Source organism: Caretta caretta, chromosome 1 (assembly GCF_965140235.1).
Source record: "Caretta caretta isolate rCarCar2 chromosome 1, rCarCar1.hap1, whole genome shotgun sequence".
Lineage (NCBI taxonomy): Eukaryota > Metazoa > Chordata > Testudines > Cheloniidae > Caretta > Caretta caretta.
Genome location: NC_134206.1, coordinates 13,483,454 through 13,771,811, shown reverse-complemented (window position 1 = coordinate 13,771,811; position 288,358 = coordinate 13,483,454). Strand labels below are relative to the sequence as shown.

Genomic DNA, 288,358 nt, shown 5'->3' with positions numbered 1-288,358 from the left:
GGAGGAAATACTGTCTGGCTGTTCTGCTGCAGGGAGGAAAGAGCGAAAGGTTTATACGCTCTGATAGGACACCGGCCCTCGCCCCAAGGGGCCTGAAACCCGCTTCCCCAACGCGGGGACCCTCTGCCCAGGGGCCAAGCGCGGAGCGGAGCCCTGGCCTCTACGCAAGCGGGAACGAGCGGCTGCTTTCAGCCACGCGGGCGACTCGACTCTCCTGCCAGCGGCCGCCCCGGGAGCGGGGCGCTTCCGGGCCGCCTCCCCGGCGCCTCCTTCCAGCCCCGCACAGGCTCCGCGCCGCGGGCTGGGGAGCCGGCCTCCCCCAGGCCCAGGCCCAGGCCCCACGCGCCGCAGGGAGCCGCCATGTTGCGCCCGGCCGGGCCCGGCCTTTCATCCGTCTCCATCCGCCCCCGCCGCCGCCCCGGCAGCCCCGCCCCGCTGCCCGGGCCCTGCCGGGCGCTCCCCGGCTCCCAGCCCGGCCGCTGTGGCCGGGCTCCGCGGCCGCTGGGGGCCGCCCGCCGCGCTCACCTTGCGCTTCTTGGAGATCTGCACCGCCATCTTGCGTCGCGCCGCCGCGGCGAAAGGAAGAGGCCCCCCCGCCCGGGGGAGGATATAAGGTCCCCTGGCCACTTGCCATTGGGCCGCGGCCGGTCACGTGGGCTCGCAGGGGCGGGTGGGAAATGTAGTCTTCCTCAGGGACAGCCCCCCCCCCGCCGTGCTCTGAGGGCAGGGGGTCAGGGCTTGTGTCCGCTCGCGCCGGTACCACACGCACTAGGGACAGGTGTGGGTCTTTCAGGCCAAAGCGCTGTGTGGACACTCTTACTCCAGATTAACTGGGGGTCTGCAATATAAAGTGAAGTTGGCGTAAATTACCACGCACCGACCTATCGCTGCGCACGGACGCATCTCCCTGCACGTTCCCTCCGGGCGCCGTAAGAGCTCGGAGACAGCAGCACAGTAACCCCACCTCCCTGACCGGCACGAAGCCGTGGTGTACTACTGAGCACGGCGCGGTGCAAGTCTCGACCTAACTGTCCTCCAGCACTTCGTGAACTCCACGGCCCAGGGGGCACGGACAAAAGAAGCCGCCCTGCGCTTTAAACACCCCCCCCCCACCCACACACACATTAGTGAAATGTCTTTTCTCTAGCAAGCACACCTTAGCAGCTCTCTCTTCTCATGTGTGACTGCTCAGCCAACCGTGCCAGCTCCACCCACCAGACACGCTCCGAGCCGGTGTAGACAAGAGAGAGTCTTGGGCCTGTGAGGAGAAGAGGCCGTGCTGACACAGCTCCAGACCAGCCCCAGCAACATGGACATCTACGCGCATATTGCACGAGAGATGCAGACAAAGGGGTATGACAGGGACCAGCGGCATTGCCACGTGAACACGAAGGAACTGCAGCAGGCGTACCACAAGGGCAGGGAGCACAGCAATCGTTCGGAGTCTGAGCCCCAGACAGTCTTCTTTTACAATGACCTGCATGCCGTACTTGGCGGAAACTCCCCCAGCACTCCACAGATCACCATGGATACCTCAGCAGAGCCTGAGATAGAGACCTCTACTGTGTACAGCCAGGAGGAAGAGGGTGGAGATACTGTAGGGAGACCAGGTGACCGGATTTTGAGCGGAACACCTGGTTGAAAAGGGACCCTGGCGGCTCCACTCAGCACTGCCAACCGGACCGTTAAAAGTCCGGTTGGCGGTACTGCAGTGCTAAGGCAGGCTAGTCCCTACCTGTCATGGCTGGCACTGCACTGTACCCCGGCTCCTAGGCAGAGGGGCCACGGGGCTCTGCGCACTGCCCCCTCCCTGAGCACCAGGTTCATACTCCCATTGGCCAGGAACAGACAGGATCTGTTTGAGATGACACCAGGCAAACATGGATGAGCGTGATGAAGGGGACTTGGGTAAGTGTGTGCATGCATTTTTTCTTACAATGTTTAAATTTAAGATGGTGCCCAGTCCATCCATAAGTTAACAACTCAGCTATCAACTTAGGCGGGGATGGGGGGGGCATGTGGAGCAGTATGTTCGCGTACGTGAGAGAACTCAATGAAACTTTCATGGAGATACTTTGCAGTCCTCTTCACAAGGTTTCTCGGGATGACTGCCTTATTTCTTCCTCTGTGGTAGGATACTTTCCCACACCTCTCTGCCATGAGTTTGGCTGGCATCATTGCAGTAAAACAGGCTAGGAGCATGTGGGCCTGGGTGGCTTTGAGACACCAGTAGCAGTTTTGCTTTCTGTGCCTTTGTGATCCTCAGGAGTGAGATATCAGCTAAAACCACCAGCATTAAATAGTGCCAATGTTCAGTGCCATTCCCTATACTTGTATTGTTTCATGCAACCAAAGTTCCTTCCCACCCCTTGTCCCATACTCACCATAGCCAGGGCTGGAGAGTGGTGCTGTGCAGAGGCATTCTGATCTGAAGCTGAAATGTCAATAAACATGTCTTATTAAAAGGTGTTATGGGAATAAAGGAAGGAAATTTTGAAACGTATCTTTCCCTTTCCACTGTGACTGTAAATGCAGTAATACATCTGTCCCTTTTTATCAGCAGCTGCTGTCATTGCAGCCTTAAGGGATGCCCCCTCCACACCCACAGAACACCTTACCATGATGAAGAGGAGAAAGAAGAGGACTAAGGAGAGAGGCCGTGTCCAGTGAGATCCTGCAACCCAGTTCTGCATCAGATCACAAAGAAAGGGCCTGGAGGCATGGGCTGTGGGTAATGGAGGCTGGGGGAGGCCAAGCCTCCCCAAACCTCCACTAATGCTCCCCACCACAGCCACAGGGCCAAGCCGCAGTTGGGCTCAGCAGTCCTCTGGGTGGCCTGGGCTCAGGGCTCTGGACTGCTCTGGGCACCGGCAGGCTGACTCGGGTTCAGGGTGGTTCTAGTGGGCCAGCCAGAGCTCAGGGCTACTCTGGGTGCCAGCAGGCCAGCTGGGATCGGGCCTGCTCTGGGTGCTGGTGGTCTGGCCCGGGCTCGGGGCTACTCCAGGCCCAGATGGGCTGGCCTGGGTTCAGGGCTGCTCTGGGCGCCAGGGTTTGCGGCTGTACCGGCCAGCCAGCTGGCGAGAATTGGGGGAGGGCAGGGCCTCAGGCGGAAGGGACAGAGCAGGGGGCTAACCTCCCCAAATAGGGGGGGGGGTGCACTCGTCGCCCATGCCTGGAGCACCAACATGGCCAACGGCAGGAAGAAGGAAAGCTTGGACAGGAGAAAGGTGCAGGAAAAGGAGAGGGAGATGCACTAGGACATAATGGGACTTCTCAGGCAGCAAACAAATGCTGCAGACCTAAGCTGACCTACAGGTCCAGAAATCCCAGACCTCCCCACCCCAGTGTATGGATTATCCCTCCCCATGTTGCTCTGCGCATACTTCTAACACTTCCTGTGACATTTGCCAGTGGAGAACGCAGCTTCTCCAAGCTGAAGTTAATAAAAACACATCTATGCTCCACAATGACCCAGGAGAGGCTGGTCAGCCTTGCAACCATCTCAGTAGAGCATGAGCTGGCCCAGACTGTGGACATTCAGCAGGAAGCAGTTCAAATCTTTGCAACCAAGAGGGCACGGAAAGCACCACTTTGATTATTCAAACAGATAAAAATGCCAGTGTTTACTATGCAGACAAGAAAAGTTACATTTGCTGTTCAGGCATTTGAAAGTTAAGTGTTACTTAAAATTTTTGAACAAGGCATTTTAAGTTGTTAGTTCTCCTTTTATTGGGGTAGGTAGCAGAGCAGTACCATGAGAGGAGTAGAACAGGAAGAAGGCAGAATTGAGACCTTTCAAAGTTTTGGCCCAAGCGAGAGGGTATGGGGGCGTCATTTGAGCTCCCCGCCACAGGTGCCAGCCCTGGGAAAACCACAACTTCACATACACTGACCTGTGAGAACCATGGCTGGTGTATGGGTAACCACACCAGACTACATTTGTGCACTGAAATGGAAGGAAATGTTTGCTGCCTTTCCGATTTCAAAGCACTGCATAGTAGCGAGGTATTCACCCATTCTGCCACTAGAGGTCACTAAAGACAGTTGCTGGGACAGAGGCAGGATAGACCTGTCTCTGTTCCTCTACCTTCATTTATTTATTTTTAAGTGATTTTAGTGCTGGTGAAAAATGCCTGCTAGACAGTCCTGGAGACTGGGGATAAGCCGCAGGCAAAGGCAATGCAAGCTTTCTTCAAGTCGTTCTGCCAACGTACCTCATCCCTAATCCGGAGATGCCATCTCTACGAGAGAGAGGCTCATTAATTTCCTGTCATGGCCAGTTCAGTCCCAGGCCACTCTGCAAGAGGCTGCCAATAGGAGGACATTTAGTGCTAAGATGTGGATGCTTGTCTGCTAGGAACTGGACTGAGACCTGCCAAACTCATTACACACAGAGTATCAAATGCTTAGCTGACCCATTCTGTACAGCTCCTCAGGTGACATTCTTCACCAATGAGAAAGTTGTCCTGAGCAGCAGGCACAGATGTCTTTCCCTTGCACCCTACAGAGGGGTGGGGGGTAGGTGGTTGAACCAGGGGTGACCGGAGAGGATAGGGAAATCTGTGGGAACCAGATTACTGGAGGGAGAGCTAGGGCAGCTTTTGGCAGCAGAGGGGGCCTGGAACCCATCCCACATTCTGCTTCTCCCTGTGTTCTGGATGCCCCTGAGTCCTTCACCTCCCTGCTGCTAATGTCCTAAATTATTCTGAAGTGCAGGTGAAAAGGCTTAACATTGAGTATAATGCTACTGAGGTTCCGATGCAAAATAATTTCACGGCATAAAGAATATATAACGTGTACAACCCATGCAGAAAACAAGTGGCCAAGGACCTGAAAGAGAGAACTGCAGTGCCACAAGCCCATCTATTGTGTGTGGAGATTTATGCAGCCATAACGGTTTGGGGGGAAGTAGGAAAAATGATAATGGAAATATCTAGAGCAATTCATTGATGCAAATAATTTAGTAATTCTGAATGATGGAGCACCTACCAAATTTAATGCAGCTGGTGGAAGTTTCTCTTGTCTAGACCTGGGAATTGCCACAAGCAACTGTAGCAAGTAAATGTAGCTGGGAAATCTATAAAGCAGAGGGAATGGGAAATGACCACTTCCTGACACTCATTATATGTCAAGGAAAGGCTAATACTGAAGAATATGATTGTCCCCCTACTTGGAATCTAAAAAAACCCCAAAAAAACCCCAATTGGGAACTCTTTAGCAACAAAAGTGTGGAATATGTAAATGGGCAGTGTCATTGGCGTAGTTTGACTTTATAGTTGGGGGGTGGGGGGCAGCTCCACCCAGGCCAATGGGTCTGGGCAGGGGGTGGCAAATTCCACACCTGCCTGGGGCTTGCGGTGCTGGGAGTCACGGTGGGGTCACCGCTGGCTTGTGGGGCCAGGCACCTGGCCCAGTGTTTTCCTAGGTCTCACACAGGGACCCTGAAGGCTCAGTCTCCGTCCCCCTTTGGTTATGTTGCTGTAGCTTCCAAGTTGCTATGCCAGGACAGGATGAGTGAGTGGTGCTGTGCGTGCGTATCTACACGTGTGAGCCTGCGTGTGTCCCTGTCTGTGAGGGTGTGAGAAACGTGAAGTATGAGAGAGGGGCTGACCCAGTGGCATGTTGCGTCTGAGGGTCCAGTGTTCCCTTGACTCGCTGGATCCCTCCCACCATCTGCATGTTGGCATGTTTCTCCAGGCTGTGCATTACCTGGGCTGCCAGTGCTGGGGCGATGGATGGCTCAGCGGGGGAGCCCCAGCCGCTGCTGCTGCCCCCTGTGGTGACCTGAGCGTGGGAGCTGCGGCCACTCAGGCATTGGCTGCTGTAGCTGGACTTGATGCCATTGCTTTTCTGGTGCCTCCTGGTGCTGCTGCAGCAGCCTTCCTGCTGGGCTGTGGGCCCTCCCCCCCACCCTGTATTTCATGGTGCCAGGGGACACTGCATGCTGGGCTCCTGCTTCCCCATCACAATGCAAAGAGACATGCGGCAGCGTGGGCTCCACCAGGACCACCAAACAGCTGGCACCCTGAGCTGCTGGGGGGCCAGGAAGAGGAGGTGGTCAGGGGGCAGCTGGAAGGGGCCCATCCTGGTGCATTAAGTTAAATACACTGAGCCTTGTCCCCCGGACCATGGCACCCACCCATAAGGCCAGCCCTGTTTGGGGGGCAATGCTCCCCCTGACCCCCACCAACTACACCCCTGGGCAGTGTATAAGTGAGAACATTGAGGAGTGCCTGATGTTCAGAGACTTAGCAAGTGGGTCTGCCTTGCCATAAAACACAGGAAGGAGGAGAAGGAAGAGGAGGAAGGGGCTGTAGGGATGCGGGTTGCAGTCATTGCCTAGAAGGAAAGGAAGTTAGCCAGGGTCAAGGAGAAACCCAGGGGAGAGTGTTAAATAGGCAAGATACAGCAAATCCATACACTGGTGATAAGTGGGCATGCTACTCCCAGATGTTTGCTGACAGCTCCAAAGATGTAAGAACAGGAAGAAAGGGAACAGCATGGTACATTTTTTGGCTTGGAATCAAGAAAACTCTAAGGCTATCAATTTGGTTGCCATTCTGATGGTTGAATTGTCAGGTATAATATTGGTATTAAATTGAGTCACAGATGTGCGCCCAGCCGCCTTGGCCATCCTGTCTCATTCCTTCTCAGGATTACTAGCAATCAGAAATGGCACTTCAGGTTGCAGAGATGATATACTTAATGAAATATCACTGGTAATGAGAGAATTGACGCAGCTGGGTGTAATCACAGTAGTACGTGGATGCCAGCGCATGTAGGGATGATGGGTAATGAGCTGGCAGACAAAAAATGCTGTCCAACACAAGCAACTTGATCCCTTTAAGTAAACTGGAGTCTAAAAATCTAATTACAAATGAGTTAAGAGAGGAATGGTAAGAAATACGGGCAACAGAAAGAAAGGGGGAAAAGTCCATGAAAAACACACAAGAGTCAAAAATACTTATAGACTTCACGACCTGACGAGAAGAAGGAAAGTGGATTTATGTTGAATTTTAACTGGCCATTGTGGCTTAAATAGCAATTTGTTTCAAATAACAAAGATGGATTGAGAGAAACATGCAAGGGCCAGGAAACAGTTTATCAGTGCAAAGAGTGTACCATCGAAAGGGGGGATTTATATGAAAAATTCAAGGCGTTTAGCCTATTAAAGGGAAGGTTGAGGGGTGACTCGATCACAGTCTATAAGTACCTACATGGGGAACAGACATTTGATAATATAGGACTCTTCAATCTAGCAGACAAAGATGTAACAAGAGCCAATAGCTGGAAGTTGAAGCTAGACAAATTCAGACTAGAAATAAGGGGCAAACTTTTAACAGTCAGGGTAATTAACCTTTGGGACAATTTACCAAGGGAGACAGTGGATTCTCAATCACTGCCAATTTTAAAATCAATCTTTAGATGTTTTTCTAAATGAGCTGCTCTAGGAATTATTTTGGGGAAGTTCTGTGGGCTGGGCTGTATAGGAGATCAGACGAGATGATCACAGTGGTCCCTTCTGGCCTTGGAATCTGTGACTCTATAAACCAGCAGCGGTCAGCAGTCAGTACAACAGACTGGACGTGTTCCAGCCCAGCAAATCAGGCTGTGGTAGATTCTATGGTCTGTGTTAATACATGAGGGCAGATTGGAGGATCACAGTGGTCCCTTCTGGTTTTAACATATTCATCCTTTTGATCTACTTTTTGATAAACTAAATAGATTGAGGCATTTTTTCCAGGCCTCAAATAATTTTTGTGGCTCTTGTCTTCACTTTCTTCAGTTTTCAACATTCTTTTTAAAATGTGGCCACGAGAACTGGACGGGTAGTCCAGTATCACTCTCACCAGTGTCAGCCCTGAGAGGAAACAGAAGAGAATACCAGCTGGGGTTAAATCGTTTTAGGGGCAAACTCTGGTTCCTTTTAGGAAAGTTAATCTTTAATTGGTAGAGAAGTCTAACATTTCCGAAACTGTTCTTATGGAACTGAAAAGTCACAAAAGCCTGGGAAAGTGGGATGGGAACGCATCCGGTTTAATATAAGGGCAAAGAGCTCCAGCCAAGAAAGGTTGCAGAAGTTTAATATGTGAAAACAAACTTAGAATTAAAACTCTGGGGCCCTTTAGAAAAGTATCCTTGCTCTCTGCAGCAGAGGAAAAGAGAGAGAAATGGACAATTTACACTGGAATTGAATTAAGTTTCTCTCTTTACTTTGAAGCGTAGAAGGAACTCACTGGTGTCAAATGTTAGTGGGACAGAGCGGAGAATACTTCATAGATTCATAGATACGTAGGTCAGAAGGGACCATTATGATCATCTAGTCTGACCTCCCGCACAACGCAGGCCACAGAATTTCACCCACCACGCCTGCAAAAAACCTCACACCTGTATCTGTGCTATTGAAGTCCTCAAATCGTAGTTTAAAGACCTCAAGGAGCAGAGAATCCTCCAGCAAGTGACCCGTGCCCCATGCCACAGAGGAAGGCCTCTTCCAATCTGCCCTGGAGGAAAATTCCTTCCCGACCCCAAATATGGCCATCAGCTAAACCTTGAGCATACGGGCAAGATTCATCAGCCAGATACTACAGAAAATTCTTTCCTGGGTAACTCAGATCCCACCCCATCTAATATCCCAACACAGGCCATTGGGCCTATTTACCATGAATATTTAATTACCAAAACTATGTTATCCCATCATACCATCTCCTCCATAAACTTATCGAGTTTAATCTTAAAGCCAGATAGATCTTTTGCCCCCACTGCTTCCCTTGGAAGGCTATTCCAAAACTTCATTCCTCTGATGGTTAGAAACCTTCGTCTAATTTCTAGTCTAAATTTCCTGGTGGCCAGTTTATATCCATTTGTTCTTGTGTCCATATTGGTACTGAACTTAAATAATTCCTCTTCCTCTCCGGTATTTATCCCTCTGATATATTTATGGAGAGCAATCATATCTCCCCTCAACCTTCTTTTAGTTAGGCTTAACAAGCCAAGCTCCTTGAGTCTCCTTTCATAAGACAAGTTTTCCATTCCTCGGATCATCCTAGTAGCCCTTCTCTGTACCTGTTCCAGTTTGAATTCATCCTTCTTAAACATGGGAGACCAGAACTGCACACAGTATTCCGGGTGAGGTCTCACCAGTGCCTTGTATAACGGTACTAAAACCTCCTTACCCCTACTGGAAATACCTCTCCTGATGCATCCCAAGACTGCATTAGCTTTTTTCACAGCCATATCACATTGGCGGCTCATAGTCATCCTGTGATCAACCAATACTCCAAGGTCCTTTTCCTCCTCAGTTACTTCTAATTGATGCGTCCCTAGCTTATAACTAAAATTCTTGTTATTAATCCCTAAATGCATGACCTTACACTTCTCACTATTAAATTTCATCCTATTACTATTACTCCAGTTTACAAGGTCATCCAGATCCTCCTGTAGGATATCCCTATTCTTCTCTAAATTGGCAATACCTCCCAGCTTTGTATCATCCACAAACTTTATTAGCACACTCCCACTTTTTGTGCCGAGGTCAGTAATAGAAAGATTAAATAAGATTGGTCCCAAAACCGATCCTTGAGGAACTCCACTGGTAACCTCCCTCCAGCCTGACAGTTCACCTTTCTGTAGGACCCGTTGTAGTCTCCCCTTTAACCAATTCCTTATCCACCTTTCAATTTTTCTATTGATCCCCATCTTATCCAATTTAACTAATAATTCCCCATGTGGCACGGTATCAAACGCCTTACTGAAATCTAGGTAAATTAGATCCACTGTGTTTCCTTTGTCTAAAAAATCTGTTACTTTGTCAAAGAAGGAGATCAGGTTGGTTTGGCACGATCTACCTTTTGTAAAACCATGTTATATTTTGTCTCATTTACCATTGACTTCAATGTCCTTAACTACTTTCTCCTTCAAAATTTTTTCCAAGACCTTGCATACTACAGATGTCAAACTAACAGGCCTATAATTACCCGGATCACTTTTTTTCCCTTTCTTAAAAATAGGAACTATGTTAGCAATTCTCCAATCATATGGTACAACCCCTGAGTTTACAGATTCGTTAAAAATTCTTGCTAACGGGCTTGCAATTTCATGTGCCAATTCCTTTAATATTTTTGGATGAAGATTATCTGGGCCCCCCGATTTAGTCCCATTAAGCTGTTTGAGTTTCGCTTCTACCTCAAATATGGTAATGTCTACCTCCATATCCTCATTCCCATTTGTCATGCTACCATTATCCCTAAGATCCTCTTTAGTCTTATTAAAGACTGAGGCAAAGTATTTGTTTAGATATTGGGCCATGCCTAGATTATCCTTGACCTCCACTCCATCCTCAGTGTTTAGCGGTCCCACTTCTTCTTTCTTTGTTTTCTTCTTATTTATATGGCTATAGAACCTTTTACTATTGGTTTTAATTCCCTTTGCAAGGTCCAACTCTACTTGACTTTTAGCCTGTCTCACTTTATCCCTACATGTTCTGACCTCAATAAGGTAGCTTTCCTTGCTGATCCCTCCCTTCCTCCGCTGTATGATAGTTTCATAATGTGCAACACCAATCCTGGGCACTGTGACATGGCAGGTGTTGATTTTAACATGTAACGTGTGTAGCTTTGCTTTTTGGTTATCTGTGTTTTTCATTTATTGTCAGTTTGACAAACCGAGTAGGGGTGGCATGACGAAAACCCATCTAGAAGACCAAGTGTAATGCACAAATTGAAGTATTGGGGCAATGTGTGTTAGTGGCCGATTTGTATAAGATGTATGGAAATGGTTTCAATAAACATGCTTCAGTGGCTAAAAAAGGAGGCTCTAACCCGGGACTAAGAGGCCTCAGAGCTTTTGAAAATCCGACTGGGCATCTCTGTACCTTTAAAATCTGGCCCTTAGTCTTTCAGTCCTCCATCTGTACCATTGGGATACCAGCATTTCCCTACCTCATAGGCATTGTGAGAATAAATCCATTAGAGACTGTGAGCCACACAAATGGTAGGGTAACAGGGCCATGTAAGTCCCCAAGGTAGATACTGCTAGCCAGGTGCTCCACAGTGGTGGGTAAGCAGTATTATCCCTATTTTGCAACTGGGTAAACTGAGGCCGAGAGAAGGGAAAGATGTGCCCAGGGTTACACAGTGATCCCGTGGCAGAATCAGGAACAGAACCCAGGACACCTGTATCCCCAGCAACTGCTCAGTCCACCCTGACTATAGCATCTTTCAGCAGCGTCAGATCCCATGTTCATGCCTTTTTGTTTAAACAAGGGAAAAACAAAGGTCAAAGAACTCGGGGTGAATTTTCCCATTCACTAGGGCCCCAACCCTGCAACCATTTATGCAAGTGCTTGACATTGAGCCTGGGAACAGCCTCATGGACTTCAACTGGCCCACTCCTGTAAAGCTAAGCGGGTGTCTAAGCATTTGTAGACTCAGGGCCTGAGACACCATCATTTTACTTAACAAGCCATGAAGGCAAGGGCAATGACAGGAGATAAGGGACGGGGCTGGCTGCAGCACGATAGAACATATCACACAGGGCACGTAAATACAGGGCAGGGATTTCTTTTTCAATCAGTTCATCAACTGGAGGCTGGGCCAACATTTTTCTGTTTCTGAAAAAAAAACAACCCCCAGTCCTGACGTAAACCGCTTTTTTATGCCTTATTAAGGATAAACTATGTGCTATGTCAGCACTCCGGGCTGTTTTGACAACCTGCTCCTGGGGCAGGATTCAGCCCTGGTGTAAACTGGTTACGTCATCAGGCCCACGTGGCCCCTGGCTCTCGCCCAATTAACCCCGCATGCTCAGAGAGGGCCCTTTCCAGCTGGTAAATGCAAGTCCCTTGTACATATTGTAACTCAGGCTTCCTCCCTATCCCACAAGGCCGGCTGGGATCTCAGCTTTCCCTCTGTGTGCATGGTACGTTTGGCAGCTCGGAAGAGCAGAGATGGCAAATGCTTTGGTGCTTTGTGCCAAAGCTGCTACGGACACTAGATACCAGTAATGGACATTTGAAAATGCTGTGCTAGTCCAAGCACCATGCGGCTCTGCCTGACAAGCTCAGCTGCGCACTCAGATATAAGTGAGCCGCACTATTAGTAACCCATATTAATGGCTCTTTCTGCAAGGTGCTTAGCCAGCTGGCTGGGCTGTGGGGTGCTTTCCAGGTCTGGCTGAGAGACCTTGTGGCTCCTCTGACAGGCTAAGTGCCCTTGGCTAACACTGAAGGCACTCAGTTCCTTGCAAGGCCAGGCCACTGGTCTCATGTCACTTTTCAGAGCCATGGGTGGTATTTGTAGATCTCTAATAGCCCACCGTGGAACAGCATTTGCACCTGTAACTAATGGGGGTGGGGGACAGGGCCTCCCAAATTTACAAGGGAACACACAAGAGCCAGTGGGGCCAGGGACACTAAAGAGGACAGGGGAACACACAGGAGCTGATGGGGACGGAGTCCAGTACAGGGATAGATATTGCTTGGCAGAATAAGGAAGGCTAATAGGGAGCAGGGGGCAGAGAGGCCTACAACCTCCCTCCCCCTCCACACACACTCTTCTCCCCAAATGCTCCATTCTACCACATCTGAGTTCATGGGGGTCTCGATTCCAGCTCTCACGTCACCATCTCACTTCCACGCTTCGCACTGATTGGCAGCCACAGCGGAGGCACCAGGAACTGCTGGGGCACAGAGACTGAACAACCCTAGAGGAACTTCATAGGGCATGTTGCCAGGCCAGTGTGGGGGGAACCTTGCTCTGTAGATGAGCAGAGAGCATGTCCAGCACTAAATCCACCCAAACTTATGCCTATATGCAGATTAGCTTATTAAAAAGTTTGCATAAAATGTCACCCATAGAGCAGGATGGAACCTGGCTAATGCTTGCTTACCCGCCCATTGCTGCTCGAGCATGCAGGTCTGAGGCAGTAGGTTAGTTCCATACTGGAGATGGTCATGTCACGCAGTGAGTTCTCAAGGGACCCCCCACCCCATTGGTGGATGCCCAGGGACCCCCCTCCCCCATTGGTAGGCGTGTGCAGTTGGCACAGGTGGGAGCTGCTCACACGCTGTGGAACTGACCCAGGCAGCCTAGGGGGTGGCGGCTGGAATGGGACATGGGGAAGGGGGATTTTGTGCTCTTGCCCAACGAGCCAGTGCCCCAGAAGGCTGAAAGTTCAGAGCCTGGGGAGGTCCAACCCATCTTTGTCCAGGAAGCCCAGGCTCAAGAGTGGGAATGGTGCGGCACACTCCGACAAGCAGAGTTACCAGGAAGTTGCTTTCCCTGCCTCCCCAGAGTGAAGCGAGGACTCCTGAATGGATGCCAGCCCCCAAGGGTGAAGCTCTCAGGTACGGCACCAGCTGTGCATGCTGCCTCCCTAGCACCCATCATTGTGTCTCATCCCACCTCAGTAAGGACCCACACAGCCCCTAGCCGCTGCTGAAGCAGCCAGCAGGGGGGACTTGTAGCAATGGTGCGTTCTGTGAGCCCACAGAATGGTGAGATCTGGATCACACATGCCCAGCGGCAGAGTTAGCTGCATCTTCTCCCCCAATGGCAGGAGGAGAATGTCTCTACCAGATCTTCAGCATTGCAGGGGGACAGTTAAGGGTTCACCTCCCCGTCTCTCACCTGATCACAGCTCTATGTAATGACAGATGCCAGCTTTGTCTAAGGGCAATAATTCTCCTTGTAGGGCTAGCGAGGAATGACACAGTGCCAATGCTACACCCCTGTGGCTGTCCTTGCACCACACAACCACAAGAGGGCATGCCCTGTCTGCTGAATGAGAAGCTGGTTCTTTGTACACAGGCAGAGTCCTGGCCAGGCCAAGCTTTGGATTCCAGCAGCGAAAGGCGGATGGGGGAGGAACCAAGATACTTCCCTGGCGGTGTTTTGGCACCCAGGCTGGCCTGGCGGAGAGCCCACTGCCAGGAAAGTCACAGGCCCTCAGAGGACATGGCAGTGGGTAGCAAGCAAACCACACGTCCCAAGGAAGGTTGAAGTTCTAGGCCTGAGCCTGCTCCTGTTGTAGGCAAAGCTGCCACTGACTTCACTGGGGGGTCGGATCAGGCCCCAGTGCTGCTGGCCTCTGCTGCTCGCTCGGAAGTGGGGAAGGAAGCGCTGACCAGCGGAAGGACCGTTAACACAAATCTCACCCTTTCAGTCTGAGGAACCCTCCCCGGGACAGAAGAACACCATCTTGCTCAGGCTACCAAGAAGCAGAACCGCTGGTTGGCCTTGTGGTTAAAGCACTGAGTTGGGACTCAGGATATCCAGGTTCAATTCCCAGCTCTGCCACTGACTCAGTCAAGTCCTTTCATGCCGCAGTTCCGCATCCATAAAGTGGGGCAGATAGTCCTTCTGCTCTCCCTCGCTCAGCATGTCCTGTATATTCAGATTATAAGCCCTTGGGGCAGGGGCTGTCCCTTCCTATGTATATGTGCAGCACCCACCTCAAAGAGGCCTTTAGGTGCTGCGAATAATAATTTAGTAGCCATCAAGCCCATTATAAGCCCCAGACACAGTATCTTGTCTGTGAAATGGAAGGATGCGAACAGCTGCCTTAACATCCCCCCGCCGGATGCTTCCCCACCAGCATCTGTTACACCAAATCAATAATTTCTCCATTGTTAAGGTTGTAACGTGGGCCCAGTTGTTAATCCTGCTTATCATTTTCAGGAGTTTAAAGAAAAAATGCTACAGTGGAATTTCAGTTGGCAGTAAATTGATTTTAGTGGCATTTAAATATGTATCTTTTATGGTAGGGAGTTGGACCAAAACATCAAATTTTCCAAGCCCTTATTAAAGGCCAGATTCTGATAGCCTTATGGCGTGTAGCACTTTATTCCAGAAGTCGTCTCACTGATTTCAACGGGGCTACGCACAGACAACAGTGCTAACTCACATTAAGGTTACCAAAATCTGGCCCCAAATGATTCAGCTGAAGCATGGGCTGGTTGGAGAAGCCAGTGTCAAGGAAAATCAGAGCCTGTTGCTCAGTGTCTTTAAACACAGTGATACTCGACCATGTATCTGTCACACACAGAATAGGTAAAGCACATATGGTGGCAAGACCAGGTTTGTTCTGTGTTTATACAGCACCTAGCACAGTGGGGTGCTGGTCCATGACTGGGGCTTCTAGCCACTACCGTAATACAGCTAATCAGATTAAGTTACTGTATTTAGTCTGCAGAAGAGAAGAATGAGGGGGGATTTGATAGCTGCTTTCAACTACCTAAAAGGGGGTTCCAGAGAGAATGGATCTAGACTGTTCTCAGTGGTAGCAGATGACAGAACAAGGAGAAATGGTCTCAAGTTGCAGTGGGAGAGGGCTAGGTTGGATATTAGGAAAAACTTCTTCACTAGGAGGGTGGTGAAGCATTGGAATGGGTTACCTAGGGAGGTGGTGGAATCTTCTATGATTCTCCAACAGTGCCCTGTCACTGGCCCCAGTTCAGTAAACGCTTAAGCTCATGTTGAAGTCTATCCCTATTCAGGACAATACTTAAGCACATGCTTAACTTTAATAACAGGCCTTAAGCATGTGCTTAGATTTTGTCCTGGGCAGGGATGCTTTTCTGACTCGCAGCCAGCATGAGTAATGGTCAGAGAGTGGGGTTGAGTCCTTTGCATCTCAGCTGTGGCGGAGTCTGACACAGCCCCCAAGAACTGAACTGAGACCACCAGCGTATTCCAGTCCCTTCCATTGTCAGATGGCAATAAGCTCACATGACTATCAGCATCAAGTAGATTTGAATCAGTGGACTGGACTTGAAAGACTTCTTATTAATCCCCACAAGCCATCTAGTCCCCCTGCTGAGAGGCATTTTAACAATGTCTCCTAGGTAGCAGCATTTAGGTCAGTTCAATTCTCTCATGTAATATACTAACATCAGACACACACATTCTATACACCAAGGGGAGGAAGGAATGTGGACCGATCTCATCTGAAGCCAATGTTTGGAACAGGTGCAGAGAAAGGCTAATAGGATGATCTGAGGAATAAAAACCTACCTTGTGAGAGGAGACTCAGAGCTCCTTAGCTTATTTAGCCTATCCAAAAGAAGGCTGAGGGGAGACTGAAATTTATAGATTGCTCTCTATAAATACATCAGAGGCATAAATACCAGGGAGGGAAGAAGAGTTATTTAAGTTAAATGCCAATGTGGACCCAAGAAAAAATGGCTATAAACTGGCCATCAACAAGTTTATGCTTGAAATTAGGCAAAGGTTTCTAACCATCAGAGGAGTGAAGTTTTGGAACAGCTTTCCAACAGGAGCAGTGGGGGCAAAAAACCTAACTGGCTTAAAGACTGAGCTTGATCAGTTTATGGAGGAGATGATGTGATGGAACTGCCTACAATGGCATGTGGTCTATCGGCGACTGCCTGTAGCAAAAAATCCCCAACAGCCAGAGACAGGACACTAGATGGGGATGGCTCTGAGTTACTACAGAGAATTCTTTCCCAGGTATCTGCCTGGTGGGTCTTGCCCACATGCTCAGGGTCCAACTGATCACCATATGTAGGGTCGGGAAGGAATTTTCCGTCAGGTCAGATTGGCCAAGACCCTGGGGTTTTTCTGCCTTCTTCTGCAGCATGGGGCATGGGTCACTTACAGGTTTAAACTGGGGTAAACGGTGAATTCTCTGTAATTTGACGTCTTTAAACCATGATTTGAGGACTTCAGTAACTCAGTCAGAGGTTAGGGGTCTATTACAGGAGTGGGCAAGTGAGATTGTGGCCTGCAAAGTGCAGGGCATCAAACTAGATGATCATGATGGTCCCTTCTGACCTTAAAGTTTATGAGTCTTGACAGGGATGAATTTGGCTCAATATTTGCACAATGGGGAAAGTCTAACTGAAGTACCAGGCATTTACACTAGTCCCAGTAGACAAATGGAAAACTCTTCCCCATGTTCCCGATAAAGTGGCATAATTTCTGGCAGCCAAAAGCCCATTAACAATAGAACAGAGCTGCTCAGCAAGCATGTGCCGATCTCCCAGTCCTCTCTCTGATTACATGGCTCACAGGATTGACCGGGGATGCAGGGCCTTTTCCCTATAGGTCACTGGCTCAGATCTGGCCAGCTTGAGAGTGAGCAGAAGTTACCCCATGAGCTCCCAGTGTGACGCTTTGGCCAAAAGTGCCCACGCGCTCCTGGGATGCATAACCAAGGAGTCTCGAGTAGGAGCAGAGAGGCTATCGTACTGCTGTAGTTGGCACTGGAATGCCCACTGCTGGAATACTGTGTCCAATTCTGGTGCCCACATGTCAAGACAGATGCTGATAAATTGAAGAGGGACCAGAGGAGAGCCACAAGACTGATTAAAGGGTTAGAAAACGTGCCTTAGAGTGGTAGACTCAGAGAGCTCAAATCTATTTAGTTTAACAAAACGAAGGTTAAAGGGGGACTTGATTACAATCTGTAAGTACCTACATGGGGGACAAATATTTAATAATGAGCTCTTCAATCTAGCAGAGAGAGGTCTAACGTGATCCAGTGGCTGGAAGTTGAAGCTAGACAAATTCAGACTGGAAAGATGGTGTAAATTTTTACCAGGGAGAGTAATTAACCACTGGAACAATTTATCATGGTGGATGCTGACAATTTTTAAATCACAACTGGGTGTTTTTCTATAAGATCTGTTCCAGGAATTATTTGGGGCAATTCTCTGGCCTGTGTTACACAGGAGATCAGACCCAGATGATCACACTGGTCCCTTCTGGCCCTGGAATCTACGAACCACTGTGCCATGGCTATTCGGTGAAATAAAGGGGTGTCTCAGGTCAGTGCCTAGCAGACAGGCATCCACAATCACAATTTGCTTCCTGGTTGGTAGCCTCAGCAGAGAGGCAGGACTGACTGGGGTGTGCCACCCCAGAGGGCAATGTGGAGGAAGCTTGCGGCGCTGCTGCCCATACTGTACCTGTTCCCTGGATAAGTAGGATGTCAGACACCGGGCTGTCAAATCAGCCTCTTTCCCCAGCCCTGCATTGATGGATTGTTCTGTTTTTGACTCTGCTTTCCTCCCTCAGCCAGCCCACCCCAAACGGGAAGCGATATCTGCTGCTCCTTTCCATGGCTGGGATGTGGAACGATTCCATGGCAAATAGTGCAGCTTGGCAAAAATAACCCTTTTCCTAGGAACCTCACAGCAGCATTTCCAGCTTGTGGCAAGGAGCCCGTCCGACTGGGGGACTCGGGAGAGCAGTCAGTTGGGGAAGGGTCCTTACCCCCCACTCCCAGACTAGTTAAACGTTGGAGCGTAATTCTTTGGACTTCGACACTGTTGCAATCAGCTCAGTGGTGGTGATTCCACTGGACTTCAGCACTGCCCACCACAGCTGGGAGCAGGGATGCAGGAACAGCCAGACATTCCCCAGCTCTGGGATGGTGCAGACAGTCCAGATCTGCACCTGGCCAGCCTGCCGCCCTCTCTGCCCAACTTCATGCCTTGCATTCCTTGCCCAGGGAGGCACTGTGCTCTCTCTTCACATGACATGACGTTGTCACGGGTTGGCTCCCTGCTGTACTCGTGTTGGCACGGCCAACCTCCCCTCCCCCGCCCAGGCTGTGCATGCCCCCGAAAGCAGCTCTCGGCATGCTTTGCAATCCAGCTCCTCAGCCCGAGATTCTTCCTCTGCAAATGGTTTGTAGCCAAGACGCACTGCACAGGGCAGAGTTTCGTGTAGCCTGGGGCAAAGATCCACAGCACAACCCCTTGAACTCCTGATTGAGAACTCATCTGTTGAGCAAGTCAGTTGTTCAGCCCCTGCAAGGGAGCAACTTTACATGGAGCCCATCAGCCTAAAACAGCTTTATCAGGCAGGGTCATGATTGGTACCATGCAACATTCAGGCAAGGCAGATGAACCGGACCCAGTGGGACACCAGCATCACACCAGGGGGCAGTCTAATCTCACACGCCTTGCTGCACTGCTCAGGAGAGCCCGGTTCCAACAGGACAATGCAGGGATTGGCTAACAGAGCTGGAGATGAGGCAGAGAAGTACCCGCTCTACCTTGCCAGGAGAGACTCATTGTAACCCAGGTTTCAGAGTAACAGCCATGTTAGTCTGTATTCACAAAAAGAAAAGGAGTACTTGTGGCACCTTAGAGACTAACCAATTTATTTGAGCATAAGCTTTCGTGAGCTACAGCTCACTTTATCGGATGCATACTGTGGAAAGTACAGAAGATCTTTTTATACACACAAACCATGAAAAAATGGGTGTTTACCACTACAAAAGGTTTTCTCTCCCCCCACCCCACTCTCCTGCTGGTAATAGCTTATGTAAAGTGATCACTCTCCTTACAATGTGTATGATAATCAAGGTGGGCCATTTCCAGCCCAAATCCAGGGTTTAACAAGAATGTCTGGGGGGGGGGGGGGGGGGGAGAAACAAGGGGAAATAGGTTACCTTGCATAATGACTTAGCCACTCCCAGTCTCTAGTCAAGCCTAAGTTAATTGTATCCAATTTGCAAATGAATTCCAATTCAACAGTCTCTCGCTGGAGTCTGGTTTTGAAGTTTTTCTGTTGTAATATCGCAACTTTCATGCCTGTAATCGCGTGACCAGAGAGATTGAAGTATTCTCCGACTGGTTTATGAATGTTATAGTTCTTGACATCTGATTTGTGTCCATTTACTCTTTTACGTAGAGACTGTCCAGTTTGACCAATGTACATGGCAGAGGGGCATTGCTGGCACATGATGGCATATATCACATTGGTGGATGTGCAGGTGAACGATCCTCTGCTAGCGTGGCTGATGTTATTAGGCCCTGTGATGGTGTCCCCTGAATAGATATGTGGGCACAATTGGCAACGGGCTTTGTTGCAAGGATAAGTTCCTGGGTTAGTGGTTCTGTTGTGTGGTATGTGGTTGTTGGTGAGTATGCGCTTCAGGTTGCGGGGCTGTCTGTAGGCAAGGACTGGCCTGTCTCCCAAGATTTGTGAGAGTGTTGGGTCATCCTTCAGGATAGGTTGTAGATCCTTAATAATGCGTTGGAGGGGTTTTAGTTGGGGGCTGAAGGTGACGGCTAGTGGCGTTCTGTTATTTTCTTTGTTAGGCCTGTCCTGTAGTAGGTGACTTCTGGGAACTCTTCTGGCTCTATCAATCTGTTTCTTCACTTCCGCAGGTGGGTATTGTAGTTGTAAGAATGCTTGATAGAGATCTTGTAGGTGTTTGTCTCTGTCTGAGGGGTTGGAGCAAATGCAGTTGTATTGCAGAGCTTGGCTGTAGACAATGGATCGTGTGGTGTGGTCAGGGTGAAAGCTGTAGGCATGTAGGTAGGAATAGCGGTCAGTAGGTTTCCGGTATAGGGTGGTGTTTATGTGACCATCGTTTATTAGCACTGTAGTGTCCAGGAAGTGGATCTCTTGTGTGGACTGGACCAGGCTGAGGTTGATGGTGGGATGGAAATTGTTGAAATCATGGTGGAATTCCTCAAGGGCTTCTTTTCCATGGGTCCAGATGATGAAGATGTCATCAATATAGTGCAAGTAGAGTAGGGGCGTTAGAGGACGAGAGCTGAGGAAGCGTTATTCTAAGTCAGCCATAAAAATGTTGGCATATTGTGGGGCCATGCGGGTACCCATAGCAGTGCCGCTGATTTGAAGGTATACATTGTCCCTAAATGTAAAATAGTTATGGGTAAGGACAAAGTCACAAAGTTCAGCCACCAGGTTAGCCGTGACATTATCGGGGATAGTATTCTTGACGGCTTGTAGTCCATCTTTGTGTGGAATGTTGGTGTAGAGGGCTTCTACATCCATAGTGGCCAGGATGGTGTTATCAGGAAGATCACCGATGGATTGTAGTTTCCTCAGGAAGTCAGTGGTGTCTCGAAGGTAGCTGGGAGTGCTGGTAGCGTAGGGCCTGAGGAGGGAGTCTACATAGCCAGACAATCCTGCTGTCAGGGTGCCAATGCCTGAGATGATGGGCACTCAGGATTTCCAGGTTTACGGATCTTGGGTAGTAGATAGAATATCCCAGGTCGGGGTTCCAGGGGTGTGTCTGTGCGGATTTGATCTTGTGCTTTTTCAGGGAGTTTCTTGAGCAAATGCTGTAGTTTCTTTTGGTAACTCTCAGTGGGATCGGAGGGTAATGGCTTGTAGAAAGTGGTGTTGGAGAGCTGCCGAGCAGCCTCTTGTTCATATTCCAGCCTATTCATGATGACAACAGCACCTCCTTTGTCAGCCTTTTTGATTATGATGTCAGAGTTGTTTCTGAGGCTGTGGATGGCATTGTGTTCCGCACGGCTGAGGTTGTGGGGCAAGTGATGCTGCTTTTCCACAATTTCAGCCCGTGCACGTCAGCGGAAGCACTCTATGTAGAAGTCCAGTCTGCTGTCTCAACCTTCAGGAGGAGTCCACCTAGAATCCTTCTTTTTGTAGTGTTGGTAGGGAGGTCTCTGTGGATTAGTATGTTGTTCAGAGGTGTGTTGGAAATATTCCTTGAGTCGGAGACTTCGAAAATAGGATTCTAGGTCACCACAGAACTGTATCAGGTTCATGGGGGTGGAGGGGCAGAAGGAGAGGTCCCGAGATAGGACAGCTGCTTCTGCTGGGCTAGGAGTATAGTTGGATAGGTTAACAATATTGCTGGGTGGGTTGAGGGAACCACTGCTGTGGCCCCTTGTGGCATGTAGTAGTTTAGAAAGTTTAGTGTCCTTTTTCTTTTGTAGAGAAGCAAAGTGTGTGTTGTAAATGGCTTGTCTAGTTTTAGTAAAGTCCAGCCACGAGGAAGTTTGTGTGGAAGGTTGTTTTTTTTATGAGAGTATCCATTTTTGAGAGCTCATTCTTTATCTTTCCCTGTTTGCTGTAGAGGATGTTGATCAGGTGGTTCCGCAGTTTCTTTGAGAGCGTGTGGCACAAGCTGTCAGCATAGTCTGCGTGGTATGTAGATTGTAATGGATTTTTTACCTTCAGTCCTTTTGGTACAATGTCACCTTCAGCCCCCAACTAAAACCCCTCCAACGCATTATTAAGGATCTACAACCTATCCTGAAGGATGACCCAACACTCTCACAAATCTTGGGAGACAGGCCAGTCCTTGCCTACAGACAGCCCCCCAACCTGAAGCAAATACTCACCAGCAACTACCACACAACAGAACCACTAACCCAGGAACCTATCCTTGCAACAAAGCCCATTGCCAACTGTGCCCACATATCTATTCAGGGGACACCATCACAGGGCCTAATAACATCAGCCACGCTAGCAGAGGATCGTTCACCTGCACATCCACCAATGTGATATATGCCATCATGTGCCAGCAATGCCCCTCTGCCATGTACATTGGTCAAACTGGACAGTCTCTACGTAAAAGAGTAAATGGACACAAATCAGATGTCAAGAACTATAACATTCATAAACCAGTCGGAGAATACTTCAATCTCTCTGGTCACGCGATTACAGGCATGAAAGTTGCGATATTACAACAGAAAAACTTCCAAACCAGACTCCAGCGAGACACTGTTGAATTGGAATTCATTTGCAAATTGGATACAATTAACTTAGGCTTGAATAAAGACTGGGAGTGGCTAAGTCATTATGCAAGGTAACCTATTTCCCCTTGTTCCCCCCCCCCCCCCCCCAGACATTCTTGTTAAACCCTGGATTTGTGCTGGAAATGGCCCATCTTGATTATCATACACATTATAAGGAGAGTGATCACTTTACATAAACTATTACCAGCAGGAGAGTGGGGTTGGGGGGAGAGAAAACCTTTTGTAGTGGTAAACACCCATTTTTTCATGGTTTGTGTGTATAAAAAGATCTTCTGTACTTTCCACAGTATGCATCCGATAAAGTGAGCTGTAGCTCACGAAAGCTTATGCTCAAATAAATTGGTTAGTCTCTAAGGTGCCACAAGTACTCCTTTTCTTATTGTAACCCAGTGGCTGGTCAGGTTTTAAGAGAGAAGGTTAAAAAAAAAAAGGTGTGGCAAAACTTTTTCCAGCCCCAAAAAAGGCTGTTTTGCGAAAGCGGAAGTGTTTTGCGGAAATGTCTTGGTTTCAACAAAAATGTTATAGAGATGGGTGCACGTGTGTGCACACCTCTCTAACCCAGTGATCAGGGCACCAGCCCTAACGCAGGTTCAAGTCCCTTTTCTGAATCACGGAGAATAGGGATGCTGTGTAAAGATGTAGGAACAAGAAGAAAAACACTGGATCTCCCATATCCCAGGCTGGCGCCCTCCCCAGCAGGCTACACTCAGAGATTCTCTCTCTCATCTCACAAAAGCGTTGGTGTCATAAATATAAAGGGAAGGGTAAACCCCTTTGAAATCCCTCCTGGCCAGGGGAAAGCTCCTCTCACCTGTAAAGGGTTAAGAAGCTAAAGGTAACCTCGCTGGCACCTGACCAAAATGACCAATGAGGAGACAAGATACTTTCAAAAGCTGGGAGGAGGGAGAGAAACAAAGGGTCTGTGTCTGTCTGTATGCTGCTTTTGCCAGGGACAGAACAGGAATGGAGTCTTAGAACTTTTAGTAAGTAATCTAGCTAGGTACGTGTTAGATTATGATTTCTTTAAATGGCTGAGAAAAGAATTGTGCTGAATAGAATAACTATTTCTGTCTGTGTATCTTTTTTGTAACTTAAGGTTTTGCCTAGAGGGGTTCTCTATGTTTTTGAATCTAATTACCCTGTAAGATATCTACCATCCTGATTTTACAGGGGGGATTTCTTTATTTCTATTTACTTCTATTTTTTATTAAAAGTCTTCTTGTAAAAAACTGAATGCTTTTTCATTGTTCTCAGATCCAAGGGTTTGGGTCTGTGGTCACCTATGCAAATTGGTGAGGCTTTTTATCCAACATTTCCCAGGAAAGGGGGGGTGCAAGTGTTGGGAGGATTATTCATTGTTCTCAGATCCAAGGGTCTGGGTCTGTAGTCACCTAGGCAAATTGGTGAGGCTTTTTACCAAACCTTGTCCAGGAAGTGGGGTGCAAGGTTTTGGGAAGTATTTTGGGGGGAAAGACGCGACCAAACAGCTCTTCCCCAGTAACCAGTATTAGTTTGGTGGTGGTAGCGGCCAGTCCAAGGATAACGGGTGTAATATTTTGTACCTTGGGGAAGTTTTGACCTAAGCTGGTAAAGATAAGCTTAGGAGGTTTTTCATGCAGGTCCCCACATCTGTACCCTAGAGTTCAGAGTGGGGGAGGAACCTTGACAGTTGGCAAGGTCCCCTTTTCATTCCCACATGAAACAAGAAACAAGTGTCCAAACCTCAATATTTTCACAACAGAATTGGGCTCTGGGCCTGCTCTAGTTTTAACCCATCTGGGACTGTGAGGGTGGATGAGGCGCTAGGGGCTGCTGTGGTGAGGGAGGAAAGTAATTCTGGCAGCAGCCACTGCAGACTAGGGCTGAATTCAGAAATGGACCAGGGAATAACTAAGGTGCTTTAAGAACATGCTGGGGCCCTAATATACAATTTTTAGCAACATTCCTGCATTAAGAAAAAACCTGAAGGATGATGAAACAAGGAACAAAGGTGTTTTGAGCACCTTTGTCCTAGAGCATGTAGGGTCAAATTCACAGCGGGCAGACTTGATTGAAGGTTGTGACAACTTATGCCAGTCAGGCCTGTAAAATGTAATCTTGAAAGCTTTGATTCAGTATCAAAAGTTCAGTCTTTCCAATGGGACATTAAGCCAAGGTCCTGAGCTATTTGGGGCCATGGAAGAGCCCAAGATGGTCTTCTCAAGAGTGAGTATATCCGGGTTAAACACCCATATGGATAATTCCATCCCTCCTCCTCACATTCCCAGGTTGCTTTCATCGGACACAGCGTTTTTTCTTCTTGTCCTTAAACCACTGTCTAGCCTTACTAGCATGTTTATAATGGCTTCTATGCTCCGCCCCCGAGGGTGCTGAAATCCATGTACTATTACTTAGCACTTATAAAGCACTTTCCCAAAAGCGCTCTGTAAATATCAGCATTTGTGTGATTTATCCCCATTTTACACACAAAGAAATGGAGAATTTAAGTGATTTCCCTGATGTGAGGTTTGAAGGGGACGAGAACCCGGATCTGAGGGATGCAGACAGCCCTGCTACCCAACAGCTGTGAGAGGATCATATGGCATTATTACGCAGACCCTGTGAAGATAAACACCAGGAAGTACCATCTTGGAAAGCTGGACTCACAGCTTCCCTCATGGCCCCTGACTGGTCCAAGTGCCCTATTTAAGCCCAGGAGTCGTTTGTGTGACAATATGGGACCTGCTTCTTGGCTTGCTCTTGGACGCCTGACACTGGCTCTGACCCTTGACTCTGACCTTTAGCGCTGTTCCTGGCCTCTGATCGCGACTGCTCTGACCACTAGGCCTGAGCGCCCAAGCCCCAGTCGTGACACCCAAGGCCACAGGAGAAACAGGTGTCAGCATCGGGATTTAGGACCCAGTAGCCTCTGGCTCCCAGCCCTGCCCTCAGATCAGGAGCACATGCTGCCTCTAGTGTATTTTGTAAAGCACTTTGTGAAAGACTCTCTAACAATCAATACACTCTAATGATCATTTTTGCTCTGTGGCCCAGGGTTGCTGCATTTAAATGCAGGAAACTCACTCACCTTGTGAAGATCCTCATGGCCCTGAGGTTTCAGAGCCTCCAAAGAGTTATTTCCGGAGCCTCTAGACAATCCCGCAGGAGCTGAAATGGAGAAGATGGTTAAAAACCAAAAGGATCAGTGAAGAACTGGATGGATGCTTGTGCAGCACTTCAGACTTGTAAATCGCTACTTCCCAGCGAAAGCTGCGGCACCACCTAATGTGTTCATTACAAATGTTTTGCTGTTTCCACTGAGACACCTTCTCTCAGATCTTCGGGGTCCTGAGACAGGAGTAAGAGCACTCAGATACTACAGGGATGGGTTGCAAGACAGATTAGAGGAGAATCAAGAGAGAATATGATCCCCCATTTCTGGACTTGTCATAAAAAGCTTAAATGTTTCCCCGCCCCCGCTCTAGTTTCCCCTAGTGCACAGTACCTCTTGGGAGGTTCTTTAACCACAGAGCATTCGATTTGCCTTTTTTCCCCCAAGCTAGCTGTGCTCTGAGGGGATGTGTGTGAGTGCATGATGTGCTTTGACTTTCTAGCTCCCCCGCTCCCGCTGGGGGATGGCTGCCTGGCATGCATAGCACAATGTGGGTTTTTTATGTTTCACTTGTCATTCTTTTCTTCTTTGGGGTTCCCTTCTTCCCCCACCCTGCCCCTTTCCTTGCATGGGATTTGTGTCTGCTCTCCCAGGCGGTGTGACGAGGCCCTGCTAACACAGCCAGTGAGAGCACGCCGGATGTCCTTGCTGGGTGGCTGACTGGGCACAGCCTCCGATAATTCTCTGAGGAGGCAGTTTTCCTGCATTGCTTGGTGAGTCACTCTCTCCTGCCTGCGATGTCCTGATTCAGTTGCTTCCATGCTGTGCTCATGTCCAGCCCCAGGGGAGAAAAGCCATCTCTTCCGTCCAGTGTCTTATACTTCAGAACCTCCAGCTCCGCCCACCTCCACAGGCTAGATCCAAAACCTGGAAAGGAAGCTCCTTTTTCTTGGCCAGTTTGGATACAGCCCCAAAATGGCACAAAGTCTCTCTCAAGCCCACTGATCTTGCCAGATCTCTACCGCTGGTGACTGTGCCTATCCCACAAGAACAAGCCGGGGGAGTGAGATTTCTGCCATTTGGGGCCACAGTCTGGTGAGACAAGCTCATGAGATTGTGGCCCCATCAGATCAGAACCTGCTCCGGGCACTGGGTGAGACCCTGGAACCTGAACTCCGGCTCCCCCCACCCAGCCAAATCACGCTCAAATCTGCCATCCTCTGCCCACTTAGAGCTGCTTATTTTTGTACACTTTGCTCCACACTCCAGCTGTTAAGAGGCAGCTTCTTCATCCCAACTCTGATGACAAGTGACTGCAGCTTGAATGCCAGCCACTGTTGCACATTAGCCCCCACTTATATTCACCCTCAATAGACCCAATCAGACCCTGATTCCCGGGGGTGGCTGGTGTTGCTAGGGGCAGCATGGAAGTCACCAGGTTCTGATGCTGAATTTGGTGTCATCATCTGGCGCCTCGATTACCGCAGCATCCTTCTCTCTGGCCTAGAGGAATGTGATCCTGTCCCCTCATAGCCCCTCATAGCTGCTGCTGCTGCATTTCCTTCACCCATCGCTTTGCCCCCTCTTTGAGCCCCTCTGCGGGCTCCCCTTTCTCTGTCACATCGAACGTAAGCACCTTGTCTTCCCTTCCAAGGCCCTTCACAGTCAGTCCCCAACCTCCCCCATCAGATGTGGATGCTCACCTCTGATCGGCCCACCTCAACCTCCACTGCCCACTGGTTATATTTGCAAACACACACCTTTGTGCTTTTCTCCCCTTCTGCCCCTCATGCTAGGGAGGAACTCCTTCCTGACCCCTACAGCAACCAGTTTATGCCCTGAAGCATGAAGTTGATTGCCTTTATCTTAGCTTGAATAACTACTCACATTATTGGTCAGAAAGTTTCCCAATCCTGAGTGTCTAATTCCGACCACCTGCACTGGTGAATTATACACACCAATCACATACCAACGTGAGACTGAATTCCCTTTGAAGATTTCTCCAATTAAAAGAGCAAGGTCCAAACAGAGAACACCCATCCAGATCCACGTTTGCAGCTCAAACCTCTCTATTACAGATGGAATCTGAACAGCAAATCCAAAATGGGGGTTACTTCCCTGTAAACGGGGAGTTCTCAAGATGCGTGGTCCCTATCTGTATTCCACATGCGGGGTACACCGGTGCACCATGTGCCTGAATCCAGAGATTCTTAGTGAGCAACAGCACATGTGCGGGCCAATGGACGCTGCTCTCCCCATGCCCTTGGTGTGGAGCACAAGATGTACAGTTCTTCTTCTTACTGCGAATCAGGTCAGGCTTGACAAAGCCCTGGCTGGGATGATTTAGTTGGGGATCAGTCCTGCTTTGAGCAGGGGGTTGGACTAGATACCTCCTGGGGTCCCTTCCAGCCCCGATAGTCTAGGGTTCTATGAATGAGATAAGATCCGAAGCAGAGGGGAAGAAGGGCAGGTAGTGGAAGACAGAAAGTGATCACGCATCTCAATGAACTTCCAGTTACAAGTAAGCCACCTCCATTTCTTCTTCGAGTGCTGGTCCGAGTGTGTGTTCCATGTGTGGGTGACTGACCACCAGTATTCAGACCGGAGGAGGGTGTGAGGATGTAGTCAGTAAAAATGACTGAAGCATGGTAGCCCCTATGTATGCAGTGGAGTCCTGAACTAGCAATGTTTTGTGACTGGAGCTCCAGGTAGCTGCTCTGTGTATGTCCAGTACTGAGACCTCCTGGAGAGATGCTGTGGAAACAAGAGATGTGTGTTCTCGTAGAATGGGTCCTTACCCATTCCGGGAGAGGGATACGCACTAATTGGTAGCAAGTGATAATGCAATCAGACATCCCTTTAGAGATTTTCCGAGAAGATATTGCTCATCCTCATGACCTTTCTGCTATCACGACAAATCTTGGTAATTTTCCGATTGGTTTGGTCCTTTGCAGGTAGAATGCCAGGGCTCATCAGGGAATGAAGTCCTGTTTCGTCAGTGGAAGCATGGGGTTGCGGAAAAAGAACCAGTAAATGGATCGGTTGGTTGACGTGGAATTCAGAAATTTCTTAGGGAGGAATTTAGGATGAAGGCGAAGGGAGACCTTTTCCTTGTGAAAGATGGCATTTGGTGAGTTGGCCGTGAGTGCTCCCATCTTGCTCACCTTCCTGGGCAAAGTAATAGCAACTAAAAATACGACCTTCATGGAAAGGTGGGACATAGAGCAGGTGGCTAAAGGTTCAAATGGAGGTCTGTGAGTAGAAAAGTGGTTGGCATCATCAAAGGCAAGTGGTTCTTGACCAAGGCATCAAAAATAGCTCTTAGCAGATGGGTAGCACTTGGTGGAGGTCGTGGCAGCAGAGGGGGCTGAAAATTGAGGTCTTTGAAGTCTGTTGCTTGGCTCTGGTGGTAGAATAGTTATGAAGTGGGTGGTCTTGGCCTGTGCACCTGCTCTGGTGTTTCCTCTTTGGGACCAGGGTGTAAATTCCCAGGGAGCGGAGGGTCGATCTCAAGTCTATGTCATGTCCAAGCCAGAACTGGCAACCGTGTGGGCGTACATCAGGAAAGCCTGGCCAACGCCATCGTCCGGCACGCCACCTCCCCAGTAGGGGCTCCAGTTCTTTGCATTAAGAAAAGGACAGAATACTACACCTTGGCATAGACTATTGGGCCTGAAACCAGGTGACTGTTCAAAACCAGTGTGCCCTGCCCTTAATCTTGGGGGTTACAAGAGCGTGTGTGATTGGTCAGAATTTTCACCAAACTGGATCTCTGCTGTGCTTCTAACCTATTGTGCATCAGGGCAGGAGACAAATGGGAGACCGCCTTTTGAACCCGCGATGGGCACTTTGAACATTTGGTAGCACTTGGATAACTGATGTACAGAGCTGGTAACTTTGAATTCTGCTCCCTGTGGGACTGCATCTTTGTGTTTCTAGGAGTCTGTTGTTTTGTGATGCCGTGGCCATTTTGTGAGGTCAGAGCTGGGGCAGCACGTGAGATGCACACCTTGCTTTCTCCCGCAGACTTGACTGATGCGTCCCCTAATTAAGCTGATTGTACTTTCAAAATCATAAACTGGGACAATTTCTGTGGTGACATTTTTAGGGGTGTGAAATGTTCGTACAAGAGCCAAGAGTGCACTGTTTAAAAATTTCCAGTAACTCAGGCTTGGTCCACACCTAAAACACAGGTGCACCTGGCTACGGTGCTCAGAGCTGTGAAAAATTTTGTGCCCTCTGCAATGTAGTTAAGTTGACTGAACCCCATTCTTCTCTCGACCTAGCTACTCCCTTTCAAGGCAGTGGATTTACTACAGCAATGGAAAAACCCCTTCTGGCGCTGTCGTAAGTGTCTACACTACAACGGTGTAGCTGCAGTGCTGTAGCTGTGCCCTGTATCCCCTGTAGTGTAGACATACCTCAGTGAGTCTATCATGAAAAACTGAACCAGGGTCATTAACACTCACTGCTCTGAGCAAAGGAACAGCTTTGACAGTGGGCTGGTCTACACTTGAAGCGCTACATCGGCGCAGCTGCACCGATGCCGCTTTGCCCCTGTAGTGCGTCTGGTGAAGATGCTCTATGCGGACAGGAGGGAGCTCTCCTGCCGGCATGATAAATCCACCTCCGCGAGAGAAGGGAGTGATGTCGGCAGGAGAAGCTCTCCCATTGACATAGCGCTCTGCATTCCTGCACTTAGGCTGCTGTAACTAACCTTGCTCAGGAGGGTGGCTTATTCACAGCCTTGAGCGACATAAGTTATACCGAAGTAGGCGGTACCAGAGACCTGGCCAGGCTCTCTGCTCGACTTCTCACTCTAGCAGACCAAATGCTCCTGCCTCCACTTGACTGTTCATTCCCCATAGCGTGTGGAACCCTTCTGCCACGTGCAGTCGGCAGCAGCAAGGGCCAAGTTCAAGTTTAGGGCTTCCTCTTGACAACGCAGAACAAAACCAGCTGAAGCTCTCACCCAGCAACGGGAAATGTAACACTACCCTGGGTGCCGCTAAGGGGCCACATTACCCCACTCGCAAGCTGTGCATAACAAACGAGAACTTTTACTAAAAAAGGAACGGGAACCAACCACAACCATCTTTAAACGCATGGGAGCATAAGCAAACTCCACCTCCCCCCAGAGCACACTGGGCCGTGTCCTTCGCCTCAGTTTCTCCCCCTGCAGTGTCAAAATCTGACAAACAAGTGGCATTTTAACACACCCCTCCTCCTCTCCCCCTCCATTGCCCCCCACTCACAGCCGCTGCCCTTGGTCAGCGAAGGCCCAGAGTTCAGAGGTGCGTTCGTGTGAGTTCACCTCCCACCTCAGGGCCGGGGAGGGGGAAGGCATCGAACACTGCCTCAGCGGCTGCTTGCACTGCTGCAGCTGGCCCCCAGTGGTCGCTGTTCCCTCTTTCACGGCCCCGGGCCGTTACGCCATCGGTCACCCGCCGCCATTGCGCTGCTGTGTCTCTGCAGCCACCTGCGGCTTTGCTGTGGGTGCTGCAAGGCAACCCCTTGAGGTCCCACCACTGACCCAGCGCTCTGTGATTTCAGCAGAACCTCACTGCTAGGGCAGGCTGGGCAGCCTCCTCCGCTGAGACACACGGCAGGTCTAAGGCCTAGCACTGAGGTCTGGCCTACCAGTATAACCATGTCCCTCAGGGTAAAAAATCCACACCCCTGAGTGACGTAGTTACATTGATCTAACCCCCAGGTGCATACAGCACTATATTGGCGGGAGAGCTTCTGGGACATCCTGGAATAATCTGGTAACTCTCCTGGTAAACCCAGGATTTAGAGGCACTTCCCCCCTCAGCTGAAGTAAAAGCTCTTCACAGCTGAAAGTACATGGTTATCTCTTTACACGTGGAAAATCACCCCCACCACTAGGCCCCATGGCCTCCCTTTCAACTAGCGCTTATTTATTACAAGGGCCCTTCCCCTAAACCACTTTTATTGAATTATAAACAAACATTCTGATGATTTATTCCGACTGAAGGGCTGGACGAAGGAAAGTGGGAGAGTGAACTTCCTCGCTCGGGAAAGGGTAGAAGCGCATACTCTTCTGGCCGGCAAATGGGGCAGCTGCCTCAGCTTTATGGGATGAGGAGTTGCTCAAGTCTGCGTGTTTAAGTCAAGTATCAAATGAATTCCAGTTTCACTCATTGCCATTTATTCTGCTTGACTTTTACGACCGGCGCTTGCTTTCCTTTATCTGATTTCCACTGCAGACACTCAGGACTGGTCCAGTGGTTTAATGGGGAAGTGTTAATGTACCGAAAAATAGAGTGGAAGTGCGGGAGGACAACCACAGGACTGATAAACGCAGCACAGACCCTCAACTCCTGCGTGGTCGGCCGTTCAAATCCAGCCCAGGAGCTTAGAATGGGGCACCAGGCTGGCAATGCTTAGTCTAAGCCCTGATTCAGGACGTGCTTAAGTCCCATCACTTAGACGGTTTGCTCTCTGGGGCAGAGACTGTCTTTTTGTTCTGTGTTTGTACAGCATCTAGCGCCACAGAGTCCTGGTTCATAACTAGGGCTCCGAGATGCTATCAGGGTACAAACAACAGGTGATAACTGAAGTTAATTCTTAAAGTTGAGCATGTGTTTAAGCGCTTTTGTGAATAGAGGCCCTAGGTTCTTAGTAGAAAAATGTCCAAATCAAAAAACCATCACAACTAACAATTTCAGCAGACACACCAAGCAGTGAATGAGTTTTCCCAGTGAGTAGCTGTGGAAAATACAACCAAGGGTATAGATGCATGAGATTAGAAAGAGTTTTGATTAAATATCTACAGGCATTTCTAGGCCCTCTCTGGAAATGTATACAAGAAAGACAATATCCAGGTGCTAATCAAGACCAGGTAACTGTCATTCAAGTGAAGGGAGTATCAAATGCAAATGCCATTTGTAAAGTCCAAGAGAAGTTGGACTCAGCCTTGAGTTTTATTGTTAGACTTGGAATATTATAGTTTGCTTTTTACTGCAGTTGGAGTTGGAGCAGCTGCTGCAGTTAGGGTTGAATTGCCACTTCTGTTATAAACCCCCTTGGTGAACTGCTGATAAAAACATTGACAAACTTTTGGAAAGTTTCCCCAAACTCCAGTCAGCTGCCTTTAATCTTGGTTTTTTTGAAAGGAGCCCAGCCCTTGGTACATATGCTCTGATTAGGCGTTTTATATACATAATGGATTAACCAATTTGTCAAGCTGGACTGGATTTGCAGAGCTCACTGAGATCTACGGGATGAGCCCTGTTTGAAGGAAATGGATTAATTAATTTTGCGTTTCTGTACATTTTGAAAACACGTAAAACATGGGGTGGAGGATCTGCTGTTCCTTTGCTCTATGGACTCGTAGAACATTGGGGAGATAAAGTCCAGCAGACACAAACAAGCGCTTTCAGAGGCTTGGGACAGCGCTATGCAACGCAAGGAGGTGGTGGTGGATCCCTACAGCTGCTAGACTTAGACTGGGAGCACACAACTCCTCAGTTCTGTCCCCAGCTCAGTCACTGACTATTAGTCTGTGGGTCAGATTCCGCTGTCAGTTATCTCTAGGTGCAAGTCCAGGGTAACTCCCTCAGCTTCAATAGAAGCCATTTGCCGCTTAGCACCTCTGAGGTTGGCATTTCAAAGTGGCCTACGGGTGCCCAGCTGCCATGGAATGTCAGTGGGATACAGGCACCTCACTCCCTCTGAAAGTCCCTAGCCAGGCTTCATCTATTCAATGGACTCTCCATTCCCTGCCTATCCCCTAAACCAGGATGCTTCCCGGGCAAGTCACAACCACTCTGGGTCTCATTGTTCCTTTACAAATGGGGATAATCCTTCTGTCCCTTCCAGGGGCTCCCACCCTCTTCCCATCTTGTTCATCTCACAGCTGGTAATCCACAGACTGCCCCCCTCGTTGCTGTGCACAGAGCAGGGAGAAGGGCAGGGGATTCTCAGGGTACATAAGCTGAGAAGACAAGGAAGGACTGGGAGGGAGACTTTGGAGGGAGCTGCAAATTGAACTTACTTTTTAACCCTTTGGTACTGGCACACGTAGAACTCCTGCGTCAGTGCTGACTCACTGGGTCTTTAGCATGATGCCTCCGGAAACACCGATACATTAAGCCTAAGACTGTGAGTCTGTCACGGAGCTCGCGGAAGTCACGGATTCTGTGATTTTCCGCGACCTGCGTGAAATTCCGCAGCTGCAGCGGCCCGTGTGGCTGACCCAGGGACCGCCCGAACAGTGGCTGGTGTCACTGACCCCGGGGGTCCCCCCAGAGCAGTGGGGGCCCCGGAGGCAGCTAAGATTTAGTCAGGGGTGTTTATGGGCAGGTCACGGGCTGTGAATTTTTGTTTATTGACCGTGACCTGTCCAGGACTTTTACTAAAAATACCCATGACTAAATCTTAGCCTTAAAGGAAGGCCAATGCAAGTGCAAGTACAAATACAATTTGATGGCAGTGTATTGACCGTCCCTGCTCCAGAGCGGTCACAGGCTAACTAGGAGAGGGAGACGAAGCACGGTACGGGTAACTGCAATGGGGCGCACTCACATCTCACGAGCACCTCCTGTTGGCTGGGTGCGAACCTGCACTCTCTCTGCTCACAGTGCTTCCTGTCCGCTGTTGTCCTCGTCAGGTGGGTCTTCTCTGGCTATGTCACACAGTTAATACGCATGAAGGAACCCCTTCCACGGTAACACTGGCCAACGAACGGTTGGCCCTCTTTGGGGTCTTCGGCCCCGTCTCTAGGCCTGTTTAAATTCTAGCCCCTTTCTCGGGCTTTTAGTGCTGAGTCTTAGTCCCTCCTTGGAGCTTAGGCCCTTCCCTGGTGGCTGCCCACTACTCAGGGTCCCAGCTACTTGCTGCTTTCTTTAATATTTGCTTCTACTTTCCCTGGGCCACTTCCGACTTAGTCCCACCACCTCCTTGGGTTCTCCGTCTGTTCCTGTCTGAGCAGGGTCTCTCCCAGGCCTTGCCTGGAGCATTTCTCTGTCTTCCACTTCTCCTTCCCCTTCCCCTTTTTGGTCTCAGCCAACTGCCCTGCTCATCAGACCCTGGAGCGCCTTTTAACTGAGCCAGCTGGACTCTGATTGGCTGCTTCCCTGCAGCCTTTCTAGGCAGGCCTGAAGGACCCACCTTTACTGCTCCTTTTCTGGGACTGGGAGGACCATGAGGCCTCCAGCAGGGGGCCTCAAATAGCCCAGTACTCCCTGGCACAGTAACACAGGCACAGAGAGGTTAAGTATCTCTCTAAGGTCTGAGAATCCCATCACCATAGTATCCAGGCACCTCATAGTCTTTAATATACCTACCTTCGCCACAGTGGGGTGGGCAGTGCTGTTATCCCCATTGCACAGACAGGGAACTGAGGCCCAGGGATGAAGTGACTTGCCAAAGATCACACAGGAAGTCTCTGGTGGAGCAGGGACTTGAACCAGGGTTTTGCAAGCCCTAGGTTAGTGCCCTACCCTCTGGACCATCCTTCCTCTGCAGTGTGTCTTTCCCAAGGCCACTCAGTGGCCAAGCCAGGAAACAGACCACAGCATCCCTGACTGCGAGCCCAGTGCCCATCAGGCCGCCCTGCCACTCTCTCTTAATAACCAGGCCACCGAGTTAAGTGCTTAAATGTGACCCAGCCGCCTAACTGTAACCACCCAGTTTTTAAAACCTTCCCCTGACAGATGTGTGAAAGCTGATGAGCTGCTGGGGATGCAGCACGAAACTGCTCACAAATGGGGTCATTAGACTCAGACACTTTTATTTTGGGTGGTTGTCCCTGTAAACAAGATTTCGCTTCCCAGCTGGGTTTCACTTAAGAAAGGATTTTAAATACACCAGTAAATAATTTAAACAGCTCCTCTCTGAACACAGGAAAGGGAAAAAGAAAGCTCCATGCACTATTTAGCTTGACATTGTTCAGCTGTTTACTCTTTAATGAGCCTACCGCATGTTAACCGCGGGCAATCCCAACAGCTCACGTTCAAACCTTACCACTTCACCTGTCTTCATACAAAGGCCACAAAATGACACCTTGACAGGCAGTTCAAGGAGAGCAACTGCCTTGGTAACAGCATCTGTAACCACTCAGCCTAAGTGAACGACACAAGGCTAATCAACTTGCAAGCTTCAGGACATAAGCGGATCTTTGCAGGGGTCAGGAAGGAATTGTTTTCACCTATGTACAGTATTTTAGAATTGGTCAGGTGCATTGCCGGTTTCTGCCTTCCTCAGAAGCCTGAATCTGTGGCCACGCAAAAGCCTGGGGGCTCATCTGGCATGGCAGAAGGTAACGTACCAAACAATTGTCCGATCACTTGGGATCTAGAGGTCCGAACCAAGATCAGAGCTCCATCGTGCATACACATAGAGCTTACATTCTAAACAGACTAGACAGACAAGGGCAGGAGGGGAAACAGAGACACATAGAGGGGCAAGTGACTGGCCCAAGGTCTCCGAGCGGGTCAGCGGCACAGCCAGGAACAGTGTCCCGACTCCCAGTCCAGATCACGTCATGAGACCTGCTTATGGCAGTCAGCCTGCCTGGCGTGCTCACGTGTGTCTCTCTTTTTCGCAGAAGAGCCTCAACGTGAATTTTTTTCTTTGGCTTTAAAATTTCTGACTTTTTTGGGGCCGTACATTTTACTTTTCAAATTAAAAAGCCCAGTGAAAACACCGAGCTCTGCGGCACGCGAGGCAGGTTCTTAACGATGCGAGGTTAAGCACTGTGGCTGGTGGAAAGGTGCCAGTTCGCTCATTAGCTCACCTGGACAAAGAGCCTCTGAAACTGACTGGCAGCCCTAGGATATGGTGACCAGACAGCAAGTGTGAAAAATTGGGACGGGGGTGGGGGGTAATAAGTGCCTATACAAGAAAAAGCCCCCAAAATCGGGACTGTCCCTATAAAATCGGGACATCTGGTCACTCTACCCTAGGATGATCAGGGTCCACCCCTATTGCCGCTTTCCTCCCCCCTACACCACTAGCTGCCCATCTGCCACTTGATTTCCCTCTGGGAAACTAGCTCTTGAGGGAGGTAATTCTAATGCAACTAGCAAGGTGCAAAATACAGCCAGAAATCCCCGTGCACCATCTTCCCGCTGTGCAGAGCCCTGCAACTCAGGGCTGTCTCTGCTGTATTGCAGTAAGATGATTAAAAGCAATAATTATAGCAGCAAAAGTACAGCCCAAGATAATTACACTCCAGGCGGGAGCTTCCTGTGCATTTCTTACAAAAGCGCTATGCTGCCTCTGTGACTTACTGCAACCTGGCAAGGAGAAGCAATTTCCTCCTGAGTGTTCCTGATGGCCCCTGCACCTAAACATTGCCAGAGGATGCCCAAGGACAGCCCAGAGAAGCCTGAACTTATCACAAGCCTGAAAGTGTGATGATCTGCAAATGAGAATGCGTAGGCACCTGCCCTGCTCAACAAGGGTGTAAGTGTGTCGGTTTTTGTGTTGCCAATGCCAGCGTTGTGCACATGGGCACCTGCATTCTTGTGTGTGTTCCTAGCAGCATGTGTCCTCCCCTCCCCCTTCACAGTGTTCTTGGTACCTGCCCCAGTCCCAGCTAAATCAGACGCTCAGAGATTCAACGTTGAAGCCGAAATCCCACGCAGAGCCGGCATCATTGGAGGACGCTGTCAGGCTGATTGGGACGCCAGGGTTCTGAGCACAGCACGTAGTGCCACACACCGTACGCTTGGCAACATCTCGGCAGGCATCGGAGGAGCGTTAGCCTGGATTTGCAGCCTTAGCTCTGAATCTCCCTGTTCTTGCGGGCTTGGCTTGAGGCATTAATGTTGCTTGATCGTGGCTTTTTTGTGGTTTAATCAGCACATGCGTGGGAAAAATTAGATGGAAAACTGGCCACAACCCCAGGCTCCTGGTGTCCCTAAGCCTCTGGCTTCCAGAAGCTGGGACTGGACAACTGGGGATGGATCACTTGATAACTGCCCTGTACTGTTCATTTCCCCTGAACCACCTGGCATTGGCCACTGTTAGAAGACAGGATACTGGGGTAGAGGGGACCATTGGTGTGACCCAGTATGGCTGTTCTTAACCCTGAACGAGCAGCTATAGTTACTGGCCAGCATACTGGCCCAGCGGGGGGGAGGGGGGGGAAGGATAGCTCAGTGGTTTGAGCATTGGCCTGCTAAACCTAGGGTTGTGAGCTTAATCCTTGAGGAGGCCATTTAGGGATCTGGGGCAAAAACTGGAGATTGGTCCTGCTTTGAGCAGGGGGTTGGACTAGATGACCTCCTGAGGTCCCTTCCAACCCTGATATTCTAGGATACATGCAGCCCCATATTTCTGAGCAGACCTACGAACAACAGCAGTACAGGTGCTGCTAACGGCTCACAAGTAACCCTACAACAAACTGGTGCATGCTCTGCCCTGCACTTAGAAGCAACCCTACAATAACAAAGCCACGTGCACACAGTGTAGCACTCACTCCTCAATAAACAGCAAGAGGCCAACAGGTGGCAAACATGGTTGCTAATTCAAGCACAGGGTTATTTGACAGACAATATATGAAAGTTCTTAGAAGCTGGCTAGCAGGAGACCCATGAAGTCTGACTCATCAATGGCCATGGCCACTTGATCAGAGTTGAGAGAAACAGCCTCAAATTTTTAATCCTGAACTGCAGATTATCCCCCTTTTAGGTCTGAAAAATAACTGCAGAAAGGATGAGCCCTGCACAGTTTACTGTTCCGAGTGGCTGTTTTCTTTCGGAAACAAGCTATTTTGTTTCAGGAAAAACCTTGATTTGCAGAGCTTGTCACCCCCGAAGCACTTATTTCAATCTCACAGCCAGGCAATTCTCTAACTAAAATGTGAAAACTATAATCCTGCATAACTGAAATGCACCAGTCCTCATTTTACCAGACACACGGAAAGCATTTACCCCTCCTGTTTTGAGGGGATTAATACGTTTAGCACCCCAGAATTACTTTCATTTAGCCCTGTCTGGGTTTCATTTAACAATCAATTGTATCCCCAGAACTAGATTAGCCCATTCAGATGATTTCAGAAGAAACAATTGCAATTCTTATCTCCTCTGGATTAACTACCATGAAATCTCCTTTGTTATCTGAAAATAATCAAACTCCCTGTCAGGGCCCGTCTGTAAGAATCTGCACTGACCTTAACAGTGGACTTCTGTTCCTCTGAGAGCCTGGTGTGAAGCTGGGCTCCTCTCCAGAAACATTAGCTGCGAGGCTTTTAGTTCTTTCTCTGCCTCTGCTGCTGTCTGTCGCAAAGGCTGGGGTTTCGGGTGGTCTCAGAGGAGTGAGGGGTTGCTGATTTAGACGTTGCACAGCTCTCTCGCTTTGCAAAGCCAGTGGCAATTCAGGGCCAGGTAGCATGCAGACCTTGAGAGCTGTGTGCAGGATTTACGAAAGAAGAGGTCAGAGTTGTGCCATTTCTGATGGCAGCCACGGGAGCCGCTAGTTTCTAAATGCAACCGCCTCGCTCTCCAAACGAACACCAACAACACAGTCCCTCTCAAAAGCAGCACTGACTTGGCCTTCAGCATCCCCTGCTTTGTCCCAGGCTCTCCTTCACTGGCTCCACGCGGGCTACATGCTGAAGTCTAAGGGTATGTCTACATTGCACAGTTAACCCAGGCTCTCACCCAGGTTTTAGCCTACCCCCTGGCCCCATCCACAAAGAAAAACCCTCTCACCTGAGTTTGGTGCTTTCAACAACCTGGGCAAAGTGGCCTGGCTGTGGGGGTGGGTTAGAGCTTGGGTCCCGCTTTCACTCAGGCTGATAGCCACCCAATTTGCAGTGAGGACGCAGGCTAAACTACCACAGTGCTGATAGGCCTCCAAAGCCCAGAAGGACAGACAAGCTCACCCACAATTCACGGGGAAAGAATCAGAGCGGCTCAGCCACGTGGAGCCCAAAGCACATACCCCCAGAAGTCCTTGTGACATACAGGGGAGTGCAGTGTCAGTGAGGACACAGTAACTCAGGTAGGGTTTGCAGTGTAGCTGTTCACACCACAGCTATGTCAGGAGTGAGCTCCACCTCTGTCAAGGTTCCTCCCCCACTCTGAACTCTAGGGTACAGATGTGGGGACCTGCATGAAAAACCTCCTAAGCTTATCTTTACCAGCTTAGGTCAAAACTTCCCCAAGGTACAAAATATTCCACCCGTCGTCCTTGGATTGGCCGCTACCACCACCAAACTAATACTGGTTACTGGGGAAGAGCTGTTTGGACGCGTCTTTCCCCCCAAAATACTTCCCAAAACCTTGCACCCCACTTCCTGGACAAGGTTTGGTAAAAAGCCTCACCAATTTGCCTAGGTGACTACAGACCCAGACCCTTGGATCTTAAGAACAATGAACAATCCTCCCAACACTTGCACCCCCCCTTTCCTGGGAAATGTTGGATAAAAAGCCTCACCAATTTGCATAGGTGACCACAGACCCAAACCCTTGGATCTGAGAACAATGAAAAAGCATTCAGTTTTCTTACAAGAAGACTTTTAATAAAAATAGAAGTAAATAGAAATAAAGAAATCCCCCCCTGTAAAATCAGGATGGTAGATATCTTACAGGGTAATTAGATTCAAAAACATAGAGAACCCCTCTAGGCAAAACCTTAAGTTACAAAAAAGATACACAGACAGAAATAGTTATTCTATTCAGCACAATTCTTTTCTCAGCCATTTAAAGAAATCATAATCTAACACGTACCTAGCTAGATTACTTACTAAAAGTTCTAAGACTCCATTCCTGTTCTGTCCCTGGCAAAAGCAGCATACAGACAGACACAGACCCTTTGTTTCTCTCCCTCCTCCCAGCTTTTGAAAGTATCTTGTCTCCTCATTGGTCATTTTGGTCAGGTGCCAGCGAGGTCACCTTTAGCTTCTTAACCCTTTACAGGTGAGAGGAGCTTTCCCCTGGCCAGGAGGGATTTCAAAGGGGTTTACCCTTCCCTTTATATTTATGACAACCTCCTTCAGCTAAACCTGAACACTAGCCAACCCAGCCTGTTAATGAGCTCAGATGGCTTGGCCAGCCTGCCTAATTAGCTGAGGTAGCCACAGATCTGCTTTTAAGCCCAGCAGCAGTTTGCTGGCTGCTCACAATGCTCATGCCCACAGCTGTGATTGCTCCTGTGTCTGCCTTGTTCCCAGCCAAGCCCCTGCCTTGTTTGTTCCCAACCATATTCCTGTCCTGCTCCAGTCCACTCCAGCCCTGCTTGCTCTGATTTATAGCTTCATTCCTGGTTCCTGACTGTGGCTCTGACCCTTGACTCCAGTTCCTGGCTCCTGCTCCAACCACTAGGCCTGACTGCTCATGCCCAGGTCATGACAGGCTAGGCTGACCCAGTTGCACAGACTCAGGTGCCAAGCATCTGAGTATAGCGAAGACAGACTGTAGAACAAGTCACACGGGAGTGGGAAGGAAATCCACATATGGTCAAATGTAGAATATCATCAACTTTATATAGACAATTAGACATCAATACAAATCCTTTCACTAACCATACTGCACACAAACCCCTTTAGAAGGGGCAACAAGATGAACTAGCGCTGGGTCCACGCCCTTAAACTGTTGACGTAATTGACTTCTGTCAGGCATTTGACTTGGTACCACATGACATTTTGATTAAAAAACTACAACCATGTAAAATTAACATGGCACACATTAAATGGATTAAAAACTGGCTAACTGATAGATCTCAAAATGTGATTATAAATGGAGAATAGTCATCAAGCAGGTCTGTTTCCCTTGGGGTCCGCCACAAGATTTGGTTCTTGACCCTACACTACTCAACATTTTTATCAATGACTTGGAAAAAAACAAAGTTATCACTGATAAAGTTTTCAGATGACACAAAAATTGGGAGAGTGGTAAATAAGGTCACAAATTCAGAGCAGTCTGGGTTGCTTGGTAAACTGGGCACAAGCAAACAATATATGTTTTATTGCAGCTAAATGTACACACATACATCTCGGAACAAAGAATGTAGCCATGCTTATAGGATAGGCATGGGGGACTCTATCCTGGGAAGCAGTGACTGAAAAAGATTAGGGGATTATGGTTAAGGCTACGGTTTTGTCACCGAGGTCATGGAAGTCACAGAATCCGTGACTTCAGCCTTGGCTGCTGGGAGCTGCAGGGTCCTGCCACCTCCCGCAGTAGCCAAGAGCGGAGAGGTACCCTGCAGCCTGAGGCAGCGGGCCCCCAAGCTCTCAGCCACCATAGTCAGTGGGGATGCCCCGCAGCTCCCAGCCACCGCTGCAAGTGGGGGGTGGATCCCCACAGTTTAACACCACCACCACGGCGGCAGGAGAACCCCTGCAGCTTCCCACTGCAGTGGTGGCAGGGGGATAACGGCAGCTCCCTGATGCTGGAGAGGGGACAAGGGACCCTGAAGCTCCCCTCCACTGCTGGTGGCTGGGAGGGACCCTGGAGCACTGAGCCCCAACCAGCGGTGGGGGCCCCAGAGCTCCCAGCTGCCCAGTCCCTTCCCATTTTGTCATGGATATTTTTAGTAAAAGTCAGGGACAGGTCACGGGCTTCCATGAACTTTTCTTTATTGCCAGTGACCTGTCCATAACTTTTACTAAAAATATCCATGACAAAATGGTAGCCTTAATCATTGAGGATAATCAGCTGAACATGAGCTCCCAGAGAGATGCTGTGGCCAAGATGCTGTGGCTAATGTGATCCTGGGAGGAATAAACGGTAGAATCTTGAGTAGCAGTAAAGAGATTGTTTTACCACTGTATTTGGTGCTTAAGCACCTGCTGCTGGAATAATGCATCCAGTTCTGGTGCCCACAATTCAAGGAGGATGTTGATAAACTGGAGAGGGTTCAGAGAAGAGCCACAAGACAGATGAAAGGGTTAGAGAACATGCCTTATATTGATAGACTCAAAGACCTCAATCAATTTAGCTTAACAAAGAGAAGGTTAAGGGGTGACTTGATCACAGTCTGTAAGTACCTACATGAGGAACACAAATTTAATAATGGGCTCTTCAGTCTATCAGGGAAAGGTCTAACACGATCCAATGGCTGGAAGCTGAAGCTAGACAAATTCGGACTGGAAATAAAGCCTACATTTTTGACGGTGAGGTTAATTAACCATGGGAACAATTTACCAAGGGTCATGTGGATTCTCCATCACTGACTATATTTAAATCAAGATGGGATGTTGTTCTAAGAGAGAAGTTCTAAGAATTGTTTTGGGGGAAGTTCCATAGCCCATGTGATGCAGAAGGTCAGACTAGATCATCACAATGGCCCCTTCTGGCCTGGGAGTCTACGAACTGTTGTAAACTGAGAATGGAGTTGACTAGCACGGTGGCAGGTGTGGTGGTCTCAAAACAGCGCTGGGGATCGCAACCACCTGCCCTTCCGATACTGCTCAACGGAAGGGGGGTTCCAGTTAGATCACCCACAATGTCTGCTTCCTCCGCTCCTGTTCTTGTGAGGCAGAGCCTCTTTGAGGGAAATCCTATCATCAGGCCAACTTCCTCCACTACAGACTTGATCTCCCCTTCTTCAGTTCTGCCCCCTCCCTTGCTGAGCACCTCTCCCTCACCAACTTAATTGAATCTCCTGCCCACAGCCCCAGCTGCCTTTTCTCCACCTTTGACTCGCTTCCCGAACCCTCCCCTCACTTCTCTCTTCACAGGATTGCAACGTTTCTTCCAAGAGAAAACTGACAATAGGACAGAACCTTCCTCTACCCCCCACCGCTCCTTTCCTCCTCTCCTGACACAGAAGCATCTTGTTTCCTATCCTCTGTCAACCCCACCACTTGTCCCAGTGACTGCATCCCTCCTCCTGATCTCCCTCATGCTCACTTTCACCCCGTCCCTTACTTGGTGTTTTTGTACAGTGCCTAGCATGATGGGATCCTGGTCCAGGACTCAGACTCCCAGACACTGCAGTAATACAAATATTAAAGGCCCGGTATGGGAGAAGTGAGCATCTCTGGACTAGCCCAGTTATTTGCCTGCAATGCACTGATTTGGGGGATAGGGGGTTGCTCCAGGGATGACCCACTTTGCAGGATTCAGTTGAACACAAAAGGTACCAGCTGTGCCATGGGATTTACAACATCTGCAGCGAGTGTCCCTTCTGCAACTAGAGCTGGAGATTCATTCATCTTTCAGTGAACAAGGGAAAAGAGAGCAGCCGTTACAACAGATGAAACTAATTACCATGAAAACAGAACCATCCTTCATACTGATCATTCTTGTAACTACATTTTTTAAAATGTGCAGTTTTTCTGTAGCACTCCAGGCTGGAATGTAAATAATTTCACACTGGGATAGGGTTTCTCTCTCGGGCTCTTATCTAAACAGCTCTAATTATTTATGGATTTACCCTTGCAACTCCCCTGGGAGATGTTAGCCCCATTTTACAGACAGGGAAGTGAGGCAGACAGAGAGGAAGTTACTTACCTAGCATTGTGCTGCAGGTCATTGGCAGAGCTGGAAGTTAAACTCAGGTCTCCTGAGTTGCACCCCAGTGCTTTAACCACAGGGCCATCCTTCCTCTGATCAGTCACATCGATTTGTTTACCTTACAACTTGATGTGTGTCCTGGCTCTGTGATAGCACCGGCCCATTTATTTTGCATTGCCAGTCAGAGCCCTGCAGCAGGACTGGGACCCACAGAACCTGCTGCCATAGAGGCAGGAGGGCTCTGTTGCCTGTTACAATTTAAATAGATACATATATTTATTATTATTCCTTAGCCAGCTACGTTGCTTTTCGAGTCTCACCTGGAGCTTTGAAATATCCAGTTAATCTCCGTATCCCTCTTGCTGTGAATTCTGAACACACAGCACAAGAACAGGCTGCTCTAATGGAAAGGGTCATTTGATGGCCTTAAATACTGGCTCATACTGGGGGGGGACTGGAGCAGATTTCTGGTTCAGTCCTGGGCCTTTCATTCGTGCCAGAAGGTTATCATCATCCAGTGGCTTTTCAGGGCTCCTGTGTGCAAAATGAAGTGGCGAGCCAAGTTTAACTACCAACATCCATGGCACGACTAGCACACTCGTTGGCAACCTCAGAACAGAGACCAAGGATTGAATGGGGTAGGCAGAAAGAACTCATCTCTCTTCAGGCCAGGGTACCCACTGCCTTCTGCGGTACCTGCTCTGGGGATTCACAAGCTTCTCCAACCGCCAGTGCTGTTGAGACGTCTCCCAAACCTCATCTGAGGGAGAGACGTTCCCAAGTACTTCTGGGCTCCCAACCCCCAGGCGAGCTCCAACAGCTGTTTCCCATTCCAGCCCAACCAGTTCTCTTCTCATCTAGGATGCCCACATTCGGCACCACTTTGTTTTCTTTAGACTGAAAAAGGAAACCTTGTTTATCTGCTTTCGCTCTTATAGCGCCTCTTGTTCTTTACCTCACCACCAAATACCGTATCTGCCTTCAGGAGGAAATTCCGGTTTAGATATTCACACAGTGACATTTAGCGTGGAGGGTGAAACGATCAGAGCATTCAAAACCTTTTGTTAGGCCTGTCCAGCGCTTGGCCTCTCCTGAGGCTGTCAAGCAAGGGGGCCAAGCGAAGTGATGGTTTCTGGGACTTGGACGCTTGTTCAATAAGAAACTGGACAGGCAGCACCAGCCCTGCTCTAGCTCCTGTGTGTACCGTTCATCTCTCAGCTGTGAAATCTGTTCGATTGTGGAATCGTTTTCTAAGCAAAGTGGCGGAAGCCCTATCGCTGGACACATTTAAGACTGGCTAGAGTAGTGGGAAATATATTGTAGGGAACAATTCTGAAATGGGAAGGGAAAAATGGGTCTGTGGATAAATTTTACACAGGCGACCAATGCAGTCAGATTGAAATGACTTCCATTCACTGATGACTTGGGCCACATTTGAACTCGTAACCTAGAAGGAAAAGGTTTCATAGTCCATTAGCAAAACCATGAGCAATCCAGTCCCACTGGTGTATGGCTTTCTGATGGATTAGATACATCTTTTTATGATGTGTTTACCCTGTATATACAGTGCCAAGCATGTACATGACCCTTCAGAGATGATTAAGGGACACAGTACCTGCCTTGAAGAGCATGCATGCTGAAGCCCTGATCTCACAGTCAGACCTCTGAGCCTGCAGGGAGTCCACACTGACGTATCCAAACAGCTGGCAAGGAGACAACTTCCTCACCTGTCACTTGTAGGAGATTTAAGAGATGTTGAACAGCTGGAGCTCAACTGAAGCACCCCTGTAAACCAGAGACATCACTGGGGAAAGCTCAGTCCAGTTTCACTTCAGTAAGGTTTCTGGGTCCATTTAAAGACCTCTTCTTTAAAGAAATAAGCTCTGAGGAAGGAGTAGAGAATGGGATAAGAATCTAAATCAATCACGGATCAGCTCACTTCTCTCTTGTTCAGGCCAGGATCTCATTAGATCTCATACACAAAGCCAGGTCAAACTGTAGCACTTAGATGAAAAACCTCCCAGGAAAATCCAGGGTTCTGTATGCAGGAAGTAGTCCTAAGAAATACTCTTTTCCCGGAGACTGAGCCGCCCTGATTTTATGCTCCAGAGTGGCGTTAGGGGCGCTGTGCTGCTAGACATTGCAACACTCATAAGAGAGAAAACCAAGGCTCATACTGCTACCAATCGTTAAGATCCCAGAGCATTTTTGTAAGTGTTATCCCTCTGGGATTTTGACCAAATTTCAATGTGTTCAACGGTAGTATGGGTCCCCCTGCAGCTTCAACTGCAGACAGCATTCTTCACTTTCTATACTAAACTGATGCTGCTGTCTACTGTCAAACACTCGTGTTCCACCCCAGGAGATAGATTTCAGTGGTGGGCTACTGTACTTGCACAGAGTGACCACCGCCATTTCATTGCCAAGTAGCACTGTGAAAAGAGAGAGGTGGCTGTTCACTGCAGATGCCAGTTGTCTATTCCAATCCAGCCCTGGTAATTGAAGACGGCAGATTTTACTTACCTTACCCGGTTCAGAGCTGGAATCACTGCAGCGCTTTTATCTTCCGGTAAAAATGACCTTCACTTCTGCAATGCAGAGGCTCACTCACTCCCATGAACCTTCAATCACATTTGTAATTCTCAGTCCCCCTGGGTAATGCTTTGAGTATGAAGCTACTTGCAATACTAAGCACGTCAACATTTTTCTAGCTGAATTTGCTTTAGTGGCTTGTTTGTGGCCCTGAATTCAGGTTGGGGATTTTTTTTAAACTCCAATCAATCTTTCTGCAACCTCCTTGCTCATCCCAGACTAAGGACAAAACACCTTCCCTGCCCCTCCCAGTTGAGTGGAGAGGAGCTGATACACAGGGGGCTAGCTGGGGGGCATGGAAGAGCAGAAACACATCTGGCTGGGGGCACAGAAGTGGGGGAAGAGCATGCTTCCTCTGTCTCCACAGTAGTCTTTCTTCAGGAAGCCAGACCTACAGATGGCGGGGGGGGGGGGGGAAGGGGGAAGTCCTGGGACTGACATTCTCCATAGCATCCTTCTCCCCCAGGCTTGCTGGCAACTCACTTAAGACTGAATAAGTCATCATCCTCTTATACAGATTCCTCTTGGTCCTGAGTAAGGGCCTCCATGTGGATAGCCTTGGCCTCCAGCACACCCACCGAGATCTGCAGGCCAATGCTGGGAGTGCCCACAGAGCATCCAGTCCCCAATGCAGGTTACTCACATGCAGAGAAGAGTGAGACCCCCTAAGCCAGCCAGAGATCTAAGCCCTGAGGGAGGAGAGAACAGACCCATCTGTCCGGAGTTTTGTTAAGCAACACTTCCATGTTATGAAAACCAAGAATAAACCCCAGCACAATTCAACTCAGCGAGTTATGACGTTGTTTGCTACACAGCAACACCCAGGTCACTTATGGCCGGTAACAATCTCATGTAAGATTAGACCTGTCAGACTCATTGGGTAGAATCCTAGCCTTCCTGAAGCCAATGGGAGTTTTTGCCACTGACTTCAATGAGGCCAGATTTCGCCCTTCATCTTTACTAAATTCCATATTCTGCCTACCTACATTTCCCCAGCAGCATATTCCACAGTTGTTCCTTATTTAACCTGGTTTCGTCTCTTTCCACTCACCACACTGCTTGCTCTTGACTGCGGTGTGCCCTGAAACAGCAGCTGCTTCTCACTTTCATTTCCAAGAGCTAGCAATTCACTCTGTAAAGCACTTTGGGACGAAGAGATCTGTCTGAATGTAAATTATTGTTACAAATTAAATGCACTATCAAAAAATTCAGTGCACAAACAATCCTATTCACAAAGCAAAAGCTCTTGAGAAATATGCCTGTCTTGGGGAGAATGAAAGGAAATGAGGAATAAAGAAGGGAGATTTTATTTAGAAGTTACTGGTTTCAGAGTAACAGCCGTGTTAGTCTGTATTCGCAAAAAGAAAAGGAGGACTTGTGGCACTAAGGTGCCACAAGTTCTCCTTTTCTTTTTTTAGAAGTTACTGTTCATGAAGTCAATTAAAAATAACGTTTTTTGTATTATGCTAATTCTTATGGTTCCCGGTCATGGATCAGGGATTCATTGTGCTAGGCACTGTACAAACACAGAACACAAAGAGCTTGCACTCTGAGTAATGAGATGTAAGGGGGCTGCACGCAGATGGTGCCTCACTCTTAAGTTTTTTGTATGCACCATGACAGAGGAGAGCTTTGAGGAGGGACTTGAAGAAGGACAATTATGTGGCTTTGCAGATGTTCAGGGGGAAGCTCTTTCCAGACATGAAGAGGCAGCACAAGACAAAGCATCAAAGTGCTGGTTAAAAATGTAACAAAAGGGATTATTAAGGCGGGCATCATTGGTGATGCAGAGTCAGGAACTGACAGCTTAATAGCACCCAAGAGATGACAGGCCACGCAAAAGGGCCTTAAAAGTGAAGGTGAGTAGTTGTGTTCGATACAGTGGGAAAGGGGGAGCCAATGGAGGGATGGAAAGGGAGGGTGACGTGGCCAATGAAATGATCTTTGCAACAGCGTTTTGAATGGATGTTAAGTGGGGCACAATGGGACTTGTCAAGGCCTGAAGAGGGGGAGGCTGCCATAGTTGAAAGGCCTGGATACGAGTGTTAGCTGTGTGGACAGAGAAGAAAGGCCAGATCTTCAATATTTAAACATTTATATTGCAGCAGTGTCTAGGGGCCAACCAGGTCAGAGCTCCATGGCACTAGGTGCTGTGCAATCCCAGCAAATGACAGTCCGACCGTCGCAATCAAAGAGCTTTAAAAAGTCAAGAATCAAATCAAAATGTGGTTTTCTTTGTATAATTTAGTTCCCAGTGCAACAAGGGTGCCATCTTTGAGAACAGTTGTACTTAGCAAAGCAAGACACTTGGAATGACTTCTTAGTTCCATCAGAAAACATCACCAAGACTACCCGCATCCTGGCTAGCCAGGATGGGCAGGGATGCAAGCCCATGCTCTCAGTGTCCCTAGCCCCTCTGTTTGACAGAAGCTGGGAGTGTACGACAGGGGATGGACAGAGGATGGATCACTTGATGATTGCCTGTTCTGTTCATTCCCTCTGAAGCACCTGGCATTGGCCATTGTCAAAGACAGGACACTGGCCTAAATGGACCATTGGTCTGCACAGTATGGCTATTCTTATGGCATAGAGAAATCCAAAAGATGAGGACAGGGCTGTGGTAGAGAGGAATTTATACTGTTCTCACAAACATATACACCATGTCATTCTATTACAGGACAAATGTATTTGACAATAGTTGTAACACTTTCTCTCCTGATAAAGGACACCCAGCGATCATTTTAATAGAATTTTTTTTTTTTACTGACTCACCACTCTTGGTACATTAATACTCTTTCAGAAGCTTGAAAGCAAACATAACATTTCTTAGCAGTTTTGTTCTTCAACATTTGGCAAATTGCTGATTTCTCCCACTATGTGTCTTATGGAATGAGCACCAGCTGAGCAAAGAATTGTTCACCTGCTTATTTATCTAAGGATCAGTGATATCAGTCTAGTTCTGGGAACAATGGCCTAGTTCTGGCAAAGTGCTCAATACCTGATGGGAATGGCGCCAGAATTTGTTAGTTGACAGATGAACTGACAGACACATTACTTCCTAAGATCCAGGCCCAATGTTTCACCTGCAACAGTAGATGTTATCACTAACGCCCTGGGCTGGAAGGAGCAGCATTCTTTATGCTGCTTTAGGAACTAGCGATGCTATCAGCTGCTGCAGGGGTAAATAACCCAGGTATCAGGGCTTAGCAAGTAAGAATGGGAAGGGACGGGCTGATTTTTAATGGTTTTGGGCCAAGTCTGGCCAGAAGTGTGGCTATCCTATAAGGCCTTGATTAACTAAAGCACTTAAAAGTTACACATGTGCCTAAATCCATCCCTATTCAGCAAAGCACTTAAGCATATTCTTAAATCCCTATGAAGTCATTTAACTTTAAGCTTGTGTGTTCTGCTGAATAGAGATGGATTTAAGCACACATGCAAGTGCTTTGCTGAACCAGGACTTAAATGTCTTGGTAAGAGAGTGACAGATTAAAAATAAACCAAGAAACAAAATAATCCCTTGCATGAGAAGATGTTTCCCATCATATCATCAGTGAAATTCTGCTCTCAGTTACTGGTGTAAATCTGGAGTAAATCTTCTGTATGAGTTTGCCATTTTTGTAACAGAGCTGTGTACCAAGAAACACACATGGGTTTAATTTCACTTTTTTATTATTCAACATTTTATACATAATAAATACAAACTTTTTACAGCCAATATAAAGAAAGCATTTGCACCTATGCTTTCAGTGTATTGACACTGTACATGGTGATGCGTCGAATACATGCCCTGTATGAAGAAGTCATAGTTAAAAAGGAGGCATATTTTTACAACTTTTATTTTTTTTAAATAAAATTAGCAGCTCTTACAGAAAATATTTTAAAATACAACTAAAGATATTTAATATAACACTTTCTGAATTTTGAAAGTCCGGGTATGAAGGACACAGAAAAACTGGCCAAGAAAACTGAACATTAACATTATGGCAATACTTGCTTTTCTTCTGCATCTTGAAGCTTTTAAAATTTTTTGCCAACAGTTAAATCTTTTAAAAAACTTTTTTTGTAAACTTAAGAATAAGTTTGATAAACACATAAAAAGACCTCAAACAGATCAACAGGACGAGAGATGCAAAAGAATGAAAAACATGGAAAAGAATCTTCAATGGACAGTCACAGATTTCATGACTGACCGATGACATTTTACTTCAAACAGCTCTGCTCTTAGCTAACATCCCACTGGGAGAAGAGATTGGCAAATACTAATGTTTCAGATACCCAGCCTGGGTTGTGATTTACAAGTATGTGCAAAGTTTATGATAAAATGTTGTAAAATGATTTCGTAAATGCAGCCTCAAAAACAAAAAAAAGGCCCTTGTAAGTTAACTTAATGTAGACAATTTACTGGCTTAGGAAAAATAGGAATACACAAAAGTGCATTCATTATAACCCATATAATAGCTCTTAAATGTTTTGTCGATGGTTTTTCACTGAAGTTTTGACCCTCTGGGTATTGCGATTTTCAAAACAGTTTAATTATCATATTTAGAGAAACAACCATTTCCCCCTAGGATGAAGGGCTCCCCTCCTCTCCTTAACCATTTTTATTCATGTTGCAACACAAACCACCCCATTTTTTCTAAAATATCAACAGTTCCTTTCTTAGAGAAACCTGGTGGGAAATTACCCTTGAAGTCCTTGTACTTCCTGTATCTTGTATAAAAGTTCTTAATCTCCTCTACTCCTTTCACCCCTAAAGATGGTTTCTGAAGGACTGGAGTAGGCCATGGATTTCCTGGTTCTCTGGTCTTGGCTAGTCAATGGGCTTTGCATGGAGAAATACAATGGGACTATCCAAAGTGGACACTAAATAATGCATGTAAGTATTCTGAATGACACTTCTAACTCTAGCCAGATGTTTTGATGGCAAAGATATACTGATAATGCTGATAATAAAGTACACGGCAATAACTGGGATAAAAGTGACCCATCTACTAAAAAAAAATCTGCTAAGAAAAAAAATGAAGCTCAATTTCCAGATCTAGACAAAACGTCACTTTTCTACTGGTTGGTTTATGCTATAGAACAAGATGTTGCTACTAATTCAGCACCTCCGGATTAGATACGCGATTACTAAATGAAGTGCATAAATATTAATACAAAGACTATTTTGTTCTGTTTTTTAATTATCGAAGAGGTGTGCATTAATGCAATTAATGCCATATGATCTGCAGCACTTTTCCTTATCTGTAAGATTATTTTCCTTTTTTTTCCTTCTTTGTGGGGACGAAAGAGGAGCCAGCCTCTTCTTAAACCTATTCTTTTGTTCCCTTTTTTATTCCATAAAATCTGATTACTATTTAATCAGACACATAATGCTAGCTGAATTGAAAACCTTTAACACGTTCCTACAGCAACAGTAATATACTGTACTAATGCACATGGTATAAGTGTGCTGTGACTAAATTGCATGAATGAGGCTCTCTCCTAGTCCTCCATATAAAAACTGACCATCTGTAGCCAAAAGAGAAACCTGCTCCAACACATTCCTCTGCTCACCGTTTGGCCCATCTTGGTTTGTGCTAAGGGAGGAAGGATGATGTATATAAAAACAAAAAAGGCACAAAATATTCATGACTGAGGGAAGGAATCCACCATGTCACTGCCACCTATAATCCTCCCCACTTCTTGCTCTATGAAAAGTCTTCATCATGCAAAGGTGCCTAAAAAGAAGATTGACCAAACACCACATTTGGCCTTGATTGTAGCACCACCACTTCACTAGTCCAATCACTATACCAGAGTAATTTCCACATCCTCCATCTTCTCCGTCGTCCTGTGATGGTGTGTAGGGGGCGGAGGAGCAGCTCGTACCTGAAATGAGCAACACACACCTGTAACTATCAGAAGACTTATTATGAAGTTTTGTAAGGTGGGTGAGATACTATCTTTTATTGAATCAACTTCTGGGACCAACACGGCTACAACACTATATACGTGAAGTTCCATGGCTTATGTAGACTAAAAACAGAAACACTGGGCCAGACCCTCAAGCTGGTGTCAACAGGTGTACCTCTATTTAAGTCAATGAGGCTCCACCTATTTACACCAGCTGAGGATCTGGCCCATGCAATGAGGCCATCACTGATATCTGTCCTAGAACTGTTCCAGCTGTCACTGTTTTGATTATAAACTTTTATTATTCAAGAATGATTAACAGCCCCGATACCATAAACATGCAACGGGGAATAGTCACTCTGTACTACAGTGTGGTTCAGAGTCAATAAATAAATCCAGTTTGAATAACAAACTTGTAATTCTATTGCAGGGATCAGGTGACACCACAGATCAAAAGAATGGAGCTTGCGTGGATCGTGAGGATAACAGAACTTCTTGCTGCAATAAGCAGCTTACTTATATCTAGTCAGTTACTAGTTAAAATATAGATTTTTTTGTTGTTTAATGAACTTTTGCTTTAACAGTAATTTTTTTAAAAGGAAAAATTGTATCTTTTCATTGATTTCATATTGTGTGTGAGCTTTTAGACTCAACAGACAGCTTATGAAACCATCCTATCTTTTTTGGAGTTCTTTTAACTCCAACGACACGTCCTTTTGATTCTCTACCACATTAATAAACTTACTACAGCTCTTCTGAGAGCATTATGGTAAACGTTAATGCATTTTATCACATGCTCTCAAAATGGCTTCAATATCATTACTACCATGTAAAACAAGAACTGCAGAGAACACAAAATGGCTTCACAACGCTGGAGAGAAGTGGAAGATTACGACTGGCTGTCAGTAATATACCTCGCTTCAAATTTTGATTAAAAGAAGGGTATTTAAATTTTAATGCTGCTTCAAAACATTTGTTTACTGAGGCATTACACTACAATGCTGTCTCAGGCAGACTGCCAGCAGCAAAGATGCCGTGCAACAAAAGTACAGCCCACTAGTGTGATGCGGAAAATCTACAACATGGAATAGGAAAGACCCAGTAATTTTATCAGTGGGAGTGAGTTGATGTGAAGAAGCTGGTCAGAGAAGATCTGTTTCTTAAATACTGAAGTTCTTAATGAGACAGTGCTATTTTGATCCCGTGTCTCTAGTGGATAATGGCAAACCACTAAACTGTGCAACACATTTGGTTTATGCATATAACCCACTCACTTGGAATTGTGGGTGCTTGTTACCTTTGACAATATGGATTTAGGTACCCAATTTAGAAAATGCTGGCATAAAACCATAGTCAAGAAGCCACAATTCCATATGCTAAAAAGTTAAATTGTACAGAAGGGTGGAAATCCTAAAGACATTATTGTCTGTAACCTCACTGGTCATCAAAAATGCTATGAAAATATGACTGTCTAAACTTAACTGTGGCTTGATTTATAACTTTAAAACCCCCAAATCTCTTGATTTCAAAGTAATCCCAACATATGGATTTTGAATTTTTTAGTTAATAAATTCCCTCCTTCCTCGTTTGGCAAAATCTCTTTGTAGGTAGCACAGACGTCTCAAAACATATTAGATCTTAGTATGAGGAGCTCCTCATCAGAGGACCCATGGGGGGGTTACAAATGAGCTTAACCCTGATGTAAAGGCGCCTACAGGGCCACATGCTGAGACAGACTGCTGGCAAACAGATTTTTCTGCCAAACACTTTTTGTGGTTTGCAACACAAAATCTCTGAAAAACATGTGTACAAAGTACAGGACCGAGCTGCTCCTGCATCTATCCTTTTCAGTCTTTTAATGCTATTATTTATATATTACACTCTGATGCACAGACTCTAGGTTATTACTCGTGGAGAGAGAGTACTGGCTAAGGAAAAATGGAAACAGCCCTCCAGTGCTTGAAGTAGCAGTATAAGATTAACACTAGCATCTATTTTTTTTTATTATTATTATTGTAGATCTGAAAACCTCTGATTTTGGTTTCCATGATTCAAAGTCTAATTATCTAGGTGCACAGCTACTGAGTTTAGGAAGGCAGATATCAACACTCAGATAAGGCAGAAAGTGAATTATTAATAAGATCCAAGGTCATCGTTAAACACATAATGACCCATTGTGTAACTAGGTGCAGCTTTGTTTTATTGTGCTATTTACTTATCTAACTGGCTGTCATACACATCATGTAGCTTTTTGACACGTCTGTGTTCCACTCCACAACATGTGCACAAGCCTTCCTTTGGATATTTTTTTTCTGGGGATAATATGTTTGCATATTTATTAATCTGACAGATAGGATTTATAATAGGATGTGAAGAATATGGTGGCCCAGATTCTCAGCTGGGGTATCAACATAGTTCCACTGGCTTCAATGGCGCTATGCTGATTTGTATCATCTGAGGATCTGGCCTACTTTATATAATATTACCACACCGCTAAACTCAGCAACACTTGAAGCTTACAGGTCGCAGTTTGCCATATGAGGCTTCAGGAGCAGGTCGTGGAGGCTGTGAGAATCCAGGAGAATCTGAGCTGAAACTATTTTCTGAAAGAGTGAACAATAAAAACACATTGTGTGTGTTACTGAACGAGCTGAATATTGTGAAAAGAAAATGTTTCCACTGCAATCTGAAATGTTAATTAAAACAAACATTTGGATATAACGTTTCTTGTACTAGCAAAAAATCTCTTACCGTTAGTTGATGGTGACCTAGGGAAGTACTGTGAGCCTCTCTTATCAGGACTATGGTAGGGACTAATCGGTGGCTGGTCATACAGCGGCAAGAGTGGAAGGGAATTGTGAGGCTTTGGGGATATCTGTGTTACAGAGGAAAAGAGATGCTGCAGAGATTCATTCTTCAGCAAGTTCAATGAATACACAGGTATATACTCACTAACTGATACAACTTCTCACTAGATGAAAGCAATTGGGATACCAGTGTATCTGTCAGATAAAAGTGCTTATCAGCTGTATTTGGGGAGAAGAGAGAGGATATAATACAGTGATAAAAAAAAAAATCACAGGTGGCCATTCCGAGCAGATTTTTCCTCATTTCCCCAGCAGTTGTAATCTAGACAGGTTTTGTTTGAAGGTTGTTTTAAAAACATATCATCCTACTGAGCACATCTTGCCAAATACACCTCCACAAAAAATGTTCATGATCATGAATTTTATGATTGCTTGACAGCATGTAAGTCATTTAAATGCAGAGAGGAACAAAAAGTAGGAATAATGAAACTCACGCACTTTACTGCAATAAGGCATCAGTAAGAAGTAGAAGTTAGTTTTCTATAGCATTGTAATGGCATCCGATGCTTTACAACAGGTAGAATCATAGAATCATAGAATATAAGGGTTGGAAGGGACCCCAGAAGGTCATCTAGTCCAACCCCCTGCTCAAAGCAGGACCAATTCCCAGTTAAATCATCCCAGCCAGGGCTTTGTCAAGCCTGACCTTAAAAACCTCTAAGGAAGGAGATTCTACCACCTCCCTAGGTAACGCATTCCAGTGTTTCACCACCCTCATAGTGAAAAAGTTTTTCCTAATATCCAATCTAAACCTCCCCCACTGCAGCTTGAGACCATTACTCCTCGTTCTGTCATCTGATACCATTGAGAACAGTCTAGAGCCATCCTCTTTAGCTATGCTAAACCCTACCACACACTGCTTATAATTTGAAAGAACAGTGGGCACATTGCAGTGAACAAACATTATTGCTGATAAGCTTCTCGCAACAGGTGAGGAGGAGGAGGAGGAGGAGGGAGCTTTTTAATATTGGGAGACTGTTCCAAGCACAGGGGGTGGTATGGAGGAAAGCAGGATTTCATTACCCATTTGTCTAGAACATATTACCGTTGTCTTTTTAATGACTATCACAAGCTAGGAAAAAAATTGCTTGTATAAAACCTGCAACTCCTACCAAATTGCAACACAGCCTGCATTTTGACATGTTTATGTCTGATTCTGCCAAGCTCTTGCATGGCTCCATCTGGAGAAATAAGTCGTAGCTGACTCTAAGAGCATCCCTGTGCCAGAAGGCAAGGGGCTCCCAGGTATCTACCAGTGAATTTAGGCTGGGTTGACCAACTCAGTATACCCCTACTCACTTATCCTTATAATCTGTATCTAAAAGATGTCATGTAATGTGTCACTGATCATCAATATTCTTGCATTATAGATGTATGGACAACCAAAAAAGGATTATACAGATATGTTGCAACTATGACTAAACTGTGTTTAAACCAGGAATGCCAAGGGGAGTTGATAAAATTTTTTTCCAGACAAAGGACTATGGTTCTGTCCACTTGAATGTGTCTCCCATGTACATTGAGCAAGGTGTGACCAAAGACAAAGAAAAGCACATTTGTATGCCAGGCAAACAAAACCATCACAAGAGCAAGTGGGGAAAAAGTGATCACCTAATCTCAGCAGGGGAGGGAGACTGCACTCCCAGGAACCCTTCCTACCTCTTGAAGCAGGGTCAATGAACTTTTAGAGCAATATTTTTCAAAGGTTTACTGGACTATAAAGAGGGGGCAGAGAACCCCTAAATTATCCTTCATCTGAGCAGACAAGGAAAACCACAGCCTTGGACCCTGTGGTGCTCCTGAGTGAGAGCTAGTCAGCCATTGCTGGAAAAAGAAGATTAGTGAGGAAACTACTTTGAACAAAGACTGTAAAGCTTGTTAAGATAGATCCTAGCCATTAAAAAGCGTATTTTTACTTTTGTTTGTTTATAACCCTTTCGCCTTTTATCCCTTGTACTTGAACTCACTTAAAACAGCTTTTTGTTTTACTTTTTATCTAAACAAACCCAGTGTGTTTTGATTGAACTGAAGTGATTGTTAACTCTGGTCAAGATAACAAACTGCTGTTTCTGTCTCATTAAGTTGGCAGCTCCTTTAAAATGTTCTGTGAATGTACACTCGTATGGGCTGTGCATTGCAGAGAGACATCTCTGAGGAACTCAGGGGCTGGAGTTCACTGGCTGTTACCTGCTAGGCAAGGTTTGGGCTGGGAGAGCCCTGAGGAGTTTGCTGGCAAGGCAGACAAGCTGGTGTGTCGGGAGTTGTTGTCTCACTGCATAGCTGCAGCAAAGCTCCCACCTGCTGAGGCTGAGAGAGATAGCATGTGTCTCACAGCTCAGGGTATCCCCAGCAGCTTGTCACAACTTATTTCTCCTGTCAATTTATATGGTCACTTCTCAAAGAGAACCAATAAAAAGCACTAGATAAATTACCCTCTGGTGAAGGCACTGAATTCTGATTTCTAGCAACACTGTTTCTGTAAATAAGAGTTGATTCTTTATTATGATATAAATTGGTTAAATACAACATCAATTAGTGTCTATTTTTAGATCATAATATTGCACTAAGCTGAGGATGTACTTGTTAAAATCCTACAGCTGAATGTTTTGCCCTCTAAAACTTTGTGAAAGTATTGTACCGCTTTAGTTACGAAAGCATTAAAATATGATTGTCTGAGCTGATAAGATTGTTTTTGCCAGGGTCTGTTTGATCTCTCGAACTACTCCACAAATTAATTACAGGAAGGAGATTGAGAATTTCCTCCTTGGTTCATTTCCCTTCTCCTCTAACCATCCCTTTATTCTGTGCACAGATCTCTTATGGTTGCCACAATACAGCATTTGATGAATATTATATTGGGTCACACAATAAAGGAAAGCAGTTAATTTTTTTTTTAAGGGAATGGGGAGGAGGGTCCCTGCAGCCCTCTCCCCTTTCCCTTGCTTTGAATCCCACGTCCTTATAGTAGCCACCATCCTCCAACAAGAAAGACACTGGAGCTTGTCAAAGCTCTTCACTAATGGAGAGAAGAGGATACTATACAGAAATGCTTGGGTCCCCTGTGTGGTAATGCAGAACACTAGCAAACCAAGGCCATGCTTCATTTTTCACATACCTGAATATCTCCAGTCCACTGCGTCTCTCCATTTTCTGAGGCTGTAAGTTCTTCCACTAACACAGAGGGGAAAACCCCAACACGACCATTGAATTCCCCCTCCCAGAAGCCATCATCATCCTGGTTCTCCTTGTTCAAGATACGGATGATTGCTCCTTCTGGGAAGGACAGCTCGTCATCCGTCTGGCTCTCATAATCATAAAGTGCTTTTACAAAACAGACTAGATTGGGAGACGAAAGGGATTGTAATCAGAATGAGCTACATTTTTTAAAAATGCACAGTATACATCTTTGCTAAACTGAAAAGGACTTTAGTTTTACTTTAGTGTGACTAATGTTGACAATCAGAGCCTTCAGAGACATAGCTAGACACATCTGGTAGATTCTAGACATGGACACGGGTACTATGCGAATGGTTGCCCTTGGGTAAGGAGATACCTGCCCCAATCCACGGGCATACCATTCATATAGAGCAAAAGAACATTATCAAGAATAAAACTGACAGGCATGTTTTATTTATTAGTATTTACCGCTGGAGTCTCCATTTAGGCTTCCTGAGACTAGCTCAGCTTCAGCTGAATTATTTGAGGTGTGTGACCGACTATCCAACGCCGCAAGTGATTGCAGCATACTCAACAGACTGTTGGATGTTGGGAACTGCAGATACTTCTCTGGCACATAACCCACTTGGCCTGCTTTATTTCGTGCCTGTAAGTAAATCGGATGAAAATGTATTAAGTTTTTGCATGCTGCTGTAAAAGACCATAATGAGAAACAAAAACAGATCTTCCAGTCCCCTTTCAAAATGCTATAAAGGAAGGAAAATGAGCAAGGAAAATTATACCTTTACCCAGTCTTCCATGTCTCCATCTTCAATCACTTCCAATACCTCATGTTCCTCAATGGTCAGTTCATCTGGCTGAGAAGCCTGGAATGTACAAAAGTCATATACAAATGAAGAATGTTACTTGCCAGGTATGTGCCCATCACAGAAATCAGAAATTTAAAGGGAAACTGTCATCCTCAGTATTTTTTTACACTAATTTAAAAAAAAAAAATATAAAGTATGTCCTGGATTTTTCTTTTTTTTTAAAGCCTTTGAAAACATGTTAATAAGGGTTTTTCTATTCTCTTACTGATATTTATAAGTGAGTTTTTCAGTCAAGGAGAGCAAGTCTGTCCAAGACCAGTACACCTACTGTGCTCATGCCTATTTAATTCTGTAAAATTTATTACTAAAACGTTTAGTGATTCATTGGTACAAAAGACACTATGTGAAAGACTGCATACATGTGTCTAACATTAAGCATGTGAGTAGGCCCAATGAAGTTAATGGGACTACCTACACACTTAAAGTTAGATGAATCTAAGTACCTTGCTGAACTGGAGCCTAGATGTGGTTAACAACTTTATTAAGCTTGCTAAAAGTTTATTAACTTTTACAGTAATACATTTATAGTATTGCTATGACTTTACTCATTTAATGTGTATTATTACTGGGCTAACTCTTGAGGTCCTTCCTCGGGCAAACTCCCACAGACATCATTATTATAAAGTTTATTATATGTTTCTGTGATAACTCACCTACTGACAAGATACTGAGATTTTAAAAAAATACAAACCTTATATGAATAAACAACTTTGCAGGTCAGTGGATAATTTCGTAGAGTTCCAGAAGGACTGGAACTACTATCATCAAAAACATCCATGCTGTCTTCAAATTCTTCCCCTTCCTCCCTTTCTGCATCAGCATTAAGCTATTAAGAGAAATTAATTTGTAACTGTATTGGATTATAAAAAAGATGAAAAAACAATAGTAAAATGAATGGTTTAGGTTCTATAGTAATTCCAACTACTTGAAATTCTAGATTCCAAATCTGCTGGTGACTGAGTAGTGCTACAATTTAAGTTTCTATCTTGGAAAAACACCAAAGGAGAAATGCCACCACTAGAAATCAATATACTTGTTCTCCAAATAACTTCAGGAAAGTAGTAATCTGTTTGAGCAAATATCCGGAAGCAAAGAATGCAAGTTATCAAATAACATTTATGTCGGACTCAACAGCATCTCTTAATTGAAGAGCAGTCACCTGTGTTTTAAACATACACTAAACCTTCACTGTAAGAACACTGGTGGAATGTAGGGCTCAAGCGTTTAGAAAAGAGTACTGATAAGTGGAGGTGTTGAAGTAGTGACAAGTCCAAAGTACAGTAGCCATTCTTCAGATTACCATATAAAGTTTAATGGTGAAAGAACAATGTACTGAAGAACCACATTGTTAAAAGAACGATGAGCCTATGACCTTAAGGTACAAAATGAAGCTGCACTAAGAATGAAGTGCTAAAACTTAAAAAACAAAACCAGACAAAAACACCAGCTTTCCTTCAAGTGTATTGCTGACAAAGTAATCTCTTCAGTTTTTCAGTACAGTTTATATGAAAAAAGGTCGATGGGGAAGAAGAATTAAAATAAAAAGTATTTATAAAAAGCTAAATAAAGGCAGAAGGGGATAGGCTGGAAAAAATACAAGTTTCTGAAAACATAGTTTGAGCAGTGATGACACGCACTGTACTTTGGTTTTGTGCCTGGACTAAACACTGGATAAACATTCTACCTCATGAAAAAAAAACACCATCTTTCAAAACCAAAGGCAACACTGCTAGATTTTACAATTCTTAACTTTTTATTTATTCTTTTTAATTTGTTTAATTTAGTGAATTTTGTGCTCCCTCATGAAAGCAAGAAGGCAGGCCACACAGCAAAGAGCCAGGTGTAGGGCAGACAGCTACTGTGCAGACTTCCCAAATCAGTTCTGCCAAAACACTTCAGGCCACACCTGCAACATCCTTGCTATTCTAATCTTGGTCATGGCCTGAGCAGAATGACATAGGATGTGGTGATTTTGTGATACAGACTGATGTTTATGGCTTTGCCTGAGAGCAACCAACTCATTTTACCTCAGCCATATTTGAAGCAAGGTAGTGCACTAACTAAATCCACTGTATTAATTATTTTGACCGGATTATAGCTTCATAATTCATATGAATTTAGACTGGTCCTTTCCACTGAAGTCCAGTTTGCATCCATTCTGACTGAATGTTAACAGAGACTGCTGTGACAAAAAGTATTTAATATTCTATCTAGTTAATACATTGGCTTTTTTAATTTGACATTTTGTAGATTAAGGTAAATTCAAGCTCTTCACAGTTCCTACAAATGTCACTTGTTAAGCCTGGTCTCCCTCAAAGCAGCCACTGCTGAACCTGCAACTGAGAGTCATATGAAACATCATGGAAAGTAGCATATCATGTTTCGAAATACTTGTTCATAAAACATCTGGTCCTGGTTTTCGAATATAAAGAAGAAAAATACATTTTAATGTTGACAGTGTGACTATTCAAAAATCCCCTGAATAGAATCTATTTGAAAAGTAGAGATCTAGAACACAAATAGGAGGAACAACATTCAAGATACAGAATCCCTAATGATTTGATTTATATAGCTTTTTGTTCTTTACAAAATCTGCTAATGAATGACAATGTAAACACAGTAAATATGTCAGCAGCAGGAACACCAAAGGCACACAAACTGAACCCAACACAAGAATAAAATCAGATAAAAAAAAGTAACAGGGCATCATTTACATGACAGTATGTTAGATAATTTAATTATCTTGTCTCAACTATATACACACATATATTTGGGCAGATTTAGTGCTGGTGACTTAATTACTATCTAGAAGTCTTTTATTTATCCTCAGAACAGACAGAGCTCCATCAGCAGCAGAAAAAGCTTTCACATCAATGCACCTCTATTCTGACTTGGATGAACAACTTCTAGGAGTGAGAGGAGTTGAGATTTCATATCCACTCACTCCTTTGACAACTCTGCTGAAACTGCAAAGGTGTCCATCAGTGGCAACTGTGATGTGGGCACCTCTGGCTTGAGACCATGACTCATTTCACACAGGCTGCTGAAAAACTATCAGATGATAACATGGGCTGAATTTGAACCTAAAAGGTGAAAGATACTATCCCATTACAATCATCCAAGCAATCACAGTTCCATGTTTACAGCTAACCGGACACCTGGAAAGTACACTCATGCTTGCTTGTTTGTTGGTTTTTATTTTCTGGTTTTGTTTTTTTTTAAACTGCACACTAGTTTTGATTATTATCCATCTCAGCGGAGTTGAGAGTCATGAGTGACTACCAAAACCGGGCATCATTCTCTTCCTCTTTCATAGGATAAATAGACTATATCACCCCAATTACACTAATACAGAACAGCAGTATCAAACCCATTTTCCAGGTGGCATTAAATCACTAAATTATGACAAAAGATTTAGCTGGCACCTAAGTAGAATAAATTTAGTATTCTATTTAGTATTTAGTATTCTGCCCCCAAACTGTGCATTTCTACATTACACAATACAGACAGCTGGCTATGTGAGGTGACATTGATTCCTTAGGCTTTTTACACTATTGTATCTTTTTAGCAGGTTAAATAAATATTGAGATATCAAGCTATTTCAGCTATGCTATTTTCTTATTTATAACTTATTAAGAGACAATTCATTGAGAGTTCGGGTGAACAAATGATCTCATCACAAGACCAGACACAAAGAACACAAATTTTGCTCAGCTATGCATGACAAAGCACAGGTGGAAGGTTGAATCCTTAACATTAAAAACTGCCTGCTTCTAGGGAGTGAAGTGAAAGTGCATCTCATATGAAAAGCAGAGCAGTAAACTTTTATAATTGTAAACAAAGTAATGTCTGTAACAGCTTTAAGAAATACCATCTATGGGCTGTCCTCATCTGGCCTGCCAAGGTCAATACAATCCTTTATACACAAGGGTGCGTGTATGTGTAAAGGGGGAAAATGGAAATTACATTTTATCCTCCCACGCTGTAGCATCTGCCAGCTTGCAAGGGGCTGGCACTAGCTTTAGATGTGGAGCCAACTGTTTGTGTGTCTGATTGGATAGAGGAAGGGTACTGGGAAGAATCCAGTTTCTGTAACAGGAAGTTGAAGGAGGTGGGGTAGAAGGAGAAGAAAGGGAAAAAAATACAGTTAAACATAGCAATGTAGCTATTCTCATCTATTATAGCTTGAAAGGGCCTAAACCAAAACCCGGATGAGAACACTCCTGTGCCTTGGCAAGTCTAAAACCTGGCACTGAATTTTGTGAGACTCGAGTCTCTAATTGTAACATCATCCCTGGGAATCTCTGCCCCAGAGACAGAGTTGTGAGAACAAGGATTGTAAATAGCCTGTAGTATAAATAACTGTGAATAAAGTTTGGAGTATAAGTCCAATATTTTCTGGAAGACAAAGCACAATGCACAGAGAGTGAATTCAGAAGGCTTCCACTGGATTTCTGCTTCTTGTGCAGAAACTAGGTGGATACAGACACAACGTTCTGAATTTCCAACAAGAGACTCATCTGTGAGGGTTTGCTACCAGAATACTTGACCATTGACAAGAAAACGGTAAAGATACAACAGAGCCAGGAAAAGGTGGTAAGGAGATGGGTGTGTGTAAATGCTGCATCCTGGCGGAGCAGGCCCTGTTTCTTGTGGGCTGCCAGGGAAGGAAAGCCTGTCCTCAAAGGCATGAGGCCATACACTACAAATCCACCCTCCCACCACAAAAAGATTTTGTTTATACTCCAAGTAGTTGTCAAAAACATTAAGTGTGAATTTAACCATAAATAGCAAAGGCATTTGCCCACTGCAATTAACACGCGCCCCCTCCCCCATTGAGACCAAGTTTGTAAAAGCCTTTGAACTTTATGTGCTTTGCCATATGCTAAGGGGATATATAAAATCTGACATTCTGTTTGAGGCAAACTAACTAAACTTACAGGAATTTTGTTTTTGCCTGCTTCCAATGAAGAGCAACAGACTGGCTAGTTTTACTGCCAATGGTGACATCTCAGCATTGCATGCCATGTAAGAAAAATAAGATTAAAAGCTCTTTTTTAGTTCTGTTTTTTTAAATAGGATTTCTTGGTTTAGGCAATTTTTATCAGTGTTTATTTTGAAGCATATTATTCTTTGGGCAGGGTGAGAGGGAAAAGAAAATTATTAACTTTTCCTGCGTCTTGAATTAGATCAAAAAATTAATCTCTTCCAAAGTTGAACATCCAAGTAAGTGTTTTATGGCCTACTTTGCCTACTCTGTAAACAACTGTGGACAATAAAAAAATGGAAAGTTTGATGTATATTATAGCTAAGGCTAAGATTTTGTCATGATTATTTTTAGTAAAAGTCATGGACAGGACACGGGCAATAAACAAAAATTCACGGAAGCCATGACCTGTCTGTGAGTTTTGCTGCTACAGCTTCATGGTTTCCCCCAACACCATGGTGGCTGGGAGCTGTGGGATTCCCCCTCTGCCCACGGCGGCTAGGAGCTGCAGGGTGACCGTATTTCCCAAAGAGAAAATGGGACACCCCCAGCCATTCGCCTGAGGTGTCCCCCTTACCCTTGGGCGAGGCTGTCGCCCGTCGCTGGAACCCTCAGGAGGGCCCCCTCAAGACTCTGTCACCTGTAGCTGGAACCCTGCCAGGGCCCCACTGGCTGTCAGCTCCAGAGTCCTGCAGCCCCTGGGGCTGAAGCAGAGAATGTCAAGCAGATGGACATCATACCAAAAGGACTGTTACCAGCAGGAGAGTGGGGTGGGAGGAGGTATTGTTTCATGGTCTCTGTGTATATAATGTCTTCTGCAGTTTCCACAGTATGCATCCGATGAAGTGAGCTGTAGCTCACGAAAGCTCATGCTCAAATAAATTGGTTAGTCTCTAAGGTGCCACAAGTCCTCCTTTTCTTTTTGCGAATACAGACTAACACGGCTGTTACTCTGAAAGGAGGTCTCTGGAAGTCATGGATTCTGTGACTTCCATGACCTCCATGACATAAATGTAGCCTTAATTATAGCCTATACAAACCTATTCTTGTATTTTTGGATTGTCCTGATTTAATTGCTTTGTAGCTAAACTATTGACATATGGTAAAATATTCACAAGCATCTAATGACTTTGGAGCCCAACTCCCGCTTTCAAAAGGGACTTAAAGGCACTTAGGAGTTCAAGTCTTAGTGAAAGTCGGTGGAATTTAAGAGATTAAGTGCCTCAGTCATGTTTGAAAATAGGATTTTGGCTCTTAAATCATTTAGGTGTTTTCTAAATTTTATCAATGCTCCCTTTCATTCAATTATCCCAAAGAGTATCATACACCATTGATTAAACTTGAACACCCATGTGAGATGGGTATAAAACATCCAATAGGGAAATCAAGGTACATAAAAGTTATATTGAAGTTTTCTAGCGTTAGCTGTCAAACAGCTACACTTCCTCAAATTTCTCTCTTCCTGTTTTATCCCGCATTAATTGTGATCTATGTACCAGTGTCCAGGATGCACATTAGCTAAGGTTCAAAGGGAAACAAGAGATCAAGGTTACAAAATGGAGACAGTACCAGGTGTGAAGAGCCATTATTGTTCACCGCAGGAAGGCTTGCCCAGCGTTCATTTTCCAGTTCTTCCATCACTTGATTCATTGCACTCTTCAACCATGTATCAACAGACACCCCTATCTGCTTTAGCAGATCAAGACGAGCCTCTGCTTTGAGTTTAATTATCTGAAAAGACAAACACGGAAAATATTATCCAAATTGTTTCACGTCTAGATTTAATTTCTTCTCATAATTAAAATACACCCTTTTCTAGTCTACCAATTAGACTATACAGGAAGCTTAGAAATCAGTTCCACTTTAGAAACAAGTCCAGTTATTAATTTTTTTGCCCGCAGAGATGCAAAATACCAGCTTATCCAGATTCCACAAAATGGGATTTTCAACATCACGTCGATTCACTTATACAAACTTGCTCTTCGTATATTTTATGGGAAGTTTGTCATCTAAAAAAATATCAAATTTTCAAACCAAATTTTTACATGTAAGATGTAGAATTACTGGAACTGAAAAATAGGAGAAAAAATATTTCTCTACTTTTTCTGTAAGTTTACTTTATGCATTTAGCAATACTAAATGAATACTAGACAATACTAAATACAGTTCCCCCTCCTTTGTGCAGACTTTTTGCACTGGAACAGGGGAGAGAAAATGTTTATAAAAATAGGAAAATGTGATTGTAAAAACTGATGGACGAACTCAAACAATGGCAGTACCTGAAACTACTCCCTTTTTTTAACTGACAATGTCAAGTTGACCGCATCCCTTTCATAGTAACAAATTAAAAAGACAAAAAACAACCCCCCTATGGCCCTCCCCCTGCAGTTCACTCGTATCTAAAACTGGAAGAGTCTGTGGTTTCACCAGTACACCAGGAGAAATAGATAGCTCTCTGAATGAGTGCAGTTATCATGGGATATGGGGTTTTAAGGAGTTATTACAGCAAAAGCATATACTACTACTTAGCATTTAATGCTGTGGCTCCAAGTGCTTTAGAATTATTACTACTTGTTTACAGAGGTCTAGCGGTTCCACCTGAGATCAGGGCCCCATTGTAAAAAGGTAGGAAGGGAAACTGAGGCACAGAGATGAAGCGACTTGCCAACAGTCACACAGGTCACCTGACTTCCAGGCCAGTATTGTAGCTACCAGACTACCCTGTTTGCATTTCACAGTTGGGGAAGCTGTGAAACAAAGATTATGTGATTTACAAAAGGTTACAGAGTGGTTCAGTGACAGAGGTGGGAGTGGAAACCCATTTAACTATCTTGTAGTTTTTCCTGTATTTCCTTTCACAGCATTGTTAATTCTTAGCATGTTGCGCCTGAAAAAAGTGCTCTCTTTTCTCTCTTGCCTGGGTCTTCCACTGTGGTTCCAGACAATACATTTTGATAACACTGAATGAATCAGGAGGTAACCAGTCAGAAAGGAGAAAGTTTCTATTTCAAATACAATATGTTGGTAAATCACCAGTAATAATGGGAAGGGAAGTAGAGAACAAGAGTTGGCGAACCAAAGTGGTCTAATGATTTGTTTCAATCTTCAGTTTACTAAAAATTCTCTGGGTAACGATCCATTTTCTTCAGCTCAGTGTTCACTGTTTAGCCTAATTTGAAATGGGAATTGTACACTTTCATAAACAAACAGTCACCCTGTTTAACTGCTGATTCTCTAAAGTAATTCTGTGTACCCAGCTAAAATATTGTTGTGTCACCACTGACAGGAAAACTCCTAAATGACTCATTATGCAATGCTACTTCTATACGGTACAAACCAACTAGGCTGACCTATTGTTCCTTCTTCTTCCTTCCTTCTGTGGTGGAAGCACAGCTGAGTGTACCAAGAATCTGTATTACTCTGTGTTAGAACACTAGCTTACTCTACAAGATAGTAATAATTCTTGGATGTAAAATAATAGGCCTAGTAAGTATTAACAACGTTATGGGGATTTGAAATAATGTATCTTGATTTAGTGTGATGTTGGTCTGGATCCTCAATGATCCTACTTTTAATAAAGAGGATAAATCAGAAAACCTGCAGCATTACTAAGAGAAACTGTAGCTATAACATCTAGAAATCTGACTGAATGGAACTTTATGTTGCCTGGGTGTACATTCTTACCCTGATCAAAAAGAAGCAACAGTGGTAACTATAATTCTGTTTCAAATTACAGGACTATTTAAAAAAAATTCTTACTTTAAACATGAGTGCAGTCATCATGGGATATGGGGTTTTAAGGAGCTACTGGAGTAAAAGTATATACTCTACTACTTATCATTTAATGCTCTTTAAAGTAAAGGTAATTTTTTAACAGCACACAAATATAACAGGGGACCTGGAAGAAATTCTGAAGTTCAGCAGAATCTGCCAAGATGCTGTTAGATGCAGATACTGGAGGCTGGGGCAGGAGGAGTTCAGAACACATTTTCCATGGGAAAAGACCAAAGCCACTGAACCACGAAGAGTTTCTATTTCTCAGTTAAGCATGCTTAAAAAGTTAAAGATCGTTATCAGATAGCCATCAGTTGAATGATTAATGTATACTGTGGATATAGTTCTCATATGCAAACTTTACTACTGAGAAAACAGTAAATTAAAGATGTTAACATGCACCACATGCACCATGTTATTAAACTTCAAAGAATTCTGATTTGAATAGAAGAGGAAGGGAAAAGGAGCTCCCCTGACACACTCGAATTGAAGATGGAGCCGCATCTATTATTTTATGTTGTAAAATGGGGTCCTTCCAATTTACCACAGCATTAAGCATCTCTTAAAATGCCGACCAATCACTCACTGAAGCGCTTGTTTGTACTCTTGTTAATATTTAACAAGTTCTATAGCATAAACAACAGTAAAATGAGAGTAAATCTGGAATTCCCAGGACTGCCAGACAGATCTGGTGAATCTTGCAATTCTAAGGAACATGTCATACCTGTGCGTTTCTTTACGATTGCACCCAACGCTGCAAATCTGAGTATTCTAAAGTCTTGGGTGCAGACAGAAGAACTATTGATTTAACTAAAACAATAAATCCCCTTGTGGGGACGCTCTTATTTCAGTCAAAGATGTTTACATCCATGTATCTTAAATTGATTCCTTACCAAATTAGGCTAAATTGAGATAAGAGATTAACTGAAATCAGAGTGTTTGTACAAGAGGGCTGCACCAGCTTAACTAAACTGATGTAGAAACCAGTATACCTTTCTCATGTAAACAAGGTCTAAGACTAACACACTACAACACTTTCTACCCATACCTGACCCCAGTTCCCTACAGACACTGGGGGAAGGTGAGTTCTAGTCCATCAGAAGGGATTCTTTGGAATTCATCCATTCTTCTATTTGGAGCTGCCCATTCACTACCTGGTGCTACTCAAGCCAAACACATTTCTAATGACACCCCACAGTGTTGCCATTTTTCTTAGTTTGTGAGATGTGACAAACGCCTTCTTCAAGTCATTATGTTGCTGAGTTAAGATGGGTTCTCACATGCATATAATTTTGGAGCAACTTTACCATACCATAATGCATTGCAATGTTGTTGTACCAAATGCTACCACATTTTAATACGGTATTACAACATGAAGACTTTTCCCATGCCCTGAAAAATGACACAAGATATGTTTAGACCATAATTTTTGTTGCAGTTTTAATTTAACTTATTCTCAATTAACTTGAGGTAACTACACAGTTATAAACATTAATCTAGGTACCCCACAAACATTTATGGTTTATACTACGCCTCAGACTATGGTAAACCACAAATGCTTATGTCCTTATGACTGTCTAGGCCAGGGGTTCTCATAACAAATTTTTTGGTGGCCTCAGAGTGCGGCCACCAACTCTGGCTGGTGGCCGTGCTGACAATTTTTCCTAAAATATTTCATTAACTTTAGGAAAAACAAAGAAATATGCACATATACATGTCCAAATCATTGTAATTTATTTATGTAGGGTTTTTTCAGACTCGGTAATAAAAATAATTTACAGTTGTCTCTATTCTTTACTGGACATAAACAGAATAGAAACACAAATAAGGTGCTTCGCATGTTTTTGTCTTTTTTGTTGTTTCTTTTGCTTTTTCCATTATGCTTTTTTTCCCTAAGACTTGCTAGCTTTTTTTCCCTAAGACTTGTATCACTTTTCACAGTAGACTTACTCAGCCCCAGCAAGCCCTGGGACAAATTAAGCCCTGGATGTGGAGCTGGGCATGGAAGCAGCAGGGCTAGGGACAATGGGGGGCGGGTGGGGGTGGTAGGGACGGTAAGTCTGGGGCCAAAGCCTGAATCAGAATCTGCCACTGTGTGGACGGAGCCCGAAGCCCCATGGCCAAAGCCTGCCTCCCCTACCCGCAGGGAAAGTGGGGAATTCACCAGCTGCCTGCACCCCCAGTGTTTCTGTCTCCGGAGGGGGGCAGGGCCCAACTGCTGCTAGCAGTCCTGGGAGAGAGGCCACTGCTTTGCACCTCCTCCACCCTCTCCCTCCGCCCGCCCCCATCACAGCCCAGGAGGCTGTGGCTGCAAGAAAAGGTCCTGGTGGCCATATACGGCCATGGTGGCCGCATTTGAGAAACGCTGGTCTAGGCCAGTATTTACAAACTTATTAGCTAACACAAGTCACACTTTGAGTCCCATGACTGTCCCCAAAGTAGCCTGATCCTATAATAAATGCCAATTGGTAGTCAGCTAATGAGAGGAGTATACTAAGGTTCTTGCCCGGAATCAAAATCGACAAGTTCAATATCTTGTAGGGAACCCCGGGGTATATGGCAAGGGCACTCACATGCAGAGCAAAACACAACCTTAACCTCCTTTATTAATACAATTAATAGAGACAAGAAAGCTCCAAACCACATAAGCAAATACAAATAATAGAGTATTAGAGAAATCTTAAAGGCTATTCCTTGCATAGCATATGCTCACAGACTTACATACTCACACCCCTTTATTGGAGATCTGGTGGTAAAAAGTGAAGGGACAAAGGACCAGCCCATCTCTGGCATGCCAAATGGGTCTGATGGTCCAGATCCCCAATGTTTGAAGATAGGTGATAAATTATAGCATTAAAATATTGAAAGGCGGAGGACTAGCTCCTTCTTCATGTGGATTCTTACTTATATAGGGCCTGGAAATCACCACGAATATTCATACAAACACCCAGTCTCTACCATCCACATCCACCCTCACCCTCCATTCCTCACCCTCATAATATTGGGGTGCCTTTACCTAATAGGATAGCATATTAATCCCTGTTTACTCATTACCATATTGCAGAAGCAAATTTGTGATTAGACATCTGCCAACAATCCTAGCCGAAAATACCAAAGTTTAGTACAGGTTCAGTGTCCCTACAGTTGCCTAGTCTCATTTTATGCCAACTTTTCTCTTAAGCAAACTACTCCCAGTCCCCCAAAATCTAGGGTGAACATTAGGCCACTTTATCTATGCTAAAGGTCACAGACCTAAACTTTGCTTATGCTAATGTGCTTAAGCCAATGTTTTACAGGATGAAGAAAAAGCCTGTAAAATAAGGCTAAACTGGCCCTAAGGGCTATACCACAAAGGCTAAGTCTACACTAGAGTTTTTAATGCAAGTTAATTGGCAATCAATTAACTCAAGCTATCCTACAGATTTATGAATGTCTGAACACTCCACAAACTTTTGTTCCAGGACACAAACGTCTGTTGCTTTCCCTAGCGTAGACAAACCTAAAGAATACTTGCAGGATTAGGCCTGCTTTACACTTGAAACTTGTACTGGTATGACTATGTTGGTTACAAGTGTGATTTTTTTTTTTTAACCTATATAGTTATATTGGCCCAAGACCTAGTGTGGACGTGTTTATACCAGTATAAAGGTGACTTATCAGTTTAGCTTAGGCCTGTTCTACAACTAAAATTTAGGTTGAGATAGCTACAGTGCTGGGGGGGGGGGGGGTGGAGGGTGAAAAATCCACACCCCTAAGCACCATAGCTATGCCAATCTAATCCCCAGCGTAAATGTAGCTAGGTCAACAGAAGAAGTCACTCACCTTGGTTCCTTGAGATGTGTGTCCCCACGTGTGATGCAGTTATGCGGACATAAGCCCCCGTGTAGACACCGCTAGGTCAATGGAAGAATTTTTCCATTGACCGAGCTACTGCCTCTGAGGGAGGTGGCTTTACTACAGCGATGGAAGAACCTCTGTTGCGTTTCTAGTGTAGATATACCCAGTACTGATGGAGAACACTCCTCTGTCGCTGGAGGCTGTGTCTCATCTACGGGATTATGGCAAGATAACTACGTTGCCATAGCTAACCCGGTATAGTTGCCACAGTGTAGACATGGCCTTATTTCCCCCTTCTCATACAGGAACAGCTTTTTCAGTAAGTGCATTTGATTTGAAAACTGAGTAAGAAGAAATATATGAAAAGGTAAAGAGAAGTGTTTTACTTCTTGATATGCACACAGTACCACATCTACTAAACCGCTGTTACCTAAGGGGGAGATCAAGATCAACTGTTAAAATAGTGATATAGTAGTTCTCAAACTTCCGCTACCTGTAGGAAACCAGACAGTTCTAGTCATGGAGTAACCATTGATTCTGTACTTTAACATTTCCCTTATGAATCCTCTCCCCAGGAGATGGATGTGGTATACTTCCGCTCTGGGTGAGTGGCCCCAAATGGCACCCTCTATGACAGACACTCATGCTGCTCATGTATTGGGAGTATCTTTTGTTTACCAAGTAGTTATCCATATTTCCTATGACCCTGAACAACCTTTGGGAGGCACCTCAGCTTTAATACCCCAGCATGCTAAACATGAGCATCTGAAACCTGGACATTACCCATATTTCAAAGTTTTAATTAAGCCTCAGTACAGAACATGGGTGTTTTTACAAGGACTGTTTAATAGCTCAGAATTAGAATGTTTTTATGCCAGTTTCAAAAGTCGTAAACTGTTCAAGCTGGCTAACAAATAGTGGTCTGCACAATGCCCATTTGTACAACCTACGTCTTCCTGATGAGGAGTTATGAAAATATAATAAAGAAATAAAGTTAAAATTAAGAAAAATAAGACTGAAGATAAAATATTGTTTTATTTATATTTCATGTGCTTCCCATGTTTGTATTGCATGGAAGAAGAAATCCTGTTGTGTATTTACTACTCCTGCGTGAATTAAAGATGAGTATCTGGATCTATAATTTGCAAAAAATGAGGATAAATTCCTGCTTCAAAACTAAAGAAATGAAAAGCAGCAACAATAAGTTTCACAGCTTCCTGTGAATAACCAGCCAAAATAATATATTTCTGAACAGTAATGTAACAATGTGTAGGTAATAAATAATGCAAGAAAAGGGCCTGAAGGAAACCAAGTGTTCATTTGCATCCCCAAAACACCTTAGTGACAAGTCTCTTTAAATAGTTTCTTTTGAAAGAATAAAAAAAAAAAAAGCAACTACAGAATTCCAGAAAAGGTGACCTACTGTATGTGCTAAAAATCTGTTACAACTATAGTGTTTGATTAACTGTGAATAAGTTTCAGCCCTGTAAAATCACAAAAGCAAGAGAAAAATAAAGATTTTGCTTTTTGCACTTCATTTTTTGCTATGACAAAAGGAGGAAAGAACAAGATGGAAAAAAAATTTCTTCTCTGAATCGTACTATCCTCCCAGACGACATTTTGCCCCTCTTATGGGCCCTATTTTTCTCTTTTGAAAATACCTGAGTCCCGAGTGGGCTAGAGGGAGATAACTAGCAGCATCCTGTGGCGTGTCTACAATTCCAAGTCATTGCACCTTGAAGGAACGTTGTTATAAAATTGTAACACACACTGTTTAATTGAACTGAACTGCCATATTTTATTGCCGGATGCCCATTATTCATAAACAAAAGTTATTGTGTAAACAAAACAAAAAAAGACATCCTGTGAGTCAGAACCAGGGGCTCTCTTAAAAGGAGGACAAATGGAAAGCCTTCTCTTTTCCTTTCCCAGCTGCAAACTCTAATATGCAGACTTCCCTGACACTTACTAAAACTGTACCTCTTTGAACTCTGCTCCCACAGGAGAAGGGTCCTGCTTTTTTAATCCTGAGAATCTAGTCACACTATAAATATTTTTTATTTTTAAGCAAATATATTTATTATTTACTCCCAGACATAAAAAACCCATTAAGATGAAGTTAAGATTGAGAGTCTATATCAGTAACATAAGAGTAAAAAGCATTATGGGGTGTAATGTAATTATCTCAAAACCCAGCATATATACCCAGGACATTCAGAGTTCAGGTTACACTTAAAAGAAACTTAAAGACGTTAAGGTAAGGAATGCACAGTTAAGACACCCAAACAACTCTAACTCTGTCCTCTACTGATGTCATGAATCAAGTTTGTGGAACATACTTTGTATTTTTCATACAAAACAAAGAGGTTGAATCCCTGTTTTAAGAGCAAAATTGAACTCAACCATAAGTATGAAGTCACAGCCAGCATCTCCATAATACTGTAGTAGCAGGCCGTAATATTGTAGGTCAAGGCCACACAGTGCTAGCCCTATACAAACAAATAAGAAAAGACAAGTCTCTTCTTGTAAGGCTCTCCATTAAAGTAAACTTCTCTCCTGCCCCCGCCAACTCTGCCACAGATTTCTCCTTTTCATTTCTTACTCACTTAAATTTGGGGGAAGTGAAGGGCCTGCAATTGTGTGCTTTGCAGGGATCATGAAGGCCTGGTGTACAAGCCATATTATGAATTTTCCATACTGTCCCCGAAGTACTGTGTTTTCTGAAGTTATCTTTTGAAAAACTTTAATCTTCCTGTTCATTAGCATTTTATTGGAATATCCAAACAATATCTTAATATAATTACAAAATGCTAAATTTTATATAAACTATTTTCCTTTATTGGTGCAACCACTTGTTTTAGACAGTCATTTATAAAAATATACAGAGTTTGTTAGAGGTTCCAAAACCCTTCTGGTGCACTGCCAGCCTTAGTTACTTTTAAGTCTATGCAGCACAACCATTAGTTAAACTGATGTTTCTCTGGACATTCCTCAACAGAATGATTTCTCCAGTATGAAAAGCAACAGAGCTTTTCAAAAGGAAAGCTTTAAAAATTGAACAACTGAAAAATGAATGACTACATGGGTAAACTCGCTTCAGTTTCCAATGTAAATAAGAACTCTGATTAACATCTTGAAGCAACATTGGAACCACAATGAAAAACTGGATCTTTCCAAATGAAGAATGCTCTTTTTAAGTTTTATTTGTGACTATTTATAAAGTGAACAGTCCTATTGCAAACGGTATCATAACCAGTTGATTTAACCTATCGTCTTCCATGTCTTCTGTAACATTTTAATTGTGGTGTCAAGCAAGAAAAGGCTGTTTTTCTAAAATTATCAATTTAGAAAGAAATTGAATGTGGCAAACAGGTCACAAAAACTTCTGAATTATTGACATTATATTTACTTTTAACACTGAGGGTTCTCAGAATTATTTCCACATCTATAGCCAATCTGAGGCATTTGTACAGAAAACGGAGACAGTTAAAGGATACTACTTTAAGATTAAAAAACAAAATCAGATGAAGAAATGTGAATCAACTTAGCATTTCAAAAAAATGATGGCTTTGTAGAGAACACAAAACTAGAAATACCATTCCTTCAACAAAAAGAAAAGGAGTACTTGTGGCACCTTAGAGACTAACCAATTTATTTGAGCATAAGCATCGGATGCATCGATGAAGTGAGCTGTAGCTCATGAAAGCTTATGCTCAAATAAATTGGTTAGTCTCTAAGGTGCCACAAGTACTCCTTTTCTTTTTGCGAACACAGACTAACACGGCTGTTACTCTGAAACCATTCCTTCAACAGGAATTCACAGTAAGTTAGCCAGCAGCTCAAGAGGGTTTGGAGAAGATCCATATGCTAAAGGCACAAAAGGTCTTCAAACAATCTGTATTTTTAACACCACAAACTGAAAGTGAACACTGCCAAATTAAAACTATGTATCTGAGAAGCAAGGGTGCACTGAAAACCATGATCCATATTCCAAAGATGAAGGAAAGAACTACACTAAAGGATCCTCCAAAAGTCAAAAATTCTCATGTGCATTACAGGAAAGGAGAATTACACAAAAAGCTATTTTAATAGTTATCTTAGACTAGACTAATCCCAGATGCACTTACAAGAACACAGGAAATTCTGAGATATTCCCTGTAGTCTTGAGATCCTAGAACAGTGATGCTTAAGTTTTGCAGTACCGAGATCCATCCTGGCACATCAATTCACAAAGTATTTTAATCATGAATAAATGAACATTTTGTTTTTAAGGTGGATTTAAGAGTAGCTAGCACTCAAGCACATAGTAAGAAAGCAGACAAACAATTTAACAGTTTTCTCTCCATGCATCTTTAATCTTTTAAGTCTCATCTATCTTCTATCAACTTGAAAACATCCTGCCACGCCTGTAATAAAAAATTAATCTTCAGAAATAAATCAACTTTCAGCTGCAGAATGTCCACTGATGAACAACCTAACTGTATTCTCACTGAGCCACATAAATCCCTCAAGGTCTCCTCCCCTAGTTGGCAAACCTGTCTCTAAATTTGGGTATCAACAAGATATAGTGTCAAATATTTACCAAGGTTTGGAATCACTGTCTACATAGTCTATAAGCATCTTGTTTTTAGCACCTACTTGGAAAAAAAATCATCACTGAAGTTTATCACTGCAAGGTGTCATTGATTCTCAAACACAGTAAATGATTTTTTGCAATATTGTGACCAAGATGAGAGCTGATCAAGTACTGTAGATTTATTTATACCTCTTTATAATACCATGATGTAACTTTTGACCATATCATCCTTAAAATAAAATTCTTATTTGTCTAGTTGTACTTAAACTATTTCCCACTAAGCCAACTCAAAACTCATGAACTGCAGATGTCAAAGTAACTTTAGGCAATATGTTTACTTCACACTATTCTCCTAAGCGTGAGATTACTTAGCAAAACCATCGACAGAAGCAAGTGATATTTCACAAATTGAATTTTCTGTTGATTTCCTTATTCCACTTAATTCTTTTGGCAGAAGCAACGGGAATTAGATTTTCTCACAATTATTATGAGCTGAGAACACCACCACTTAAATCAGCAGTAAGGTGGAAAGATACAGCAGCAAAAACATGCAAACAATAACAGTCTGATCACTGAAATGTAGATATATGAATTGAGATACAGTAAAATCACAAGTGGCACATAATTAATAAATTTTATCCTGAGATAGTGTAACGCCGACAGACCCCAGTTGTTGGCGGGCGGGGTCGAACCTGTGGCCTCTGGAGCTAAGCATGAGCCTGTACAGCATGAGCTAAAAGCCGCATGAGCTAAAAGCCACATGGCGATTATTAGTTAAGGCTGTAGAGCAGTGGTTCTCAAACTTTTGTACGGGTGACCCCTTTCACATAGCAAGCCTCTGAGTGAGGCCCCCCTAATAAATTAAAAACACTTTTTAATATATTTAACACCATTATAAATGCTGGAAGCAAAGCGGGGTTTTGGGGTGGAGGCTGACAGCTTGTGACTCCCCATGTAATAACCTTGCAACCTCCTGAGGGGTCCCGACCTCCAGTTTGAGAACCCCAGTTGTAGAGCAAACTCATTAATCTCTGTCTAACGGTCTTGGTGCCACTAGATGGAATAGAGCACCACACCCAGGAGGTGTGTGGGTTTCAATAGCAGATGCACACCTAGTAAAACAGAATTGTTCCAGTCAGACCTTAATAAATATCCATGAACTAAAATAAGGGGAGGGGAATAGTAGTCCCCAATTTACAATTAAAGATGGATTTAAGTGGTGTTTGGCTCTACTAAACTCTTGAACTAATCAAATGAAGAAAACAGCACCATGATGAGCCTTAATCAAATCTAATCTGGTACAAACAGTCTCTTGACAGCTATAGATATTCTAATTATGAGGCAAAATGTAATTGAAAATAGGATTAATTGCTATGGAGTCGCTGTTCTCCTACCAGAGCAAAGGTGTCTCAGCCAGATGGGTATTCTCTCTTCCAGGTCAATAGAAATTTCTTTAGTCTTACAACCAGTTATATTATTTGGTGATACCTAACAAAAGGCAATCTAAGTGAGAGGCTCTACATCAGTAGTGGGCAACCTGCAGCCCTCAGACAGTTTGTTTACATTTGCACGGCTGCCCGCAGCTTCCAGTGGCCGCGGTTTGCTGTTCCCAGCCAATGGGAGCTGCAGGAAGTGGCACGGGTCGCAGGGACGTGCTGGCCACTGCTTCCTGCAGCTCCCATTGGCTGGGAATGGTGAACCGCTGCCACTGGGAGCTGTCGGTGGCCATGCAAATGTAAACAAACTGTCTGGCAGGCTGACAGTGCATTACCCTGATGGGCCACATGCAGCCCATGGGCAGCAGGTTGCTCACCACTGCTCTATATTCTGACTGAGACAGAGAGGAAAGTGAGAGAAAGGAGAAATAAATCAAGCAATCTAGCAGAAGAGTCCAGGAGACAGGATCTTATTAAAAAAGAAGAGGGAATCTAAGTGAACAGCTTCAGATTTTACCACCTCTTGCTTGTTTCTGCAGTACAGATCAGTAGATGTAGTAATGTCAAATGGAGAGGAAAAAATAAGGTAAAGGGATGCAGTCTAGGGAGAAAAGGAAAGCTATTTTAAGGACAACCAGATCCCCTTCAGATTACCTTCATAGCCTGAACTAAAAGCTATAAAAAGCCCAGAAAGTTTCCTCCATGTTGTCAAAGATGAGCACTTAATACACAAAAAGAAAAGGAGTACTTGTGGCACCTTAGAGACTAACCAATTTATTTGAACATGAGCTTTCATGAGCTACAGCTCACACTCAAATAAATTGGTTAGTCTCTAAGGTGCCACAAGTACTCCTTTTCTTTTTGCGAATACAGACTAACACGGCTGTTCCTCTGAAACTTAATATACAGTTGTTTCTGGCATATTTTCCTCCCTTTGTTGAATAAGTGCAAAGAGGCAATATAAACATCTTATTTTCCTAAGTGACAGTATAGGGCAACAGAATTTCAAAGGCACTTAAAAACAAACAAACAAACAAAAAAAATACTCCTTTTCAGCCATGTATCTCCATTCTCTTCTATTCAAACTAAAACACTTTTGCCTTATATGTGGTTTTCTTTGTCACAATCAAATGGGAAAGCTTTTACCATCACTTAAGTAAAGAGTGGTTTAGACTTTTCTTGCCTGTGAGAGAATTCCTTCAATAGATTTTTACACAGTTCCCCAGAATCTACACCTTAAGAGTCAAGGCTTGTTTACACAGCAAGCCAGGGCATGAATCTACAATGCACAAGCTTGCGGAGCAGTAACGTCCCACATAAATACAGGAGGTCAGAGTAAATGATTTAATGGTCCCTTCCGGCCTTAAACACTATGAAAATATGAAACATGGACCCTGCTACAGCACAGCGGAAGTCTCATAGCAAGGCTTAGCATACTATACTTTCAAGTAGAAGTATGCACAGCTGCACACTGGGACTTCTGCTGTGGTGTAGCAGCGTTCACACAGAACATTCCTGGGCAGCAATCACACTCTGACATGCAGTGCAGTAACTTGCCATGTAGCCAAGCCCTAAGTATCAACCATTGTGGATAGAACATCTTGTTCGGTGCGGATGCTCACATCAGGCATGTTCTGATTTTCAAATTGCTATTAGAACTTTGTTCATCTTTAAGCGGAACATAGTAACAAACAAAGGAAGTGTTTTACAGCAACTAAAAAGAGCTGCTGTATATTCGCTAACTAAATGAGAACAATTTGGGGGTGAGTTCTGATTTCCCTGACTTAATCCAGGAGTCTGCACCAGGGAAAAGGGATGAGTAAATAAATTGAACAAGTTTCTAAAAATATCCTGCACCAGTGCGGAAAAACTCCATTAAAGATTTTTTTTTTAAACCAGTGATAAACCCCAATCTAAATTTTTCGGTCCAGTCTCCACATCTTACTGTGGGAGAAAGTTGCAATTCTCCACATTCTTGTCACTCTAGTTTGGAGACAGTGAAGGGTGTTTTTAATCTATTCCTGTAAGGAAAGAATCCCAAATTTTTATGAAGGTAGCTAATTTGGTCTCTCCTGCAATTTATACACTTTTTAGCTTGACTGCTCTCTCTGAGATTGTTGTACTAAATTAGGAGGGGTGGGACTTTCCCCACTTCTAAGCACTGACCAGTCTGACTACAAACAATAGAGCATCAGCCAACCTCGTTCTTGTCTAATTAGCAAGCAAAGTCCATTGACTGATAACTTGAATCTAAAATATGACTTATCCTGTTAGAATCCCTATGCTGATATTAGACATTTTCAGGAGGTGGCAGAGTAAATATTAGTCCTGCTTACAAATACCCCAGCATTCCCTACAGTTTTGCAAAAGAAAGGATATAATTTGGCAAGGTGATAATATCCTGAATCTCAGTGCATAAGAGTGATCTGGTTTGGGCTGCCCACATAAGGCCCAGTGGTGCAATATGCTGAGCATCCTCAAGATCCAATTACTTCAATAAGAGTTAAATGTGAATATGTTTAAATAAAAAAAAAGAACAGTTTTCAATAGATTTTTTTCATTGGGTGAATCCGATAAGTCAGCTTTTGCAATGCGTTACAGGTTGATGGAAGGGTTACACTGGCCTGTTATGGACTGCAAAATGAGTTTGAGTCATACAACAAAAACATATTGTTTAAAAACTAGTTTGATCCTTAAAAATCAGTGAGATCTGTAGTGTATCGTGTGAACATGAAACAAAATGCAGCTGTCACATTTTGGTCATTTGAGGCTGAGGGTGAGTTGGAGGGGGCTGCTGGAGATCTGGGGAAGGGAATGCTCCTTCTTCCTGTGAATTATGCATGGGCCCTGCAGAATGGCTCCCTTCTCTGCCCCTCCCTATCTAAAATCTACTGTTGGCTCCCACCAGCTCTTTAGACCCCTTCTTTGTTCCTAGGAGAGGAGGGACAGAGAAAAGCACGGGGCACAAAGCTATAACAGGAGGGGTCTCCTTCTCCTGCCACCTACAAGCCAACAGCAACTTGTTCTCTGGAGGTACGCTGCTTGAGAAATTGGTATGGGAGGACTGGGACTGGACTGAACTGAACTGAATGGAATGTCACATAATCCCATACATCTGAGAGCCCTAATGATGTTGGGTTTACTTTTTGCTTTACTGGGGCAATTACAGATACTGATTCAACTTCTTTGGTTTACAGTTTGCCTCTATCAGTCTCACTTGCTGGTTCTCCTGAATTAGCAGAGCGTTGCAAATGTTTGAGTTTCAAATGCTGCAAGAGATGTTTCCACCGAAAACTTAAAGTTCATGGAAATTTTTCTATTGCAGCTTATCTTTTCAAAGATTTTGTTTAACAAAACCCAACAAATTGTGAGTCTAAAACTACCTGACAGTGCCCCTTTAAAGATTTCTGACATGGACCGGTGATTGCTGAGGACTGCAGATGACAAAAGGGAAGGGCCAAGAGGAAAATTCAGTTGAAAAGTTTAAAGGCTCAATTCTTTGGGCTCAGGTAAACTTTTTCATTGAACTCTAAATAAATTCTGTGGCCACACGTAAGGTTCGCAGACATATGAAGCAGTTTACATACCCACCATTCAAGAAATCTATGAGAGCACTTTAAATTTCTTTGGTGTATACAGTAAAAAGCATTCATCAAAAGAGAAGGAAGAAAGAGTTAGGGAGCTCATCTAACCACTGAAGGATACTTAGACTCAAGGACCTGGCACTTTCATCATCTTCTTTTGTACAACAGAATGTGATCTCACACTGGGAAGGACAGAGAAACGTCTCAGCTACAAAATACCAGACTCTGCTAAGGAAGCAGAGGAGACAGTGCAAATACTTTCGTTTTCAGTAAAAAGAATGAGGAGCACCTGTGGCACCTTAGAGACTAACCAATTTATTTGAGCATGAGCTTTCGTGGGCTACAGCCCACTTCATGAGATGCATGCAGTGGAAAATACGGTAGAAAGATATATATATACACGCAGAGAACATGAAAAAATGGGGGTTGCCAGTGTTAGCTTTGTAGCAGATACAGTGTATCACATCTTATATAAAATAATATTGTACACACACTACTCATTCTTCTATTTTCTAGTGTTTAGTGTGTCACGTGTACATTACTCTCCACTTGTTCCTCATGAGGTGAAGTAAAACTGGAACTTGCAACTTTCTTTTTCCTCTTCATTGTCGTTATGGGTCACCTTCATAGCTAGGTATGTAGTTCCCCCCTGCTGTGCTTCTGCTCCTGCACAATCAAGCTTTCTCTGCCAACAGTTCCAATTCTGGGACAAGACCATTCTCCTCTATGGTATACTACAAGATTCATTTCTCACCCCATGGCTTTTTTTCCTATATATCTTCTGCCTCTTGGCCCTTTTATCTCTACCTTCAATTGTATGTAATCCCTCCTGTGCCTTGGCTTAGTCAATTTGTGATTTCAGTCTAAAATTGTTTTAGTATTTAAGTATTTCAGAAGAACTGCCGTTCTCTTGAGAGACAAGGTGGGGGAGGTAATATCTTTTATTGGACCACCTTCTGTGAGAGAGACAAGCTTTATTACACAGAAGCCATAGATATTATAACAATCTATACCCCATTAACACCCTCTCCCCTGCCCAGATGCTTCCCTCCCTCTGACTGGAGGGGTGTTAATGGACCATATAACCTTGAAAGGTCCTTTGAAATATGTGTTAACTATTCATGCTAAACAATGTGTTCCATCTTGTATTTAGCTGTGACACTCCCAGACCTGAAGAAGAGCTCTGTGTAAGTTTGGAAGCTTATCAGACCATAAACAGGGAACTCCTATTACTCAAGTTTCTCCTACCTCACATCCCAAATAGTCACATTCCTAATCACAGCGGGTACCTTGACTGCCTGGCAGTATAAGAAGCCATTTAAATGAAATAATTATGTTTGCTCTACAGCTTTAATTATGCAGCCTACTCAGATGAAAGTCTAACAGATCAGTTTCTGTTGTTGCCAATGGGTTTTTTTGAATCAGTGACCATACAAGTTCACTTTTAGCAACATACTATTGCCTAGCTAAAAATGAAGGCACTATATTTCCTTTCTTCACAATCTCTTCATTAATCTGGAACGGGTCCCTAACCCCCTATAACCTTTTAAACAGTATCTTTGGGGAGCACAAAATGCAGAGAGATACCAGAAAGATTACTTAAGCTGTTTTCCTTCCATCCATCCATCTAAATACTCCTGCATAGTCAGTGCAAGTGGATATATGGTTAGCTGCTACAAAAAGCCCCAAACCTAAAGGCAGATTTATGACTAACATTTTCTGATATTAGTTCCTTCAGGTCTGATGAAAAAGTTTAAATTTCAGGTTGTTTTACCATCTATGTAACTTGAGAGAAGACAGAGGCTGACATTCCTGCCTTCTGGATCAGGGCACAGTGGAAAAAAATATATAGTAAGTTTAATCATCCATATCGTCAGGAGGATTTTATTTTATTTTTTTATTGCTCATCTAATCTCTTGAGCCTTGCACTAAATTGATGTCATGATTTTAGTGGAATGAAATCAAAGAGAAATGCCATGTTTTAATTTAAAGTTCCCTGCTCCTTTGATGCTAGAAGTCTGGATTTTCACACACAAATTAAGCTGCTATAATATACGTGCCACTGCCTAAGGAAGCAAAAACCATGCCAGAATAATTTCTCTCTCACCTCAGCTTTGCGGATACTCTCTCTGGCTTCATCTATTTTCTGTTCCAGTTCTGCTCGGCTTTGTTCAGACACCACAGGTCCATGGCATTCTAACTCCTCAAGCGCCTATCAAAAATAATAGAAAGATACATTTGGTACATTCATATGCACTGTCTATAAGATAATATTTGTGACAATTCACGGTACTAATCATATTCAGATGCCAGGGTGATGAATAGTGCTACATTGCAGGATAAAAACTCTGCAGAATGATGCAACCCCATTTAAAAAGCTCAATCTTTTATGGGTAAAATTATATCTTAGGAAAACTGTATTCTGAAAATGCCCCAAAATCCTAGTAAAGCATCATGATGTTACAACTATGATCTAACATTCAAGTGACAGTTCACACTCTTGTTCTCATTATGATCTTTACACCTGAAGACCATCCCATCAAAACCCACGTACTTTACGGTGCTTGTTGAAGGAGTGAGTTAAGAGATAAGTGGTAAGACAAAGTAGGATGGAAAAGGAGTACTTGTGGCACCAAGTACTCCTTTTCTTTTTGCGAATACAGACTAACACGGCTGTTACTCTGAAACCTGTCAAAGTAGGATGGGTGATTTATTTTGTGTTGGTATGGATTGACTGGTTGGGGCAACTTGCATTCCAGATTTGTATGTCTGCAAGAGCACAAAGTGCTTTTGGGTGAGAGGATTAAAAAAGAGCTGAAGAAAATAAAACAATAATAATAATAATCCTCAAAGTAAATTAACAAAATAACTCCCTGATTCTGGGAAGCACTTAAATATTTGCTTAACTTTAAGCATGTGCTTAAACCCCTCTGACTTCAGCGTATGCTTAAGTACTAATGTGAATAGAAGTGCTAGTGTGAACTGAAGCCCCCGTGAAAAAAATAATCACAAAAATTGTCAAGTCAATGCTGCTGGTAGTCCCACTAAGACATGATACAAGGTGTCCGTCCCTCCTGTGCACTTCAACATTAAATTTAAGTTATTAGAATCCATGTAATAGATCTTAATTTAGCATCTCTTCAGCTTGTTTGCATTTTTCTCATGTCACCTGATGCATTTATTTATTTTCAACCTACCCGTTGATTATGGATGATGTTTTTGTGCTCACGTGCCACACGGGTGGCCCATTTCCGGGCTTCCTTGTTTAGGCTGTGCTCCTCCGTTGTCCCAGTTTCAGATTCCAGTTGTCGACTCTGGAACACAAATCAGAAAGTGAGCAGTGTGCTAAGGATTTTGGGGCTGTCTCCATGTATAATACGGTTACTTAGCAACCTGACAACTTTATTTAATTCTAATGCTCAGTTTCTTGTAAATTCCTTGCTTGGTACCTTGTTTGTAATGAAATAAGACAACAAACGAAGAGGGAAAAGCACTGTTTTTCATAAGCTTTGTCATGATACTGTGTTGTGGAAAACGGACTATAAAAGCAAACTGAAGTTCAAAAGAATTTACAATTTACTATTTTGAAGAGAAGTCATCTTTACCATGGAGACAATGCCAGACGGAGATTTTTTTTTTTTTTAAATGAAAGATATTCTTGAAGTAGAACACTGAAGTATTATTCATCACGGCACAATATCATGGAGCTGAATAAGAATAAATGCCCCCGAAGTAAACTGCTATCCTTAGTTTCCCAGATACATATGCATTTTAGGCAGTATTTAAAAACAGGCATTTCATATGATGTGATGGATCATTTAGGCTTTGTTCAAAAAATGGCATTTAAAAAAAATTATATTTTTTTTAAAAAGAGCGAATTGGAAAATCAAATTACAATTTCATATGGATTTTAAAGAGTTAACAAAATATTGTACACACATTTACCTGGGACTAAAAAGTTATCCTTCCACCAGTACTATACATGCCAAGTTTCAGAGGAAGGATTCTACACCAGAGATATTTGTTGATGATACTGTGCTACCATTATGTCAACTCATACCTGCTCCAGTAAATGAGAAAGTAAATCTCTCCCCCCCACCCCAAAAAGGGTCAGATAAAGTGAAATCAGAAGTCAAGAATCTGAAAGTTTCCCAGTTTTGTACTGAATCAATCCTGTTCAATCTGGATATAGGAGACAAGTTGTTCCATATTTACCTATCATCTCTGTCTCCCATTTAAAATTTTTTTTTGCATAACTGGCATAGCAAATAATTCAATGAATTTAGGTATAAATCAATACATTTAGGACAAAAAGGACTAAGTTTTACCACCTACCCAGTCCCTATCCTTTCCAGAAAGTATATCTTGTGATATTCCTTAACTATTTATCCAGTTCTGGACAAATTTGCTCTTGCTATACTGAATAGTGGTAACCCTATAGAGATCATTCCTTTCTGATTCAATCTCAATCCTCCCCCTCCCTCCAAAAAACAGGAATTAGAGATGGAAGAAACATGCTTAGGTCATCTTGTTCACCTCCACTGTCAGTGCAGAACTGTCCCTCACAGTACTCTCTCTAGTGCTTTCTTGGATGACTATGCCTCAGTCCAATGGATCTCACTACCAGAAAATTTTTCTTGATCAGTCTAATATTTTTGTTTAATTTCAATCCATAACTCATTCTATGCCTAGTACCATAGGAAAACATTCTGTCTTCATTAGTGTAACCTTATACACCATTTAGTTTTGTACACCCTTAGACACAAACTAGAAGAAGATAGCTGTTGCCTCAAAGGCCACGTGAAAATAGTAGCAGTAGTGTGTTTTATCAAGAGATTTCAATAAAAAAAAGAAAGCTGTGTGGTACACAAGAAGGGAGGAGTCAGACTTAAGGGGCGGCTTCGAACTAGATACAAAAACAAGTGTGAAGAAGAAACAAGAAGCAAACAAGCAAGGCTTTGAGGAGGGCAGACTGGGAGAAGAGGGAGATTAGGAGAAAATCAGAGCAGAAAGACAAGGAATGAGTTGATCAGTTCTTTTAGGGAATATATGAAAAGTGTGAAATTGATGCAGAGTTTGACATGAGTGTGTGTGGATTTAATAGGATGAGTGTCATGATTTGTGTGGCAGGAAAGGAAGAAGATTTTAGTGGCAACACTGAGGTGAAAAAGGAGAAAGATTTTTCACCTTTAGATTATAAGGCCTTCAAGGGAGAGACCCTCTAAGTGATTTGCACAGACATTCATACAATGTCATGTACACTGTGATACAATACAATTATTACTAGTAATTTTAAGAAAGGTAAATGTAATGCATCACTCCTGGATGGGTCACTTGTGGTGAGGATTGAATCTTCGACCTCTGGATCTAAAAGCATGAGCCATCCACAATCAGTAGTTCTCTTAACACAAAGCCAGAGGCAAAATCAAACCTTTATATAGTTCAGCCACTAGAAGGGGACAGAGAGCCACACTGTTACAGAGCAGTAAGAGCAACAGGATTTGAAGAACCAAGCTTTGGAGGACATGAAAGATGAGGAGGGAAATAATTTACATAAGACTGAACTTGAAAGCCTGTGTGGTAGAAGGATAGAGCTTGTCTACAACAAGAAAAGAGAGAGGAAAAGGTGGATTTTTTTCCAGGTTCATTATCATGCAGTTGCCTTCTGCATGTATTTTTAATTTCTGTAGGTACCTCTGAATGATTTCTCTCAGTGTTTACAACACACCCCAATTTATTATCCATCTCAAAATATGCCCCTAGATGATGTCCTTATCACCTATTGCAAACAGATTATTGCATAGGTCCTGTGAATCTACTCCAGGTGCTTACAAAGCATAATAAAAGTGGCACACCACTTCATTTTTCCCATGCTTTCTTAATTAAACCTTTCTTGTTATAACTTTCCTTCCATAGCTCAGAGTTCACAGCCAGTAAGGTATCACCAAGAACCATGTCTGACTTTGCCTTCCTTGTTACCCATAGAAATCATCTCTGTAACAAATTACCAAAGTTCCCACCGACTGGCTCCCTATAGTCCTGGTTTCCTTGCATATCTAGTTTAGATAAAATATATCTTCTCCATTTCAATTGCTTGATAACATTTTGCATTATCTTAAGTGTGTTTTTATTTTTGTATTACAGTATTTGAATAGAAAATATAAAAGCAAATTTAGATGCTGGCCCTCTGAGTATGGACTGTTAGTGGACTATGATGGTTATACCAGTTGGTTATTTATTACACAGTATTGTTTCCAAAGAGCCCTCATCCTGACTTGAAGAACTGAAGAATACCAACATAAAAATAGTTAATTAAAAACAGAGCTTTATTTTAAAAAATCATGCAGGTCACATTTCTCAAAAAGCATCTTAACTGGATCAGTACCTTCCATCCTGAAATTAGAGGGAATATTTATATAAAATTAATTTTTTCACTGATAAATGATAACTAGATATTGTACAAGTTAATTTATACTCAGCATTTATATAATTCTTTATTATTAAATATTTATACCACAGCATCACCCAGACACCTCAATCAAGTGCTGTGCTGCATGAACAAATACAAAGACACATTGCTTCCTTAGAAGAGCTTGCTAAGAAGAAAATTTACAATCTCATTTACACTGTCAAAAACATTTACAAACATTAACTTTCAAATCCTTTTTACCACATAAGTCTTCAACTTAGATCCCAGTCCTGCAAATACTTAAGCATGTGCTCTATTGCAGTGGTTCTCAATAAGGTGTACAGGTACCCCTGGGGGTACACACAGGTCTTCCCAGGGGTACATCAACTCATCTAGATATTTGCCTAGTTTTACAACAGGCTACATAAAAAGCACTAGCAAACTAAACTTTCATACAGGTAAAATGAGAAAGTCAGCAATCTTTCAGTAATAATGTGGCTGTGACACTTTTGTACTTTTAGGTCTGATTTTGTAAGCAAGTAGTTTATAAGTGAGGTGAACCTTGGGGATACACAAGACAAATCTAACTCCTGAAAGGGGTGCAGTAGTCTGGAAAGGTTGAGAACCACTGATCTAGTATATCAAATATAAGCTACCTGTCTTCACTTTCAAGACCCTTCATGACGTTATCTCCACCCTACCTATCTTTCATACAGTATCGAAAGTTTGCCTCCCGCATCTGATGGTGGCAGACTATATTAGCCTCTATCCCTTGCTCATTAAATTCACTAACAAGTACCTTTATGCTTTCTCCCATGCTGCCCTTCACACTTGAGAGGAGACAACCATAAAAAGCTAACTCATTATTCTCCTTCAAATCCCTCCTTAAAACTCTCCTTTGCCACAAAGCCTACAAAAACACACTTGACAATAGTCAGGCTACTGGTGTGCGGGGGTTACTGCCTATCAGGTGACCAATACTGTCTCATTGTTTTCTGTACTCCCGTAGGTCTGTCTATATCGATTGGTTTTCTTTTGTCTTATATTTAGGTTGGAAGCTCTTTGGGGGCAGGGACTGTTTTTGTTCTGTGTTTGTACAGCGCCTAGCACAATGTGGTCCTAGTCCACGACAGGGGTTCCTAGGCATCATGATAATACAAATAACATTTAATTAAGGTGCTTAATTTTAAACATGGGAGCAATCCCACAGATTTCCAGTTACTTCACTGGGACCACTCACAAGCGCCAAGTGTTTAGGATTGGGGTCTTCATTTGTTGCAAGGTATCTGACTTGATTTAATCTCTTTCAAAAAGGAAAACTAAACTGCTTCTACTGGCTAGAGAGCAAAGAAAGGGCCCAACAAGCTGAGCTAAATACAGATGAACTTTCTGCTTTAGTCTCTCAGCTTGGAGTACAGTGAAAGCAGTGTCAAGTGCTAAAACTCAGTCTTTTAAAGCAAGCAAACAAAATACCTTGTCATCTAAAGAACATGAAGTCACTGACTCGTTGCAAAGTTGAGAGACTAACAATTATATGCTGATTCTCAAAAAAATTACTGTATTTAGTTTGTAGTTATGTCTCCAACTTTTGTCCAAAAGGCTATTACAGGTGCAGGATTTGTCTTACAGAGGCAAGTATGCAGCTTGTATATACTCGTACATGCAATTATGCTGGATTCAGACTGCACACTTGTAGTTTTGGCAGTAAGAAATGTTGACTCCCTTGAACCTAATAAAAGCTCAAAGTATTTTTCTAGCCTATAACAAAAAATAACTGTTTGACAAAGAATAGAAAGAAGTAAACATATACTACATGCAAACCACTAACACAAAGCACACCTAAAAATCTCAGCCAGTACTTTTTAAAAGTTCAAAATACTATGCTACCATGCCAATGGCATATTGCAAGACCCACCTTATGATCAAACCCTTTTCTGGGATATGCATGACTTAAGTTTCATCTAAATAGTAGTACTCAAGAAAAGCATCAGACAAATTTGGTGTCTGTTTTGTTATTATATAGAAGAACTCATTTAATTTTAGTTATTAAGAGTCAGCTGGGACTGTCCTTGCACTTCAGAAAGATGGCTTTTTTTATTGTGAACAGGAGCGGCACCAACCTCTTCCCAGTGTGGGAGCTGAGATGAGCAAGACAGAAAATTGGGGAGGCTGTGCCCCCCTTTGCCACAAGGCCTGGCCCCCCTCCGAGGCAAGATCAGAGGCTGCAAGCCAGAGCCAGGCAGCGTGGGGTGTTGGCTGCTCACAGCCGATAAGCACTGCCCAGGTGTGGGCACCCAGCTCCGGTTGAACCCTCAGGGAGCAGCGACTGCAGGGGGTGGGGCCCAGAAGCCCAGGCCGGAGTAGGTCAATACAGGCCGCAGTGGGGAGCCCTGGACCTTCCACCTGCTGTGGGTGGCAGAGCCCCAGTAGGTGGGGACATGGGCTGGGGACTGTTCTTGGGCCCCCCACCTGGCTTACTTCTCTGCTGCTGCTGGAGTTGGGTGCCCAGCCAGGAGCCGCCGCTCTCTTGGCTTTGCCTTCAGAGCTGGGTGGCTGGAGAGCGGCAGCTGCTGCGGAGTGGCTGAGGCAAATTTTGGGGTGGCTATAGCCCTTGGAAGCCCCCAGCACTGCCCTGATTGTGAACAAGACATATAGTTTAACATTAAACAATTCCAAGGACATTATTTTGTTCTGATCAAGAGCTTCAAAGAGGACCCTGACCTGTTGCTATTGGGTTAACTGAAACATAATACATACTTTAAGTCAAAAGTAAAAACAACTCAAAGCAGGGCTTAGTTTAGTCACTATTGTTCATTTAACTGCATGATTCTGCTATTTTAATTTATCACAATAAGTTCTGAACATTTTTAACCTACAATCCCTATTTTTTACTTTAATGTTAATAATTTATTGCCTTTTTGTTCAAAGCCTTTTTGGTTCACCTTGTTAATAAATAAAGAGCATGTGTCTATTTCCAAAACTGCTTTCACCTAATTTTTTCTATCACCTCACTACTGCTAATCTCAGAACTCCCTGCTAAAATAAGAAGCAGGGTTATACTGGCAAGTGAGAGAGTAAAAAAAGGAAAAGTCCGTATGGAAGATTAGCGCATGGCGTCTATATGAAGGGCCCATATGGTGAGGGGTGTGGTTTTTGTTTTTTTTAATTGCACATATTTTGAGGCACCTTATGTCCAGTAGTGTGCTGCTTCTTACCTTCCCTAGTTCAATTCTTTCTTCTGCCAAGGAAGAGAAGCATGGGTGAAAAATGCAATGAAGCAAGATTATCCCAGCAACACCGGAGGATCAGCTTGAGTTCTCTATACATACCAATTACCATTATGGTGTGTGAAAGGCTAGGGGAACACCCCATCAAACATAAGGCAACACAAAGTCGTCAATTAAAAATAAAAGACCCCATTTTCATCAGAGAGAGGCTGATTCAAGGATGTATGCATGGAGAAAGGGGTTCCAGGCTTTCCAATGTCATCTGGGCCTCTGGACAATCTTGGGAAAATAACAATCCATCATAAATTGTTGGCTAAAGGTAAATTCTCGACACTAAAATATTTTATTATTGGCAAATAAAGCTCCATTTTATTTGTCCATTGAGACTAGGCGTAATGGAAATAGTCTTTATTTGAATCACTTTTCATATGGAAGAAGTAATTGTAAAGACATTCTGTACTGTCGAAATTAACAATTCATTGAGTAAGTTCCTTTAGGGAGTTGAATATTTATTTATTGTGCATTTGGATTGCAATGTGATATCCATTTTTTGGGATCACAGTTTCACTTCAGATAACTTCTAGAGCAATGAATTTTCTCTTTAATACACTAAACACACACAGGGGTTGTCAAAGCAGCCGAGGCCAGGCATTTTAGGATGGAGTTATGGACAAGCTATTGCTTTGCCGCTCTATGCCTCCATGTTTGTTTTAGGAAAAGAAAGGGTGGAATCTCAAATTGCTTTGTCTTTATGGAGCATGTTAGAAATCTCAAATACTGTCTAGAGTTTCAGTTTCTGGAACTCCTAATTTCTCTGCCATCATGGATAGCACTGTCAGATGTTGGTGATCAATAGCACTACTAGACCTCAATAGAGATTTGAGCTCCTCTCTTTATTGTTCCTTACTTACAGATTTAAATCACTTCATTAGCTCAGATGACTGGATTTGAAATACTTCTGAACTCTAATTTTTGGTGTTGAATTTTGAATCTTTGATTTATTTTTCATTGTTTATTTAAAAAATATTCATACCCGCTCACTCAAATTCATTTGAAGGAACTACAAGAAAATTTAATTTTCTGGTACAGTATAGAGTGAAATTTGCACAGAGACTCACAATTTCTCACTTTGTGCAGACAGCCAACTATCCTAGCAGCTGCATTTCGCTCTAGCTATTCCCATATACAACACGTTATCTTATAAGAAGAAATACAGAAGAATGGCTATTTATCAAGTATCCACAATGAAGAGGGGGATCTTCTGAATTAGTCTTCGCACAGATACCGACTCTACGGTCATCTATTCTGGTAGTGACTGAAAACATCAGTAGACACAAGATCTGTGTAACTGGTCTCTTTGTCTTAATATTACTTTAACAACTTACACTTGTTTTTAACCAATTGTTCAGAATCAGACATGGACAAAGTTTATTGAATTCAATAAATGCTGCTATCAGCATGGTCATTAGATTCCACAAAAATGTATGTAGTTAGACATTTTAATTTCCCCATATGCATAGTAAGGCAGGAGCCATGTTAAAACTCAGCCACAGCTCACAGAGCAGATGACTGAGTTTGTAACTCTCCATAATTTTCTTCACAACTGACCTTTTAATAAACTTCAAATATGATTACCATATCACAAGCCCCAGACTGTAAACCTGCCCCTAAGGAGGGTCACTCAAACAAAAGAACCTTCAGTGACATCAGCCACACACAGGATATGTCAAATTACATGGATAATTTTACAGCTTTACAAAGCCCCCACTTAGGCAAGACACCAGGATTTATTACCAACACCTATCGAACTGAATGGTTGTACTTCTCAGCAGCAATTCATAACACCTGAAGTGGTAACATTTAACCATATCAACGTTTGCTTAATTTCCAGTAAAGCTACATCTAAAAAAATCTAATTATTTTATACCATTTTAAAATGTAGGACAGTTTTTTTTAGACCTTTTCAGGTAGAAAATTAGGGCCTCATTTTGCAGACTGTGCAGAAGTAGTCTAACTGGACTTGGAGCTACTCATGTAAGCTAGGACTGCACATCACTGGGTCCTCCTTCTTTCTTCACTGACTCACTAAGGTGCCTTAAGTGTAAGTCCATTTAATTTAATTTATGCCCACTTTAAGGTCCTTTTATATTGCCAGAGTGGTGTAAAGAGGCCCTTAGTGGAAATGAGAATCAGGCCCATATATTTTTATAACGAGAAAATGTTTCTAGTCTGAGTCGGAACAAAAGTGGACAAACTCACCTGCACATTCAAGAAAATAGTGAAATTATTATCCCTGCTCCCGAATACAATTTAGGACATCAGGTCTTAAAAGTTATAATCTTCAGCATGGTCCTTAAGGAACTAAACTGCGGAACACCCACTAATGTTACTAGAACATTCAAAGTTTACTTCCTGCACTACACCTATGCCGAAAATGTACTAACATCAAAATGTATATTTAAGTGCGTCTTATAAATTAAATACTTTTTCAAAAAATTAAACTTGGTTAAGTTAATAAATGTTAATGCCAACTAGCATTAGCTTAACCTGGCTGAGAGAAAGACAACAATCCTAATACTGTAACAGGAGACAACTGTCATTACAAAGGCAGTGAGTAGAAAAACAGGAAGGAGAATTGCTTCAAAAGTTTAGTGTCAGCTCCTTGTTGCCATTATTCTCGGTTTTTTGGAGATGCTTTTCATTATTTGTTGCAATTTCTCACACGATAACATGTAGTTCAAGGACGGGGATCCTTTTCCAACAGGAAGTACAAAAAAAGCTGGCTAATTTTCTTTAGTATTTTGCCATGTTCTTAAAGATATGCTTATCTAAGTATTGTGGGGATGGACAATATGTATTCTGTACAATGAACTTTGTTGACTTCTGATTAGAAGTTCACTTTGTCCTCTAAACAGACGTCCTGATGATTAAACTCTCCATTATGTTAGCTGTAACACTCTTCATCTAGATACACTGCACAGGTTAACTGAATTCCTTTTCTTCTGGAGGAAAAAAGTGTCCCCCAAAATGCATTTATTTTTGCTACACATTCTGAAAGACCTTGTGCACCTGTAAATTTCCCTCTTGAAAGGAGCAAAAACTAGAGCTGGTTAAGATATTTTCTGACCAAAAAAAACAAACAAACAAAAAAATCAATTCATCAAAACTGAAATTTCTGATATTGTTGAAACACCCCATTTCAAAATTTTTGAAACAAACAAGTTCTGGTTTTTGGGTCAAAAAAACTGTTTAGAAATTTAAGTTAATTTATAGAAAAATGTAAAAAAGTCAAAATCAAAATGAAATGTTTTGAAATTAACAAAACAAACATTTCAAATGACCTAATTAGAATTTTTTTTGCAGAATTTTGGTTCACAAAAATTGTGAAGATGTTTACTTTTTACCCTGATTCAGGATGGCAAAATTTTCTGAAGTATTGAAAATTCTCATGGGTCAGGAAAACAGTTCCCCACCTATCTCTACTAAGAACCTCTCATGGCTACTGTCAATGACTGTGTGTTGAGAGAGAGAGAATTATCAGCTCCTTCCTTTCAGAGGCTGAAGGCACTAGCTTTGCTGCACTCTTAGCTCCTGAGAGCTTTGGACAACTCAGAGACTGTATGACAATCCTTTATATTCCACCGTACTGGGAAGCTCAACAGACAAGCCAAGCATTCATATTTAAAACCAGAAAATAATTCATCTAATAGCAGCGCCTAAAAACCCCAAACAGAAGGGGACCAGAGCACCGCTGTGTCAGGAACTTACTCTGCAAGGAAGCTCAAAACTGTCCTTTGGAAAAATAGTATTTTAGCTAAGAATGGCAGATCACTCTGCAGTATATTTTCTTAACCTTTTAGAATGAAAATAATCATGCCTATCCCATTAAAACTAAAAAGCAACAAGCCCACTGTATCTCAGAAAATCTTCCACGCAAAATGGCAGGAAATAAGTGGCAAAAAATGCACAATAGTTATAAATCCTTCAGTCTTAATTATTTTGACTTACTAGAAAATGTACCACTTCTGACTGAAATTCAGAAGCAAAAATCTTGAGTGAAAACTTAAAATGTAAAAAGATTGTCCCCACTTTCACACAGTTCTAGTCACCACTCTTGAGATTAAGTGAGAAGTATCTGACAGTCAAGACATAAAGCTTTTTATGATTTTCTTGGGGAAATAGAGAATTTCAGAAACAGCTAAAACTCCAGGGAAAGGGTGTGCAAGGGGAAAAAAAAAAAGAGAGTAATCCTGAATTTGGGTATGGTCAGGCAAGTGAAAGACAAACAGTCTATGAAATACTGAGGCATGACGTTTTACATCCTTGGCTTTGAACACTCTGGCACTGCTTTTTCTAGAAAGTTCTTGAAGCTCAGATCACCAGAGATGCATATTCAACAAGGCAGAACACACAGTGACACCTCAAAGAAGAATCTTATTTGTAATGTTGGGGACTTTATGAAACTAAATTAAGGTTCTATTTCAGATGTGGGTAGTTCTCTAGAAAAAGGGGAGAATTTATGTGGTTTGGGGCAGGGGGGGCTGGTTATCAGCACATGCTAGTGGCTCCCTTGTATGTTATGAATCTCAGTCTAATTTTACGTTGACAGAGACAGAGAGAGTTACAGGTATTTTTCTCAAATGATCAGTTGGGAGTTACATTCTTTTATTTAGTACATGCCCGGGTTTCCTACACCCTGATATCACACATGAAAGCAAGGAACTGATACGTATCTACTTAAAAAAATATTGTTGAAGACCCCTTGTCTTGTATGTATTACAAATATCTTTAGTTATATAAAAAGATGAAATGCTGAGATAAGCCTCTCTATGCATGTCAGAGAAGTGACAATTACACACTTCACTGTATCTCCTCAAGTTGTGAAATTTTAATTACAAATGATGTGCAAAAGCACAAATACTTCAGAACGCAAGAAGCTGTAAGTGAGAAACTGATCCATACAATTAACATAACATGAAACAAGAAAATGGTAATTTAACTATTAGTTCTCAAAATGGAGCAAGTGAGTTATGTCCTTATATATTATGCATTCAGTTGCTACTTATGCATGACAGCGAATTTAGCACTCACATTAGCATGCACACCAGTAATACCACAAATGCCAAACACTGATGACAAATACTACCATATACCTCTGCTATAGTCATTCTCATAGCACTGACAGGTGAAGGCTCAATATCCACCAGCTGAACTGCATTAAAACTCTGAATGACAAAGATTGCACAAGGACAAAAACACAGAGCATACAATTAGAATTACAATGCACACACAAGTGAGGAAATTCAGTTAGAATTGCTTATCATTTTGGGGGGAGAGATAGCTCAGTGGTTTGAGCATTGGCCTGCTAAACCCAGGGTTGTGAGTTCAATCCTTGAAAGGGGGCATTTGGTATCTGGGGCAAAAATTGGGGATTGGTCCTGCTTTGAGCAGGGGGTTGGACTAGATGACCTCCTGAGGTCCCTTCCAACCCTGGTATTCTATGATTTGTTAAGATGGAAAGCCAAAGGATAACATTTTAATTTCAAAGGCGATTTTGTTATAGCTATTAGTGTTTATTTCTGGCAAAGTTACTCATACAGTCCATAACATATCCATTAACACAGTTTCTGCATTTAAACATTCAATGTGAGGGCCAGGCCTTTTTTCCCCAAGCAGGATTTACTAAGTATGAACCAAGGAATTAAAAAGCTGTATAAGGTTCTCTCTTTTTAAACCTATACTTAGTTCAAAATAGTACTTATACCTAACTCTAGGAGAATGAAAAATCAACATAGACAATTTCTATTTTAAAAAAACCTTTCAGGAACTTATCTATTATACTGTGATTTACTCAACTATAATTTCACTAGTGATTTTTCTGCTTTAAAAGTGGAATATGTTAAAAGCCTGCATGTATTTAGAAACCATTTTGGAATACATGTCAACTGTATCCTATTTATTTAAACCAAAAAGTGTATATATTTCTCCAGTAAACTGAAGGGAATAGGGCATTTTATTTGGCAAATCATTAAATTGTCTATTTGTAACCCTACCTTTATGGATGTTCGGAGAACCTCACCAGAATATAAAAGAGTTTAATAGGTTTAGCAAAAACTGTTAGCTCAAAACAGAAATCCAGGATGTTAGTCACGCAGGCAGGAGGCAAAAATAGTGCAGTTCTTTTGCAGGTGACAATACTGGTATCTTTTCGGAGCTTTATTGTAATTACACACCTATTGTAAGCAAAGTTGGTGAAATCAGGTCAGTGACCTCTCTACCTATTCCAGGAATACTAGCTGTGTTAGTGAACACTGACAGATTAGCAAACAAGGCTATTTTTTTTTACCAGTTTACCCCCAAAAAACCTTGTTAAGAACAGAACTGGAATAACTGAATCATAGAATTTATGAATGCCCTTACGGTGTCGCTGTCACTAGGCTGGAACTGGAAGGGTTGTGGTCTGTGAAATACAGAGTTCTCCTGTAAAAACAGTTGAAGATTGTAATCCCGTACCACCTGAAAAGAGAACAAATTCCAGTTTAGACTAATTTTTTATTTTGTAGAATTGGGATATATATTTAGTGTTGCAAGGATAAAATTAACACACTGTACTTCAAATAGGGCCCAATTCTTCAGCTGCTCCATGCATGGAACTCCCATTGGTTTCAACGGGAATTGTGCCCAGGAACAAGTGGCAGAATCAAGGCCTAAGGCAATGACCATATAAATGATTGCTCACAAGGGCTCTGTGGGGTGCTATCCAGTGAAGGACTGAGTTCTAAATAAATATCTAACCTTGTTTTTAGATAAGTACCAGAGATTATCCAATGGAAAATATCACTGCAAAAGGAAAAGTGGGGAACAAAGCAAAGAGACAAATATATAACATTTCAGTTACACAAACACTTGACCATTTTATGGACAATTCTCCAAATACAATTCATATTTTAACAAATTGAAATGCTGCCATATTTTTCCATAAACAGTCAAACTTTGATTAACCATAGGATCCCTAGAAACCATTTGATAAACCATTTGAAAAATGAAGCTTTAATTGAGTTCTTTATAACTGAATATATATTATAGATGGAAAAATTGTCAGATAAAACGTGCATATCTTTTACACCATTAATAGTGTGCCCATTAAAAACTGCTTTGGCTACACTTAAAGACATATCACTAACCCGTAATTTCCAAAACATTAAACAAAGTATTTACATATCACAGTCAGTGTGCATTCAGACAAATACTTAACAGTTTGATTTTAAAAAATGTTACTTGCTGAACTGCGATTTTAGTACTTTAACTGGTGGAAATAATGTTTACCACATTTATGTGTAACTATATGGCCAAATATACATTACTAAGGTTGACAATTTAAATGCAGATTTCTATCTGGGGATTCAAAATATGTTTACACAGTTAATACTCATTTGGCCACACTGCAAAAAAGAGAGGATTTTGGATGATAGTTTATGCTGTTAAGTAGGATGTATTCCATAATATATTAAAACTCAGAAATTTATGTCGCTGAAAGGTTGAGTGGTTAAAAAATTAACTAAGTCAAGAAAAGTAAGTAAAAGTATTCCTTATTAACAATAACTCACTCACATTGATAATAAGGTACACATTTACTGCAACTGTGTAAATACTAATCTCAAATATACCCTATGTAAAGTGCAGATGACAATTCAATTTGTGACCCCTACGTTTCCTGAGAAAAGTGTTTAATAAGTTTTTGCATTTCATTTTCCTGGTTTTTTAACATGAGATTAAGACACTAAAATGTATTTATTTCACTTTGTACTGTTGAAAATATAGGGATCTTTGCACTGACACCAAAACCTAATGTGTCCAGACAGGGAAATAGAGAAAAATTAAAAGGACTATTATACTACAATGTATTTACAATGCTCCAAAGTTCCATAAAAAAGTATTTCACCTCTACATTTAGAGGAAATTTCATATTACACGATTGGAAAAGTGATTTTTATATTTCTTATAACTCAAATATTTCAATTTCTTTTCCAGTTTAGTCTGAGACTAGTCCTTAAAGAGAATTTACTCATCTAGAAATTTTCCATTTCTGTAATTTTTGAATGACCCAACTATAAAAAAGTTTTTATAATTTTTCATGCTTGGATAACTAAACCAGCCAAATAGACATTCCTTAAACTAACTAAAATATTAACTTTTAGCCTGAGACCAAAGGAAGATTTTTTTCAGAAATGTATTATCAGCCAAACAAAGGATAAAAAGGGAAGCCCGTGTTGTTCCATAGTTAGATCATTCTATATTAGAAGGCTACAGTGCAACATTAAGATATGGTCTAGTGAATGCTTCTGTTTTCTGAACCATCCTTTTTCTAAATTTTTGATTTTGTGGTGATTATATTCTCAGTCTCAAAGTTACATGAAAGAGAAAACATTAATGAAATTTCCTTACTTAAAAAAGGAAAGAAAAGAATTAAAGTGACAAGAGTTCTCAACCCAACCTTCCCTAGTGACAAGGGCTCAATCTACCTCTTCTCCTGTGGCCAAACCCTTTCCCAACGGAAGTCTTCTTCTAGCTCCAAAAACCTTCCCCAATCCTTATTTCCTACAGGAGCCAAGTGCACTAGTACATGTCAGTGCGCATATTTGAATATGAGAGTAAGTCACATGTACATACACGTGTACATTTTAACATCTGAATGTGTGATCAGATTACATAATTAAATACATTCAGTTTAACCTGAACACATTAAAACAGGGGTGGCCAACCTGAGCCTCAGAAGGAGCCAGAATTTACCAACGTACATTGCCAAAGAGCCACAGTAATATGTTAGCAGCCCCCCATCAGCTCCCCCCGCCACTCCCAGCGCCTCCGCCCACTGGCAGCCCCGCCAATCAATGCCTCCCCCTCCCTCCCTGCACCTCCCGATCAGCTGTTTCATGGCATGCAGGAGGCTCGGAGAGGGAGGAGTGAGGGCATGGCAGGCTCAGGGGAGGGGGAGGGAAGGGGTGGAGTCGGGGCAGGGCCTGTGGCAGAGCCAGGGGTTGAGCAGTGAGCACCTGCTGGTGCATTGGAAAGTTGGCGCCTGTAGCTCCAGCCCCGGAGTCGATGCCTATACAAAGAGCCACATATTAACTTCTGAAGAGCCGCACATGGCTCCGGAGCCACAGGTTGGCCACCCCTGCATTAAAACATATGTATGTTCTAGATTTCTCGGTCCTGAAAGGAGCTGAGAGTTTTAGTTAGGGCTTCTATAGCTGAGAGGTGTTGGTAGTTTTGAAACTGGAGAATGAATAATTTGCAGTTCGGGGGGATGGGGGGGTTTGAGTATTCGTCATTGGGGTGAGGTCATTTACATGGCATGTGATATTGTGATCACATAATCCGACTAACGGTATTTATCATTAGCTTGCACATTTAAATATAACGTACTGGGTATCTTGAATTCAGAGATTCAACAGGCATTGGATCCTTTAAAGCACAGGCTTTCCAGAAGATGGCAGAAGATCCAGCCAAAAGGCTGCCAAGGCCACTGGCCCCTTCTGATATATTCCTAAGGTGGTGAGGGATGGGGAGGCAGAGTACTAACCTTTCACTCTCACCTTTCAGATGGTATCAGAAAGAGCCAAGTCCGGCATGTGATGGGGTACCCTAAAGGGGTTAATGGAAGCCAGATGGGCCAATTACCAATCAAGCAGCAAATGAGGGAGATATAGGCTGGGTGAAGAGCCTGGATTAGAGGGAAGCTCACCTGACAGAAGTGAGCTGGGTTAGTATAAACCCAAGATGCTGGCAGCAGCAAGGGCTGCTGACAGGAAGTTGGTGGTCACCCTCTGTTAATAGAGAGGGAAGGAGGAAACCCACAGAAGAGTAGAACTCTGCCCTCTTTCTGGGCCAGGCCCCCATAGTGGCATACCCTGAAGAGATCATGGTGGAGAAGAGAGCCTGTGGAATGCAGGGTAGGAAGCAGCAAGGTCAGGGACTGAACAGCGGAACTGACTGGAAGGGGCACTGTCAGGACAGTGAACTGGAAGACTGCCTGAGTAACTGTGGGAGTGACAGACACTTTGAAGGACTAAACCCCAGAAAGGGGGAGGGGGGCAATGCTGAGTGACCTGGCTGGAGGGCCGAGTGATGAAGAGGACACTGCAGTTCTTGGAGTGAGAGGGGGCCGCAGGCTGACAGGGAGATAGCGTGCAACCGCAGGAACGGGTGTCAGCCTTGCAGAGCTAATCCGCAGAACAAGTAAGAGGATGCACCATCTCTGTGATGAGTGGAGCACCCTGTGACAGGCAGAAAGTCTCCCAGTCACTTAATTCAGAGTTAATGCACTCTACATATGCACTTGTTCTGAATTTATCATCTAGTAAATGCACATTCAAAAAAAAAAAAAAAAAAGCAGTGTCTATGAAGGATTAAGGGGAAGTGAGGACAACTGGTCCATCTTTATACCATTCTTGATAGAGGCTTGGAGACTGACCATACCACACATACTGAGCATACCATTTTCAAACATCGTAACTATTTAAAACCAACATTTTTTGATTTTAGCAAAGTATTCCTTACTGAGGACATCATAAATTCTACACTGGAAATTTTGCGACAAAGCTGCTTTTCAAGTTAATTCAATGTAGAAAACAACTTGTACTCTACACTTGTATAACTCAAAAGTGGATCACTTTTTCCAAAGAAAAAATTCACCTCAACAAGACCATACAGGAGAGAGTTCCTCTCAAAAGGATGATTATTTAGTTACGAATGACAGAAGACGACTACGTAACTATATTACTATTACTGTCTTGTTACAGTAGATTGTATGTCCAGCAAATAAACACTTCTGGGGCATTATGTACAGTGTATCTGGCAATTTTTCTGAAAATAAAGAGACTGCCTTAAGCAGCACATTTTCAGGATTCAGCAGCAACACTTCAAAATTAACCTGTATTTTTAAATTCAGAAATTAACTGGATTCCTCACTAATGCAAATCCTTCAGATGCAGTAAATTACAATTCAGTATAGTATTTTCTCTGGTCCACCTCCTAAAAGCCAAATGGTTAGAATATGTTAGCTTAACCCGACAGTATGAAATACCAATTACATAATGCAGTTACTGGTGTACATCATAAAACTGACACTGCAATCTAGTTTGGTGTAGCTTCTCAGTAGAACTAGATCTCAGAAATTCAGCAGTTCAGAAACAACTAATGGGATTTTACCAAAGTGTTCTAAAGAAAATTAACTTTTAGAATGAGTTGAAGTTTGGAAAATTTAAGTCCAAAAAGTAAAACTCTTGAGTAAGAACAGGCATTTAAAAAGCAAGTTGAATTATAGGTTATGCAGGTCTTTTCAAACTAGCATGAATAAAACCTCTGTACCAAAACACATCACAGCACCACGAACTATGTATAAGCTCCATTCTATAGAAAAACAATTTAGCCAGAAAGGTGTAACTAATAAATTTTAGAAAACCTCTACAAATGACTTAAGGTATCTTTTCCATGTGTATGTTTAAGGTCTGGTATTTAGAAAATTACCAAGATGGAAGGATGGAAGGCTAGGAATCTCTTCTTTTTCATCGTATCTAGACTTGATGGTCACAAGATATGGAATCCTAAAGTTTCCACTGCTCCAGGATTGAATTGCAGTTTTAGGTGGAGGAGGAATTAAACTTTTTTTAAGCAGATTTTGCTTTTTGTTTTAAAAAATGGAAGCTGTTTAAAGCTGCTCAAAGGTCTAGAATGTTAGTAGTAGTTCCAGCAAAGATGGATTAGTGGGCAAAGGGCAGGTGAGGCAGTCAAAGTACACAATAAATGGTTAAGGTCTTGACTACTTAAGAGGTGATGGCAGGCTACTTTTATTTATTTTGATGTATAGAAATGCTAAAAATTGTGCACTTTCATATGCTCTAGGTCTGGGGTTCCTAAACTGGGGGTTGCAAGGTTCTTACATGGGGGGTCATGAGCTGTCAGCCTCCACCCCAAACCCTGCTTTGCCTCCAGCATTTATAATGGTGTTAAATATATAAAAAAGCATTTTAATTGATGGGGGGGGGGAAAGGGGGGCACACTCAGAGAGGCTTGCTATGTGAAAGAGGTCACCACTAAAAAAGTTTGAGAATCACTGCTCTAGGTGCTTTTGAAATATTTTAAAAATACATCCCATTGCTTTTGGTTAAATGCCCTCAGCTCTGGAATTCACATCTTCGGTCTGTTTGAGTCCTGCCAGGACCCCCGTAAAACACACTGAAGGGCAGAGAAGAGAAGAGGATGGGGAGCAGATATACTTCAGTGAGTTTGGAGGGTTTTTTTTAACTGTCATTCTGACCTGCTGAGTTTTTATATCAGCAGAATTTTAATAACTGATACAGGCCTTTAGTATTGGATAGGTTCTTGTATAAATGTAAAGAACAAACGTATCGCATTTTCACACCAGCACATACACACACAAAAAGCAGTAATGTAATACAATCTTTCTGTTTAAGCATAAAGAAAAGGAAGAGAGAAAAGAATGAGTTAACCCCAACATAAAGAACTAGATAGCAGCTGTAGAAGTCATTTTCAGACATGACTGCTGTGGTTACTCTTTTGTTGCTTCTCCAGGTGTTGTGATAGCTTGGAGAGGCTGAAAACAGAACTACTTATTCCAGATACAATGCAGAAAATGGTTACTGTACAAAATAAAATGTATCCACAGACTTCTGGTTGAGTAGAAGCTTGCTGGCACAAGCTCTCTCTCTAGCTAAATTCCATAAAAAATACAAGAAAGGTATTTTCTATGCAAGCGACCTTTAGAAATGACAGTTTAGACAGTCAATTCAGAGAAAAAAAGCAAAGCATTGCACCCTGCATTCTGATTATGAAGCATTTACTAAAATACTGTAAAAATGAATTAATATGCACAAACTCTATAAACACGTGGCCACTATAAACTATTATACTAATTTTGGAGAGCATCAACAACAGGTCAACTATAATGTCTTTAAGCAACACTATGATACATACAAAAGCAAATTATTAAAGTAAATTCCTTTGTCTGCAGAAGGCTAAATGGTATTTTCATCTTCTACCCTGAAATTGCCAAATAAACTCAAAACTGGCTAGAATATAGCAGTACATTTTTAATCTGTCCATTATACTCTACAGCTAATAAAAAGTGAGTTCACTGCTCCAAAACGACTATAACAAAATGAATGGGGAATGATTTTAAAGAAATATGTAGTTTGATTTCTATCTGAGTCAACATTCAGAGGTGCATAAATAATATGCTCTGTTCCTGTATGAGTGATAATGGCTCATACAAGGAATATTACAATTAAACCATAATACCTGAGGTCTAGTTGGCTTGCGTTTTATTGGACATCTTTAATAGTACTCAGGATTTGCAGGAAAGGAGGTTATGCAAGTTGACATGCCACAAAATGAATTTGTAAATGACCCAGCCCTATTTCTGATTTTGGTTACTTGGGGCAAAGAAACAAAGATGTGAATTACAAGATTCTAATCCGTTTTCTATATTGGCCAATTTCAAATCCAAAAAAGAATTAGATGTTATGGTGTTTTGTTTTTTAAATTGATAGTCAGTGACTAAAAAAATGATCCAAGCAGTTTCATACTGCTATTGTTTCACAAATGACTAATTCTGCTACAAAACCTTCATGTAGAGTGAAGTGCAGTTTCTCTTTCTAGGTGTGTAGAGTGAACATAATTGGACACTTCCCAATTGCTGCTGCAGAACCTAAAGAATCTGTAGAATGCAAATTCACTCAAGAGAATGCAGTACTTTTGCAGCAACAGGGAAATTTCCCAGAAATCTTCCATGAAGTTTTGTCAAATTGAATGCAATACAGGGATGAACAGAAATATAATACACCTTAAGAATTCCATATATTTGTCAATATATTTTGGGAATGAATCTCTAGTGCCCAAAAGATAAGACCAATAACTTACTTTATGTTTTAACTATTCAGCTATAAAGGATAATTCAGTTAAAAGGCTTACCCTGCTGGAAGTTTCCAATAAAAATTGGAATGTATTCTGTACAGCTTGGCATGTCTCTAGCTCTGTCCTGCTGAATGCCATTAAATAATCCTTAAGGTGATCATATACATTCCCATCAAGAGCCTGTATAAAGAGGGGAAGAAGTATAAAATAAAAATAATTAAAAAGTGTGTAGGATAATTTGCTTTATATTCATTTTTTAGATTTATAATCCAAATTCTTTAAACACAATAATCAGAATGGCCTGGAAGGGTGAACATCTTTCACTAGCCATAGTAGCAAAGTCATTGTCTTAATTCCACTAGATGGCACCACAGAGCACTATAACAACAAGTGTATTTCAATAAATATGTTTTCCATCCAGTTATGTAATGTATCCATAGCAGAATGCTGAGGTCAGGTTTGGATAAATGATTTTGCTTAGAGATATGTTCTCAATGAGAAGTAAGTGACCTTGCAAGTAAAAGGATATGTAGCTTCTACTGCAGAGGATGTACTTTATCGTGAAGCATTCTAAATGCTGTCATGGAGCGATTAATAAATAAAAAAGTCCTAATCTGAAATACAGATAATATTGACTACAGCAAGAACTACCAGGTGTCCATTATTTATTTTTATATATATATATATATATATATATATATATATACACACACACACACACACAACCTATCCATGCACACAAATATCAGCTGCACAAAAGCACTGCCTATCATTCATGTTGCAAACTATTATTAATTACATTAAAGCACACCTCAGTGGCCATATTGTGTTAACTGCTGTAAAAATTACACTGTAAAACCTAATCCACACAAAGTTGTGCCAGTTTAATTTAACATACGTTGGCAAATTGATTTAAATCACTGCAACTGTGTGTGTACAGACATTCTTATAGCATCTTAAAACTGGTGTATATTCGTTAAGCCGATATAAATGTGTATGCCCACACACAAAGTTGCATCGGTTTAACTAAAAAGAAAAGGAGTACTTGTGGCACCTTAGAGAATAACCAATTTATTTGAGCATAAGCTTTCGTGAGCTACAGCTCACTTCATGCATCCGATGAAGTGAGCTGTAGCTCACGAAAGCTTATGCTCAAATAAATTGGTTAGTCTCTAAGGTGCCACAAGTACTCCTTTTCCTTTTGCGAATACAGACTAACACGGCTGCTACTCTAAAACCGGTTTAACTAAATCAGTCTAGAAAAATAGTGCCTGTTTTCAGATTTTTTTGAAAACAGTTTTCTATTAGTGTGGTTAGCGCAAGTATTTGGTTGCATGTGCTTCAACCTCGTCAAAAGCCTGCTTGCTTGACATTCAAGATGTCCTCCACCTCTGGTGTAATTTGCTGTAAAATGAGGTGTTCTAGGACCTTGAGACACACAGAAAGCAGTGATATTGGGAGGTAGCTTGATGCCTGGTTTGGGTCTTTATCAGGTTTTGCGAGGCCGATGACTTTCGACATAAACTACATTTTTGGCAGTCTTCTTTCACTGGTGGCCCTTGTGAAGAATTGAGCCAGCCAAGAATGGGTGTGTGGGCCAAGATGTTTCAGGAACTCTGGAAGAATGTTGTCACAGCCAGCAGCAGTGCCAGACTTGATGTTATATAGCACTCTGTCCAGCTCTGGAATTGTGAAAGGTTCCGGGCAAGCTCTGGATTTGTGCTGCCTGCAGAAGACCCTCTACTCAATCTGGACTTGACTCTTCACTTCTTTTTCAAGGGGAGTCTTTCCCATGCGAAGCAGGAGACTGTCTACTTGGTTAGCACTCACAGATGATCAGCTTGACCTCACTGCAGCATATGATACTGTGTGGCACATGGGTCCACTTGTTAAAATATTAACAGTCCTCCCACCACGGATTACTGATGCCATCGAACTGCTCCTCCAAGACAGATGGTTCAGGGTGCATGTGGGTCAACAAACAAGGTGGAAAAGTGAGAAAAACAGATGAACGGGTTACCCCAGTGGGTCTGTTCTAGCCCCAGTCTTGTTCAATCTCTACATCAATGACCTGCCACCAACCTAGTCACGGAAGTTCATCTATGCAGATGACATCTGCTGCAGACTACAGGCTCTGACTTTCTCTGAGCTAGAGAACACCCTGAGTGATGACGCTGCAAAGCTGGCTGACTAATGCAAGACATGGTGCCTTCAGCTTAGTACCAGCAAAACAGTCTCTAGCACATTCTACCGCCACCAGGCCAAAGCTAAGAGGGAATTAAATATCATAATGAATGGCCAGAGGCTGAAGCACGAAGCATACCCAGTTTACTTAAGCGTGACCATCGACTGAACACTGACATACAAAAGCCACCTGAACAAGACAGCAGCAAAGGTCAAGACATGCAACAACCTTCTCAGCAAACTGGCAAGTTCTTCATGGGGAGTGGATGCTCCAACCCTAAGGACTTCAGCTCTTGCCATCTTGCATTCAATAGCAGAGTACTGTGCACCATTATGGAGTTGGCCAGCATACGCCAAACATGTTGACTGCAACTTAACTCAACAACGTGCATCATCACAGGAACTCTCCGACCGACTCATGTTCCATGGCTTCCACTTCTGAGCCACCCTGCTCTCTCTTACACCAGGAGGCAGCTTGCAGCTGGCAAGCTTCTTGAGAGGATATGGGCCAACCCAAGCTTGCCCTTGTTCAACAACCATTTTATCCCCCCAGCCACACGTTTTTCTTCACAACACCCACTGTGATCAAGGCTGCCACGCCAGGATGTGACAGTGGGGTCCCTGTGGTGGGAAGACTGGTGTTCAACATCAACCATCAATCAGCTTCTTGTCATGGACCCTACTGCTTGCCCTTCCTGGCTTTGATCTGCCATGTCATGAGTAGGCCCTTCTTAACTGATTCCGGACTGGGCAAGGCCTCTGTGCAACCAACCAGTACCACTGGGGTCTTTGAGACAGTACAAGCTGCAGCGCAGATCAAACAGTGACACACACTGTTTTGAGAGAGCCCGATAACCAAATTCAGCAGTGAGCTCCAAGATGTCCACTTGGCCCCTAAGAATGCTATTGCTTGGCTCAGCGAATATGCAAACACTAAATAAATAAATAAATCAACCAATCAATTAGTTTCAGACAATAGTTAAACTGGCACAACTTTGTGTGTGGACAAACTTGGGACTAAGAGTCAGTCCCTGCCTGAAAGAACTCGCCATCTAATTTAAGACAATTAATGAAGGGAGGACAAGGGGAACAGGAACGTACGGCTATGCAGAGTAGCTATGCGCACAATAATGACAACCTTTTTTCACAAAACTTTCTAAACCGTTCACCATTTGGACTGAATTTTCTATGCTTCCAGTCACTTGTTAGTTACGGAAAACTAGAAAAAAAAGCTTTCCCTGTTGTAAAAAAATTCTCACTTAAAAAACTTCCACACAGATACAGCAAAAATAGGTGAACTTACAAACTTGACATGGAGCCTACTCTCAATGAAGACTAGTTTGGAGAAAACAATAAAAATAAAGTTACAGTAGTGTCTGGAAAACTCACTTCTAATCTTAGTAACATTTACTAAGATTTTAGTATAATGATTTGCCCAAGGCAGAGGAAGTCCATGTCAAATTCCAGATATCCAGTCTCATGATCAAACTATTGAATGAGATTTCCTTTTCAAAAATATCATATTGATATTTTAATACCTATATATAAGGATTCCTATATATTTATTTTAAAACAGCAGGGACTGTTATGCTTGAATACTGCAATTCAAATCTGGCTAGATATTTATAAAAATGACTACTTTACAGCTTCACGAGGAAGATGAAAACCAACACGGCAGTAATTGCATAATCACGGTGTTCGTCCCCCTTTCTGTATCTCAACAGGCTATTATCATATTAAAACCACATTAAATATTGTGTACCAAATGAGGATACCCATGTAAAAAGACATCAGGTGATTCTTCCCACTTAATCTTTGACATCATCAGGGCTCAAGACAATACCAAGTTATAGAATGCAGAATTAAGTTTTCCAAGAACACAAGCAATGTTTAATATAAAATCTGTTCCATTAAGATAAACTGCCATCTTAAAGATGAGAAAATTTAAACCCTATTAAATATCACTGAATCAGACAATTTTAAAACTGCTTAACTAAATTCTATATATTTTTTAATTTAACAGATGTTTAAACAGGTTTGAAAAATAGAATGTTTTGAATATTCTGTTTTTGAATAGACTTTAGAATATTTGATTCTAAATGGCTTCCTAATAAAGAGGATATGAATTTTCTTAGTTCTAATTTACTTCATGAGTTTGTCAATATCATAGCTTCCTTTTAATTCTTCTTTCTCTCTAGTTAGAAGTTGTAGTGAGTGGTTTGAATAATTTTATATTACGTTATACATTTCCCCAAAGATTTAAGTGGAACTGAACTTCAGATATTTTAAGTATATTTGGATGTTTGCCTGCTGTAGCCATTCAAAAATGTAACAGGAGAAATGACATATCATGCGCTGAATATCTCTCATGTTCATTTAAGTAATTATTTATTTAGTGGTCTCTTTTACTGTAGTAGTCATAGGCCTCAATTATATTAGATATGAAAACTAGTATTTAAGTATTAAATCACGAAACAGAAACATTTAAAGAGTATTAGCATTCCTAGAAAGCTCAGAAAAGTGTATCCTGATTTTTTACTCTCTCTTTCCCCCTAAAATTCCAAGGGACAAATAGAAAGTTTGAGCCAGGCATAGTGTGAACAGGTGCAATACTTGGCTTCCCAGACAGTTCTGCCAGTCCATTTCAATCCTTACTTGAAACATTCCTGCTATTCTAATTATGATCTTATCTTGAGCAGAGATTGCTGAAAATGTGTGTGTTTTTGTAATATGAACAAGCTTCCGCTGATGAAAGTTTAGTGTATTAACCTAATGGACCATATTAGCTTCCCCACCAAGTAAATAACATTTGCAACACATGCCTGCAAGCTTGCATAGTGCCCATTGACACTAGACTGGTTTACAGTGTTGAGCCCTTTAATGAACACAGAATATAGCTTTTCTTTTTTAAAAGAAAAATCTTTATTTTTTCTTTTAATACAGGGTAACTATATGACAATACCTATTGTCGGGATTAATGGTATGATTCATGGATGGAATGCTAGTTTAAATTTATAATTGCTTATTTTTGGCTGTTGGTGTCACATACGCCATACTACTCAGCAACTTATTTGTGCTTTTTTTTTTTTTTTTTTTTCCTGTTACAAAGTTCAGGAAACAATATAGTTGATGTTGGTAGCTAGAATTTCCTTACATGGGTGGAGGTAATGTAACAAAATTAGACCTGACCTTGACCTGCCTTATCCATTCATTTTTGGAATGCAGTTTAAGGAAAAGTTTTAAATGAACTAAACAAAATGAATTGTGTTTGTACGTTATCTATTACCTCAGTGGTATTACATTATGCTGGTATAACAGGTTTTCCTGTTTAATAATAAAGAAACTATAAAGGTACTTTCATATAACAGATGCCCAAGTCTTTCTTCTTTAGGTACAGTGTATCAAAAATTACCAAAGCTAGGTTCTTACACCACCCTCCCGCTCAGATCAGCACACCATATGTATATGTGTATGATCCGCTGTTTGTATCCGAACTAAACTGTAATTCATCGGAATACAGGGACTGTGCCTTTTTTTATTAATTATTTTTATTAGTGTAGCACCTAAATACCCCATATGAGATTAGGCCCTACATTGCTACGCACTGTACAAAGACTTAGTTGGAGAAAGTCCTGCCCCGACAAGTTTACAGGAAAAACAGATAAAACAAGAAAAAAGTGGAAGGAGAAACAGGCACAGAGGGAGAAGTGGCTTGCTAAATGTCACACAGCAGGTTAATGAAAACGACAAGAACAGAACCCAGGTTTCTTGACTCAGTCGCATGCACTATTCACTGGGCCGTGCTGTTTTTCTTTATGTTTCTTTGAGTACAAGCACACTGTTGGCACTTGATAAATAACAACTCACCTCCTATGTTGTGCCACAAACTTACAAATATTATTTTCATCATTTTCTGTCTAAATTTCTCAAGTTAAAACTATCCTAAACCTTTACTTTCCTAACAGTTTTAAAAAGGTCAAGCCCCTTTAAACTGCACAGTGCACAAGCGGGACAAAAGTTTCTCAGTGTTTGGCTCAAAAAAAAATATACCTTTACCCTATTAAATATATGACATAATTTTGATCATGCAAATATTCTGGCGGATGTTGTAGTTTTCAATAATCAAAGGAATTTTCAACATAATGTCTTTGGGAATTGTGACCCAGTTTTAGATATCTGGGAGTTTCAGATAACCAAGGGTAAACTGGTTTCAGAGTAGCAGCCGTGTTAGTCTGTATTTGCAAAAAGAAAAGGAGTACTTGTGGCACCTTAGAGACTAACCAATTTATTTGAGCATAAGCTTTCGTAAGCTACAGCTCACTTCATCGGATGCATAAAGTGGAAAATACAGTGAGGAGATTTATATACACACAGACCATGAAAAAATACACATTGTAAGGAGAGTGATCACTTAAGATGAGCTATTACCAGCAGGAGAGTGGGGTGGGGGGAGAGAAAACCTTTTGAAGTGATAATCAAGGTGGGCCATTTCCAGCACATTTCTAGGAGTTAACAAGAACATCTGAGGAACAGTGTGTGGGGGGGGGAGGGAGGAATAAACAAGGGGAAATAGTTTTACTTTGTATAATGACTCTGCCATGTACATTGGTCAAACTGGACAGTCTCTACGTAAAAGAATAAATGGACACAAATCAGATGTCAAGGATTATAACACTCATAAACAAGTCGGAGAATACTTCAATCTCTCTGATCACTCCATTTCTGATCTAAAAGCGACTATTCTTCAACAAAAAAACTTCGAAAACAGACTCCAACGAGAGACTGCTGAATTGGAATTAATTTGCAAATTTGATACAATTAACTTAGGCTTGAATAGAAACTGGGAGTGGTTGAGTCATTATACAAAGTAAAACTATTTCCCCTTGTTTATTCCTCCGCCCCCCGCACTGTTCCTCAGACGTTCTTGTTAACTCCTGGAAATGTGCTGGAAATGGCCAACCTTGGTTATCACTTCAAAAGGTTTTCTCTCCCCCCACCCCACTCTCCTGCTGGTAATAGCTCATCTTAAGTGATTACCGTACACATTGTAAGGAGAGTGAACATCCATTTTTGCATAGTCTGTGTGTATATAAATCTCCTCACTGTATTTTCCACTTTATGCATCCGATGAAGTGAGCTGTAACTCACGAAAGCTTATGCTCAAATAAATTGGTTAGTCTCTAAGGTGCCACAAGTACTCCTTTTCTTTTTGCAAGGTTAAACTGTATTGCAAGAAGCACAGAAGTTTGTGATCAGCAAAACGTAAGATGATGAGAATTCATTATACATATAGTAAGAGCTAGAACTGCTCAGAGCAATATGCACATTGATTAAGGCACCAGTTAATTTTAGCACCACACTTCAGCTCCTTTTGTGAGAAGTCTAATATAAAAATGGCAAATCCTGTTTTGTATTTTTTATATTTATCCCAGGAATGCTAATGGGTCACAGTTTGTTAACGGTTCTTGGTGCTGGTGGCTAGTTTGTACTGTATCTGATATTGAGAATTTCTCAAAATTTTATCACCTAACGATTAAGAAAAATAAGGATGATCAAGTCGTCATTAAAAAAATCCCCTAACTCACTCACCAGTAATGAATTCAACACAACTCAATGGGGTTGGCTGACATTAGCAGTATTCTGATTAGCACTACATGAGAACGTTGGCCAAAGACAACAAGAAAGAAAGGAAGGAAGGTCAGGAAAACCCATCCTTTTTAGTTAACAGTTGCATTCCACAATTTTCTTTTCTCCAAATATTGGCCCAACTCTTTCAAAAACTGCTTTAGTTGTTTATTCCATGGACTAACTTTTCTTTATATAGACAAAGAGCCATTTCTTCTCATAACATGACCAGTAATGCAGTATTCCCAAAGTGTTCAGCTTTATATAAAATAATACAGAAAGTCATGTGTTTTATCCTCCTTTCCCTGATACTCCTTTACCTTTTAATGTTTATGCTATTCATTGGACTTATTCCATTTTAATGTATGTTTTCTAGTCTTATTAATTGTGCATTTCTGTAAACTGAACTGTAGAATCCACTCACTACCATGAACTTCTAGTCTGTACAAGTAATTCTTCATTTTTTTATACAAAGGAAGGCATGTAACAATAGAATTTGGCTCTGCAAAAACTGGAAGTATGGCAATAAAGTTAACACAATTATTCTTTGATTCTCATTGCAATCCATTCATTTTCCTCCATCCTAAACCACTTTCCCTCACAACAGCTCTCTTCTCCCTCAATAACAAAACCAACATTTATCCACTCTAAAGGTAACTTCCCGATGGCTTCAGTTTACTATGGTATTTAAGGTTTTCCTAAAGTCAAATGAACATTATTTGTCTTATCTGAACTTTTTCAGAGCCTCAGAGTAGTCATAAATTTCTATTTATGACTATCCTTATATAAAATATTAACTTAGGTATAAATAAGGAATAATTCAATTAAAGTTAATGGAGTTACACTGGTATAAGAGTGGAGACTCAGGCCTTCTAGGTTCAGTTTCTTAAGAGCCTCTCTTGAATATATGGGTCATCTTAGCTTCTTTAGAGTACATCAGTACACTTGTTGTTTCCGAAGAGGACACTGTGTACTGGCAGCTCTCGGGTCTATTTTACCACTTCCTTCATAATTTTGGAATAAACCTGATGGACCAGGACTTTTGTCAGTTTTCAGACTTTTAAAAAATAAATTATTCTGGTATATAAATCACAGGAGTGTAGGGCTAGAAGGAACACCAAAAGGTCATCTAGTCCATCCTCGCGTGCTGAGGGAGGATTAAGTATATCTAGACCACCTTGACAGGTGTTTGTCTAACCTTCTCTTAAAAAGCTTCAAGAACATGGATTCCACAACTTCCCATGAAGCCTATTCCAGTGCTTAACTATCCTTATAGTTAGAAAGTTTTTTCCTAATAAATCTCCCCTGCTTCACACTAAACTGACTACTTCTTGTCCTACCTTCAGTGGACATGAAGAACAATTGATCACTGTCCTCTTTCGAACAGCACTTAACTGATTCTTATACCATGCCCATCACTATAGTATCTGAGCTGCCTTCTGGTAGTGCATTAAGTGATGTGGCTAACATTTGTCATTTGTAGTTTGTTCTCTCATTCTCTCTGCTGAATGCAAATTGTGCATGCAGTGAGTGCTCTGTTTTGGTAAGTTTTTTGTTGTTGGGTTTTTTTATATACATGCTGCCATATGTTTATACTAGAGAAGGCAGGTTAAAGAAGTGCGTCTTGCACTGAGAGTGGAAGGTGGTTATGTCCATGATAATCAGAGCCACAAAGATTTTGTGGGGCCTGGGAAAAAATCTGAAACGGAGGCCCCCCAGCCCATCAAAAAAACCCCAACCCACACCAAAAAACAGGTGCAATAACAGAAGGGAGGCCACAGGGGAATGGTGGGGGATTTGGAGAGTGAGTGCGCCCTGCAGTCATTCCACAGTGATGGCTCCTGTGCCGCGGAGTTGGCTCCAACTCCTCACCTGAGTATTGCGACCTGGCACACCTACCTCACTCAAATTTGGCCTGGCCTGGCCATTCCTCATCATGACAAAGGATAGCTGGGCAAAACCCAAATGGCACTGTGACCCGTCCACCAGGGTCACACTGCCACTAGGTTTGGGAGCCCTCTCAAACAGGGGGCCTGAGACAAAACTGTCCCTCCCCATCTTCTCTCCCCCATGACTGATAAGTCCGCAGTTCCTATGAGAGCTCATTCTACAGTCTCACACCAGCCCCAAGAAAGCCATTTCCCACATAGATGAACTTTCTCTTTTATTGTAGAGGACCATTATGTTAGAAGAGTGGAGCTGTCAACCATAATTTTCATTCAGGAGCTTCAGGTGGTCTTTTAGATATCCTGGGCCCAAGACATTGGTGCCTTGAAGATAAGGACCAAAACCTTGAATTTCACTCAATAGTTTATGAAAAGCCCCCCCCCCCCCCCGATACGTCATACTTACCAATTATATGTTTTTTTATTTTCCTGTTTTCTTTTCTTTACCCCTATACATATTTCATTTGTTAACAGAAGGAACCCAAATACTGGTCACTGTAGGTTTACAATCTATTTTATTTACTCTTAGAGGATTTGTAAACATGCTCCCTTAATCTGTCTAGTTTGGGTATAAAGGATTTAAGTTGCAATATTTTTTTAAAAAAATACAAATTATTTAAATTCCCGTCAGTGGGGTTTCTTCTAAATTGTACATAGTATCTTTTTAAGATTTAAGCATACTAACGATATATAAACATACTAACCATATATAACGATGTTTCAAAGTGTCCCACAGATTTGACAGTTACCAATCTGATTCAAATCGCACAGGGCCTTTTCAAAATAATAAATTCATGCTAAATAACAGATAGTTAACAGAATTAAGTGGGTATAGTTAATGTGCACAACTCAGCTTTTTAAAAAAATCTGTTATAAAACTATGCTAGTTTTACTAAAATTGAGGAGTACTATGGGGGAAAAAATCAATTTAATACTATTTTTAGCTACTTCTGCAGTTCACACAAATGATCAATACGCCCGTTAAAGGAAAATCGTTTGAGCCCCATGGTACTGCAATCACTGTAGTAGCTGAATAATGAGGAAAAAACAATATAGCTGCATGCCAAGGTATAGCAACTGCACTACAGCATTAAAGATTAAACTCTATTTCCCAAATATCACTTGAGACTTCGGCATGTCAATGATAACTTATTCTTTTTTTATTAATGGGGGAGTAATGCTAATGAGGTACATATGCAATCCCTCCGAGCACCATTGGGAGAGTGGACAGAAAGACATTTTACAATGTACCACTCGGTCTTTGTGGTCAAAAAAATTGGGAAAGGTTTGTCCCCTTTTAGATATATGGAGTTCAGAGATTGCTATAAAGGAACCTTCATGAAAGCAGTTTGCCTTCATGAGGTCACTCAAAATGGGTTTGCCTTATCAAGTTTCCATAAACTTGATTAGTAAAATTTGCCCCCTCCCACAACTTTTCGCCTTTTGTCATGCTCTTACCATCTGTGAACTTAAGATACTGTGGTGATGTGTGGCAGTACGAGTTTCTTGATATATAGCAAACACACTTCAGCATGTTTTCATTGATAACTGTGGGGCAGGGAAAAATAGGAGCGGTGGGTAGATGGGTGGATCAACCAGTTAATTTAATAGAATTCTTAGTTGATGTGAACAAATTAATGTTTAGCAAGAATAAAAAAAATACTTATGGTTAGAAACTTCTAAATATATTTTGCTCTGATGACCACATTTCATGAGTTAAACTACATTCAAGTGAGCTCACTGTTATTTATATCTTGAGTTAGCCAATTTGACTGGAGAAAAGGAGAGGATGTTATCCACATGCCTGTCTGATAAGGCTGGATCAACTTAAATCAAACTGGTGCTATACTGGTTATGAGGGAATAATGTTTAAATACTGGACAGCATAGAAATTATTTTTATTACAGTAGTGCCTGGAGGCCTCGAAAGAGACTGGGGCACCATTGTGCTAGGAAACATATAAACATGCAGCACGTGACAGTCCCTGCCCCAAAATGTTTACAATCTACACAGACAAGACAGAAATCATGGGAAGAGAAACATATGCACAGAGAAGTGATGTGACTTTTCAAAGGCCACAGAGGTGGTCAGTCAGTGAGAGAGAGCTGGGATTAGAACCCAGGTATCCTGACTCCCGCTGTAATGTCTTATCCGTTGGGAATCTGTTACAACTTTTTGGGTGCCTGTAGCAGTACCTCTTTGCTAACAAACACATACCCACATTCACTGTATTAACTTTTATTTCTCAGGTCTATTTTTTTTTTTAGATTGCTAAACACATGATTGCTCTACCTCTCCAGAGAGTAAGGAACCTGATACATGGAATACTCATTTCAAAGACCACAAAATTTTTAATACACATGGACACCCACACAAACATACACAAAAGGTGCACCAGGGTCATCTTCTTGTTATCTATTGAATACCCAGCTCCACTGTTTTAGGAAGTAGAATAAGGGATGAGGTTCCACTGATATTTTTTCTAAAATCATAATCTGATTAACATTCAAAATTTAGTTATTCCAAAAGCACATACTGATCAATTTGTTACACATTATGCTTAATCCTAAAGATATAGGTTTGACATAACTACAATCCCTCTCTTAATGGAGGACATGAGAGAAAGTAAAGGGAAAAGTCAGGTGGATAGGGAAATCAGAAGTAGAAATGAGCTGGGTGAGGAGTGGGATGTCTGCACACTAAGTCAAATGTTGTTAGTAGAGAAATTCAAATACTGACAAAACTTTTCATCAACATTTTGAATTTAGATTAAAAAGACTTTTTGAAAATCTCATATTGTTTTCTGACCAGCTCTAAATCTCATTTAAAAGTGATTGCCCATATACTCTGAAGATAATTTTTTTAAGAATAAATCTGAATGTCCATGGATCCCAGCATTCAGACTAGTATCCTCACCTCATGATTGTATCTTTCAAACACATTTAACTGCAACAGTATTTTCTCCCAATTTTTTTTAGCTGTGGAATTTACCAGAACCTGGGCAGGTGTGTTCCTGTACCATTTGAGCACAGCTAGATTAGAATCCGTAAACTGCAGACTCTTAAAATCATGGAGCTAAGTAAAATTTGTTCAGAATTTTAAAATGTATTAATTTCAGTTTGGAAACCAACACTACTTTATGGACAGTTTAGCAATTAATTCTGAGTTTAAATAATTATGTAAAACACTGTGCAATGTTCTCAGTCAATCTGACTACCTTCTGTTCCACTGAGATGTAGTAATTGGACATTCTACATCTACAGAATCTGAGAAGGAATACTTGTTTTCCTTCCTGAAAATGGGATTCCCCCTACCCATAAAATTTGTCTAGCAGCGATGACAATTTGAACAGATGTGCATTTCTTCTGTATGAAGACTGGTAGGCAAGTGGATAAATCATACCGCAGAATATTTTCCTGCCAGAAGGCTCTTTTCAGCCAGCTTTCCAAACAATTATCTCAGCAATTTGTAAATACTAAAAGCTGATGATTCCTTTCTGTGGATCAGTTCCAGTGGTGGAGACCAGTTGCATTCAGCTCCCCTCATAAGAGACCACAATAACAATCAGAGTATCAGGATTGTAAGGGATCTCAGGAGGCCATCAAGTCCAACCCCCTGCTCAAAGCAGGACCAATCCCCAACTAAATCATCCCAGCCAGGGCTTTGTCAAGCCTGACCTTAAAAACCTCTAAGGAAGGAGATTCCCCCAGCTCCCTAGGTAACCCATTCCAGTGCTTCACCACACTCCTAGTGAAAAAGTTTTTCCTAATATCCAACCTAAACCTCCCCCACTGCAACTTGAGACCATCACTTCTCGTTCTGTCATCTGCTACCACTGAGAACAGTCTACATCCATCCTCTTTGGAACCCCCTTTCAGGTAGTTGAAAGCAGCTATCAAATCCCCTGTCATTCTTCTCTTCTGCAGCCTAAACAATCCCAGTTCCCTCAGCCTCTCCTCATAAATCACGTGCTCCAGACCCCTAATCCTTTTTGTTGCCCTTCGCTGGGCTCTTTCCAGTTTTTCCACATCCTTCTTGTAGTGTGGGGCCCAAAACTGGACACAGTACTCCAGATGAGGCCTCACCAATGTCGAATAGAGGGAAATGATCACATCCCTCGATCTGCTGGCAATGCTCCTACTTATACAACCCAAAATGCCGTTAGCCTTCTTGGCAACAAAGGCATACTGTTGACTCATATCCAGCTTCTCGTCCACTGTAACCCCTAAGTCCTTTTCTGCAGAACTACTGCCTAGCCGCTCGGTCCGTAGTCTGTAGCGGTGCATGGGATTCTTCTGTCCAAAGTGCAGGACTCTACACTTGTCCTTGTTGAACCTCATCAGATTTCTTTTGGCCCAATCCTCTAATTTGTCTAGGGCCCTCTGTATCCTATCCCTACCTTTGAGTGTATCTACCACTCCTCCCAGTTTAGTGTCAACTGCAAACTTGCTGAGGGTGCAATCCACATCATCCTCCATATCATTAATGAAGATATTGAACAAAACCAACCCCAGAACTGACCCTTGGGGCACTCCGCTTGCTACCAGCTGTCAACTAGACATGGGGCCATTGATCACTACCCATTGAGCCTGACAATCTAGCCGGCTTTCTATCCACCTTATAGTCCATTCATCCAGCCCATACTTCTTTAACTTGCTGGCAAGAATACTGTGGGACACCATGTCAAAAGCTTTGCTGAAGTCAAGGAACAACATGTCCACTGCTTTCCTCTCATCCACAGAACCAGTAATCTCATCATAGAAGGCAATTAGATTAGTCAGGCATGACTTGCCCTTGGTGAATCCATGCTGACTGTTCCTGATCACTTTCCTCTCCTAGACGTGCTTCAGAATTAATTCCTTGAGGACCTGCTCCATGATTTTTCCAGGGACTGAGGTGAGGATGACTGGCCTGTAGTTCCCCGGATCCTCCTCCTTCCCTTTTTTACATGTCTTCCTTCAGACTCTGGACTCTACAGCCTTCTTTCCCCACAGATCTTGAACTGCTCAGTGACTTCCAAAGAGGAAGCTATACCTTATGTCATGCGTTAACTCTCAAATTTGAACAGCCAGCCATTTGAGCAACAAAGGCTGACTGGTAGGCATCTACGTTAGTGGATCTTATGGAAATTAATATAAGGTAAGAAATTCTGCTTTTTAAGGACCAATTTCCATCAGTACAGATTAAATGGGATTTGAATAGCAGAATCCCAAATGACAGGGTGGCAAAGCAAATGACTACACCCTAACAAATTCATCCACCCCAACCAGGGGAATAAACACTAGACCACCTCTGATGGGAACCTGCCAAGCCATCCTCAAATAGGAAGTCAATAACTTTGATGAAGGGAAAGTACAAAATAGTGTAAGAATCCAGGGACCCCGCTGAAGCTTCTTGTCTCACAGGGGTTTGGGATACCACTCTTCTGCTTTCCCCCCAAATCTTTCTTGAGTCTTTAAAACTGGGCTAGAAATTTCATGAGCTTTTATAAGATTTCTAATCCTTCTCACTCTGGTCTCACTAAAATTGTGTAAATGTCGAGCCATTAAGAAAAAAACAGTACACTACAAGCCATTTTTACTTTAGCACTTCTTAAGTTATAACCATGGTTTATATCCAGTGTGATGCTCTACATAGTGTATTCTTACTGTTACTTTGTCCATACCGTAATATTGCCCATTTGCCTTTCTGGATCTTATCTCCCGCCTATTGTGCCTCTCCAGCTTTCTTCCTAGTTTCAAGCCCCTAGGAAATGTTTTCCCCTGCTGTCCAAATGGAAGTCACAATTAATCTTTACAGTCCCCTTTCTTCAGACAACAAATGATTCATGAAACCCAATCTTTGTCCACCTCCTCAGCTATTAGTTTATTTCCTTGGTCCTTGGAAATGGCAGAAACTCTAGAAAGATTATTCTACAATCCTATTCAAATTCTCTACCAAGGTCTCTGGAGTCATATACATTCTAAAAGGAGTACTTGCGGCACCTTAGAGACTAACAAATTTATTTGAGCATAAATAAACAATAAATAAACAAACAGCTGTAGCTCACAAAAGCTTATGCTCAAATATATTTGTTAGTCTCTAAGGTGCCACAAGAACTCCTTTTCTTTTTGCGAATACAGACTAACACGGTTGCTACTCTGAAACCATATAAATTCTAGTAAGTTGATTGCTGTGCCATTCGTACCAATGTGGACAATGTTTTCTCCTGCAGTCATAAATACTAGTCAGCCACTATAGTACCTCGAGATTTCATTCCTGTTATATACCAAACATTCTCCTGCTGCTTGTGGAACATTTGGTCTACACTCCTTCACCCTGAGTCAGCCAAACAGCTATATGAAGATTATAGGTATCAATCCCACTATGGCTTGTGTGCTAAGCAACCACTGAATGAGCAAATTTCATCCCAGTTCTCATACAAAGAAATTCTACTAACTACCATTAAAGTGTATAAATTACTAGAATTTCATCAATAAATTTTAAAAGGACAAGGCAATAATTTCTGATTATTCCTTTACTGTGTAATCCACCAGTACCACTTAAGTAACACTGAAGTAGTGGTGCATAGACTTTGTACAGGCTCTCTGCACAGAAAATTTAATTGTGAATGAATAGCCGCAAGTTCTAATTGCTGGTCAGCCATTAACAGTTAAATCAAAGATATCAAAATAACATCCAAAGCTAAGATGCCAAGGAAACAATAAGGATATTTCAATATAGTTTCTTTTTTCTGTCACTTGTTTTCAGCAATGGATTTAAAATTCAACAAAAAAAAATGAGTGTTGCAAAATGAAAAGCTGAATAATCTTTTTTGGATGTCTGTTTCCATGACTTCTAATCCAGGAATGTTGAATGTTTCCAGTTAAAACTTTCAGATTCAGCCCCACCTGCCTCCCAAGTGGAGCACACCCAGGTGTTTCCTGCAGTTGGATATTTCTTTGTATTAGCTACAGCTCCACTCCAAGAAGCACAGGCTAACTGTGGGCAGAGCAAAGCATTCTGGTAACTGCTCTGAACGCATTTCAGTGTGATTTTAAAGAAGCTGGTAAATTCCTATTTTCAACTCAGAATGGGCTCTTTCAACATGTTTCACAGGCACACATTTCAAATTCTGCCTCCTCTTCCTCCAATTTTTTTTTTAAGATCTGTCCTTTCCATCAATCCCGAAAGCTAAAATTCTCATTCAGTCTCCTGTCTTGATTATTGTAACCACCTCCTCCCTGACTTCCTCAATTCTTGCATTGCTTTCTCCGTATAAGCTACTACAGTGAGGAACATCCTCCTAGTCAGTCATTTTGACCACATCACTTCTGCAGTTTCCACAGTATGCATCTGATGAAGTGAGCTGTAGCTCACAAAAGCTTATGCTCAAATAAATTGGTTAGTCTCTAAGGTGCCACAAGTACTCCTTTTCTTTTTGCGAATACAGACTAACACGGCTGTTACTCTGAAACTTCCCCAATAGTTTCCCATCCTTTATTGTATCAAGTTCAAGATTCATGCCCTGCTTAACTTTAGTCTATTCTACTTATTCACCTTTGCCTCCCCCCCCCAACGTCACTCTTGTGCATTTGCTTGAATTATGAAAATTGAGAACTTTGTAGCCATGCAGACAAGGTGCTGTGTAAACTTTGATGCACAGCTCTGCTTATTCGTTGCAGTCCTGTTATTCCAGCTAATGAACAGAAGTGTAGAGTGCATGGCTGCATTTTGTAATGTACACAAATATCTACTAGGCACTAAGATGAGACTAAGCTTTTACATGTCTGCACTGTGGCTTTGGTTAAAAGTCAGAGGTGAAAGGACAATATAATCACCCACTCAGGCCCAGTCCAAAACAGAGCAGTTTCAACAGACTCAGTCATACAGTATGTCTCATGTCATTAACTCATCTAGTGATCATAGTGCCTGGCACATTATTTAAGTAACACTAACAAAAGTCTTCTAAATTATCTAAATTTAGATCATACAGAATGGAACATTCATTAACAGCACAAGAGGCATTCTAGAGGCTAAATTACTAGAAAGAACAACTATTAAAATATCAAAATTAATATAAAATGTTAAGTTTTGAAAGCAGCTGCAAAAAGCTGTTTGTGAAGTAACTTCCCTCCACTTGCACACCCAGGCTGTTAATGGAACAAACTAGCAAATTTTGAAATATATAAGTAATATGCACTGTGGGACTGCAGCTCTCTCCAAAAAACTACAAAAATACCATTTAATTTTCCTGTAGGTGCTTTCACAGAGAACCATAGGACAAGGCTTACATGAAATGAAATAAGAATGACTAACAGTCATTACATTTCTTCAGAATACAGGATGATTCTATGAATTAGTCTACATGACCACTACCCTTTCTTTAAAGACCCAAATCTACCGTGATACCCACAAAAAACTGTCAACTTACAATGGCTTAAGTAATGGCCAAGTTTGGGATGGTGGATATTTAAACTAGAAATGGACTGCATGTTATTTCACCTCTCTTCCTTCTTTTATTTCTCATTAGTCTTGTTAGATTGTGAGCAACTTGAGACAGGTACGGTGTCTCACTATCTATCTGGACAGTGGCTAAGCTTGTGGGTGCTATCGTAATACAAATAAATAATAGGGCTGTCAAGCGATTAAAAATTAATCTCAATTAATCGTGCGATTAATTGTGTTAAACAATAATGGAATACCATTTATTTAAATATTTTTGGGTGTTTTCTACATTTTCAAATACATTGATTTCAATTACAAGACAGCTCACTTTCTATTTATTTTGATTACAAATATTTGCATTGTAAAAAAGCAAAAGAAATAGTATTTTTTAATTTACCTCATACAAGTTGTCATAAATATAAAGGGAAGGGTAAACCCCTTTGAAATCCTTCCTGGCCAGGGGAAAGCTCCTCTCACCTGTAAAGGGTTAAGAAGCTAAAGGTGACCTCGCTGGCACCTGACCAAAATGACCAATGAGGAGACAAGATACTTTCAAAAGCTGGGAGGAGGGAGAGAAACAAAGGGTCTGTGTGTCTGTCTATAGTCTGTCTTTGTCGGGGATAGACCAGGAATGGAGTCTTAGAACTTTTAGTAAGTAATCTAGCTAGGTATGTGTTAGATTATGATTTCTTTAAATGGCTGAGAAAAGAATTGTGCTGAATAGAATAACTATTTCTGTCTGTGTATCTTTTTTGTAACTTAAGGTTTTGCCTAGAGGGGTTCTCTATGTTTTTGAATCTAATTACCCTGTAAGATATCTACCATCCTGATTTTACAGGGGGGGATTTCTTTATTTCTATTTACTTCTATTTTTATTAAAAGTCTTCTTGTAAGAAAACTGAATGCTTTTTCATTGTTCTCAGATCCAAGGGTTTGGGTCTGTGGTCACCTATGCAAATTGGTGAGGCTTTTTATCCAACATTTCCCAGGAAAGGGGGGGTGCAAGTGTTGGGAGGATTGTTCATTGTTCTTAAGATCCAAGGGTCTGGGTCTGTAGTCACCTAGGCAAATTGGTGAGGCTTTTTACCAAACCTTGTCCAGGAAGTGGGGTGCAAGGTTTTGGGAAGTATTTTGGGGGGAAGGACACGTCCAAACAGCTCTTCCCCAGTAACCAGTATTAGTTTGGTGGTGGTAGCGGCCAGTCCAAGGACAACGGGTGGAATATTTTGTACCTTGGGGAAGTTTTGACCTAAGCTGGTAAAGATAAGCTTAGGAGGTTTTTCATGCAGGTCCCCACATCTGTACCCTAGAGTTCAGAGTGGGGGAGGAACCTTGACACAAGTACTGTAGTGCATTCTCTATCATGAAAGTTGAACTTACAAATGTAGAATTATATATAAAAAATAACTGCATTGAAAAATAAAACTATGTAAAACTTTAGAACCTAGAAGTCCACTCACTCCTACTTCAGCCAATCGTTCAGACAACCAGATTTGGTTACAGTTTACAGGAGATAATGCTGCTCCCTTCTTATTTACAGTGTCACCTGAAAGTGAGAACAGGTGTTCACATGGCACTGTTGTAGCAGGCGTTGCAAGATATTTACGTGCCAGATGCGCTAAAGATTCATGTGTCTGTTCATCTTCAACCACCATTCCAGAGGACATGTGTCCATGAGCAGAACCCGTCATCAGCGATAATGATCCAAAGCAGAGTGGACCGATGCATGTTCATTTTAATCATCTGAGTCAGATGCCAGCAACAGAAGCTTGATTTTCCTTTTTGGTGGTTTGGGTTCTATAGTTTCCGTATCTGAGTGCTGCTCTTTTAAGTCTTCTGAAAGCATGCTCTACACCTCATCCCTGTCAGATTTTGGACAGCACTTCTGATTCTTAAACCTTAGGTCGAATGCTGTAGCTATTTTTAGAAATCTCACATTGGTACCTTCTTTGCATTCTGTCAAATCTGCAGCAAAAGTGTTCTTAAAACGAACATGTGCTGGGTCATCATCCGAGACTGCTTTGACATGAAATATATGGGAGAATGCAGGTAAAACAGAGCAGGAGACATACAATTCTCCCCCAAGGAGTTCAGTCAGAAATGTAATTACGCCATTATTTTTTTTAACGAGCGTCATCAGCATGGAAGCATGTCCTCTGGAATGGTGGCTGAAGCATGAAGGGGTATTCGAATGTTTAGCATCTCTGACACATAAATACCTTGCAACTCTGGCTACAAAAGTGCCATGCGAACGCCTGTTCTCACTTTCAGGTGACAATGTAAACAAGAAGTGGGCAGCATTATCTCCTGCAAATTTTAACCAAACTTATTTGTCTGAGAAATTGGCTGAAGTAGGACTGAGTGGGCTTGTAGGCTCTAAAGTTTTACATAGTTTTATTTTTTAACGTAATTCTACATTTGTAAGTTCAACTTTCATGATAAAGAGATTGCACTACATTACGTGTATTAGGTGAATTGAAAAATACTATTTCTTTTGTTTTTTACAGTGCAAATATTTGTAATAAAAAATGAATATAAAGTGAGCACTTTATGCTTTGTATTCTGTCTTGTAATTGAAATCAATATATTTGAGAATGCAGAAAACATCCAAATATTTAATAAATTTCAATTGGTATTCTATTGTTCAACAGTGCGATTAATCATGATAAATTTTTTAAATCACGATTAATGTTTTTAGAGTTAATCGACTGAGTTACCTGCAATTAATTGATGGCCCTAATTATAATTAAAGCTGTTCAGAAAAACTTTGATTGGACCATTTCCCATTGGCAAATGGAGTTCCATTGACACTGTAAAATTGCAAAAACTGCATAGATTTCACTAAATTTTGTTGGAGAAAAATGGAAAAAAGGTTCCAACAATGTTGAAATGGCCCATTACAACATTACTGGAAACATTTGGTTTTTCAGTTTAAAGCTCCTTTTCATTTTGAAATTTTATTTTGTATTCTATTATATTTTACATTTGTTTGCAATATTGTAGTAACCATGTTAGTCCCATGATATGAGAGAGACAATGTGAGTGAGGTAATAAGAACTCTGTGTAAGCTCAAAAGCTTGTCTCTTTCATCAACAGAAGTTGACTCAATAAAAGACATTTCACCCACCTTTAAAAAGTCAAAAATCAAAATGAAATGTTTCTATTTAGTTAAATCCAAAATGAAAAATTTTTAGGAATTTTTTTTTCTGGAATTTTTAAAATTTTTCAGTTTTCATTCCAATTTGGAATGAAGCCAAATTTTGAAATTTCAAAATCCTTTGTGAAATGGAATTTCCACCCCCTGCACAGCTCTAGTTAAAATGCTTAAGTACCCAGACTAATCTAGTGACAGCTGCTCTAGGCATTACTATTTATATGGTTTAGTTTCAATTACTCTAGTTCCCTAGAACTTCGGTCATCAGGGCCTGTGAATGGGGGCCTTGTCCCCACAGACCAGGGATTATCTTGATCATTAGTGAGTCACCCAGCTGATCAATCAGAACTGAAGGGTTTCCCAATCAATCATCTTCAGATAAAATAAGGATGGGTGCCCTGTCAGTCTGAAGAGGAAAAGCTAAGGTTGAAGATTCCCTCAGTCTTCTCAGAGGGACATCAATGACAGAGATCACAGGGCAAGTAAGGAGAAATTATGGGAGTGGGAAAAAGATGTAGTGAACAGTGGGGAAGGGGTGCTCAGCTGCACAGCCACTCATTTCTCTGTATCTGTGTGCAATGGAATAGGGTACATTAACATGCTGAGGAGGAGACTGACACTGGCTAACTTCAACTTTTCAACTGCCCCCTCCAATCCAATCAATATAGCAATCTTGTGTAACTCATTAATTTTGATATTCTCCTTAATTTACATCTCACTGCTCCAAATTTTACAACGTTAAATGCACTGCAGATTTTTGCACTGAACCAAGTAACTACCTTGTCAAATGGAGAAAGGTGGACATTTTGGTAGAGCTCGGTAGAGGATACTCAGGTCTTGGCACTCAGGAAGGCATGGGAGCTGGTTTTGCTGTCTGACACTGCACTGGCAGCCAAATAATTTCTGTGTGTAACTCAAGGCTTTAGCCAAAATCTATAAAGCCCCTAGACGGTCTTTCAGGTCCCTTCTACGATTGCTAACACCAGTTCAGCTCCACTGCTGCTAGCAAAGTCTTGAGTCCGAGAGTAGATTAAATGGCAGTTGCTGATGCTGTTTTAAACACTGACAGTTAGAACTGCTGTGAACAGGGTTAGATGACACAGTGCTGAATATTCAGGACTCCCAAAGTTGCTAACAGTGATGGAGGCAAACTGGTGTTCGCATTGGTGGGAAATTTTTGAAAAACGTGTTTAGTGCAGACAGCCACAGAAGCTGCCTCTTCCCTTGTGGTCCATCCTAGCATCTTTAGTTAATGTAGTTGCTCCAGTTTCAGAGAAGTGAGGGGTAGGCAGGAGACCTACCTACGCTGTATGGAATTTTGCCTTTTCAAACTAAAGCAATGGCACCCAAACACACTGGAGATAAAAGAGAAGTAAAAATATGACGTTAAAGGAAAATTATGTACAACTGGTTTCTTATTTAAGTCTGCAACATCACAAGAAACTTAATCAAGCACAAGACAGCCAGTCTAAACAATTTTACTTCCTCATACCAAAAATAAGCCAGAAAGTACAGAGTAAATAGGGGAGGCATGTAACAGGTGACTGATACACAGAAAATCCCCATAAATGAAACCACAATGTCAAAGAATATCAAGTATTCTGTCTATTGAAACTATCCCGCTTTCCCCCAATTCATCCAAAAGCCAATACCATAATATTTAGCACACTATGGAGGCTCTGATTTCAGAGGAACAGCCGTGTTAGTCTGTATTCGCAAAAAGAAAAGGAGTACTTGTGGCACCTTAGAGACTAACCAATTTATTTGAGCATGAGCTTTCGTGAGCTACAGCTCACTTCATCAGATGTATACCGTGGAAACTGCAGCAGACTTTATATACACACAGAGAATATGAAACAATACCTCCTCCCACCCCACTGTCCTGCTGGTAATAGCTTATCTAAAGTGATCAACAGGTGGGCCATTTCCAGCACAAATCCAGGTTTTCTCACCCTCCACCCCCCCACACAAATTCACTCTCCTGCTGGTGCTAGCCCATCCAAAGTGACAACTCTTTACATAATCAAGTCGGGCTATTTCCTGCATAGATCCAGGTTTTCTCACATCCCCCCCACCCCCATACACACACAAACTCACTCTCCTGCTGGTAATAGCTCATCTAAACTGACCACTCTCCAAGTTTAAATCCAAGTTAAACCGGAACATCTGGGGGGGGGGGGGGTAGGAAAAAACAAGAGGAAACAGGCTACCTTGCATAATGACTTAGCCACTCCCAGTCTCTATTTAAGCCTAAATTAATAGTATCCAATTTGCAAATGAATTCTACATAGAGTGCTTCCGCCGACGTGCACGGGCTGAAATTGTGGAAAAGCAGCATCACTTGCCCCATAACCTCAGCCATGCGGAACGCAATGCCATCCACAGCCTCAGAAACAACTCTGACATCATAATCAAAAAGGCTGACAAAGGAGGTGCTGTTGTCATCATGAATAGGTCGGAATATGAACAAGAGGCTGCTCGGCAGCTCTCCAACACGAGTTTCTACAAGCCATTACCCTATGATCCCACTGAGAGTTACCAAAAGCAACTACAGCATTTGCTCAAGAAACTTCCTGAAAAAGCACAAGATCAAATCCGCACAGACACACCCCTGGAACCCCGACCTGGGATATTCTATCTACTACCCAAGATCCATAAACCTGGAAATCCTGGGCGCCCCATTATCTCAGGCATTGGCACCCTGACAGCAGGATTGTCTGGCTATGTAGACTCCCTCCTCAGGCCCTACGCTACCAGCACTCCCAGCTACCTTCGAGACACCACTGACTTCCTGAGGAAACTTCAATCCATCGGTGATCTTCCTGATAACACCATCCTGGCTACTATGGATGTAGAAGCCCTCTACACCAACATTCCACACAAAGATGGACTACAAGCCGTCAAGAACACTATCCCCGATAATGTCACGGCTAACCTGGTGGCTGAACTTTGTGACTTTGTCCTTACCCATAACTATTTCACATTTGGGGACAATGTATACCTTCAGATCAGCGGCACTGCTATGGGTACCCGGATGGCCCCACAGTATGCCAACATTTTTATGGCTGATTTAGAACAACGCTTCCTCAGCTCTCGTCCCCTAAAGCCCCTACTCTACTTGCGCTATATTGATGACATCTTCATCATCTGGACCCATGGAAAAGAAGCCCTTGAGGAATTCCACCATGATTTCAACAATTTCCATCCCACCACCAACCTCAGCCTGGTCCAGTCCACACAAGAGATCCACTTCCTGGACACTACAGTGCTAATATACAATGGCCACATAAACACCACCCTATACCGGAAACCTACTGACCGCTATTCCTACCTGCATGCCTCCAGCTTTCACCCTGACCACACCACACGATCCATCGTCTACAGCCAAGCTCTGCGATACAACCGCATTTGCTCCAACCCCTCAGACAGAGACAAACACCTACAAGATCTCTGTCAAGCTTTCTTACAACTACAATACCCACCTGCAGAAGTAAAGAAACAGATTGATAGAGCCAGAAGAGTTCCCAGAAGTTACCTACTACAGGACAGGCCTAACAAAGAAAATAACAGAACGCCACTAGCCGTCACCTTCAGCCCCCAACTAAAACCCCTCCAACGCATTATTAAGGATCTACAACCTATCCTAAAGGATGACCCAACACTCTCACAAGTCTTGGGAGACAGGCCAGTCCTTGCCTACAGACAGCCCCACAACCTGAAGCAAATACTCACCAACAACCACATACCACACAACAGAACCACTAACCCAGGAACTTATCCTTGTAACAAAGCCCGTTGCCAATTGTGCCCACATATCTATTCAGGGGACACCATCACAGGGCCTAATAACATCAGCCACACTATCAGAGGCTCGTTCACCTGCACATCCACCAATGTGATATATGCCATCATGTGCCAGCAATGCCCCTCTGCCATGTACATTGGTCAAACTGGACAGTCTCTACGTAAAAGAATAAATGGACACAAATCAGATGTCAAGAATTATAACATTCATAAACCAGTCGGAGAACACTTCAATCTCTCTGGTCACGCAATCACAGACATGAAGGTCGCTATCTTAAAACAAAAAAACTTCAAATCCAGACTCCAGCGAGAAACTGCTGAATTGGAATTCATTTGCAAATTGGATACTATTAATTTAGGCTTAAATAGAGACTGGGAGTGGCTAAGTCATTATGCAAGGTAGACTGTTTCCTCTTGTTTTTTCCTACCCCCCCCCCCCCCCCCCCGATGTTCTGGTTTAACTTGGATTTAAACTTGGAGAGTGGTCAGTTTAGATGAGCTATTACCAGCAGGAGAGTGAGTTTGTGTGTGTATGGGGGTGGGGGAGATGTGAGAAAACCTGGATCTATGCAGGAAATAGCCCGACTTGATTATGTAAAGAGTTGTCACTTTGGATGGGCTAGCACCAGCAGGAGAGTGAATTTGTGTGGGGGGGTGGAGGGTGAGAAAACCTGGATTTGTGCTGGAAATGGCCCACCTGTTGATCACTTTAGATAAGCTATTACCAGCAGGACAGTGGGGTGGGAGGAGGTATTGTTTCATATTCTCTGTGTGTATATAAAGTCTGCTGCAGTTTCCACGGTATACATCTGATGAAGTGAGCTGTAGCTCACGAAAGCTCATGCTCAAATAAATTGGTTAGTCTCTAAGGTGCCACAAGTACTCCTTTTCTTTTTATGGAGGCTCTGACTAGAGGGAAAAAGTGCTTTAGTTAGTCATGCAACCTAGTGAGGTTTGTCAGGCTGTGAAAGGAATTTTTTTTTTTTTTTTTTAATAATGAAAGGTGCACAAATATCTTTAAATAGTCCCTTGCTATTAAACAAAGCACAAGGTTTTCATTCTGATATACATGCTCAAAAAATCACAAAGAACAAGTTAGAGCAGTCGGGACATGTTACGGACCACCTGACCAAGATGGTGACAATGACTGTGAAATGATCAGGGAGAATAGAGAGGCTACAAACGTAAAAAACGCAACAACAACGGAAAACGTCAACTGTCCTCATACTTACTGGATATGTGTCACCTCAGAAAGGGATGCAGAGATAAAATTTCTAGATACCATAGATGACTATTTCTTGGATCAGCTAATCCTGGAACCCACAATGGGACAGGCAATTCTTGATTCAGTCCTAGTAAAGCACAGGGTCTGGTCCAAGAAGTGAATAGAGCTGAACAGCTCAGTAATAGCAAACATAACATAACTACATTTCACATCCATATGGAGGGAAAAACACATAAATACCACCAGAGCAGCATTTAATTTTAAAAAGGAGAACTAGTTAAATGAAAAGGAACAGTCACAAGGATGAAATGCCTGCAAGCTGCATGGAGACTATTTAAAAACACCATAATAGAGGCTCAAGCTAAATGTATACCCCAAATGAAAAAAAACCAAAACAGCACTATGGCTAAGCACCAGCTTAAAAGAGGCAGTTAGAGGCAAAAAGGAATCCTTTAAAAACCGGAAGTCAAATCTTACTGAGGAAGATAGAAGGAGCATAAACTCCGACAAGTATAAAAATATATTAAGGTAGGCCACAGAAGAATTTGAAGAGCAACTACCTAAGGACACAAAAACAAATAGCAATTTTTTTTAAGCACATCAGAAACAGGAAGCCTGCCAAATAGTTAGCAGGTTCACTGGATGATTGGGGTGCTAACGTAGCATTCAAGGAAGACAAGGCTGTTATGGAGAAGCTAAATGAATTCTTTGCATTGTTCTCCACTGAAGAAGATATGGGGGAGATCCCCACACCCAAGCCATTCTTTTTAGGTGATAAATTTGAGCAACTGTCCTGGGCGGAGTTGTCAATAGAGGAAGTGTTGGAATAAACTGATAAACTAAACAGGAGTAAGTCACCAGGACCAGATGGCATTCATCCAAGAGTTCTGAAGGAACTCAGATATGAAATTGCATAACTACTAACAATGGTATGTTACCGATTGCTTAAATCGCCCTCAGTACCAGATGACTGGATGATAGCTAACATAACGCCAATTTTTAAAAACGCCTAACTTCGCTACCAGGCAAACAGGTTGAAACTATAGTAAAGAACAGAATTATCAGGCACATAGATAAACACAATATGTTGGGGGAAGAGACAACATGGCTTTTGGAAAGGGAAATCATGCCTCACAAATCTATTAGAATTCTTCAATAGAGTCAACAAGCATGTGGACAAGGGTGATCCAGTCAATATAGCAGAACACCTTTGAGAAGGTCCCTCACCAAAGCTTTTAAGCAAAGTTAGCAATCATGGGATAAGAGGGAAGATCCTCTCGTGGTCTGTAACTAGTTAAAACATTGGAAACAAAGGGTAGGAATAAATGGTCAGTTTTCGCAATGGAGAGAGTGGATTCTGTGCTGTTCAATATATTCATAAATGATCTGGAAAAGGGACTGAACAGTGAGGTGGCAAAGTTTGCAGATGATACAAAATTACTCAAGATAGTTAAGTTCAAAGCTGACTGCGAAGAGTTACAAAGGGATCTCACTAAATTGGGTGACTGGGCAATGAAATGGGAGATAAAATTGGATCTTGTAAGTGTAAAGTAATGCACATTGGAAACAATAATCCCACCTATACATACAAAAGATAGATCTTGGAATCATCTTGGATAGTTATCGGAAAACATCTGTTCAATGTGCAGCCGCAGTCAAAAAAGCAAATAATGTTAGGAACCATTAGGGAAAAAGAGAGATAAAACAGGAAATAGCAAAATGCTACTATATAAAAATCCATATAGTACCTTGAACCCACCCCTTGAACACTGCATGCAATTTTAGTCACCCCATCTCAAAAAAGATATATTAGAATTGGAAAAGATGCAGAGAAGGAAAACAAAAATGATTACTAATACAGAACAGCTTCCATAAGAGGAGAAATGTTATTTACCCCTTCACATAACACAAGAAACAGTGGTCTCTCAATGAAATTAATAGGCAGCAGGTTTAAAACAAACATAAGGAAATACTTCCTCATGCAATGCACACTCATCCTGTGGAACTCGTTGGCAGGGGATGTTGTGAAGGTCCCAAGTATAACTGGGTTCAAAAAAAGAATGAGATAAATTCATGGAGGATAGGTCCATCAATGGCTATTAGCTAAGACGGTCAGGGACACAACCCCAGGCTCCTGGTGTCCCTAAATCACCAACTGCCAGAAGCTGGGACTGGATGACTGGTGATACATCGCTCAAAAGAGTCCTATTCTGTTCATTCCCTCTGATGCATCTGGCACGGTCCACTGTTGGTAGACAGGATACTGGGCTATATGGACCACTGGTTTGACTCAATATGGCTGTTCTTATATTCTGTAATATGACTCATGACTCTATTGTAGATCTATTCCCAATCTTGTTTCCAATATGCTTTTGCACTTTTAAGGCAGTTCTTATTTAAGGACCTTACTTTAAAACAGAAGCATTCAAAAGCCATCTTCTGTGAATGAGGCACACATTCTGAGCAATTTTTTTTAAAAGAGTAAAATAGCTTACAAGGGTATTCACTTCTTCAGGTCTGGGAAAGATACACAAGGTGGAACAGATTGTTTCATGTAGGTAGTTAACGCATATTCTAAGGGAACATTCAAAGTGGAATGGCCCATTAACACCTCTGTGGTCATAGATCAAAAGGGTGCGGGGCTAGTGGGTTACAGACTGTTGTAATAAGCCATAATTCTAGTATCTCTGTTCAGTCCATGATTTTAGTGTCTAGCAGAGTTATGAATTTAAGCTCCCAGGCTCATCTTTTGATAGTGTTGTGCAGGTTTCCTTTGAGGATGAGGAGTGAAAGGTCAGATGGCTTTGTGAAATGTTCACCACAGGTGATAGGGTGTTTTTATCTTATCTTTTTCCTTTTTCCTGTTTTTATCTTATCTTTTTCCTTTTTCCATTTGAGAGCATAGTGATTGGTTTCACGTATGTAGTTGTTATTGGGACATTTAGTGCAATGGATGAGGTATACCTCATGTTGTGATATGCATGTCTAGGAACCATGAATCTTGAAAGTGTGTTGTGCGGGGTGTTGATCACTGTAGCAGTGGAGATACACTACAGGTTTTGCAAAAAGAAAAGGAGTACTTGTGGCACCTTAGAGACTAACTGGCAGGGTCTGGTGATGCTTTGAGTTGATGTGTCCTAGTCAGTGGGGAGCTTGTGTCTGATAAGCTTGGAGAGGCTGGAGTGTTGTTTGAAGGCTGTAAGTGGGGGTCCAGGAAAGATTTATATCAGGGTAGGATCCTGTTGTGTGGTATGCACCCCCCCCCCCGTCCTCTTTTCGGGAGGGTTGGAGTTGTGATACCACCATGACTACAGTCTACCAGACTATCCCTAGTCTGGAAGCAGCATGGCTCAGTGGCCGGAGTCAAGATAGCTGCCCTTAGATGCAGGGCAATGATGCCTAATGGCCAGAGTCAATATAGATGCCCTTTTGTTCGGGGCCGCATGGCCTAGCGGCCAGAGTCTATACAACTGCCCTTGGAGTCAGGGCTGTACAGCCCAATGGCCCAAGTCAGTATGGCTGCTCTGGGGATCAGGGCTCTGTGGCCTAATGACTAGAGTCAATCCAACTGCCCTTGGGCTCAGGACTGTTTGGCCCAACGACCAGAGTCAGTACAACTGCCCTTGATGTCAAGGCTGTGCAGCCAAAGGGCCAGAATAAGGGGCCGCCACCCAGAGTGGTGGGGATGGGGCAGGGGGACATGGACCCTCCCTGTGGTGAGTGTGGTCACCACCCAGCCAGCGGGGAACCTACCACAACATGCTGACTCTCCTCAGGTGGGAGATACCACTGACCCTGCCTCTCTGGGCCACTTCCTACCGTGTGTCCTAAAGCTGGGGTCTGTTAGTCATCGGGGTGCAGAGCTCCTTAGCGAAGGTAGCTGGCTGGGATTCCGACTCCAGTCGGCCGGCCACAGGCAACAGGTCTGCGGTCTGGGCCTTGCAATCTCTGGTTCCTGCACTCAGAGGCTGAGGCAGCTCTGGGCTGGAGTCTCCACCAAATGTCCTTCCTCCTCAGCAGTCAGTCTAGAATGAGTTGGTCTGCTCCCTTTTATACTGAGGCAGCAGTTGGAGCATGCCCAGCACAGTGTGAGGGGCAGGACTTCCACTGTCCATAACGTGAGATTAACCCTATCTTGTCTAGTGCGGGGTATGCACACCCCATCACAGATCCCCATCGAGTATGTTTGATGATAACCCGTTTGTTAGTCCATCCAAAACATAGGAAAAAAAAGTTTAAAAGGGTAAGAAGGAGAAATTTAGGCAGAAATTTATAAGCTGTAAGAGTTCTACAAACAGTGAGTTATAAATAATTTACCATGTCTCTGATTTTTAAGTTATATTGGAATATTTCCTGTTTATCTGTAGAGATCAAATCTTCACACTTGCTGAAAGATTGTGGTGGATGTGATGTTTGTTAAGAATTTCACAGCCAATTTTTTGCCCGAAGCAATCAATGTAATGATCAAGAACGTGGTTTTTCCACTCTGTGGGGTCCAGTCAGATTTTTTTTCTTATAATTGTCAGCTGGGGTGTAGTAATTGTGAGTAGTGTTGTCATTATGAAAGAATTCTTTGACGTGGAGTCAGTGGAAGAATTTTTCTAGTTCTACACGTTAGCATTGTATCAGGTTTGGTGGTGGGGCCTGAGAGAGTACAAACAATTCAGCTCCAGCGAGGGGTAGTCTAGATAAACCGATGATGTTCAAATGTTGTGTGGTGTCCATGTGGTGGGTGCTGGTGCCCTGGTTTCTCCCGGAGGCGGTGTTCTGTGGTTTTCCTTTCTTCTCACATCCTGGAGGAATGCACCAGAGCTGAAAAAGCACCCACGTGAAATATAAGGTGCAATGTCAGCTAGGACAAAACACAGCATAGGGAGGGATGGTGTTGCCCCTGGACCTTTGGGTCTGACATAGAAAAACGTGGAAGGACCAAAATCTCTTCTTAATGATATCTATATGCTACACATCTTACTCACCAGTATTGAAGTATAACGGGGAAAACAGGCCAGAAGACAGCAATGAAGCATAAAAAATTACAAATAGGATACTGAAAAAAGATTCAAGCAGAAGGACTTAGAAGCACTCTGATGTTTCTTCATAACCATAAGGAGAACAGTTTTAGGGGGTGTATTTCCAGCACTCTGCATACTGTCTTAAATATGCAAGGCCCATTAAATGTTAGTGAGAGCTGTGACTCCAGTCCATGAGGCAAGGTAACAAAAGATTACCCCTTTGTGACTTGCAATACGAAGAAAATGCGCACTACAATGAAAATATGTACAGTGTGACAAAGTTCCTCCTCTACTTTGGTGGGTCCTGCGCTTATTGGCGGATTTTCTCGCCTCAGAGATTCACAGTAGCCCTCAGTTTGGCCACTTTCGTGGCTCAAATCTGCCGTTCACTCAGATAACCTCATCACTGGCCAGCATGGGGCAAAGGAAGGAGAACAATCCCCACAGTCTCTGCTGGTCCACCTAGTGGGTCGGGGGACAGGCCAGGGACCTTCCCCTTTGGTGGGACCCACAGTCCAAGTCAACTCCTCCTGTATCCCCAAGAGGGAGTTGGGGGAACCCAGGCCCGCCCTCTACTCCGGGTTCCAGCCCAGGACCCTGTGGATCACAGCTGTCTATAGCGTTTTGTGTAACACTTGTGTGACAGCTACAATTCCCTGGGTTACTTCCCCATGGCCTCCTCCCAACACCTTCTGTATCCTCACCACAGGACCGTCCTCCTGATGCCAGAGAGCATTTGTACTCCTCAGTCCTCCAGCAGTGCGCCCTCTCACTCAGCTCCTTGCGTGCACCTCACTAACTGGAGTGTGAGTCTTTTTAAACCAGGTGTCCTGATGGGCCTTAATTAATTCTAGCAGCTTCCCAATTGGCTACAGGTGTCCTAATTAGCCTGCCTGCCTTAATTAGTTCTAGAAAGTTCCAGAGTGTTCTGGAATAGTCCCTGTTATTTTACCCAGGGAAAAGGGACCTGCTTAACCTGGAACTAATGTATCTACCTTCGACCACTCTTTTGTAGCCATCTGACCTAACCCTGTCACAACAGCCAACGTTTAATAACTATCTACTTTAATAAGGATCTTAACCGAAGACTTACTGACTTGTCCACTGACTCTCAAGAAGTTTTATATAAACTGTGTTTTGAAAAAAAACTATTCTTATTAGGGATAATCTTGTGGTTAGGCACAGGACTAGGAGACATGACATCTTCATTCTGTTCATAGTTGTCAGAAACGTGTGTGACTGCATGAACTCACTTAACCACTCCATGTCTCTGTTTCCCTGTACCTCACAGGAGTGATGGGAGACATCGTGCGAATGAACATTTTTATTTAGCTTAAGCCAACTGCCACAGCAACGTTTATTTCAGAATTTTTCACAGCAACAGGTAGCAGTCAGTTCACCTTTAACAGTAAAAGGCGTATCCCTCTCTTGCCGTTGCTTATTTTTCAATAAGCAAACAATGGATTCATTGCTTAATCAGCAATGTGTGCAGATTAGCCTGGTAATCACAGAATCATAGAAGATTAGGGTTGGAAGAGACTTCAGGAGGTCGTCTAATCCAATCCCCTGCTCAAAGCAGGGCCAACACCAACTAAAGCATCCCAGCCAGGGCTTTGTCAAGCTGGGCCTTAAAAACCTCTAAGGATGGAGATTCCACCACCTCCCTAGGAAACCCATTCCAATGCTTCACCACACTCCCAGTGAAATAGTGTTTCCTAATATCCAACCTAGACCTCCTCCACTGCAACTTGAGACCATTACACCTCATTCTGTCATCTGCCACCACTGAGAACAGCCGAGCTCCAGCCTCTTTGGAACCCCCCTTCAGGTAGTTGAAGGCTGCTATCAAATCCCCCCTCACTCTTCTCTTCTGCAGACTAAATAACCTCAGTTCCCTCAGCCTCTCCTCATAAGTCATGTGCTCCAGCCCCCTTAATCATTTTTGTTGCCCTCGGCTGGACTCTCTCCAATTTGTCCACATCCCTTCTGTAGTGGGGGACCAAAACTGGATGCAGTACTCCAGGTGTGGCCTTACCAGTGCTGAATAGAGGGGAATAACCACTTCCCTTGATCTGCTGGCAGTGCTATTACTAATACAGTCCAATACGTTGTTGGCCTTCTTGGCAACAAGGGCACATTGCTGACTCATATCCAGCTTCTTGTCCACTGTAATCCCCAAGTCCTTTTCTGCAGAACTGCTGCTTAGCCAGCCGGTCCCCAGCCTGTAGCGGTACCTGGGATTCTTTCTTCTTAAGTGCAGGACTCTGTACTTGTCCCTGTTGAACCTCATCAGATTTGTCTAGGTCACTTGGACCCTATCCCTACCCTCCAGTGTATCTACCTATCTCCCCAGCTTAGTGTTATCTGTGAATTTGCTGAAGGTGCAATTAATCCCATCATCCAGTTCATTAATAAAGATGTTGAACAAAACCGGCCCCAGGACCAACCCCTGGGGCACTCCGCTTGATACAGGCTGCCAACTAGACATCGAGCCGTTGACCCTGACAATCTAGCCAGCTTTCTATCCAGCTTATAGTCCATTCATCCAATCCTCATTTCTTTAATTTCCTGGCAAGAATACTGTGGGAGACTGTATCAAAAGCTTTGCTAAAATCTTGTTAACCAATGGTAAAAAGACAGATAAGATTTTATACAAAACGATTCCCTGGAAAAGAAATTAATCTTAAAAGTGAAATGGAATTTATAAAAAAAATATACATTTTTTGTCTTCCATTTAAACAAATTGGAATCGTGTTCACTCTAATAATATAGAGCGGTGGTTCTCAACCAGCGGTCCGGGACCCCCTGGGGAGCCATGAGCAGGTTTCAGGGGGGCCTCTAAGCATGGCCAGCATTAGATTCGCTGGGACCCAGGGCAGAAAGCCGAAGCCCCACTGCATGGGGCTGAAGGCTGGGGCCCTGAGCCCCGTCACCTCAGGCTGAAACCAAAGCCTGAGCAACTTAGCTTTGCAGTGGGCCCTGTGGCGGCCCACTGTCTTTTCTTTGGTGTACAACTGATTCTAACGTTGAAGGAGGACGATTAAATTTCTTGTTCACTATCTATTGAAAGCTACTAGTTATACCACCACCCCATCCCCATCTCTGCCACTACATGTAACATTAGCCTGATATTTCTACTTAAATGATAAGCCCTTAATATTGGCATTTAATTTTTTTCATCAAATTTCATTATTAATACCCAGTGAGATGAATGAGATACTTTGCAGGCTGTTGGCAGACTCAGGTACACATTACTGTCATCAGTTGACATTCAGTTCACACTTTTAAGGGCCAGAGGCTAATTTTTTTTTAAAAAAAAATATTAAACATTAGATTCTAGAGCATAACCACCTAGCTTTTTTTTAAAACACTTGTAATTTTGTAGCAATTAAAAAGAAAATATTCAGTGATTCAGAGTCATACATATAAATGTTCCCATTCTCTCCTTTCATTTGTGACATCTACTTTCCTCTTGTCTTTAAATGTGTAAACTCTTCATGGCAGGTAGTACTGTATGTGTTTCAATATCTTTGTACAATGGCTAGTACATAAGCTCCTCAATCCTTACTGGTGCTTCTAACACAAAGAAGAAACAAGCATAATTACACACGGTGCTTTCACTAACAATCATTTGTATATCTTTGTAGCAAGCTTAAGCTAAAAATGTATTTATTTTATGAAATTTGTGTGTCAAATTGTATGTGCATCTAGAGATCTCTGACAGGTACATTACATACATTGAAAGACTAAATATAAAAACATGCATTTAAAAACATTTAAAATTACATCTTGAGCTGCCATATTCAGAATGGTATGACTTAATTATTGACATTCTCAGTAGACAAAACTATGCATGGTAATTCAAAATAAATATAAATGAATGGAATAAATGTAAATAAATAGCAAAGATAACTGGCCATTTATTTTACAGCGCTACTGACTAACATATGAAACTGATTTCATATAAAAAACAAGAACAAAACAGCAAGCTTTCAAAGCAGCACGATAAAGCTTCAGAAACTGCAAGGTCACTGCAATGGGAGTTGCACAGAGTTCTACAGTAACGACTATAAAAACTGTGAGTCAGCAGCCGTCAGCACTGAGGACAACAGATTGGATGTATTCCAGCCAAGCAAGTCGGGCATCAAATGAGTGCACTGTGAAATAGATAAGTAGACCACTGTCCCAACACTAAAAATACACAGTGCAAATTCTTATTCTGGAAACAATAAACTGATTAAAGCTAAAAACACACAAAAAGCCAGTATCACACACCAAAAGAACTGCAGTTTTTGAAACATTTGCAAATAAGCTACAAGCTTTACATTCTTACATAGAAATAACGTATAATGAACAAACATTTTCAAGCCATTTTTCATTTGTAAAGTGTATCCATTTGGTTAAAACATTGGAAATTTATACCATTTTAGAATAATATAAATAGAAAATGTGTAAACATCAGATAGAGTAGGCACAGGACGGCTATTAGCCAAATCCAAAGACAAATTCCAAAGCAACAAACATTAAACCAAATATGAACTATTTTTATACCTGAATACTGCTTTTTAAAAATATCTCTGCTAGAAAAAGAGCATATAAGACCCTTTGCATTTAAAAAACTCACAATAGAATGAGGATGGCCAACTAGTGAGTTTTCCCCACTCTTAGAAGCCCTACTTTAAAAAAGAAACAATAGATGGCTCAGTTAAGTGTTTTGAATTTTTGTGCGATTTTTTTTTTAAATCTGAAGATTAAACTTTCCCCAAATAAACAAAGTGTACAAAAATGCCATTTGTTAAATTCATACAGACAATATACTAGTAGTTGAAGCATACAAAATAGAACATGGATAATATTTTAGATTACATAGGATTAGTAATGATTCATGTTATTTTGTGTCATCAGGTCAGTTCTCAAATCTGGATGTACTTGGTGTGCCTGTTGGAGAGTGCTGATATTTGTGACATAGCCCACAGGTGTGTTTACTCTGGTAGCTTTTCCTGGATGTCTAATAGACAATATGTGTTTAATTTCCACTTGAGACAACAAAGGTCTAATCATTAATGTTTTCGTAAAAGATAAATACCTGCCAATTTTTTTTATTACTGTCATATCCAAGAGGTACCCTTTTAAAAGCAAACTATGAACATTACGTCCCATAGCAATGGAGATTGGAAACTTAGCAAGGAAAGGAAAAAAAATATAGATTCATAGATTGAGGCCAGAAGGGACCATTGTGATAATCTAGTCTGACCTCTTGTGTAACACAGGCCATAGAACTTCCCCAAAATAATTGCTCGAGCATATCTCTAACCTCTGAGGATTGGACAAAAAGCGACGGGCTTAAATTGCAGCAAAGGCGGTTTAGGTTGGACATTAGGAAAAACTTCCTAACTGTCAGAGTGGTTAAGCACTGGAATAAATTGCCTAGGGAGGTTGTGGAATCTCTGTCATTGCAGATTTTTAAGAGCAGGTTGGACAAACACCTGTGAGGAATGGTCTAGATAATACTGAGTCCTGTCCTGAGTGCAGGGGACTGGACTACATGACCTCTCGAGGTCCCTTCCATTTCTATGATTCTATGATCTTTTAAAAAAATCCGATCTTGATTTAAAAATCATCAGTGATGTAGAATACACCATGTGCCCCTTATTTCCAGATATAACACATTTCCAGATGTGTTATACTTTTCTCTGCTGGACTGAAGAGTCCATTATTAAATATTTGTTCCCCATGTAGATACTTACAGACTGTAAACAATTCATCCCTTAATATTATCTTTGTTAAACTAAATAGATTGAGCTCTTTGAGTCTATCACTATAAGGCATACTTTCTAATCTTTTAATCATTCTTACTTCTCTGCTCTGAATCCTTTCAATTTATCAACATCCTTCTTGAATTTGTGGATACCAGAACTGGACACAGTATTCTAGAACTAGTCGCAACAGTGTCAAACAGAGACTCTGTTTATGCATCCCAGGATTGCATTAGCTTGTTTGGCCACAGAGTCACACTGATAGCTAGTATTTAGTTGATAATCCATCACCACCCCCAAATCTTTGTTTCAGAGTCACTGCTTCCCAGAATAGAAGCCCCTATTCTATAAGTATAGTCTATATTCTTTGTTCCTAGATATATACCAAGCGATCCAGGATGCTCTGAATCAGTAACCTGTCCTCTTCATTATTTACCACTTTCCCAATTTTTATCAGTGATGATTTTGTTTTCTTCCATTCACTGATAACACTGGAAACACACCCGATCAATAATGATTTTCCATTTTCTCTTACATTTTGAGACCTGTCAGCTAGCCAGTTTTTAATCAATTTTATGTGTGCTTTGTTAATTTTATATAGTTGTAGTTTATTAATAAAAATATCATGTAGTACCAAGTCAAATGCCTGACAGAAGTTTAAGAATATTACAACAACACTATTACCTTTATCAACCAAATTTATAATCTTATCAAAGAGGTATCAATTTAGTTTGACAGGATCTATTTTCCATAAAGCCATGTTGATTGGCATTAATTATATTACCCTCATTTAACTCTTTGTTAATTGAGTTCCGTATCAGCCACTCCATTATCTTGCCAGGGATTAATATCAGACTGACAGGCCTATAATTACCAGGTTATCCTGTTTACCCTTTTTAAATACTGGCACAACACTAGATTTCTTCCAGTCTTCTGGAACGTACGCAGTGCTCCGCAACTTTTTGAAAATTAACATTAATCATTCAGCAAACTCCTCCGCCAGCTCTTTTAAAACTCTTGGATGCAAGTTATCTGGACCTGATGATTTAAAATGTCTAACTCTAGTAGCTTCTGTTTAACAGTCTCCAGAGAGACGAGTGGAATGGAAAGGGCGTTACCAAATTCTCTTATTTTGGGGTTGATGGTGATCAGGAACATAGAGGAGGGTTAATATTGTGACCTACCCTGGTATATTTGGATAAAAGTACATGGATGTCAACATATGTATTTCATGAAAACAATATTTGTATCTCATGAATCCTCATCCCCACCCCAATAATGAAAATCAAACTACATTAGCTCCCTTACCTTCATAATGTTCACTAAGTCTGTCTGATAGTAGCGATCCTGGTGTGCATTAGCAGCTGCTAAAGTGAGAAGGTAGTCATTCCTTGCATGGGTAGCCTTTGAATTACACTCGGACCGTCGTGCTTTTAACTATATTTTAAAAAAAGGAAATCAAAATATAAGGCAGCTGATTTTGTACTTTTATACTATGAACAAAGCATTAAGATATATATGGCTTTAGATGGGTAGTTATATTTGTTGCTGCTTTGAAGAATATTTCTATTATTTGTACATATACTTTATACAATTTTCATTAGGCAAAATTCCAGCACAAATTTGTGAATGGCTGAACAGATCCATCATGTGCTTGTACTTGATTATGGGGAAACATTCTGTACCAACTGGTCAGTCGTTTTAAAGACAGTATGCCTGATAAAACATGAGGCCTTTCTAGATTTCAAGATAACATTAGTTATGTGTCCCATGAAAGTGACATAATGCTTTACTATAGTTTTAGTGAGTAGATAATTTATTTTTAAACTCACCTTTACACTTGCCTTCTGTAAGCTTATCCTTGACTGAAAAAGACTAAGCTTGGACCTGTATTAAAAGTCAATAGAATAGATTAATATCAGAAGTTGTCTCTGGGACAGATAGGGACATAAATAGGCTATCTGATAAGGGGGAGGTTTCCTTTGGGGTTAAATAAATGCAGTAAAATAATTCAATAGCAATTTTTTAGGCTAAACATTTTATTTTTATATTCAAGAGTAAAAATTAAGGGTTTTAGGAAGTGGTTACACACATTGAACAAGCTCATTTGCATAATCAGCTATCTTCACTGCATATTCTGAAATGTTTTGCTCAGTCTTACACTAATTTTCAAACAATGATTAAATACAACACGGCAGAAAGCTCTGGTTGCAACAGGAACTCTCAAAGTTCTTTTGTTGTTTGTTGCTTATTGGCTATTTGAAAGTCTTCCATTTGATAGCCAGGGTTGCAAACTTGAGCTACTTGCTTTCTAATGGGGTAGCAATGTAAAATCACCAGCAATCAATTCAGGTAAGGTTGAGTGAGGTCTGCCCACAAAGAATTTTTTAAAAGCAGATGTTAGACTAATTTTGAAACTTTGATCAGAGGGTAGGAATCAGTTTGTTTGTTTTTTCCAGGTTAATCATTTAAAAAAATGCCAGAACCCATACAAGCATCTTAAGAACATCAGGCTTATTTGCAATGAGGTATGAAGGAAAACTTAACTAAAATCATGAACACTTGAATTCTGAAACATTATTCTGTTTATACTACAGGGAGAAAAAAAATTGTGAAACAGACACTATGAACTAATGCTTTAAATCAGATGATAGCTAAGCTTTCTGAAAACATATTAACCCTGAAGAGGTCAAAACAACCAATGTTCTCAGAAATAAAACATTATCCAATAACTGTAAATTTTACCTTGTGTTTTATCTCACTTTATGAGCAACAAGCATCCATAAATACCACCCAAGAAGATGGCATTTGAAATGGAGTAAATAACAACAGCCCTAAATAACTGTTGTACACAAAGAGAACATTACACATTCTTTTTGGGTAGGACTGGATCATCCTTCCATGGACAAAATTATTCCTGGTTAAAATAACTTTGTTCAATTTTTTAAAAAGCTTTCTAAAATTTCATACGTAAAACTGATAAAACACCAACTTTAGCTACATTTGATTCTGATGATATGATATATAACCATACCATCCCTATTGATAAATACCTCCACTACTCTCATTTAACTTCAGTACAGTTTTCCCACTAAGTCTATATTAGAAACTGGGTCTACATTAGAAACTTTAGCTGGGATAGTAATAATGGCTAGAATTTTTTTAATTATGTTACAATATTGGCAAAAGCCCTAGAGTATATAAGGTTGTGGCAGCATAAGAGGGCTTTTGCTTTAAAGTAAAACAGGATAAGCTATACTGGCAAAAGCACTTTTTTCAAGGTAAGTGTTATGTATACTAGGAGGGTTTGCAGATATAGCTATATTAGTTTATACCTGGCCTAAGTCTATTCTAAAGAAGCTGGCAACTACTGTGATGCAATGTTACCACAAAAAGCCAATGGGCATATATTGACTGTTTGGTGTGTCAGGTGGAGGACAGAAGAGTAAGAAAAAGGATTCCTCAATGACTGGTAGCTTCTATACTTGTTTTAAGAAGACCTCCATCCCCAAGACACAATAGCTGTTCTATTCTGAGCTGCCAATCGAGGCCACGTAGACCCCTCCCACCCCGAGCAGGCCTGCCGATGGGGATGGGTGGGGGGTGGGGTGGGGGGGCAAAGGGCGCAATTGCCTAAGGGTCCAGGCAATTTAAAAGGGGCCAGGAGCCCCGGGCGGGCCGCAGGGCTCCTAGGCGTGTGAGGGGGGTTCCGGCAGCAGTGAAGGCAGCCAGGCGGGCATGTGGCAGCCCTGGTCATGCCGGAAGATCGTGCTCAGCAGCTCAGGTGCAGCAGCTCGCTGGGCACCAGCCAGCACAGGTGCAGCACTGCCCAAATGTCAGAAGGACCTTTCTAGGGGGCCCATTGACTGTTCTGCCCTGGGCAGAACCATCCCTAGGGCACGGAGAATCGAGGTAACCGCTCCAGGCCTCGTGCTTTGGGGGCCTCCGTCAGCCAGTTGCGATTGGTCAGCACGGTTGGTCCCAGAAGTGACGAATTCGTCACTTCCACCCCAGGCCCCACGTCCCCTGAGGGAAGGCCCTGGGGCGTGGAATTGCTGTCGGCGGGCCTGCCCCCAAGTAGGGGGCAGAAGAAGGAAAGCTCTACAAAGAGTGTTGGGCTCCCTATTGAAAGGGCATGTAATTGGCCTCCAGGATCCAGGGAGATCTGATTGAGACCTGCCCATTCAATTTGAATGCCCTCTGCTTCCACAGCAACTTCAGGGCCCCTGGAGCTCCTTCCAGCTCTCTGGCAACATGGCTGTAGCCTGGCTTCCTCCACCCACCCTGGTCTCTGGAATCCCTCTCAAGGGGAACTCTACATTAAGGAGAGATTTCTGTGAAAAAATTAAGATTGCCTCAGGCTTCATTAAAGCCCTGTTGGGCTTCCCACAAACATAAGAATTCTTGGATTCATGGAGGGCTCTCTAACTATGCCCTTTTACTGCCCACAATTTGAAAGTGATTAATAGTTGGTACTGTTATTCTTATTTCTGGTACTGTTACTCTTATTTTTATTTTTTTAAATTAATGTGTTGCAAAAGGTATCCACATTAGTTAGCACCATCTCTGAACTCCCAGGTGAATTAGATTGTCCCAAGCTGTGTTTTTTTCTGTAAGATTTATAAATGGAGAAGGATACAATCCCTTACTTGTGGTAAATAAAATATTTTACATTTTTCCTGCTTTTTCTAAGATTTACACTTGATTTTTAGTTGACTAATTGCATAAAGCTGTTTATAACATTCATTATAACATTTAGTTGTTTATAACATTCATCCAAACTTAGCTTTCCAAAACCCTCAAACCACCAATATTTTGGATAACTTTCTAGTTCCAATTAGAAAACAAAATGTGCACACGAAAAGCTGAAAACTTATGTCAGTAAATTCTAGTATAAAAAGGATATCTAGAATTTGATAGTGTTTATGTTATACTCCCAGCCTTCATAAAATGCTCATTTAAGAAACTGGAAGAAAACAGCACTGTATACACAAGGCCAACTATTTGTACAAATCTAATGCAAACTGGATTTTATCTGCCTGCAGAAGCAGGCCTTCTGCATACCATATGATAGTCTGTCATTTTAATCTTTACAATACCAATGTGAGACTGGGCCAAATTCCCCTAGCTCAACCTCTGATCTTTTGAGGAAGTGGGTGGATAGCGTATGATATTCCCACCTCCTCCAGCCAGTTGTATGTCACCACCTCCAGAACTTTTCAGTTCCTGAATTGTGTGGAGAGAGCTCCCCGAAGAACATTTTTTTCTAAATAACTTTTTCTTAAAAATGAAAAATAATAAAAGAAAATACTTCAAACTTTAAGGAGAAGTGAGTGGGCATCCTTTTACATTACCTTATAAAAAATGCATAACAGGTAATTACTTTCTTTTTAAAGATGTACACAACTTTGCCATTCTTGGCGAACAAGTTTGAGGGATGTTTAAAAAAAAAAAGTGATAAAATTGCAACAGGCAGTGAAAAATACAGGCCAAAGCCCAAAATGGAAACATGCAAGTTATGTGTTTTAGTGAAAGGAAGGGTAAGATTACCTCCACAGGACAAGAGGTATTCAAAAGCTACAGCCTCAAAGATATAACCTCATAAAAGCAAAACAACACTTCCCGAACAATACTCAACTGTGAAGCAAGATGCATGCTTGATCAAAAGGATGTATGAAAGCAAAGTAAGGCAAACCTCAACACAAGCTTATTAAGAGCTAGTATCCTGCTCTTACAACAAAACTGAGTGTAATGATTAAGACAAATACGATATTTACACACACATAATTAATTATAGAGTTGCTATTATAAGTACATACTTGGCCTCAATATCGGCTTTTTCCCGCACTGCATGAGCCATCTGTTCAGTCTCAAAGTACTTCTTCTTGCTCTTAGCTAAATCTTTTACTGTCTCTTGTAATTCAGCCTGGATCTTTGTCAACTGGTCTACACACTGCAAAACAGAATACAACAAACAAGCTTATAATAGAATTAATATCATTGTACTATTATTGTTCAATAAATCTTGCACAGATCCATATGCTCTATAAGTTCTTCTAGGTTAACTATAGATTCAGTCCACCTTTTAAAATAAACCAAACCAAAGAACCAACATCTTTTTATCTCAATTGCTCTTTAAAAAAAATCAGCAACTATTTAACTCACAATGTTTAAAATATGCAGTGTTGTTGTAGCCACATTGGTCCCAGGATACTAGAGAGACAAGGTGGGTGAGGTAATATCTTTTATTCGACCAACGTCTGTTGGTGAGAGTGACAAGTTTTCAAGCTCACACAGAGCTCAAAAGCTTATCTCTGAAAACCTAAAGAAGAGCTCTGTATAAGGGCGAAAGCTCGTCTCTCTCACCAACAGAAGTTAGTCCAATAAAAGACATTACATACCTCACCCACCTTGTCTCTCTGTTTAAAATGTTATACTTACAAGATTTGAAAGCTCTTAATGGGGAAAGTAGTTGCAGTAACCTAGATGCAGTATGGAAATGCCAAAGGTACTTTCAGCCAGAAGGGATATGGAAAATTACTTAGAGACTAGTGACGTCAAGCAAATAAGCATCACTACACTTGTACTTCTGTAGCTTAAGCGATCCTCTATCATTTCTAACATTGAGGATAAGCACCAAAGGTAGCACTAAGAACTGTAAATTAATGCAACTATTCTATTCCATCTTAATTTTTAAAAGGTCACAAAGGCATTTCATACTCCTACTATACATTCTTGTTCCCAACTCAACCAACATTCATTTAAAACCATGCACTGCAGTATAGAAAATATTTTTACAACAAAAGCCATTACAGAATATGTGATGGGTGCAAGTATCAGTCTACTTGACAGAACACAGTGAAATAACTTGCTTTCAAAAAGTTAGCAAAAAAAATCATACTAGTAGAATACCTGCAAACTTTGAGAATCTCTTTCCTTTTCCCCCAAAACTGAAAGCAGAGAAAAAAATATACTCTCTTTGAATCCAAGAAATAAATACAATGGATTAATTCTGAATTGTTAAATACTATTTTAAATGTGGTTGTTTTTTTTCTGTTCCAAGCTGCATGTTAAGAGCTTTCCAATGTGTAGGGTTAAATCAGAAATTAGAGTCAAGCACAAAGGCAATTTTCTTTATACCTCAAGCTTAAAATTCATAGCTTTTCATGGAGAGGTGAAATAAAAATTTCATCTGTTTGCATGGATAAAATATAAGAATATAATCAGCATTGATAATGTACATTTTAATCTGACAGAAAACAGTGTGTGGAAAACAGCACGAATAGCAATGAAATTGCTCAATGGGAGAAAACACATACTGCCCCAGAAATAACTTAGAAGACATCAATGCCCAGAATTATATCCTGCTTCATAACATAATAAATCCATGTTTTTATTTTTGTTTAAACTACCTGTTCAACTTCGAGCACGCAAGATTTGCACACAAATATTACAGTATGTGGGTTCAAGTCCACTGATATCTCAGAGTCTTTTCACTGGTTTCAACAGACTTTGGATCAGACCCTATATGAGCAACCCTATTATAGTAAAGCATTATGCATCTTCTCATTTATATGCAAACATTCTGACTTGTCCTTTGAATGCAGAAAAACCTGTTAGAACATTAATATCTGAATTAAAGTTTTGATGCCACAGTAGGACAATCTTAAAAATGTATTTTTCTAAGACTCATTATTGCATTCAAATGCTTTCTACATTTCCTTTGTCACTATACTAATTACCAACAGGCTGTTTTCTAAACCCATGTTCTTTCCTTTATAATCAGCCTTTATAATCATCTTACTTTAGTTACATATTGTTAAAGGCAGAACAGTCAACCATTTAAAAAAAACAAAATCTATTGCCTGTCACCTGTAACAGTTACTTGTTACAGCTTTCAAGATCTGCAGTTATTAAATGTTAAAATGTCATGTATCCTAGTATAAAGTTTCGTCAAATTATACCACCCTCCTCTCAGTACTGGCAGTTTTTAAACTCAACTTCCTTTCTGGTTGAAATCTGCACTGAATATGAGTGTAAGGAAAAAGTTCTATCAGTTCAAGAGAAAATATCCAACAGCAACAAAAATCCCAGGATATGTACAATTCTCTCTTCAAAATCTGTGGAGAATTCAAGTGCCTAGCAAGGGATTTTTAATTTATCCCTTCTTAACAGAAACCTGTTCTCCCACTAATAACCTGAGATTTCCTTCTGGCTAGCGGAAATGAAAATCTAGTCTGTTCAGATTAAAATTATCACCTCAAATGAGCAGACCAATGAAGTACAGGACTTAATATAAGATTGATAGAATTTATGGAGAGCGCTGAGGGCGGACACCCCGGTATGATGAAAGGGAGGAGGAGGAACTTTTGTAGGTGGCTGGCTGGCTCAACGTCTGAATGATTATTTTAGACTACTGGGATTTTATTGCAATAATGATTAGGGTTAAGGTGACTAGACCCTTACATAGGCAGTTTTTCTTTAAAATATTTAAATCAAAATGCAAATATGTAAGACTTGACCATGTTTATACCTATATAGATACATATAAAAATAAAATGAAGTAGAATGTGTAAGGGGCCTTTATTGCTGAAGAGTAAAAACTCCACAGGAGAAAGAACTCCAAAAGCATTTGTTTGGTTTGGGTGTGGTTTTTTGGGGGGGGCGGGGAGTTGTATACTTTTAAAAAATTGTTTGATTTTAATATGTATTTGAACTTTACTGCCCAGAAATCCTAGAGAAAATCTTTGAAGAGTAATGAAAAATGACTTTATCTAAGTTAAAATCTGACACTGTAATATTATGTAATCTCAGAGGAACTGAAAAACAAAAAGGCAAAGGTACTTAATCAGCATCTCAAACTGCCTCTTCTGGAGGTTTAATGAAGCCAATGTAACTAACTCTATCCTCACTAGATACAATATGATTTCCTCTAGTTACAGACTAATTCAAACATGCAAAAACTGTGTTTACATTTGGGAAGAGATGTGCGTTTTTGTTTCATTTTCTCTGTATCAATGATTTTTACCTCTACCTATATGTCTTTGAGACTCCTGCATCTAACCTTCTAACTATTAAACTTTACAAACTTTTATTTGAAGTTGCCTGCAGTTGCCCTAATTTAGCATGATCAGGACCCAGAAAAAGCTGAGGTGAAGTTTCTTGTTGAGGGCCCCATTATCAAGGAGGTAGAAGCTTGGGGGAAAATATGTGGTAGACAAGACAGCATCTCAAGTGTCACTGTTTCAAGTTGAAGTTTACTTTGATGCCTTCCAGTATGGTATCAGAAGTGCTTTACCTGCTCCAGGTCTGAAATTCACTAGGTTTTTTAACCAGGACAGAAGTCAGAAATATCATAAGAACAACTGTGTGTTTAACTCTGTTTGGAAATCCAAGAAAACAATTGGCTCCCAGCAAATTATGCTGTACTTTACTCTCACTTGCACTGTTTAAAACATTAATTTTGTTACGAAAATATTTAATTATGCTCCATAGTAGATGATTATTCTGAGCGATACAAAAAGTACAATGATCCCAGGCTAGCTCAGACTGGAAGGTCTGCATCGTTCCTCCAAGGACTTGTCCCACTAATTCAGAAGTGGTGAATAAATTCCAGAGGGAGCGAGAAGAACAGTTATCATGGCTTAAGGACGAATGGTGAGGAAGAAGTGATAGAGAAAGGGAACTCTTAAAAATACTACTACAAACTTTTAAAATAAAATAAAGACCTCCTTTCCTATCTCTGCCATTGATTCATAAACTCCCTGAACTTCCAGTATTTAAGGAAGCAGTAGCAGGAGCCATTTACCAAACTAATTAAAACATGAGAAATTACCATAATATTTGTTGGAAAACTCCACAGAAAAATACACACATGCAATGAGAGAGTTTGAGCTCCAGAAAAATCAGTGTCTTACATAGTGGGTGGACCACTACAATAATCTCTCAAGGAATTGGCAACTGAGCTTATGATGAGACATACATAAGTTTATACCCTGCACATCTGAAAAGTTACAACATGGGATGTCAACTCATTTCAGCTAAGAACACTACAACTCTCACGTCTTTAATGGAGAGAGAAAGATACAGGCTCTGGAGTACTCCAAATTAAACATGACAAACACCATATGATCAAACTCTGGGTACAATGTAAATAAAGAATTTACCTGTAGTCCCCACTAAATGAGCAACATTCTTGTTAAATGGCAGACTAAACATTTTGAACCACAAGCAGTTTTTTGGACAGTTGCTGTATGTGTTCAAACAGCACACCCTCCACTTGACCTCCTGCCCCCCCCCCCCCCCCCCCCAGCCTTTGGCCTATCTTATATAGAGTGCATCCGCAGGTAACATTTTTGGTAACTTCTAGACACAAATTCCTCATTCCTATGCTGATATTTATACTCTGTGCTCCCTCTTTAAAACTTCATTTTAGCAGTCCTCAAATTACAACTACGCTCATCCCAAACGTCACTGAGATCCATAATTAACTTCTCTTCATAATACACAGCTCATTAGAACATGAAAACTATTCAGCTTACATAACCAAGAAGCCCTGTATTTAAAAAGACATTCTATAAAAGCTGATTCCACATAAGGTTTGATTAAAAATATACTGAATACTGAACTGTTCTCACTGCACATGTTAAGGTGTAGATCACTTTAAAATAACTAGCTGAAAGCCTGTGCGTTGCCTGGGTGTAATTTGTAAAGTCCTGTGTGTAAAAAAGACAAAAATGGTTGATAACATAAAAACTGGATGGTAACAGACTGTGAAACCCAGCGATGATTGAACCTGGTGATATTCTAAACAAAAAAGAGCTTGCAACCATGCTTGTAGCTGTTTCCATCACATCACTCTTACTTTACAGACATTTTAGGCTTCAGAGTGACACAGTGACATTCCTGGAATCTCATTATATTGGTGTAGTAAGTAATAAAACATTTTAAAATGAAAGTCAACTTACTTTCTCTCTTAACTGTAAGAATTTTTCGGTACAGATTAATGCATGAGACTTCCTCTTGTACCAACTTTTACAGGATGTGACCGAGTCTTCTCCATTTCCACAACATCTTTAGGGGCAGCATGCGCCACTCCCCTGGGTTTAAAATGCACTGCAGCTTAAAGTCAGAGCCTATTCTACTGAAAACGCATCTGGGAAAAGTCAACGCCACTTCCAAAGCAGGGCTACTTTTTCTATTTTTGTGTCACCACTGGATCAATTCAGTCTGATTGCCAAAGCATGAAATTAGATTTGCAAAGGAGTTTTTGACCCTCTTTAATTGACCCTCAAGTCCATTATAAAAACTTCAGTCTGGAATATTTAGTTCATTATTATGAACAACTGGTTCAATACACACTCAACTTCTACAAAGGAATGCAGCTGAACAGGCAGAAACAGGAATACAGATTCTTTAGAAATATTTCTACTGCTCTACAATCCCTACTAGTCCTGAACAACACACTTGTAAAAGCAACAACTCCCAACAAAGAAAAAAAAAAAAGAGAGAAAATACCTTTTTTAACTGTTGTTCCTTAAAGCACTTGACTGTCCTGGCAGGTTCAGAAATTAGGTTTTTGTAGTTTTCACAGATAGTGAGCCGGGATTGGGCCACCTGCATTGTGCCTTCTAGAAATGATTTCCAAACTGGATACATGCTCCTACAAACAAACAAACATTAAAAGATGGTGAGAAAGGGAAAAAGGGAGACAGGAATATTTTACTTTTACTGCTACTAATCATTTATAAAACACTGTTAATGTATGGACTGCTTTACAGAGTCGGACACTCTTAGCGGCTGGCTTGCCCTCGCAGGGAACCTTTGCTGCTTCCTGCAGCACATGCGGGCAGAGGCCTGTATTCTCTCAGCGCCGGGAGGAGCTTGAGAAGGCATCAATGCCACCAGAAGTGTGTGTCCCCTACTGCTCCTGGGAGTCAGTGGCGGATCCTTTAAGGGGCTAAGGGCCCCAACTGGGGAGGCACATCCACATGGCTCCAGAGTGGCAGGGTAGCCCGAACCAGGCCCCCATGGCCTTTCTTGCCCAGTGCCGGGCAGCCATGCTTCTTTCTTTTTCTTCTGGGCATTGGTGATGGGGAGCGATGCTGGACGGAGCCCAGTGACGGGGTTGTGCTGTGCACTGAGAGCGAGGTACTAGGCAAGTCTTGGTAGGATGGCTCGGAAGTCAGATGAAGGGCAGCCTCCATGAGGAGAGCCCGCAAACGAATATCCTGCTCCTTCTAAGTCCTGGGTCAAAAATGTTTACAAATATGACACTTGTTCTTCACATGTGATTCCCACAAGCACTTGGGGCAGCCGCTATGGGGGGTCACTTACAGGCATAGGCCTGTTACAGTTCGCACAGGGCTTAAACCCCGGACCCAGGGCATGCCCCACCTGGGATGAAGTCCCCACTGGGACTCTAACTTCTGACTCTTAAAAACTACTTAACACTAACTACTATAAACAACTATTTACAAAGCCCTAGGCTTGAAGTCAGAAGAGACGAAACCGCTAGCCACCGCTAGCCCTTGCTATGCAAGGAAAGGCACTCTGACTAACCATCACAGGCGGAAAGAAAGAACTGAGAGCACGTAGGGCCAGGAGTGCCTGATATAGCAATGCATGAGCACAGCACTCAAGAGGGCACCACAGCTGGCCCTATGGATACCACTAAGGCAAAAATCTCTGACGACCGCGCACGTGGGCACGTGCACACCTACAATGGAATCGACATGAGCAAGCACTCTAAGAACATTAATTTCAGTTACAGAAGAAAGGGTTCTTCATTGTTATGTAGAATAATTACACAAATTAGCAATGTAAGTACAGCTATTTAAAAAGACCCAATTGTTAAATTACCTATAGTCACTTCGCTCATCTGTTTTTATTCCAGGCCAATCCTTCTTTAAGTATTGACTAGCCAACTTCTGAATGCCCTATAAAAAATAAATAAAAAGACTGTTAAAAACAAGTAAGAAAATGTACTATAAAAAGGAGTTTCACTACAGTAATCTCATACACAAATAAAAAACATCTGACATTTTAACAAACAACCCAGTAATCTATCATTTTAATAAACTAATGTAATGCAAAACGATTCCTCTTTCCCCATATATCTTCTTATATTTTTGCTTTGTATTGAGGTATGTTGATTCACTTTATTTGGTTTTATGGTAATGTTATTAGCTTTGTTTTATATATACGATCCTAATCACTCTGTAGACAAACAAGAATTCATTAGAATATTCAACATGGAGAATGTGTGCGACCAAAATAAGTAGCATGAAATAGATATAAATTCAGATGTTATGGATTAATAAAAAATATCTACTGTAATTATACAGGTATAAGTTATCCTAATACAATAACAAATTTCTTATAGAAAATATAATAAAAAATACACTACAACAAATATGTAACTAACAACCATCAGCTTAAAATCGGATGCTGGAAACAAATTTCTTTAACTGAGTTCAGACCTGCAAGACACTGAATGCCCTCAACTCTCATTGAAGGTAACGGAAGTTGAGGGAGCTCAATTCCTGACAGGATCAGGCCCTAATTTTCAGTATCAATTTAGATGCCTATAAACTGGAGTTTGAAACATACAGTTTACTTTTATTTATTTATGCTGTTTACTTTCTGGAACGCTCATCTTGGACATTGCACATCAACGACATCAGTTTCATGTTCAAGTTCTCAGTGCAGTTACGTTTGGTTTGCAAACACCGAAGGGGAACCTCTCGTGTAAAAAATAATCACTTCCCTTATAATTTAAAACATACGGAATCATTTATATAGGTCTTATTGCATTTTTTTAAAATCCAATCTAATTTTTGGACCAAATTTGATTCACAGTATCCCTTTAAAAAGAAAAGGAGTACTTGTGGCACCTTAGAGACTAACCAATTTATTTGAGCATAAGCTTTCGTGAGCTACAGCATCCAATGAAGTGAGCTGTAGCTCACGAAAGCTTATGCTCAAATAAACTGGTAAGTCTCTAAGGTGCCACAAGTACTCCTTTTCTTTTTGCGAATACAGACTAACACGGCTGTTACTCAGTATCCCTTTAAATGCAGAAGTGGTCAACAGATTGGGGGAAAGCAGCTAGAGAGAAGGTTTTCTTTCCAAGATTTCCATCCCTCAGCTTCTGAACCTGCTCAACAGAATGTATTGACTTTTTACTTGATTGATTTCATGAGATGAGTGCCAGAGGAAGAATAAAGTGGCAAACAGGATACATGCCAACTCTGTTAGGATGTACAGACAATGGGTTTAATGAAACTTGTGTCAAAACTTCCTGTGGCAGCTGACATCCAGCATGATAAAGGCCAAATTACTGAATGAATGTTAAAGATAAGAGCACAGTTAGCTGAAAATTTATCAGCTACTTAAGGCAATTCGTGCATACGTTAAATGCAACAAATAATTATTTTGGATGCATAGGTAAAACAGAGCATAATTTGGCTTGCAGATATTCTGTTGCTGGTGATGCATGAGATAGAAACAAACGTGAAGGTCAGAGAGCAGCATGAGGTTGTTGGGCTGGTGATTTATTTCTGAACTGAGCACACATGACATGGAAATCAGTGAGGCAATATGAATGTAAAGCTTCCACAGTTTTGAGCATGGTTGTCAAACAATTAAAAATATCAATCAAGATTAATCACGAGATTCAAAAAATTAATTGCAATTAATCACAGTTTTAATTGCACTGTTAAACAACAAGATACCAGTTTAAATTAATTATAATTATTTTTGGATGTTTTTCTACATTTTCAAATATATTTATTTCAATTACAATGTGGAATACAAACTGTAAAATGCTCACTTCATATTATTATTTTTGATTACAAATATTTTCTCTGTAAAAAAAGAAAAACTACAAGTCGAAGCATGAAGGGGCATACGGATGTTTAGAGTATCTGGTATATAAATACCTTGCAACGCTGGCTACAACAGTACTATGCAAACACCTCTTCTCACTTTCAGGTGACATTCTAAATAAGTAGCGGGAAGCATTAGCCCCCATAAATGTAAACAAACTAGTTTGTCTTAGCGATTGACTGAACAAGATTTAGCATTGAATGTACTTGTAGGCTCTAAAGTTTTACATTGTTTTGTTTTTAGTGCAATAATATAAAAAAAAGTAATTCTACATTTGTAAGTTACACTTTCATGATAAAGAGATTGCACTACAGTACTTGTATGAGTTGAATTAAACAATACCATTTCTTTTATTTACCTTTTTTACAGTGCAAATATTTGTAATAAAAATAATACAAAGTGGGCACTGTACATTTTGTATTCTGTGTTGTAACTGAAATAAATACATTTGGAAAACATAGAACATCCAAAAATATTTGTAATTATTTTAAATTAGGATTTTATTATTAACAGTGCAATTAAAACTGCAATTCATTCCAATTAATTTTTATAATCAAATTCATTTGTTTTTAGTTAATTGCTTGAGTTAACTGCAATTAATTGACAGCCCTGTTTTTGAGTCATTTTTCAGTAGAGCCACGCTTAAACAATATGACCGCTGCAATCTTTACGCAAGTGGGTCCTTGTGGGGCTAGCTGGAAGAAAAGGGTTCCCTGACAGCAGGTGGGGAAGAGGAATATTTATAGGGATGGACAGGAAGGGCAGGAAGTGGTTTGGACCAGGTCAAGACAAGGTCATTGCATTTGCCCTTCCTGCTGACTAGAAATGGGGCAGGTATTTATATTCTATGCAGCCACAAAGGGGCCCGCTTTACCTCGATAAGGCTGGCTGTTGGCAAAATAGGATATCAAGTCAGTTTTTCTATTACTGCCAATGCATCCTTCCAATTTTAGCCTATTGGGTTTCTGTTTTGAGAGCCAGTTTTATTTCGATAAGTCACTTCCACTGTGATTATCCATCTCCAGCTCATTATTTGAAAAATTCAGTACACTACAAAAATGGGCAGTGGTGCAGGAGTCTGGTTTACACCAGGCGATACACTATTTGGATGACTTTTTGTTTGCAGGCAGGGGTACCGATGAAAAAACACAGGGGCCCTATACCAAGCTGACCTATAGCAGGATTGAGTTAGAGATGGGGGTTGGTATATCTAGACTCCTCCAGAATAAGCTGGGGAACTTCTGGGATTGATTATCAAGACTAGAGCAACAAAGGAGGTTACACTGCAGGAGCTACAAACTGTTGCTGGGCATCTTAATTTTGTATTATGAGTGGATGTGCAATGGAGGGCATTTTGCACCAGTCCGTCAGGTGCAACTGTGGGAACAGCAAAGTCCAGCCATTTTATAAGGGTTAACGAAGATATAAAGGCAGATTTGGGGGGAGAGGAACAGTTTCTTGATCAGTTTAATGGAATGTCTTTTTGAAGTGAGAAATGGATGATAGAGGCAGATTTAAAGGTTCATTCAGATGCATCAGGAGGAATGGGTTTTGCAATATTTTGCAAAGACAGGTGTGCCCAGAAATGGCCCTCAGATTGATTACAAAGAGGTAAAGTGATGAATACAACATTCCTGGAATTTTTTTCTCATTTTGGCAGCATATCTATTTGGGGAATGGATTTTTCAAACAGAGTATAGTTTTGGAGTGGTAACAGAGTTGGTATGTTATCAGTCACAAGTAGAATTGTAGAAGAAATGCTTTGGAACAGAAAAAAGATGCCCTCCTATTCAAGTGACTCCCCTAATACTGAAAAAAAAAAAAAAAAAGGCAGCCGTTGTCCTATTATGTACTTTCAGAAACACAACAGTTACCTTACGTGGATTCTAAAGTGCTTTCTGCCATTGATCAATGGTTATGTCTCAGGTGCTAATGGACAACTTGCTCTCTTCCAGTGACTCTGCTGAAAAGCAGTGGTTCTATGCCTCGAGAGCCATCACTTGTATGTGAACTGTTTTTGTAAGGCTGACGGCAGAGATTTGTACATCATGTTTTTTACTGTGCCCAATCCTTGTTGTTCAACTTATTTGCCAGTGATGTAAAATTATGTTTATTAACAAAATAAGTACTCAGCCAGTAATTTAAGTCTTTAGCATCTTTCAGCTCTTGAATAATAAAGATCTTGGGATCCCCTTGAAAGTAATTGTTTACATTTGTGTTTAAGATCATCTGATTTCTTCCCAATATTCTTTTTTTTGGGGGGGAGAATACCAAAATAAATGTCTGAAACGTCTTCTTTTCCTCCTATGTTACCCAGTTTATTCTAATTGGTTTATTTCTTTAATATGGCAAAGTCTGGTTAATGTCCAGCCTTTTGTTTTTATGGCAAATGGTTTCCAATTATTTTTCTGTCTCCTTATGTGGCCAGTCTTAGCCTCTCTGTGGAGCATTTAGATATTCTTTAGATAGTTCTATATAATTCCTTAGATAATATAAGAGGACGTGGAAAGTCAAATAGTGGTGACTGCACTGGAAACTTATTCCGATATAGATTAAACATCAGTTTGCCTTTCTATTTTGTAGATATTCTAATGTTGTTTTCTTTAAGTAGAAGGAATTTTGCACTGAGCTCTTAACCCGTAATATGCCGACTAGTACAGGCATTACCCTGGGTAACTTCACACGGTTAATCCACATTGTTCATACTGCCCTCTGGCTAATAGATGGCAATTTTTTCAAGCTCTGTACTTCATAAAGTCTTAAAATTTCTCCCAAAGGGAAGATTGGCATATTTATGATGTGAAGAATTGAAAAATGATACTATCTCCATTTTACAGAGGGTGAAACCAAGACACAAAGAGGATAAGTGTCTTGCTAGAGGGAGCCAGTATTGAAAACGTAAATGGGATATCCTAGCTTCGAAATCTAGGCTTAGACAATTTTATGTTTGTCATTAAAAAAAAAAAAAAAAAAAAAAGAGTTTGCTTTCCTGGAAGTTGAAAGTCACCAGGCACTGCACATTTGAATCTTCAACATGTTGCAAGCAGAGGTTACTCCTGGTTTTTGTTGTGCTCCACTATATATTGACACTATTACAATGTTTTTACTCCCCCATATTAGAAATTGTAATCCTTGCTCATGAAACCAATGCGTTTTGTTAAGGCTTTTATGAATAAATGGAACTGACTCAAATTTTATAGTTAAAGCCATCTAAAATCTACTGAAGATCTGATTCAAAGACTATGATAATACTACCCTGGTAGAAATGGACTGTATTCCAGTCATAATCACTGTGGGACAGCAGATTAATTTATGGATCCAGTAAACTTGGATTTTGTTAGCTAAACCTCTTCTGTCTGTGAAGCCTTCTTCAGGAAAGGCAGCAGTCACTTTTTTCTGAATAGCTTTATTGTTCTTTATATGAGGATTGGGAAGTTCAGTCTTGTAAATTTAGACTTTTATAAAATTGTATCTTTGTAAAACCTGCTTTGATATTTCTAAGATTGTAACAAGAATTATGGTTTTCACGTTGTGTGTTTGTATAATGCCTGCACAGTGTTGTGGCAATCCTAATAGGGCTTCTCGATACTTTGATTACATAAATATGAAATAATATTTCAGACACTATTGGCTTTGGTCAGTAGAATTATGAACATGACCTAATGATCTTAAGTTAGGCTCTGATCAAAGTTAATTGAGTCAATGGGGTCATTGAGTTCAACAGGCTTTAGGTCCTTAGATTGTAAACTCTTGTAGAGAATCTCTATTTGTCCAGTGAAGAGCCATCCATCTCTATGAAACTATATAAAAATGATAAATAATTAACCTTTTGATACATCATTTACAAGTCAGACAATTCTATAGACTTCAGTTATGACGTCTCTTAATGGTTTTTCCTGCATTTAAACATTAGAATCTCAACTTCTTGAATTAAGAGAAGAGCGCAGTGTGATCTGTGAGCAAGCGCTGAGCACACTCCTAAGCAGCATACTAAGTCTAACTGGGCCAAAGGTTAAACAATCAGTAGGTTTCCCAGCTTGAGCTGAACAGTGGTATTCTTTGTTTTGGTGATCTTTTGAGAGGCAAAACAGCAAGTGTCATTGAGAAAAGAACAAGGAGGATCTTGCGCTATTTACTGAATGTGTTCTTTTGAATAGGAATGTGAATTTACTGTACTACTTTAGCTGAAAATAGTACATTTGCTTACGGCAATTACCTTTTTTTATGAAATGTTCAAAAAGGTATATTATGTCACATTTATTTGAACTGCTAGTTTATAATTTTTTGTAAAAGAATTATGGATTGAGCTGACATTGTCCATCCACATCAAAAGAAAGTCAGGAGTATCATGAAAAGGATAATTGGAAAGAGATGGGAAAAGGGTCAGGAAACAGCATGGAATGCTATTTTAGTTCAATAATCTCTAGCACCCAGTGATTCAGTAATCTTTCCCAAGCACTGGTCCTGAACCAGTAACTGTAAAGAAAATAATCCTGTCTCTAAGACGTATGCATGCTAGTCAGTTTAGTTGGTCCTTAAGAACAATGTCAGTCAAAGGACTTACTTGAAAAATATGTGACCTTAAACTACTTGGAATCATGTGGCACCATTCTATTTATCAAACACTGTACCTTAGGGCACATACTATTTTTAATCTTGAGCTCTCCTATGGCAGGAACAAGGCTACTCCCAGTGCAACTCACTTTAGTAAACACTAGAAAAGTTTGAAAGAAAGCTGTTCTTCTCAAAGACTACAATTAAGAGCTTTCAGGTAGAAGCATCACTAGAAACAGGCAATCTATTCTGCAGTGAAGTCACTAATATTTTTACTAAATTAAATCCTTGTTATCAGGCCTGGTCATTGCTTAGATAGTTGACTAAAAAGATTCTTTACAAAAATTGGGTCAGTTAGATGTTGGAAAATGCATCTGTCAATAAATGTAAATATAAAGCAGAGTAAAACTAACTCAGTTTCCATAATCACAGAAACAGAGTGCCAGTAAAGGAAGGCTCCAAAACTAAATTCTACTATTAACTATTTAAGACTGAAAAACACATGTGGCCAATTCCAAGGTTAGTGAAATAAATAAGAGGGAAAAAAACATATAAAAACCAAAAACATAAGGGGACTAAAACTAGCTGTCAAAGCTTGCAGATGTAATAGACACTACAAAGAAAAAAAATCTAGTCAGAGCAGTTGCCAGAAAGGATTCTATATATGAATTAAGAGGGAAAAAATTAAAGGCAGGGAAGCATATGAACATTTTTTACCTATATTTTAAATAGCCATCTTTTATCAGTTTTCAAGATGATATATAAGGAACTTAGAAAAATTTGTGCAGGAAGAAGAGAAATTATTAACATTACTAATTAAAGAGCCCATACTACAGAGATGACAATAATACCAGAAAAAACTAAACATGCTCTATTATCAAATTTGTCTTAAAATACACCAGACTTTTAAAAGCTACAGACAAAAACTGAAAATCTGCAATGAATATAGAAATGCACTAGAAGGAAAAACGAGGAAACTACTGTCTAGTCAGTCTGATGTCTAACCTAAGCAAAATATTCATGACATTTACTTGTGAAAGAGTAGATATATTAACATTTAAAGAATGGTGTATGAGAGTCCAATACCACATTGTCTATGAAAAATCAGCCAAAACAAGTCAAACAGTCTTCTTGGAAGCAATTTCTAATTCAGCAAATACAACAGATTTAGTACAGTGGACAGCAACAAAACATTCAGTATAGTGTGGCGCAAACTAAATGAATTGGTTAATTAACAATGTTGGCTGACAAAGAAAGAACTGATAGTATTAACTGTTAAGAACTTCAAGAGGGATCAGTGAGTTTAAAAATAGGTTAGATAACATTAATGAGAATGATGCAGGGAATATACCCGAAAAATACAAGATGCAAACTGAATGACAGATGTGGACTTTTGGCTCTCAGAGACAGTGATGGGTCAGGTAACCATCAAAATGGCCTATGGTACTAAATACCTTACGTTTCTAGAATCCTTTATACAGCGTATTGCACTTTCCACAAACAATTAAATAAGTCATTAAATCCCAAGAACACACACAAGTGCAAACAAACTGATGTTTGCCTGCATGTACTGACCTAATGTGGAAACTACTTTCTTTCTTGCTATGCAGGCATTATCTAACACTAACCATGGTCTAATTAGTTTACATATGCCATAATGACATCAAGGTCCATAGCCACACATGAAGGGTGGCTTGCCAAATGGTGCAGTACAGTTAAGTTTTAACAGCCTAGGTCAAAGGGTAGGATCAAGTTGTTCTTGCTTATCATCAGAAAAGAATGGGAGATAAGCTTAGTAAATGCTAAGCTAAGTAAGCTGCCGTGTGGAAGGATTTGGCTAGAGATGTGTCATGGGGGTATGCTTCTTCATTTTCTACTTCTCATCATAATACTAAAGAAATGTATGGTTGACTAAACTAATTATGCTCCTGTTAAGAGGGTGTGTATAAATTGTTATATTTTTAAATTACAATGTACTTTGAACATTTTTGTGAATCAATATACTTCTTAATTATGATGGACTTTGAACATATTTGTTCACTTTAAAATTTAGCCACTGTAACATACGTATCACTGAAAAAAGGAGGGGAGTTTGAACATAATTAGGAGTTAACTTAAAGTGATAGTGTGTAGGAATGTTGGCACTAGGCTTATTGTGTAAAATTTTTAAAAGGGACAATGTGACTGTCAATGATGTAAGTCAGCTTTTGAAAACTGAACCTACCATTCTTCAAGGGCATTACGGGGGGTCGGGTATCCTTAAATTATGACCCTCTAAGCTTACTTATTTGACTTGTTGCGTTTGCTTAACTATTTTTATTTAAATATAAATCAAGTCTCAAGACAATAAAGATTGATTTAAAAGGACTTCTCTGGAATCTCAGGACATGAGGATTATTCCATTATTTAGTGAGCATTTTGCATGGGAAATATCAAACACTAAAAAAAAAGCACAACTATTTTATAAAGGCATTATTACAGCAAATGTGAGAGAATCTTAAATGTCATGATAGGTATTGGAATTATGCCAAGTCTCCAAATGTGAGGTACTCCACAAAATATTTATGGAAGCCTATTTTTCCAAAAGTTAGCAATATAGTAATTCTTGAATCTGAATGTAATAGTCTAAGCCCTGGTCTACACTAGGACTTTAGGTCGAATTTAGCAGCGTTAAATCGATTTAAACCTGCACCCGTCCACACAATGAAGCCCTTTATTTCGACTTAAAGGGCTCTTAAAATCGATTTCCTTACTCCACCCCTGACAAGTGGATTAGCGCTTAAATCGACGTTGCCGGCTCGAATTTGGGGTACTGTGGACACAATTCGATGGTATTGGCCTCCGGGAGCTATCCCAGAGTGCTCCATTCTGACCGCTCTGGACAGCACTCTCAACTCAGATGCATTGGCCAGGTAGACAGGAAAAGAACCGCGAACTTTTGAATCTCATTTCCTGTTTGGCCAGCGTGGCAAGCTGCAGGTGACCATGCAGAGCTCATCAGCACAGGTGACCATGATGGAGTCCCAGAATCGCAAAAGAGCTCCAGCATGGACCGAACGGGAGGTACGGGATCTGATCGCTGTTTGGGGAGAGGAATCCGTGCTATCAGAACTCCGTTCCAGTTTTCGAAATGCCAAAACCTTTGTGAAAATCTCCCAGGGCATGAAGGACAGAGGCCATAACAGGGACCCGAAGCAGTGCGCGTGAAACTGAAGGAGCTGAGGCAAGCCTACCAGAAAACCAGAGAGGCGAACAGCCGCTCTGGGTCAGAGCCCCAAACATGCCGCTTCTATGATGAGCTGCATGCCATTTTAGGGGGTTCAGCCACCACTACCCCAGCCGTGTTGTTTGACTCCTTCAATGGAGATGGAGGCAATACGGAAGCAGGTTTTGGGGACGAAGAAGATGATGATGAGGAGGAGGTTGTAGATAGCTCACAGCAAGCAAGCGGAGAAACCGGTTTTCCCGACAGCCAGGAACTGTTTCTCACCCTAGACCTGGAGCCAGTACCCCCCGAACCCACCCAAGGCTGCCTCCTGGACCCAGCAGGCGGAGAAGGGACCTCTGGTGAGTGTACCTTTTAAAATGCTATACATGGTTTAAAAGCAAGCATGTGAAAGGATTACTTTGCCCTGGCATTTGCGGTTCTCCTAGATGTAGTCCTAAAGCCTTTGCAAAAGGTTTCTGGGGAGGGCAGCCTTATTGCGTCCTTCATGGTAGGACACTTTACCACTCCAGGCCAGTAACACGTACTCGGGAATCACTGTAGAACAAAGCATTGCAGTGTATGTTTGCTGGCATTCAAACAACATCCGTTCTTTATCTCTCTGTGTTATCCTCAGGAGAGTGAGATATAATTCATGGTCACCTGGTTGAAATAGAGTGCTTTTCTTCAGGGGACACTCAGAGGAGCCCATTCCTGCTGGGCTGTTTGCCTGTGGCTAAACAGAAATGTTCCCCGCTGTTGGCCACAGGGAGGGGGGAAAGTTGAGGGGGTAGTCACGCGGTGGTAGGAGGCAAAATGCGACCTTGTAACGAAAGCACATGTGCTATGTATGTAATGTTAACAGCAAGGTTTACCCTGAAAGAGTGTAGCCACTGTTTTATAAAATGTGTCTTTTTAAATACCGCTGTCCCTTTTTTTTTCTCCACCAGCTGCATGTGTTTCAATGATCACAGGATCTTCTCCTTCCCAGAGGCTAGTGAAGCTTAGAAAGAAAAAAAAACGCACTCGCGATGAAATGTTCTCCGAGCTCATGCTGTCCTCCCACACTGACAGAGCACAGACGAATGCGTGGAGGCAAATAATGTCAGAGTGCAGGAAAGCACAAAATGACCGGGAGGAGAGGTGGAGGGCTGAAGAGAGTAAGTGGCGGGCTGAAGACAGGGCTGAAGCTCAAATGTGGCGGCAGCGTGATGAGAGGAGGCAGGATTCAATGCTGAGGCTGCTGCAGGACCAAACCAGTATGCTCCAGTGTATGGTTGAGCTGCAGCAAAGGCAGCTGGAGCACAGACTGCCACTGCTGCCCCTCTGTAACCAACCACCCTCCTCCCCAAGTTCCATAGCCTCCACACCCAGACGCCCAAGAATGCGGTGGGGGGGCCTCCGGCCAACCAGCCACTCCACCACAGAGGATTGCCCAAAAAAAAGAAGGCGGTCATTCAATAAATTTTAAAGTTGTAAACTTTTAAAGTGCTGTGCTTAAAGTGCTGTGTGGCATTTTCCTTCCCTCCTCCACCACCCCTCCTGGGCTACCTTGGTAGTCATCTCCCTATTTGTGTGATGAATGAATAACGAATGCATGAATGTGAAGCAACAATGACTTTATTGCCTCTGCAAGCAGTGATTGAAGGGAGGAGGGGCGGGTGGTTAGCTTATAGGGAAGTAGAGTGAACCAAGGGGCGGGGGGTTTCATCAAGGAGAAACAAACAGAACTTTCACAACGTAGCCTGGCCAGTCATGAAACTGGTTTTCAAAGCTTCTCTGATGCGTACCGCGCCCTCCTGTGCTCTTCTAACCGCCCTGGTGTCTGGCTGCGCGTAACCAGCAGCCAGGCGATTTGCCTCAACCTCCCACCCCGCCATAAACGTCTCCCCCTTACTCTCACAGATATTGTGGAGAACACAGCAAGCAGTAATAACAGTGGGAATATTGGTTTCGCTGAGGTCTAAGCGAGTCAGTAAACTGCGCCAGCGCGCCTTTTAACGTCCAAATGCACATTCTACCACCATTCTGCACTTGCTCAGCCTGTAGTTGAACAGCTCCTGACTACTGTCCAGGCTGCCTGTGTACGGCTTCATGAGCCATGGCATTAAGGGGTAGGCTGGGTCCCCAAGGATACATATAGGCATTTCAACATCCCCAACAGTTATTTTCTGGTCTGGGAATAAAGTCCCTTCCTGCAGCTTTTGAAACAGACCAGAGTTCCTGAAGATGCGAGCATCATGCACCTTTCCCGGCCATCCCACGTTGATGTTGGTGAAACGTCCCTTGTGATCCACCAGAGCTTGCAGCACTATCGAAAAGTACCCCTTGCGGTTTATGTACTCGGCGGCTTGGTGCTCCGGTGCCAAGATAGGGATATGGGTTCCGTCTATAGCCCCACCACAGTTAGGGAATCCCATTGCAGCAAAGCCATCCACTATGACCTGCACATTTCCCAGGGTCACTACCCTTGATATCAGCAGATCTTTGATTGCGTGGGCTACTTGCATCACAGCAGCCCCCACAGTAGATTTGCCCACTCCAAATTGATTCCCAACTGACCGGTAGCTGTCTGGCGTTGCAAGCTTCCACAGGGCTATCGCCACTCGCTTCTCAACTGTGAGGGCTGCTCTCATCTTGGTATTCATGCGCCTCAGGGCAGGGGAAAGCAAGTCACAAAGTTCCATGAAAGTGCCCTTACGCATGCGAAAGTTTCGCAGCCACTGGGAATCGTCCCAGACCTGCAACACTATGCGGTCCCACCAGTCTGTGCTTGTTTCCCGAGCCCAGAATCGGCGTTCCACAGCATGAACCTGCCCCATTAGCACCATGATGCATGCATTGGCAGGGCCCATGCTTTCAGAGAAATCTGTGTCCATGTCCTGATCACTCACGTGACTGCGCTGACGTCGCCTCCTCGCCCGGTATCGCGTTGCCAGGTTCTGGTGCTGCATATACTGCTGGATAATGCGTGTGGTGTTTAATGTGCTTCTAATTGCCAAAGTGAGCTGAGCGGCCTCCATGCTTGCCTTGGTATGGCGTCCGCACAGAAAAAAGGCGCGGAACGATTGTCTGCCGTTGCTCTGACGGAGGGAGGGGCGACTGACGACACGGCTTACAGGGTTGGCTTCAGGGAGCTAAAATCAACAAAGGGGGTGCCTGTACATCAAGGAGTATTTCAGGCAGGACTGCACGGAGGGTTCCAATAAGAAATGGTGCACCTAAGTTATCGTTCTTATTGGAACAAGGAGGTTAGCCTGGCCTCTGATTTATACATGGCTAGATTTACCTCGCTGCACCTTCTCTGTAAGTGACTGCAGTGTGATCTAGAAGAATGAGTCCCCTAGACAGGGGAGGGGGGGAAGCAAATGAGTACAAAACAAATCTGGTCTATTTCTTGTTTTGATCCACTCCATCTATCTTTTACATCTTTGGCTGGCAGCAGACGGTGCAGAAGGACTGCATACCATCCACATCTCATGGCTGTTCGGCAGAAGATGGTACAGTACGACTGCTAGCAGTCCGTATCGCCTGCCCGCTCACCATAAGACGGTTCAATAGGACTGACTGCAGGACTAAAGAGAATGACCTGGTCAAGTCACTCCAAATTTAGTCCCTGCGCCCATGTCTGCCCAGGCGCTCCTGATCGACCTCACAGAGGCGACCAGGAGCACCTCAGACATGACGATGACGGCTACCAGTCGTACTGTACCGTCTGCTGCCACAAGGCAAGGGGTTGCTGCTACTGTGTAGCAATGCCGTACCGCGTCTGCCAGCACCCAGGAGACATAGGGTGACGGTTACCTGAGCGGGCTCCATGCTTGCCGTGGTATGGCGTCTGCACAGGTAACTCAGGAAAAAAGGCGCGAAATGATTGTCTGCCCTTGCTTTCACGGACGGAGGGAGGGAACGGGGGCCTGACGATATGTACCCAGAACCACCCGCGACAATGTTTTAGCCCCATCAGGCATTGGGATCTCAACCCAGAATTCCAATGGGCAGCGGAGACTGCGGGAACTGTGGGATAGCTATCCACAGTGCAACGCTCCGGAAGTCGACTCTAGCCTCGGTACTGTGGAAGCGCTCCGCCGAGTTAATGCACTTAATGCACTTAGAGCATTTTCTGTGGGGACACACACACTCGAATATATAAAACCGATTTCTAAAAAACCGACTTCTATAAATTCGACCTTATTCCTTAGTGTAGACATACCCTAAAAGAGGTACAGTGTTCTGTAGAATGGTCTAAATTATTTTATATCAGTAGAAATAATGGCTGGAAGCAATGCAATTTTCTCGTTCTTCATAAATTGTGTTAGAATAAATATTTTCCACTTCATTTTATATTGCAAAAAAAAAATATTGAACTTGTTGCATTCTGTAAAGATCAGCTGCTAGTTAATTCTGGAGGTGGCTTGCTATTATTCACCTTTTGGCCTCTTCACAACTGAACAGGCTGGTATTTTACATCTTGTGAACCTTTAACTAAGTAGTTCCCACAGAATTACAAATCGTTTATGTAGCCTCATGTGTTATGTGGTCCAGGCCTTAATTTCTTTCCATTCTAAAATGGCTGGCAAACAAGTTTTGCATATGCTGCCATCATGGAGAGGCTGTCGAATTGGTTAATACATTTAAGTTTAATATTTAGAGGTTATTTTATCAGTTGCAATACGTTTTCTGCTAAGTAATCAACTTCAGAACTTCTCTATTTTTAGAACTAGAATCAAATTAAGACTAGAGCTGGTTGAAATGTTTTGGACTAATACTTTATTTTAAAAAAAAATGCAGTCTTGGGTTGACAAACTATTTGCAAATTTGATACGAATTTGCCAATAGTTTCAGTCAAAAAAAATGGGCAGTGGGTTCGGAGAGGGCACTACATTCACGAAGGACTTAGGCACCATTAGGCACTGTTTACAATACAAACAGAGGAATCCTTATACCCACTAGCTTAGTGGTTAGGGCACTCACCTGTGATGCGAGACCCCCAGGTTCAAATCCCCACTCTAGAGCACAGACTTGAACCTAGGTCTTCCTATCTCCCATTTGAGTGTTCTAACCATCAGGCTATCTCAGGCTACATCTACACTTAAAGCCACAGTAGCACTTCAGTGTAGACACTCACTGCAGAGACAGAAAGGAAAGCAGAGGCAGTAGCTAGGTCGAATGGGGGGTTAGGGCTATGTAGCGGTGTCTCTCCGGGGCAAGGATTTTGCAGTGTAGACCAGCTCTCATTCTCTCTCGCTGGCCCAATGACTATTCAAGTATTTTATATAAAGTGGAACAGCTTCTGCAGGAGAGATTGAGGGACACACCTCAGAACACCCTACAGTGGTCAGGGCACTCACCTGGGAGGAGGAGACATGGGTTCAAGTCCCTGCTCCAAAGTCACCACAACCAATTCTGTGAATCTGGCCCTTTGCTTTCATTAAAGAAGTTTTAATTACCCAAAATTGAAATGACACTTTTGTTGACCCAAAACAAAGTTTTTATACTATCTTGATTTGCTGAATTGTTTTTTTTTAAAATCAGTTTTGGTTAAACCCAAACAGAATTTTTATTCTTCACATCCAGCATTCCAAAAAAATCCCAATTATTCACACAGACCTAATTAAGACATCCATGCTCAACAATATATTTTCTTTCCTTTGACTTTGTCATTTATTATTACATTCAGACAAAAACACCTGTCAGGGATGGTCTAGGTATACTTAATCTTGGACAGGATGAGGGAACGGATTGGATGATCTTTTGAGGTCCCTTCCAGCCCTACATTTCTATGATTCTGCGATTCTCAATCAAGATGAAACATGTAACCAACCAAAATGTAATGTAAAGGGCTAGCAAGACATTGTTTGAGGTGGTTTATAAGATTACAGCATAGCTGGATCAGATACTTTGACTTTTAAAATCCAAGTACAGCTGCCGTTTCTGAATGCAAAATGACATGTCTTCATCAGTTTTACTGTTCTCCACATGGAAGTATTAAGAGGCTATTCAAAACTTGTATTTAACTTTTTTCTCGTCTTTCTTAATAGTTGATTCTAAAAGGTCCTTTCTTTTCTCAACTATATCTTTATGCACCTAACTTCCAAAAGATCTTATTTTGAACACTGTTGAAAGAAGTTAGATCCTATACCATAAATTCTTTCACACAACATTATTAAAAAGTAATTCTTCTCATTCTTAAGTGATTGCTTCTCCAATTATATGTGCTGACCCAATTGTTCTCCATCTCTAGTTACTATTAAATAAAGCGCATATTTTCATCAGTACCTCATAAAACATGTAATAAAATGAGAAGAATTCATCTGCATACAGAGTTCTCTAGTCTAGCGAACGTTATCACTATGACAGTTCCATCACAGTGCCATATTAAACCAACATATCACAAAGTAGCCTAAGAGAGGTGGCATGCTATATGAGTTATAATACAGAGTTTTGTCTATGTAAGCTACAACTTTAGCAGAAAACAGAAATAGTGCAAATAAAACATCCTCTGGGTCAAACTGCTGTGTAGCTCGCTGCAGAAAAGGATACCCTGTTAAGACCAAGCTAAAATGTTTAAATACAATACAGATGTTGATGAGAACACTTAAGTACTTTATACAGTAAATTTAAATTATCATGTGGGAGGCACAAGACCAAATCTATCAAATGTAATAGTTGAAATGACAGTCATTTCCAAGTTTTGTTCAATGACCTCCCCCGGCCGGGACAGGCTTATTTTCTTTAGACTAATACAATGCTTCCAGAGGCTGAAAGATTCTCTGTTTATTCCCAACCCAACTTTTTGCATATTTAAATAAATAAAATAACTGTACTTTACTAATACAGTCTGGTTCAACCATTAAGTTCAAAAGTTATTAGTTCAGTAGTTTCATTTTCTATTTTTATGACATGAACATATACATACTAAAACTAGCATTACACGAATCATGAAAATTTGTTAGACCAAGTACAATATCTATTTACACACTTTTATGTGTATGTGATAATGATGATTCTGTTTGGCCAGACATTGGTCAGGATTGCCCAGTAGCATTTGGAAGGAGACACTGAGCGCATGGGTGCGCACATGTGGAACTTCTAGGTGCCCTCCCTCCTTGTGGGGAATTTTCCTGGCCTCTGCACTACCCCGGTGAGGTGGGCTAGAGAAAGGATAGGAGTCCTCGCTCCCACTTCCTTTATCCAGAGGCCTCCCTGCCCTTGAGGACTCCCCTTCCACTCTCCTGCCTGTGTGCATAGCATCATAGAAGATTAGGGTTGGAAGAGACCACAGGAGGTCATCTAGTCCAATCCCCTGCTCAAAGTAGGACCAACACCAACTAAATCATCCCAGCCAAGACTTTGTCAAGCCGTGCCTTAAAACCCTCTAAGGATGGAGATTTCACCACCTCCCTAGGTAACCCATTCCAGTGCTTCACCACCCTCCCAGTGAAATAGTGTTTCCTAATAGCCAACCTAGACTTCCCAATTGCAACGTGAGACCATTGCTTCTTGTTCTGTCATCTGAAGGGGTGAGACGAATCTGCAGGCCAATTCCATTGGCAAAAGAGCTGGGAGAAGCCGGAAGAGCTGGGAGAAGCCACTTGCCTCATTTTTTGATGCCTTTGTACCTGAGTCATAGCCTGCAGCAGTTTACCTGTTCCTCCACAGGGTTGGAGCCCCGTAAAACGGCAATATCTCTTATTTTTTGCCTTCTCTTTGCTAGTACATTTTGTCCTCATAAAGGGGGATTGGAGTGCTCCCTTTCATTCATTCCAAAAAACAAGCAGACAGAACAGAGGAGTCCTGCTGTGTCAGGCAGCATAGAGGCTCCCTATATTTACAGTACTTTAAACACCTTCTGGGAAGTTTTTCTGACAAAGTGGGATTAGTGTAAGCACTAACATGACAGGAGAAATCCAACAGAGGGCACCAAAACTCTTCATGATTCTGATTGGCCAGCTTCTGCCCACAGATCTGCAAATCCTTAAGACAGACCTATCTGTAGTGAAGCTTTGTCTGGGAATGCAGAAAAAAAATGTACTTATCCTGGGTGAGCAAAATTTTACAAAGATATTCCAAGCAAGAATGGAATTTAATTGAAATAGCACCAATTCCACCTTTCCCACAGTTTCACACCCCAATCTCTACCACACACTTCACAGCAATATACGTCTAATTACCATGAACAATTTTGATGTTTGAAATTAACATTTTTTAACTATGACAGCAATTTGTTTGACATTCCAGTTGAGTTGGTACTAAAATTTAACATATTTTGAAGAACCTGTAACCCAATGATCTGCTAACCAACATAAGGGGTAAATCACTGTCACACAAATTACTACAACCAAGACTCAACATTTCTGTTCATTTCATGAAACAGTCTATTCTGATCTAATATTTCAGTTCCAATTAATTAAATGTCTGTTTGATTGGTCTTACAATAAAACCACTGACCACTCTCAAAACAGGTGGAACTGTATCATGGAATGGATCAACGGTCAAATTAGTGCAACTGTACCTTTTGTGATTTCCTGTCCAGATTGAGGAGAACCATTGGAGACTCTACCAGTTCAGCCAGACTTGGCAGGAGATGATACTCCAGGGGTTGCAGAAACCAACTGGTGCAGTTAACACTCATAAAAGACCTGGCAGGATGTTGTTCAGGTGTTTCAAGTTCTAAATGTTCCAATCAATATTTTGTTTTGTAATGATTTTTCTCCTTATGTACACAACTCCAGAGACCCACAGAACTGATGTGTTGTAATAAGTTCAAACCCATTTTAAGTCCATTAAAACCATACGTCCTCCTTAAGATCCCTTTTAATAGCTGCACAGGCCATGGTTAGGAGAAATAATACGAACACCACTGACGATACTGTAAAAGGTTTGTACTGAAAAGATCACTAGCGAACGTAACAGTCAAATCACCTTCTAAATCATTTAAAAATCTGTCAAGGATATTTACATTACTGATGCCAGTATTCAACTAGGCAGGTCAAAGGGTTCATTGGCTCTGAAGTTTATTTCCTGTTTTTTAAAATCAGCGGAGGTGCTTTTAGAGTCTGGATTCTCCGTAATTCCTGTAGCCAGATCCTTACTCCAGGGGATCGCACCTCCTCAAATTAGCCACTCTAATATTAGCTCAGGTTACAAGAAGGAGGTTGAAAGTAAGGTGTATCTTTGGAATGAAGCTATTTATTTTGTACTTTTAAAAATAAGTTGTTTTAAGTGAAGGGTAGTCCTTCAACACTCCTCCCCCATAGAACCCATGGTTACATATATCATGCAGTAATCCTTTGGAGAAGACATCTCACACCTCCATCAAAAATCCCCAAACATTCTTTTAACTTCCCTCCAAACAGTTACCAGATTTCTCAGTCTTGTAAGTCCTTCCATCGCAAACAGTATGAGTGGACAGGTTAACAGTGTATACCATAAACTTAAATATTTGAACTATGTAAAAGATTAAGTAAGGGTTGAACAACTTGCAAATCTCCTTTTACAACATCTGTAGTCAAAGAAACCCTAGGGTCTTCTCTTAACAATGAAAACCCACTCTGTTTCTCTCAGAGATTACCCGAACAACAGACAGGGCTGTTACTCTGAAACCTGCAGATGTATTGGAGCTTGTGTTTGCATCAAGTACCAATGGTAATGAGCTCTACACCCCAGGATACAGACACTCTTAGGTGCCAAAACATTCACTGAGAAAAAATCTGTTTGAAAATATTTTTCTTCTAAAGTTGCAAAGTCAGCTAAACTCATGTGAGCTGCCAAGAGAATCTAGGTTCAGTTTAGTCAGTCTTTAGTCACATAAATACATTTCTTCTTATATTGTTAAAAAAATAAACTTACAATAAGCATATCTCAAATAAAATTACCACACAGTAATTACACTGGTAAAAACAGCTTAAAGAGGAAGAAAGTTTGTGTTCAAATTTTCACAATGCAAAATTATTTAGCCTCCTTTGCAACAAACTTACAAATCTGATCATAGGAAGTCTATGCATATTCACATACGAAACTACATTCAAAGACTCAGGGTTGTGACATAAACTGAGAAAAGCAAGGAAATGCACATTTACAAGGGATGTGTACCATATGTTCTCTAACACCCCAGCACAATAGGGTACATAAAGGAAGCTGTTTAAAAGTGGTGCCCTTACTGGATAGGTATTGGAAGACATATGGGACATTTCCCCACAGTATATTTCCTTGCCCTTCTCTGGTTGTGTCACAACCTTAACAGCCCTGTAGTGTAGCTTGTGTGTGAACTTTTTCTCACATTGTTCAAAAATAAAACCCAACCAAATCTTTCAGAATTCTTTGCATTGAGACTAGATTGGCTTTGAAAGAGAAAGCGGAGCAATTAAACCAAAGCAGGCTTTGAAATGTTTCAACAGTTTTTTGGTTAAAACTTCCATAAAGATTCTCTTACTATTTCTGCTTTCAAAAACTAACACTGTTCTCACACAGCAGAAAAAACAAATTTCCCAATCTACTTTCAAATTGGGTCAAAAGAAAAAAATAGCGATTTAGCTGGTTCTGAAATAGTTCAACAAAATATTTACAGCCTTTCAAGAGAACACTTGTCAAGTTTCAGAATTAGTTTCCTGTTGTTAAACCAACATTATGCATCCGATGAAGTGAGCTGTAGCTCACGAAAGCTCATGCTCAAATAAATTGGTTAGTCTCTAAGGTGCCACAAGTCCTCCTTTTCTTTTTGCAAAGACAGACTAACACGGCTGTTACTCTGAAACCAACATTAACCTTTGTCTTTTAAAATTTATGAATAACCAAATACAATGTATATATTTTTTTCATTTTCCAAACATTCAGTTTATTCATGACTGAATGGAATGACAAGAAACCTCACAAAATTTCAATAGGGAAATCTGAGGTCATGGTTAAAAAGTAAAATAATTTGAAAGCCACTACTTGTAGCATGTATGATGCTTTATTTTAAATTAAAGAAGAATTTTTAGCAAAGAACCAAAACCAGCTACTTGAAAACAGATTCATATTTCACAGTTATTATTCTTGTATCGCTATAGAAGATAACCACTTCTCAGATGTTTCAGTGAAATAAACGGTCTTAAAAGTAATGGCAGTATAAAAACAACAATTATTTCTACTCCCCCCTCCTGCTCCAACATCCAAGTTATTCCAACTAAACATGCTTTCACTTTTCTCTGCCTCTAGCACAGTCCCTACTGTCTTTCTGGCTAAGGAGGGATCAACATGGCTCCTGAAATCAACTAAGAGTGGGAATGAAGGGGAAATTGCTAGATGCAAGAACTCCCCCTTCCCCTTAAGGAGAAGTGTTTCTCACCTCTACCACAATCCCAGGGAGATAAGCTAGTTTTGAGCATTAGCGCATTTCACTGCAATTATATTACCATTAAAAAAAGGTGGTGGGAGAAAGGACATCAAGAGATTTTACATTTAAAAAAAAAAGTATTCCTGGCTATCCTCTACAGCACATGGTTTCTACACCCACAAACACATCATTTGGCGCTACGCCTACAGTACAGCTCTGGCTACCCCCGCCCTAACCCAACCCACTCCCACAAGGAGAGCATTCCAGGCAGGAAGGTTTAAACTAAACTGTGAAATCCAGAACCCTGTACAGCTAAACACTAAGGTCCAAACTATACTATGAAAATTTCCCTCCACTTACTATCTCTCCCACCCTACGTCTCATGTCAACAGAACTAACTGACCAGGAGGCTAAACTGAGCTCTTTTCCAAACTCCACCAGTGCGGTGACCATTTTAGGGAATAACAAAGTTTAACAATTTGAAATTGGTCACTCCTTCACTTGATGGTGCCTGGCACGCACCAAGTTCGTCATTTTACTGGTAAACAGGACTGCTCAATTCTACCTACAAAACAGAGAAATCAGCCATTATCAGCTTTTGACCCATTCTGCATTTGGCTTAAACTTTACTTAAAACTTTTAAGATTAGGCAATAATTACATGTAACTGCAGCATCTCGGACTATAGCATGTTCCATTATTTTGTCAAAGGTACAATGTTCATTAATGTTGAGCTTTTTCTTCCACTATTTTTGTATGCATTACCAACTTCCAGAAGTAGGTAATATTCCTAAATGGGAAAGATAAATGCTAAAGATATGGTGAATCTGGAGCGTTAAGGAGTACAGCATATACCTATTAGCGCCAGCTACTGCTGTTTATCCCCTCACAGTAATCTGGTGCAGATGAGTTTAGGGAACCACAAACAACTAACTCCCTTCCCATCACAAATATGTATATCCACTGTGTGGCAAAGGCTGTGATAAGGATTTACACATCTGCCCAAAAAGTATGGTCAGTATAACCAACTGGTCCATCAAAGTGCTAACAAACAATGGACTTCTTAGCCACTTCTTTACCCATAATTAAGACATTTCACTGATACTCCTATGCCATGATCAATTCAGAGAACATTACCTTTCACTAAACCATTCTACTAAGACTGTATGGTGACTTCATCAATCCATATACCAAATATGTCAATGGAAGTGACCCGTAGTCTTGTATTTGCACTTTAATACTTTCAAAAGACACAATGCAATGCAAATGAAATATTCTGCACATTAAAATCCAAATTATACCACAGCATTACTCATATACAATACCACTAAACACGGACTCAATCAATCAAAGAGAAAAGGAAGTCTAAAGTGAGATTTAAAAAGAAGCATTTATACCCTATCTCACAACGGGCAAGGGAAAAGTAGGTACTTCAGGATATAATTGCAAGCAGCACAATTCAAAGACTCATTCACAAATATGGAAAGTCCCAGGAAGGAGAGAGAGGGAGGATAAGGTTGAAGATGATGATTAGAGAGTAGATGGAATTAAAATAAGAAAAGGTGAAGTTAGTCCATGAATAGTTCTGAAAACCAGGAAGCCATACAAAGGTGTATGGGATAGGTAGGCTTAGAAGGATTACATTTTCATCAGTAAATGTTGGGAAACGTTGCTTTCACCATACACACACAAACCAATGAAAAAATGTTTCCCTCAATAACTGAAATTTACAGATAGGAAAAGTAAGGAAAATGCTTCTTGAGAACTTGAAGTTTGATTTAAGGATGTTTACTTTGTATCTTGTGATATGTGATGTTGACAATTAGTGTTTTAATTGCTGTAAAGCTTTAACTTTTTGAATCCGAACTTCTACTGTCATTAAATAATTACTGTTCGACTCCCTTTTTGGCACACCCTCCTCCCTGTAACTTCCCACAACTGTGAAAACTGAAAATGATAAAAACTGAAAAAATGCTTAAAAACAAACACGGATATCTATCAAAATTATAAAAAATAAAAACTGAATTCTGCGAAGACTAAGGCAAAGGACGATGGAGGAAATAATGTTCTGGTTCTGGAGAAAACAGTCTATATACAGAATTCTGAGTCAGCTGAAAATTAGACAAATTTAAAATAAAAAAACTTGCACTGTTGGGGTCATTCATTTTCAATTGTTATAATAATAGAAGTATCTTCTAAATTTGAATTCACATAACAGTACCTACTCATTAAAGGGCAAAGGAAACATACAAAAGTTAACTAATTTTCAAATATTTTTCTCGACATTGTCAATGATAATATTTCATACAAGTTATTCACCACATTTTGTTACCTGTAACTTCTGTATGTAATAATTATATAAAGAATAACTGATTAAAAAGCCAATGTAAAAAATCCCTCTAATTTATTCTATTGTGAAGGAAGTTAAAAATTATGGACTGGTATTGTGCATGAAGAGTTCTGGATTCTATTTCCAATTCTGACACACACTGTGCATCTTTGGGTAAGTCATAATCTCTCTCTCTCTGCCTCACTTTCTCCACCTGAAAAAATGGGTGTAAAATTTACATACCTTGCATGGGGAGCTGAGATTTAATATTTGTAAAGCAATTTATGATTCATGGCCAAAAGCACGTCATAAATGTCACATGCTTATAAGCACAATTGCTCACACTATTGAAACTCTCAATATCTAGGCACAAAGGACATGAGATATAAACCACAACATCACTGCTTTTTTCAGTCTAGGTAAAAATTTTAAAGTAGAATTTTGAGATTTTTTTTCATGATGTATCAAAGGAAAGTTACTATAAATATAAAATAAGAACTAATGGGTGCAGAAGTCAACTAAAAGGAAAGCAATTAAGAACTGTCCCTGCCAAGTAATATTTTTTTCAAAAATATGATGTATTCATTTTTTCTTAATCATGGATAATGTCTTCACAATATTAAGTAATGTAATCCTAAAAGACATGAGTAAATTTATATTTATTTGCAACATAATCTTGCCATTTATTATTTTTTATTGTATCTGGGTCTGTATGCTCAATTACTCTTCACCAATGGAAAGTTAATTTCTAAACTAAATGTGGGCTTCATAGAAAGATCTGAAAGATTACATGAAAACCTTTTCAGTCAGAATGCTTACATCAACTGTTAAGACAGCAACCTATGAATTAAGTAGCTTGTCTAATTGCCCCATGATGGCATCCAAAGATTCTAGCTTCCCCACCCTCATACACCAAGATGCAATTCCAGTTGGCTGCACTTTGAACACAGGCCATTATTCACAAGAGTCCGCCCTAATGTTAAAATGAGGTACCGAAGGTCAGGCTCCTAATAATAAAACAAAGACCAAGGTTCCCACACTCACATAAATTCCTAAATCTAGAGGCCACATCAGCAAATGCACATCGAAAAACCTAGGAAACTTCATCAATAAGTAATGGAGGAAACAATCAATCAAATCAATATTGAACTTTCAGATTCTATATCCCCCAGATTCTAAGCCTGAATATGATCAAAATGAACCGTTCCACCCACTTTGATTTGAACCACATTTCTAACTCAGAAATCTAATCTAAAAAAATGGAATTTCAGTCTGCTGTCAGAGCATAATAGCACATGTAAAAATCAATTTCCAATCATTCCGGAGGGGACAGAAAAAGTGTTCAAAAGCACAGGCTAAAAATCTGTATATGCTTGATGATTAATAAGTATAATTTTCAGTTCAGAAATCACTACTTTACCACTTTTTAAAAAAGAACCTAACCCTCCCTTGCTGCAGGTTAAGACCATTACTTCTTGTCTTACCTTCAATGGACATGGAGAACAACGGCTCACTGCCCTCTTCATAACAGCACTTAGATTTGAAGACTTATCAGGTCCTCCCTTAGACTTCTTTTCGCAAAACTAAACATGCCCAATTTTTTTTTTTAACCTTTCCTCATAAGTCAGGTTTTCTAAACCTCTTATTTTTATTGCTCTTCTCTGGACTCTCTCCAATTTATCCACATCTTTCTTATCATGTGGTGCCCAGAACTGGAGACAGTACTCCAGCTGTGGCCTCACCAGTGCTGAGCAGAGCAGGACAATTACCTCCCAATTGTTTTACATACAACATTCCTGTTAATACATCCCAGAAATATATTAGCCTTTGTAGCAACCGCAACACATTGCTGGTTTATATTCAATATGTTTATATTCACTATAATCCCCAGATCCTTTTCAGCAGTTTTACCACCTAGCCAGTTACTCCCCATTTTGTAGTTGTACATTTGATTTTTTATTCTTAAGTATAGATTTTGCATTTGTCTTTACTGCATTTCATCTTGTTGATTTCACAACAATTCTGCAATTTGTCAGGGTCCTTTTGAATTCTATTCCTGTCCTCCGAAGTGCTTGCAACCCCTCCCAATTTAGTGTTATCTGCAAATTTTATAAGCATACCCTTTCCTCCATAATCCAAATAATTAATGAAAATATTGAATAGTATCAGACCCAGGACAGAGCCCCACAGGACCTCACTAGATACATCCTCCCAGGCTGACACTGATAACTTCTCTGAGTACAGTCTTCAACCAGCTTTGCACTCCACCTTACTATAATTTCATCTAGAATGCTTTTTTGTAGTTTGCTTATGGAATGTCATGTGGGTCTGTGTCAAAAGCCTTACTAAAATCATGATGTATCACGGCTAGAGCTTCCCTACTATTCACAGTATCCCTGTCAAAGAAAAAATCATTAACTTAAAGAAACCAACAGATGTTTGGAAAGGTTAATAATTTTTCAAAATGGACACATCAAGGCCTTGTACTTCCCCTCTTGTTAACTAATGATAGTTCTCAATTCCCTACATTCTTCCAGATGTGTTTCATGGTTTGAATTCTCTGGAGAACACCAAACCCCACAGGACATTTGTGTTCCTGCTTAATAGTATTTTTTTTTTACTTTAGTTCTGAATTAATCTTTCATTATAGCAACATTTAATTTAAAAATTTTACTTTCTTTCCTGTATAAAATAGGTTTTCAAAGAGGAAAGCAAGTAAAAATTATTTTTTTATATATATACACACACACACACACACACACACATATATACACACACACACACACACAAAACTAATTTTCTCCTTACCACTACTACTGATCTACAAAAAGATTTAAGGAATGCATCAGCCAGTCTCCTAATGCAACTTTCACAATAAAAATCCACAATCATCCAACTGTATTGCACTGTATGAGCAAGATATACTATTATTTGTATACACAGAACTGCAACATTCATCTTAAATCTATTTTACACCAGATTGTCAGATAACTAAAAAAAGACTAAGGTTCCCAGACCTGACGAAGAGCTCTGTGTAAGCTCAAAAGTTTGTCCGTCTCACCAACAGAAGTTGGTCCAATAAAAGATATTACCTCATCCACCTCGTGTTTCTAATATCCTGGGACCAACATGGCTATAACAACACTGCATAAAGGAAGAACTATAAGGCCTGGTCTACACTTGGGGAGAGGAATTGATCTAAGTTACACAACTTCAGCTATGTGAATAATGAAAAGGAGTACTTGTGGCACCTTAGAGACTAACCAATTTATTTGAGCATGAGCTTTCGTGAGCTACAGCTCACTTCATCAGATGTATACCGTGGAAACTGCAGCAGACTTTATATACACACAGAATATGAAACAATACCTCCTCCCACCCCACTGTCCTGCTGGTAATAGCTTATCTAAAGTGATCAACAGGTGGGCCATTTCCACTTTAGATAAGCTATTACCAGCAGGACAGTGGGGTGGGAGGAGGTATTGTTTCATATTCTCTGTGTGTATATAAAGTCTGCTGCAGTTTCCACGGTATACATCTGATGAAGTGAGCTGTAGCTCACGAAAGCTCATGCTCAAATAAATTGGTTAGTCTCTAAGGTGCCACAAGTACTCCTTTTCTTTTTGCGAATACAGACTAACACGGCTGTTCCTCTGAAACCTGTCATTATGTGAATAATGTAGCTGAAGTCGACGTACTTAGATCAACTCACCGCGGTGTCTTCACTACAGTGAGTCTACTGCTGCCGCTCCCCCGTCGACTCTGCCTGCGCCTCTCGCCGAGCTGAAGTACAGGAGTCGACGGGAGAGTGCTCGGGGGTTGATTTATCACATCTAGACTAGACATGATAAATTGATCCCCGCTGGATCAATCGCTGCCCACCTATCCTGCGGGTAGTGTAGACATACCCTAAGGAAGCCACTCAGTCCCATCACCACAAGTAGTCATAAGTGTATAGCAGTAATTGAATACCATTCTGTTGAAACACAATACAAAAAAGTGAAATGTGAATCTAGTCTAAACTACTTAAATGTAACTCTAATTGATGCAGAAGGAAGTGATTCCTCTCTCTCCTCTACCCTCACCAAAAAAAAAAAAAAAAAAGTAATCATAAATGTCAAGTCAAGGGTTCGGAGCCTTTGCCTCCAGAGAACACAGAGGAGGATTACAGGTTCATAAATGAAAGTTCAAGGAAAGCCTGTAGCACAGTGATTCTTGATTTCACACCATGCCATTATATTCCCTGGAAGCAATTCTGTTATCCACAGCTGTTATTGAGAAGAACTGAGAAAACAAGGTTGTTTTTTTTTTCTGAGTGCATTTCTATTTTAACCAAATATTTTCAATGTTGCTGATTTTACTGTTTTTAAATATAGAAAGAAAATAATGAAAGACCACTTATAAGATATAATAATTATTAAGAACAACTGGCAAAAAAAGGATGTAAATACCAAAGGTATATTTAGGGAAATCTTACCATGAAGGCCTGCCTGCATTCCTGTTACAGAAAAAAGGAAATGAAGCTCAGAGGATTTTTTGCCTTAAACAGTATTTTTAAACGTGAAATTCACGGAATAGTCTACACTGTGTACATCTTTCACTAGAGAATGTTAATACAAAATGGTAAATACAGTAACTAGACAACAGTTCAGTCCTCCATTTAAATCTAATATAACCTGGCTGGCTACCAGCTACATCAAATCTCAATGAAATAGTGTACCTTTAATTTTTCCACTGAAACTTGAAAATATTTTGTCACTGTTCTGATTTAATAGAGAATACAGAACAGTAATAGCAACATATATGCACTCTCCAAAGAAATGTGTGAAGCACATAGGATTAACTTTTGTTGTAAAGCAACTTTCTTCAGTAACCTTTGTTACCCTCCTCTACTTCCTTTGCTAAGAACTCAATTGTTTAATTAATTGTTTTACATAGGTGAAATGGACCATTAGAAAACATTAGACAACACTTAATTTATAATTTATACAGGGGAGAATGCAAATCATTTTGAGGTTTGGGTTTTTATTCCCACACCCCTAATTAATATTCATGAGGATAATTTCACAAAGGCAGTTATAAAACTATGTCAGAGGGGGCCTGAAAATATAGTTATGGTAGCACAGAAGGAGGAAATTCTTTTTCGCCTTGAAAGGGGGATTTAAACCCAATACAAACATTTACTGAATGATGGGTTTTATAATATTTTAATCAAGTTATTCATTACACAGAAATAACACTGTGGAAAACCAGATAATGTTACACAAAGGCTAAGTTCATTTGTTCTGGACAGGTGGCCAGTCTGCATCTCTGTGCCGGCAGCCAAAGCCCGCCCACAATAGCACTAAAGACGATTATGCAAATGATCGCTATTCCCTGCTATTTTCCCAGGAATGGGAGAAGGCTCCGTGTGGAAGAAGCAATTGTTTCCTAGTCATGTGGAAAAACAAACCAAGCAGATTTCCCCCTGCCCAAAGGGGAGAAACAAGAGAGGGAATGTGCACAGGAGATAACTATATACACTCACACACTTACTTACCAGTCCAGTCTTCTGCTGCTGTGCTACATTTCAAACATTTATCATCAGAGAAGGAATCATAAGAGAAGTGATGCTTGGTATTTCCATATAGGAGTGCTAATACTAGAGGTCAAAGGGAGTGTTCCGACCCCAGGAAATGCATTGTTCATGCATAACTATTAACCCTTTTCCCCTTGGATTCCACTGAGGAACAAAACAGAACAATGTAAAGATTGTAACCCCCCTCCCTTCCTATGTTGTACAACACTAAAATGTGAAAACTGTGTCTGTGTGACATTTTCTTGTATTGTGTGTAACGTACAACATTAAACCTATGTAAAATGTGCACCTAAACAGCTCGAATGGTCCTTATGCATCATATAAAATGCTTGACTTGAATGAAATACTTTCTACTTCACACAAATGTCAATCATTCACCTACACATAAGGGGAAAGTATTTACCTATCACTCTGCTGATTATGGGAAGATTTTCTCTCACAGGATTAATCGGGACGCAACTTTATACAAAAAGATGCAATTAAAACAGCAGAGCGCAGCTTTATTAATTTTAAAGAGACTAATGAGAGGGACTACCTCCCTCCCTCCCACAAGCCACCAGGCATTAAGTAGACCCAATGTGGAGATAAACTGGCCATAAGCCATAGCAAATGACAGTCTGCCCCCTTCAGCATAACCCTCTTTAAATGAAGATCATTCAGCCCAGCTACTGAACACCCCCCAACTCCTCAGGGGAAATAAGGGTACAGAAAAGGGATGCCTCAGTCTGGGTGAGACTTACAACCTTCCTACACTTCACAGGCTAATGGGAGCTATGCCAACTGCCTCCGGCAGAAGTTTACCCCAGAAACTGGCCCACAAATCTTTCACTTGCACTGGATGCATGCCCCAAGTTGCAAAGGTAGTTACTCCATTTATTAGCCCTTTGTAAATTTTCTTCCTTCTTTTTTCAATTGCTATCCCTTATCCTAACCAAAGAGGCCTGTGAGATGTCATTAAGGTGAAAAAAAAAAACCAGACACCTTGTCAATTTTGCCCAGAGGCAAAAAAACCAACCCCTCCTCACCTCAAAAAAAGCAATCTAATCAGATTCACAGCAAGCCTGGAAACCCATCTCTGACAACTAAAACAACCTGCAAGGCAGGAATAGGCAGCAATTGAGCACTCAGATGGTACCTCAGGTCAAATGGAGCCAATCTGCTCCCTCGCCTCCTGCAAATCAGCCAGTAGGTGGTGACAACATGCAGAAATTCCCAAGTCAACAGATAAATCCTGCATGTCTTCTGGGCTGGAAGGAGGCATCCAGATGGTGGAGGACATACCCCCGCAATACAGACAAGGGGCTGAAATTGGGCATCCCTCTCCCAGGCACATCAAGTACCTTACTCCCTCAGAAATCATTTAATAAGTACCTTAATCACCACACCAAAGTATTATATGAGTACATCCAAACTGTAATCTTTTCTTGCACAGTGAAATAATTCCATGTACCTCTAACTAGACAAATATCATTAGCGACAAAGCATAAGACTAAACAGAGTCACAGAGTTTAAGGCCAGAAGGGACCACTAGATATCTAATCTGACCACCTATATACCACAGGCCTCCACCACCACCCAGCATCCTCACACCAAACCCAACAACTGAAATTAAACCAAAGAATTACTGCCATCAGGAGACTAGACTATTCTATGCCACAAGGAGAGAATAGGAGGGACAAAGATGCACCAAGGCCTCTGCTTTGGCAGAGAAATTATTAAGTGAGATATAGCCAGATAATCCTGGCAAGTGACCTGCACTCACATGCTGCAGAAGAAGACAAAAACAACTGTCAAGGTTCCTCCCCCACTCTGAACTCTAGGGTACAGATATGGGGACCTGCATGAAAAACCTCCTTAGCTTATCTTTACCAGCTTAGGTCAAAACTTCCCCAAGGTACAAAATATTCCACCCGTCGTCCTTGGATTGGCCGCTACCACCACCAAACTAATACTGGTTACTGGGGAAGAGCTGTTTGGACGCGTCCTTCCCCCCAAAATACTTCCCAAAACCTTGCACCCCACTTCCTGGACAAGGTTTGGTAAAAAGCCTCACCAATTTGCCTAGGTGACTACAGACCCAGACCCTTGGATCTTAAGAACAATGAACAATCCTCCCAACACTTGCACCCCCCCTTTCCTGGGAAATGTTGGATAAAAAGCCTCACCAATTTGCATAGGTGACCACAGACCCAAACCCTCGGATCTCAGAACAATGAAAAAGCATTCAGTTTCTTACAAGAAGACTTCTAATAAAAATAGAAGTAAATAGAAATAAAGAAATCCCCCCTGTAAAATCAGGATGGTAGATACCTTACAGGGTAATTAGATTCAAAACATAGAGAACCCCTCTAGGCAAAACCTTAAGTTAAAAAAAAGATACACAGACAGAAATAGAATCATAGAATATCAGGGTTGGAAGGGACCCCAGAAGGTCATCTAGTCCAACCCCCTGCTCGAAGCAGGACCAATTCCCAGTTAAATCATCCCAGCCAGGGCTTTGTCAAGCCTGACCTTAAAAACTTCTAAGGAAGGAGATTCTACCACCTCCCTAGGTAACGCATTCCAGTGTTCTAAATAGTTATTCTATTCAGCACAATTCTTTTCTCAGCCATTTAAAGAAATCATAATCTAACACATAACTAGCTAGATTACTTACTAAAAGTTCTAAGACTCCATTCCTGGTCTATCCCCGGCAGAAAACCAGCATATAGACAGATGCACAGACCCTTTGTTTCTCTCCCTCCTCCCAGCTTTTGAAAGTATCTTGTCTCCTCATTGGTCATTTTGGTCAGGTGCCAGCGAGGTTACCTTTAGCTTCTTAACCCTTTACAGGTGAGAGGAGCTTTCCCCTGGCCAGGAGGGATTTCAAAGGGGTTTACCCTTCCCTTTATATTTATGACAACAACCTAAAGATTATTCAATCTGTCCTGGGGGCAAATTCTTTCCCAAACCCATCTACGACAATCAGTTAGATCCTGAACATGTGAGCAAGAACCAGTCAGCCCAACACCTGAGAAAAGGAATACTTAGTCCTGCCTCAGATCACTGCCCACCCCCACCCCCATTCATACTTCAGAGGATGGAGATCCCCCCCCATCCCCCTACCCCCCCAAAAACCCAGAATACATTTTGGGGACATCACTTTCTGACCCCTGCAGGTGGCCAGCTGAAGCATTGAAGCATGAGCTTTAAAGAACACAAGACAAAAACAGAAGTGAGCCCCAGGTCTGCTAAACCCTGCCCTTTACCATGATAAGCCAGCCCCATCATATAGTCACACTCAAATTTGTCCAGGTCTCTCTCTCAACACTAATTAAGTTGTTTGCCCCCACAACTCCCACTGGGACACAGTTCCAGAATCTCACTCCTTTGGTGGTCAGAAGCCTTCTTCTAATTTCCAGCCTAAATTTGTTCATACCTAGTTTATATTCATTTGTTCTTGTACCGATACTGTCCTTTAGCTTAAATAGTTCTTCACCTCCCTGGTTTACCTTTTCTTAACCCCCACCTCCCATGTATTTTTAAGGAGCAATCACATCCTCAGCCTTCATGGTGCAAGGCTAAACAACCCAAGCTCTTCCAGTTTCCTCTCATAAAATAGGTCCTCAATTCCCATGATCACCCTGGAAGTTTCTTTGCACCTGTTCCAGTTTGAATTAATCTTTCTTGAACACAGATGGCCAGAATTGTATACAGTATTCCAAATGAGGTCTTATCAGCACCTTGCGTAACAGCATTAATATCTCTCTCTCTCTCTCTACTGGAAATGCCTCACCTGATACATCCTAGGATTGCATTTGCCTTTTTCATAGCCGCATCACATTGGTGGCTCATAGTTAAGGCTACATTTTAGTCCTGGGTATTTTTAGTAAACGTCATGGACAGATCATGGGCAGTAAACAAAAATTCACGGCCCATGACCCTGACTAAATCGGGGGGGGGGGGGGGGGTGGCCCAGGGTTGATGGAGATGCTCGGGGAGGGGCAGCCCAGGAGTGCCGTGGGTGCTGTGCGGAGGACAGCCTGGGACTGCCACTGGTGCTGGGGAGGGGGTAGGGGGAGAGAGAGGCAGCCCGGGACCACCGCAGGTGCTGGGGGGAGTGGAGGGGAGGCAGCACATGGCCCCAAACACCTGCTGGTGCTGGGGGGGGGGTTGGCAGGGCTGGTAGGCTCCCTACCAGGCTCCATGCCTCCCTGGAAGCAGCGACATCTCTCAGCTCGTAGGCGGAGGAGCGGCCAGGCAGTTCTGCGTGCTACCTCCACCCCGAGTGCCAGCTCTGCAGCTCCCACTGGCCAGGAACCGCATATCTATGTATCTAAGACAGTTTCTTAAAGATCAATAATTATGTTATTTTAGTTCATTGACTGTGCCAATGACGGATGGCTGATATTTCCATCATGAGTTTGTTTTAAATCAAGGTATATTCTTTAAAGTCATCAGAGGCTTCTTCCCTCACAAAACTGCCTCCAGAGTAAAACCTTGCCAATTAGAATATGGCTATCATATGAATACAATTTATTTGTTGATGTAGAAAATACTAAATTAGCCCATTCTGTATTCACCACCCTGCCACCCAGGGAGAATTTGACCCCCCTCACACATACTGAAGAACTGAGACATATTTATACCACCCCAAAATAAAATAAAATAAAAAAATCCAAGGTCTTTCTGACTGATGAAAACTAATGTAGAAAATCGTCTACTGTTTTCAGAGAAGTGAAACTGCCATCTTTCCTGAAAAATGCACTCATCTTCCTAATGTCAAAAAGCTGACGCACAGTGCAGAAGACATTTTCAGCTAGCATTTGATTTTGAAACTCACATTGCTAGGCAAAATCACTGAGAAAATAGTGATAACCAACGTTGAAGAACATATCTGCTAACATCATGGATGTTACAACCAGGCTTCAGATCAGGTTAGAACATGGAGGAAGTACTGGGAAATCAGCACCTAGTTGAAGAACAGGTACGTCAAGCTAAAACCAATCATAAACAAGAAAATGATGATTGGAACTGGAACGTGCTCCAGAACTTTGTTCTGCCCTTCCATCAAAGGCACCTCCATCCCCAGGTACCCGACCCACTTTCTCAAAGTGGTGTGAAGCTTCAGGATCCTGTTGGACTCAATCCTTAGACAAGATAAGCAGATAGTATGAGAACTGAAAAAAGCTACTTCCCACTGGGGAATTCACCCCTTCCACCTACATAAAGGTTTGGCCACAATGGTCAAGGTGTTTTAGCACTTCCAGGTTATTTTACTGAAATCTGCTGTATTTGACATCTCCCTATTTAATTTATTTATATTACATTTTAATATGAATAATATAATTTTGTGATCTGACAAGCTATGAAAGGATAATCAAAACTAGATCAACTATGTTTTTTTATTTTAAAAGGGCAGGTTTGGCAAATTAAGGGAATCAGAGAAATCAAGAGATATCATCTGAACTGAAGAGCTCAAGGAGGAGGCTTGGAATTTCTTCAAATCAGTTGTACAAAAACTACCTGGACATTAGCATTCCACGCAAGGTGGAAAAACTTGTAGGGAAAGGCTCCAGACTCAGACGGATGAATAACCACCTCCAAAATTGTATTAGCAGTAAACAGAGAGTCTATAGGGCATGGAAAAAGGGATTGATCACGGGGCGGGAGGGGAGCCACATCTTGGAGGTTAGAAAATGTAGGAATAAAGTGTTGAGAATTTCTAAAAGTCAAGATGAATTAGCTCCTGCCAAGGAAATTAAAATAAATAAGAAGAGGTGGTTTTAGCTATATAAATAAGTAGAGAATAGGGAAGTATGCAGTTGGGCTGCTATACAGTGTGGATGAGAAGGAGATTAAAGATAATCTACATATAGTGCCAAAACTATATGAATACTTTGCATCAATTTTCAATAAGTATGATAATATTGAACATGTGCACGATGGCAGGACATCTGATGGAAATGTGTATAGAAACAGAAATTACCACACCCGAGGTGGAAGAAAAGCCTAAAGCTCAAATGAGGGGGACCAGGTAATATCGATCCTAGAATATTGAAAGAACTAGCACATGAGTTTGCCAGTCTGGTACCAGGGATTTTTATTAAATCTGTGTATTCCAGGATAGTCCCAAATGACTGGAGAATAGCTAATGTTGTGCGTATATTTAAGAAAATGATCCAGGCAGCTACAAACGTGTTAGCCTGACCTCAGTTGTATGCAATGCTTTAGAAAAAATTGTGAAGGAAAGAATAATTAAATTCAGGGAGGGAAATGATAAAGGGGTTGTAACGCCACATGGATTTACCAAAGGAGATAATTCCAGACTCACTTGATTTCCTTCTATGAGAAAATAACTGATTCTTTACAATGTTAGAACAGCCATACTGGGTCAGACCAAAGGTCCATCCAGCCCAGTATCCTGTCTTCCGACAGTGGACAATGTCAGATGCCCCAGAGGGAATGAATAGAACAGGTAATCCATCAAGTGATCCATTCCTTGTCGCTCATTCCTAGCTTCTGGCAAACCGAGGCCAGGGACACCATCCCTGCCCATCCCGGCTAACAGCCATTGATGGACCTATCCTCCATGAATTTACCTAGTTCTTTTTTGAACCCTGTTATAGTCTTGGCCTTCACAACATCCTCTGGCAAAGAGTTCCACAGGTTGACTGTGCATCGTGTGAAGTAATACTTCCTTTTGTTTGTTTTAAACCTGCTGCCTATTAATTTCATTTGGTGACCCCTAGTTCTTGTGTTATGAGGAGGAGTAAATAACACTTCCTTGTTTACTTTCTCCACACCAATCATGATTTTATAGACCTCTATTATATCCCCCCTTAGTTGTCTCTTTTCCAAGCTGAAAAGTCCCAGTCTTGTTAACCTCTCCTCATACAGAAGCTGTTCCATCTCCCTAATAATTTTTGATGCCCTTTTCTGAACCTTTTCCAATTCTAATTTTTTTTTTAAAGATGGGATGACCACATCTGCACACAGCATTCAAAACGTAGATGTACAATGGATTTATATAGAGGTAATATGATATTTTCTGTCTTATTAGGGCTGTAAGGTGATTTAAAAAATTAATCACAATTAATCGCACGAGTAATAATGCTGTTAAACAATAATAGAATACCATTTACTTAAATATTTTTAATCTTTTCTACATTTTTAAATATATTGATTTCAATTAAAACAAAGAATACAAAGGGTACAGCTCTCACTTTATTTTTATTACAAATAATTGCACTTAAAAAACAAAAAAAATAGTATTTCAATTCACCAAATACAAAGTACTGTAGTGCAATCTCTATCATGAAAGTTGAACTTACAAATGTAGAATTATGTGCAAAAAATAACTGCACTCAAAAATAAAAGTGTAAAACTTTAGAGACTATAAGTCCACTCAGTCCTACTTCTTGTTCAGCCAATTGCTCAGACAAATATGTTTATTTACATTTGCGGGAGATAATACTGCCCACTTCTTGTTTACATCACCTGAAAGTAGAACAGACGTTCACATGGATCTGTTATAACTGGCTATATTCACCTCTTGGACCAGACCCTGTGCTCCACTTAGGACTAAATCAAGAATTGCCTCTCCTCTTATGGGTTCCAGTCATTTAAGCACATATACAAACAGGGTTAAAAAAGTAACATTTCCAAATTTTAATCAACGTATTTATGTAACATTTTGCTCTTCCACATGAACTGCCCAGAAAAATGTATTAGTATAGGATCTCTACTTCCCTGGATTCTGAAGGCAGAAAAGCATCTGATGGTGGTGACAATGGGGTTGTGGGAGAGGTTACACTTCAAAAATTACTTTCATGCAGCCTGGCTGAGATGTTTTTGATACATAAATGAGTGCTTCTACATGTACAGTGGAACATTTTTGGTGAAGTTGCTGAGCTTCCACATACATAGATTTCAGGGATCTATGACCACTGGTACCTCATGACCAACTGGGACATTTACTAAGACTTAGCAGATTTCATTGTAGTGCTATGAAGATTATACTGAAAAGGACCATATGTGATATTTTGCTTAATGTATTGTACATACTAAAAGAACTGAGCTCCCTTATTGGTATCTTCACTCATGTTCTCCATCTCTTCTTGCCCTCTTCTAGGTACCTTATTACTTTAGCCAAGCCCCAAATTCTCCCGTTTATATTCTGATTTATCAGACTATTACTACATACTGAGCTCTCCTCAGCTGGAAGTTCTACTGAATCCTACTGCATAAAATAGCAACAGCAGTTGTAAGTTCCAGACATACTGTCTCATCTCAGTGAAAAGCAGTGCCAAAAAGTAGAAGAGCTCACAAAATGCTTTCTTCACAAAGGTTGTTTCAAGCAAACTGCCTTCTTCTAGACATTTCCCTCTAAATCATGCTCTTTACTCAAAGTTAGCAGACAGGCGGAAACAAAACTATGCCCAATCCAAAGAAGGGATTGGACTGAAAATACATTTTCTATGAGCCACCTGGAAAAGCCAACATTAGGAAAGGATATTTTATCTTCTGAAGTTTTTTTAAATTTCAAATCAGTTGGTCATCTTTCCTTGTCTGTTCTCTCTCATACATATATTATATATAATATGCATACATAAAAGACTAATAAAAATGTATTGTACATTTGTAGTTGTGCAAAAATCCCTACAGTTCATTTAGTGTATAATTAATGTACTCTTGTAAACTCTTCTTGTTCCATTCTAGCTCCCTGCCCCAATACTTTCATTCTAATATATAGATTATGGCCTTATTCTTTATCATTCTAAGGCTCAAGATACCAGTACATTTCTGGTTTACATTTTTGGACAAGTAACAGGATAATTTATCAGTTCACATCTGAATGTCTGTTAGTTACTGGTTTCAGAATAGCAACCGTGTTAGTCTGTATTCGCAAAAAGAAAATGAGTACTAGTGGCACCTTAGAGACTAACCAATTTATTTGAGCATAAGCTTTCGTGAGCTACAGCTCACTTCATCCGATGAAGCTGTAGCTCACGAAAGCTTATGCTCAAATAAATTGGTTAGTCTCTAAGGTGCCACTAGTACTCATTTTCTTTTTGTTAGTTACTGGTAACTCAGCTATTCATTCCTAAAATATTTTTGCTGCTCATATATTACTTGTAACAATGTAGAGAAATTATGTTAGCTATAAGCCAATGGGAGAAAGAAAAAAAAGAAATTCATTGTAAATAATCTTGTCTTGAAAGACAGACATTGGAATGTGCCAAATCAAATTAATCCCAGACACAAAGATCTGAATAAAGCTTTCAAACTGAGATATATCAGGGAAATTACAGAGATCACTTAGAGAAATAAAACTAACTTAATTTGGAACTGCATCTTACACACTGGCCAATGTGTGGCTAAAATTTTAAGTTTCTGCAAAGTAAAATGCTGTTCACATGAATGCCCAAAGCCAGAAAGAAAAAAATACTGCATATACATGACTGAAAAATGCAGATTAGCTTTCTAAAGCTTTGTTTTACACTAACACATCAAGAATAAATTTCTCCTAAGAAAAGGCAACAGATCTATTTTTAAAAAGATTCTGAAACAGAATCAGAACCAAAATGAACTACGCTCACTAATATCAGCATGGCTCGATAACAGATTTTAAAATAACCAATTATTTCCTCTACAAGAAGTTTCAAATCTGTAGTCAGGTCTCATCCTCTCCACTCAAATCTTTCTTTACTCACATTTTTCATTTTGACTCCTACTTTGTTAAATACATTGTGTTTTTCTGAACATAATGGAACAAATTCATCCCAGTGTGTAAATTAATTAACCTCAGTTGATTTCACACTATTATAAAATATGTATATAGTGTTTTCCAAACATAGAACAAGACATGTTCCCTGCTCAGAAGCACCTACTATTTAAATTAGGGTGAATAAAAATTGGTGAATTAAAAAATTAAAAACTGATTTTATTTAAATTTGATTTTTTTATTTAAATTAAATACATTTTTAACCTAAAAATGAATTTATTTGGAATTATGACAACCTATATTAAGGCCTAAACTTACTATAATTATTACAATCATTTAAATTAAAAATATATATTCCAGCAGTACATATTTACTGCTGAAGTTTAAAGAAAGCCAAACCACGGAACTGGTGGAAGTGACTAGCTTAAGCACCTGTATCCAGAGTTTCTTGAAGTACTAAACCAGCTTTTGACAGCAGTTGCAGAGAATATTTTCTTCATTTCAATTTAATGAGTTCAATTCAACAGCTAATTTGTTAAAAGTTGAAAAACCAGCTGGGAGTTGAAAAAGCAGAAAAGCTTATTTTCTTCTTCTAATCTACAAAAAATGAAGTGTCAGAGGATAGGATCTACCAGTTCTAACATTTTGAAGGACAAGGTGAGCAGAAACAATCAGTTCAGTTTACTAACTACAGATAATACGTCTTTCGTTTAAACAATCAGTTTTAAATGCAAAACATGTTTTGGTAAACTTACCTTTTCTTCTTATGTATCCAGTATACTTAAAGTGATTTAATAAATAAAAACAATACTAAAAATGCTGTTTCTGCTTTTTTAATTAATTTCCAATTTCTATTCAAATGCAACTTGTCACAAACTTCAAGTAAAAAAATTAATCATCTAGTAAATAAAAATGCATCATTCACCATTTTCTAACATCATATAAAAAGGTAAAAGTTAAGAATCTGGATAAATGTATTTTACGCTTTGTAAGTACTTAAATGTATATAGATATAGTCTATCCTCCTGGTTAGCAAAAAGAAGTACCAAAATTAGAGTAAAGGTAATATTTAGCTCTAACTGCACATTTGAATATCTAACAGCCAATGAGAATCAACCTTTCTTTATGAAAATAACTAAAAAGTATAAATGCAAAACAAGATTAAAATTATTAAAATCAAGGTTTCCTGCTTGCTGATTTAAATCAATCCACCTTGATTTAAATAAAACAGACAAACGTAAGTAAGACCCAGGATGACAACTCATGAGATGGAAAGTGTGGAGACTGAGAAGAAAAGACTACTTAAAGAGGAGACTGTGTATGCCAGGAACAGGGAGTAGCACGACGGAAGGTAAAAAGCAGAGAGCGATAACGTGAGACACAGAATACATCTACACAGCATTTTGGCATGAGCCTCCCCGCCCACGCTGACAGACTCAGGATAGCGGAACTCGTGCTAGTGCTCTAAAAAAAGCTGTACAGACAGTGCTTTGAAGTTGCGGCTCAGGCTCTAAAATTCACTCCCACTCCCTAGGCTTCAGAGTGCAATTTTAGAGCACTAGTGTGAGCACTGCTAACCCAAGAATGTCAACCCAGGCCAGGAGGCTAGCTCCAAAATGCTGTGTAGATATACTCTCAGCGCGCAGGAAGATGAGAAGACTGTGAAGAAGCTAGGAAAAGTGGATAGTAGAGAGAAGTGAATATAAAGCAGATGAGGGTAAGATTATATAAAGCTTTGCAAGTGAGGAGGAGCTTGATTATTAGGCTATAAAGGAGAGAAAGACAATAGGATTCAATGGAGGGGGGATAATGCAGTTGAAGAAGGGAAAGATGACATCAGAAAGAAGCACTGTGGACGGAACAGTGGCAGAAGTTTGCCATACCGTGTTACCCAGATCTAGAAGTGTCTCACTGATGGGTAACATCACACTGGAAGGTGTTACTGACTGCAAGATATCCAGCAGTTTATGCTGCAGACCCTTCACCTCTTCAAGAGGAATCTGAAGAGGGTGAGCTATCCTCTTAATGAGGACTTGAAACTGTCTGAAGTTGTCAGCTATGAAAGGTGGTGGAGGCATGACCACGTCATGTGGCAACAAAGATGAGATGGGAGTTTCAGGGGTGACCTTTTCATCCACCCTAGCCTCCTGTTCTTCAAATTGTCCTGTGTGGGGCTGGTTGGGGAGGGGGAGGTTGCATAACCCTGATTTCCCAAAGAGACAGTACCGGTGGTCTTGCAAACTGCTGTCAATAAGCCACCCAGGGGTCCCAGAATGGCCACTATGGTATATATGGAAGTGGAGGTGGCATGCAGGATTGATTCCACCACCCTCGGTGACCAGTACAATACTGCCTGTGACTAGCTGGAAAGGGATTCCTGAAGGGCTATGCTGGGACCCTGACCAAAATAGAGGAGACTGATTGAAAGTCCCCTTCATCCTCCTCCACATCATAGAATCATAGAATATCAAGGTTGGAAGGGACCTCAGGACGTCATCTAGTCCAACCCCCTGCTCAAAGCAGGACCAATCCCCATCATCTCATGGAGAGGCACCCATTGAAAACGGTGGAGAGTCCTGCGGTGCCAGAGGACAGTAGCCCAGAGACCGGGGCCTCAATACCAATAAAGCACTCAGTACCCATAAGAAACATGGAGTCTGATTCATCCAATACCAAAAGGTCCTTAAGAGTACTGGAATTCCTGTGGTACTAAAGGGATCCAGTACTGATGTGGCAGCCGAGGCCACGGTTGCTGAAGCTGATGGTACCAATGATGAACACACTGCAGTTGAAGATGGACTGCTGGGCCAGATGCATTGGTGCCCTATGCTTACTCTCCTTGCTGGTAGAGGTTACTGGGACCGTTTCAGAGCTATCTCTCTTCTTCTTGGAGCTCCAGGGCTTCATGGCCTGCCCAGTACCAGTGGTGAAGTCCGTGGCCTCAATGGTATCCTCAGAGACAGCAGATTAACTGGGAACCTAGTGCTTTTTGGAGCTGGCTCTTTGCAGTGAGTCCACACTCCTCTTTTGGGGAGTCTTCCCAGAAGCCCCCAAAGTCTTCCCTTCCTTAGGGGAAGCTTGCCACAAGAGGCAAGAAGAGGCACTGGATTCGTCCAGGAACAAATGTACAGGGTGGGTGGTCTCCTGACCTGGTTATGGTCACAGGGAGTGTTCCATCGGAAATAATCTTAGTTTGATCTTCTTCCCTGCCCTAGACTTGAGGACCAAGCAGAAGTTACATTTCTAGGAGATGAGGGACTCCCACAAGCAAGAGACATGTTTAGAGTGTCCATGGCTTGCAGGAATAGCCTCTTGGCAGGAGGGAAAGTGTTTGAAGCCTGGTGAGCCAGACATGCCCTGCCAGGTAAACAAGTTTCCTAGAGGAAAAAAGAAGCAGAGAACAAACAATCCCCTCAATACCTATGCAAACCACTACTAACTATACTACCAACTATTAAGTTGCTACCAGACTAAGTAGCTTAGCACTAAGGAAAAACAGAAAGGTCGAGGCATGCTCAAGGCGGACATGTTATGGTTCTGTCTCAGGCCGAGGTGATTGAGAAGGAATATGGGGGAGGGATAGCTCAGTGGTTTGAACACTGGCCTGCTAAACCCAGGGTTGTGAGTTTAATCCTTGAGGGGGCCATTTAGGGATCTGGGGTAAAAACTGGGGATTGGTCCTGCTTTGAGCAGGGGGTTGGACTAGATGATCTCCTGAGGTCCCTTCCAACCCTGATATTCTATGAATCAAGGTGCGAGTACTAACCTTGGGGTGAGTGCGCTTGTTTGGCTGTTTGCGTTTCTCTCTCTTTCAAGTTATTTCAGTTACTGAGTGAGTTGGGATTGTGTGTCTGGGGACTGTTTGAGCCTTTGTTCCCTGGATCATCCACAATTAGCCTTGTAATCACCCTCCCCCTGTGTGATTAATGAAGGGGTAGGGCTGACCTAGGAGAGAAGGCCTTAAAAGCCAGAGGCTAAGCTGCCGAGGAGAGCTAGCGAACAGAGGACGGTAAACACGGGAGTCTGAGAGGGAGCTGTAATATAATCTTTATGGCTAGGAAGGGCCGCATTGCCAGTGCCAGCGCTGCTCCCGTCTTCTCCTCCTGCCCCTGTATCCAGACAGACAACCTAACCACGCATGCCTCTACCCAGATCCTGGCGTGGACCTGCAGAGAAAGCCAGGCTGGGGGGACCATCCAGTGTGAAAGGTGCCTGCTGGTGGAATCTCTCAGGAAGCAGGTGAGAGAGCTACAGGAAGAAGGGGCTAAACTGAGGCGCATCTATGCCCACGATGAATTCCACGAGAGTATTCATGTGGAGACATCCAAACAGAGGAAGCTATCCAGCTACAGAGGATTCCTGTCACACCATGGGGGAAGAGGATATGGCTCTGTCACAGGGAGGACACTGGCAGCTGGTTACTTCTGGCAGCAGGCAATGGTCCATCCCTACTCCCAACCCACTCACCACGGTAATGGAAAACTGATATACTGCCCTAGCAACAAGCTATGAGGAATCACCCCCAGAGGAGGAGGAGAAGCCATGCACCCCCAAGGCCAGGAGGATTGCAGCCACCACTCCCAGGAGGAAACGTAGGATAGTGGTGGTTGGTGACTCTCTTCTATTGGGACGGAGGCACCCATCTGTCACCCTGACATGACAACCCGGGAGGTATGCTGCCCTGCAGGGGCTCATATTCAAGACACTACAGAGGGATTGTTGAGGATCATCCAGTCCTCTGAATATTACCCCATGCTACTCATCCATGTGGGCACTAATGATACTGCAAGGTATGACCCTTAGCAGATCAGAAGTGACTACAGGGCTCTGGGAGTATAGGTGAAGGAGTTCGGAGCGCAGGTGGTCTTCTCTTCGATCCTTCCAGTCCAGGGTAGGGGCCTAGCCAGAGACAGATGCATCCTGGAGGTGAATGCCTGGCTGAAAAATTGGTGTTGCCAGGAGGACTTTGGCTTCCTTGACCATGGGATGCTGTTCCAGGAAGGACTGCTAAGCAGAGATGGGGTTTACCTATTGAGGCAGTGGAAGAGCTGTGCGGGTTCGGTCACAGAGACCCCCTTGAGGCTGTCACCTGATGTGCTGGAATTACCTCTGAGCCCATTTTCCATTGCTAGCTTGGGTCTCCAGAACCCTGCCTTGTTGAGCCAGACACACTAGTCTGCTGCAACATAGACCCAGGTCTAGTCCACGCTCCCAAAGCTGCAGACTTTAACCAAAAACTGCTCAGCAAGTCACCTATCTCCAGCACCCAGACACCCAATGGGATCCAGACCCCAAATAAATCTATTTTACTCTGAATAAAGCTTATACAGGGTAAACTCAAATCATCCACCCTCTATAACACTGATAGAGAGATATGCACAGCTGTTTGCTCCCCCAGGTATTAATCAATCACTTACTCTGCCCTCTGTCTTGGAGCTGCTCCCGGGAGCCTCCTGCTTGCTGTGCGGGGGGAGGGGGGAAGAAGGGGCTAATGTCAGGGTGTCCCCCTCCCCTCGCTCCTGTACCCCACTTACCCCTTCTCCATATGGAACAGCGGGGAGACACGACAGGACTCAGGATAGCCACAGCTGCTGTCAACTTCCTGATCAACTTAAAAAAGCAGTGTACTTAGAATGGGGTCAGCATACTTAAAGGGGAAATGCGCATCTCCCTCTCTCTCACACAGGGTGTCTGTCTCTGTCTGCCATGCTGCCTCCGTTTGTGCTGTCTTGCAGAGTGTGAGGCTACATTAACAACGTGTTAACCCTTGAGGGCTCAGCCGAATGCTAGTTCATCATTTAGCAATAAGGCATTCCCTAGGAAATATCTCACCCTCTTCCACCCTCTGACTTCACCACCTCAACCAAGCTTCACAATCATCATTGCTGTGTACAGTTTTAAATTGTTTGTTTAAAACTTATACTGTGTGTGTATATATATAATATAGTTTTTTGTCTGGTGAAAAAAATTTCCCTGGAACCTAACCCCCCATTTACATTAATTCTTATGGGGAAATTGGATGAGCTTAACATCGTTTCACTTAAAGTTGCATTTTTCAGGAGCATAATTACAACATTAAGCGAGGAGTTACTGTAGGGGACTGGACTAGATGACCTCTCAAGGGCCCTTCCAGTTCTATGCAGAGGGCAGTTTGCCCACACACCCCTACATAGCCTGTGTGTCTGACACAAGGAGGCTTAGAGCACATGCGCAAGCCAAATGGTCACTGCTAGTTGAAAATCTCCAATCAACAGCTTCAGAGGTACTTGCGCACCTGAAGTGGAGCACCCACTGGGACACGAACCGAAGAAGAAGGGAATTTAGGACTGATATCAGAACCCTGTGCACAGGGCGCACGCTAACAGATAAGGGTAAAAAGTGTGGATCAGAAGGTCATTGAATGAAATGCTCAAGGTAGGGCAGAATCAAGAGAACAGAGTCCTACAAGCTAAAGGAAGAGAGAAACCAGAGTGATCAGCTGTGTAAAAGGTACTAGACAGATCAAGTAATATGAAGATAAGGGAGTGACCTAGCAGGTCATCACTGATGACTTTGGGGAGCCCAATCTTTTTTTTTTTTTTGGGGGGGGGGGAATGTTTTTAAGAAACTCAACTGCTTTATGAGAATTCAGAAGTAATTAAATGTTGCAAAGAAGGTAGTTTGGATATACAGAATAAGTCAGGGGTGGACAACCTGAGCCTGAGAAGGAGCCAGAATTTACCAATATACATTGCCAAAGAGCCACAGTAATATGACAGTAGCCCCTCATAAGCTCCCCCCCTGCGCCCAGCAGCCCCGCTGATCAGCACCTTCCCCCCCCCCCCAGATCAGCTGTTTCATGGCATGCAGGAGGCTCAGAGGGGGAGTAGGAGGAGCAAGGGCATGGCAGGCTCAGGGGAGGGGACGGGAAGGGGTGGAGTGGGAGCAGGGCCTGTGGCAGAGCCAGGGGCTGAGCCGTGAGCACCCCCGAGCACATTGGAAAGTTGGTGCCTGTAGCTCCAGCCCCAGAGTCGGTGCCTATGCAAGGAGCCGCATATTAACTACTAAAGAGCCACATATGGCTCCAGAGCCACAGGTTGGCCACCCCTCGAATAAGTCAACAGGACTCAAACGGTTTCTTCTCCTGTGCTTTTAAGGAAATTCTTTACACAGATTTTGACATTTCTTTGTACCACACGGATATAATGTTCTCTGATTATGTGGCCTATCTCGCAAGATAAAGATTTATTCTTTGAATATTATAGGATTGTAACTCCTTCTCAAATTACGAAAAGTACTTACAACAGGTAACTTTTATACAGCACCACCAGAGACAGATATTTGACCTGGGTTTTCCAAGACTTACACATTCAGGAAAAAATTGCATTGCCTGGAATCTGAAATGCAGCAAGGACAACCGTTTTCATTACTAGTTTTCACCATCCATCTTCTCTCCCCACTGTCCCATTTCTGGGCACCTTGCCAATTGGCATTTAATTAAAATTAACTCCGCTTTTGATTCTTCCTCAGTAACTCAGTTACCAACTACATTGCCACTTATGCAGTGAAAGGAACTTAATAAGATAAGCTATTCTCTATTGCATTTGCAGAATTGGCGGTGGTGTAGTTTTGATGGAAGAGCCAGCCCTAGCACAGTCTAGTTTCCTAAAAGACCTAGAGATGAAATTTGTAAACTTGGGGCAGAAAGGGAGCATGGGGAAGCAATGGTATATGTTGTGTCCAATGACACCGCAGAAATGCAATTACATTTATTTGTTACAATTTAGGATTTAACATTTGGCAATGAAATAAACTCATAACTTCTTGCAAAGGTTTCCTTAAGCAGAGTTGCTGTCTTTCCAAAGAAAACACAAAACTAATCAAATCCTAGCACTGAAGTTTAATATCTGAAGATGAAAATATTTATCATTAAGATTGATTTAAACTGAATACGCTCTGGGCCCAAAGAATACCAATCAAACATATGAAATATAAAGCAGTACATAAATGAGGTCAGAATTCTTACTTGTATAATGAACGACAAAGTGCCCGACTGAGCAAAGCACTAGCTTGTCACCTCCAGGCCAAATTTGGCCCAGAAAATGTCATTGAAACTAAAACTATAATCAGAGGTTGATGATTAAACACATGCTGTGAAATCCTGGCCTCACTGAAGTGAGTAGCAAAACTTCTGACTCTGCTGGGGCCAGAATTTCATCCTTGGTCTACCAGTCAATTCATAAAAATATTCATTTGGCAATTTTTCAATATAGGACCAGGACAAAGGTTATTGAGAACAGTGAAAGCTCTAATCAAGGAAATCCTAAATTAAGGATGAGTGTCAGAGAGTCTTGGACATAGATACAAATCTGTGACTGGGGGAGTTAGGATGAAGAGTTCATATCCTGTCCTATATCTGTATCCAGAGACAGTATACAGATATAGTTTCCATCTCAAGTATTTTTTATTAGCTTATCACTAATATTTTAACAATTTTCTTTTGATATGAACATGGTTTTCCCTATTCAGCAGCAGTATGTTTTTGGCATCTCAGCTGTTTTCAGTTTTTTGCCTCGTGGAGATGTATCAATGTGCAGATCTGCCTTTGAAAATGCAACTGCTACTGCTAGTAGTGCTATTAAAAACAGGATCAAGCTTGTACTTCTGGGAAAAAGTATGACTTTGAATAGGACTTTTGTAGACCTGACAAATATAGGGGAATCCTGTGATTTTTGGCAGTTTGTTTTGGGGTGGAACAAAGCAAAAGCAAACCTCCCACCCTCCCCTAACAAACAATAAACCGCTCACCCTTGCAATGAGAACTGAAAATTGAGCTGATTTTTCTTCTACAATGATTTGTTTAGAAGATTTTTAATAATTAAATTTGTACCTCTATGGACCATCCTAGAAGAAAAATTGTTCAAATAAAAAAGGATAACAATATTTTCATCAGCAGTTACTGCAGATAACAAGCAGCACATAGAAGTAGGCAGCCTTTTTAAAGTTGAACTGTCACAACCCAGACAGAATAAATCTCTCTACCAACTTCAGTAAACCACCAGTCAGAAAGCGGAGTGAAAGTGCAGATTTTTCTGTAGTTCTGTGGGTAAGAACATAGGACTTGACAAACTAGATCAGACCAGCACTTTGTCCAATCTAGTATGTCTCTAACATTGGCCGTCATTAGATGCTTCAGAGGAAGGTATGAGAATCCATGTGATGGACAGTTATGGAATAAATTGTCTATAAGGGAAGTTTCTTGCTTACCACGGAAAATTAATTTTTCATAAAAGTTTTTGTTCTTATATATTGTATTTTTTATCCTATTATAACTGGATGTTTCCATGGTCCACAAATATTCAGGCTTTTAAAAATCCTGTTAAACTCTTGTACTCAATGATATTTTGTTATGGTGAGTCTTATGGATTAATTATGTACTTACCAAAAAAGTGCTTCCTTTTCTGTTATAAGTTCACTGTATTTCAGTTTTTTAGGGTATTCCTTGTTCTTGTATTATGAGAGATGGTAAATGGTAAACCAGAAGTTCCTATCTCTACACCATTTATTATTTTTGTGTACTTCTATTACATCCCCTTCTATAAATCTCCTTTTTAAACAGTCCTAATTTTTTCAGCCTCATCTCAAATTTTGTTGAAACTTAAGGATTCTGAAAAAGATTGGCTAGGAGTTACTTCTCTTTACAGAAACTGCTACTTTGTCCCCATCATATCATGCTCATCTAGGCATTTAGTAACTCTTTAACTATCTTTTCACGCATTTTGTACTGAAGCAAGACACATTGCTTTGTAGGTTCCTAAGGTCACAGCAAGCACCTTTTAAAAAAAGATATGTACAACATATGCTACCTTCCAGCCCCACAGTATAGTACAGTCTTAGATTTTAATGAGTACTTATCTTTCGTTAACAGCTCTGCCACTTTATTCATAAGTTTTTACAGAACTCTTGGTTGAATTCCATCCAGTTCTAGTGATTTGTCGCTGTTTCATTTATCAGTTTGTTCCAGCTTCTTTTTTGACACCTCAGTCTCTGTCAGTAGTATCCAAACTTTATTCTGTGGTGAAGACTGAGGCAAAGAAATCATTTAATCATGTGTGTATTTAGTAGACCTATGGATTATCTCACAGGTTTCCTGCTTCTGATTCAATTAAAGAATTTCATAATTATTTTTGTCTTTTAGCTAGTTGCTCTTCACAATTCTTCTTAACTTTCTAAATTTCCACCTAACAGTTCCTTTTTACAGGCTGCAGTGGGGCTATTTTTTCTGCATTTTGAAGGAAACCTGTTTTGCTTGAAAAACCTCTTGCACAGCATTTTGCTATTTGTCCAAAGTGTGTACGTTTTCCTTTGCTTTTCTGTTTCCTTTTTTGTTTGGCTTCATCATAGCTTCTCTAGCTTAATTATTAGGTATGTATGAGTAAGCCTCCACATTTAGTTTAAAAGATTGTAATTTTCTCACTTTTGACATTATGGGGTCTTTTTCACTATTTAAATAATTTTCATTAAAATCATCCTTTGAAAAAAATTTGGCCTTGAACCATGCAGGGTTTACTCTGAAAGAGAAAAAATTTTTCCACAAAGTTTGAGAAGAATTGATCACTTTTTTTGGTGTACTGATCATTCAAAAAATACCCCAATTTGAAATTGTATCTTGTTTGTATCCCTCAAGCTGAAAAAGTTTAACCTCTTCAGATTTTTCATGTAGTTAGACATCCTTCAAAATTCATTCATAGGCTGTCAGGGGTGGCCAAAATTACTGGCCCTCCAAGCCACATGAGACAATCTTCAGAAGTTTGAGAGCCGGGGCACACCTGCCCTCAGGGCTTCAGCCCCACTCCTGCTGAAGCCCCGAAGCCTGGCAGGTGCACCCCACAGGGCTGAAGCCCTGATCTCCTACTCTACTTGGGCTCTACTCAAGCCAAATTGCCTGTGGAGTCTGCAGAACAACAAAACCATTCGACACAGGTTCTTCTGTGCTGCTGCATTTACTTGACAGGATTTAGCAACTAGTCTGAATATTCACTGAGTGTGGTATATTCTGGCTAGTGTGTGTGGGGTGGGGGGAGTTGAAACCTGAGTGGCAGGCAAACAGGCCCTTCTTTATTTAGACTCCTCAAAATAGCTAAAAAAAAAATCTTACAAGGAGAAAAATAATTTAGCCAACATTTACACAAAAAATTGATAGCCTAAAATATCTTCTATCTGATTGAGATAGGGAACAACCGGCAGCTAAAATACCTTCTACAATACTAAGTGGAGTCGCCCTTTAAGAAGTCCCCAGGCAGGGCCGGCTCTAGGTTTTTTGCCGCCCCAAGCAAGCCCCCCCCCCCTTTTTTTTGGCCTTTACATGTGTTTGCACTTTGCAATTTTTTTGGGGGGGGGGGGGTTGTTGGGTTTTTTTTGACTGTTTAAAATTTTCTTAAAAATGAACACAGAGAATTTGTAGTTAGTGAAATAAAACAATTTCCTACTAGTGTACTCATTTAATTTTAACAAAATCATAATTACAAACAATTCTGGTTCAACTAGACACTGTAATGAAAAACGTTAGTGTCTTCTGGTGCACCCAGTTCTCATAAATTAAAAGAATTTATATGAACTGAATTTTTCTGGTTTTTATACTTGTGTAAGTCTTTTAATAATTCAGTGAAATCTAAATTTTTTGCAATGGTACTTTCAATTGAAATTAATGCGAGTCCTGACAAACGATTTTGAGACACGGTGGACCTCAAATAATTTTTTAGTAATTTCAGTTTTGAGAAACTGCGCTCACCAGAAGCCACTGATACTGGTAATGTTAAAAGAATGAGTAATGCTATAGCAGTGTTTGGAGTGAAAAAATAATTTCCTGCTATAAATTCTAATACTTTTAGAGGAGAAGTTTTAGGACTTATTAGCTCAGATAAAGCTATTAATTCATCATACAATTCTACTCCATCAGTGTCAGCAGTGTTATCAGTACTGAGCACTAAATGTAGGTCTTGGCAGTGCTTCATGAGATCTTCTTTGGAAAACTGATTTTTAATATTTCCAATATTGTATAAAAATTAAAAAGAGCTTTCTCCTTATCGACTTTTTAAAAATACTTATTTGAAGTACGAGATAGTTTTTCTAATACTTTTTGCCGTTTCTCTCTTTGTTGCCGGAAGGCAGCACCGGAAAGTCGTTTTCGTCCCGGCATTTTAGCCCTAAAATCACTAGTGACAAGGAAATTGGCGTGAATGATGCTGATAGGGCGGCACAGTACACACAAGTAATCGTGATTCCTTTTTTAATTAATCAATACCATTAACATTTACACATTTAGGTACATTCACATGATGAGTGACCGTGTCACAACGTGACACGATATTTTTCACGTCACGCTGCTATCGCACTACTGGAGATTTTTTTTATCTTCATGTTTTTTGTTTTTTTCCCTGTACACTGGTGGATTTTCAAAAAAAAAAGGGGGGCGGGGAATGGCTGGAATGCTGCCCCTGGAAATGTGCAGCCCCAAGCATGTGCTTGCTTTGCTGGTGCCTAGAGCTGGTCCTGTCCCCAGGATAGACTCAGAAGGAATGACTGCTGCCATCATAAGGGGACGAAACAGAGAAAGGACTTTGGGAGCACAAAAGTCTTGCAGCCATTCTCTTCCCTCTCAGGAATACCACTTGGGCTAGAGCCCTCCAAAGAGTTTCCATGGGGAAGTGGCCCTTTAAGAAAGCTCTAGAATGTCCAGGTAGGAAATATTCAGTAGCACTTTTCCAGCCTCAGGAGAACCAATGATATTAGCAGTTCCAGACTCTCAGCTGTTTTGTGGGGTTGCAGGATTGATGGTTGGGTGAGCAAGGTGTGGGAGAGAAGGGGTAACAGGGTTGCTAAGTAATGACTTGGCCCCAGTGGTATTTTCACAGCCCTGGATACCAGTGGCATCATAATGTGCACTCATGATTGATCAATGGACTTTCTGCTCCCTTCAAACTGACACCTGAAAGGACATATCCATGCCTCTCATCAACATAAATCAGAGAGAACCCTAGTAGTGGACCTGCTTGTCTCTCAGTTCGATCTACAACAAACACCCCAGAGGCAGGAGTGTTTCTGTAGATGAAGGGGGCCCAATCAGCTGATAGAGCTGTGGGATGGATATTTTTAAAAGATCTAATAATTCTAGGTAGAGGGTAGCTGGGGACAGGCTAGAGAGTAGGCAGTGGAATGCATTAACATTAGGATAATAGCAAGTGAGCCCAGGGTCACTCTTTCACAATTTTGGTGGGAAGGGACTGTTAATGGGGCACAGGTAGACATGATTTGAGAGCAATTTTTTAATATTGTTCCAAAAGTTTACAGTATTCAGAACCATTAAGTTGTGCATTTTATTCTTTGTAATCTATTGCTGTTGCTCTCTGACACCTCCCCCCCACCCTCACTGTCCATTTATCCATTTCTACAGTGCATCACACAATTGGGTCCCAATCCTGATTAGTGCCTTTGGTTTCTATTGTAATTAAATGACTTATAGTGATATTAATGTTTCTATATTTTCCTCTGCCTGCCTGCCTGCTGGAAACAGAGACTCAAACCCATTGTGAGGGCTGGAATAGGAATACAACTAAAACATGCTCACAGCAACTGTATGCAATGGGTCCTTTGTCCAGCTGGCACTGTGCGGGCTGGGAACTCCATAAGGGCTCCCTCTAAAATTCGTGGCAGAAGGGGAAGGACGGGAAGGTTCACATGAATGAGGCAAGGTGGAACAGGAAGTGGCCAGACCCGGTGTGGGGGACGCTACCCTTCCAGATGACCCACGGAGAGGAGGTATTTATTTCTCAGGCAGTTCTGGAGAAGCCATCCGCAACTGGGCTGTTCACACCCACCCTCCTACCCATGGAACCGGAGTAGAACTGGGTTTCTTCATGATCCACACTGTGGGCATTATGCTAATCACCCTTTTTCCTTTAGGCTGGGAATTTTTCCCCTCACCCCCAGATTGGCCATAGTGGAATGAGTGTTTTTGCCTTCCTCACAGTGCATGAGGGACCCAGTGAGGTGGGAAGGGAGGTTAGGTTTAAATGTTGCAACTTAGTAAATAAATAAAAAATGTAGCCCATGTCCAGCACAAATACTTGCTATGGAATGAACACAGTGATCAGATAAAATGGACTGGAAGAGGATTTAGAGGAAAGCATCCCTTAAGAAAGCCGCGGATGGGATTCAGGGCTCCTATTGTCTGGTACATCAGGGAGCTGAGCCCCCTTCCTTTTCATTCAGCCCCTTTACCCTAGTCTGAGGAGAGGGCAGTGGGGTCCCAGCACTGGGCTGACTGGGACCAGGCTGGAAAGGGAGAGGGGCTGGCAGCAGTCCCCCCTCAAATAGATGGAAATGGTTAAGGAAAGAATGTCAACCTGCACTGTACAATTTATTCTCTTGTACACTGAGATATTTTAGCTGAAGAAAGTTGTGGCCTAATTAAACTATATCTGTTGCCTCATGGCTTTCTTCTGACATGGCCTGACAATTTCCTATTACTGTGGGGCGTATAAAGCAATCTCCAAATAGGAACACAGCTAGTCAGAATGAACAACTCTTTTTAAGAACACTTGTCACTACAAACTGCTGTAAAAAATTGAATTAATGACTTTAAACCTTTCATGGCTGAAAGCTTTGCAGCAAAGCCTAGGAATGTGTTACATTAAGGTAGGGTGATGCCAGGCATGGAAACCCACAGAACAAAATTAATGCTCTGATGCCCAGCAGTGAATTCTGGAGCACTGATGGAGTGCAGGTCCCATACTGAGTAGCAGTCTCTGCTTATTAAAAAGAACCACTTTTCCTTTCAGCAATTCTGACTTTTCTGTCTGTGGAAAAAAATCTTAGCAGCACTAGAGAAAGCCTAACACTCTGCTCCAATGCAAAAATCTTATCTGGAAGTATTTATATATCATATCTTTAGAAAAGATATCTAAACAAGATTCTTTGACAGAGAATTGTGAAAAATGACTACAAACACAAAATTTTCATTAAAATATGCCCTCCTGTTATGCAACAAGTTTAAAAGGTAGCAATTGTCTGATTCTACTGAGTCATACAGTGGGTTGCAGCGTTCATGGTTATAGAATCATAGAATCATAGAATATAAGGGTTGGAAGGGACCCCTGAAGGTCATCTAGTCCAACCCCCTGCTCGAAGCAGGACCAATTCCCAATTAAATCATCCCAGCCAGGGCTTTGTCAAGCCTGACCTTAAAAACCTCTAAGGAAGGAGATTCTACCACCTCCCTAGGTAACGCATTCCAGTGTTTCACCACCCTCTTAGTGAAAAAGTTTTTCCTAATATCCAATCTAAACCTCCCCCACTGCAGCTTGAGACCATTACTCCTCGTTCTGTCATCTGATACCATTGAGAACAGTCTAGAGCCATCCTCTTTGGAACCCCCTTTCAGGTAGTTGAAAGCAGCTATCAAATCCCCCCTCATTCTTCTCTTCTGCAGGCTAAACAATCCCAGCTCCCTCAGCCTCTCCTCATAACTCATGTGTTCCAGACCCCTAATCATTTTTGTTGCCCTTCGCTGGACTCTCTCCAATTTATCCACATCCTTCTTGAAGTGTGGGGCCCAAAACTGGACACAGTACTCCAGATGAGGCCTCACCAATGTCGAATAGACGGGAACGATCACGTCCCTCGATCTGCTCGCTATGCCCCTACTTATACATCCCAAAATGCCATTGGCCTTCTTGGCAACAAGGGCACACTGCTGACTCATATCCAGCTTCTCGTCCACTGTCACCCCTAGGTCCTTTTCCGCAGAACTGCTGCCTAGCCATTCGGTCCCTAGTCTGTAGCTGTGCATTGGGTTCTTCCGTCCTAAGTGCAGGACCCTGCACTTATCCTTATTGAACCTCATCAGATTGAACCTCATCAGTTATTTTCTTTTCAAAAGCTTCCATACAAAGCTATACATTTTACCTGAACATATGCAATCTTCAGAATCTAAAGCTAGATGGCTTTAAACCTAATTCATTAATAAATCAGCAAAACATACTATCTATGCCTACTTTAGTAAAACTGCTATGTAATCTCAAATTTTCTCAGATTTCTAATTCTAGAAAGCTAGTTTCAAAGCAACGTCAACTGATTTTTTCTTACCTCTAGAAGTTATGTCAACATTTCAACAACCTTTTACAAGAGCCAGTACTCAAATACATTTACATCAATCCTTTGCAGGTTCCAGCCACACACACAACTTATCAATCACGTGGTCCTTCATTTAATCTTTAAATTCCTCTTCTGAGCTATTTGAAATATATGTAGCAAAGAACGGAACACTATACACCACTGGAATGTCTTTTATGAATTTGAAAGGGATTTCTTAAAAATAGCATTTTGAAGAGTTGACATATTTGCCTATTAGCAATGTAAAATGCCATATTGGATCAGACTGGGTCCATTTCTTCCTTTATTAGAAAATTACCGAAGAAACATACTCTGTGCTAAAAAAAATAAAATTTATAATAGTAGCTGTTTGGTGAGACATGTATTTGTCAGAGAGTCAGAACTGCAAAGCACAATAGAAAATATATGTACAAAGCCAAAAAAGATAATTAAAAAAAAAAATATCAGATCTTGACTTTGCTTATGAAAACTGTAGACTTACGTGAATAACCAACAGAAGAAACATTTGGTATACTTGTAAGGCAAAGCCTTTTTAACTCCCCCCCTCCCCCCTTCACATAACACTGGCTCCTGTCACTACAGAATCCTATTAGTCTATACCCTTTTAAAAAACATATTATGGAACAGTTTGCTCTAAATAATACAGTAACAAAGATATTACAGACATTTGTTATTCTTACTCATAAGACACATCGGTGACAGGTACATATTAGAAAAATGAAACATATTCTAGAGATTGCAGTCAGACTTTAAGAAACCTTTGGGGTGGGAATGATTTCAAGAATCATACAGTTTGGAGCATGGAGAAGCTGAGCATGGATAGGTCCTAGATCTTTATCATCAGGAAGAATCTGGAGTAGAAACCAGAGGTTCTCCCTTTAGATGGGACCTTATTATTGATAAAAGGGAAAGGAGATGCTATTCAGTCTATAAATCCTGGTCTTTTCACATTAGCTTGAGGGGAAGTAGACAACGGAAAGTTAAGAAGGGTGGATCTTGAAAATGTTTGAGGCTTTGTCTGAGAAACTCCATTAGAAGTCTTATTAGCTGAAGTTGAGAAGTAGTTCTTGAATCTTCCTCCGAGGGAAAGATGGACATAATAAAGCAGACCGTCACAAAGTCTTGTGGAGCAGATTTCCCAACTCGTGTTGGGAAAGCATTTCCTGGTTTTGGTGCACTGAAAGAGGTGGAAAACTGGAAAGATTTGGTACAGCTGGAAGTTACGGTGAAATGACGTGAAGCTCCTAGAGCGTCTCTTGCCAAAAATTGGTTGGGTATATTATTCACATCACAGGAATCCTTAGAGCTATTTCTAAGGCCTTGCTGAAGAGTTTTACCTCATCAAAGGACTTTTGAAATAGTTTGCTTCTGGAAGTGGTGTCTATATCTAGAACCACATTTTGTTTTCCAAACAAGAGAAGAGGTCTAACACAGTATCTAGTGATACTACAGGAATCATCGGACAGAAAGCAAATATTTTGATAAGAGTTCAGTTGTGTTTTAGTCTCCCTCTTTTGATCTCTATGGAATCTCTTTCTAAGAAAGCAAAGGATAAGCAAGTAACAATGCTCTTCAAGCTGACACTGTGCACATCATTTAACAGCACACAAAGCAACAGAAAAAAATATCAAGCCACTTATGGGAACTTTTCATGATCTTTGGTCCACAAATCTTTTCAGGAACCCTCCTGTCCCTCTATACTGCTATCCCAATCTTTTGTTTCTGACTAAGATGAAGGAAGGACAAGTCAGTCTTTGGGGCACAAGAGAACTTTGTTGCAAGGGGATCTGCACAAGAATAAGGCTGGGTCAGCAGTGGGGAATTTGCAACTCTCTCAAGTCTCTCTCCAAAGAGAAAACAGGCTCAGAGAGGAAGTGAAAGATAATATTGGGTTAGGAATCCTGAAGTGGAGGAACCCTAGCATGGTCAAGGCAGGATAGGAGAAGCCAAGCATCCTTTTTGTTTTATGTACATACCCCTCTTTGGAGGGCTTTATTTGGCTCAGCTCTTAAAGGGGCAGGACACTATTTTGGATTCATTAGTTTTCTGTAACAACCACCATCACCTGAAGAGCTTTGTCCAACTTTACGTTTTATCTCCCATCCTCCACATGCCAATCACCATGGTATCTAAGTGCCTTCCAAAATTAGAAAAGCGCGCACTAAAGGAATTACACTCTTTTTTCCTAAGAAGAAAGATAGCCATTTTGTTTTCTCCTTAACCAGCTATGACTTCTACAAGTACACTGCAACAACTCTGCCCCCACCTACACTAAGAGGAGGGCATTCATTTAAATAATATAGTGTAAAAATACTCCATACATTTTCAACTGAAAGCTATAATGCCTATCTTTCAGGACACATTATTGAAACAGAAGCAAAATAATCTGGTAAGGAAATGCAATCTTCTCATGAGCACATTTGGAAAAAAAGGCCTGGAAGAAAAAGGGGAAATTTAGTTCACATCCCACTGGAAATACGTCATGGGTATCCAAGTATTTCATAAGTTTCTTATATCTCAGAAGAACATGAACATCTATTTTCCTGTAATTCAGCCCTTTACACTTTGAGAAAGTAAATGAAAACTTTGAGTTGTGTTACTAACAGTTATGTTTGCACACAATCAAAGAATCATAGAATCATAGAATATCAGGGTTGGAAGGGACCCCTGAAGGTCATCTAGTCCAACCCCCTGCTCAAAGCAGGGCCAATTCCCAGTTAAATCATCCCAGCCAGGGCTTTGTCAAGCCTGACCTTAAAAACCTCTAAGGAAGGAGATTCTACCACCTCCCTAGGTAACGCATTCCAGTGTTTCACCAGCCTCCTAGTGAAAAAGTTTTTCCTAATATCCAATCTAAACCTCCCCCACTGCAGCTTGAGACCATTACTCCTCGTTCTGTCATCTGATACCATTGAGAACAGTCTAGAGCCATCCTCTTTGGAACCCCCTTTCAGGTAGTTGAAAGCAGCTATCAAATCCCCCCTCATTCTTCTCTTCTGCAGGCTAAACAATCCCAGCTCCCTCAGCCTCTCCTCATAACTCATGTGTTCTAGACCCCTAATCATTTTTGTTGCCCTTCGCTGGACTCTCTCCAATTTATCCACATCCTTCTTGTAGTGTGGGGCCCAAAACTGGACACAGTACTCCAGATGAGGCCTCACCAATGTCGAATAGAGGGGAACAATCACGTCCCTCTATCTGCTCGCTATGCCCCTACTTATACATCCCAAAATGCCATTGGCCTTCTTGGCAACAAGGGCACACTGCTGACTCATATCCAGCTTCTCGTCCACTGTAACCCCTAGGTCCTTTTCCGCAGAACTGCTGCCTAGCCATTCGGTCCCTAGTCTGTAGTGGTGCATTGGATTCTTCCATCCTAAGTGCAGGACCCTGCACTTATCCTTATTGAACCTCATCAGATTTCTTTTGGCCCAATCCTCCAATTTGTCTAGGTCCTTCTGTATCCTATCCCTCCCCTCCAGCGTATCTACCACTCCTCCCAGTTTAGTATCATCCGCAAATCTGCTGAGAGTGCAATCCACACCATCCTCCAGATCATTTATGAAGATATTGAACAAAACCGGCCCCAGGACCGACTCTTGGGGCACTCCACTTGATACCGGCTGCCAACTAGACATGGAGCCGTTGATCACTACCCGTTGAGCCCGACAATCTAGCCAGCTTTCTACCCACCTTATAGTGCATTCATCCAGCCCATACTTCCTTAACTTGCTGACAAGAATACTGTGGGAGACCGTGTCAAAAGCTTTGCTAAAGTCAAGAAACAATACATCCACTGCTTTCCCTTCATCCACAGAACCATTAATCTCATCATAGAAGGCAATTAGATTAGTCAGGCATGACCTTCCCTTGGTGAATCCATGCTGGCTGTTCCTGATCACTTTCCTCTCATGCAAGTGCTTCAGGATTGATTCTTTGAGGACCTGCTCCATGATTTTTCCAGGGACTGAGGTGAGGCTGACTGGCCTGTAGAGAACTGTAAAGAACTGCTCAGCTTCTTTCAAAATCCCCAGACTTTAACTTCTTCCCATTCAATTAGTTTGTTTGCGATCAATATAAAAAATGGTTTCATTCCTGTCAAAAATCTGTCAGCCACCTAATGATACCATAAATTGGAAAAGGCACTGTGTTATGAATGCTGCTAGTAAAAAAATTTGTATAAGGATATCTGTCAAACTTGAAAGGAGAGAGAGAGTCTGTTGAACACAAACTATTAACTTACCAAAATCGTAAGTATGTGAATTCACATAAATTACATTTTACATATAAATTAAAATACAACTCATGACCTGTGTAAATGTTTGGTACCTGAGTACTTATGCTAGATTTAACTCCTGTGAAATAGTGCTACTCACAACCAGGTCACTGAGTAACTACCAACTGATACAAAAGCATGTTTGCCTATGTAACAAAAGTGCACAGTTATTTTTTTATCTTAAAATATATGGAGTTTTCCCTAACAAATATATTACATATTTAATTTGTATAAATTATAGTACAGTCACATGCCAAATTGTTATAGACTGTTAGGGAACACCTAAAAGTTAGCTCTGAATTTTCAAGTATACTAGGCACCCTAATACTATTGTGATTGGCAAGGTATAAAAATATCTACATAGAGTTGCACATGGAAGACAAGATCAGTACGTAAAGAGATGATCTTGAAAATTCTAAGAGAAAAACCTCTATTAAACCTGAAAATATTTTTAAAAATGAAAGGACTCTGAACTAAGTAGATCATCACTAATTCACGCTGACTAGCAGCTCCACTGACAAATGTAGAATTTTGCAAACTAAAGAGTGAACAAATAAAAATAGCAAAGAATCTATACCACAAAATGTATTTGTTCACATAGGCTTCAATTAATCGAAGAACAACTTCAGGCACATCCTTAAGTCTATCCCTATTTTTCAAAGCCCCTAAAGCACATGCTTAACAGCTTTGTAGAATCTAGACTTAATGTACCTTTCATTAAAGTAGATAATACTTCTAGTACAACTAGAAAATGGCCGGTAGTAGTATATTAAGTTTTTGTAATGAGTCCTCACTGAAGCATTCTAGATTTTTGTTTAGAAGTGTTTTTGTCAATCTTGTAGTAATCCCTCCACAATATTTTGACATACCTCTGGGCTAAGGAAGAAAAGGATTTAAAACATTAATGCCCTAATTATTGTAAGGCAGTCCCAGCCCTTAATATACATGAGCTTGTTCTCCTCCTATCTGTCTGTTTTATCCACTTGTCATCCCTTGTCTTATACTTACATTGTAAGCTCTTTGGGGCATGGACTATTTTTTCATTACATATGCATACAATGCCTCGCACCATAGGCCCTGGATCCTTATTCAGTGGCCTCTAGGTTTTACTACAGTTCAAACAAAAACAAAGAACAACGGGTTTTTAATCTGGTCTGGGCCAACCAGTGTATAGAAGGGCCTAAACAGTGTTAGCATTGTATTTTAAAAACCATATTCTAGACTAAAACCTGGGCTAGAATATGATTTGCATCACCATTCCATGGTCTCTCTTAGTAGGGACTGCTAGTCATGATAAACTGTGCAGCTAGCTGTCCACTATAAACCAATAAACTTACTTTTCCTTGTGACCAAACAAGATTTGAACCCAGATCTTCAGAGATCAGTAGCTAATGTTAACCCACTTCATGAACTAGCCCTCAGAGGTTGTATTGCTAAGATTTTTCTTCTTCTTTGGCCATAACTCATTATTTTTCCAACATGTAGCAAATGAAATTGACCCAGTTGCCTCGCTGCCAACACATGAATCTGAAAAACAGTGAAAACTGGTATAACATTGCCAGTTTTCACAATGCCACAGATTACAGAAGCTCTCTGTAGCAGAGCAGCAGAATTGTCCATCTGTAGATTTAGAAAGGCATTAGTTTAACCTTCATTTGTATTTTGAAGATTATTTTCACAAAAACAAGGGCTACAAACTAACTTATTTTCTTAAATGAAAGCTTAGATTTTACAGGCTTGGACAGTGGTATTTTTCCTTTTTACTTGCCCTAGAAAGTGGGTGCAGAGATTTTTTTTAAACTCTGTTCACAGAGGTACTCTGTGTGCTCTGGCACTAAGCAACATCCAAGTGAGCGAAAGGGTTATATAGCCTCATTTTCATAAAAGCATACCAAAAGGAACTATACACACTGTATATTACAGATGACATTTTTATATTATACTGGGTAAGAAACATACTAGCATTTCATGTATATATTTACCAGTGTAGTGACCTGTACAAAGAGCATCTGAGGTCCTATAGAAACACTTCTCTGTTGATAGCAAATATTTCTCAGACGAGTAGCACATCTTTTATTACTTTGCAGCTGGCATTTGGACTGGTTTACTCAACTGGCTTGACTATCCTTACATTTCCTCCCTCTGGCTTTCTCTTGGGAGAGGAGGGCCAAACTGGCTGATAAAAGGCCTTTTATCTGTATGAAATTAAACAAGTCAACTACTGTATATTTAGAGTCTTATACTGAATAATCATTTACAGTACATTTGACAAACATTCTCTGTTTATTTTAGCTCTCACTTTTAAGAGTGAAAAATGTTTAAAAACAGTAAAGAACACATTTATTGTACCCTTTAAAATAATCCTCAGTCTACAACAAATGGTGCTATTAGCCAAGCGGTCTTATTGTGCCCAGTTTTGCTTACATCCACCTAAGAACTTGCTAGTGCCAGTTATAAACTCATGCTCACAGAGTTAGGGATAGTTTCAGATTGAAGCTGATAAAATCCCTCTCAAGCAAAAAATTTAAAATAACTTTTTATGAAGTATATACTGAACATAATGTAAATTAACTATTTTTGCAGAGGGTTCAATGAGCCCTACAGTGCCTGTTTACTTCCTAATTGCTAATGCCAAGCAGTGCAAAGCTTTGGCGGGGACTGACTGTTGGTATGCCTCAATGAGTATAAAAACAAATTATAGTATTTGAATTTTTCCTTCAGAAATATTAATACCTCTAAAACACCACTAACTAAAAATGTAGAGAAGTAAATACATTTTTTAGGCATAGTCCAAAAGCATTTTAGTCTGCTGCACAGAATGAAGACTCACTTAGGGCTTGTCTACATGGCATCACAGTATGAACTAGACTGTGTGAACTGTAGAATCCTCTAACATGTTGCACTCTAACTGCCCTATGTAGACCTTGCTGGCACAAACTAAAAGGTACCTAGTGGCCTTTAATATAGCGCTGTTTGAAACATGATTACATCCATGTGAACTAGGTACCTTCTAGTTCACACCAGCAAGCTCTACATGGGGCAGTTAGTATGCAACACAGAGCACTCTACAATTTAAACCAGTCTAGTTCACAGGGAAGAGCCAGGTAGCCAAGCCCTAAGTTCTTTCAAGTGCTACGGACAGAAGAAAAGAATAAAGAGAAGTTACACAACCTCTCTCATTCATTCCACCTGATGTTTGCAAAGTATTTGCATCGGGGTGTACCAACATTGTTTACTGACACTAGAAACCTAATGATAGCTTTCGGTTTTCCTATTGTGGGGAAACTGGCTTAGTTTACTAAGAAAGCAAATCACTGCTTTTCAAACAGCTTTTCGAAGAAAATGGCACAACTTTCAATTAAGACAGAGGGGTTTACTTAAAAGAGAAATGACCAACTGAACTTCAAGATAAGCTTCTTTCACTCTGACAGGTTAACAGTGCAGCTATGTATATCTTTGTTCTTTCAGGCAAAATGAATTTTCAACTAATTAATTTCATTTTGATTACCCCTCAAGAGTGAGTCTGAAGTAACTTGGTGACTTCACTTTTCTAAATGTTCACCTTTTAATTCATTATAGAAGGTACTACTCATTATAGAAAAGAAATAGGATTTGTGGGAAGAAACAGGACTTGGGGTGGAATATGAAAGACTGTGATATTTATGATGGTTACAGAATGAACATGGGGATGTTAATTTACTTTACAAGAGGGAGTGCAAACACACACACCACAAAACAGACAAGAGCTTTTCACTTTCTTTGGGTGTAATATGGTGTGTGTGCAAGAGGGAGGAGTGGCTGGGGACAAACAGTGTAATGAGGGATCCATCTGATACAGAACTGAAGGCAATTGGTTTGTTACTTTCACTTTTCCACAAACAGTATAATAAGAGCTGTGTAAACATGTACAGTACAAAGAATTTTCTGGTCAAATTGAGGGTGGGAACAGGAAATGCATGAGGTCAGAGGTTGTCTCCGTTACCAAATTCACTGGCAGTAAAGAAAAATGCATTCCTACAGCATCCGCTAGTTGGAGTTCGTCTATTCCAAACAAGTTATACTGATGCTCCAAATGTGGAAAGAGAAAACACTAGAATAAATTGCTGAGAATAAACGTCAGTCTGCCTTCAGAGCTTTTAGCTTTGTAATAATCAATCATGTTAACGATGCTACTGCCTAAGGAACCACCAAAAATGGGATCTCATTGTGCTAGGCACTGTACAAACACATAGTAGTGCAGAGTCCCTGTCCCCAAGAGCTTACAATGTAAACAGTCAAGACAGACACAGAGTCGGGGAAAGAAGTATAACAGAAACAGAGTGAACTATGTGATGGCAGCAAATGTCATATTAGTTCTATGATGGGGGGCGGAGGGGAGAAGCAGGTTAAGTTAGGAGTAGATAAGCTAAATGGAAAAAAATGAAGGGAGAGAGGACACTGAAGTGAAGAAGTCTAAGGTGGCAGGACAAGGGGAAAAATGGTAAGAGTGACAGGTGTGGAGGAGTGAAGCTAAGGGGAAGAGACTGAGAAAGGGGGAAAGAGAGTGTAAGAGCAAACAGCCACTCAGCATGGGAGAGATAAAGTCCAGTCAAAACTGTGGAAAGTTCTCAATGTCCAAAGGTGCCTGCTATGGCTGCTTCTGAAACTGATGTGTGGGCAGGGAAGCACCACTTGGGTTATAGTGCCCCAGAGTGTGGGCGATCTTAGTTTTCTGTGAAGGATCCTGGCTCTTTTAATGTAAGCTCTGTCTTAATCATCAATCTTAAACATATGCTAGAAGATTCCATCTTGCAAGCCAATCAAGATAGCATAGGGCAGGGAGGGCCAACCTGAGCCTGAGAAGGAGCCAGAATTTTCCAATGTACATTGCCAAAGAGCCACAGTAATACATCAGCACACCCTGCCCACCGGCAGCCCCTCCGATCAGTGCCTCCCCCACCCTCCCCGCACCTCCCAATCAGCTGTTTTGTGGCGTGCAGGAGGCTCTGGGGGGGGAGGGGAAGGAGGAGCAAGGGCATGGCAGGCTCAGGGGAGGGGCTGGGAAGGAGTGGGGGCAGGGCCTGTGGCAGAACCAGGGGTTGAGCTGTGAGCACCCCCCGGCACACTGGAAAGTTGGTGCCTGTAGCTCCAGCCCTGGAGTCGGTGCCTATACAAGGAGCCGCATATTAACTTCTGAAGAGCCGCATGTGGCTCTGGAGACACAGGTTGGCCACGCCTGGCATAGGGATACATTACAGCTGTTACTAGATTTGAGACAGAAGAAATGGATATACAATATTTTGGGTTAGGTGAAAGTCAGTATTTACTTCTGCATAACACTGTCCCTTTTATGGAAAGGGTGAGCCAACACAGGCCTACTCCAGGTTCTGATCCTTTAAGGACCAGCATTCTAGTAGGAGTCCCCAGAGGTCATGTGACTGTAGGCTGCTGAGACACACACTGGTAAGGCATGTCAGGTAATAATAAGGAGCAGCCTTCCCCTTACAGAGTCAAGACCAGATCTAGTGGCATTGCCACATCAGGAGAGCCAGGGAAACACACAGTTCAGGAGGGGCTGTGGAAAAGGTTCAAAGAGAAGATATATAGAAGAACCCCAGCGAGAGATGAAAAACATGAAGGAAAAGGCCTGCAGGAACACTTTCCTGGTGTGGGCTGAATGACTGGTGTTGGCATTTGTCCCTATTTAGCGGCCCCAAGCCAAGACTTTCAGAGAAGGCAAGAATCTCCCCATGCTTCTCCATCTTCCCAAATCAAGGCAGAAATCAGGACAGATATGCCCATAGGAATCTGAAGAATAAGCAAAAAGGAATAGTTTCAAAGAGCAAGATGTTTAGGATGGAAGTATAGCACCTAAGTTTACCAAAATTCCAAGCAGAAGCTGTTTTGTGAGAGCACTAATTGGAAAGAAAAATGACTAAGGAAGGCTAAAGAAATTTTGCTTGCATCATTTCAGTATAAAATGTAGTTTCTTTATGGTTTTGTTTTTTGTACAAATACTGTAGTTCTAAGTTTACATATCACTTTATAAGGAATTTAAATGTTTTCACAAAAAATAGAAGCTGACAGTATGCCTCTGTTCTTATGGAAATATTGCTTTAAGTTAAATAATTCCACAAAAACTGTAGTGGATAGTATGGTGTTTTGTATTTAAAAAGGTGACCTCCTTAAAGGATTTTTTTTTTAAATGGCCAAATACTTAAATGTTATACATTTTAAAATTTGGTGTAACAGTGCAAAAGGGCCCCTCTTCATACAGACCAGATATTTGATTTAATTTTGTATTTTTAAAAAAAATTCATCTCTATAGCTAAGAGGAAGAGGATCTGTCCATTTCACATAACACCAGCAAATGATTCTTGAATTACCAATACTTTGACATTTTAATATACACTAAAATATTTCTTGATGCAGTCCTCTTCACAGAGTATAAATATGATATGGACATGTCTGCATAAGAATACTGTTTAGATTGCCACATATGGAACTGTAATCTTTTTTTATGTGCATAGTTTATCTTAAATTTAAACAAATTACATATACAGAGGTCTAAAGATCTTGTTTCTAAAGATCTTTTGGGGGAAACATGCACTAAGCAGCTGAACTGTGACAAGTGCAGAATCGTATCAATCCTACTATACTATCTGATTTGTCAAATTTGTCTGTACAACTTATTCTAAAATTCACAATAACACTCTTAACCATTTATGAAATGAGGCAGATCATGTCTTTGCAGTGCTCATGGACACATTCTCCATGATTTGCTGGAAAGAATGAAGTGAATAACCACTAAGGTCCTAGAGTTTGTTTTCTTGAACTTCTTAGTGTTGCATATGGTGGTTGAATATAACAGACTATAGGATGAAGGTAGTATCAAGCAAGTGTTTTTTCTGCAGCCAGTGGAGTTTTGTTGATGGACTATGAAGTTGTATAATGTAACAGATCAGACCAATCAATAAGCATAATTCACACAGCAATGTAATGACCTGGAAGTAGTTTGTAGGCCCTTCATCAAAATGCTGTCAAACTAAGAAGTTTGCAAAAAGCAACCCCTGAGCAGATCTAACATGGTCCTCATATGTACAGATTTTTAAGAAAACTCACCTAAACCAACATTAACAATTTTTCTCAAGTACTGGTTGATACCCAGCCATTTTCTCCAAAACTCATTACAAAAAAAAAAAAAAATTTCTTCTTTGATTTTTTCCTAACCTAGATTCATTAAAAGCATTCTGCATAGACTTCCACTTCATGGATAATCTGAGCTTCAGAGAAGTACTCTTTCACCATGCATAATCTCAATGTAAAATACTACCTGTTAGTGATAATTTAAAGATATGTATTAAGTGACAATATAAAGCAAATGAAACAATACATATAACTTAGTGTCTTTTATAGAAATGGTATAACACACATATAACCCAGGACCTGGTTTTGAAGGAGCTGACTGAAAAATACTGACCTCCTGACAGAATTGCCTCTATGAAATCTTTATTAATCATTTCTTTTTTTTGTAAAGAAATATGCAAATCCTACATGAAACTTTCTACAATTAGCCGTGATCTATTTCACAAGTCAGAGAATCATTTGATTTTTCCAGATACTTATGCACAACTTTTAATTAGCATGATGTTGTTTCCACCATTCACAATGTGGAAACAAAAACAATGTCCTAAAACTATGGGGATTCTAAAATTAACCTCAAGTTTAGAATAGGCCAAACGTAAAACTGCTTTAAGAGCTCAATTATTGGGTGTTGGAGGCAATTTTGAGTAATTAAATGCTGAAATGTGATTGTTTTCATGCCAGTGACATATGCAATTCACTGTCAGAGTAAGTCTCTCTGTCCTACAACAGTCCAATTCCTTACCTTACTTTACATCTGTTCAGAAGTTAAAACTTAAAGTGCCTTTTTTTTTCAGAGCAATCTCACTGATGTGGTTTCAGTAAATATTCTATAAAACTACTACAGCAAGGGAACTTGATTTTCAATGTTCGTTTATTTGGGTTGTTTTGTACTGGTTTTTATTCCCTAACTAAAATATTAAGAAAATACACTGTTTTCAAAAAAATCTAAGATTATGCATAACACATGCTTTAGAACACAGTAATTCTAGATAACTGTACAAGTTAACAGGGTGAAAATTTGATCCAACTTTATTAATCTGTCTGGAAAACATTGAGTATTTATCACTTCTCAAACAAATCATTCAAAATTGTTTTTTAATTGAAAAAAAAACTACTAGTGACCAGCAGCCCAGCCTTCGCAAAAGACACCACTAATAAAAGATCCTGTGTATGGTAACTAATAGATAACCTCTGCCTTATGGCATTTCTCACTCAGTACTGGGAGGGCCTTTTCAATGAACTCTCCTTGTGCTTTGGAGGGCGTGGGGCGGCACGGCTGCAGGTCCAGACATTCGGCACTAGCAGATGAGTTGGAGATGGTCTTGAGAGAGTTCTATACAGCTTATCTTCAGCACCACAGCATAGGCACCAGTGTCTGAGCACCAGTTAGAAGTCACATTAGGTCTCTGAGATGAGGCACTGACCCCAAAGTCCAGAGCTCTGGTCAGCTTTGGAGAAGGGGAGGGGTGTCAAGAACTATTTTGGTATCAACTGAGCCCATCCAGAGCAAGAGTCAAAAGCTGGAGAGAGAGCAGAAACTTGGAACTCTCCAGTGCTCAGGGAGTCTAACCAGGAAAGTAGTCCCGGAGGACTTCAGCATCCCTGATTTTGGATTCAGAGCCTTTTCAGATCCTGTCTTTTCCCACAGAAAGTAACAGTGATGCTTGAGTCAGTTTATGGAACTCAGAGAGGTGGAGGGTTTTGATGCCAACAAAGGCCATTCTGACTATGCACAAAAGCCCCAGCCTGAACCCATGGTCTGCTGATTTTGCCCATAGGGCAAGAAAGCGTGGAACCTAAGTTGAGACTTTCGGTGTAAAAGCCCAACAGATGTTACTTCTGTCCAAAGTGAGAAACAAACTTCTCCTAAGCAAAAGAGGCATCATACACCAGCAAACTGACTAGGGAAATATCAATGACCAGGAGGTGGACCATTTAAAATTTTCATTAAGTTCCACCGCGGGTAACTGTGGCATTGACCTGGGAAAAGTGTGGGCAAAAATGGGTAATTTAACCTCATCTGTGCTACACTGACACTAAAACTATTGAAAAATTATTTGAAACAATATATAAAACTATTCATAAGACAAAGGTAAAACTGTCTAAAAGTTACACAGATAACTCTAATGCTCACAGACTATAGTGGCCAGAAAGAAAGGAAGACAGTTAGGGCTTGCAACTCTTCCACATAGCCTGGAACCAAAACATCTGGTGGCGTGAGGTGGTGCTCATGCGAGGCTCACTGGGCATGGCTTTCCAGAACACCATGGTGCCGGTGCCTTGAACCCATGAGTGAGATTACACACAAAGTCCCCAGAAAAAGAAGTGTTTCACTAAAACAATACATTTAAAATTTGTTTCGGTTTAAAAAAAAATAGACAAGAGCAGACCAGCCTTTGTAGAAGACCCCATAAATAAAAACCTATGTATACATGCAACAAAGCACTTTCAGGAACAAATGTCACTTTTAAGCTTCCAAGAGTTTATTATAAAAAGTAAAAAAACAAACAAAAAAAAAACAAAAAAAACCCCAAACATTTTAAAAGGCAAGGAATATATTTTACATTATTTCTAATATGCTATGGTCAAGGGTTTCTCTCAGAGCCCAGCACTGCAATTCTTATACAGGCAAGCCTCCAATTTACTTGAGTGAGAGGCTTGCCGGCATAGATTGCAGGATCATAGCCAAATTTCTTCACAACCTACAAGCATGGTAGACACTACAATTTGCATATGAATGCTCACTATTATCAAGTAAATTGCTAGCATCGCTTATAGAGAGAAGTAAAAAAAAAAATCTTAATTCCTTAAAAAAGGAAGCACACGTTGGAGTCTTAATGACAGGCCATTTCCCCCACATTTTAAAATAGTGTGATATGCATGCATTTTAAAAATTATCTTCCCACTCAAATAAACTGAGCATTTAATAGACATACAAATAAAAACAAAGCAGGCATAGCTAAATTATGCTGGAACAGCCTAAGGATGAATTTTCAACTGTGGTACATCCAACTCCATAATAAAATTATTTCTTTAGAGAACAAAAATAGGTAATGTTACTGAAATGCATCAGTTAACATAAGGGCTATTGGCCAATGGATCCATGTCTACTTCTTGTTTGTCCCCAGGAAGAGATCCGCCCTTCTACTCTGCAGTCTTTTCCTCCTCTTTTTACAGCCACAGTAATCTTTTGTATCCTTCTCCAGGAGGAACATTTTGCCAGGACTACATGGAATGAACTAAGAGAGAAAAAGTTGCTTGTAAACACTTTCAAGGCAAGTACCTCCAATTATTTTACTGACACCCCAGCGGTTAGCTAACCGCTAAGTCCGGGGCCAGACTTGATTTCACCCTATTAATTAATTAGTCCTGAACAGCTGTCATAAGGCATGTGTTCTCTAAGATACGGTTGTTTTATCTGTGCAGAAAGTCTGCATCAGTGAAGTTACTCCTGTGTTCAGCACTGAACTGATGACATTTATAACGCCTGTTTTAAAGTGATAATCTGTCATCTATACAGGGCTATGTAATTTTTTACAATTCCAGATACATTCATATTCATTTTTGCAGTGTCTTCTGTCCCATTGCAGTTATCTTTATTACAATGCACCTAAGACTTAAAAAAGACAGTTAAATTACCTAAATGCTGTAAGTTATCTCAGGTTTTAGAACTTGTACATTACTCCTACAAATGAGGGCTTTAGGATTTTTTAAGCAGATTGTTCATAATCTTTTAAGTTATCCTTTGCCTGTTTCTTTCTGGTATTACACTGTGGGCACTGTACTAATATGTGCCTATACAGGGCTTTTTATCTGTATATCTGAAAGCATTTTACAAAACAAGGTAAGAATTCCCATTTAACAGATGAAACAGAGGTTAAATTACATGCCCAAGGTCTGTCTTGTGGTTAAGGAAATGTACTCGAAAGATCCAAGATCCACACTCAGTTCCACCACAGACATCCTACCTCTGTCCAAAATCATTCAGGTTTCTCTGTGACTGCATTCCCTTTCTGCAAAACAGAGATAATACTTCCCTACCTAACAGGGGTGTTCTGAGGTATTCAGATACTATGGTGAAGAGCACCAAAAGACATTTTAAATTCAAGTCACACAAGTTAGGGAGACAGTGGGGCACACAATTCCCGATTCCTAACACCTGCCCAAAGAATTTACAATCCAATTCAAAAACAGTCAACCTCAAATCCACATTAAAAGTGCAACTGGGTTTTACTCCTAGAAATACTTCTTCCTTGTCCAAGACTGATAGATGTATAAATGGAAACTTCCTTTTTGAGCTCAATTACTGGAAACTTTCTTTGGTTTTTAGATCCAGAAACTAGGCGACATAGCAAAAATCAAATAAGTATTTGGATGCAAAAGAATGAAAGGTATACAGATATGCATGTACACACAAAACTGCACAATGTTACTGGGGCAACTAATAAATTACTTTCAAGGGAAAATATTTATGTATTTGAATGTAATAAGTGTAATGTAATCTCGCTAGCTGCAGCTCCAGGCCAAATCGCACCTGGAGCTGTAGCTAGCGAGAGATGTCAAGAGTAACAAGAAGGGTTTCTTCAGGTATGTTGGCAACAAGAAGAAAGCCAAGGAAAGTGTGGGCCCCTTACTGAATGAGGGAGGCAACCTAGTGACAGAGGATGTGGAAAAAGCTAATGTACTCAATGCTTTTCTTGCCTCTGTCTTCACGAACAAGGTCAGCTCCCAGACTGCTGCGCTGGGCATCACAACATGGGGAGTAGATGGCCAGCCCTCTGTGGAGAAAGAGGTGGTTAGGCACTATTTAGAAAAGCTGGACGTGCACAAGTCCATGGGGCAGGACGAGTTGCATCTGAGAGTGCTAAAGGAATTGGCGGCTGTGATTGCAGAGCCATTGGCCATTATCTTTGAAAACTCGTGGCAAACGGGGGAAGTCCCGGATGAATGGAAAAAGGCTAATGTAGTGCCAATCTTTAAAAAAGGGAAGAAGGAGGATCCTGGGAACTACAGGCCAGTCAGCCTCACCTCAGTCCCTGGAAAAATCATGGAGCAGGTCCTCAAAGAATCAATCCTGAAGCACTTACATGAGAGGAAAGTGATCAGGAACAGTCAGCATGGATTCACCAAGGGAAGGTCATGTCTGACTAATCTAATCGCCTTCTATGATGAGATTACTGGTTCTGTGGATGAAGGGAAAGCAGTGGATGTATTGTTTCTTGACTTTAGCAAAACTTTTGACACGGTCTCCCACACTATTCTTGTCAGCAAGTTAAAGAAGTATGGACTGGATGAATGCACTATAAGGTGGGTAGAAAGTTGGCTAGATTGTCGGGCTCAACGGGTAATGATCAATGGCTCCATGTCTAGTTCGCAGCCGGTGTCAAGTGGAGTGCCCCAGGGGTCGGTCCTGGGGCCGGTTTTGTTCAATATTGTCATCAATGATCTGGAGGATGGCGTGGATTGCATTCTCAGCAAATTTGCGGATGATACTAAACTGGGAGGAGTGGTAGATACGCTGGAGGGCAGGGATAGGATACAGAGGGACCTAGACAAATTGGAGGATTGGGCCAAAAGAAATCTGATGAGGTTCAATAAGGATAAGTGCAGGGTCCTGCACTTAGGACGGAAGAACCCAATGCACAGCTACAGACTAGGGACCGAATGGCTAGGCAGCAGTTCTGCGGAAAAGGACCCAGGGGTGACAGTGGACGAGAAGCTGGATATGAGTCAGCAGTGTGCCCTTGTTGCCAAGAAGGCCAATGGCATTTTGGGATGTATAAGTAGGGGCATAGCGAGCAGATCGAGGGACGTGATCGTCCCCCTCTATTCGACATTTGTGAGGCCTCATCTGGAGTACTGTGTCCAGTTTTTGGCCCCACACTACAAGAAGGATGTGGATAAATTGGAGAGAGTCCAGCAAAGGGCAACAAAAATGATTAGGGGTCTGGAACACATGACTTATGAGGAGAGGCTGAGGGAACTGGGATTGTTTAGTCTGCAGAGGAGAAGAATGAGGGGGGATTTGATAGCTGCTTTCAACTACCTGAGAGGTGGTTCCAGAGAGGATGGTTCTAGACTATTCTCAGTGATAGAAGAGGACAGGACAAGGAGTAATGGTCTCAAGTTGCAGTGGGGGAGGTTTAGGTTGGATATTAGGAAAAACTTTTTCACTAGGAGGCTGGTGAAACACTGGAATGCGTTACCTAGGGAGGTGGTAGAATCTCCTTCCTTAGAAGTTTTTAAGGTCAGGCTTGACAAAGCCCTGGCTGGGATGATTTAATTGGGGATTGGTCCTGCTTTGAGCAGGGGGTTGGACTAGATGACCTCCTGATGTCCCTTCCAACGCTGATGTTCTATGATTCTAAGTGGTTTTAAAGTTTTTTATTTGTACGTTTTTAAAGTTAAACACACTAGTTTTGCTCTAAATTCCATCTTCCCTCCCATCACTTCTATTCCTCTGCCCCACATTGCACATGTGTCTCTGGCACTTGGTCCTTCACTCTTCCCCCTGCACACACTTCTCTACCTTTTGTTCCTCCTCCCCTCTGTCCATACAATCCAATTACCTACTTCTCTTCCTCTTGTGGCTATGACGACTAACCACGTGGGTCCTCCTCTCCCTCTGGTATCCTGGAAAGGCTGTCTAGCTGCCTGGTTCTCTGTTCTGGGCATTCCTTTCCAAGTGGCACCTGCTGGTTTATCTTCTACTGACAGCTCCCATTGGCATTCACAACACCAGTCTCACTGGTGGCTGCAGTCTCTGAGGGATGTTCACTTATATGTACAAACAGGCCACAGTGGAGACAAGCTAAACTGTGTCCTCCTCTTCTTTGCTTCCAGATGCTTTTAGAGGTATCAAAGTGTTTCCAAGGAGGACCAACCAACACCATATGACCTGCTAGCGCTCTGCAGACCACAGTTTGGGAACAACTTTTAGACAGTATTCATGTTGCCTACTAAACATTAATTTGCTCTTACGACACTCAGGCAGAAAAATTCATAAAAATACATTACATTTAATTAAGATCCTCAATTACAAGCGCCTCCCACATTTGAAAATGCTGGTGTAGACCTTCATGGTATGGTACTTCCTCACCTTTCTTCCATGCTTGTAATAGTTAATAATGCTGACGGTTAAAGTATTATAACTGGCATCTTAATTAGCACTCATTTAAATGGTGTGGTTTGCAGCTCAAGCTATTATTTCAGGCTCTCTGCAAACTCAGGCAGATATCATTGAACTGGTTACACTAAGGTCACATTCTGAAGGTTTACTATGCAATTATAATGGCTAAAGATTAATTAAAAATAAGCAGATATTCTGAATAACAAATGAGGTCTGTTTGTGCAGGGTCATATGCCACAATCTCTGGGAAAAGCTGTGCTATGGAGTTATAAATTGTAAATAATAATGAAAAGTACAGTAGAGACGCAACTATGATCTCAACAAGGTAAAATATTTTTTCTTTCAGATGCTCAGAGGAATTAGTAAAGTAGATGTTCTATGGATAGTATCCAAAGTAACTTCTCACAAAATTGCACTTCCATTCAGTGAAACGGTATTTGAATAACTTTGTACAATGCAGCCAGCACACTAGTCATGACTATTAGCCAGCACAGCAGGATTTCACTGTAGGGGAGTTTGCAACATTGTTGCTTCCAAACAATATCATTAGATATCTCTTTAGCAGAATGGATTTGTGTAAACACTTCCAGTTCTGACCATTAGGGTAAACTTTTAAATGTATATGTTTTTGTTTAGCAGAGTACTGCACTATTTAATGCTGCAAAGTTGTAGTGACAGGGCTGACTGAGCATACAGGCACTACCATAATACAAATAAAATTCTAAGAGTCCCAATAAAGGGTCCACTGAGCTAGGCATCATACAGACAAGTAATTAAGGCATTCCCTGCTCTATAGCGCTTAGATTCAAATGTGTTTCTCAAATGCATGTTTTTTTGTTTTTCCTAGAGTTAATTAAGTATTTTAGGAAAAATGGTCAGAACGGCCATCAGCAAGATTTGGTGGCCACACTCTGAGGCCACCAAAACATTTCTCGTGAGACCCCCTAGCAAAAGGGCAGGTATAACACGTAAACAAAAGGAGTAAGAATATTAGAAAATCAAGTTTTATGCTATTTCTATGCAGATATGTAGCATAATTCACTACACCCGCAAAAACTGCTCACCACTGCAGGACACTATGGTCTATCCAGGTTCCATCCTAATATAAAGCTGTATTGTGCAGAAACATGGCACACAAGTACAGTATATCAGCATACAGAGTTTTTCAAAATCATACAAAAATGGTCTTTTTAACAAGATGATGGGAGGAGTGCGAATATTGTTTTTAAAGTTTTGCCTACTCTTTCCTATAGACTAGCTCGGCAAATAAGTCAAAGTTTAATCTTGCATTAGTCGGTCCCCTAAAGTGTCAAAAGGCATTTGGATATTTGTACTAGATTATTTGCAAGAAATACATTAAAACAGCTTAGGGTTTTGTCTACACACCAAGTTTCTGTGGGCAAGCCAGGGCATGAATCTACAGCGCGCCAGCATGGCCATACAGTAACGCGCCATGTGGACACTGCTATGGCACAGTAAGCACTGCACTCCAGGGCTTTCAACGCACCACAGTAGTGTCCACATGGCATGTTACTGTGCAGTGAGCTACTGCAATGTTGATTCATATCCTGGCTTGCTGCACAGTAACTCACCTTGTAGACAAGCCCTTCCAAGTTTTACTTAAAAAATAAACTACTGAGAATTCTCAGCTTCTTTTATAAAACTTTGTTTTAAAGACAAATGTCACATTATAATTAATGGGAGAGCGTTTATATTTAGTTCAATGACAATTTGTATTGTTGGGAAACATTGTCAGAAAATTTCACACAGAAGAGAAATCTTTTTAAAGCTCTAAATGTCAATTATCCAGTGTTTTCAGGCAATACACCTATCACCAAACCAAGGATGCAATCCTGCAAACTTTTATTCATATGATTAGGCAGTCACTAAACCAATAATGCCAGCTGCATTGCTGGAAATTTGCATTTTTTACTAAAAAGTCTGAAAACCTCAGGTGTTATAGCTCCAGAACTCTGAGAATGCAATTGTTCATTTTCCTAAGTTCATTAAGATTTGACCCCATATAGAATGAATGCTAAAAATGTTCATGAGTACAAAAACACATAACTCACCATTGTGTTTAGATAATGCAGAGAAATATATTAAGATCTGATCTCAGACTCCCGGCATCTCTTAGGCACAAATGCCTAGATTTTTACAGATGTTTAGGCATTGCTGCACTCAGCATCGCAATTGATTTAGGAGTCTATGACATTCCAGGGTGCAATCCTGACCAGTGAAGTCTTGCATCACCCCTACCCTACAACTTTGGGTCCCCCACAATGCTTTGCTGCTGTAGGTCCCACCTGGGCTGCTCACAAACATCCAAACAGCAAGCAGGTCACACCTTGAGTGTGTGTATATAGCTACAGCCCTGGTCCAGCAACTCTGACCCCAGCAGCCTGTCAGCAAACACCAGCCACGCTTTGGCTTTCAGTAGCGTTTGGTTACTACTTGCAGGGTGACGCCAAACACACTCCCAGTCCTGAACTTCTCCCCAAAACATGTGTTCTACACTGTCCAGCCCTCTCCTGGACAGTCCAAATATATTAAGTCAGTTGTCCCTCTGAGGTGATCAATATCTTAAATTGAGTTACCCAAACAATTTACAACACTGGATTAGTTTTAATTAAAGAATAAAACAAGTTTATTCAACTACAAGGACACAGGTTTTAAGTGAGTACAAGGCATTAAAGTCAGAAATGGTTACAAGAGAAATAAACATAAAATGCTTTACAAAACTTAAACTAAACTTGGTTCAAGGTGACATTCTTACCCCACAGGTTCCCAGCAACACTGCTGACCAAATTTCAGGTCAGGATCTGCTCCCGAATTCCATAGGCTGATTCTTTTGTTGTCTTAGGTGAAGGAGAGAGAAATGGAGAGGGAGAGAGAACTTGCCCCTCACTTTTACAGTTCAGTCACCCTTTAAAATGTATTTTCCTGAGGGTTATCCCTAGATAAAGTTCCTTCTAGCTGTGAGGGAGACATGGGGTCTCATCATGAAAGAGGTTTCATGCTATTGTTTACTAAAATGCAGATTTATCTTGTCTCCCTCTTACTGTTTCAAGTACCCTGTTTACTACTTATATGTAAACTGAGGTACACACACATTCCTTTGTTTAAGACCTGCTTGACCAGTCCTGACTAATCAGGGCTACATGGGTTTGAACATGTGCTTCCAACACTATTAATGTGGAATTCATAACTTTACATCTAATGTTACTACACACATTTCATCATGATTCACCAGTGAGTTATTACTTTTCAAATGATGCCTCACAAGACATATTTTTCACAAAGATGATTACGACATAAGGTCTGAATACAGGGGTGCATTCCCTCACAGAGTCTAAATCTCGTTTTTGACTGTCAGTGGAATTTAGACTCCTAAATAACTAAATCCCTTTTTGAAAAGGAGACTTAAGCTTTAAAATAGCTTAAAAACCTGGGCCTAGAGCATTAGTTAAAAATGCCAAGCCTTAAAACAAAATATATTGATCCTACTATTCAAAAGTTGTTACTTTAGTGTAACTGCCAAAGTGATCAATGACACAGTAATGTAAAGCCCAATGTATCAATGAATACTCATATAGCATCAGAGTCATCTATTGACTTTTGATAAAATCCAGAGCTATTGCATTAGTTTTCAGTTTGTGGATATGCACACAGGTATTGTTGGAATATACAGCAAAAGACTGACCTAAAGACAACGTTTTTGAAATAAAAAAGGCTTCATTTCCATTTAGTTCAGGATGAGACTATATGTGCAGGGTTTCACCATGAGTAAAATTTGTATGGTAGAATTTTAAAGTCTTGAAAAATTAGCCTCTCCTATTATTACAAAAGTCACTCTACATAGAAATATAGCAAGTTCTCCTGTTCAATGTTTCTTTATTCTTAAGATTTATAACATTTTAAAGAGGCCAACCTAGGCTCTAAGAACTTTTGCCATAAATTAAGAAGTCACAAATTAAACCAGCAGATGCTCCTTGTCCCCAAACCAGAAGGAATCTGACAAAAGGAAGAATCAAAATCCATTAAATCAATACCCATCCCACTCCTTACCACGCCTCTTCTTCACCAAAAGCCTGGGTAAATAGATGGGCCTTGCAGAATGCTCTGAAGCTCACTAGGTTTGGTCTGTTTCTGACCAAGGGAAGCACGGTCTTAACAAGGCTATATTTAACACAAGTATGCAAAGATGCTACTGCAATGATGATGCTACAATGATTTTTCCTCCGTTTCCTCTAACCAATTTGATTCCACTAATTACATAGCTGCCACTCCTACCCCGGAAAACAGTTGAAAAAAGTGGCTGTGGACCATTTCCAAGACCAACAATTCCTCCCTAGATCTTTCCCAAGTCAGGCTTCAGAGCAGGATACAGAATAGAGATTGGCTTCAGAGTGGTAGCCATGCTAGTCTGTATCAGCAAAAACAAGGAGGACTCCTTGTTGTTTTTGCAGAATAGAGACTGTTCAGCACAGCCAGGGATATCTGATCCAAATTATAAAGAGAGATATTTTGTATTTCTTGATGCACACAAGACAGCCAATGTAAAATGCAAAATAATGTTGTGGGAGATTTCCTAATCAGTTAATGTATCCTTACATACAGAGAACAATGGCTTAGACAATAAAGGCAAATTTATCCTAGGACTTACCTGTGCATACTCTCTCTCAATTGCAGCTTTCTTCTGACTGAATGTCCTACAAAAAACAGGGGGGGAAGTCCATTAACACACACAACCATATACTATAAATGCAATAATTAAAAAGGAGTTTTATATAACTTCAGTTCAAATGCACCATCAGGCAGCCTTTACAGCCAACAGAAGAGCAAAAGAAGAGCTGAACTATTTGACAATTGTGTATTAACTGCCTAACAACCACTTGCATGTGGCCACCATAGATTAAGAGCTCCTTCCCTCAAGCTCCATTTACTTCATTAAAGTCTCTTCAGCTTTACATTGGTTTATCAGAGAACAAAATTTGGCCTTCAGGCATCTAAACTTTTTTTTTGGGAAGTCATCTCTCCCTGACTGCATCTGAACATACCAGGCTAATTGTTCCAGATGCAGGACTCATCTCACTTTCATGCACCATCTTCACTCAGGAATGCCCTGATTTAGCAATCGGTGTAGCTACATCAGCGTGGACCCAGTTAGCTCAATTGGTTTAAACCCCTATATCACTTTCTATACTAAGTTTCAGAGTAAAAGCCGTGTTAGTCTGTATTCGCAAAAAGAAAAGGAGGACTTGTGGCACCTTAGAGACTAACCAATTTATTTGAGCATAAGCTTTCGTGAGCTACAGCTCACTTCCGATGAAGTGAGCTGTAGCTCACGAAAGCTTATGCTCAAATAAATTGGTTAGTCTCTAAGGTGCCACAAGTCCTCCTTTTCTTTCTATACTAAGGGGTCAGTAGTGGTACAGCTACACCAATTGCTTGCCACAGACTATTGAACTAAGGCCAGCACTAAGTGTAAGTGAATGCCAAGTATTATTGATTTTAGAGATGGGCAAAACAACAGAAGGACAAGAGAAGAATCAGTATATTTCATTTCCCATGGTTTACACCAAGGCTTTGTGGGCCAAATTCTGCTCTTTGGGCATCAGTATAAATCTGGAGTAATTACAAATGCTTCAAATGAGTCATGCCAAGTTTATAACAATATATCAGCAGAATTTGGCACTGTGACTTTACTCAATCATGTTCTGGCAAAAATGGGATTCGCAAAGCTTTCAATATACTTTTGCATTATAAGGTCCAAGTCTGAAGCAATCTTGCTGTAGAATAAAAACAGATTATGCTACCCCCTTTCCCTCTAAATACAGTAGGTCTCTGTACTTTGTAGCACTAGGAGAACCAAACTACAGCAGCACAAAGAAAAGGAAGAATGGTTGAACCACAGCTAACCCTCCTCAGATTTAGAACTGTCTAGGCGTACCAAGACTCCTAGTAGTGCTCTGATAGTTTAAGTCATTTTCTTTTTACGCTCAAGCAACCAAGCAATAGGATTTTCCTTGGTCTGCATTTCCACATTTTTCTACTAAGATTAATAATGCACTATGCACAAAACATATGACTTTAATTCTATTTAAACAGATTGAACAATTAATTATGGGGACAAGCTAGAAGTTAATGTAAATACAGCAGACGCCCGTTTGCTGCAACACCTTATAAGAGCAACAGCCTCTTACGAACAACATTTCCCCTGGGAACACTTTCCCTACTGTAAGTTATCGACACTCCCAATAACAGCAAAGCCGCTTAGGAGCAACACAGCAGAAGAGCACAGATATGTTTCTACTAATAATCATCTACTGTATCCTGTAATAACATCCTATAAAGTTGAAATTAGAATGTCAAAACAGAATAAGCACCAATGGTGCCTTCTATTCCTGCCAGCAGAACACACTGTTAGAGGTTCCATATTTCAAATAAGATGTAAAACAGAGGTCCTGGCCAATTGTAGTCATTAAAGAATCCATGTAACTCTTTTCAAGAGTAAGGTTTATATTAGCTCTGCGGGCTTGGCCACATTCCAACTCTGGTTATCACATCCGGTCTACCTAAATTTCCCTGGCAGTTTCAGCTGCGTATAAGTGACTCCATTTTAGAACTAAGTGAAATCATCCCTGCATATTGTTGTTTAGGATCCTTCTGGAAGAAAGATGCTACATAGTACATTAAGGTATTGTTATAGGTAACATTGGACCAACATACTTTAGTAGTTTTCTTATCAAAGCCCAAGCTTCCATCTATGATAACAAGCATATCAAAAAATTAGGGCTGTCGATTAATCACAGTTAACTCATGCAATTAACTCAAAAAAATTAATTGTGATTAAAAGAATTAATTGCACTGTTAAACAATAGAATACCAATTTAAATTTATTAAATATTTGTGGCTGTTTTTCTACATTTTCAAATATATTGATTTCAATTACTACAGAGAATACAAAGTATACAGTGCTCACCTTATATTATTTGTATTACAAATATTTGCACTATAAAAATGATAAAGAAATTGTATTTTTCAATTCACCTCAGACACATACTGTAGCGCAATTTCTATCGTGAAAGTGTAACTTACCAATTTAGATTTTTTTTGTTCCATAACTGCACTCAAAAACAAAACAATGTAAAACTTTAGACCCTACAAGTCTACTCAGTTCTACTTCTTGTTCAGCCAATCGCTAAGAGAAACAGGTTTGTTTAGATTTACAGGACATAATGTTCCCCACTTCTTATTTACATCTCCAGAAAGTTAGAACAGGTGTTTCCAAGGTATTTATGTGCCAGATATGCTAAACATTCATATGCCCCTTCATGCTTCGGCCACCATTCCAGAGGACATGCTTCCAGGCTGATGATGTTCGTTAAAAAAATAATGCATTAATTAAATTTGTGACTGAACTTCTTGGAGGAGAATTATACGTCTTCTGTTCTGTTTTACCCACATTCTGCCATATATTTCATGTGATAGCAGCCTCAGATGACCCAGCACATGTTCATTTTAAGAACACTTTCACTGCAGATTTGACAAAAAGCAAAGAAGGTACCAATGTGAGATTTCTAAAAATAGCTACAGCACTCCACCCAAGATTTAAGAATCTGAAGTGCCGTCCAAAATCTCAGAGGAACGAGATGTGGAGCATGCTTTCAGAAGTCTTAAAAGAACAACACTCCAATGCAGAAACACAGAACCTGAACCACCAAAAAAGAAAATGAACCTTCTGCTGATGGCATCTGACTCAGACGATGAAAATGAACGTGTCGGTCCGCTTGGCTTTGGATCATTATCAAGCAGAACCCATCATCAGCATGGATGTATGTTCTCTGGAATGGTGGTTGAAGCATGAAGGGACATATAAATCTTTAGTGAATCTGGTAAATATCTTGTGATGCCAGCTACAACAGTGCCATGCAAATGCCTGTTCTCACTTTCAGGTGACATTGTAAACAAGAAGCGGGCAGCATTATCTCCTGCAAATTGTAACCTAACTTGTTTGTCTGAGTGATTGTCTGAACCAGAAGTAGGACTGAGTGGACTTGTAGGTGCTAAAGTTTTACATTGTTTTATTTTTGAATGCACGGGTTTTTCTGTACATAATTCTACATTTGTAAGTTCAACTTTCATGATAAAGAAACTGCACTACAGTACTTGTATTAGGTGAACTAAAAAATACTATTTATTTTGTTTTTTACTGTGCAAATATTTGCAATCAAAAATAAATATAAAGTGAGCAACCGTACACTTTGTATTCTGTGTTGTAACTGAAATCAATACGTTTGAAAATGTGGAAAACATCCAAAAATATTCATATAAATGGTATTCTATTACTGTTTAACAGCGCAATTAATCGCAATTAATATTTTAATCGATTGATGGCCCTATTAAAAATGCAATATTCTTCCAAAATGACTTATGTTTCTTCAACAAGTGCGACTGACTTCAATAACGCTGTTACAGGAACTGCTGAAATCTATAAACATTTAAGAGGTAGTGGGAAACAAGTTACTGTTTTTAAGCCTTCAAAAATAAAGAGTGTAAGCTTCAAAATCAAGAGCAAAAATATGCCATTACTAGTTTCTACTCAGGCAGCCTCATTTGAAAATTTACAGTCTGATCTAGATGTAAAAAAGAGTATATGCACTATCGTTCATTCTAAACTGAAACCAACTGTTGTGGAATTTAGTACAAAAGTAATTTAGTATTTTTGGACTGAATGAGTTGTACACTGATAGAAACACTGAAGTTTGTTTTCAAATGAAATGGTTGTAATCTCTAGTTTGTTGGAGAAAAAGGGTTGTACAGTAGCAAGAAACATTTAAAAGCAATTTTAGATTTTATTCAAGCCCCACCATTCTATTATTCTAAAATATTTAATTCACTTTAGTATAAACAGATTTTAGACCATCAGAGTTAAATTTACAGAGTGATTCAATTTTTGAGTTTCAGTAGAGTTAGTGGGAAAAGAGTAAGTATCTGAGATTGTTCTTTAAAGATGGCGTTCTCAAATTTTTCGAGAGCAAAGAACTTCTGCTAGGAAACAAAGCAGACTGACTGACAAAGTATTTGATAAAAGAAAAGGAGTACTTGTGGCACCTTAGAGACTAACCAATTTATTTGAGCATGAGCTTTCGTGAGCTACAGCTCACTTCATCAGATGTTTACCGTGGAAACTGCAGCAGACTTTATATACACACAGAGAATATGAAACAATACCTCCTCCCACCCCACTGTCCTGCTGGTAATAGCTTATCTAAAGTGATCAACAGGTGGGCCATTTCCAGCACAAATCCAGGTTTTCTCACCCTCCACCCCCCCACACAAATTCACTCTCCTGTCTTTGATGTCCTGTATTTGATGTCTTCCTACCTTGACAAACCTGACAATTTCCATGTATACACTTGTATAAGGTCAAGGGTTATGTCAACATTGTGAGAAAAATCTTGAAAGAAAACAAGCTAGTTCCCTGAAAAAAGATAAATGTATTGTGTAGTTTTTAAAAAATGGGCATGCATTTACAATTACTATTTTTATGTGTAGGGCTATACAGAGGTTTTTGTGGGGCCCGGGGTAAAATCTGAAATTGAAGTACTTCACTCCCTCTCCTTCCTACAACCTTCCAAAAAAATTAACCCTGAGAGGAGGCTGGGGAGGGCATGTGCTGGAGCACAAGCCTGCACTGCACTCGCCCCACGTGGCAGAGCCACCTGGTTTTGGATCAGCAGCCCCTCAACTGTGACAGCAGGGCTGCTGGGCCAAATTTCAATGCAACCCAGCAAGTGGGGGTCCTCTCAAATGGAGGCCCAGAGCAAACTGTCCCTTTCCCCCTGCCCTGTTTATGCATTTATCAAGTAATTGTTACAAAGGAAAGAAAGTAGGTTAGAGTTGAGAGCATATTTTAAAATTTTTCTTTCAATTACTTACTTCTAGATAAAAAGAAAAGGAGTACTTGTGGCACCTTAGAGACTAACCAATTTATTTGAGCATAAGTGATTCCTATCTTCAACAGACTTAGCAAGTAGCAAGCACACACATGAATACGTATTTCAAGATGAGGCCCTACATTTGTCAGAAATAAGCCTAGTATAAATTAATACATTCAAAATTCCTGAACATAAAATAACAGGATTATTAGCACACCTGAATTCAGTAGATACATGGGAGCTATGTATCATAGAGTTGTGAACACTTGCAATTTTATTGCAAGTTTGATATTTGCCCCAACTGATGGAATGATGTTATTGTGTAAATCTCTCAGCTTTCATTTTTTAAAAAAGAAGTTTCAAGCCTTCATGGTTACGAAGAAAAGTATGAAACCTGCCTTTTGGTTTTTGAAGCTTTCAAATTAAATAAAAGAACCCAACATTTATTCTTTTATAATTCCTATGATTTTTAAGTTAGTCTGATACTTTTTTGAGATCTGACTCATGCTTTTGAATGCTCGGGATCAGCAATACTTGGAGAGTTGAAACAATCCTTCCTGCATTTTATTTTAGTCTATTTAACTTAACTTAACTTTAGTAACTGCCTCCTGTATTCATTTTCAGAGCAAAATGATATTACTAACTATCATTACGAGAATGAAAAAGTGAAATATTCTATCATGAATCTAATTTATTGACAACAATTAAGTAACAGTGAATGTTTGACAGCAGTGACTGTAGCACTGGCACCTAAAATCCACCTAAAAAAATCAATCTATTACAGTAATAATTAAAACAAATGAACTACCACTTAAACATTACGAGCCCTGAGATTATTCTTCCCCCACAACCAAAGCCTGCAGCATTGCAAAGTTAACACAGGTATAGAGCTGTGCACACTCTCCAATAGATACATAAAGAGCCTCTACACTTCCACCAAAAAACTGAGTGATTTGTATATGTGACCGAGTACTTGGGAAAACAACAGGGGAGAGGGAAATTACTGCTGTCCTCCCCACCCGCCCTCCAAAATGTACTACTTTCCTTCTAGGTTCCACCTTTCACACACCTATCCTTAAACTTCTCACGCTCCTACTGACATTTTTAATTTACTTATTTATAAAGCTAAAAAACACAGTACAAGAACATCTGAGAATGAGGGAGAGTTGGTTTTTATTCTATTCTACATTACCTGTATTTTGCCTCCCTGATAACATTTAAACCACCTCCTCAATATTAAAACAAACATCTATCTTTTTTCTTTTGATTTTTTTTTTTAACAATGGAATCCACCTCAAGGGTAATAAAGCTACATCAACAACTATACTCCCCTCTTGCAATACTACTAGACCTATGGTTTTATTTACCACATTTGAGTACCACCTGCCAATTGAAAGTCAAGTTCCAGAAATGTGACGACAGCTAATTTAAAGTAATGGCTGCTATGCTGTATTAAGATTTATTTTAACATTTTTGTTACAGATCAGACGAAGAGAATTAAGCAAGGAGCTAGATCAGTGGAGAATGTTGTGTCAAGAAGTCTCTCCAGAACCCTTGCTTCCCAACAAGAAAGATGGAATGAAAACATTCAAAAGGTGGCTCTAGAATTATATTGTTGCACCAGCATTACCAAAGTATCAGTCAAGCCAGTGAACCTCCTCTAGTGCTACAGTCTAATACATTATATTTTTAAGGTTCTAGATCCACAGTAAGTTTGGAATTGTTCACATTTTAGAATTATGAGGCTGTATCATAACAGACATTTAAGGAATACTGTAATTGACAATGTCACCTGATCACATAATAAATGAGGATGTGTTTCTTTCACAAACGGATTGCAGAGTGAAAAAAAGCTGAAGTAGTTATAAAATAAGTGCTAATCTCAACTACATTGGTCATGTTTCATGACGGAAGTTCAAATATGTCTAAGCACGTCTACTAACTGTTAATTTATCTGAATGCAGAAAAAATAAACGTACATAGTAAATATGTGGTCAAGCTCATTCACATATAATTCTCTGTTAAAATACATAGAGACAAATTTAAACCTGCTGTAAGTGACCGAATCTCCCATGGAAGTCTTGGACAAATTCAGAAGTGAGCTAAGCAATGGCGTAAGCTACATGTGGAAGTTAAGGCCTGTGAAAGCAGGTTCAGGGCCTATGCTGGTAGAAAAAAGAAGCATCTAAACTAGAAAAGTAGTAGAACTTTCACTAAAAATTAGCATTCGGTGAATGTGCTAAACAAATACAGCTTAATTCACATCTACACTACAGAGCCTTAGCCAGTATAAAGAAAAGGAATAACTTGTGGCGCCTTAGAGACTAACGAATTTATTAGAGCATAAGCTTTCGTGAGCTACAGCTCACTTCATCGGATGCATGCAGTGGAAAATATAGTGGGGAGATTTTATATGCACAGAGAACATGAAACAATGGGTGTTACCATACAGACTGTAACAAGAGTGATCAGGAAAGGTGAGCTATTACCAGCCGGGGGGGGGGGGGGGGAACGGACGGACGGACAGACGACACGGACCTTTTGTAGTGATAATCAAGGTGGGCCATTTCCAGCACTCTACAAGAACAGTAGAAGGGGAAATAAACAAGGGGAAATAGTTTTACTTTGCGCAATGACACATCCACTCCCAGTCTTTATTCAAGCCTAAGTTAACTGTATCCAGTTTGCAAATTAATTCCAATTAAGCAGTCTCTTGTTGGAGTCTGTTTTGAGCCCCCTAGAGTAGATGCAGCATAAGCAGGCAGAAGCCAATACGCCATCAGCATACGTGCATCTACACTAGCGTTTTTGCCAGCACATCCGTATCGGCTAGGGGGTGTGATTTTTTTTTCCCCCACACCCTTAGCTGACACAGCTACATAAGCAAAACTTTATAGTGTAGACCAGGCCTTGCAACACTGACAAGATGGAAAGGGTTAGCGGTTACATCAAGTAAAGCAACTAACAGGAGGATACAAGTGAGGAGAGAGACCCGCTCTTTCCATTCCCTCACCAGGTAGATTATACTCAGTTTGCAGAGTTATTCCTTTTCTGGCCAGTTTACCACCTCACGTGAAACTTGCTCATTTATGCTATGCCTACATCCCCTCTTGAAAGAATGCAAAAGCCATGCTATAACAGAGTTGCTAAGTAAATCACAGGTATAACAAGATTTTAAGGTTGTTTATTAAACCAATTTATGAATTTGCTGGCTTTAAAGTGTTTAATATTTTGTTTCTTTTTAAGTAACAAAATGTTCTACTAAAATCAAGTTTGGAAGTTACATATATACAAATTGCTAAATTTAATTTAAATTTAAATTTAATTTAAACAGAATATTCCTTCAAATGTATATAAACTAAAGTATTTTAAAATTAACGTAAAGAGAGAATTTCCAGAGTCACATATTAAAAAACAACCAAATGATAAAATATCTCCAATACAATAGGCAACAAAATAACCTGGTCCTTCTGGTCTTGTTTCTGTAGTTTGTGGTTTCCTGCAGAGTATTGTGAGAACCTGCTTTATCTACAGAACTCAGGGAAAATATTTTTTGTGTAGAACAGTATAAATTCCTGCAGTTTATACTATTTTTTCAGCAATTACTGAACATGATACAACTTGTGTTGTGCAATTATGCAAGCACTAGAAGGGCAACGTGTAATTTTATTAACACTGATTTTTTAGACACAAGTGTATTAAGCATTTCACAAAACACACCTGGCATTATTGGATGTTATCTGAGACACCCCACAAATGCTGGAAATAGCAAGAAACAGCACATGCAGCAGGCCAAGCACTGAAGCAGTTGGAGCTCACCAGAGCATCAGGGCATGGAGCAGCAGTACTTCCAACACTATCATCTGATGGGGGAAAAGAAAAACATCTTCCCCTGGATCCAAGGGATAGATGGGTAGACAGAGCATGATCCACCACTGCTCAGATTACCCATAAGGTCTTTTTTCCCTCTCTGTTTCCTGGGGTTCTTGCCTCCCCAGTTTGACATTGTCCTGCATTGTAGTAGAGGCAAAAGAATGAGGCCAATGTCATTTTCACTCTCCTAAACCACAGCCCACAACAGTCAATTAAAAGACTCCCATTGATTTGCATGGGTATTGGATTGGACCCCTATCTGAGGAAGGATTATGCAGCAGGAACATTTCGGTCAGAATTATTTTTCACAACTGGTGGGAGGTAGAGGAAAAACAAAGCAGAGATAGGTAAACAGGGAGAGAAGAGTTTTTAAAAAAGTAATGTCAGGGAAGCTGGAGACTGGACTTGAAGCATTAAAACTATTCAGACACGACTCTTTTGGTGTTGTTCGGCAGATTATGAAGGTTAGCTGAAATTAAACTTGGCGCATCTACTTGCGCATCCTATTTTCAGTACCTCTCAGTCTCAAATTCACAAATGATCCCTGCTGCTACTTATTTCGAAATGTAAAGCAAGGGTAACTGAAATTCAATACAGTATTGGTCTGGTGTAGGGTTTTAGAAGGTTACTGCAAGAAAACAATGCAAAAACTAACAAACAGACCAGTCCCTAACAAACATTTCGAAAGGAACCAGCTGAGCAACCATGTCCAGAAAAATTACAGGGAAGTAGCATTACAGCAGCAGCAACCTTATGTCACATTTCCTCTTATTTTAATCTTGCAGAACTAAATTTATGGGAACAGGCACAAGATCCATTTGCCCACTGTGACCATAATACTGATCAAGAATAAGTATTTGTGCATCAAAAAAACTCATCTGGGACAAACATATAAGCATAATTTTGTAAGGATTCTCTAGTCTTATGCCACTAGAAAATAGGCATTTACATTTAGTGTGGCTACACTTCAAGTTTCCCATTGTTTCATTACCGATCCGTCCAACTCCACATTAAATAAGCTATTATTAAAAATATGTATTCAATTTACAGACATTAATTTAATGTTTCTGTATGGTTTTATGTGTAATTATTGGCACAAGGACAGAAAAGCATAGTGTATGTTACAAATGTCGTCAATAGGGCTTGAAAAAACCACTTGCATTCTCCCTGCCAGCAAGCAGGAGTAGGGGGGAAAAAGAACTTCCCCTGTTCAGCATGCAGGCTGAGGAACACAGGGGTGAAGTAACAGACCCTTTCTCCTTGCAGCAGCCTGAAGATTCTGGAGGAGGGCTAATGGAGCAGAGACCCTTCCCCCATTCAACAACTAGGATGCTCCCAAGGGCAGAAAGTTCCTCTTTTCCAGAAGCTAGAGATAGATGAAGCTTCAAAATTACTAGACACCTAATAACCAGAAGATATGAAAGATGGAGCCCCCAAATAGGGTACAGGACAGCGCCCTGGAAGAAATTCCAACATTCTCCAATCACACCAACTCGAAGTTATGAGGGGCCTGGGTTTTTAACAGAGTACAACCCACTGGCTAGTTGGATTCCTCCTCTGATTACATGTCTGGCAAATTTTTCAAAACCTGGTTATACACGCAACATAAAGGGAAATGAAAGATACATATGAAAGCCAGAATGCCCTCACCAAGTTGTACCTTAGACTAAAACACTAATGCTCTTTCAAAAACAACAGCGTAAGAACTTTAGATGTCACAAGGGATCAGAACTCAGTTTCATTCATCACACTGTATCTTAGCTTAATCATAGAATCATAGGATTGGTACAGACCTCAAGAAATCATCTAATCCAGTCCCCTGCACTGAGGGTAGGACTAAGTATTATCTAGATCATCCTTGACAGGTGTTTGTCTAACCTGCTCTTAAAAATCTCCAATGATGGAGATTTCATAACCTCCCTAGGCAATTTATTCCAGTGCTTAACCACCCTGACAGTTAGGAAGATTTTCCTAATGTCCAACCTAAACTGCCCTTGCTGCAATTTAAGCCCATTGCTTTTTGTCCTTTCCACAGAGGTTAAGAAGAGCAATTTTTCTCCCTCCTCCTTGTAATAACCTTTTTATGTACTTGAAAACTGGTATGCCCCCCCTCAATCTTCTCCAGACAAAATAAACCCAATTTTTTCCAATCTTCCCTCATAGGTCATATTTTCTAGACCTTTAATCATTTTTGTTAGTTAATCTTCACTGGACTTTCTCCAATTTGTCCACATCTTTCCTAAAACATGGTGCCCACAACTGGACACAATACTCCAGTTGAGGCCTAATCAGTGTGGAGTAGAGAGGAAGAATTACTTCTTGTGTCTTGCTTACAACACTCCTGCTAATACATCACAGAATGATGTTTGCTGTTTTTTGCAACAGTGTTACAATGTTGACTCATATTTAGCTTGTGATCCACTACGACCCCCAGATCCCTTTCCGCAGTACTCCTTCCTAGGCAGTCATTTCCCATTTTGTGTGTGTGCGCAACTGATTGGTCCTTCCTAAGTGGAGTACTTTGCATGTGTCTCTATTGAATTTCATCCTATTTACTTCAGACCATTTCTCCAGTTTGTTCAGATCATTTTGAATTTTAATTCTATCCTCCAAAGCACTTGCAACCCCTCCCAGATTGGTATCATCTGCAAACTTTATAAGTGTACTCTCTATCCCATTACTAAAACACTGATGAAGATATTGAACAGAACCAGACTGTACCTGAACCAGAACAGAACTGAACCCTGCGGGACCCCACTTGATATACCCTTCCAGCTTGACTGTGAACCACTGATAACCAGTCTCTGGAAACAGTTTTCCAACCAGTTATTCACCCACCTTTTAGTAGCTCCATCTTGGTTGTATTTCCCTAGCTTGTTTATGAGAAGGTCATGCGAGAGACAAGGAGGACTTAGAGTCAAGGAGGCACCTTAGAGACTAACAAATTTATTTGAGCATAAGCTTTTGGGAGCTACAGCTCATTTCATCGGATGCTGTAGCTCACGAAAGCTTATGCTCAAATAAATTTGTTAGTCTCTAAGGTGCCACAAGTCCTCCTTTTCTTTTTGCGGATACAGACTAACACGGCTGCTACTCTGAAACCTGTCATCATGTGAGAGACAGTATCAAAAGCCTTACTAGAGTCGAGATGAGGCACTGATTCAACAACAAGGGGGGGAAAAAAAAAAAAGAGTGCCACGTACTGAATTATCGTGAATTGAAATATTTGAGGCATTAGGACAATAAAAATATAGAACTCTGTACAGAGTATTGTGTTTAATGACTCCAGAGGTCTTTTCCAGCTCCATCATCTGATTCCATAAAAGTGTTTCACTGTAGTACATTGTTACTCTACAACCATATTTGCTTAAGAGTAGAAATAATTGCCAACTTTCATTGCAAGAAACACATTTGTTATTCAGTATTACCTACCGTATAATTATATGCTAAGTTTAAGGGACACCATCAGCATTAAAACCATCTCTTTCTCAAGATTCTGTACCTACTATTCTCATAAGTAACATCTAAGATTACAATTGTTGAAAGATACTCAAGAAAAAATTGTTTATTGCTTTGCACATTTGACGCACTGTGTGCATAGTTTCACAGTTTGGTTTTTTTGATGGTCAGTTAAGCTTCCTGTCTCACACATTAGCAGGAGGACACTGCCCATGCACTTTTGAGGGAAGCTCACATGCACGCTCATCCTCAGTCCTGTGAGAAGATGTATACCACTAGTAGTTACAGCAAAACAAACTAAGGCCTGGTCTACACTACGAGTTTATGTTGGATTTAGCAGTGTTAAATCAAATTAACCCTGCACGCGTCCACACAACGAAGCCATTTTTTCCCAACATAAAGGGCTCTTAAAACCGATTTCTGTACTCCTCCCCAACGAGGAGATTAGTGCTGAAATCAACATTGCTGTAATATAGCTATCTTTAAATATACATTGTAATTTAAGCACAGCTTTACATTATAACATGCAGTACAGCCTTATCAAAACTTTAACGCACAGTTATAGTTTTTTTGTCTTCTTAATTGCAAAAAGCTTAACTGTTGCTACTTTTAAACTTTCATGATTCTTTTCCATTTTTAAAAGAAAAATAGGATATTTTTTAATTGCAATATTTTAAATACCTTTCCTGGGGATTTTGACATCACGTATACCTTTAAAATATCAGTTTGTATTTAAATTCTTTAAATGGGTCTTGAAAAATCCACTTTTCTCTTACAAGAGGATGCTTGTTCTGCCAGATGAGAAGATGTATATATCAATTTCTGAAGAATTTAAGCCTTCTTTAGAAAACAAATTTCTGCCTCTTGGATCCAAAGACAACCTTCCAAACATGAAGAAATGCAGTGCTGGTTCCCAAGTCTGCATTCAGCTTCCGTGCCTTTGCTGTTGCTCAGTTTCCTCAAGCCTCAGCAGTATGAAGTTAAGACAAGTCAGTTTCCACTCATTGGTGGGCCAACCCATTCATCTTTTGTGTTTAATACTCTGGGCAAGCACCAAAATATGCCTGGCACATTTTTCAAGCCCTGCTTTTAACACACATACTGTTTGTACTATCTCCCATATAATTACATATGATGATCTTGTGGCACCTTAGAGACTAACCAATTTATTTGAGCATGAGCTTTCGTGAGCTACAGCAAGTACTCCTTTTCTTTTTGCGAATACAGACTAACACGGCTGTTCCTCTGAAACATATGATGATCTTATGACCATTAATATAAATTAGCTAGCTGTTTTGACAGTATAAAAGTTATTACAGATTGATTATTTAGACCACATATCTTGATATTTTTGGAAGACTTTCCTCTTCTATAGGTACAATAAAATATTGCAAAATATACCAATATTTTCATAAAGCATTGTCCCCCACACTGTAGAAGGTCATGACTTTTTTCCTTTTTTTAAACAGACAAAACTTACAAACCCCTTTCTGGATCCTGGCACTGCAACAGTGACATTTTATGTTCAATATTAATATCACAAGAGAAAATCTTGCTACCTCTTGTCTACGCATTTGTGTAACATGATAGCATTTACATGACTCTTACAGTCTGCTTTAGACCTGAAAAGGCAATACTGCAATTAAAAGCTTCTAACGTGTTTCCCCTTCCTTCAGCTAAACGCTGCTGCTGTAGGACAGTTTTGCTAAACTTTGCTATGTGCTTTCCTGTAATTAGCTACTGGACATTCAATTAAGATGAAGCATTTTAACTCAAAGATAATCCACTGTGACAAAGTTCCTCCTCTAACTTGGTGGGTCTTGCACTTATTGGCGGATTGGCTCGCCTCGGAGATTCACGGCAGCCCTCAGTTTGGCCGTTTTCGTGAACCCACAGTCCAGGTCAACTCCTCCTGTTTCTGATCAGGAGTTGGGAGGTTTGGGGGGGGGACGGGACGGGGGGAGGACCCAGGCCCGCCCTCTACTCCGGGTTCCAGCCCAGAGTCCTGTGGAATGCAGCTGTTTAGAGTGCCTCCTGGAATAGCTCCACGACAGCTACAACTCTCTGGGCTACTTCCCCATGGCCTCCTCCCAACACCCTCTTTATCCTCACCATAGGACCTTCCTCCTGGTATCTGATAATGCTTGTACTCCTCAGTTCTCCAGCAGTATGCGTTCTCAGCTCCTAGTCCCTCTTGCTCCCAGCTCAATCACATGCACACCACAAACTGAAGTGAGCTCCTTTTTTAAACCCAGGTGTCCTGATTAGCCTGCCTTAATTGATTCTAGCAGCTTCTTGATTGGCTGCAGGTGTTCTAATCAGCCTGTCTGCCTTAATTGTTTCCAGGAAGTTCCTGATTGTTCTGGAACCTTCCCTGTTACCTTACCCAGGGAAAAGGGACCTACTTAACCTGGGACAAATATATCTGCCTTCTATCACTCTCCTGTAGCCATCTGGCCCAACCCTGTCACACCACCTAATTAAAAGAAAGTTGACCTGTTGAGTGGAGAGTGTGACGGAACAAGTTCCTACCATGTGGCAACAAACTTGTTCATTCTACTCTGTTCCTAGGTTAAATCAGATCTTCAGTTATGTAGCAACAGTATTCTCTACATCTTAGAGCCCAGGTTTGTAGATGTATGTTTATGTGAAAACTACTACACAACACCCTCTAGCCCTGCTTGCTGGCCACCTGAGGCAGCTTGCCTTACCACTATCACTCACACTAAAGACCACCTGAACCTGATACCAGGTGAAGTCTATGTTATGATTTCATGACAAAAATCTTCTCAAGTTCCTGGCATTTCTCCTAGGATATGAAATGGACCACACTGGAAGCCTTTTCCCACAACTCTACCTGAACATAGCCATGAGGTTTGATAGTTCCATAACTCACAGGGTATCAGATACAGGAGGATATAAAGTTCACCAAATTCTATTCTAATAGCATGGCTTTGGATTCTGGGGGACAGTACCATGAGTGCAGTCAGTCTTCTCTTGGGCCATGGCAGCCTTAACCACCAGACTCACATGGTAAGGGTGGGAGATGTAGCTGGTGGCATCCTCAAGAACCTTGTGTTTCTTTTCTATTTTCTTCAGGACAGCTATTTAAGAAATCTTCCATGTTTTTTCATCATTCTGTCCAAAATAGGGTGCCAAGACCTTACTGGACATTTGCTCTATAGTGGCCCTCGCAGATTCCTGGACCTGCTGAAATTCAAAACTAGTTGTATTGGACATCTTTGCAAGAAAATGGGAAATGGCAGGATCATCTGCTGAGAAGGCGTTGCCCTAATGCTCTTCTGCAGCTGATAAGTATTTCGTACTGGGAGAGCGTCAGCTCAAATAGCAGCTCTCATCACCCCACTCTCTTCCTGGCCCCATTCAAATGGATGGAAAGATTCAGATGATTTTGTGAAGGAGTGTGGGAATATTGGAAAAATGTCATTACGCATCAGCTCTGGCATCGGATATTTGTGTCATCATGTATCAGCTGGGTTCTGCCAAAGAAATCCTTTTTAATAGGTGACTACAGGAAGGGTTTCTAAATGGGAATTGAACGATTAATTATATGCATAGGCTCCAAAGAAATTAAAACTCCTGGAGAAGTCAGAAACAAGCCTGAACATGACCTTGAGCCATGCTCTCAAGAGACTCATTAGGTATAGCTATGTCTAGAACCAGTGAATAACCTTACTGATCATTGCCACACTCTTCTCAGACAAAGACTTTGTTGTTCTGAACTGGACGCAGAGGTAATTAAGCCACAGAGGGTTAACACTCTAAGGGGGAATAAGTGGCAACTGTCTTAGAAGAAGCCAAAACTTCTCAATTGCTTCACTATGAAATATGACCGTCAATGAATAGGGTTTTAGAGAGACAAGGTGGGTGAGGTAATATCTTTTATTGGACCAATTTCCGTTGGTGAGAGCAAAGTTTTCGAGCTTACACAGAGCTCTTCTGTGTAAGCTCGAAAGCTTGTCTCTCTCACCAACAGAAGTTAATCCAATAAAAGATATTACCTCACCCACCTTGTCTCTCAAATATCCTGGATCACAATAGCTACAACACTGTATACAATGAACAGGGTTACAGCTTGAAACAATTTCATCACTTTTTTCAGACGGAAACTCTCATTAATCCAAGACATTTTTCTGGTTAAGAGGTGGAAGGGACTCAGAGCATCAGTGACACCAATTGCTTCTCTCCCCTCCTCCAGGCCGTAGTAGTGGCCCAGTGAACTGACTAAAAGCAGCACAAAACCGATCATTAAAAATGCCTGGTGCAAGAAAAATGGGCAAAAGACTGTGCTTTTGAATTGTCTGATGAAACAAACCTTAATTTTATGGCAGAATAAATTCTGGGAACCAAAAGCACTAGTTCTATTTACACAAAAAAGTTACTAAAAAGAAAGTAAAGTACATTTAGGACCTTGCTTCAGCCACAAAATCCAGAGTCATCCTTAGTCAAGACAGTCATCTATAGATCTTCAGCTCACAAGGGTGATACAAAATGACTCTCTGTTCTGAAGCCCTGTGATACCTGTGTGTATCAGATGTTACATCTAGCCACCCAATGAATTTAAGGCAGTTTCACTCCAATTCTGAGTTTCATGGATTTTGGAGGTTTTCGAACACTTCATTCTTATGTGCAAGAATTACATTTCTTACTAAAAAGCTTATACTTTTTTTAAAAAGTCTAAATCACTTCCCCACTGGTGTAGTAGTTTAACTGAAATATTTACAGCATATGCGAAACTAATTAAAAATTCTCTAAGAACTGATATTTTCGTCCAGATAACACTTATGGGTCACTTGGAGCTGCTGCTATATAAATACTTAGGTGCTCTAACACCTGGTTATTTCTAAATGCAGAGCATAAAAGTCCATCCAATAAAAAATACTGTAAGATTTAAATGGGAAAATATTAGTGCATACATAGTAAACAAAAGCACAAATGCACAAATTCACAAAGTGCAATTTAAAATGAATTCCGTTTGAGGTTACAGCAGCAGAAAAATGCATCCAAATTCAGTAGCTTCCCTTTCCTGGATAGTCCTTTCACAAAAGTGATTAAAGCAATTGTCTTTGAAATTTCATTTTAAATATGCTTCCAAGTTAAGGCTTTGTCAATTGATCTGTTCTAATCCACGCTACCCTTAATACATACTATTTTCAGAAGATATAAGATCTCTTTACTATAGCTGCATGAACAGTGCTCCTTTAATTAACAATACATGTGAACACAAAGGAAAAAAATATTCCAGACAAAATTAAACAGCAAGCATTGTACTCCTTGTAAATCACATTTACTATATAGTTAGGGATTAGAATGAGTTGCCATTAGCAACAGAGCTAAAAAATCAATTCTGTTCCTGTGTATCTAGAATTCTCTTAACGCCAAAAGTAGTAAATCCTTGCTGCAATTCCAGTTTCAGTCACACAGACGTCAGTGTCCAGAACACGATTAGAGGGACATCATACCTAGACACAATACAACCCTAAAACAACAGGCCAACAGCATTTCCTATTCAGAGAGGGGGAAAAAAGCTAACAAAGCTGCTGGGGGGAAACAAAAGCGATTCACATCAGTCCCCCTTTTTGCTCTATACAACTGCTACAGTATTAGACGTTTACCAAAAACACCAAGACTTGGTTTTCCTGATTAGGGCCATTTTAAGTAAACTGAATCAGGTTTGTCTGTTAATACACAAATCATTAACTAAGAAATAAGAAAATGATCCAACTTCAACAAATTCAAATATAATTTTTAGATCTTACACAAAACTGATCCTCCTCATTGTCAAGGTTTGGGAGATAGAAGACTGGTAACCATAATAATCTTACTTATGAAAATGCTGACGCAGAAATTCAAAGGATTTTGTCTCAGAACAGTATCACTTTACTTAATTGCTCCCTGCAGAACTCAAACCAAAGTTCTTCATTAACAGAGTTTACTTATACCCTGGATCTGTATAGTATTTAGTGGCGGGTAGCAATATTAGAATTCTTACCTGGTTAATTTGTCACATGTTTTAGGAATACTGGAAGTGCCACCCGGACTTTATCATGTAGATAATGGGTTTTATTTTCTTCCATTGCCCACTTTTGGTGCAGCATCCACAGATTCATTACAATGGGTACATCAGCCTGCAGTTTGGGAGCAGAACTAGACCTGTCCATCACTGGCAGCAGAGGAGTGCTCCGCCACCTGACCTTCCCTCAAGCTGAGAATTTCCACAGCCACGACAGTTCAAATCTAATTCCTAAATTATATTATGTTTAATATTCTTTGAGGAAAAATACAACTTCTCCTACTGCAGAGCATGGGAAATTCCACCTAATATCAAACCCAAACACTTGGGAATCAAATTCCAGCTCTATTCTAGATGATCCATTTGTCTCTAGGATGGGCCAGGTTTATGGCCCTACTACTCGAAGAAAGGAAATTTTCAGATAAGCAGAGATACATTTTCCTATTCTTTGTGCTAAGGTCCATAGTTCCATTACAATGGGACTTTCATACAAGCACGCCTCCAGAACAGGAAGATGATCATCCTTTAAAATGGGCCTCCAAAATGAAGTAGATTATCTTGTTCATCTTCCTCTGGACACTAAGGCATAGAGAAGAGTTCTGCTCATAATAGGAAATGGGATTGGCTAAGACTGGATAACCTATATGCAGAATTTGGTGAACCTAGGTATTCACAGATTCTAAGGCCAGAAGGGATGACTGGTCATCTAATCTCACCTCCTACATAACATGGGCATAGAACTTCTACAAAGTAACTCCTGTTTGAACTAGAACATCTTTTAGAAAAAGATCTAAACTTGATTTTAAAATAGCCAGTGATGGAGAATCCACCACAACCTTTGGTACAAAGGTATGCCTTAGTTCTAGTCTGAATTTGTCTAGCTTCAACTTCCAGCCATTGTATCTTGTTATACCTTTCTCTGCTAGATTAGCCCATCATGATCAAATATTTGTTCCCCATGTAGGTACTTACAGACTGATCAAGTCATAATCTTCTCTTTAAGCTAAATAGATTGAGCTCCTTGAGTCTAACGCTATAAGGCATGTCTTCTGATCTTTTCATAATTCTTGCAGTTCTTCTCTGAACCCTCGCCGATATATCAACATCCTTCTTGAATTGTGGACACCAGTTCCAAACACAGAGACCTGTGCCAATGGAGGCTGAGATTCCTAGGGGATACCCAGAATTACTACACCGGTACACATGCACAACAGGCTTAATAACAACTGGACTTTTGGGAGTGGTCATGGTGCTGTGCGAAAGCTGGGGGATGGCTCTCTGCTGCTCATCAGTACCAGCTGTGCCAAGTCCGGAATCTCCAGGAACCATGGGACAGGGAGACCAAGCAGGTCTCTAGCAGCCACAAATGCCTCTGGGGCTGATAGTACCATGAACTGACTGGTATGCTTGTCTGCTCTGCTGCAAGATGGCATTTCCCATGCTGGAGTTAGCAGAGCCTGCGAGGGTACCGAAGCTGCTGTGGGTGGCTGCTGAGGCACCGGAAAGGGAGAGTGGCCTGACACAGGTCTCGCTCTATCCAGATCCCCTTGCCCGCTTCCTTTCAGCACTGGGAATGACTCTTCTTTCTTCTGGTGCTTACGGTGCTGCTTCTTAGGCACTATGGAGAAGGACTGGCGCCAGGACTCTCTTGGTGCCGAGTCCAAGCATGGCTCTGACACTGGTCTTAGGGCTGCCTCCATGAGAAGGATCTTCAATCTCACCTTGGTGCGGGGTCTGAAATCCTTGAAGATCTGGCAACCGTCTTTCCAATGAGCTTCCCCTAAGCCGTTGAGACAGCTCAAGTGTGGGTTGCTCAAGGGTATCAACTTGCCACAGGAAGTGCAGGGCTTGAAGCCTGGTGACCAAGGCATACCCTGGCACTGGGGAGCAGACAAGCCTCTCCAACCAAGTGCGGAGGGGTTCAAAACTCACTAACTACTAAAACTACTACTAACAAACTAAGTAAACTACAATAACTATATACACAAGAAAGAAAGAAAAAACACTGGGAGAAATTACCTTAGCAATGAGGGAAGTTCCATCAACTGTCATGAGTGGTAAGAAGGAACTGAAGGGGTGTGGGGTTAGCAGGGCCTTTATACCGACACTATGAGCACGCAGCACCAGAGGGCGTTGGAGCCAACCCGACGGATAACACTAAAGGGAAAAAATCCAGCAACTGTGCTCCAGGTGCACACAGACCTACTTTGGAATGGACATGTGCAAGCACTCAAAGAATATAAATGTATACATCTAGGAAAAATGAATGTAAGCCATATTTACAGGCTGGGGAACTCTATCATGGGAAGCAGTGACTGAAAAAGATTTGGGGGTTGTGGTGAATAATCATCGGAACATGAGCTGTCAGTGTGACACTGTGGCCAAAAGAGCTAATGAAATCCTGGGATGCATAAACAGGGGAATCTTGAGTAGGAGTAGAGAGGTTATTTTACCTCTGTATTTGGCACTAGTGTGACTGCTGCTAGAATAGTGTGTCCAGTTCTGGTACCCACAATTCAAAAACAATGTTGATAAACGGGAGAGGGTTCAGAGAAGAGTCAGGAGAATGATTAAAGGACTAGAAAACATGCTTTATAGCTAGGGCCCTACCAAATTCATGGCCATGGAAAACACGTGTCAGACAGTGAAATCTCGTTGTCCCCCGTGAAAACTGGTCTTTTGTGTGCCTTTACTCTATACTATACAGTTTTTGCCCCAGATCCCAAATGGCCCCCTCAAAGATTGAACCCACAACCCTGGGTTTAGCAGGCCAATGCTCAAACCACCCCACTTGCCAGTGAGTGCAGGCCCGGCCCTGCTGCACTCCTCAGGGGCTGGGGTGGGGAAGGGGCAGGGCGGGGGCAGGGCAGGGTCTTTGGGGAAGGGGTGGAGTGGGGGCAGGGCTGGCGCGGAGTAGGGGCAAAAAGAGGCGGGGGTGGGGCAGGGCAGGAAGAGCGGGGAAGAGGCGGGGGCTGGAGCAGCACATAGCTGCGCAGGTTTCCTGGTGCTCTATGCAGCTGCATACTTTGCGTATGGGTAAGGACGGCCCTGACTGCCATCCTTACTTCTGTGCTGCTGGTGGTGGCAGCTCTGCCTTGAGAGCTGGGCTCCGGGCCAGCAGCAGCCACTCTCCAGCTGCCCAACTCTAAAGGCAGCTCTGCCTGCAGCAGCACAGAAGGGTAACAGTACTGCAACCCTCCCCTACAATAATCTTGCAACCACCCACCCCCACAACAACTTTCTGTGTCAGGAACCCTACAATTACAATACCATGAAATTTCAGATTTAAAAAGCTGAAATCATGAAATTTACATTTTTTTAAATCCTATGACCGTGAAATTGACTAAAATGGACCTTGAATTTGGTAGGGCCCTACTTATAGCGATAGGCTCATGGAGCTCAAACAACTTAACAATTAGCTTAACAAAGAGAAGATTAAGGGGTGATTTGAATACAGTCTATAAATACATACATGGGGAACAAATATTTAATAATGGGTTCGTCACTCTAGCAGAGAAAGGTATAACATGATCCAATGTCTGAAACTTTAAGATAGGCAAATTCAGACTGGAAAGAAAGTGTACACTTTTTACAGTCAGAATAATTAACCACTGGAACAATTTACCAAGGGTCGTGGTGGACTCTCCGTCACTGACAATTTTTAAATCAAGATTGGATGATGTTCTAAAAGATCTGCTCTAGGAATTACTTGGGGGTAAACTCTGTGGCCTGTGCTATACAGGAGGTCAGATTATATGTTCAAGTGGTCTCTTCTGGCCTTAGAATTTACCAGTCTGTGATTCTGAAAGCTGATTCAGTAGGTCACTGCATGGCTATAGTCGCTTGTAGAATCAGAGTCTTAATTAGATCTGCTGGGTATGCACATTTATTAGTTTTTATCCAAAGACTTACATTTTTTACTTGTCAATTTTCAAATGATGACCACTTTGTTAAATAAATTTTTATTTTGTTCATACAAGAAAAGACACTAAACCTTAGCGAGGACCATTGCTATACTGAGTTTCAGTATCAGCTATTTTTGTTTTAACAATCCATAGAAACATTTCCCCTGCCACAATTTACAAAAACTAAAAGGTGCCTAGGTGAAGCTCAGGACACCCTGACATAACTGAATTTCATTAAAACATTTTATTTTTATCTATTTTACACACCCCACCACTGTTAAAATCTAGTCTGACCTCGTGTATAGCACAGGCCATAGAACTCATCCCAAAATAATTCCTAAAGCAGCTCTTTTAGAACAACATCCCATTCCCGTTGAACTCAGTCGCAGTTGTACCATTCAGCATTTCTGTAATGCAGAACCAAGGGTAACAAGAAGTTTTCCATCAACGTGCAAAGGAGTGCAGACACTGACCCTACCATGTGCCACCCACAAGGCCACCCCAGAGATTCAGGGATTCATAGGATTGAGTCAAATCTGGAAACTTCACTACATGATGCCTGGTGCAACACCACCACCTGTGGTCACTCTGGCCAGTGCAATGGTCCTTAGTAGACTATGTAACATAGACTGTAAACCCATTGGAGCAAGGACCATCTTTTTGTTCTGTGTTCAAAGGGTCCTGGTCCATGATAAAGGATTCTAGGCACTAAGGTAATACAAATAACACCACCAAATCCCCTAAGGAAAGAGCAATTGCAGGGAAAGTCCTGCTAAGCCCTTACTGCCCTGGGATGGAGCATGCTCAGTCACACTGTGGAAACAGTGCATGTGCAGTCTGGTCACCACATAAGAGCTGTGGGGAGGGAGCATGCTCAATGCAAACAGAATCTTCCAAGAACTTAGCTAAAACTCTAACAAATCTCCACTGAGCATTTGAGAAGTGAGATTTTTCAGAGGCTTATAGTTTGGGCAGATTTCCACACAGACGGCAAAAGGCATATCCCAGACTCATAAGCAACACCCCTGCCTCTGCCAAATTTTAAGTCCCTCCTCCACAGAACAGAGGCAGAAATGCTTCTCAAGAAAACAGTTGTAAAAAAATTACACACACACATTTTTAAACAAGGGCTAAACAATGTATTTTACCCTGACCTCGCTCTTGGAAATGGCTGAACCATTTTCGTTGAAACTTGCCCAAAAAATTCAGCCCCAGGCAGAAACCCAACATGGAGATTTTCAGCCTTAATAGCTTAAATCTGGCGGGTATAAGCAACTGAAAACAAGATCTTATAATACAGAAGTGTTGGTCAACCTTAACCATTGGCACTGAAGTGCTTCTACTGTACCCTTTGGCTAAGCAGCCCGAAAACAAGAAGTGCAAACTAAAGAATTAATCATTAAGCAAAAAGGATGATGTATACGAATTAGTATCTTGTACCGTACAAGTCTATTACACGTAGAGTATGAGATTTGAAACACCTGAAACCTGTTTTCCGCTCTTGAAGGTCATGATATCTTTAGGCTCCTCACTCCCGCTCCAAATACGTACATGAGTTTTGCTAGCAAACACAAGTTAGTTTTTATTCAGAGTGCTATAAGAGATTGTAGAAATTAAAATATTTTCCCCATCTTTTATCCACTGCTGTGATGGTAAAGTGAGATAAGATAATTAACACTGAAACTGAAGAAAGGAATTTTTTCACAAGTGACTAGATGAAGAAACTTTAGTGCACATACACACAGAAGCATAAGAATTTTTTCGACACCAAAATGATGTCTATCAATGAAAGTTAATCAACAAGTGGCCAAGAAAGGAATGTTTTTCTTAATATAAAGAAATATGTAATTTCTCTGTGGAGAAAAGAATGGAGAAACAAGCTGCAGAAAAAGTGCTGCAGGTATCCTACTCCTGGAATGCAGCGATTCAAAGCGTACAGAAGCCGGCAGATTTCACCAATTAGTGTGAGAAACAGAAGGCTTAAAAAGTGTCATTCTGGTTTTATAGAAAGGAAAAAAGTACATACAACTGTATTTTGATTTTTAAAAGCTGTGAAACTGGGTATTAATTGATACAATGTACTACATATATGTTTAACTGTGCAAATTAACTGCTTAAGTGGGTAATCTTCAGTGTGAAGTAGTGCTGCAATGTGTCATATGATTATGTTTACCATGCTCTTCTGAGGCTAATTCCAAGGTCATAGAAATCACCTTTTCCTAACATGAAATATATACCGGCCATTGTCTGGGAAGAACTAATAGTACTGATAACTATTTTAGTAACTAGTACTAAAAATTCCAACAAGATTAATCACACACCAATAAAAAAATAGTATTTCTTTAAAACTGAGTTCCTTCTGGGCCAAGATTATTATAAATGTAGGTAGCAAAACGTTTGCTGCATTCCCTCCCTAACCTCTGTTCACTGCCTATTATTGTGATAGAAACTATTGCAGAGATGGCGAGAAACTTGTGAAACAACCTATGAAACTGATAAAAATACTTGTTTATGTGAATGCATGTGGGGAAAAAAGATATAAACTGACTTACACTAAGAATTTGTATTACTTAATACATTAATTATAAGGATTGCACATGAGGGGAAAAAAATCAGGACTATAACCTTCATTAGTTTGACTACATACTCACTAAGAACTACAGTACAGTACAGTTGTACAGTACAGATGAATTGAAAATTAATGTCAACTAGCAAAACAGAACCATTGACATATTCTTCGGTAGGGACACACTAAGTCTGGCATTAGTGAAGAACTATTGGTTTCTGCTTGAAATACTTACGTTTGCTATTTGTATGTTCACAGCTATGGTTGAAAACTATAGACTGGGTCAAAACCTGAACTCTAATTTAGTAACTTCATAATTTCTACATAACTAAGACAATATGTTGCTCAATTCTCCGATTTACTTTAGTGGATCTATCCCATGCAAGGGGAGAAACAGCTTTAAAATTGCTAAATAATAAGTAACCAATCTTCACTGTCTTGATTCAGAAATTAACCTCTGAACAATACAGTCGATATTCAATAAGCTGTGTTAATAATCAATTTTTAAAAGATACAGGCTATTTTTATTCAAAAAGGGATTGCTTAAAGGTTTTAGTTAATGTTTGGTCTGGCTTAGGAGAAAACCAGATTTAAAATAAAAGACTCCTGCAGTGTTAAAAAAGTTTAATAACTTTTTTGTGGAAGCCTGCAAAAAATAGTGTTTTTGTTTCCTCTGCTGACTAAAAGGCAGCTATTAATAATTTTTTCCCTAGAACTCTGAAGATATCGGACAATACACATCATATACCCACTAGTATGTTCCAGGCTTTTTTCTTTAGTACGTATTGCTTTAAAAGGATTCTCACAAGCTAGAGAGACTAACTGCTATTTAAGTAAAAAGAAAAGGAGTACTTGTGGCACCTTAGAGACTAACCAATTTATTTGAGCATGAGCTTTGCTCAAATAAATTGGTTAGTCTCTAAGGTGCCACAAGTACTCCTTTTCTTTTTGCGAATACAGACTAACACGGCTGTTCCTCTGAAACCTGCTATTTAAGTGTATGCTTAAAACATACACAACTAGATAGGTAAGTGCTATCTAAGTGTATGCTTTTAACACATTAATTATATTAAGAAAAACATTTTCTTCATGTATATCAAAACAAACAACAGTTACACCGTTTCTATGTTGGACAGACGCAGTAAACCCAAGAAACATCTTTACATAATTCTGACTTCATCTAGTTGCTTGCATTTCAGTTTTATTTCATCAACTCTGCAAGCATCGACTTTTCAAATTTCTTATAAAATGACATGGTTTGTTGGACTCCAGCGTAGCCCACAGCATGTCACTGTGACTAAGCAATTTGTTACACCTTCTCAAAGCTTCAGAGGAATCTCAGATAAGATTGGAAAAATAATTACATTTTCAGAGAAGTACTAAATATTTTGCTACAGTTTGCTTATCTAGATAGACTACTGAAATCTATTCTGCTTGCATATATGCATATTTTTCTGTTATCCCCATCACATCCACATTTGAAAAAGGAAACAATTTTGTTAGCTGAATTATTTTGTATTTGCCCTCTCTGGATTTCCACAGGTTACTTTGCAAAGGCAAAGTGTAGAAAGCTCACCTCTAGTATGCTGATCAGCTGTTGTTGTAAGGGGAGAAAGGGGATGAGACATGATCTAGATACAAACCCTCCACAACCTAGGGCTCTAGTAATCTCAAAGAAATTCTCTGCAACCAAGTACTGAAAAAATTCCGTTTACCCATTGCTGCACACACGCACAGACACACACACCCCTGCATCCTCCAAAGAGCAGGTCCTCCCTACTCAGTTGCACTTTGCATGAATATTCTGCTTGAATACTGAACATCCAAAAACGTAGTCTATATTTCTGTCATCAGCAGTGCACCAAGGGATAATGATGAAAGGAAAGAGAAATGATTTTTTGTAGTCTCCTGCCTCAAAGTACTTAAACTGGCTTGGTATTGTCATTAATGCTATGTAAATGAGTTTGAAAATTCACAATAAGACTCCAAGTGGAAGTGGAGATGGAGAGTGGCAGGTCCAGAAATCAACTAAAATCAGCCTTATTAATGAATGATTTGGAAGTTTTATTTTTTCCAATACCACAAAGATAGAGACTAACAAAAGAAAAAGAAAAAAAACTACGCCAGTTCAATAAGCTTTGGTAGTAGAACTGGGAGAGTCACTATGGTTCACATCAATCATCACAAATCTCACACTCTGGGATGTCACTGAGCCAATGCTCTCAGACTAATTGGGAGGGGTGCAGACTACACTGCTCTGCATGAAATACACCTTAGTGGTTAGCTGTAAAATAGCATTGTAGCCCAGATCATAATCTACCTCCCTCAACTTCATGCAGCAAAGGTAATTGCTAGGGTTGCCGATTAATCACAGTTAACTCATGCAATTAACTCAAAAAAATTAATCACAATTAATCACAGTTTTAATCACACTGTTAAACAACAGAATACCAATTGAAATTAAATATTTTGAAAGTTTTTCTACATTCTCAGATATATTGATTTCAGTTACAACACAGAATACAAAATGTACAGTACTCACTTTATAGTATTTGTATTACAAATATTTGCACTGTAAAAATTATAAACAAAAGAAATAGTATTTTTCAATTAATCTCATACAAGAATCATAGTGCAATCTCTATCACGAAAGTGCAACTTAAAAATGTACTTTTTTTCCCTTTTTTTAAACATAACAGCCATCAAAAACAAAACAATATAAAACTTTAGGGCCTACAAGTCCACTCAGTTCTACTTCTTGTTCAGCCAATCACTAAGAGAAACAAGTCAGTTTACACTTACGGGAGATAATGCTGCCCACTACTATGTCACCTGAAAATGAGAACAGATGTTCACATGGCACTTTTGTAGCTCGCACTGCAAGATATTTATGTGCCAGATACGCTAAACATTCGTATGTCCCTTCATGCTTCAGCCACCATTCCAGAGAACATGCTTCCATGCTGAGGACGCTAGTTAAAAAAATAATGCATTAATTAAATTTGTGACTGAACTCCTTGTGAGAGAATTGTATGTCTTCTGCTTTGTGTTCTACCCGCACTCTGCCATATATTTCATTTTATAGCAGTCTCAGATGATGATGACCCAGCATGTCGTTTTAAGAACACTTTCACTGCACATTTGACAAAACTCTAAGACGTACAGTGCGAGATTTCTAAAGATAGCTACGGCACTCGACTCAAGATTTAAGAATCTAAAGCGCCTTCCAAAATCTGATCAGGATGAGATGTGGAGCATGCTTTCAGAAGTCTTAAAAAAGCAACACTCCGATGCGGAAACTTCAGAATCCAAATTACCAAAAAAGAAAATCAACCTTCTGCTGGTGGAATCTGACTCAGATGATGAAAATGAACATGTGTCAGTCCGCACTGCTTTGGATCGTTATCGAGCAGAACCCGTCATCAACATGGACGCATGTCCTCTGGAATGGTGGCTGAAGCATGAAGGTACATATGAATCTTTAGCACATCTGACACTTAGATATCTTGTGATGCCAGTTACAACAGTGCCATGCAAATGCCTGTTCTCACTTTCAGGTGACATTGTAAACAAGAAGCGAGCAGCATTATCTCCTGCAAATTGTAACCAAACTTGTTTGCCTGAGCAATTCTCTGAACAAGAAGTAGGACTGAGTGGACCTGTAGGCTCTAAAGTTTTACATAGTTTTATTTTTGAATGCAGTTATTTTTTGTACATAATTCTACATTTGTAAGTTCAACTTTCATGATAAAGAGATTGCACTACTGTACTTGTATTAGGTAAACTGAAAAATACTCTTATTTTTACACTGCAAATATTTATAATAAATAAATATAAAGTGAGCACTGTATACTTTGTATTCTGTCTTGTAATTGAATCAATATATTTGAAAATGTGGAAAACATCCAAAAATATTTAAATAAATGGTATTCTATTTAATGGTATAAAAATTAATGGTACTGTTTAACAGCGTGATTAATCACATGATTAATCGCGATTAATTTTTTTAATCGCTTGACAGCCCTAGTAATTGCTATATATTGCTGTCTTTCAGGAAAAGAAGTTGACATTAAGGGAATAATTATGGCACAGAAGATAGTGCGTCAGAATATGAAATTCCTACAGGTTAGGTGACCCAGGGAAGGTACTACTGAAGCATATTTAATGCCTATTCTAGCTACTAGTATAGTAGATTGAGTAATCTTGCCATTTGTAAACTGGATTATATTTCAATGCAACAATAGCACTGACGTATTTCAAGTAGTTATGATTAATCACTTAAAAACCAAATGGGTCCAGAACTTCTGACTTGTGCTTACTAAGTTCTTATTACTTATATTGAATGTGTCTTTTTTGACTATACCTTTCCCAATTATATTTTACTTCTTTATTTAAATAAATGATTGAAAGTCACATTTGAAAATTGTGTAACCACTTAACAATTAACTGAAAGTAACATGACTGCTTCCCTCTCCTTTACGTATACACACATGCTGTTACACAGTTCATGCAGAAAACTTAGAAAGTTTACCCTACAAACCATTGGACACAGTGAAATGAAGTGCCACAAGAGTGCTACATAACAAATAGAGGAGGAAAGGCCAGGAAAAGCAAAGGAAACCACTGTTATAAGATCGCTGCATACATTTGTTTTAGATAACCTTTTCCAATCACATACAAACTCATCCATACAAAAGGCAATCTGTTAAGTAGTAAACAAATTAAAACTATATAATGGCTGTAAACCAGTCTTCTAAAACCTTGTTTCACTAATGAAAACACACCTAAAAAAAGCCAAAGCAATTTAGAGGTCAGCAATCCGGAAATGGTCTGGGTATACAGCAATAGGGCCAGAAAAACTGCAGATTGAGCAAGCGATGCAATACCAATATATTTCAAAAACGTAACTGTTCTGAGTTCATAGTTCAGTTTGGGGGAAAGAAAGGAAAATCTAAAAGATTACCCAGCACGAAGGAGGTGTTTTGCAGGGTGGCAAGGAGGGGAAGCTAAGCGTGAAGTGAAGTTCAGAAAACTGTTCCTGCTTCTTGCAGAATTATTAAACAATTAGATAAAACAAAAGTATAAATTATGAGATGAAGTATAATTAGATAAAAGGAAAGTATACAGCAAAAGACCTTAACTCACACAGCAACAGCTCCCAGTTCAGCTATAAAAGCAGTCACCCGCTCATTCACAACCACTTTGCTTGTATCATAAGCCAATTTACACCTTGGCATTTAGTGTAGGTAGGCAACAATTGAATTTAGTTACCACAATCCCTGTGCCAACAGTTTTGCATCTTTCCTCGAGTAGCCGCTACAATCCAGAAACCTTGTGTCGTCCCCCGTCCCCATCCCCCCCCCCCGCCATTCTCTTTTAGGAAAAAATGGAAGAAGATAGAGAGAACCTTACATCAGCACTAATACACGTAAATCAAAAACACAGTAAAAACCTCAACTCTACAACCTACATCTCAATTACTTCACCATAAGGAAAGACACACTATTTTAATTATTTTAGCACGGTATCAGAAACTTTAATATTCTAGTGTCATTTTTAGTCTGTTTAGTCAAACTGAACCCCTCACCTCAATTTCTAGCAGATCCTCAACTCAAGCCCAATGAACACCTCGTTTACACTTGTTTTTCATACATTTGTTTTTAAGCAATTTAATAAATGCCCAAATTTGCCAAACATTGCTAGGAAGCTCTCAGACAGCATTCATTAATTCACAAATTCTTACACTCAAAGACCAGTAAAAACATACTTTTCAACTGAGATCACCATGAAGTATTTGCTCTCAAAGGAAATTCTTTATTTTGATATGCACAGAGAGTATACCAGACCCAATAAACAACAAATTTATGTTTGGTATTATATGTATTTAAACATGCTCCCAAGTGCGAAAACATTTTATTCACTATCCTTGAATGACTTGCATCTGGCATTTGAGCTAGAAATGAGCTATATATAATGGCTCTACCACCATAAATCTTCCTCAGTCTTCTGCATGGCCAAGCTATTCTCATAAAATTAGACACTGATGCCTTTTTTCTCCCACATTAAAAGGATTCTTGCTGCACAGAGTGAAGGAGGATAGAGACTTTGTGTGAACAACTCGCTGTAGAATGTGGAGACTGGACCTAGATACATTCTCAGAGGCACCGAGAGAAGGAATACTCAGGATAAAAGATTTTAAAAGATCCTTACGTGGTTACTAGCAACCCCTTAAGAGTATTAAAACCGGAAAAACTTTAAAATCTAACTTTTAAGCTACTATGTCTAATTTTCACAGTTCAGTCAGCATGTACAAGAAGAGACTGGACTCTTTAGTGAGTTTCACTTTCTAGTTACTTATGCACTAATAAAGGTGTAAAATTTGGTTTACAAATATTGCAAGTGAACATTCCTTTTTCATTTTTTTAAAATTAATAAAAACTTTTCTAACATTCAGTTTGGTAATTTTGTACTAAACTTTTAAAACCGACATTGATTGTTTAAACTTCTTGGCAGTTGTCCTTTTAAGAGCTACCACAATCAGACATGCATTGCCAAGTATATTTGCAATACATGCAGCTACCTAGCTAGGATAATTTTGCAAGTCATTCAAGTCATTGCTGAGAGCTGATCAGGTTTTGCTGTTTTGTTTTACAGTTAATTTTTCATACATTTCAGAATATAAATGTGAAATGCAAAGTCCCTTTCACGTTACCAAGAATGACAAGAAGAGGACAAGCCATGGAAAACTGGACATACTTATGTACTTAACACAAGTTAAAAAAACTATATTTTATATGAAGGGCTGTCAATCACAGTTAACTCAATCGTGATTTAAAAAATTAATCACGATTAATCACAGTTTTACTTGGACTGTTAAACAATAGAATACAGTACCAATGTAAATTTACTAAATATTTTGGATGTTTTTCAACAAAACTTTAGAGCCTACAAATCCACTCAGCCCTACTTCTTGTTTAGCCAATTGCTAAGACAAACATGTCTGTTTACATTTACAGGAGATGCTGCTGCCCACTTCTTATTTACAATGTCACCAGAAAGTGAGAACAGGCGTTCATATGAGGCTTTTGTAGCCAGCATTGAAGCTATTTATTTAAGTGCTAGATATGCTAAACCTATGCCCCTTCTTGCTTCGGCCACCATTCCAGAGGAAATGCTTCAAAGCTGATGACATTCATTAAAAAAAAAAAAATGTGTTAATTAAATTTGTGACTGAACTCCTTGGGAGAGAATTGTATGTCTCCAGCTCTGTTTTACCTGCATTCTGCCATATATTTCATGTTACAGCAGTCTCAGATAATGTCCCAGCACATGTTGTTCATTTTAAGAATACTTTTGCTGCAGATTTGACAGAATGCAAAGAAGGTACCAATGTGAGATTTCTAAAGATAGCTACAGCACTCAACCCAAGGTTTAGGAATCTGAAGTGCCTTCCAAAATCTGATCGGGATGAGATGTGGAGCATGCTTTCAGAAGTCTTAAAAGAGCAACACTCCGATGCGGAAACTACAGAACCCGAACCACCAAAAAAGAAATCAACTTTCTGCTGGTGGCATCTGACTTGGATGATGAAAATGAATATGCGTCGGTCCGCACTGCTTTGGATTCAGAGTAACAGCCGTGTTAGTCTGTATTCACAAAAAGAAAAGGAGTACTTGTGGCACCTTAGAGACTAATCAATTTATTTGAGCATAAGCTTTCGTGAGCTACAGCTCACTTCATTGGATGCATCACTGAAAAGCTTATGCTCATGAAAGCTTATGCTCAAATAAATTGGTTAGTCTCTAAGGTGCCACAAGTACTCCTTTTCTTCTTACTGCTTTGGATTGTTAACGAGCAGAACCCACCATCAGCGTGGACACATGCCCGCTGGAATGGTGGATGAAGCATGAAGGGACATACGAATCTTTAGCACATCTGGCATCTAAATATCTTGCGACGCTGGCTGCAACAGTGTCATGCAAACACTTGTTCTCACTTTCAGGTGACATTGTGAACAAGAAGCAGATAGCATTATCTCCTGAAAATGTAAACAAATTTGTTTGTCTGAACGTTTGGCTGAACAAGAAATAGGACTGAGTGGACCTGTAGGCTCTAAAGTTTTACATTGTTTTATTTTTGAATGCAGTTATTTTTGTACATAATTCTACATTTGTAAATTCAACTTTCATGATAAAGAACCTGCACTACAGTACTTGTATGAGGTGAACTGAAAAATACTATTTTGTTTTACAGTGCAAATATTTGTAATCAAAAATAAATATAAAGTGAGCACTGTGCACTTTGTATTGTGTTGTAATTGAAATCAAAATATTTGAAAATATGGAAAACTTCCAAAAATATTTAAATAAACGGTATCCTATTATTTTTTAATTGACAGCCCTAATATCTATGTATGTATCAGACACCTACCAGACAGAAAACTAAACCCACCAGCCATAAAAGAGGATTTGAGTGGAGGGTCCCTTAGGAATAGCAAAAGCAACACTGACCAGAATTAATATAATTCAGTGGCGAAGTGGGAAAAGCAGGAGCAGTAGAGGCAGCAAACTAGGTTTGTCTGCTGGCTCAAGAAAACAGCCCAACATTAGGAGAACCTTCTGAATATAAACCAAAGACAGACAGAATTTTTCCTCCCATGAAGAAGCCATACATTCTGCAGAATTTGATGTAGGTCCCCTTATTCACCAGGACGAGCTTCCCATTCATCAGCATTGAGAAGGCATGTAGATTTTTCAAGCCCTGACTAGAGACAAGGACAAATGCATTTTCTCTTTTGACTCCAAAGCTGGACTTGAACCCAGGCCAGGAATCCAAATTTTAAAAGAAAGACTGGCATAGCAACACACTGCACCATCAAGTGCCTGCATTAACCTACGTCAACCTAAAATCCACCCGCATTTCTTGAAACTACTGAATACATACTGGTCCTGTCTACATTGATCATTTAACTATTTTCAGCATCACTTCAGATACTCCAGCTACTGTCACACATTTTACAGATAAATTTCCTGGTGCAGAGAAGTCTTTCTTCTCTAACCCTGTAGCATAATCTACACTACGGAATTTGTACAAAAAAATTCCCACTGTTTCTAATGTTGGCAGCTCTCAAACTCCAGCAGCCGTTTTCAGCACCATGTCAATTAGACTTGCTCTGACCGGGGTAGACACATTGTTTAAAAACAGTTACATTAAGTCTCCTAAGCAACAGCGGGAATTGTTTAGAAAATTTCCTTAATGTAGACAAAGTGCAAAGAGCTGAGAGCACTGCCAGCTTAGGATACAAAAACTGGAAAACAAACAGAATCTCTACCAAAACAGGAAATCAAACCAGCCTTCATTCATTCCCTTAATAAACGTGTGTGCAATTCCAGATTAAGCCCATAATAAGGATAGTGAAAAGGAAGGGTGGTGAACACCTTCAACTCCCAATGAAACAAGTGGGAGCTGAGGATATTCAGTACTTCGAAAGACTGCTTGCATCTTACAGGATCAAGTCCTTTAATGGGTGGTGGGAAAAGGAAGTACATTTCTCTGCATTGTATCATTATTTGTACTATGTATCCTAATTCATGTAACTGGCACCCAAACCATATTAAATGCTTCAAAGCAGCTTTTACAAAACAAAAAAATAAATATGCTCACTTGAGGGCACTTCACATTATTATTGTGGATACTGTAACAGTGAAGGCTCTGCACAACTTCACTGGATGAAGAACGAACAAGTCAAGGAGTACTTGTGGCACCTTAGAGACTAACAAATTTATTTGAGCATAAACTTTCGTGAGCTACAGCTCACTTCATCGGTTACAGACTAACAGGGCCGCTACTCTGAAAACTAAGTCAGAGCTCCAGAAAGCTAGTAAAATAATATCTTAGGAAAAAAGGAGAATTTGTCTTACTCCTTTACTCCTATAAAGGTTAAGCCCCAAAGAGAATCAATGACTTAAGGAATGGAGAATAATTTTTATAAGAGAAGTAATTTCTAGTCAAGACTGTAAATGTAACCAATAGCAAAACATTATCAGTCTTTAGTAGTCTGAGTCATTTTCAGTCATTGCTCAACACAACAGCAGACGAAAAGTGTCTTGCTCACTCGCTACTAATGGAAAAATATTGAGCTTTCCTGCAAGCTGTTAGGGAAATAAATGTCATTAACCTAACCCCATTTACACTGTGTAGTAGATTTAAATAAAGCTTTCTTATAAAAAACAAAGTTCAAGTCCAAATGGAAGAATAAATACATTTTATTTTTTTCCTCCTATAAACATAACTGTATTTTACTATTGTTTCCACTTCAGATCACAAAAAAAAATGCACTCCAGAATTAACTAGAACTTTGTCAGTTAGTCAAAGTTATAATGATACCTACCGGTATTAAAGCAGGCAATCCATTACTGATTTATACCAGGTTAGAACACGAATTTTAAAAGAACTGTCGCTCATATCACTGTGCCAAGATTGGCTTGAATGACTACACTGTTGCTATGTTTATATTGAATTTTTTTTTTTTCCAGGCTGCAAACCTAGATTTCCATGCCTGGTAGGCAAAATTATTTCAGTGTATTCCAGTCCTTCAAACAGTTCCAGTGCAAACATCACCAGGTTTTAATTCCTTCAAGAATGTATGTTATTAAATGACTGCCTAATTATAGATAACATACCTAGACCACAAATTCTGCAGCACTTTAGGCAGAAGAATATTCAGAAGCAATAACACTGCCTTCTAAGAAAGTGTTTTCATGTTAGAACACCAAATGAACGATGCTGCACTTACTGAATGATTTTAAGTAGGCACTGCTTGAAAAATATCAACGCATACTCATCACTAGCGAAAAGGAATCTCTCTCGTGAGGAAAGAAATGCCATCAACAGCTAAAGACTCTAAACTTCCAGATTAAATCTTCTCGCCTCATGGTGAGCTACAAGCAAAATGAAGCAACACACTCTTCCTGAGTCTGCAGTTAGGGAGCTCCAGCTGTTGCTCACTTCCCCAAGCAGCAAGATAGTAAAAACTGATACTATTTGGAACCTCTGGGAACAGTGAAATGAACATGAATCTTGTCAATTTCACTCTGCTGATGCTTAGAAACATCTATGAGAAGTAGAGGCAAGCAACAAAGTTATTCACTGGAGATGACAACCCTGGAGATGGAATAAAGTAGTCCAGATACAGCCTCCCTGCTGCAGCACTCAGGAATTTTGAGGAGCAGTAGAGTAGCAAAGACAACTCCACCTCCTTGCCAGGAGCCTCTGGACAGCAGAGTGTCTGTGTCTGTGTAAAGAACTGCTTCTCCTTTCCAGGAGTCATTCCAGGAATCAAGTATCAGGGGGTAGCCGTGGTACTCTGTATCCACAAAAACAACAAGGAGTCTGGTGGCACCTTAAAGGCTAACAGATTTATTTGGGCATGAGCTTTTGTGGGTAAAAAAGCCAGTTCTTCAGATGCATTGAGTGAAAATTACAGATGCAGGCATTATTATACTGACACATGAAGAGAAGGGAGTTATCTCACAGGTGGAGAACCAGTGTTGACAGGGCCAATTCAATCAGGGTGGATGTAGTCCGCTCCCAGTAATTGTGAGGAGGTGTCAATTCCAGGAGAGGGAAAGTTGCTTTTGTAGTGAGCCAGCCACTCCCAGTCCCTATTCAAGCCCAAATTAATGATATTAAATTTGTAAATGAATTTTAGTTCTGCGGTTTCTCTTTGAAGAAGCTATTACCAGCAGGAGAGTGAGTTTGTGTGTGTATGGGGGTGGGGGGGTGAGAAAACCTGGATTTGTGCTGGAAATGGCCCACCTTGATTATCATGCACATTGTGTAGAGAGTTGTCACTTTGGATGGGCTATTACCAGCAGGAGAGTGAGTTTGCGTGTGGAGGGGTGGAGGGTGAGAAAACCTGGATTTGTGCTGGAAATGGCCCAACTTGATGATCACTTTAGATAAGCTATTACCAGCAGGACAGTGGGGTGGGAGGTGGTATTGTTTCATGATCTCTGTGTGTATATAAAGTCTGCTGCAGTTTCCACGATATGCATCCAATGAAGTGAGCTGTAGCTCACGAAAGCTCATGCTCAAATAAATTGGTTCGTCTCTAAGGTGCCACAAGTACTCCTTTTCTTTTTGTGAATACAGAATAACACGGCTGTTACTCTGAAACCTCTTTCAAGTCTGTTTCTGAAGTTTTTTTGTTCAAGTATGACTACTTTTAAATCTGTTATAGAATGTCCAGGAAGATTGAAGTGTTCTCCTTTAGGAGTTGATGATACATTCCTTAAGAATGTATCAATTCCTAAAAGCCAGAGACTAAAGCAAAAAATGGAGCCTCAAACAGGATTCGGGAACGAGATCCTAGTGGGAATCCCAGCATCATCCATCTTCTCAACAACTGGGGACTGGTAGATATAGGACTTCTCACCACAGAATCATAGAATATCAGGGTTATAAGGGACCTCAGGTGGTATCTAGCCCAACCCCCTGCTCAAAGCAGGACCAATCCCCAAATAAATCATCCCAGCCAGGGCTTTGTCAAGCCTGACCTTAAAAACCTCTAAGGGTGGAGATTCCACCACCTCCCTAGGTAACCCATTCCATTCCAGTGCTTCACCATCCTCCTAGTGAAAAAGTTCTTCCTAATATCCAACCTAAACCTCCCCCACTGCAACTTGAGACCATTACTCCTTGCTCTGTCATCTAGTACCACTAAGAACAGTCTAGATCTATCCTCTTTGGAACCTCCTTTCAGGTAGCTGAAAGCAGCTATCAAATCCCCCCTCATTCTTCTCTTCTGCAGATTAAATAATCCCAGTTCCCTGAGCCTCTCCTCGTAAATCATGTGCTCCAGCCCCCTAATCATTGGTGTTGCCCTCCGTTGGACATTTTCCAATTTTTCCACATCCTTCTTGTAATGTGGGGCCCAAAACTGGACACCACACTCCAGATGAGGCCTCACCAATGCCAAATAGAGGGGAATGAACACGTCCCTCAATCTGCTGGCATGCTCCTATTTATACAGCCCAAAATGCCGTTAGCCTTCTTGGCAACAAGGGCACACTGCTGACTCATATCCAGTTTCTCGTCCACTGTAACTCCTAGGTCCTTTTCTGCAGAACTGCTGTTTAGCCATTCGGTCCCTAGTCTGTAGCGGTGCATGGGATTCTTCCGTCCTAAGTGCAGGACTCTGCACTTGTCCTTGTTGAACCTCATCAGATTTCTTTTGGCCCAATCCTCTCATCACTATGTTGCCTCTGGATAGTGGGCCGCACAGCACTTCCTTCTGTTTAGAAGGTTTAGCCGTCTTGCAGCTTTTTCAAGGCCTGTTTTTCTCAGCTTCTGTTTTGCAACACAGTATGTTATAGAATGATTGGATTTTCCTAACATCAGAATATTTTAGATGATCTGAGTTGTAACTGCTGTATTAGATACTCTATGTTTAAAATATACATGAAGCTGCAATTAGTACTTTGTTTCTACTTCAGTAGGTTTAACTCTCAGCCCCAGTTGCCAAAAACCTTATCACACAGCTACCAACAATCCGAGAGATTACAGAAGTGTAGCTGAGTTCCCTGGAGAGTGGAAAGTGAAATCACAGTAAAAGGTTATATGCAACTTCATTAAGCAGAACACAATTCAATACATAAAATGCCATGTTAATATCAGTGGTAACCAGACATCTACAGATATAACTATGCATTCATAAATGCAAATTTATCTTCTTGAGATCTGTAATGTTCAGTCATACTTAGTCTTGTCACTACAGGGGAGCACCACCACCATATGACTGCAGCTACTCCCTTTCCTTGTACCCAGCCCCCAACCAGAAAACCCGCAATCAATTCCTTCTCTAGAACTAGCATGACATATGCGGTCATCACATTGTTCATTCTGCTATTTGCTATATCCCTTCCCCCCCCAGCCTGCATCTGTTTTATCTATTTAGATTGTAAGCTCTTTGGCGGAGGGAGTGTCTGCTCCAATTGTACAGTGTCTGGCAAAATGGAACCCCATTTCGAGTTGGCCTTTAGGCACTAGCATAATAAACATGATTAATAATAATATCCACTTCTCTTTCCGGCCCCCAGAATCTCCTCTCCCACACCCTGTGCTACCCTCCTCTACCTCTCTGCCCCAAAGTACCCTTCCCTTTCCCCTTCAAGAATTCCTCTCTTCCCCTCCATGAGGAAGACTACCAGCCTTTACTTCAGCTGTTCCCCAGTTGCGCATCTCAGTGGAGCACAAGTGGAAGTAAGTCCATTGAGGAGCTGAAAGAGCAACATGTAGTAGTAAATGCAGTAGTAAATGCAGCATCCTACATGGGAGAACAGAGCTCAAGAGGGCAGGGAATGCTCAAAAGAGGAGCCTCTTGGCCAGGAAGGGTTGAGCAAGCAGACACAAAGACCTTGTCTCCATAGGAAGGTGGTTGCTAACACTGTTAAATGCTAATGTAGCCTGCAGCCTTAACACATATTAGCTGGTTGAGGTAAACCTTTGGAGGGGAGTAGACATCAAGAACAGTGAACTCGAGTGTGCGATACCAGAACTGGATTGATGGCAGAAAAATGCAAGGTCAAGATTTGATGAACTGGGGGAAAAGGACACAAATGAAACACAGATAGAACTGTGTCATGCAGAAATCATTAGTGGAGAATGGATTTTCAGTATGGAGGGCAAGTGTGACGAACTACAGAATGGATTTTGGAGAAAGGGAGGAACCCAGAACATACTGTGTGAGGGGGAAAAGGTGAAAGAACATGGAAAGAAAGAACACCATGGGAGTGATGAATAGAAATGGACTAAAGAGTGGTGGACTAAACTAAGTAAGCAAGGGAAGACTAAAGAAGAGAAGTTAGGGTGGAGAGACTTCAAGAACAGAGGAAGGAAGACAAAAGAGATGGAGGAAGAGGCGAACGTTTTCATATATTACACTTGAATACATTTCTGGGAAATTCTCATACGCAAACTAGGGAAATGTGGTCTAAGTTGAAATTATTATAAGGTAGATGCAAAACTGATTGAAAGACCATACTCAAAGAGTAGTTATCTATGATTCGCTGTCAAAGTGGGGATACATAAGTAGCGGGGTCCTGCAGGCATCTGTCCTTGGTCCAGTACTATCAACTAAATGGAGAGTATGCTTATAAACATTGCAGACGACACCAAGTTGGGATGGACTGCAAACACGTTGGAGGACAGGATCAGAATTCAAAACGACCTTGACAAATTGGAGAATTGGTCTGAAATCAACAAGATTAAATTCAACAAAGACAAGTGCAAAGTATGATACATATGAAGGAATAATCAAATGCACAACCACAACATGGGCAATAACTTGATTACGCAGCAATTACTGCTGAAAAGGATCTGTGGGTTATAATGGATCACAAATTGAATGAGTCAACAATTTTATGTAGTTGCATAAAAGGTTACTATTATGAGGTTTATTAACAGGAGTGTGATATGTATGTATTAAGCTTGGCTTAATGGTGAAATCTTAGCGGATCTTAAACATAAAAAAGAAGCTTACAAGAAGTGGAAGGTTGGACATATGACCAGGGAAGAGTATAAAAATATTGCTCGGGCATGTAGGAATGTTATCAGGAGGGCCAAATCGCACCTGGAGCTGCAGCTAGCCAGAGATGTCAAGAGTAACAAGAAGGGTTTCTTCAGGTATGTTGGCAACAAGTAGAAAGCCAAGGAATGTGTGGGCCCCTTACTGAATGAGGGAGGCAAACTAGTGACAGAGGATGTGGAAAAAGCTAATGTACTCAATGCTTTTTTTGCCTCTGTTTTCACTAACAAGGTCAGCTCCCAGACTGCTACGCTGGGCATCACAAAATGGGGAAGAGATGGACAGCCCTCTGTGGAGATAGAGGTGGTTAGGGACTATTTAGAAAAGCTGGACGTGCACAAGTCCATGGGGCCGGACGAGTTGCATCCGAGAGTGCTGAAGGAACTGGCGGCTGTGATTGCAGAGCCATTGGCCATTATCTTTGAAAACTCGTGGCGAACCGGGGAAGTCCCGGATGACTGGAAAAAGGCTAATGTAGTGCCAATCTTTAAAAAAGGGAAGAAGGAGGATCCTGGGAACTACAGGCCAGTCAGCCTCACTTCAGTCCCTGGAAAAATCGTGGAGCAGGTCCTCAAAGAATCAATCCTGAAGCACTTGTATGAGAGGAAAGTGATCAGGAACAGCCAGCATGGATTCACCAAGGGAAGGTCATGCCTGACTAATCTAATCGCCTTCTATGATGAGATTACTGGTTCTGTGGATGAAGGGAACGCAGTGGATGTATTGTTTCTTGACTTTAGCAAAGCTTTTGACACGGTCTCCTACAGTATTCTTGTCAGCAAGTTAAGGAAGTATGGGCTGGATGAATGCACTACAAGGTGGGTAGAAAGCTGGCTAGATTGTCGGGCTCAACGGGTAGTTATCAATGGCTCCATGTCTAGTTGGCAGCCGGTATCAAGTGGAGTGCCCCAAGGGTCGGTCCTGGGGCCGGTTTTGTTCAATATCTTCATAAATGATCTGGAGGATGGTGTGGATTGCACTCTCAGCAAATTTGCGGATGATACTAAACTGGGAGGAGTGGTAGATACGCTGGAGGGGAGGGATAGGATACAGAAGGACCTAGACAAATTGGAGGATTGGGCCAAAAGAAATCTGATGAGGTTCAATAAGGATAAGTGCAGGGTCCTGCACTTAGGACGGAAGAACCCAATGCACAGCTACAGACTAGGGACCGAATGGCTAGGCAGCAGTTCTGCGGAAAAGGACCTAGGGGTGACAGTGGACGAGAAGCTGGATATGAGTCAGCAGTGTGCCCTTGTTGCCAAGAAGGCCAATGGCATTTTGGGATGTATAAGTAGGGGCATAGCGAGCAGATCGAGGGACGTGATCGTTCCCCTCTATTCGACATTGGTGAGGCCTCATCTGGAGTACTGTGTCCAGTTTTGGGCCCCACACTTCAAGAAGGATGTGGATAAATTGGAGAGAGTCCAGCGAAGGGCAACAAAAATGATTAGGGGTCTGGAACACATGAGTTATGAGGAGAGGCTGAGGGAGCTGGGATTGTTTAGCCTGCAGAAGAGAAGAATGAGGGGGGATTTGATAGCTGCTTTCAACTACCTGAAAGGGGGTTCCAAAGAGGATGGCTCTAGACTGTTCTCAATGGTATCAGATGACAGAACGAGGAGTAATGGTCTCAAGCTGCAGTGGGGGAGGTTTAGATTGGATATTAGGAAAAACTTTTTCACTAAGAGGGTGGTGAAACACTGGAATGTGTTACCTAGGGAGGTGGTAGAATCTCCTACCTTAGAGGTTTTTAAGGTCAGGCTTGACAAAGCCCTGGCTGGGATGATTTAACTGGGAATTGGTCCTGCTTCGAGCAGGGGGTTGGACTAGATGACCTTCTGGGGTCCCTTCCAACCCTTATATTCTATGATTCTATGATTCTATGATATGTAAGACATGGAAGGTAACTGTCCCACTCTATTCAGCACTGGTAAGGCCTCAGGTGGGGTACTGTGTCCGGTTCTGAGCACTACACTTGAGGAAACATGTTGATAAACCAGAGGGAGCCCAGGACAGCAACAAAAATGGTAAAAGGTTTAGAAAACCTAATTTATGAGGAAACGTTTAAAAAACTGGGCATGTTTAGTCACAGAAAAGAAGACTGATGAGGAACCTAATAACAGTCTTCAAATATGTTAAGGGCTGTTATAAAGAAGACAGAGATCAATTGTTCTCTATATCCACAGAAGGTAGGACAAGAAGTAATATGGTTAATCTGCAGCAAGGGAGATTTAGGATACATATTAGGAAAAACTAATTTTAAGGACAGTTAACTACTGGAATAGGCTTCCAAAGAGATTGTGGAATTCCTGTCATTGGAGGTTTATAAGAACAGGTTAGACTAATACCGGTCAGAGATGGTCTAGGTATATTTGGTCCTGCATCAGTGTGAGGAGCTGGACTAGGTGGTCCCTTCCACTCTGACATTTCTATGATTCTATGTAACACACAAGTGCATTTAGGGCCCTGTGGTTTTGGTGAATCCTATATGCTGGTAATTAACAGAACATAATATCTTATTCCCAGTGGCAACTGGCAAGTTATTCTAGGAAATAATTGATAATATAGCCTTACTATTTATTTAGAACAGATTCTAGTGGCAGGGGGCTACAACTGCTTTCTCCATGTACAGCCAGGCTGGAGGGCGTAAGTGTTGGGGGTGCTAGCCATTGTATCACTTGGCTCAAGACTGAGGAAATACAGTCAAGCCCAAAGTCACCTGACTTCATAGGCAGTTGCATTTTTAAAAGGATAACCTGGGATTGTTGCCCATACCCCACAAGAAAGTTTTAAAAATGTTAATTCTGGGGCAGGGGAAAACAGAAGCCAGGAAATATAAACTTGCAAGGAATTAAGGACAAATAGAATTCTCTGGAGGACATTTATCTTTAATATATTAACTCTGCCCCGAAGGGATAGAGGAAGGGCCTGCCATCTATGTAAATCCAAAGCCATCTGTGTGATAAAACGATTAATTTTTACTTTTTTATATATTTCTAGGAAAGAAGACTCCCAACTACCCGATTTACACTTGCTGCCAGCAAAAGGTAATTCTAAGAAGGAGACATTATACACCCTTCAAGAGATACTGAGAGCCTCTGACCTTTGCAAATTAATTTTGTATGCTGAGATTTTCCCAAAGAATTTAATAGTTTGTAATACATTGGAGATTGCCTGAAGGGGGTTGATGATATATAGAATTATGAAAACATATTTTAATTTCTTAGGATACTGTTTTTAGACCCTGGATTCATGGTATACTCTAATTCAGTGGTCCTCAAAGCCAGTCAGCCCCTTGTTCAAGGAAAGCCCCTGCCGGGCCAGACCGGTTTGTTTACCTGCCGTGTCTGCAGGTTCGGCCGATCGCAGCTCCCACTGGCCGCGGTTCACTGCTCCAGGCCAATGGGGGCTGCGGGAAGGGTAGCCAGCATGTCTCTTGGCCCGTGCTGCTTCCCGCATCTGCGAACAGCAGCCAGTGGGAGCCGTGATCAGCCAAACCTACGGATGCGGCAGGTAAACAAACCACCCCGGCCCGGCAGAGGCTTTCCCTGAACAAGTGGCAAACCGGCTTTGAGAACCACTGCTTTAATTTGTACTGCCGATAGCAATAAGGAAAAAAATCAAACAGATGGTGTGGACAGGGGAAAGCCCTGTCTCATACCATGGTAAAGACTGAAAGAGGGGAGATGTAGTTATTGGGTACAACATGGGAGCTAGGATTGGAGTACAAAAGTCTAATCCAAGACACAAAAAATGGACAAAATCTGATTTTTTTGTAGAATGAGGAACAAATTACTTCCAATTAACTCTGATGCAGGTTTTTTCCCGCATTCAGTGACAAAATAGTCAATAGTTTCAAGGGGTTTTGGTAGTAGGATGACATACTGATAAACCAATGAGTATTGTCTGACCCATGTCTCTTTTGTATAAAACCCACCTGGTCCAGATGTATTGTGCTCATTATTTTTTCTAATCACCCAGCTGGGATTTTAGACAATACTTCAATATCAAAGTTGATTAAGGATATTGGTTGATAGCTAGCACGTTCTGGGGCATCTGTCAGGCTTAAGAATGACTGAGATCGGGGCTTCATTCACTAAAGAGCACAGAGTGCCTCCATCAAAAGCCTCAGCCATTCTGGGAGTCAGGGTGTCTTTGAACCAGACGTAAAATTCAGCGGGAAAACCATACTGCAGCTGTCCTGGGTCTGACCCAATTTCATGTCACCTAGGGCAGCCATAATTTTCACAGGTATGTAACAGGGAAGCAATTCCTTTTATGTTCCCAGAAACACATGTAAGGAAATTAGCCACAGGTACTCACGGGGGGAAGTAACCCAAAATGCATCTTATGTCATGCCGAGACCCTGGGGGTATAACTAGGGTGAGGAGTTCAGGATGAAGGGTATTCTCGGAAATTCAAAGGAGTTTAGGTGGAGAGGAGGGAGAAGAGAAAACAAAGTGGCAAGAGGGTAAGTGCCAAATGCACAAGGAGTTGAGAAAAAAGAAAAGGAGTACTTGTGGCACCTTAGAGACTAACCAATTTATTTGAGCATAAGCTTTAGTCTCTAAGGTGCCACAAGTACTCCTTTTCTTTTTGCGAATACAGACTAACACGGCTGTTACTCTGAAAGGAGTTGAGAGGAGATACGACAGGTCGGCTGTAAAAAAAGGAAGATGTGAGACAGCCACGCTCTCAAGTCAGAGTGGGAGAAAAAAAAATCAGGTCGGGGGGGGCAGCTCAAATGAACGTATCCTCTTTGTATCCTACTTTGCATCCATGTCGAATGCAAAATAAATGATTATTCCCCAACCCCTCTCCATTACAAAAGCAGAGGGGGGGGAAGGGAGAAAGAAGGGTGAACATCTTGAGCACATTTTAAAAAGGGTTTGGGGCTAAAATACACATATCTTTGCATCAAAGGTTAGGATCATACAAAACAGATACTACTGAAGAATCTGCTGGAAAAAAATCAGAGGGATTTGAGTCTGAGCATCTGATGGTTCCTCCTTACTTTACATATAGGGAAGATGGCACATATAGGGATGCAGAGCTGAGGTGGGTGTTTCTCCTTTACTGCTGGTGACAACAGCCTGGCAACAACTGCTGAATAGCAAAGGTAAATCCCAAGGCAACATATGGTTAATGTGTTTTATTATATAGAGGCAATGCACTTTGCTGCTTCTCAGTTTGGAGAAGCTAATGAGCTGGCCACCCTGCCCGACCTTAAAAATAATCGGAAAGGCTATAAAATTAGGTCACGCCTTTCTCCTTCGCCAGCTTCCTTGCCATAGTAAACAGGGCTTTTTTTTTTTTTTTTTAAACTACATCCCAGCTGCAGTGGGGAAAAAAATCTTTATTTTGTGCCCATTCCAGCTCACTTTCCTTTTTCTCAGGCTCTTTTAAAGATGGATTCTTTCACACTGTATTTTAGGAATTTTAATATAAATGCCCTGCGTTTGGTGGCTAGGAAGCAGAGGGCACTCACTCTGTCCTACTCTCTGTTGGGATGTAAGGAAAGATCCCAAGTAAGGTTTTAGACAAAAATTCTACTAGACTTCCCTCTTCTTCCCCATCTTCAGGGAACCCAGCCACTCTCAAATTATTTCTTCTGGACCAGCTCTCCAAATCATTCACTCTATCTTGTAGATTTTGGATCAGACTTTGTTGCTTGTCTATTAGAGACACGAGGTGGGCTTTTAGTGGACCAACTTCCATTGGTGAAAGAGAAGCTTTTGAGCTACACAGAGCTATTCTACAGGTCTGGGAAAGGTCGTCAAAGTGTCACCTGAATACAAAGTGTAACAGATTGTTTAGCATAAGTAGTTAACACATATTGCAAGACCCCATTCAAGGTGCTGATCTACAATGATCCTAACAGAGCCCTCCCTGATCCTGGAGGATAGCTCCTGCAAACTGACCTGTTGTGCTGCAGCTGTGGCTTTAATTTCAGAAATATCCTCTGATATTTTTTGAAGCATAATCTGTTCTTCTGATACCTGCTTTAGCATTTTATAGATCTGATACAGGCCTATCAGGGTCTCCACTGTGAGTGGTGCCATGCTGCACTGTACAAGGCTGTCAGAGAGCCTCTGCTTCTCTGCAATTTGTGGGGAGTCCCAGGAGGAAGGGGGGTTCAAAATGAGATCCATCTGCTACTAAGATGTTAAAAGCAGGATGAACCACCCAGAGGCAAAAACTCTGCCTTACTTTAGCAGATGTTAGCAGATTTTAGTGGAGCTAAGCAGCAGTTCCAGGTTTAGGCAGCCATCTTCCCCTGCTGCATCCGCCCAGTCCACACACATTTGTTTTGAAATGTTTTAAAGTCTTTTAGACGGGAACTTTTATTTAGCATTTTAAACTGGTGTGGAGAAAGTCCCCTTGACCTCACATCCTTTGCCCACCAGTTCACATTGCCTTTGCCTCCCCATTTCTATTTGACTAACTACAGGACTGTTTGTATACCTTTAATAGGCTTGGAAGGATTAGGTTTTATTGGTGTCAATTTCACCATACACACACATAAACCAAGGAAAAAATATTTCCATCCATAACAGAAAAGTACAGATAGGCAAAGAAAGAAAAAAATGCTGCTTTAGAACTTGGAGTTTAAAGATACTTTTGTATATTTTGACATGAGATGTTGACAATTTGTGTTTTAACCATTATAAAGCTTTAACTTTTTGAATCTTAATGTCTACTGTCATTAAATAGTCTGACTTTGCCCCATAATTTCCTTCAATTGTGAAAATGCAAATCAAATCATTTTAAATGGTTTAAAACAAACACTGGTGATATCTGTCCAAATTATTTAAAAAATGAATTCTCCAAGCCTAGCCATAACAAAAGAATTGCATAGTTTGCACTTGCTATTGAAGTTCTGTAGTTTCAATTACTATTTTTAATGACATCCTTCTCCAAATGAGAAATTACATATACATGGCATGAGCTGCAGAAAAGGCATAGTCCCTATAAAATCACACTCAACTAACTGCCTTATATTTGAAAAGTGACACAAACACAAGAATTACTTCTACTCTTGGAAAGCTGGTCATTTTAATGCTCAAGAAACACAAAACCAGAAGAGAGGATGATGCTACAAATGAATGTTCTGAGGAAGAGGTCAAAAATAAGGGAAAAGGTTAAAAGTTGCTAGATTTAAGGAGTGCCTGAAGCACAAAATAAGAGTCAGCAACAAATTTTACACCTTGACTTGCCAGAGCTCAAGGGCCAACTCCAAACCCTGACATTTGATAGAAGGACAGTGACAAATTCATGAAGGAGATACACGGATAACCTTCACAAAAGCTAGGCATCAGTCACTGTGCATTATTCACCATGCTTAAATTCATCTCAAACATACACCATCCCTGCTATTCTAATACCAGCTCTTCTTCTGCAAAGACTGCAAAAGCTGTGTGGTAGTAATGTCAGTCAGTCAAACGCCATTAAAAGACTATGCTGAATCAAATGCACAAAGTTTTTTACCATCAAATCTAATCAAAAATTGAACCCAGACCCCAATAAGTGAAAGGACTGAGTACTAACTTGCTGTTTAAAAACCTGCTGTGTTTGTTTTCACACATGCATTCCAATAAGGCACTGTACTGTCAACTGAAACTCCAGTTTAGAAGACAACACAGAATCCACATATTCATACTATAGGAAAGACACCTATTTAAGTCTTACATAGACAGAAAATTAATCAAGTCTCAGAATGGCAGGTGTACCCCCTTTAGGAGCTTCATTTCCATTCTTGCATGCAAACTGTAAGAGTAAAGAACGGAAAAAATTGTTTTAAAATGTTTTTCTTTTTAATACTATTGTACCTAAGTTGTAAAGAGCGTTCTTTTGAAAAAACAGATTTTTACAGATAAAATGTGTAATACATAGCATATGATGGAAAGGCTCTACTATGTCTACTCAGTGACCAGACTCTTAATACAGATTCTTAATTTGTAACACTAACATTTTAAAAATTATATTAATTCAAGAAAACATTTTTGCTCTCCTGTAACTTTTCTGTGACCAGAGACAATAAGATTTTTATGCCATGTTTCAGCAGAAAACAAGTATAAATGCTTAAACTATAAACCCCTGAAAATAAGGGTCTAGAAAGGAAATGCTGACAGCAGCGTTACCAGGTGCAGATATAATAAAATTAAGTTTCTATCTAAGGAAAAAAATCCTCACATACCAATCTGCTACTCATTAACCAGTATTTACTTTCCAAATAATGTATAGCTACTACTTGTAAAATAACAGATGTGGTGATCCTTCCCGTACAGAAGCTTGTTCCACTACCCATGAAAGAGAGCAGGGTTCAGACAAAGATGGAAAGTGCATACATTTCTGAATCTGACAAGTTTTATTGACATGGGATGTAAGGAGACAGACTGAAACTGTAAGAACTTCACTGTATTCTAATCTCTTGTGAAGTTAAAACTTTGAGCTGGCACTTCACTTGCTCTCTACTGATAAGTAATCTTACTGGATTTTCAGTTACTGAGTGAAGCACAAGGTGCCAAAAAGAAGGAAAGCAATAGGTATATTGATGACATTTGACTATTTCACAGCATGCCCATTGTAGAAACTGACAGTTTCTAAACAGGGTTAGTGATTCATTCGCCACATAATTCCAGGTGCCCATTAGTCCTGCTTTGATCATAACATACATAAATGATAAAGACAAACATTCACATTATTTAAATATAAATAATGAAACTCCCATATGAAACACGCAGAACTTTTCTATTGATTTCAATGTGCAAGGTTATGTAACAAAAGTGCTTTATAAGTACTAGTGCAAATATTTTTACTCATATTTTCTGCACAAAAAAATAAATTCATGTAGTGAATGCTCTTTAAAACTTCCTATGGCTAACTATAAATCATCACTACCTTTATGAAAGTATTTATAAAAAATGTATTTAACACTAGAGACATCACTTGAACTGTGAGTCTATCCCAAAGAAAAATAGTGCTGAACAGACCAATACTTTCTGGATTTCTTCATGACACATTTGTACACTTGCCCCATTGAAGAGAAGAAAAAACGATTTGCGCTGTGTTAGTCCCCGTTATAATTCCCAGCTGTGTCAAAACTTTAACAGCCTAAAAGCAGGAAATCCAAGAGGAAATTCCATCGTCAGTTCCTGGAGTTTTGTAACCCAATGTTCTTCCAAAAGGAGATCTTACAGGAATTTGGTAGCATTTGCTGTAACCTTACCTCATATCTTCAAGTAGATCACATTCTCCCTGATGCTTGGCCTGAAGTTTTGTCATCTGCTCAATTTGAATGTTTTTTAGCTCTTGTGTAACTTTTACCTACAAAAAAGACAGATCATATATTTTATGTAGGGTCCAGCTGTCATTTCAGTGGGGAAAAATATTTGATTTCCTTCATCTAACTTTATAATCTAACTGTCCATCAGAATGTGCAAATTAAACATTTTCAGTATGTGTAAACCTGTTTTGCTTGGTTAACATAACCCTATGCATCTACTTAACCAAAGACTGATTTTACTATATATTGTTTGGATCTAACCCTGCAGTGTCTGCATTTCATACATCAAGCACCTCAGAGCTGTGTCTTGCTTGTTGACAACAAATATGCATGTTTTCTTCTTCCAAACCTCTGAGGATAAACCTGTCTACAACAAAAGAGGTTCAGCTTGAAACAAATAAAGGAGTTGGGGGAAGAAATAACCTGCTGCAGATTTAACACTTAATAAAAACAATTTACACATTCCTGAAATGTGCATTGATTAAACACTCCTACAATGGTTTCATGAACATGCCTTTAAACGCAGTCATGTGGTTGCCAGTATATCAGATCAAAAGTCTCCCTCCTTAACAGTATGACTTCAGAAAGGTTGTGCCTTTTTTTATCACTATAATATACCTGCTTTATGTTTTGAATCTTATGGCATTAAGATTTCAACAGCCTGGGTACCAGAGTGATAGCTGATAGCATGGCAGTGGGTGGGGGAGGGATTGTTGTGATAAACATTAACCCCAGAAAAGGACTGACTTGGCCACAGAAACATGGGGTTTTTAAAACAAGAGATCTCGATCAATCAACGTGTTAAATGCCAAGATGCATCTATGTAGCAGCCTAAAAAAGAAACAGCATCCACGCATCTAAAAATCTGATGCATGCATGAAGGGGGAAATAAATAACAGTTTCTGCTATGGGGGAGGGGAAGAGAGAAAGACAGGGACGAGGTGAAGAAAAGGATCTGCCACAAACCTCCCCTTTCTCTCAAAGCAAAACAACCCTCCAGATCTCATCTGCTAGCAACAGCTTCCCCCTCAACACCAAAAATAATCCCCCAGCAACAAGAACCCCCAATCCTAGCACTACAGCAAGATAAGTTTCACACCTCAGCTCCTTTCAAGATACAGCAAAACATACAAACCCTATGCTCTGATTAAGCAGAAAAGGGGTTTAGGTTTTTTTAAAACAATACAAATGTTGAAACCTACATAGTGAAAATAAAATTGCATGTAAAAAATACAAGAGGCAAAGCATAAAGAACACATGCAATATAAATGAAATGCCAAATGCAAACTAAAATCCCATGAAACATAAATAAGAATCCTTCAAAGGAAGCAGAGTCTATCCTCACAACAACAGAGGCAGAGTCATTAGGAGTCCCCTGCAGCTGGATGCCCAGAGCAGCCAGGGAGCCCAGAGAATGACAGGAGATGGACAAACAGCAGCCTTTTGTTTACACAACACAGACACCCCCACCCAATAACCCTCACCCACGCAACTCCCTCCACACAGGCACCCACAAACCATTTCCTACATACACAATTAACTCTATCCCACTCCATATGCTAACCCCCATAATCTCTTCTACTCACAGAATAACCCTCTCAACCCCAATCTATATAACTCCAACCCTCCACACCAACATAATCATCATATCAGTCCCACTGTAAACTATTCCAACCCCAATCTCCCACATCAATCCAATGAACCTCCTCTCCATACAACCATCAAAACACAACTCCCCCACTTCAACAACCCTCATCTACACAATCCAGCCATACTCTATCACCTCAGGTTTCAGAGTAGCAGCCGTGTTAGTCTGTATTCGCAAAAAGAAAAGGAGGACTTGTGGCACCTTACAGACTAACAAATTTATTTGAGCATAAGCTTTCGTGAGCTACAGCTCACTTCAGTACCTCAGCAGAGACCATTCCCTAACCCTAGCCCCTTTTTCACCCCAATACAGACAATTCCAAATCCCCCATACTCCAACATGCATCCACACAACCAGCAAGGTGAATTAAGCTCTCAATCCTATTTGATACACCTCCAGCCCGATACAAGCCAAGCCCTACCCAAACCCCCCAATACAGATAAAAACATACCCTCACATACCCCAACCTCTACACACAAACAACCCCCAACTCCTCACTCCCAATACACCCGAGCCCCCAGCGCCCCACCCCAATACAGCCTGTGGCACCCGGCACCTCCACACCAACCCCCCACATCCCAATACACCAACCTGTGTACAGCTAATGCCCCTACCCCAATACACCCAGCACCCCACATGCTCACAGTGTAGCCCCCCAAACCTAATACAGCCAATGCCACCAGTACTGCCAGTGCCACCCCACACCCAGATGATCCCCAATACACCCAGCCCCAACCCCCCAGTGCCACCCCACACCCACTATACCCCGATCCCCAATCCACCCAGCCCCAACCCCCCAGTACAGCCAGTACCCGGTCCCTGAACCCCAGTGCCAGCCCCTCCCCCACTATACCCCAATCCACCCAGCCCCAACCCCCCAGTACAGCCAGTACCCGGTCCCTGAACCCCAGTGCCAGCCCCACCCCCACTATACCCCAATCCACCCAGCCCCAACCCTCCAGTACAGCCAGTACCCGGTCCCTGAACCCCAGTGCCAGCCCCACCCCCACTATACCCCAATCCACCCAGCCCCCCCCCCCCCGTACAGCCAGTACCCCGGTGCCTGAACCCCAGTGCCAGCCCCACCCCCACTATACCCCAATCCACCCAGCCCCAACCCCCCCCGTACAGCCAGTACCCCGGTCCCTGAACCCCAGTGCCACCCCCACTATGCCCTGATGCCCAATCCACCCAGCCCCAACCCCCCAGTACAGCCAGTACCCGGTCCCTGAACCCCAGTGCCAGCCCCACCCCCACTATACCCCAATCCACCCAGCCCCAACCCTCCAGTACAGCCAGTACCTGGTCCCTGAACCCCAGTGCCAGCCCCCCCCACTATACCCCAATCCACCCAGCCCCCCCCCCCGTACAGCCAGTACCCCGGTGCCTGAACCCCAGTGCCACCCCCACTATGCCCTGATCCCCAATCCACCCAGCCCCAACCCCCCAGTACAGCCAGTACCCGGTCCCTGAACCCCAGTGCCAGCCCCACCCCCACTATACCCCAATCCACCCAGCCCCAACCCTCCAGTACAGCCAGTACCCGGTCCCTGAAACCCAGTGCCAGCCCCACCCCCACTATACCCCAATCCACCCAGCCCCAACCCTCCAGTACAGCCAGTACCCCGGTGCCTGAACCCCAGTGCCAGCCCCACCCCCACTATACCCCAATCCACCCAGCCCCCCCCCCGTACAGCCAGTACCCCGGTCCCTGAACCCCAGTGCCACCCCCACTATGCCCTGATGCCCAATCCACCCAGCCCCAACCCCCCAGTACAGCCAGTACCCGGTCCCTGAACCCCAGTGCCAGCCCCACTGCCACTGTACCCCAATCCCCAATCCACCCAGCCCCAACCCCCCAGTACAGCCAGTACCCCAGTCCCTGAACCCCAGTGCCAACTCCACCCCACCCCGATCCCCAATCCACCCAGCCTCAACCCCCCCAGTACAGCCAGTCCCCCGGTCCCTGAACCCCAGTGCCACCCCCACTATGCCCTGATCCTCAACCCACCCAGCCCCAACCCCCCAGTACAGCCAGTCCCCCGGTCCCTGAACCCCAGTGCCACCCCCATCCCCAATCCACCCATCCCCAACCCCCCCCGCACAGCCAGTACCCCAGTCCCTGAACCCCAGTGCCACCCCCATCCCCAATCCACCCAGCCCCAACCCCCCCCGCACAGCCAGTACCCCAGTCCCTGAACCCCAGTGCCACCCCCACCGCCACTGTACCCCCATCCCCAATCCACCCAGCCCCAACCCCCCCGCACAGCCAGTCCCCCGGTCCCTGAACCCCGGTGCCACCCCCCACCCCATGCAGCCCGCCCCAGCGGCTCCCCGCGGCGCCCACCTTCCTCGGCGGGGGCTGCATGGCGCTGCCGTCGCTCTCCGCATCAATCCCCGCTCAGCAGCGGGACGCGGCCCCCGCAGCGCGGGGAGGAGCCGGCGCCGGGATGGGATGCGCGGGGGCGGGGGCGAGCGCAGCGCGCGCGGCTCCCGGCGGGGATGGGCGGGGGCGGCTCCCTCACGCGGACTCCATGGCCCGGCGGCGGCGGCGGCGAGGCACCGAGCGGCTCTGGGAGGCGGCGGCGAGTCCCGGCCCGGGGGAGGGGGAAGGCGGGGACGGCCGGCCCTCAGCCAGCCCCCGGCCGCGGGGAGGGTGGGAAGGCGGCTCCGCAGCGCCCCGCCGCGGCCGCCAGCGGGGGGGGGGGAGCGTTCCCTGGAGGCCAGTGGGGAAATGGCGCCGCGGCGCGGCCGAGACCCCGCCGGACGGCCCCCGCCCCGCCTCCGGCAGCCACAGGCAACGGTCCGCCCAGCCGGGTAGACGTGGGGGCAAAACCATAGAGAGCGGGGCGGGACGGACGCCTCCCCGCCAGGCGGGGGCGGGGCTCGGCTCGGCGGCTAGCGCGCGAGAGGCCGCGGCCGGCTGGGGGCGCGTGTGCGCGCGCGCGCGGGCCGCGCGGCCCTCGCTCGCGCCCCTCCGGGTGCCTCTGTGCCGCGAGCGCCCTGGGCTGGGGCTGCACGTGCGGCTGGCGCGCGGGGCGGGGAGCTGCAGACGCAGCAGCGGTAGCCGGGGCCGGGGCCGGGGCCGGGGCCCGGGCCCCACCTGAGCGGAGGAGCTGCCGGCGTAGCAGCGCTCCTGGGAGCGGGGCAGGCGAGCTGTAGCTACCGGGGTGTCCGAGGAAGCGGCCGCCCTAGTGATGGGATAGCTGTTTACTCACCCGGTGCGAAGGGTCAGGGCGGGGGATAGGCAGCAGGCACGGAGAGAGCAGCACTGGTTGCTCTCTCCCAGGTCAGCAAGTTGCGCTGCCGTTTGTCCGCTGGCGGTGAGCAGGGTTGCCCCGAAGGCAGTGCGCTCAGCTACGCGAACGGAAAGATCATCCCTGGTCCAGGGAGCTTTCGGGCTAAAGCGAGGCGCCCAGAATGTGGGATGCAGTGGGAAACCAAACCTCA

The 288,358-nt window shown here is 41.4% G+C and overlaps 2 protein-coding genes across 8 annotated transcripts in view; both read right to left on the bottom strand.

The window, feature by feature from the left end:
• The window catches only part of RPS3 (ribosomal protein S3), a 9,942-nt gene extending 9,310 nt beyond the window's left edge, over positions 1-632 (bottom strand). For both annotated transcript variants that reach the window (XM_075126090.1, XM_048839744.2), the window contains exon 1: positions 526-632. In XM_075126090.1, the coding sequence (XP_074982191.1) occupies positions 526-555 (30 nt within the window). In that variant the 5' untranslated portion in view covers positions 556-632. The remainder of the gene's footprint in view (positions 1-525) is intronic.
• A 49,658-nt stretch (positions 633-50,290) lies between these two features.
• Positions 50,291-287,477, bottom strand: FCHSD2 (FCH and double SH3 domains 2). Of its 6 annotated transcripts, none has more exons than XM_048839692.2 (21): positions 287,256-287,477; positions 283,204-283,301; positions 233,271-233,316; positions 155,207-155,283; positions 153,863-154,007; positions 148,165-148,298; positions 144,178-144,232; positions 143,654-143,782; positions 105,270-105,392; positions 97,698-97,793; positions 96,431-96,502; positions 84,839-84,955; positions 83,749-83,853; positions 66,004-66,165; positions 60,139-60,273; positions 59,361-59,444; positions 59,047-59,224; positions 58,517-58,737; positions 55,286-55,409; positions 55,055-55,137; positions 50,291-52,510 (listed from the first exon to the last, which is right to left on the bottom strand). In XM_048839692.2, the coding sequence occupies exons 1-21, from the start codon at positions 287,274-287,276 to the stop codon at positions 52,430-52,432; spliced, it is 2,286 nt and encodes a 761-aa protein (XP_048695649.1). In that variant the 5' UTR covers positions 287,277-287,477; the 3' UTR covers positions 50,291-52,429. The 6 variants fall into 6 exon arrangements, with proteins under 6 accessions (XP_048695649.1, XP_074982165.1, XP_074982169.1 ...); XM_075126064.1 differs by lacking the exon at positions 287,256-287,477 and adding an exon at positions 283,554-283,607; XM_075126068.1 differs by lacking the exon at positions 287,256-287,477 and adding an exon at positions 283,554-283,607 and having other exon boundaries at positions 59,367-59,444.
• Between the last annotated feature and the right edge of the window lie 881 nt (positions 287,478-288,358).

What these genes read in the sequence shown, in the direction of transcription:
- FCHSD2 (XM_075126064.1), bottom strand. Translation starts at nt 283,592, where the DNA reads ATGCATATTTGTTGTCAACAAGCAAGACACAGCTCTGAG. An exon ending in AGGAACAACAGTTAAAAAAG is followed by an intron (nt 148,299 to 153,862) that starts GTATTTTCTCTC and finishes TCTGTTTTGCAG; the next exon opens with TGTGTAGACCAGTTGACAAA. An exon ending in CCTAAATGGAGACTCCAGCG is followed by an intron (nt 58,738 to 59,046) that starts GTAAATACTAAT and finishes CTCCCAATCTAG; the next exon opens with TCTGTTTTGTAAAAGCACTT.